The 238,421-nt window shown below is 43.3% G+C and overlaps 6 protein-coding genes and 2 long non-coding RNA genes across 39 annotated transcripts; 5 read left to right on the forward strand and 3 right to left on the reverse strand.

Annotated features, from left to right (window-relative positions):
* Window positions 1-6,313: 6,313 nt before the first annotated feature.
* On the reverse strand, window positions 6,314-24,696 carry LOC143695161 (uncharacterized). 28 transcript variants are annotated; one of them, XR_013184134.1, is made up of 5 exons: window positions 24,426-24,696; window positions 18,638-18,693; window positions 17,189-17,250; window positions 11,537-11,594; window positions 11,150-11,268 (listed from the first exon to the last, which is right to left on the reverse strand). XR_013184134.1 is itself a non-coding variant. In XM_077185460.1 (5 exons), the coding sequence occupies exons 1-4, from the start codon at window positions 24,694-24,696 to the stop codon at window positions 11,571-11,573; spliced, it is 408 nt and encodes a 135-aa protein (XP_077041575.1). In that variant the 3' UTR covers window positions 11,150-11,268; window positions 11,537-11,570. The 28 variants fall into 28 exon arrangements, 24 of the variants coding, with proteins under 24 accessions (XP_077041571.1, XP_077041570.1, XP_077041586.1 ...); XR_013184133.1 differs by having other exon boundaries at window positions 17,189-17,253; XM_077185460.1 differs by having other exon boundaries at window positions 24,431-24,696.
* Window positions 11,571-16,612, forward strand: LOC143695162 (uncharacterized). The gene is made up of 2 exons (XR_013184138.1): window positions 11,571-13,114; window positions 15,160-16,612. It is a non-coding gene; the product is annotated as an uncharacterized LOC143695162 (long non-coding RNA).
* A 350-nt stretch (window positions 24,697-25,046) lies between the features above and the next one.
* ABHD17C (abhydrolase domain containing 17C, depalmitoylase) lies at window positions 25,047-52,654 on the forward strand. Its single transcript, XM_054642041.2, has 3 exons — window positions 25,047-25,579; window positions 47,907-48,086; window positions 51,143-52,654. The coding sequence occupies exons 1-3, from the start codon at window positions 25,047-25,049 to the stop codon at window positions 51,360-51,362; spliced, it is 933 nt and encodes a 310-aa protein (XP_054498016.1). The 3' UTR covers window positions 51,363-52,654.
* A 9,285-nt stretch (window positions 52,655-61,939) lies between these two features.
* Window positions 61,940-163,588, forward strand: LOC129126338 (cell migration-inducing and hyaluronan-binding protein). Of its 2 annotated transcripts, none has more exons than XM_077185376.1 (29): window positions 61,940-62,111; window positions 113,179-113,286; window positions 116,157-116,309; window positions 116,968-117,106; window positions 117,886-118,122; window positions 118,493-118,672; window positions 122,569-122,639; window positions 123,364-123,459; window positions 124,086-124,207; window positions 126,383-126,524; window positions 127,348-127,539; window positions 135,235-135,410; window positions 135,977-136,186; window positions 141,338-141,537; window positions 143,490-143,565; window positions 144,351-144,479; window positions 145,163-145,248; window positions 147,930-148,061; window positions 149,946-149,981; window positions 150,196-150,351; window positions 151,639-151,819; window positions 153,658-153,873; window positions 154,804-155,015; window positions 155,472-155,657; window positions 156,379-156,583; window positions 157,333-157,419; window positions 157,729-157,886; window positions 159,332-159,432; window positions 160,045-163,588. In XM_077185376.1, exons 2-29 carry the CDS (start codon window positions 113,211-113,213, stop codon window positions 160,170-160,172), a joined length of 4,083 nt encoding a protein of 1,360 aa, XP_077041491.1. In that variant the 5' UTR covers window positions 61,940-62,111; window positions 113,179-113,210; the 3' UTR covers window positions 160,173-163,588. The 2 variants fall into 2 exon arrangements, with proteins under 2 accessions (XP_077041491.1, XP_077041492.1); XM_077185377.1 differs by having other exon boundaries at window positions 116,160-116,309.
* LOC143695147 (cell migration-inducing and hyaluronan-binding protein-like) lies at window positions 62,111-106,114 on the forward strand. 4 transcript variants are annotated; one of them, XM_077185381.1, is made up of 16 exons: window positions 62,111-62,754; window positions 63,095-63,427; window positions 63,822-64,004; window positions 64,325-64,494; window positions 64,825-64,994; window positions 65,859-66,054; window positions 70,229-70,298; window positions 71,032-71,143; window positions 71,953-72,218; window positions 73,513-73,643; window positions 73,754-73,789; window positions 74,256-74,403; window positions 80,042-80,230; window positions 86,332-86,529; window positions 102,269-102,422; window positions 105,770-106,114. In XM_077185381.1, the coding sequence occupies exons 1-4, from the start codon at window positions 62,636-62,638 to the stop codon at window positions 64,335-64,337; spliced, it is 648 nt and encodes a 215-aa protein (XP_077041496.1). In that variant the 5' UTR covers window positions 62,111-62,635; the 3' UTR covers window positions 64,338-64,494; window positions 64,825-64,994; window positions 65,859-66,054; window positions 70,229-70,298; window positions 71,032-71,143; window positions 71,953-72,218; window positions 73,513-73,643; window positions 73,754-73,789; window positions 74,256-74,403; window positions 80,042-80,230; window positions 86,332-86,529; window positions 102,269-102,422; window positions 105,770-106,114. The 4 variants fall into 4 exon arrangements, with proteins under 4 accessions (XP_077041496.1, XP_077041494.1, XP_077041493.1 ...); XM_077185379.1 differs by lacking the exon at window positions 62,111-62,754 and adding an exon at window positions 104,926-105,011 and having other exon boundaries at window positions 62,761-63,427; XM_077185378.1 differs by lacking the exon at window positions 62,111-62,754 and having other exon boundaries at window positions 62,761-63,427.
* Window positions 163,589-171,157: 7,569 nt separating the features above from the next.
* MESD (mesoderm development LRP chaperone) lies at window positions 171,158-177,086 on the reverse strand. Its single transcript, XM_054642089.2, has 3 exons — window positions 176,856-177,086; window positions 172,268-172,500; window positions 171,158-171,560 (listed from the first exon to the last, which is right to left on the reverse strand). Exons 1-3 carry the CDS (start codon window positions 177,048-177,050, stop codon window positions 171,296-171,298), a joined length of 693 nt encoding a protein of 230 aa, XP_054498064.1. The 5' UTR covers window positions 177,051-177,086; the 3' UTR covers window positions 171,158-171,295.
* A 2,137-nt stretch (window positions 177,087-179,223) lies between these two features.
* Window positions 179,224-185,794, reverse strand: LOC129126253 (uncharacterized). Its single transcript, XR_008535054.2, has 2 exons — window positions 185,657-185,794; window positions 179,224-184,161 (listed from the first exon to the last, which is right to left on the reverse strand). It is a non-coding gene; the product is annotated as an uncharacterized LOC129126253 (long non-coding RNA).
* A 765-nt stretch (window positions 185,795-186,559) lies between these two features.
* Window positions 186,560-189,114, forward strand: TLNRD1 (talin rod domain containing 1). The gene has a single exon (XM_054642196.2). The coding sequence runs from the start codon at window positions 187,278-187,280 to the stop codon at window positions 188,343-188,345; it is 1,068 nt and encodes a 355-aa protein (XP_054498171.1). The 5' UTR covers window positions 186,560-187,277; the 3' UTR covers window positions 188,346-189,114.
* The last annotated feature ends 49,307 nt before the right edge of the window (window positions 189,115-238,421 follow it).

Raw genomic sequence — 238,421 nt, forward strand, 5'->3', positions numbered from 1 at the left:
TTCCAGTTAGGAAGGTGAAGTTTTAAATACTTGGAACATTTTTAAAAACAAGAAGCAGTGCAAGGTTGAACTACTTTGGTGCACTCTGTCATCCCAAGCATGTTTTGGGTGGCTCTCAGAGCCTCCCCCAGTCGCTGCCCATCCTTGGCTGTGCTGTGGCTGATGACCCTTCCCTTGGAGCTCAGTGCAGTTCTGTGTGTGGCCCTGATGGGAAGCGGCTTCAGTCTACAAAATAAAATCACAGGATAGTTCTTTTCCATTTAGCACTGGAATTACTGGCCTGACAGATCCATTGCCACTGAGGAGCAAGGATTTTGAAGACCTGAGTTTGCTTTGTTGTCTGAGGCCTCCAATTTGCTAAATAAACACACAAGAGAAGCCCTGGCACTTGTAAACACAACCCATTGCCTTCACTGCAGTGCACAGAGCAGGGGGCAAAGGCTGAGTGATAATACTGCCCACTCAGTGGAGGAGTTTGTCCAGTGGAATTGTCTCAGAAGCAGCCCTCCTGTCTCCTCAGCACCTCCTGGATGTGACAGACCAGGGATACCAAAGCCTGACTCACCGAGGTATTGTAAATGCTGTGGGATTCCTTCCCTCATGCAAATCACACTCAAACAAATGTTACATTGTTTCTGGTTCACATAATTTGGAGCAAAAGTCATCAGGAGGCAACACTACCGTGCTGCTGCTGCTGATTTAAATTCTATTTCATTTTTAAATGGGACTGTTAGTGGATGTGTCTTCTCCTTCTTATGTTAGCTGCTGCTGCTTTCTCCAGCCTCCAAGAGAGCACAGAGTACTCTGAAAATTTGGAGCTGGTTGAGGTAATTCAGGCTGGTGCCTGCATGTGAGGGGCAGATGGAGTCAGCTTGCTCCAGCATGCTCTGCTCTGGGAAATGGGAATGACATAAGAGGTACCTGGAAACACCAGCTTGTCACCTTCCCACAGTGTCCCCTTGGCAGAGCTTGCAGAGGTGGGATTGCATTCCTGGGCCTCCTCCCAGTGCTCTCCAGTGTGTGACTGCTCAGCTTCTGTTCCAAAATGGAAAAAATGATGCTATAGTGAAAGAAAGTCTGGGTTGGGACAGTGATTTTGTGCAGTGTCAAGGAGTCATGGCCTCTTCCATACCAAGCCCATGTGTCATCGTGGCTGTCCTGTGTAGTCAGGAGAAGTTCCTGCCTGATGATTTATTTGGTGACGTACGAAGGGATCTTTGTCATTGTGCCCACAAAGCTCAAGCACTGAATGTTTACATCCATTCTGATATGGCATGGAAAACTACCAAGCCCTCTGACTGAACAATTTTAATCTATGAAACCCTGAAAGTAGATGGTTGCAGTTTTGTGAAAAATTTGCAGAATTGATACTTTGGTAACTTGAAGTGCTTATCTTTGCATTTGTCTGTTTAAAAACTGCATTTGTTGAGGTTGAGAAAAAAAGTATTCAGTAAATTTGTGAAATTCCTATGAGAAGTTTTAATTATTGAGAAACTATAAAGCATTGTGCACTTCCTTTAAGCCATATTGTTCCCCCCACTGCACAGAGATGCTTAATCTAATGGAGTTCTGAATAGGAGTTTATTTAGATTCTTCACATATTTTTTGTGACCTCTTTGATTTAAGGTTGGAGACCTCAGCAGGGAATCAATGGAAGTTGTCACTTTAATCATTTTAGTTCTAAAGGTTCATCAAAGTTATGTGAATTGACCTAAATTTTCAGATCCTGCTGAGGGAGTGGGGTTCTGCACTAACCTGCCAAGGCTGACCTGGATATATCAGCTGGTAATGAAATACTGGAGCAAACCCACTGAAGCAAGTGTCAATTATATAAATAAGGCTACTAAAAGGCAAAAATCTTAATGCAATGAAAGATGACATTTGATATTTGTAGATCACTATAGATACACAACACTTCATTGCAGAACTGTTGAGTCCTGGAAACAGATTTCCTTTGACAGGTTTGTAAAATCCCATTTTGTCCCTTGCACCACCATGTAGGTGAAGGGTGGGTGGATTTTTGTACTAATGTTGATAAGGTGTCAAGGCAATTTTACAAGACTCTCTTTAACACCAGCCAAGACTCCAGCATTGAAAAAGAGAACTTTATGAGCAGGGGTGGGAATATCAGATAACAGATTCCTGTTTTCCTCTTGGTTTTGTGCTTGTTCTCCCATCAGGAGCATGTTTCACAGCCATTTAAAACACTGGAGCTGAGCTTCCAGCAACAAGTCCATTAATAGCTCTGACTTCCAGGAGGTTCTAAAATTGGGTTAAAGATACCCTGAAGGCACAAATTTCTTTGCTGTTTAAGTCTGCCATCCAGAAGAGAAAATGTTTCTCTGAGAAACTAAATGCTGCTTGTCAGATTTGTTGATTCCCTGTCACCTATGAAATGGAGGTAAAAATGGTACTTCTCTCAACTGTGCCCAGAAATGCCACTGAAATGGTTTCCAGCTTCCTCTGTTTCCTCACCAGACTCGGAGCTGGGCAGTGGAGGAGGAGCAGGTCTGATTGCTGAATCACACAGGTCACAGCAGGGCTTTGCAGCACAGCTGTGAGTGTGCAGGAGGGGCAAGTTGGACATCTTCTATCAGAGAGATTGTGAGAAAAGGTCCTGCTGTCTCCATCCTTGCTGGACAGAGCCTTGGTTGGCCAGGGCTCAAGCTGGGGAGAGCCCTGCTTTCCCTGGAGGTCCATGTGGTGCTGTACCTCCAGTGCTCCTGGGATTCAGTGGGGTCAGCTCCAGCCCTCAGCACAGCCACAGGGTCAGAGAAGCACAAGGACCCAGACGTGGTCACTGACCCTGAGCCAGCTGAAAGGTCCGTGTGGCCTCCTCAGGCAGGCAGAGCTGGCCCATGAACATCCATGGCCATAAGCCTCAGGCTGTGACCACCTCCTCACCCACTGACTCATCCTTTCCCCATATCCAGAAGCCCTGAGAAAGAGCTCTGTGCCACATCACCTGTCAGACCTTCTGCTGCTGAGCTGTTCTCACACCCATCCTTTAAAGAGCAGACCAGTTCTCCTCTAAAATGACTCAAGCTGTTGACAAAAGTCTCCTGAGGTTGCTGACAAAAGCCCAGACAGAGTCTGTCAGCATTGCCAGTCCCTGAATTCTGCAAGCAACTTTTTATTACAGGCCCTGAGACACCGAGAAAGGAGAGACCATCTTGATGTAGCACAATAGCTGTTACCTGATTTGGAACATTGTTTTGCTGGAGAATCTCCAATATCCCATCAAATAAAACCCTTTTTAACAGCAGTCAAGCACAAACACAGCAGTTGCCAGACGTGACCAGTGGGAGAAGTAAACAAGGAGGATCTTTAATGGGTAAGATCACAATTTAGCTACCAGCTAAAATGTTTTCCTATAGGATTAATTCCATTATCATCACCCAGAACTGTGGATTGGTGTCCATGCAGTTTGTAGGACAGATGTGAAGGCTGCCTGTAACCTTGATGCTGTGGCAAAAATATCCTGGATTGAAGGAATCTAAGAAGGAAGGCTGTAAGTTCAGTGGTGTCATCTGTGTAGGCCCTAGTTCAGTATCATTGAACTATCAATTATATCAATTTAGGTTTTATTTGATTTTAACCACCTGATCTAGAACTAGAGCCAGTCATTCCATGGTAGTTAAAATCCTATTGTTGTGCAAGCTCCTGTTCAGATGTGGTATTTGATAGGCTCATCAGCTTTTTGGAGACTGATGGTTTTTAGCCATTCATATTCCTGAGCTGAAAGTCATCTCTGCTGCTTGTTGACTTTTTCACTTCACTAAGGATCTGCAAAGCTCTGGGGGTGTCTCCAAGAAGGTTTTGCTCATTGCTGGGAAGAGTGCTCATGGATGAGTGCTCATGGATGATCTCAGTTTGGAGCAGGACAGCCTGCACAGGACCGTGTCAGGTGCGTCTTTTCTGACTCAGGGACTGCCCAGGCCAAACCCACCAGAGGTGAAGATGCAGAAACATCTCCAAGCCATCCCTCCAGAGTCTTTAATTGTGTGTTTCTCACTCTGGGTGCCACATCAGGGCTCTGATCCTCTCCCTAAGATCCCCATGTGGATCTTCAGCACCACGCTCCCAAATGAGGTGTCATTTTGGGACACTGACATGCACAGGGATTAGATGGTTCTGTGCACCAAACCAAACCACTGGTGACCCAAAATTACAACGTGGGAGTTCCTGACTGCTAGGCCCATGCTCATTCCACTAGACCACACTGCCTCCTGAGAAAATATGTTTTAATGGTATCTGGCCAGCTGTGTAAACATGTCAAGAGACAACCGTGTAAAACTGAACTGCTCCCATTAGGCAAGTTATAGTCTATTTTATTTGTAAGCACAAATCCTAAATCCCTCCTCTAGCATGATATTTTCACAAACAAAAAGTAAGGAAATGAAAAACAAAAGCATTACAGAAAATGTTGCTGTCTGGGGCTATGGATGACATGACCAAGTTCATTTTCCCTGGAACACTGAGTTTCTTCCTCTCTACCAGACTCTGCTTTCCAGCCTGGTTCCTGACTTGAGAGCTGGTTTTGGGGGCAGATGGGTTGGTGTCCATATGGCAGGTAGGAAAGGCACTTCTTTTCACCTTATGAGATTTCCTCAGCTGATGACCACCCACCCCTGCTTAAAAATATATTGCTGTAAGAATCAAAGCTATCAGTTAATGACTCTGAGCACCCACAATGCTCAGTGTTGTGTTTTCTCATTCTGCCTGTATTATGACAAGACAAAACTTTGCCTGGTGTAGGACATAGCCAGCCACCCAACAAGTGATCTTTATTCTTTTATTAAAATGCCTCTTTTCTGTCTGTGCATTGCAGGGTGCAGAAGAACAAGGGATGTATTTAATGTGGCCCATCCTCCCAAGTGCAGTTCTAGCAGCATCCAATACAATAAATTTTTGCTGGGTTTTGTTAGAAAGAACAGAGGATGGGTTGCCATCTATTACCACTCTGAGAATAAAAGCAGAGGTTTGGGTAAGTGAAGTGCCTCAGAACCTGAATGAGCTGATTCCTCTGACAAAATGTTTCAGTTTGTAGTGGGACTCACATCTTAAGAGGAATGCCACTGCTGTCCTCAGTCCCTTGTTCACTGTTAAGGGCCCTTCTCTTGGCTGTGTAGGTGGTACCAGCATCCCAGGACTCAAATCCCTTCCCTTGCTCCAGCATGTGGGCACAGCTGCACCAAAAAAATAGTGACATTTTTCACTTCAGACAGTTTGGTTCTGGTTCTTGTGTTAATGCAGTTGCTAAGTGACAGCATTTCCCTGATCCCACTGCTCCACACTCTGCTCTACAGGATGGGAATGACTCTCACCACAGGAGCAGCCTCTGGCTCTCAGCTTTGCTTTCACATATGTATCATGTTGTTTCTGCAGTGTTTATCAGTAGTACTTTCTCTGTTCCTCTCCAGCAATTGCATGCAGAGCCAGGTTCCCCAGGGAGGTGGACCCATGCAGGGCTGGAGATCCAACACTGTTCCTGTGCTGCTGACTGCACGGTGACAACAGGAAAGAGGAACATTCACCTGCTGTGTCACCTGCAGCAAACTTGTCTGACAGTCTTCAAGGTCCACAGAGGTTTTCTGGGGCTGGAGTCTGAATGACAGCAGTAAGTAATGAGCCAAGCACTGCAAAAAGTACAGCTCATCTCAGGCTGAGGTTCTGAGCATTGACAAGGAATTATTTTATTCTTTGTTCAAGGGGACCATGTTGGAGCCTGCAATCCCCACTCATGCTATCATGTTGGGCAGTGGATAATAGAAATCAAAAGGCATTCTGTCACAGGGAAAGAAATCACAGATGATTCAGAAATTCCAGGTGTTCTAATGAAGCAGGAATGCCTGGTAAGGGCAGGAAGAAAGTTTCAGTGTTGGATGTTAAAGAAAACGCCCGGGTTGGCAATGCTGAGAGCGGATATTTCTCACAGAGCAAATCATGGCTAGGGAGTTCTCATGACTTATTTCTTATCAGGGTTTCCTGCTGGGACCATTGCTTCCATGATTTCCCCCTCCTTCCTTGCCCTTCCCTTTCCCATCCCCAGCCCTCTCTGGGCTGGATTTCTCTCCAGGGGGTGACCCCACCCGGTGGGTGAGAAAATGCCTCTGTGGATGTGTTGAGTGTGGTACCTGCCCCATGCATAGAGATTTGGAGATGACAGTGATAGCAACGAGGTGGATTAACCTCTTACCTTGCCTCAGTGCACCAGCAGAGGTGTTCTCCTCCCTGGGTGGGCAGCTCTGGGTCTCTCCCACACTCCAGGAGTGAGGATGAGCTGAGCATGGGAGTGGAGCCCCGCATGGAGTGTGTGAGCTGGGGATCCTGCTGGGCTCACCAGGAGCTGCTCCAGCAGCCCTGTCCTGAGCAGGCAGCTGTTGGCAGCTGTGTGAGGCTGCAGGTGGGTCCCTCAGACCTGAGTTTCTCACACAGGGCTCCTCCACTCTCCCTGATGCTGGGGCTGGAGGAGGAGATGCCTTGTAAGCTGTCCGAGGTGATGGACTGGCTCTGAATTCTGCTGACAAGGACTGTGGTGGAGGAGTTTTGCAGAGGCCTCAGCTCAGGGCAGGATTTTAGCAGGTGTTGAGGTCTCCCTGAGGCCACTTTCCGGCAGGCTGAAAGCAGCCTTTCAGCATTACTGGTGATGACATTGGATGAGAAAACATTTTTCTTTAAACAGTAGTTTCTGCAAAGCAAGATGTGAAAAGCAAAAAGTTCTTCTCAAACCAGAATTTGCTTTTGCACATCCAGAGCAGAGCACCAAAACTAATGAAATCCAGGTGCCTAGGCCTGTCCCAGGAATGGGAAAGGGAGGAAAAACCAACCTCAGCAGAATAAAAGTCTACAGTTACAGGGACCTGCTCCAGCACCAAGCATGTTCCAGGCAATAGAAAAGCCCAGGAAGGACATGTGTTTGTGACATGAAAACATGGTGTGTACAGGCAGTGGAGGGGAGTGGAGCTGCTGCCACAAAATGAAACAGCTTCCAGGGGCTGAACTTCTTCCAGGATTTGCCAGAAGGGGAGGGGGGGTGCTGAAAGCTGCTTCAGGGCACTCAGGTGCACTAAGCAAAGCCCTGATGAGCCCAGAGCCTGGCCTAAAGGCCAACTGTTGCAAAAGTCATGTAGGTGTTCAAAGTCCTTCCTGGATGGGGACAGACATTAGGAGCTGAGCTGTGACAAGCTGTGTTACACAGCCATCAAACCAGTTTGGCCACCCATTACCCCCAGTTTCATGTGGTGGTGTCAGTGTGCAAGGCAGCACTGGGCTGGCTACACTCCCATGGTGTGTTCATCCTGTCCTTCTGCGTCATCATTTTGCAGGAAAAACGTTGGGAGTTGAATGCTTGCTGATGGAATTACATGAGCATGGTAGAAATGAGTCTGACACACTTTCTGATGGACCAAGGTCACCATAAAAATGCATTCACAGGCAGGAATATATATCTAAAGTAAGGGTGTGTGCATGTATAAATGTGTACATATACGTCTGTGTGTATATGGACACTTGAGCTCCACTTGAGGTGGAAAATACCTAAAAGGGCTACAAATAATTGCTCTGATGGGCAAGAAAAGAAAACTCCCCTTTTCCCTGGGCTCCCACAGCCATCCTAGCTCTGCCAAAGACAATGGCAGGAAGCCAAAGGGAAAGAAAGAGATCAGGGGGAGCAGAACCAGGCTGGGCGTCCTCTGTTTCACACTGGAAGTACGGAAACTCACAGGCTTAAGTCTTTTTTCATGAACCTTTCATCTGGACCAAAAGTGCTTGTACAAGCCTTGCTCACTAGCTGTGCCCCTGGGCTTACTTACAGGACTGTGGGTTTTGTCCAGTCCTGCTGATTTTCTGGGTGGAGATGAAACACTGATTTCCTTTCAGGAAAGCTCATCTCTTCCTGGGAATGGTTAAATAGTGCTGACTGCACGTATACCTCCTGGGAAGAATAAGGGAGGAACAAACCCAGCCAGTTCCAGGTTTGCAAGTGGTGCAGACATTGGAGAATAATCTTTACTAATGAGGGACTGATAAGCACTTTGGTACGTTTATTAATTAATGCATGTACTTGTCTGATCCCAAGGTCAGGTATTTCTGCCCTGGTGTCTTCCTTCAGTCCAGATGCCAGATCCAGGCAGTCCCAGGTCTGTGTGTGTGCAGGATCTGCCTCACACTGATGCTGCCTGCAGGGATGGAAGGCAGCATTTGGTTTGGGGAGAGCCTCTGCACATCCCTTTGTACATCCCTCTGTATATTCTTCTGCACATCCTTCTGCACATCCCTCTGCCTGTCCTGGCCAACTCCTCACTGCACCATCCTGGGCTTGGCTGGGTTTTGATTAATGATTGATCCAACACCACGCAGGTCATCCAGTTCCTGCTGACTCCTGATGGCGCAGAGTCCAGCAGACACATGTGTGTTATTAACACTGCAAGTCCAGCAGAGCAAACAGCTCTTCACCATATATGCTTTCGCCAAGATATTAAAGCACAGTTTCCATTTCCTGGCAATTAACTTCATCTTTACCATTCAAGAACAAGAAGCACTCTGTTCCAGATAGGCAGGTCTGTGCTGTTTGGAAGCTTCTTATTCCAAGTTAAAAACCCCAGGAAATTACTTTGATGAAACAATTTTTCTGTCATTTAAACATAAGAAGAAAAAGCATGAAAGGTGGTGCTGCTCAGCTGACTGGGCACAGGGTTGAGTTTCAGATGACCTGGTACAGCCTTTGTCTGTGCTGTGGACCTGCCTGCTGTGACCTTGAGTCAAGGGCCTTGTCTGTCTCCCAGCTCTGGTGTTTGTCTCACATTGTCACCTGTGGTAATTACTAAAGGTGGTGGGGTTAAGGGTAAAACCATCCATCAAATGAGGAGCTACTGGGGAGGAAAAGTGACTGCATTTCCTTCAGCTTTGCTGCTGTCCTTCCAAGTACTCAGCATCCTCCAGGTTGGGGATGGGTACATTGGGTTTGGAATAGGCTGGGCAGGGTCCACAGATCACTGGTGGTCCTGGCTATAAAGGAAGAGCCAAGCCCTTAGCTGCAGGTCTGTTGGTAGGGCAGGTCTGGTTTATTCACATAGGTGAGTTCAACTGCAAAGGCTTTGCAGTCAGGACTGTTTTCAATCTGGTGGCTGTGCCCAGAATAACAGGAGCAGGATGTCAGTGGGAGCCTCCAGAGCCACCACAGTACAAATACTGATCAGTGCTTTACAGATAATGTTTCCTGTCTCCAGCTTTTAAGAGAGCCTCATGGGCCAAGGGACTGGAAATCTTCCTGTCTGTTTTACTGGTTGTGGTCTCCAGTTCAGGCAGGTATAACAGGGAAGCGCCTGTTCACTGCTCCATCAGCTCTGGATGTTCTCCAGATGCCATTGAGGAGACCTGGTGGCTCCTGAGAAAGAAAATATTCTCACAAAGGCTCACTGGAGTGATTACTAGCTGTCCCACACCTTGGGAAGCCAGTACTATCTGTGGCTCTGCCCTGATGAAACTAGGTACTGGCTGGATAAGAGCCAGGCCTGGGACAAATGTCCGGGCAGAGCACGGCAAGGGAGCCAGGAGGAAGGAAATGAAGTCAGCCCTGTGATCCTCACCAGATGCACACTCACACTTTGCTACGAGCTCATTACCCCTGACCATTACCCTGATGTGCTGCCCTGGTCTACAGCTACAGCTGCTGGGGCAGCTGCCAAACTTGGCATGGACCCAGCCTGCTCCCAGAGGTCTCTTTTGGGCCAGGGCAGCCCCTTCCCAAGGGAGCCATGTGGAGCAGTGCTGGCTACATGAGTTACACACAGCTATCCCTGCACAGCCAGCCACAGCACAGTGTGGGAGCATGGTGATCCATAGGAACTGGTGTGATCCTGCTCAGGCTTGTGTGGGGCTGATGGATGGCCAAGGCTGAAAATGTTGGGTGGGTAGTGATCACGGAAAATATTTGCATTGTTTATCAGGCCATGAAAATCATGGGGCTTAAAGGATATGTCCATGGAATACAACCAGCAAGTAGTTGCTTAAGGCAGCCTGCTGCTGGGACAGGCAAATCATGGCCTCAGGGCAAACTGGGAAGAAGATCCTGTTCCCAGTAGTCTGCTGGCAGCAGCCCTGGCTCTGTCCTGAACTCCTGCAGGACTGAGATGACTGCGGGTCGAGTGCCGGCGGCTGTGGCTGAGGAAGGAGGAGGAGAGCTGGGAGAGGCATTTCCACAGGCGCTTCTGACAGCAGGAGATGAGGTGAAAGAGCAGGAGCCCGGCCTTTTCATGACTCAGTAGCGCCGATCTGTTAGAAGAAGTAGCACTTGGAAGGAGAGGGAGCAGAGCAGATACAGCTGTGGGGTAGGAGGCCAAAGGAGAAACAGGCAAGAGAATGGAAGACCACAGCTAGGAGACACATTCAGCCAAGCCAGCTGCTCATATCGTGTTTTGGGGTTTCTTAATTGAGTTCTACACTAACAGACAAACTGATTTTTTTTTTTTGGATGTTTCTCTAGAACTGAGTCATTTCCTGGGGTAGGGGGGTTGGGAAGAAAGTAGCATTTTTCTCAAAGTTTTAAAACAGAGTTTTAGTGTTTGAATTAAGGATTCTTTCTTTCTTTGGTTTTTCTCTTTCTTTCACTGAAACAGTTAAATTTTAAAAAGCATAAAAACAAAAGCCAGCAGCTGACAATCCCTAAATTTGTGCCAGAGTTGCTCTTTGCTCAGATTGTCCATACCAGGTAGCCCAAAGCAATGTATGGGGTGGAGGGTGAGACTGGCCAAAGCGGCCCAGCTCCAGACTGTCTTGTCATCGTGTTCACCCGCAGAGGTTGATGCTTTTTCCAGCTCCTGCACACGTCATGGGTCTTGGTGCCTGTCTGCTCCTCAGCACAGTGACCTTTCTTCTGGTTTACACATCAAAATGGACTGTTTTGGCAGCAGTTTCCAGTTCAGTGTGAGCACATGCACTATAGTGGACATAGGGAAAAGTTGCCTAAAGCCACCAGAGCTCATGTGTTGACCTGGTGAAGCCTAGGGTGAAACACTGGTGAGTCTGGATCTTTTTGTGGCCAGAAAGCTGTAAATACAATGTGTTAGTTAAATCTTAAATGGACATCTGCACTCAAGCTTATTTGATAGACTTTAGAACCTAATTAAAATCTAAGAGGCAAAGGGGCTATCAGCCTCAGAGCAGGTTTATTTTTTTGAAAACAGGAGTTAACCACCTTGAAGGAGAAGTCACACCATCCAAGAAGCTCCAAGCATCAACTTCACTCTGTCCTGTCTTGCCTGTGGACTGAGAACAGGAAAACCATTGGCCAAGGTGAAATGAACAGCAAAAACTTCCATTGACATCAGTGGGTCATGGACTCATGGCATTTTTTTGGTTTGTTTGGTAAGCATGTCCTATAGTAGTTGGTTCCTGGAATGCTGTGTGCGTGGATTCTCAATGGAGAAGGAGGCAATCATTCCCTTTATTGCCTCTGCGTCACACAGCTGGCTGCAGAGGGACCAGTGCTCTTGGTGTAATTAAGCTGGAAATCAAACGGAGTCACTGCAGTTACCTCAGATCCTGAGAAGTTTATCTCACTGCACTGTTTAGCTGGTTATCCTCCCTAAATACTGTGAGGTGAGAGAAAAGGAAACTTTTTAAGGTGTGCTCATTGAATGCAGCAGGAAACCACAGAAGATATGTTGGGACCATGCACCAGCTTGATCCAGCTCTACCCTCAGTTTCTCATGTCTTTCTTTCAATGCTTGCTAGGACCCTTAGCACCACATGATGTGGAGTAACATCTGGAATTACAGACTAGCCTGGAGCACTGACCCCTGGAAGTCAACTGGCACATAGTCAACAGCAGGCAATTGTAAAATACAGCCTGGCCCTTGAAAACATCTTGATTTCTTATCCTCAACAGATGGTATTAACCCATTCTTATCTAAACTGGTGAGGAGCAGTGATTGTTTTAAAACAAAAGGAAGCTAGAGAATACTGATGACTAATTTCCTCCAAACCACGTCATGTGGGTCATCTTCCTCGTGTGTTGTTTGTTTTGCTGATTAGCCTTTAGGTAGATATTCATATATCAACTATTATTTTCCGCTGTGAATTGTGGTTTTCTGCCCAGCAGCAAGTCCAGTTTCCAGGGTAATTGGGAAGCCAACTCCTTTCTAACTACGCAAAAGATGAACTGTGTTTCCTGCAACTTTAATGTCTCTAATGTTAGTGGTTGAGTAATAGCCGGACACAACAGTGTCTTCTGTAAGGAAATATGCCAAGAGCTGCTGCTCAGAAGTGAATAAAACTTTTTTATACTTTCTTTTTTCTTTTTCAAAAAAAAAAAGTGTTTTGAATTATTTGAAGCTGCAAAAACAGCCCTTTTCAATCAAAGCTGATCCTTCGCAACAAGAGGATGCATTGCTCTATTTAAGCAAGTAATAATATTGGTTTTAGTCACTGGACATGCGTCGCTTCCTGTTGGGAGGATTGCACAGAAAACTAATTTATTGTGCATCAGATCACTAATTCATTGTGTATTTGTACAATTTATATACAGAGTTGTTTTCGAATACCATCTGTGTGTAAGAAAATACATCTTTGGAATAAGCTAGTGTGATCTGTCTATTGGCTGTACAACATAAAACAAAATGAAGGTAAGCAGTCTCTGAAGGTCTGTGCTGCTCTGTTAGCATTAGCAAAACCATGAGTGTTTGGGGTCTCCATGGTTCTGATTTACAGTCAGAAAAATTCAGTCTCTAACTGCTCATTCTAGTTGTACAAGACCTTTCACCTAAAACTCCCAGTTGCTTAAAAGGCAATTACTGGGAGCAATGGCAAAATTTTGCCCAAGGACTTCTTCATTGCCCCCTGCTAATGATCTGCTGGGATTCTGCCTCTCCCAGAACATAAGCATAGCAGAGTAATTCTGGTGTCTGTCGTAGCTCCCTTACTTATATTAACAGCGTATTTCATGGCTAACTTCTCATCTTGCAGAGTTGGTTTCTCCATGCTAAGCTGTACTAATGAACTGAGAACAGATTTGAGCTCTCACTCTTCCAGGGGAAAAAGCCCAAACTCAGCTGAAATTAATGGAGTTGGTCTGCTTTGACCTGGCATAAGGAGGATCCTCGTCTGCCTTCAGGTAAATGCCCTGGGGCTTTTCTTTCAGCCAGGCAAGGCTGCTGACACTGTCCTGGAAGCAATTAAGATTTCAATCATCTTTAGGTTTCAGCAGTGCAGTTCCTGTCAGGGTGCTGAAGAAGGGACTGACAGGCAATGCCCCCATGCCCCGACCTGAGAGGCTGTAATGAGATCCCAGCATTTCCCTGACAGTGGAGGACAGGCTGCATCTCTGCCCTGCACAGTCGGTGGGATTCTGGGGAAGGAAATGCATATCAAAGCTGGTGACAACTCTTCTGTGTGCATACATAAATCAAGGTTTTGCTGTGCTTTTAGAGAATTATTTTTTTAATCTATCTGTATGTCAGTGAAGGATTTTCAATCAGGAAACTATCAACATCTGCAGATCCAGGCTTTCCTACATCATCTGAAGTCAGACTGAACATCTGTCAGCCCAGCCAATTGTTTTACCATTTTCCTGCTGAGCTATTTGCTGCTGGGAAGAGGAAGGGGGTGTTGAGCCCCCATCTAACCCCAAGGGCCCAGTTACCTTGTCAGTGTAAATCGGGATCCTCCTTTCAGTGCAGTGGGGTTAGAAATAAAATCCTGCTCAGAATGGACCATGCTCTCCCCAGTGCCAACAGCCAAGGGGAAACTGGGTCACACTAAAGAATGCACAGATGGGGAAAAAAGAGGATCCAGGGAACCTTGTCATTGAACTTCACCTTTATCCTCTGACCGCATGAATTGTGGTCCCTGAACACTTCAGCTCAAGCAGTGTTTAGCTCCTTTATCACTTTATCCCCTTTCCATCCTGTTTGTTCCTTTGGCCAATTCTTTCACTGCGGTTAATTGACCTGGTTTCACTGATTTCTGTGAAGACTGGCCAAGCCTCCCAAGCTGGAGAAGTGGGTCACTGTCCATCATGTACACTGAGGCTTCAGCAGGAGGTTGCCTCAGCTCCTTCTTAACAGAGGAACCTTTTTGGTGACATGTGAGGCTGCATTTTCACCCCAATTTCACCCGACTCATGATTGGTTTCTGTAGGAGGAACACCTGGGAGGTGCTGTGAGGAAAAGGAGGGTCTGGTGCCTTAACATCTGTGTGAATCATGCTTATGTTGGTTCAGATAAATTGAACTTGGGACTTACTCTGTATGAGAAACTTCAGACAGAAAAAACCCAACAGACTGTAATTCCCCAATGAGGGGTTTATTGCCAAATGGATGCGCTGCATCAAGCGTTACAAGAAACAAATGTATCCAAGAGGGAGAAGTAATCCTTCTGTTAGAAATTACTGCGAACAAAACTGCAAATATTGCCATCACTGTTGAAATTTGAACCGTGAGAGTGGAATTCCATACCTCAAAAAATTGCATTTTGGCCCAAAGTGGGAGGCAGAAAGCTTTCTCTTAAAAAAACCCCAAAATTACAGAAGCCAAAGGATCTACCTTTTAAACACCCTTTCTTTTTAAATCAGATGACAGTTATGCTTAAACTAGTATTTACTAAGCTAACTGTTCATTTCTAAAACAACACAGTCCAGAAAAACAGGAAAGTTACTTATCTGGATGTGGACAATTTTATTCATGTCAATGGAAACTGAACTGTTTCAAGTTAAGCACCAGATTAAGTACTTAATCAGAGCTAAAATTAATCCAATTTCTGTAAGAAAAAAAAATCCCATTTCAACGGAACTAAAGCAATGCATTGTATCAGTTTCCCTTTTAAAATATAGACAGTTATTGCAATTTGTGAACACAGACACCTCCCTGGCTGAATCACCAAAATGCCTGGAAATGAAAAACAGCGTTCAGGTTGTGCTATTTGCTGTAAAATGAAAGAACCTGACTTCACCCAAGCACTCCATTATCCTAGTGTAATGCTACTCCCTGGAGTACAGTTCCAAGTGCTTTTCTTAGTATAGTGTGAATGACTCAGACAAAAGGTTTTTTCCCTCTGTTCTCCCTGAGTGACCAATGTGCAGGAAGGGGAAAATGCTGGTTTCACAAGGGAAGTTTTCCTGTGTCTTACTGAACTTGTCAGACCTTCCTCCTCTGCTTTCCAGCTCTGCAATACTTGTCCTGCCAGCCAAGAATGGCCTTGGTCAGACTAAAAAGAGACTGTTGGACCAGCAGATACACAGAGCAATGAGCCAGTCTTGGATAACCTCGTGACAGTTTCTTCACTGCAGAAATCAGAGCCCACATGAGGATGCAGCTCTGTCATCAGTGCAGTCTCTGAAAGCCTTGCTGATGTGAACCAGGCTGAGAGCTGTGGGAAGGAAGAGTCATCTCTTGATAACCAGTGCACAAAGATCTGTCAGCCTGGTCACAGCTCTGGAGGGTTGTGAGGCATCATCTCTTATGGCATTTGTGGAATCCTTTATTACCTGCTGACAAACATGAGCACCAAACTCTTTTTGATACTGGACAGAGTGAAAGCAGTGTGATACTCAGGTTCCTGTGTCTTGGGAGAGTAAGGAATGTGTGCTTAGCTATAGGATGGTGCTCATCAAATTGTGACTACCACAGAATTGTTCTAATTACACCATCTATCCATATAGGATTAATACATGAAAGCCCAGGCAGGGAAACATATGCTTTGGGGGTTTTATCTTCAGCACAAGCCTCTAATCTTTCCTCAGGAAATTACCATGTATTTTATCAGTGCCTTGGTGTTAATTCTTAAAACCTAAAGACTTCAACCAAAAGGAACTGACCATCTATCTTTTTTTCTTTCTTATAAATGTAGTGGTTGTTACCTCATTAACTATTTATCCTGGCAGGTTCGTGCAATAAGCTGAGCTTGGCAGAACCACCAGGCTTGTAGCCCTGAAGGAAAATGTCATAGCTCTCCATATCTGATACATTTTGTTTTGCAGAGATTTAAAAGCAGCAGTAACAGAACTGTAATAAGGTATATTTGGCAAGAAGATACAAAATAACTATTAAGCTGGTTTACATCTGTTTCCTTTTTCATTCATTTTCCTTCTCTAATTACTTACTTAACATCAATCTGCTATCACAGTAGTTTGGATTATTCTCCTTTTGGGTCTAGCCTCCACGTCACTGGCACTAGATTTCATTGCTGCTGCTTCACCAGTAAGTAATGAGTCTCTTTGTACTTACATACCCGGACTCCTGCAGTCAAAGTGATTAGCAGCACATCTCTTTAAACACCCCTGTCAGACAAAGGTATGAAGAACAACGAGGCTTGTTCTGTATTGCCAGCACTCACATGTGTACAGTCTGATAATCACATATAAATCAGTGTGAGATTTTGGAAGATGGGGGACAAATCTGAAGAAAGCTTTATACACATCAGGATAAAACTATCTTTTGAGTAAGCACATATGCCCTGAAGTCCCCAAAAATATCAGGAGATGTTGCATCACAGATTCAGCAAAAAAAAGGCAAAACAGTTATTTTTTTCATTAGACGGTAAATAGTTTTTATGGTTTGATTTTTATTTTCCGGTACTGTGAGTCAAAAACAAAATAAATGTTCTGTTTGGAGGAATGTGAGATTTGCTCCTGCCTGTCACTTTTCAAAGCTCAGGAGCAGAGGGCTGGCTCATGGGATATGGGTTGGGCTAAGGCTGGCACTTTGCCCCACAGTAGTTGCAGCGTAAGGGACTCCCAGGGAAACCTTCTCAGTCATCCTGCCTGGCCAACAGCCATGGCAGCATTTGTTCTCTGTAGACAAGAAGGGGTCTGAAAATAAGAATATTAAGTGCTTCCTAAAAAGGCTGTGCTGACCTGACCAAGGCTCTGTGCTCAGCACAGTGTTTGTTTGCAGCTCTGCAGGTGCCGAGTGTGTTGATTGTGTTAGAAGTGGGTAACTGCAACCTGATAAGGACAACTGCCATGGTCTCTGTGTTGGTAGGAATAATCAATTGCAAAGAAACGGAGTAAAGAGCCAACAGAGCAAGCAGGAGTTAGCTGGAAAGGTATGGGAGGGAGAACTGCAGGCTCAATGGGAAACAGCAGTGTCATGCAGCTCTTAAAAAAGAAAAAAAAAGGCAAATATCATACTGGGGTAGATCAGTGAAAGTGCAGTCTACAAGCTATGAGCTCATCCTACTATTCTACTCACCATGACTAAGTCCACAGTTGGGTACCATTTCCAGCCTGCAGCATTTGAGAATAGTTGTGGGTCTGCTTGAGAGAGATGAAGAAGAAGAATGACTCAGAAATTGAAGAAGGAAAAAGTAGAAGGAACTGCAATAATCTGAAGAAATTACAGAACAGAGGCAATGATAAATACGTAAATAACTGCAGTAAAGAGGAAAATAAATTATTCTTAATGTTGATTGTGGGAATGTTGGATGTAATTGTGCTGCTTTTTTAGACATTAGGGACCAACCATAGAAGACTTCTCTAGGAAATTTCCTCCTAGACAATGAATATCAGGGTCTGACCTTTTGAAACCACAGTGACTAAAAGGCAATGAGGAGGAATTGAGTTTGCCCACAAAATTACTCTGAGGCAGCACAGAGGACTCTCACTGTCTCCCCTTCTTCTCTTCTCAGAATTTGTCCTTGAGCTAAAAGGAAAAATATTTGGTTTTAAGTAATGGTAATAGTTGTAGGCAGTTGGTGAGGACTGAAGCCAGAATGTGTCATTTCTGCTGCCTCCTACCACTCTTTTCACAGAGAGGAGCATCTCTGCTCATCTGTCTCTAGCCCTGCTGCTTCCACTGGCCCCAATCCACTCAGCCAGTGCTGCATGTGGAGTATACTCTTGTTCACTGCAGCAGTTTTGGTCACTTCACCTCTTCCCTCCAGATTCACTGTGACAGGATATCTGTTCAAAGTTTTCCCTATTTGCTTTCAGAACATCAGGTTCTTAATGCTGTGCTGTTGTTGCCATAGAAGGCAGAAAATGCCACCAGAGTCTAATGACTGGTAAAGTAACCCCCAGCAACACCACCAAGGAGGGAAAGTATTCCACAGTTCAGTTTTCTGCTTCCTCATGCACTGATAAATGCACATGTTAACAGAACAACAGGCTTTATCCAGGATTTCTAGGGAGAATAGGGGAGATAAGAGCTTAAAGAGAAGGAAGGGAGGAGTAGGTAATGCTTGAGAGTTGGGCTGTCTGGTTGTCAGTCTCAAATGCAGGTTTCAGGTGAAAAAACATGTGATCTACTTTTCAAATTTACATCTCTCAGGAAGTCCAGGAATGGTCTCAGACTAATGGTGGTTTTGGTTTGTATGATTTCAGAAACCCAAATTTAAGTGATGTCAAAAAGAAAAAAAATTGATAGATCTCCACAGATTTTAAATAATCACCATTGACCCTTCTGTGCTTGTGCTTTTTAAAAATTGAATTGAAGCTGATTATCATAGGTTTATTCCAGCTGAAGAATATGGTTCAGACTTTGGATGTGAAGACTGACGTACAGTTGGAAGAGCCCACATACTCCAAGAAAGCATTGCTGATTTCTGACACACAGTAGCATGCAGAAGCCAAAATATGCTTTTCTATTTTAATTACATGACCAGTACTCATGAATAGGAGTCTGAACTCCATCTCCACTGACCTTGAGAATGCCTTGGAGGTTTATGATGAAATGAAGCATATGTTTTCTGATGATTTCTGGAAAGCGAGAAAACACAAAAACCAGTTGGTCTAGTTTTAATTTTTTTCCAGGGAATAGTGTGATACACCATCAGAGCTCCCACATTATTGCAGAGAATTTGGCAGTTTTCCACTTCAGTTCCTGTAACATACATGGGATTTGGCAGTTGTATGCAAATGCTCAGATCAGGATTTCATACATGACAGCCCCAGCCCTGAATAACTGGACACAGGTTAACCATGTGAACAGCCATTCTGGCTCTTGCTGATAAATCAGATCATCTTAAAAGCTGAATTATTGTAGTGAGTTAAATGTATGTCTATGCTTCAGTCACATTAATGACTCTGTAATTCTGTAGACATACACTAATTGACTTTTAATTGATAGCTTGATTATGGGTCTGGCCACAGTGACACAGAGCTCTGCCTCTGTCCAGATTTAGTTGAGCAGTAATGCCTCAATGCCCCGACTCAGACCTGAATGAAGGCACCACTGACAGGTACATGTAGAGGTCCTAAGGAGCCTTTGGAATGCACTTGTGACACCCACTCTGAATGCAGGGGTGGGAGTGTGGATCAGCTGCTCTCTGAAGGTCACCACGACAGCTGGAGCCCAGCTGCAAGGGCTGGCTGAGCATTCTGGATATATCAGCAAACTAAAAATTCTCACCATGACATAGGCTGGAAAAATGGTGGACAAGGACAAACATGCAAAGAGAAATACATCTCCATGAAAGTGCTCAGTGGGAGCTAGTTTGTATTTCACCCCAAATATTAAGCGATTGCAAGGTAGGTGGATAAAGTGGGTTTGATGTGGTTTTGTACAATTAATATTCCTTTTTTTCCCCCAGCTCTCAGTTTCCTATTGTCTTTCTCTTTTTTTTTCTCTGTCTCTCATGAGCTGTCTTCATATCCATGTCTTACTGTTTTTCCCACTTCTTTTCCCTAAGGCTTTCACTATGCAGATTTATAACCCCCTTCATTTCCCAGGATACTGCTTACATACACAGGGTGAAAATCAGCCTTTTCCTGCCACGTTATGTGGCCACCCTCCTTGCCACTCCTGAATGACTCCAGACTGCTATTCCCTCGAGGACTAAACTAGATTGGGATTTATTAAACCCTTAGTCCCCGGTTTGAATGATATATGGCCTCAGGCAGTAGGCACTAAGGTGAATGCACACTGTTTCTTTGTAAAGGCTCAGTAAACCACTGCAGAGTGCACTGCCCCAGGCATTCCTAAACTATCTTGTCCTGTGTCAGCAAGATGCCTTAAAGAACTCTCTATAGAGCTTTCATTGCTCCATTCTGCTCTGCTCCCACCCTGTGCATTTCAATACAGTATGGAAAAGATTTCATCCTTAATTGAAATTCCTTTCATCAGCCTAGATATAGCCTGAACAAAGATACTGACATGAAAAAGCAGTCAAGAACATATCTTTAAAATGTCAATTTGCCAGTGACAGGCATAAAGTGCAGTCACTGCAAATCAAGACTCTAAACCCTCATTGTATATTATCACATAGCTGCCACTTCTCCCTTCCCCCACCATCCCTCCCATAAGTTTTGATGCTTGTACATCTTTGTTTTCCTTTCCACATTCTTTTCATATTGTATTCACAGCAAATCTGAGGATAGCTGAGTCTTGACTAAAACCCTGCAGACCTAGAAGAAAGCTATTTTAAACCCTGAAGAGTGTCATTTGTCTTAGACTCATATTTCTGAAGAAATTGATCATTCAAGCTCCATGAGTTTTCTATTTTAACCTTTTTTTTATTCATTCTGGTAAAGCAATTGATACATTTTTGTCCATATAAACCTGTAAGTTTAATGCTACACGGGTTTATGTGGCAGAAAATTGCTACAGGCTCCCTCAGGTGCAGAAAGAGAAATAAGTAATCCAAGTTCTTTCTGCTGGCACAATGTAGGGAAGGATACACCCAACAGAAAAAACATTAGTATGGGCCATCTACCAAAGGCTGTATTTAGCTAGCTTACCCTGGGTGTTTAATTTAGGTGTTATATCTTCAAGTTTTGGCTATAGAGAGACCAGAGCCTGGAGAAAAGGAGGCTCAGGAGAGACTTTATTGTTTTCTACAGCTATCTGACAGGAGGTTGTAGCTGGGTGGGGGTTGGCCTCTTCTTTCAACTAACAAGTGATAGGACGAGGAAATGGCCTCAAGTTGCTCCAGGAGAGGTTGAGATTGGATATTAGAAAAAATTTCTTCACTGGGGTGGGGTTGTCAAGCACTGGGAACGATTGCCCAGTGGAGTGGTTCAGTCACCATCCTTGCAGGTATTTAGTGGATGTGTAGACGTGGCATTAAGGGACATGCTTTAGGGACAGACTTGGCAGTCCTGGGTTAATGGCTGGACTCTGTGATCTTAAAGGTCTTTTCCAGCCTAAATGACTCTCTGATTCTATGATCCATCCTCTCACTAGCACCAGAGTGGTATGCCTCCAGTAAGTTCTTGATGCCACCCTCTGTTGCCCATTCATTCTTTTCCAGACACACCACCTCCCACTACATTTGGTTCTCTTGTGTTTGGGATGGTCTTCCATTCCCAAAACAAATTAATTTTTCTATTTTAAATACTTCCTTCAAGCACACCTTTTTCCAGAAACTGCAAAGAACTTGACAGTGATGTGGCTGATGAAAACACAGCCACATGTGCTCATTAATACTGCTTCATTATTTGCCCTGCACCTGAGTTTGGCAGATTTCAGTGTGATCTCCTGCCTTGTGCTTCAGCTGACAGAGCCATAGCTTGTCAGTTCTGCTTTAACATATCCTAGAACAGGCCTGGGATACACAGTTACTAAATTACATGAGCAGTAATTTGTCCAGGAAAGAGGAAAAAATGCTTTGAGGAACTTCCTAGTCTGAGACTGGTGTTTGTAACCAGTCCTGAAGCAGACAGTAGTTGCAGATGTGCAGGTATGAGGAGTGTTTATCCAGCTGTAACAGCATCACAGTTGGTCAGCAGCAGCAGGAAGTCAGGCATAGTTAATGTTTAGGATACATCATTTTCACAGAGCTGCTGCCAGGTGTCTTCTTGGCTTCAGTCTCACTGTCTTCTGGCCTATTCTTTTGTCTATCCAGTGTTCAGGAAAAGGAAGTGTGGTGCAAAGTGCTCTGCCCTTGCAACAGGCACGGTGAGGCTACAGGACATGGAAATAATCAAGACATAACCACTACAGTGTGTTCTGTTTATTGTATTTGCCTTTCTGGTAGCTATTTGAAGATCTTCCCTGCTCACCTGAGGCATCTTTCTTAGTCCATCAAAAATTACTTAAAGGCTGTTAGTAAATGTGGTTTGCACAGCCCTATTAGCTCAAGGAGCAAATTCATAACACTTCCCCTTTGATTCAAAGAGGACACTTTAATTCTTTAATTTCACTACTGCAAGCATGACCTAAGGAAGGGCCAGGGTGGCACACGGGAAATATTGTCCTTTTAATTGCCTATTCTTTGGAGTAGCAATCTACTTACAGTATAAGAACTTCTGCTGTCTGGCTCTGGGTGACTCATACAACCTTTGAAAGGGTTCTGAGGAATGTTAGTTTCAGTTGGTGCTGATGCCCAGATTCCAGCTCTTATCTTAGTTTCAGTGTGTGTGCAGGGAGAGGGACATATAGCAGCAGCACTAGACAGGCTCTTCACAGCTCTCCTCTGCCAAATCACTTCTCAGGGTATATTCAGGCTTTTCTCGGGGTTGTATCAGTCTTCCCACAGATTATCAATAGTGTCTCTTGCAACAGCTGAGGTGGAGCTTGAGGGCGTTTGTCATCCTCAAGGAATTTCACAGGGTCCCTCATGTATCTGTTCTGTGTTTTCCTATCACAGTTTGTGGAGTAGGAGTCCCTTTCATCATCTCCTGACCCATACAGGGTGCCTTGGCTGTCTCTGCCTCCCAAAGGAACCCAGCATCAAGTAGGTGGGACACGTTTCATTACCCTGCCTGATCTCTGGACCCTGTCACCCTCCCAGTGGGACATGCCTGGGACACGTGTAATTAACTGGGTATTCTCTGTCCTCTGGAGGAACATCCTCTCCATGCCAGGGGCCACAAGTTCAAGCTGGATGGAGATAACACATTTCTCTCTTTCATTTTCTCGTTTAACAGTCAGCAGAGATACAATTATTGCTGGCTGATTTTAGCATTTCTAAAATTCTCACTGCTAGCAAAACTAAAGACTGCTGTGGATGGGGGCTGAGCTAATTTTTGACGTTCCAGTTCCAAAGACAAAGGAGTATCACACACGACCAACTTTTTGTACACAGGTTTTGAACTAAGTTTTCTTAGAGTTGGCAAGTGTTACCCAATGAAAATGAAAGGGAAAGGCATCTCAGGTTTGTAACTTATTAAATGACCCCAGTTCCTGAGTTTTTGAAACTTTGTTCCTCATACGTAGCACCTAGGATAGAGGCCATCAGTAGCAGAGCAACACAAAGGGGTGAACACGCTCACCATGTCTCAAGTCAGGACACTGGTTGGAAGCGTAAGAATTCCAGGGTAAGTGCAGTTGCACAGGTGTAATTTTCCTTATATTTTCACTTTGACTATGTGACTTTTTTTTCAGTAAGCATGCAATGCTGGTTAATTAAGGGCTGTAGTTATACCCTGTGATACCAACAGAATGTTACACATAAATTTGCCCAGAGTCTTTGCGCTCTGCTCTCAGGGTCGAAGCACGCACTGGAGATGCAGTACCACTTATTCATGGGGTCTGCCATATGCTCTAAGCAATTTGCTAATTTATTCAATGAATTATTTGGGATACGGATCATTACCCTCATTTTCTAAGGAAATGAGGCATCTGCAATTGCAACGTTTTAAGTTTTCCGTGGTATCTCTTGAAATTGCCGGCAAATCCAGAGATCCTCCAGAGCTTTTGAGCCTGGGAGGCACAGCTTGCTGGGCAGCCGGGGAGCGGAGCGCCGGGCACTGCGGAGGAGCAGCTCCATTGGCATCGCTGCTCAGCTTGGGCGATTCGAGGAGCGATGCTCAGGGCCACGGGGAGCCCCTCACCCCGCCGGGCCCTGCTCTGAGGGCTGGCACTGTCCCGGTGTGAGCGCTCAGGGTGACCCGAGCCGGGGCTCCCCTCACAGACCCCTCAGAGCGCTCGGGGTAACCCGAGCCGGGGTTCCCCTCACAGACCCCTCAGAGTGACCCGAGTCGGGGGTGCCTTCACAGATCCCTCAGAGGGCTCGGGGTGACCCGAGCCGGGGCTCCCCTCACGGACCCCTCAGGGTGACCCGAGCCGGGGGTGCCCTCACAGACCCCTCAGGGTGACCCAAGCCAGGGGTTCCCTCACACACCCCTCAGGGTGACCCGAGCCGGGCGTGCCCTCACGGACCCCTCAGCGGGCGCCAAATGGCCCCTGCGCGCGTCGCCCCTCGCCCCCGGCCCGCCGCGCACGCGCGAGGGTGGGCGGCCGGCGGAGGGGTTTGGGGGGGGTCCCTTAAAGGGCCCGGAGGTGGCTCCTGTATCCCGGCCGGCGCTGCGGGACCCGATCCCGCACCTCCCGCACCTCCCAGCGCCCCGCCCAAGCGGCGCCGCTGCGGGCGCGGCCCGGCACAGCCCCGCACCCGCCCCGGCACCTGCGGCGGCGCCGCTCCGCGCCCGTAACCCGGAAGCGCTGCGGCGGCGCGGAGGGGGAGCCGGGACATGGCCGCTGCCCGCTCCTGCCTGCGCGCCGCAGCCGGCATGGCCCTGCCCGCGGCCGCGCGCGGCTGAGCCTCGACCTTGCCTTCCCCTTCCCCTGCGACTCTCATCCTGCTCCTCGTGCTCCTCTTCCTTCTCATCTTCCTCCTCCTGCGGACGCTGCCGGGGCCGGGCCGGGGGCGGTGGCGCTGCGGGGGCCCCTCGCTGCCTCGCGGGGCGTCCCGGGGGCCGGGGCGGAGCGGGTGGGGCCGCGCGTGGTGCGGTGTGTGCGGGAAGGTCCTTCCCTGGATCCTGCATGTTCCCTGCGGGGGGCCGGGGCGCCGCACTGAGCCGTGGTATCGGGGAATTCATTTTGTAAATGTGTACGTGTGGCTCACGTGCGGTGAGAGGGGTCTAGGGTCGGGTTTTAGAGAGTTGTATTTGCTGTAGCGTTAGTTGTGGCGAGGGGGGTTGAGGGCTGATTGTAGCCCATCTGTGTTTCGTGGGGTTGTGGTTTTGGTTCGTATAAGCAGTTTCCAGGCTTTGAAGAGCTGCATTGCTGTTGCTGAACTGTAGTTCTTCCAAGGTTGCCATTGTTTGCGTTCTGGGAGGGCAGCTGGTGGCCTCGCAGGAAGGCGGCAGGTCGCGTCGGAGGAGGGCTCTGGGTCGGTTCCGTGTGACTTTTTTTCCAGGAGAGGTTTAGCTTTTCTCCGGCGTCTCTGATGCCAGAACAAGGCCCCAGAATGAACGGTTTCTCTCTGGGCGAGCTGTGCTGGCTGTTCTGCTGCCCGCCCTGCCCCAGCCGCATCGCTGCCAAGCTGGCCTTCCTGCCCCCGGAGCCCACGTACACCGTGCTGCAGCCCGAGCAGCAGCAGGAGCCCGGGGCGGCGGCCGGGGCGGGCACCCCCACGGGATCGGGCACCTGCAGCCTGCACCTGAGCGAGCGGGCCGACTGGCAGTATTCCCAGCGGGAACTGGATGCCGTGGAAGTGTTCTTCTCCCGCACGGCCCGAGATAACCGGCTGGGCTGCATGTTCGTTCGCTGTGCCCCCACCGGCCGGTACACGCTGCTCTTCTCGCACGGTAATGCTGTGGACCTGGGCCAGATGTGCAGCTTCTACATTGGCCTTGGCTCCCGCATCAACTGCAACGTCTTCTCCTACGACTACTCTGGCTACGGGGTGAGCACCGGCAAGCCCTCTGAGAAAAACCTGTATGCAGACATTGATGCAGCCTGGCAGGCCCTCAGGACAAGGTAAATGGATATTGGGGACAAGGTATTTCTGTAGCTCACTTTAATCCTAATAAGTCTGCACGGTTAACCTTGCTGAGTGGAAGGGAAGGGTTTGTAAATGGTTTCAGTTACTTTGGCGGCCTCACCAGATGTTCCATGAACAGCTATAGTGTGATTTACTGGATGGCTTCATTTGCTAAAATGATGGGCAAACCTTCATCCTTTGGGTTTTTCTAGATTTAGAGGATTATTCAGTTGTAATTTATGTTAGCCATTGCTTCACCATTGAAAATCTCCATCTTGAGTAGGACATATTTGTTGCAGTTTGAGCTCGCAGAGTGCAATAAACCTGTTGTTTGAGACTTGCCTGCCACTGTCTACACTTAGAGGTAATCCAGGTGAGCCAAAGCTCTGCCTGAATTTGGCAGTAGCCTTGGCTAGGGCTTACCAGGAAACTGCTGGTGTTGTGTGACATGTTTGGTGTTTCGTGCAAGCTCCTGCAACATAGAAGTCTTTCTCTTTTGGCTTCCAAACAACTGCTATCCAATGCCTATGGTAGTGGGCTGGAAGGAAAAAGTGTTGACATCTGGAAGTTGAGCTGGGGTTTCTGCCAGGAGATGCCAAGGTATGTGGCATCCAAAGGGATGGAGCAACATTGAGAAGGCTCTGGCAAGAAGCAGCATGGTGAGTGGAAACAGCGAGCCCTTGGCTTCTAGAAAATCCTGAGCAGAGCTGCTGGCTCTGGCTCCTTGCTATGACTGATGGCTGTCCCTGGGCCTCTCACTTCTGTCCACAGTAACCATGAGCTCCTTTTGCTGTTGCATAAGTGGTTCTTAAAGTATGACCTCACAGAACATGTCCTGAAAGAAAGAGCTTTAAAAAGCTTAAATTGTAGTAGGCCAAGAGAAAAGAGCGATGAACGTTTTTAGTTCTTGGCTCTGGCATTCATAGACAAACTTGGCTTGCATGAAATGCGTATTTAATGTCTATCTTGGGGATACGTGCCAGCTTCAGAAATAGTGACAGGAGTTGTTACTAATTTAGATAATTGGCTTTGCAAGAATCCAGGGATTGGTTAGTTGTGGAGTCCAAATGCCTTTTGACATTGCTCTGCCTAAGTCAAGCAAAGAGCGGGGGGAGAAAGGTGTAGGGAGAAGTTACCCTTCCATAGCATGTGTTCTGTCTGCTTGGTGAGCAAACCAGATTCTGGGCTTGTTTTCCAGGACTTTAAAAAAGATTTGTTTCCTTGAATATAAATAACATGGTCTTATGTAAAGAAGTGATTTTGATATGGCGTATGCATAATAAATTATTAAGTGCCACTACAACACATATGGGTGATGTAAATGAGATTCAAGGGAGGAAAAGTGCTACGTCTAAACCAAGCCTAGGTAATGTTGGTCCTTCTCTCGTCCTTAATGTGTGTTTTTTCTCTTTCACTTGATGTTTAGTTGATGATATTGTTTCATTTAAACCTTCTCAAGCTCTGAAAAAGTGCTTTCACATCTGCCTGGAGGTGCTTCTTCTGTGCTGACAGGCATTTAGTATATGGTTACATTCTACACAGGCCCAGAAATAAGGGATTCCTTCACTTAAGTATTTTAAGAAATCTGACCCAGTAGGTGATGCCACCACATGCCCAACTTGCCTTGAGAGGATCAGGCTTCTTCAATATAAATGTGTGACTGGACAGGTTTGTAGTTTTCTGTTTGTAGTTGTCTTCAGTGGCTTATACAAGATCTAGGCTCTGCTTTCCACCTTAAATTGAGGAGTTGAAATTTCCCAGCTCTTACTTTGCCGTGTTTGTTAATTCCATATTTTAGTGTACCTTGAGGATAGAGTTAGGTAGTTAGCATTGGTTAGGTTTTTAGGAGCCAAAAGCCACTGGAATTGGGTGCCCAGGGAAGCAGTGGCATCACCACCCTTGGAACAGTTCAAAGGGCATGTGAATGTGGCACGTGGGGAATATGGTGGTGCTGGGTTAATGGTTGGACTCAGTGCTCTTTGAAGTCTTTTCCAATGTTAACAATCCTGTGATTTTATGATTACAGTATTTTAGATGCTCAGTAAAGTGTAAGCTTCAATAGAAAGTTAATAAATTCTATTAACAGATGACTGTGTTTGTAACAGGTATGAGCTGAAACCTTTCATCAGCCTTTCTGCTGATGAATTCCCCAAGTAACAGTGAACTTTACAAGACTGATCATTTGCTAGTCCTCAATCCAAGTGGCTCACAATTAGTGAAATATTCTGCAGCAGAAATACAAGTATGCCTCTTGAGGTAAAATGTCATGTTACAGCATTCCTGCTGCAGCAGTTCCTCAGTAGCTCCAGGAGATTGTGTATGCTTTCATTCTTAATGCAAATTCTGGGCGTTTGGCCTCCAGTCATATGGTAGTGAACTGTAATGCAAAGTTAAAAGTGAAGTCTTAAAATAGAGGTTCACTGTGCCATCAAAAGCATTTAGTCATCTGTGCTAAGTTCCGTGGGAAGCTGTTGCTCTTCTGAATCCACCAGACGTTCCACCTGGCAGCAGAAAGGAATCATTAAAATGTTGGAAGTCTGAGACTCTTCCTTTTAAATTGTGCCTCTGAAGTACCACTGATACCTAGCAATCATTAATTTACCTGCATGTTTTGCAAGTTTCCTTGAGGAAGGTGGGGATTAACCCTGTGCTTGGAGAAAGCTGTCAAATTATAGAAATGATGGTGAGCTGGCAGAGATGCTTTAAGTTTTAGCTTTCGTATTTTTCACATTCTGTGCCACTTTAGTGTGTAACTCTGAGCTTCATATTAAGTGTTAGCAAGTTCTCTTGACAGGGTAGGTAGTCAAAACAATCCTTTTCCAACTTGAGATCAAGGACACCTGTTACAAGCTCCATCCCCAAAAAGTATAAACAACAGTGAATTGAAGAGAGAAAAATATTGAGGATGGAACTTCATAAGCTGGGGCTATAATTGGACAATTAACTCCAATATGCAAATGGACCAAAACTTATAAAAGTGTGAGACCTCATGACCAGTTGTCCATTTTGTGACCATTTTGGGCTCATCCTGGGCATAGCCCTGGTCAGGCTCTTGTACTGCCCAAGGTGTATCCATTAAGGCCTTTTAATAAATACCTGCTTTATCCTTTAGCTCTGTCTAGCCTCTGTTCTAGGTCAGCCTTTCAAGGCACCAGTTTGTTTTGCCATCATGGCTGCAGTTTGTGACTGTGTTCTTTCAAGGTCCTGAAACAAGGATCTTGCTATCACATACACGTTTAGGAATCAAACCTTGCATAACAAATGATTATAAAACTATCTGAAAACAGTGGATGAAAAAACAAAATCATGGAATTCTTTTGTTCAGTTTCGATTAATCAGCCCATCTTTGCAAAATCAGTCTCAACTATTCTCCATTCTTTTAGTCTTTGTCAAGAAAACTTATTTTCCTTATTTTAAAGGAATTTAGTCTTTCTTCTCATGGATAAACTCTATCTTAAAGGATAATTTTACTAATTTTGAATTCTGTCTTTCAGCCCAGTAAAGATGTTGAGCTATAGTTTTGTTCCCTTAGAATGTATTTTTATAGATTTTTCTTCAGAGGCTGTAATTGTAGCATTGGTTGTTTTCATTCCACTATCAAGTATTGATCAGTGGTTAATTTGGTCTTTTATATGTATTTTTTTCCACTTGATTTACAAATTTCCATCTGGTGTCTTAATGTTTCTCAGAAAGAATTTTCTCTCTTATTGTTACAGATATTTTTGGAAGTGTTTTATTTTAGGCAGGTTGGGCTGATTTTGTTCTGTTTGTTTCAGAATCAGAACCAAATTGAAGAGAATGTATATCAGACTGTCTTCTCTCATTGTCCATGTGGTTTTAACTTGCTGCTTTTTGTTCAGATGTGTCTCTTATCCTAATATCTGATTGTCTTAATGCAACATCTGTGCAAAATGACTTGATTGTCCTCCTCTTCCCCCCTTTTCCTGAATCCCACATGGGAAGGTTGAACTTTCTAACACTTTTACATTGAGACAATGTACAGTACTTAAAAACAGGATGCACATGTAGGGCTTGGGTTCAGTGCTCAAGCACAAAACCATGGCTGCTTTGTCAATCACATGCTATTTATACTAAAATCAATTTGTATGTTCCCTAAAAATTTGAAGAAGGTTCTTGAAGTATTTTAAAATCCCAGTCAAGAGAAAGAAGGCTCTGCTGCCCCACTCCCTCTGCTTCTGTAGTAAAGTATCAAAGAGCAGAACCTGTTAGTCCATTTTTTGGATCCTGAAAGGTGAAGAAAATGTAATTAATAAACAGCTTAGAAGAGTTGTTCTTGTTGCATTTAACAAGATAGAGCTTAATTTGTTTTTCATGGTGCACAATATAAACTAGTATTTTTTAAGCTTTTAATAAATTATAGATGTTATTGTAATGTTTAAGTCCTTAATTTTCAAAATGGGTGCATTTGGATTTGTCTTTCAATCCATAGGAGAGCATTGGTTCACTTTTAGTTTTCCTTATGCTTCTTGGTCAATATAGTGTGATGAAAAGAATTGAATTGTGAAATGGTGTAGTAAAATCCACAGGCCTTTGATCACTGGTTAGCAGATAGAATGTTTAAGTGGTTTTTTTAAACTATTTTGCCAAATTTAATGTTAAAAAAATGCACACCAAACTTTTAATTATGCAGGAATTTTATTATTTGTGGTGCTGATTATCAGGAGATTATTGCTGTTTCCTGTGTAGGAGCTGGTGGAGAAGTCTTACATTGGGTAAAATCAGAAACACACCTTATTGGATTAGGCCAGAGTGATAACTAATCTTCTGAGGTTGTGTCAGTTTAGTTTGTCTCTATTCTGATGTGATGAGGTGCTTACAGCTTTCCAGGTGAATAACAGCTTGCCTTATCAAAATAGTCAATTTCAAATAGTCCATTTTTAATTTTCTTTGCAACAGAATTTTGCAAAGATGCTGCTTTGCTTCACTAGCACCATATTTTGTGCATGATCTAAGCCAAGTTCTTTAGATTGGGTGCTTAAAGGTTTTTATCAAAAGTTGCCAACTAAATCCTGACATGTCAAAAGGCAGTGCTTGGCAGAGTCACAGTTTTGGAGTGCCAGGGTTTTCTTTCTTCATGGAGCATCACCTGGTAGATTGTTCTTTTCAATAATGTTGTTACAATGTCTCCCAAGGATTGTTTAATTTGCTACTGTCCTCTAAAACTTTTGCTGCCATGGTCAATTCTTTAAGAAAGGCTGCATATAACTTGTGGCAAAAATAGATGCAAAATTATCTGCTGTTGTTGTCTATGCAATGAGCAGAGATTAATTCAGATGATGAGTGTCCCTGGGACACATACCAACAACTGTTCAAAACAGGTGCTCTGATGTTCAAAGTTATTCAAAATGTTTACTGAGCTTTGGTGTTGTATTCCATCTTTTAGTCACTGAAGTAAAAGTAGTTTTGTTAAATATTTCCCTGTTTCTGTCAGGACTACAAGATCAAAGCTTGTTTAAAAAGGAAAAAAAAAAAAGGAAACTTTTTGCTGTCAAGAATGTTTTGCAACTGGTGTTATTTGGGGAGAAAAATAAGCTGCCAAAGAGCCTTTGGCTAACATTACATGCTCTCCTGAGTGTGGATAGTCCTGAAATTCAACTGCCTGAACTGCAGCTATTGCTTTACCCTGATGTACAAAGGTTCTAGGACCTGGATCTCAACATCATCAGAGCATTGAATGTAAAGGATTCCTAGAGGAACATATTGTTAAAACCTGCATGCTGAAGTAACTGTCTGCTTTTTAGCACTAAATTACATGAAGTGCAGAGGAAAGACAGCTTTTTCTCTTTCTCTCTAGGTACAGAATGTCACTTTTGGAGGCTGAGCTGGTGGTTGCTCTGCCATGGCTGTTTGACCTGTGCATGTTGCTGGTAGCTCTTTGATTTGTTCAGTTTGCTCTTGACAGGGGAGTTCAAGCTGGACTCTGTGATCTTCAGGGGCTTTGCTCAGAAGCCAGGGTCAGCCTCCAGTCCATGACAACCTCAAAACCAAAAAAACCTCTCCAAAATTCACCTTTTACTTGAAGTTACTCTGCTGCTTAGAAACATTCCAAAGTGCTGGGCTAAGTTTACACTGGTTGATTACTTTTGAACATAAGTAAAAAGAACAAAAGAAAAGAAAAGTAGCAGTGCTGTCCAGGACTGTAGATAGCTGTGGGAATGGATAGGTGGAAACCATTTCAGAGTGTGCCATTGGTTATCTGCTAGCAACTGGCTTTGTGGGAATAACTGACAGTCAGCAAATGGATGTTTCTGTTTCCACACTGAATGAAGAAAGCAGGCCCTTTTCAGTTTTCTGGGGCATTTCAGTCCTGTGATGTTTCCTCATGTGGAGATGGACTAATACAAGGGCAGTGCCAAGTATTGGCTGTTTGGAGTCTCACTGCTGGGACTAAGGTCTGAATTTCCCATTTTTTGTACTATGATGTGCCAATGTGATGATACTAACTTTCATCCCTGCCCCAGGCCCACTTCTAAGTTCCACAGTTGTATTCTCTGTTGGTTTAAAGGCCAACAGTCTCAAGATTATGCAGCACTAGTAAAGAAAATGAACAAATAACATAGGGGTTTGGTTTTTTCTCAAAGCTGATAATAAATTTAATGAATAACTAAGAATCCTTTCTGCCCTCCTTCACAAATGTAAATTAATTACAAGGCTGCATTGGAAGCAGCTGAAATGAGTCATAAAACAAGGTGCAGATGTGTTGTACCTAACATACTTGTGCACATATAGGCTTGCTTTCCAAGTAGCCCCTAAGAAGATCAGAAATCTTTTCCTGTGGATTAGGAGATGCTTCAGTTGCCACTGAACTTGAGAGGAATTAAAGCCACCTGTGTACAAGATGAGGAACTGAATAAAAAATACTTTTACAGTTCTTGAGTGCTGATGGCTCTTAGGTGTCTGAAATGAAGTGGTTAAGAATTGGTTTTTGTCTGACTCCTAAAGCTTGGGTTTGTATGGCCTAAAATACAAAACCAAACCAATAGACAGTATCTCCCTGTATCTCCTGTGTCAGTTGTGGTGGATAATTGAGATTGCTGCAGATGAGCACTGGTGAATTGAATAAGCAGTTGCAGTGACCTATTTGCTGCTGCTTCATCTTGACTGCCCTGCTTTCCAGTTTTTAGATGAATGACTTACATTGGTCTTGCATGCTCAGCCTGACATCTGATGATGAAGCTCAATTTCATTCCTGACTAAAACTGAGTGGTTTGTTGGCAGTGGTTTTTTTCAGTGTGTCAGGTTTTGGGAGCAATGGGAAATGTGGGATTGTAAACCCAGGAAATGCTGTATGAACACAGTGAAATAAAGATGCTTTTAACAGAAGGCTAAGAATGCAGAATGGGATGGATGAATAGTGCACAGTGTCAGCTTAAGGACAGAGGAACATCTTTGCATTCTTTCTTCCAAGGGCTAATTTGAGAAAAATGGGTTACTGTTATTTGCACATTAAGCTCTGCTGCCCACAAACAATCACAGAAAGGTGCAGGCATAGGTCAGTTGTATAATGACAGAATTATACTGGCATTATCTCTATCCATATCTTTATATTTTTAACCACTATGTTAGCTCTACAGAACAAAGGTTCTCCTGTTAGAATTAAATATTGTGGTTGGATTTGCTGACTATGAGACCAAATAATACAAAGGCACAAAATTGGGTTAAACAGCAGAATCTGGCTCAGTGCCCACTCACCTTCCCACCCTTGGTTTCATGTCTCTTGATAAGCACATGCATGTCTTTGGGAAAATCCCTATAATCATCAAATAAATCTGTATCCTCTCAACTTTCAAGAAGGGGAATTCCATGTTGGTTAACAATTGAAGAATGATGTTGATGTGGAAGATGAGGTTTTAAGTTAGTATACTGGCCTCAAAGTCTAGAGGGAAAAATTTAAATGAGAGGTAATCTCAAAGTATTGCCTCTGGTTTTTATTTTGTATTGCAAATTTGTTAGAAGAACTTTGTGTCTGCTTTTCTGACAGTAATATTATTTATTGGTACAGTCTCTTGAAGTCCTTTCTAGGGGTACCTTCAAGATGAAAATTCTATTTTCAGCTGTTGATTAGGAATTGATTTCATGTTAGACAGTTTGAGCTATGTTTTTAGGAAGATTAGTTTTACTGTGCCTTATTAAAAAAGTCTGCTTACATACAGAAATGTTACTTTAAGAACTTTGACTCATGGGAGCCTTATTTATCAGCCAAGGCATGCTGCTAACTGAGCTGCATAGCTCAGAGTCTGGCAAGTGACCCTTCTCAAGGCATGCAGTGCCAGCTAAAGCTCTAAGATACTCTTCTTTATTATTATTTTTTACAAGATACTGCCACATTTCTTAACATCCCAGTATGTTAGACCAGGTAATTTTAACTTTGTGTTAAGGCATGGCCATTTCTTTCTGTGTGGAGCAGAACTGTGGAGTAATGGAAAATGGGAACCAACAAATCTGAAAGGTCTGAGGCCAACTTCAACACTTTTCTCAGGAAAGCACCCTTTAATAGTACGGCTTGAAATGTTTCTCCTTTAGTAAAGTTCTTTATAATGGGTTTTGCTCAGATTAGAGAATCTTTCTAAACATTTCTCCTAAGTTCTAGTTAGCTTTGCTATGAATGTCCTTACAGAGCTGGAAAAATGGTGTTCAACACCAGCAAAGAAGCAAAACCAGCTAGTTTTTTCCCAGTGTGCAGATAAACTGAGATAGGTTCAGATTATTTTGGCATTATTCCATGCATTTTAATAGTTCTTTATAATAAATTAAACAAGATATTTTGTCTATTACACTATATATTGCAAGCCTTAATAATATGCAACATGTAAAAGCCAACAACAATAAAAAGTGAACTTCTGTTGAGCACTTTATAACCAAAATGGTGTATAGAACCATTTATACTTTAAAGGAAAGTTTCAGAGGTTGATTTGCTGCCTTAAGCATTGGACCAGTTTAGGCAGAACTTAATCATTGTCCCAACTCTGTATAGTCTTCCCCAACATCTGATGAATTTGTTTAAGTGGGATTTTGGCTGTAGGACAGCCTGGGGAAAGTGGCATCTTTCAAGAAAATACTCTTGGATTTGGAGCATGTTCTCCAGGGCAAATTTAGAAAAGTTTTTTCCAGCATGCTATTTGTTGCTTAGAACTTCATTTCTCACAAAGGTGTTTGCATGTTTTAAGTGTTGTTTTGGATTATTTTTGAAAGAAGTAGCTAATTTCATATAATATTTACTTTGGAGGTGTTCCCTGGACAATTCTTACCTTCAGGCAGCTACTCAAGACCAGTCAGTTTCCTCCTTCCACTAAGACTGAAATGTACCTCAACTTGTATTTAAGTTGTATTACACATTTTGTTTGGAGTATATTTTGTTGTAGCTCCCTACTGCAAAAAGCTTGTCTTTTTCTGATAAAGCATGGCTTTAATGTGTGTTAATGTTACAGAAAAAGTTACTGTTTCAGTCTGGGTGTGAGCATCTCATCAAGTTTAACAAACTGTAAAAGTACCAGCCTTGTGGGAAGAGGTGGGGTAATGTTTCAGCTGCAGTTTTGCTATTTTTATGCGTGGGGGTTTATGAAGGTGTAACCTTTGCTCACACTGGTTAATAAATACACTGGTAGTTAACCATGTGTTGCAGGCAGCACTTTCTGATGCAAGCAGCACCCTTTCAGGAGTCACTACAGCAGTTTAAGATATCAAGTGGGGTTTCAACCTTAGCCTGTCCAGTGTCCCTGAAAGGTTTTGTCTTGCTCTGTCTCTGCCAGCTTCCAACCCTCTGTTTCTCTGATAGCAAAACCGTCTGCCCTCTCTCCTGAACTCTTGCTAATTATTCATGTAATGTGATGTTCACCTCTAAAGTCTGCTGTGCATAAGCCCAGTACAATTAGTTCTTTATCCTCTCTTTGAAATTTGTACTAAAATTCAATCTGATAATGCAGAAATGACTATCTGTAAAGGAATACGAGGCACAAAGTTGGCTTTTAGAAAAAGAAATGGTTCTGATTTGTATTTACATTAATAAAAAATGAAGCTGATGGAACATACTTGAAGATAATTTGGATCTGAATTTTTGATAGATCTTGAAAGAGAATATTGTCATAAATCCCAAATGTTCATAGAATTTTGTAGAAAGCGAGTGGGTTGTAAAGCCTTCTTAATTTATTGAGTTCTTTTTTATCCTGAGATGAAGGAATCTGGTGCCAAATATCCCACCCTTCCAAATTGGATGTCCTTCTGTCAAAGCTCATCTGAGATCTGTAGATCTTTTTGTGTAGAGCATTGAACAGACGCTATTGACACAAATAAGATCTGGCACCTTCCAATTATTTCAGGAAATTACTCTTTCCATTCAAAAATCCACTCTAATACTCATAATAAAGAACATAAACACTCTATATTGTGGATATTTCTTACCTGGATATAGTTCTAAATTTGTAGCATTTCAGCAGCAGGACAAATTGCACTAAAGATTATTATTATTCTCTTGGGTTGACTTTCACAATAATTTTCTATTTTTCTTTTTTTAGTGCATTAACTGGCATGTTAATTTGAAATAAAGGTAGCAGTGTTAGTTTAAACTTAGTTCATTTAGTTACTGGAGTTTTGAGGGGCAGAGGAGGATTTAGCAGGCATCGTTTGTTATCTGTTACTTTGTTTTTCATCTTTCCAATATTCCTGGTGTTTCTGGGCCATGTGAACTATGTTCTTTCCTGTTCTTCACTGTAGAACTGGCCAGACTTCCTCCTTAATTTTTTTTTTTAAATTCTCATTTCATATTCCTATTTTGCCTCTCTCTTGGAAGCTTTATGTTATTAGGAGAAAGGGAAACACTGTATCTGTTGGAACTGTAAAATGGAACTGTGCAGAGCTAAATAGGAAAAATGTGTTTTGGGGGAGTAAAGAGTAGTAGCTTGTAACTGAAAGTGTCCATGTTGTGAAATGGTGAACTGCAGAAAACCTACATGGCCAAATGCCAACTTGAGTAGTAACACAGACATTAATACACTTCTTTTCCAAGCACTGTGCTGTTATCTTTTATTTCAAAAATAGAAACTCCAGCAGTACAAGACTTCTTTATGCTGTGCTGGTTTATTGGGAGGCAGTGAAGTGCCAGTGTGGCATGGACAGGAATTGCTAACATTTTTTCCTGCATAACCAGTTGTTCTGTGGTGATCCTGCATGCAGGGAGCCTACATGCTTTACAAGGACTGCATCAGAGACAGAGGCAAATAAGGGCATGAATAACTTCCAGAAGCTGCTCTTCTTCTCTTTTTTATTCTTTTAAATTTCAAAGATGCAGCTGCAGATCAGTTTCTACCTTTAGCATCAGCTGAAATAATGACCTTAAGTGATTACATTAACAGTTGTCCCTGATCCACTTCGAGGTACTTTGCTTCTTGTGGCATAGCTGGTAATTGCTTGGTAAGCATCCTTTTTGAGAGGAAAAAGTTTTGACTAGCAAGAAATCTTTCACTAAAAAACTACAAAAGCAATTGGCCCTGTTAACTGGGTGTGTTGGCAGAAAATGAAGTCTCCAAGTGTGCTGTTTGATCATTCTTGAAACCTTTTGATTTACACAATCTGGGCAAAATGTCTTTCACTCCATAGACTCTGATGATCCCAGATAAGACAGCTAGATAAGCTGAACAAGTACATATCACCTGGTTTCAGGACTGAATTTTCTCATCTCAGTTTCAAAAGTCAGTACTTTTCTGGATGTACAGATGTACTCTTCCCATTTTTTAGAATAACATTCGTTGCTTTAAGACAGGTTAAGTTTACTGATGCTTAATGTTTCTACATATCATTAAATGCAGGTGTATATCTCTGTAAAATTTACTTTTTTTGTGCTATCTCTTCAGTTTCTTAATGAGCACAAGGCAGGTTTTATAAGCACTTCAACCTAACAGAAGTACACAGAAGAAACTGGCTCTGTGCTAAATTTTATTGTACAGAATTCTAAGTAGTATTTACTGAGAGAAGGGAAGAGGGATTTAGCCCCTGGGTTTGTCGTGATAAAGGCTGTGGCTAGGAAATTTGATTTTTAAGCTCTGAACTAGTTATCTGTGGTCTGCTGTTCTAAAACATATGGTACTGTTAATCCTGGTGATTGCTATATATTTTTTTAATCATCTTAGGTTTATATTGACTGTTACTGAGGGTTGAACATTGATTGTGCTAAAAGTTCATTAAAGGAACATGTGCAAGATGAGGATGCTTGGGAAGAAAGGAATAGATGAGTCTGATTTAAAAGTCAAGAGTGCCAATATAAAAATGGCACAGAAAAAGCCAGAACACTGAGGTTTTCTTGTCTCTGAAAAGATGCTGGATGAATCTTTTCAGGTAATAAATTGCTTTCATGAAATGACTGTCATCTTCCATTTGCCACTTATCATTCTTGGTATTTGCTAGAATATTTAATGAATCCACTTGAAAATGGATAATTGAGAGAGACAGGAGAGATGCATCAGGAGAGTTGTGTTTTTCTGCAAGGCTGTGAATTTGGCACTTTTTGAAAGCAGATGTTTAAACATATGCAGATTCACACTGTGACAAAGCTCAGTGTTTTGAGCAAATAAAAAATTGGTATGTGTTTTCTCCACTTACCATGGGGTGGGGAAAAATAGAGATTACAGTGTCATTTATCCAAGTAGGATTTTTCCCTATTTATGATTCAGGAGACATGTCATTGCAGAGGAAGAGCCTATTGTTTTGATTCCTAAATCAAAAGAAAATACTGTCTTTCTTCAAGGCTGTGGAAATGGTTAGAGTAACTCAGAGAAACACAATATTTCCAGGGAATTGAAGTTGGGCTATCCAAGCAGGATGTTTGGGCTCCTGGCTAACACAAACTGTGACACTTCTGCACTGGGCTTCTCTACAGAGCCCTTCAGTGTTTGAGATACTGCATTTCTTTGAGAGGAGCTCATTCTTACCTAATAACTTGGTTCTTCTACAGTGCTTGAGCATATTAGTGTAAGTCTATAAAGGAGAGAGAAATTCTGCTGCCAGCAGAATTTCACCTTCATACAATGCTGGCTGCTAAAAGACTCATGTTCTGGGGACAGATGCCTTCATCTGCTGTTGATTCTTTTTAGGAACATTGGACCAGTTTGTTGTCATGGATCACTTTTGTATCAGGACCTCTCTGCCATTCTTGTTCTCCATCCTGCCTTTCTGCTCTCTCATCTCTTTTCTCTTGGAGACTCAAATCACTGCCTGAGCTACGCTAATGCTTCTGCATGGAAGAAATGCTGCATCCACTTTGTCTGCTTTGCATTCCTGCAAGGCCTTATCCATTCCAGCTCCTGTGTAATCCTCTTGGACTCCAGCTCTCTGCTCTGTGGGAGAGACAGTATTCAGATTTGCAGGGGTCTTTGAAGAACAGTGTGAAAATGTCGGCTGTAATAGGATTTTGGTTACGAGCACCTGCTGTTTGTGTAGACAGTTCAATTTTTTCTTTGTTCTCCTCTGTCAGCATTATGGAGGTAACACTTGGATCTTTTTTTTTTTTTTTTTTACCAGCTTGTGTTTTAGCTACAGCTACAGTTGTCTGTAAGTGATGTAAGGAAAATGCTGTATCAGTGCTACATATTTCACATTTAACGGCTTGTCAGCTATATCAAATAATCGTAGCAAAACCAAGTAATTTAATGCTCCTAATATTTGAGAATGTGAAGATCTTAGTAAAACCTGTAGATGAAATGCTTTTACTTAGAGACTGAAGCATAAACAAAATTACAATAAACAGATAAAAGAGCATGCAAAAGGAAGGCAAGAATGGAAAAAAAGCACAAACAAACCACAAAACAGAAGCCCCACACACAAAAGAAAATATTTGAATTCAAAGAGGTGTGGGATTCATTATCTGAGCAGTTCAAGGGCCAAGTTCTACAGATATTAGTTTCTGAGTGCTCTGCTTTGAATTTTTTTCACCTAATCTTCCAAATATTAGTCTCCAAAGTATTAATTGCAGCATGAGAAAACCATTTAATGCTGCTATAGCATCCAGGCAACTGACTGCCTTCAGCCAAATTTACAGATTTACTTCTAGTTTAAGATCCTTAGGTCAGGAACATCTTTTTTTATGAAGCTACAGTGTGTGTGACTAACCAGCTGTGCAAACAAACCAGCTGTGCAAATGTGAGACATTTTTGGTGAGCTTTGCAGTTTGATCCATTACAGTCTAGGTTTAGTCTTGTTTCATTCTGTGCTTATGCAGTGATAGCTATTTTCAGATACTACAGCCTGATACATTGAAAGAAAACTTAACTGGAGCAGTTTGTTTTTGTCTTGCCTGTCCTGGTTTGTGCACTGGAGCAGTTATTCCCTGCTTTGTGGGCAGCTGGGCTCTAGCTGCTGGAAGGGGAGAAGTATCAGAGATGGGTGGAACAGGCAGCAGCTCTGGTCAAAAGCCACTGTGCTCCTCCCAGGAATAATCCCAGCTCATGAGTCAGAGGCTTAAGCCTTGCCTAGGTGCAGCTCATGGCAATTAGTGCCACAGCAGGGTGGCCTCACCTCAGTGTGGAGCTTCAGCTGTGTAGGGTAAGGGAAATAAATCAAGGAGGTGGTGTTGGATGTGAAGAGTCCTGGCAAGAGCAGTCCTCAAGACAGGTGCCACAGGGGCTCAATGAACAGATGGAAATACCAGAAGAAGAAGAAGACAGTGCTCCTGGACAAAAATGGTTTGAGAACTGTGGCAGAGCTGCAGGATTGTTTCCTCCAGGCTTGTAAACCCTCAGTTTCCCAGTGCTGAGCCAAGGCTGGTGAGGAGGGTTATGTGATGGCCCTGGGAGGTGAGCCAAAATGCATTGGCTCACTGTGCAATTTCAGCCTCAGGAATAAGGCAGGGCTCTCCAGCTTGGAAGTAGCTGAAATCGAAGAAACAGCCATGAAAGCACAAAACTTATGGGAATGCATGACCAGTATTAGTATTTGCACTCAGGTTTGCTTGGTGTCTCCTTGAGAATCAATTTCTGTGTTAGTTGACACGTACTTGTTTTAACTGAAGTATTTACATTTAAAGATAATATGTTAATGTACGTGGATATCATCAAATCTTCCTTGTTTTTCATAACAACCCTTACTAGGTGCACAATAATAGGGAGTAGTTTACCCTATTTTTCAGGTTTTGAGTGTAGGGCACACAAAAGTGCAGCCTTTTTGCAGCAGTAGAAAGATGGTTGGAATTTTAATGTCGCATCAAGTGTTGTGAGGAGTAGTCTTGTATCTTGGGTCTGCTGTATTAGAGCATAGGCCATGTGTGCAGTTGCAGTATTTTTACAGCAGGAGAGAGATGAGATTGACACTGAGGGTGAAGATAGTGGATTCCCTCAGAAGATACTATAGGCTGAGCAGCTCTGTGAAAATAGCTGAATTTTTTCTGCTGTCTCAGTTTATTTAAATGTACTTCAGAGAATGGCTGTATAGGTTTTGTACACTGCTTGCAGTAAAGAGTATATACTAGAAGTAGCTGATTGTGTATTTGTGAATTATTTATGCTGTGGTCATAAAGCTCAGTAGCCAGCAAAAGTTTCCAGTCTTCTGTATTCCAGGTTTATTTGTTACAGAGCATCTTAATTAAATGCAAAATACTTCATTAAAGTTAACTCCAGTGCTCTATTTTTAAAATAATTGGAGTAAAAAATTAATTTTATATGCTATTTACCTGTTGTGTCATGGGACTAAATGGTGTGAATCAAGATTGGTCTAAGAAAGCACTTTGGAAGAAGCAGGAAACTATGATGAGTAGAGAGCTCCCATGTTTGTTCAAATTCAAAACTATAATCTTGTGCCAGTGCTGTCTGCAGAACTCCAGTTGGTTTTAAGGGAGCTAAAGCAAAGAAAATGGGGGCAGTGGGAGTTATGTTTAAATATATCCGTGTATTTAGGTCCTATTTCCATTAGCTTCTTGTATTTCAACTTACAGAGGGTTTGGTCTGTATTTGCCCCTGCGATTAGAGAAATAAAACAACCCCCAACATTTAGAAGTGGTTATTTAGGAATTAATTTAGGAAGGTGCTCACTCCCTTTCATTGCATGAGTGTGCACTGAGTTTGGAATGTTATTCTCCTTTTGTCATACAGCAGTGCAATGGTGAAGGTGGGAGATGCCTGAGCCACATCATTGCTCATTTTTCTTGGATGTTTTACAAGAGTCCTTTTTGCTGTCAGTGGCCTTCTTGCTTTCACTCAATATGAAAGAATTAATGCTTGTAGGGGCTAAGTTATTCTATTCAATCTAGCATGCCTGTGGCACAAGTTCCTGCTTAAATTTCAGTGCACATTTAATGAAAACTCTATTTCCTGCTTCCCTGCTATCTAGGGAAATAAAAAACCAAACAACCAAACAAAAAAATAAAAAAAAAACCCAGTCAGGCAGAAGCAACTGTTCCAAATGTGTTTGTTGTTTGTACATAAAACTGCTAGTTCATGTGCTAGACAAATGAGCAATCTATCCTAAACCAAACACCAAAATCAGTATCCTGGCTTATTGTGGTGGAGTAAAGTTATGTTATAAATACAGTTGAGTCCTCAGTACAAGAGAAAACAAAGGAGGTTTTACTTGTTAGTTCCTTAAAAACATAAATAGATCTGCAAACACAGATTGCCTATTTTTTGCCTGGGGAAAAAGGAACTTCCTGGTAAGGGTGAAGCTGGGGTGAAAAAAGGAGGTGTGGGTTTACTGTTCAAGAGTACTTGGCTTACTCTGAGTCCTGAGCAGTTTTACTTTGGTCAGAGAGGGTGTTTCCCACTTTGAAACATGACAACTTCAGGAGCCCATGTTTGAGGCAGATGAACAAAAGGGAACTTAAGGCTGTATTTCAAAAAGGAACAATTTTTAGACAAACTAGTATTATTTGGATTAAAAAAAAAAGTCATCCAACTCTCACCCCAAAGCCACTCAGTGCAGATTAGCATAATTCAGTTAGTTTAAAATGTAATCTCATTACAGTTTGTACTGGAGAATGCCATGAAATACCATTTACCTTTACCTACCCTGGTTGTTCAGGGCAAAATTGCAGTGGCTTTACTACTCAGCAGTGTGTAGATCCCTGCTTTTGTCATGGATGCTTGAGCTCCCAGTGATACTCAGTATCCTTGTCAGGACTTGGTTGAACTGTGAGCACAGTTCTCAGTGTTTGATAACAGATCACTGATGGTCACAGGACAGCAATCAAGAACCAGCTGCAGTGATTTCATGCTTTGGAATAATTAAGTTACTGCAGGGCAAACGATCATCCTCAGAAGTGCCCAGAAGTTGCTTCTACTGGATCCATTTATTATTGACATGAAAAGAGGAGCTGGTACATCACTGGATTAGTGCTGCAGTCACAGAGTCCAGAAAGCCTGTAGGAGTGTGATATTTGCTAATAACATCCAGAATTTCCTGTAAGAGGGCATTTTCAAGAGTCAAAGGTTCATTCTGTTATCCCACAATCAGCTTATATTGGTTAGCACTGGGGTTTCTCCATGGCATAATCAAATTACTCTCTGGTGTGGTAGTAAAAGTAATAGTGATATAAAACTGTGGTGGAGTCCTTGATTAAATTTCTCTGTCAGCCATTTAAATTATTTTGAGAGTGAACACATTTGTGGAATTACTGGTCTGCTCCCGTGACAGTGTGCTGGGACATAGGCCAGAAAAATTGGTCTCTCTCTTTTGCAGCTACATAAGCCAGAGTACAACCCAGTTTTGGCTCTTAGCTCCATGAAAATGTGAAATGAAATAGAGTGTGGTACACCATAACTTGAATTGCATAGCACTTGTAGGCCTGGAGAGGAAGAAGGTAGAGAAGGAGGAAATCTCATGATTTAAAGTGTCAGTGTCAGTAAAACAGTGAAGAATTTCAGACCTGTGTTTATGTGAATTCAAGGAAACTGGAGAAACTGGCACAGGGACACTTTTTGTGTGCCAGAGTTTCCTGTGAATCCTGAAATCTGATTTTTCTCATTTGACAGTTGTTACAGTTGACTCAAAAAATCCTTAATCTAATGCCTTCCTCTCAATTTCATGTTGGCATTTAGACTGCAAATCTGCTGTAATTTCTCTGATATTTTGGCTGACATGCTGGAGTGGTACTTGCTGAAGCACAATGCAAAATGCAGTGTTTTGATCTGATATTGTAAATTTCTTGCAATAATCATTATTGACTAAGTTGCTAGTGTTGATTTATTTTAATGCAAAAGTCACACAACATAAAATCATAATATATGCAATCTGCTGTGTGACTTACCTAACTGAGGATTTTTGTTTTTCTTTCTAGCCCCAAAATTAGATTTTTAGATTCATACAGGATTAAATAGCCACTTATTTCTGAAAATATATATGGATACCTTATGGAAATGTACAATGATGCTAGAAAATACCTATCTGTGGGTCTTAGCAAGTGATCTAAATTTCTCTGGATTATTAAACTTAGAGATAATGCATTTTGAAAAGGTGATAAATAGTATTTTGTGACAAATGGGTTTGTGCAAACAGGAAGAACCAGACTTGAACAGGTTATGAAGAGCTGAGTACGTGTATGTTCTAGTAAAGGTACTCTAGAAGTCACTATTTCCTCCAAACTGGGGCATGATTTGTGTTATTCCTGATATATGCTGGATTTTCTTTGTGTCTTGAAAATGATTTATTTAATTGGTGTTTGCTGGAGAAGGGAGTGCCCAGTTTCAGACTCAGTCCCCTTGTGAGAATGCAGGAGCTGGTTACCTCATTTTCCTGGCCTTGTAAATTTATGTATTTTGTGTGTTGTAAGGAAGAACTCGCCCATCACTCCCTGCCTTAGTTTAGCAGCAGTTAAACACTAAGTCTCACAGTGTTATGGAGTGGGGTTTGTGCCATCAAAATACTCTGCATAGACAGTTTCTGAAAGCTGATTTATTGCTGTTGCTGTATGCAGGCTGCTCCCTATGCTTTCCTGTTCAGGTAAGGGGTAAAGGAACTGCAAATATCATAAAAATTCAAACTGAAAATACAAGGTGAGGCTGACTTCATGGATTCAGTAAGCCTGGCAAAAGGACTGGCCTCACTAATCAACATGTATTTGGCACTTTTGAGGACTGGCAGCTTTGGCTGTGAACATTGCAGGGCTTCAGCTGTGACACTCTGGAGTCCCCACAGCAGCATTCCACTGGCACTCTGCACTGAGCAAGGAGAGAGTAAAAATAGCAATGCTAAACTTTCCAGCTCTATGGCTCAAAGCTGGAGCCCTGGGGGGAGCAGGGATTCAGGATCCTAGGCTCATAATTAAAGATGCTTTGAGATAATACATGGTTTGCACATAGTATTGTCATCCAGAAAGTCTGAGGTGCTTTGCATGGCAGTTGATGCCATCATCGCTGTTGTGTGAGGAAAATGAGGAGGGACATGGCCTGAGCCACAGCCATACAGCCAAACAGGGCAGCTGGAGGTAGTGTCTCATCCTCCTTTGCTGTGCTCTCTGTCAGCAACATTCCCAGTCTCCTGTATCCCACTGATCTGCTGGCATGACTGAGGTCTCTCATTACTCTGGAATAAGTAGAAGAGCCTGGGGTGTGGATTCTCTAATAACCAGCTTCTGTGCACATAGTTCATGCTAGCATGGGGAGACCAGAAATGCTGGTAAACCTCATTTGTATTTACTGAGGCAGAAACACAGGGGAAAAAAAACCCAAACCCAAACTACTGTTATTATAGACTATGGGGTGTTTTGGGGCCTTAGACCAGGACTGGAGCTCTAGGTATGGGGAGCTTACTGCTTGTGAAGGGTAATGAAGGTCACTGGAATGTGTAAGCCACACCATGTACTTGTGGGCTATTGAGACCTGAATAGGCTGGAGAACTTTGAGCTTTGCCACCTGTGTTCCTGGGTAAGGGGAAGCAGAAATGCTTGTATAATTTATACAGCAGTAGCTGCAGTTCTCAGTAATGGAGTTCCCTTCTGGAAAAAGGATGCCTGCCCTTTTTTCTTCTCTTTTTCTCCCTTTGTCAAAGCAGGGTTTTGCATATGCCCATGGTAACTGAGCTGTTTCCTGCTTTGGCTTTGCTGAAGCTGGTATCCACATTGCTGTGTTGCCCTGCCTGTTTAGAACTCTCTGATGGGGCTCCACAGGAGAAGTGCCCAAGCATATCCAGAAATTTTCCTTGGCTCTCCTGCTCCATCGGATAGAGCTCTGTTTCCACAGAGACCAAAGCTTGTGTGTTTCAAGGAAGTTATTTTTAGGGGCTGCTGTTTAGCTGGTGGAAAGACTTTCTTCCTTAATAGGAGAGCAGACTGTAACAGGATTCCTCCTTTCCAGAGTGTCTTTTGCTTTTTTCTACCATATTCTTTCCCTTTTTCTGTGTCACCCAGTTTCCCTTTCATTGCTGCCTTCTTACCCACTTCTCTTTCATTTTCTGTATCACTGCTCCTGTTGTGCAAGGATCTAACACAAGGAAGTTTGCAGAAAGTGAGGGAGGGACCCAGCCTCTGCTTTAAGAACGTTGTGTTTTAAAGATAAAGCCCCCAGGTGGGTTTGTACCTGGGCTTGCTGAGTCACCACTGGGCAGTGTTTGTGAGAACACAGAGGATCATGGAGCCAAGCCCTGGCCTCAGCTCTGAGGACCTTGCACAGCTCAATTATTCATGGCCTTCGCTCATGAGTTGTCCTGTGTCCTTTGGCCTCAGGATAAATAAATATTACATCTAGCTGTTTCTGCTGATGTTTGCTGTAAGCTCCATGTCTCGCTTGCTGAGCGATGACCTAATGGTAAAGGGCTTAAAAAGATAAATCTGTTACAGTAACTCTTGTGTCTTGAAAAGGGGAACTGTCCCCAAATACAACAACCCCAGAGAATCTTTTAGTTGTCAGTCAGTAGGATTGTAAACCAGAAGACATTTCCTCTAATGATAGGCTAAGAGTGCACTAACTCAGTGTCCTAATACCCTGTTACAATTATTCATTTTGTCCAGATATTACATTTCCTTTCTGTGGAGTTGGATACTGAATAGTTATAGTGATGAAGGGCTACTTTAAATTTAGGTGTATCTCTGGACTTTTTTAATGATGCTATAGACTGTATCTGACTTTACCTGGAATATTATGAAACAGCTTTTTCTCTGGAGTACCTATTGCCACAACAGCGAGTTTCTCCCCTTACAATATGAGATGTTTACGGAAATATAATAACATCAAAATAACATCAAAAGGAGTGAGTCTAAAGCTGATCAGTGTTGGAGAAATTTGCCATACTAAGGCAATTGGATGTGTTGAACTCTCTTGCCACCCTATGCTTTCCTATTATCCTGTGATTCTCATTCAAACATCTGTTTCCACATTCTGTTTATATTGTAAACCTTTTAGAAAGAAACTTCACACTTATCATGATACTGCAGTTCAGGATGGCATTGCATTACCAGCATTAATATCATTCCATACCTGCTGAAATGCCATGTAGGTGATCATGTTCCAGTCCTGTTTTCTTGTATATCCCTGATGCTGTTGCATTTCTGCCTGTGTTCAATATGATGCAACAGCTGGCAGATGGGCTGGATGCATGTGGTGCCTTTGGGGTGCATGCCTCCAGCCCTCCCCACCCAGCAGCTGGAACAAAGTCTGTGATGCCAAGATTTTTTTCCAAGGTCCTGTTAACCGAGTCAGCCAGGCCCTGCTGTGTGCTGGACCATGCCTAACACTGAGGGAGAAAAAAATCTGCTAAAAAAGCTGCACAACATTTTTTTAAAAACATCAGGCTGTGGTGACAGACTGCCAGCATCAGCTGCTGCTTGGTTACCAAGAGGATAAAATTTTACTCCTGAGAGATATTTTTATACAGTTGCTTATTCATATAACAGTAGATGCCAAAAGCACCCTTATGCTCAGCAGTATAAAAATATTAAGAAAATTTCAGTTTCACAGAGGCTACAATCCAGTCTAGTTGTACTTCATCATGAAACAAGGCAGTCCTGACAGCCTGTAATTGGACGATTAGTACTGGATTATTCTTAATTTTAATTATTAATTGATCTTTCTTCTACTGTCATTTTAATTTTCTCTTTTGGCACATACCAAATCATTTAGCTGCTTGAAAGTTGCATATCCTCCAGGCCTGCTGTACACCTTGCAAGCAGCTTTGTAAGGAAATTGAAACCTTCCAGGTGTACATGGGGTATAGCAGGGTTTGCTTTTCATTGTCATAGCAGTGACCAGAGCACTGTAGATGGTGTAGACTGTCAAAAAGACATGTTTTACACAACTTATTTTCTACTAGAAGTGTGTTCTTTTCTGTATCCAATGGATGTGAAATATGTTGTGTTCTGGCTTTTTTGTTTTAAAGGGATCTTTCTTTTCTCTGCAGGTATGGTGTCAGTCCTGAGAACATTATCCTGTATGGCCAGAGCATTGGTACTGTCCCCACAGTAGACCTGGCATCTCGGTACGAGTGTGCAGCTGTGATCCTCCATTCTCCCCTCATGTCTGGCTTAAGGGTGGCTTTTCCTGACACCAGGAAAACCTACTGCTTTGATGCTTTCCCAAGGTAGGTATCACTGCTGCAAGCAGGGGTTCTCTACTCACCATGGTGTTTAAGAGGGACTGTTGGTGTAAGTAGATACTGAGACTTGTATTTGGTCCTCCCTGGTGGGGATCTTGTAGGATCCAGATTTTGTGACCAAAACAAAGTCCCTGTCCCATCTTTTAGAAGATATTAAGCTTGTTTTAAGAAACTCTGGAAAATTATATACAACTGGTTTTAAGATAAAACATTTGCTTTTATAGTCTAGTTTTCACAGGAAAAGCAATTGCAACAGACCTGGAGTACTCAACTATTTGGGAATAGTAGAGGTCGTGGGAGCAGCACATATTCTAAGAATCTCTCTATAGCAGGGCAGGGCACAAGTAAAAAGCTTAGTAGTCCATGGAAGGGAGAAAATAAATCAGACCCTCACTGAAGTCTTGGTCAAAACTTGGCTTTACTTCAGAAAGTCATGCTTGTGATAAGTGTAGTAAGGAATATTCATAGCATTTATTATTTTTGTTTTATTTTGGTTACAACAGATTAAATTTAGCAGCTGTGGGAGGCCGTAGGTAAAAATCCATAAGCCAGAACAGCTAGAAGGAATGGGGATGAAGTAATAGTGGCTCTCACAGTTCCCATGTTTAGAATCCTTTCAAACATATTATTAGTTAATTAATAACTTGTTGGAGGTGCAGACTGAATTTGAAGCACTTATACTCCAGCTCATTCATCATCCTCAAACCTGAAATCCAATATTTACAAATGCTTCTGCAAGAAAGGAAAAAACAAAGCCTTAAACATAGCTCTGATTACAGAAGTAACAGTGATTAGCTGTTACCAGCCAAATCAAATAACAGCTTTAAAAAGAAAAGTGGGAAGGGGAACAGTGACAGCAGATGTGCTGTAGCACTTGAGTGTTTTGTTCTTGCCCTACTGAGCTGTTCATTGCTGTCAGTCTGACTTCCCTGGTACTGGGAGCAGTGAAAATAAACAGCAGTGCTCTTTATGAATGTGTGCAGCTCAACTGTCTGTCTTCACAGTGGGAAACAAAATAGTTCTGTGTGCACCTACAGTGAGTTGCTATTATGTGCATTTTATGTTGGGACACCATGAGAATTTGGTCTCTGTAGATTTTTCTAGCTGCAGAGCTGTGTGGCTGAGAATACTAAGTAAGGCTAATGTGCAGTTTAAATACTGCTTTATGAGTCGCTGACTTGGCAATGGGATGCCTTCCAGTTTTCTGCAAAGTATAAATATTATCTGGCTTAATGGTCTGTGAATATATGTGAAAAAGATTTGTTTCATTATATGAATACTGAAGTGAAAGGGATTTCCTACAATAAATGAGAACTTAGTGTCTAGCCACAAAAATTATGCATAAATATCTCTGTAGCTGTTTTAGCTGATAGATCTTTTATACCAGATCTTTCATGGGCTTAAAACTTCAGTTTATGCAGCATATTGATCATAAAGTATTTACATTTGACTATGATACTAATTTTGGGATGAAAATTATGGGGAAAAACAAAATCTGCATTATTCTGATGCCTCTTTTATGTTGGGATTTTTTTAAATTCAGTGTAGTTGCACACAGCTCAAGTTTCACACAGGAAAAGTGAAATAAGGCCGCATTTTAATTTTAAATAGTACCTTAAATGGCATGAAACCTGGGGGGTTTTTTTGACAGCTATAGAGACAAAGACAGAGATGTGTTCACACTCAGTACCAATGGCAGTTCTCTAGAATGCTGCATGTTGAGGTTTGTAAGTGTGAGGCTTAGTGCTTCAGTTTACATCTTTTTACTTAGCTTTATATTTTCATAAAACTTTTTTGAACCTGTTTTTAAGTCAGGGTATGCTGGCATCTGTATTTCAAAATAATTTTAAGCAGTCTTGATCATTTTGTAAGGTCAATGGTCATGCCAAAATTGCATGCCTTCTTGTTCTTCAGGAGCAGGAAAATCCAAACACCTTTTATTTGCTACCATAAAAAAATAGATTTGTCCTCCCATAAAATTGAGTAGTACCAGCACTCATTTCTCCACATTCCTCCATTTGTTGATGGAAGTGGAGCAGGTAGGAAGCTGAGAGCTCATTTAGCACGTGGTGTCTCTACACAGATTTGGAATCATTGGTAATTACCAGCATGAAATGGCAGGCTGGAAATAAAAGCTGGGGCCTGTGTGAGGGGAGTCAGAGAAAGCTGCTCTTCACTGCTTGCAAGTTCATGTGCTACCAGGATGCTTCATAATTGGGGTTTTCTGGCCTGACCTCTTCAGTGGAAGGTGCCTTTGTCATTCCTCTCTTCCCTCAGAACCAATTTTCCTGTGACAGGTAGTCTCGAGCTGTATTGGTCTGCTAAAGGTAGCTGGACAAAAGGAAAAATGTTGCTCTAAAGCCACTTTGCAGTCACAGCTGGCAAAGAGGCTGGTTACATAAAGGAGAATCCTGTGTGATTTCTGTGGTTTGCAGTTAAATATTCCTGTGTAATGCTCTTCTCCCACAGTTTTCTATTTCATTGTTTGAACTTAATCAATAGAACAGATTGTTTTCCTTTTAGCTGAATCTGTCTAATTTGGGGGTTCAAAGACAGGTTTAAGCTCCATGAGCCAAAGCCTTTTTTTTGTTGTTGTTAATGAAATCTTATGACTGGAATGTATTTAATTAGTTCCTAAGCTGTTAAATTGGAAGGTGATAATGTGTCACATGAGAAGAGTCCATGCTTGCAGAATGTCCCATGGAATCTTACTTGCCTCACAGTGCTTTGTGTGATAGATACAGTAACTCTTTTGGTGGGTGATTTTTGGGTGCCAAATTTTATTTGCATGCTACCCACTCAAACTTGTTGCTGTTAGCACTGGTGGGCTGGTGGTGGTGGCAGTGCAAGCTCCTTTTTCACACGTATGTTTTGGGAGTGAGCCTTGTCCCATTTCACCTGTGCACAATTCCAGGGGTCTGCAGCCATTTAAAAACATGCTCTGGTAACTGGGTTGTTTGTCAACAGTTAAACTTGCTTTCTCTAATGATGTGAAACTGAAAGCCCCAAACTGAGCTGTGTCTTTCTTTTCCTTCCCCCAGCATTGACAAGATCTCTAAAGTGACCTCTCCTGTGCTGGTCATCCACGGTACCGAGGACGAGGTGATCGATTTCTCCCACGGCCTGGCCATGTACGAGCGATGTCCACGAGCAGTGGAGCCCCTCTGGGTGGAAGGGGCTGGGCATAATGACATAGAGCTTTATGCACAGTACTTAGAGAGACTAAAACAGTTCATATCTCATGAACTTCCCAACTCCTGAAGAAGCCTACCTGATTTTACCTCAGTTACTGTGAACGGAAGAAATTACCTGGTTTTGCACATGCTTTAACTGGATAGCTGTAATAGCTTTATACTATGAAGAAATACCCTGTCTTGAGGGTGTTCTAATCAAACATCTGATGAAATTTGTCTTTTCTATCTGGAAATGATTCTACTAATGCACACAAATATGGTCAACTACTGTAATTCCAACAATTTTTAGCTTCATTGCCCTGAAGGAAGTGGGAATCCTAGCTGCTTATGGGGACACTTTTTACCTAGTGCTGTATTAATTGAAGATCAGTTTTCTCTGTCTCACTTCAGATCATTTATAATTCTGTCCTACAAAGACTTTTTCCCCATTGTGTTCTCAGAATGGAGAACACAACTGTTATGAGCTACAGCTTGTTCTGAACAATCATGGGTTCAACCTAAGGGAGTACTTTCTCTGTGAAGTTTCTAGCTGTGGTATTGTAACTGGAAAGTTATTGTGATGAAGTTCCCCCTCCTCCCTTCTAGTGTTCTTTTGTTAACTTACTGATCTTCCCAAGTAAATTATTTAAATATACTTTTACCTGAAAATAAACAAACTACTATATGGGGCTAAACTCTGTAACGACCTCTCCATTAGTTGTATAAACATAACTGGAATATTCTTAAAGGATCTAGGGACAAAACTGCTTTTGTTTAAAAATAAATGTGTAAATTTACTACTAGAAAACTCATTTTAATATTCAGATTGTCTGAATAATAGCCATAACAGACATTTCCTTCTGTAAAGCATTCCTGTAGACTTTTTAAAAGTACTGTACATATTTGAATTTACATTGTGCATAGATTCTTAATTGGTAGTTTTAATTTAAGTCTAGTTACAATAAACTGCAAAATTCTGGTTTGTATATGATTGAATACATTTTGTTAAAATATGTTTTTATCCCTATATTATTTTGCTATTAAAGTTTTATAAAGTTTCCAGGACAAGAAAAAAAATAGAATTTACACATTTATGTTTTGATGAATTATGTAACTAAATTTTCATTGAGCTGATCTTTTTAGTTTAGGAGTAATTTGATTCTTTGACACTGGAATCGCACAGATTATGCATCAGAAATGCAAAACACTTAAAAATTGTTACACTGCTAGGATAGGTCTAATTTTTCCAAATTTAAAGGCCTTAAATGTACTGTAAGCCTCAGATTGTTGTATAAATTGATTGCGATTGATTGCAGTTTGTGTCCTGTTGCTAGAGAGCAACACAGTGATTGTAATGGAATAAAGGATGCATGGATTAGAGCTTGCTCAAGTTTGGAATCTTATTTGGTGCATAATTTTTATACATGAGGAAAGTGTAAAAACATTACTTGATAGAGTAAGCTGGGTATGTAAATCAAATGTACAGGAGGTTATGTTTAAATGGTGTTAAGCTGGTTCTAAGAAATGAAAAATCATGATTCGTTGCCTGGAAGAAATATTTGAACATAGTTGTTATGAATTCCTATAACAGGCCTTCAGTTAATTTTCAGTGCTGCAAGCGTGCATTGTCTTTGATTATTGCCTTGGCCCTATTACTGCAAAAGAGGAAAAACTTGTATTTTCACTTGCAGTGAAAGGAGGACATGCATCCTGGGCCACATCACCAGGATCCTTAGACTGGATTTGGGCATCAGTGTTGTCGAGTTGTGACTTTTAACTGTCCCAAGCAGCAGGGACCCCAGCAGTTCTTATGGTGACTTTGCCAGCCAAAATTGTCAGGTTTTGCCTAATCGCCACCTCAAGCTCGGCACTTCCCTCCTGTATTTTAAATAAATATTCAGATACTTGTCTGATTTTATATATATTTATTGTACCTTCATAAATCCACAGTGGTTTTCTTCCATTCCTACATGTGTTGTTCCTGGGACTGTAGCCCTGTGGAAACCAATCTGCTGTGTGGTACAGGTATTCAAGGTAATGTTGAAATGGTCAGCCTGTCCCTGTAGTGACTTGGGGATTTTTACCTAATTAGCTCTGGTTTTTGGTACCCACATTGAACTTTGTGTTGCTCTGAAACCTCATCCTGCAATGTTTCTTCTCCTCGTGACTGTCTGTAGATACCCTTTAACAAACTGATATTTCTAACCTTTTCCCCATAAATTGTTTTTTTGATTAATACTTTTCCAACTTCTGAAGTAATTTTGTGACTTTGCATTTGCTTTGTTTTTTGCCAGTATTGCTCTGTTAATGAGAACCCTGAATATGAATTCAGTGTGGTTATTTATGTCCCATGGTCTCTGCAGTTGCAGGCGCAGTTCATGATGTCCTGGCTGAACATGGATTTCCACTTGTACTATCTTTTATTTGCCTGAATTCCTTCTTAACTAATTCTCAGAGGGGCCTCAGTCTTCTAGCTTCTGCATTGTCTGGTTTGGTTTGTGAAGTTCATTTGCATTAAACTAACACAGATGTTTTGCTCTTAATTAAAACGTTAATGACCTATCATTGATCCACTGGTATGGATCTTCTTTCCTCTCTTTTAATTCAGTAATTTGTTTACCTGTTTCTTCCCTTAAATAATTTTCCTTATAGCCCTATTCTCATCCAATAGTTCTTAAGTGAATTCTGATTTTTTTTTTTCTGATGTATGCTCTGCACAAAATAAATGCTGATAGTGAGCTGCTTTGTATTATAAACTTGTATCAAAGTTTCAAGCATTTTGAAACACTGCTGGTCAACCTTGGAACTATTAGTTGAAAAAGTGTGGCCAGGTCATGAAGATGCAGTTTCATCCATGACTGAATTTCACATCCTCATTATTTTAAAGAAAAAGATGTTTTAAATTTTTTTTTAATATTTTAACTTTTAAATTATAGGAAAGGGGATGATGTGAGGTTATGAAAAACAAATTTTGGGCTTAAAAAAATAGTCTGTTCCAGCAAACTGCAACATGCTGTAATTTAAATGTATAATGTGAGTCTTTACAAGAACTTGTTATGCATATTTTAGAGCTATCAAGGTGTCACTGTAAAAATGGCTCTGTGTGCCTGGATAAATTATGCAACGGGTCTCCCAGAGGTGTGAGCGATCACTAACATTTTGTTGTCGATGGGGATGCTCTGTCCATTTTTCCTGTGTGACTGACCATTTCTGTTCATGTAGTGCAGCCACAGGTGATGTACAGCTTGTTTGCAGAAAGGTAAGATGTGCTACATCTGTCTACTCTCAGTTGTTGTCTTGTGTTTGTGCTTTGGAAAAGCCAGAGGAGAATATTTGTTACAGCTTCAAAGGTGTGGTTTTCCAAGGACTCTGATATGTATCCTTCTAAAATTTATGTAACTGTTACAAATTTAACTTGTGCTCACCTGGAGGCCTGTTACTTGTGTTGCCTCTGCTGCGGTTTTGTTCCTCGTTCTTCCATGTCACTCCTGTAACTTGTGCCAGCTCTGCTCGGGGTGCTGACCCTGGAGCTCCAAATACCCAAACCTGTATTTATGCTTAGCATTGTACACATTTATGAACTCTGTATTGCATTTGCTTTTTCTAAATGGTGCTAAACATAGAAGTAGAGACCCAATGTACTTGCTTCCTCTGGTTATTCGTTCAGCTGGAAAACTTGATTGTTCTCACTTGGAAAACACTTTCTTCTTTCACAGGTCTATTCCTGTGAAAGCAAGCTAATGATCTCAGTTAAGCCCATTTAACTCATTTCTCTATGTCCTTCTCTGTGGAACTCTCCAAACATTTTAGCTCTGAAATTTAGCTCCAATGCAGTCGTTTGTACTCCAGCACTGGGTAAAGGTGGGGTGGCTCTTTGATGGTGGGCACTCCACTGTTGGGAATGAGGTCAGGCACAGAAACTCCCCGCTGGCTCCGTGTTGCTTTCCAAGTCCAGTGGTAATACTGAGGTCAGATGGGTGTGAATTTCAAAGCAGGAGGTTGTACTTGGGCCTCATAGCTTGGGTACAACAGTAAAAAGCAGGAGCTGGTCCTTGCAGCAGGAGAGTGAGCCCTGCTCCCTTGACTCTGCAGTTCTGCAGATGAGTTTCTGCAGTAATCAAATTAATTTTGCAGAAAGTGTAAGAGTAACATGCCTGATGTCTTAAAAAAAAGAAACTCCAAGAAGACCCCTACAGCATTAGTAGGCCAATTACAAATTACCTTTTGGTTCCTGGAAGGGTAAAGGTGCTTTGGGTCTGGGTTTCCTCGGGGGCGCTGGGGACTGGGAGCGCATCGCGTCTCTCTGGAGTAAAGCCATGTGCTGGCTGTCCCTGCGTGCTGCTCCCTGCGTGGGACGGGGCTGCGCTTCCCTCGCTCCGGACGCCGGAGCATCCCCGCTGTCCCGGGCCGTGCCCTTGTTGTGTCCCGGGGGCTCCCCCGGCCCCTGGCTCCGCGCACGGCGGCGTCCGGGCTGCGCTGCGCTCGGCGGGGGCGGGGAGTGGCTCGGCGGGGCCGCTCCGCTGCCGCTCCTGCGGATGGTGGTGGTGATGGTGATGATGATGGTGATGATGGTGGTGGTGGTGGTGGTGGTGATGATGATGGTGATGGTGGTGGTGGTGATGATGGTGGTGATGGTGATGGTGGTGGTGGTGGTGGTGATGGTGGTGATGGTGATGATGGTGGTGGTGGTGATGGTGGTGATGGGCGGCCGGCCCGGAGCGGGCTGCGGGCGAAGGCGCTGCCGCAGCCCCGGCGGTCCGAGCCCCTCGGGGCGTGCCCGGGCCCGGAGCGGCTCCCGCAGCCTCGGCGGGGCTGGGGCCCTGCTGCCAGCCCGGGCTGTCCCGGGAGAGGAGGGGGCGCGGAGCCGCTGGACCCGAGCCCTGCTCTATCAGGAGAAGCAGCGCAAGGAGCACACACCTCTGGATTACACTTGGCCTTCAAGGCAAGCATAGGTGGCTTGGTTTGCTGTGCCTCTGGAGGTGACTGCATGCAGTGGGTCTTTCCTTAATTTTCTCCTTTTGTTTCTAGGCCTTATTAGTTTAAGAGCTGCTTTAAACTAAGAAGACATCGATCCATAGTTTTGCTTATCCTAAATGACGTTTTTCATGGCAGTCTGTTCTTGGAACTTGCAGACCTGCTAAAAGATTTAACATCACTTACATTTCAAGTGACTCTGCTGCAGCAGTGCCATTAGGAGTGCTTTGGATCTGCCCTTTGGATCTTTCCTTTGCCTCAGACCAGGACCAGAGGGATGGCAGCAGTGCCTAATGTCCTCTGCATGGTAAAATATAACTGCTAGGACTAAGCTAAGTAACACACTGTTATATTCCAGGGATGAGTTAGAGCCATGAATGTGCATTTTGATACATGGAATTCCAACATATTAATAGAATGCTTAACTAATACAATTACAATAGGCAAGCAATCCCCTGGACCCTAAGTCACAACTACTTGAAGTTGATAACTTTAATCTTGAATCAAATAAATAACAAACCTAAAGCTTCTCAAACATGCTGATCTGGGATGCCCCTCTAGGAAATAGAAAAACAGTCTAAAAATTTTTGTTTTCTGCTTAGAAATGAAAGGGAAGGCTTCAGGCACATTCCAGGGCTCCCAGGACATGACCTCCAGCCTTCAGCAGTATGCAGTTACATTAAAACATTCACCATTTCAAACACTCTTGGCAGTATGCCGCTGAGTTTTGGGTTCCTTGTCCCTTTTAATTATCAGAGCTTTCTTTTGTGTTTGCAGCCCTACTTATCGTGAAGTCCCAGCCTACTTATGTTGCATGTAATTGCTTTATTGATCCATTCCCAGAGTGTAAATTGAACCTTTGGGCTCGGCCTGGAGGATGAGAGTTAGATAGGGGCACTGCTTTAGAAGAAAATGTAATCTCCATAGAGTCCCAGTTGTCCCTTACAGCACCTTTTTATCAACAGGATGAAGTTGCTGTGGCCTTTGAGCAACCACAGCTTCGCCTGGGTACACCAGACTAATGGCTTTAATCAGCAGGCAGAGACAAGGTGCAGCTAGAAATCAAAATGGAGCCTTTAAACCCAACTTACATCTGTTGGAAAAACAGAGTTTGTGCTGGACCCTGGGACTGGACCAAAAGTGCAAATGTAAAAGTTTCCTTCCTTAATCAAATATAAAAAAAGTCTTTAACAAGAATAACAGCTTGAACAACTTTTTAAAATATTTTTCAGAAAATTAATATGGAATAGTAAATTTTGTTTTGGTGATTGGGTTAAGTTTTTTTTGGGGGGAGGGAGGGGAAATCTGTGCAGTCTTTGAGTGTTTGTATGAATAATGAAGATAGTTTTCCTAAGCATTAAAGAAAAGAGTACTTTAAATGAAAAATTATATATAACCATTATTACATTTTATTACCTAAAACCTATTTATCATACATCTCTTGATTTGGCCTGTTGAAACTTTCAGTGTTTGTCAAAGTGGTGCAGTGATCTGTAGCCAGGACTGCAGCAGAAATCCATAAATGTAGTTTGGTACACATATATTCTGAGGAAACAAACTCTCTGGGATTCTTTGCTGTTTATGTGTAATAGGTTCACTGTATTTATAATTATTTCAGAACATAGCCCAAATCTCAGAAGTTCTCTGTGGGACATGGATTATGAAAAACTGTTGCCCAGTAAGAAAACCCTTCCTGGGACTGTGGGCTCTTGCAAACCCTCCAGCCTGGTCAGAAGCAGCTCTCTCTTGAGTTACCACAGGAGAAGTTTGCTAAGTCAGACCCTGGGCCAGAAGCCACAAGAAAAGCACTTGTCCAGTGAAGTATTCCTTAAACCCTTCAGATATATTTTAATGGATACCTTTGCACCTTGGCCTGGAGTCTCTTTTGGTTTTGCAGCTGTGATCAAAATGCCAACCTGCTCAAAATTCACATCAGTGCCCTCAAGGTGATCTAGCACAAGGTGAAGCTGTTCTTGCTATACAAGATGCTCCAGCTCCTCAGGAATATGGGAATGTTGTCTCAAGGCCAGCAGTCCAGGGCTTTCTCTCTGCTCCAGAAGCAAATGATTAAACCAATAAAAATGCCAATAAAGCCCAAAGAGGAACAAACTGGTAGGTATAGAAGGAGGAGATGTGGGTTTGGTATCTCAAACACTTTCTGGTGCTGGCTGACAGGAACAGTGGGGCAGGTGAGGGGTGGGCATTGCTGGGTGCAGCCTGGTTTGGGTGGGTCCTGTGCCATGCCAGGAACTGCACTCAGTGCTCAGCCTGAGAGACAGCTGGGCTCAGCAGGGTCAGGGAAGGACAGGCAGGATCGAGAGAGGATGGGCAGGACCAGTGAAGGATGGCCAGGATCAGCAGACGATGGGCCAGGTCAGTGAAGGGTGGGCAGGGAGCAATAGAAGATGGGCAGGACCACTGGACAATGGCCAGGACCAGTGAATGGTGTCCAGGACCGCTGGAGGATGGGCAGGACCCTTCGACAATGGGCAGAACCAGTGAAGGATGAGCAGGATCAGTGAAGGATGGGCAGGACCCCTCGACAATGGGCAGGATCAGTGAGGAATGGGCAGGATCAGTGAGGGATGTCCAGGACCCCGGCAGGATGGGCAGGGTCGCTCCGGCCCGGCCGCGGGGCAGCGGCTGTGCAAGGGCGCCGCCTCCCGGCCGCCCGCGGCTCTGCAGGGACGGTCGGCGCCCATGTCCCCCCCGTGTGTCCCCTCTCTGTGTCCCCCCGGTGTGTTCCCTCTCTGTCTCCCCCCCGTGTCCCTCCCCGTGTTCCCCCGTGTCCTCCATGTGTCCCCCCGTGTCCCTGGGGGCTCCGGGCTCGCACACTGGGCTCGGAGCTGGCGCTGGCCCTGGGGCGAGCCCCCCGCTGCCCGAGTTATCCCGCGGCGCCTCCAGTGCTCCGTGGGAACGGGGTGCTGCCCAGGGGATGCTGCCTCCGTTCCTCCTTCCTTTCTCGAAGGAAACAGGAAACCGCCCAGCGAGGGAGTGTGCCCGGGAAAAAATCACAGAGGAGGAACCTCCCTGCACTCGTGTGCCAGAGCTGAGTCCCGGGGCAGGGATGTCTGTGCCCTGCGAGTCAATTCCCACAGGCCACTCACTCGGATTAGCTTGGTTCTCTGCCCTGGCCTTACCATGGAAATCTCAGCCATGGATATTTGGTATTGAACGCTCCAGCTGTGTTTGTGGCAAAGCATTGCAATCACTGTGACACAGGATGGCCGAGGTTGTCTCGTCCCTGGCAGCCCAGTACAGAAAATGGCCCATTTTTGTTTGCTAGGAGGGTGAAGTGCAGTTTATAACCCACAGTAGCGCTCGGAGGAGGGCTCGGGTTGGTTATTTTTGTGAGGAAGAGCTACACCAGGCGTATGTTGGAGGCAGTGAGCGTTAGTCATGATTTCTCATTTGCAGGTGTGAGGCTGTTCTCACGCTGTGGATGCATCCTGTAACAGAGGGCTGTGGGGTAAACTTCATTCCAGTGCTGCTGCAAAACAGAAATCAGCTTGGAAAAATGGAATCTAAAGAGTGAAAGGGAAAGAGTTTAGCTGCCAAGCACCACTCTACAGATAGTAATGGGGGCTTCTATGTTTACTTTAAAAAGAGACAGAATTTTTAGAAAACCAGGTGATAAATTCAGTCCCTTTTATTCTGAAATTTTCTTCCTCAGACCAGTGAAAACTTAATATGGGGTGAAATGGCACTGAAATCTTTTATCTGAGAGTAATTCTCTCTCTCTCAAAAAAAAATCAAACTAGTCTAGTTCTGGCTACACGAGAGAAAAAGCCTTCAATGGATTTAAGCAGTGCTCACACCTTCAAGATTTTAGTTCCTTTTCCAGGAAAAGTCCCAGGTAAGCAGGAGTGACTTTGGTTTTGCTGATTGCTCTGTAAGGCCTGCACAAAGCTTAGCACTCACCAAGTGCTTTCCATTTACCTTGACTATTACTATGCTAGATTAATTGATTGATTGGATTAGTCGATATCTCTTATTTATCTTGCAAGTTTGTGAAATCTTTTGCATGAAGTAAATACTTTAAATAACAATGTAAGAGATTTAGAGCCCTGACAGATTTAAAAGGCTCAGGTCCTCTTCAAATTTTGCACTTCTACCAACATTCTGTTCAGAGAATTTAGTGTGTTTAAAGACAAAATACTCTTATTTGTCTTGCCTTGCCTGAAACTTCCACCAGTAGATAAATTTTTCTTTAAAAAAGGAGTGAAGTCTCCTATACTTCTGGTAACAGCTCTGTGTTCCCATGACCTGCATTCATATGTGTCATTTTCAGATAAGGGGGAGGCACAACGCTGACTAATGCTGCTTTTTTGGAAGGAAAATGACAAAAGCTATTTGAGACAGGAATAGAAGTGCCAGCACTGAATGACAGATGAACAGCTGGTAGCAAAGGTGGCAGCTCTAGCATTTCCCTGTGTTTATGAAGTATTGAAACAAGGGAGTGTTATCTGGATTTGTTTTTTCTGGCCTGGATGCTTATCTTCAGGTTCAGCAATTCTCTGGGTCCCAGGATCGGGCGTAAGAGAGTGGATGGGTTTTGTTCAGCACAAGTGAATGTTGCTCCCTCACTGGAGCTGCTGCCTGGAGCACGGGGCATGGCTGTGCCCCTCTCCCACCCCCTCTGCTTCCAGTCTGTTCCCATATTTTGCCTGACAGCACTTGCTCCTTATTAACATGACTATAGCGTCTTTGTGCCCTCTGTCAGAAGAAATCCTGCACCAGAATAAATTTCAGAGGTGACAGATTGGAACAGTTTGACCAGATGATGGCACACAAATGTCTCTGAGACCGACAGCACCTGTGGCTCTGCACCTCTTTGCCTTTGGCTCTGGGCAGCAGCAGTGGCTGGAACCTTTGCCTACCCACTTCTGGCTGGTCCTCCCAGGATGCTGGGCTCTGGAATGGAAGTGAGGGATTACAACTCTGCTGTGGCTGCAGTAAAGCAGATATCTGTGTTTATGTGCCACCCAGAAGCTCAGTTGTGCTGTATTTCAGAGTCTATGAAAAAATGTGATGTTGTGGTTCCTGGAAAACACAAGGCAGTGTGTGATGGTCAGTGCCAGGTGAGACAGGTGTCAGGTGTGACAGTGCCATGGCCACTGAGACTGGAACCTTCCAAGCCAGGAAGGCAGTGCCAGCACATGGGGGTTTTGTGTCTGTATCTTGTCGGAGCAGTTTCTAAGCCTCTTCCTCTCACTGCAGACTCTGAGCACAGGTTCATGGGGGGTGAAGTGGCCAATACCTCTCTGCTCACTCACTGCCAGGGGAGCTTTTGCAGCTGCTGGGTTACAGTGTCATCCATAGATCTGCCAGACACAGGGCAGTACAGGGGGAAACACCCCACGGGAAGGTGCCAGAGGGGTCAGTTGCCTCCCAAGCAGGACCAAGGCATGCCAAGCCCCGGTTTAGGACATCGGGACTGGTGCTCCTCAGCGCTCTGTCCTTGCAGAGACAGCTGGCACCCAGCCGCATCCCCTGCACGGGGCTGTCGAGCCCCACCGGGCTCTGCACAGACCCGGGGGGATTCCGGCAAGGAGCCCGCTGCCCCCGGAGCTGGGGAAACCTTTCCGTGCCGGCAGCGGGGCATCAGGAGCCGCTCGTAGATATACGTCCAGGCTGGAGGGAACGTCCCCGGCTGGGAGGAGCCAGCGGCTGAGCCGCTGTAAACAGTGCGGGCACCGCCAGCGGTTGGGAGATGGATATAAAAAGGGAGGCGGAGGGGAGGCAGCCGGAGCGGCGGAGCGGGAGCTGCCTGCGCCTGCCGGCCCCTGCCCTGCCTGCCCCGCCCGGCGCGGCAGCTCCGAGAGGCTGCGGGCAGAGTCCACGGTGGGCGCTGTCGGGACAGGTAAGTGCGTGCAGAGAAGTTTGGGACCGCTCGTCGAGCGGCCGCTGCGTCCGCGCCGCTCCGGCTCCCTCTGTCCGCGCTGCTGTGCGCTGCTCGCCGCCTCCGGGCTGCGCCGAGGGGGGACGGGGCTCTGCTTTCGCCGTCGCGACGTTTAGTGAAGGGGAAAAAGGAGGGAAAAAACCCCAAAACAACGAAAGCAAAACACATCCAAAGCAAAATGTGCCTTTTGGCGGCTCCGTGCAAAGTCGCGGCGCACGTGTTGCGGCCGGGGGCGGCCCCGGGCTGCAGGTAGCGGCTGCGGGACCGCCCGGGATGCGCCGACCGCGGGCAGCCCCGGGGAGCCGCGGCTCCTCCTGCCCTTCGCACCGGACCCGGGGGCGCTCTCGGTGCCGGTGCCGCCGCGGGACGCGTCGTGGAGCAGCGCTCGGCAGCAGCATCAGGTCGGTACCGCGCCCTCCGCGCCCCTCGCCCCGCCCGACCCCGCCGCCGCTGCCGCCGCCCGTTTCTTGCAGGGCCCTGCCCGGATGCCGCCCCGCGCCTCGCCCCGTGGCGACCCCGCTCCGACACCTGCCGGAGCGGCCCGTGGCCGGCCGTGCGCCTCGAGGGCTCCGCCGCCTTCCCTCCCTTGTCATCCGCCGCGGAGGTAAGCGGGGCCCCGGGCCCGGTGCTGCGGGGATGTCCCGGCCGCGCCTGCCGGCACCTCCCGGCCCCAGCCCCTCCGCTCCCCTCGCCACCCGGGTGCTCGCCGACCGCCCCCACGGGCCGCCCGTCACCCTGCATGCAGCCCGCTGCATCCTCATGCGACGGCGGGAGCGGCGCATCGGCCCGGAGCGCTGCGGCTCGGGGGCCACCAGCTCCCTGCACGGGCCAGCCGCCGAGGGGGCGGCCACGGAGGGCTGCGGGCAGAAGTTGGTGTGCGCGAACCGCGGCGGCATCCCGGAGCCGCACGGCCGGCACTGCCGCTCCCGGGCCCTCCTGGACAGGACTCTGCATCCCGGCCGGCTCCGCCACGGCCCCGGCTCCGCCGAGAGGCGCTGGGGCAGCCGCGGGCTCAGCCTGAGCCTCCTGGACGGCGGCACGGCTCGGCACGGCTCGGCTCGGCTCGGCTCGGCACGGCTCGGCACGGCTCGGCTGCTGGCGGGGGCCCTTCCACAGCCACCCGCGGCCGGGCTCAGCGCTCTCCTGGCCCCGCAGCCCCCGGCAGGGTGGTGGCGGCCGTCCTGGGGCACTCGGCCGCCCGCAGCCTCCACACCGGAGACGCGGCTGCTGCGGCGGGACCGCCTGGGCAGCAGCGGCGCCGTCCGCCGGCGCTACAGGTGAGGCGGGGGCGGGAGCGGAGCCACCATGGACAGCTCCGCAACGCCGGGGGCTCGGCCCGACCCGGGGCGGAGCGGGGCTCGCCGGGCGGGGGGCGGAGGGTGCCCGGCGGGATGTGGAGGGTACCCGGGGGGATGCAGTGGGTACCCGGCGGGATGTGGAGGATACCCGGCGGGATGTGGAGGGTACCCGGGAGGATGCGGTGGGTACCCGCGGGATGCAGTGGGTACCCGAGGGGGATGCAGTGGGTACCCCGGGGGATGAATATGCACCGGGCCACCCGTGCCAGAGGGAGAGGAGCTGGGCCATGCTGCACGCTCCCTCCTGCCCAAGTTCTCTGCGCGGTGGAGGGCTCGGAATGTCACCAGTTTGCTCCTTCCCTGTCTCCTTCAGGCAGTCCTGGGCGCTGGTGGTGGGGATTCTCGGAGAGGATGGGCTTTCCAGAGCAGAAGATAAGCAGGAGTATCACAGGAATGGAACAACAGGGACTGTTTGGGAATCTCATTGCCCAAAGAGATTTCCTCACACAGGACAGGACCTGTTTTACTGTTTCTGCTTTCAGTGGATGGATAAAAGGTTCAGTCTTCCCTGAGAATTGCTCGTCTTCTGTTGCTTTGCTGTGGTTTTCCTGTGTGGCTGCTGTGAATCTGAACAGTGCAATGACAATCATATCACAGTCTTTGGCTCACACAGATGTTGACCAAGCTAACAGAAGTACTCTCTCAAAGTAATGCTTTAGCTTTCTACAAAGAGATGGCACTAACATTTTTAATGGCTAGAGCACTTCTATCATGCAAAGGATTATCTAGATCAAAATTAAATCAGCATGCTCTTCATCTAATTGCATGATTCTGCCACGTGCAGCTGTAAAAATAATTGATTGCTTCATTTTTCAGGTGTGCCTCATAGTGGATTTAAAGTGGAAGTGTCCAAAGGAATAATTCTTCATCTGGTGGATGAGGTTACAAGTGGGTTACCTGGTGACCTGGCATCATTACTGCCAGCACAGAATATTTTATGCATCAGGCTGAAGAGTTTAATCTCCTTCCTTGCCCAAGGAAAAAAGGTCAAGTGTAAATTGATGGTATTAAATATTTATTTATTAAATGTATTTTGTCTTGTCTTTTACATTCTACATTTACTTGCCTTTTAAAGTAGTTTTTGCCCCATAAACACAGGAGCACATATGAGAGCTGAAGGCCCTAATTTTATTTTGGGGGTTGAAAGTTTCACTAGAGGCAGCAGTCCTTTGTAGCAGCCTCTGGGATCAGACACTGATAACTGGCATGTCCCAGACTTGGTGATTGCTTAAAGGAAGGGTGTGCACTTGCCCAGAGCAATTCAGTAATAAAGATGTTGTGTTCATCCTGAATAATAAGTTTTCTGGTTTCCACAGGCAGCCCACTTTGTCTTCACATTGGAGAAGTCATAGATGGTGTTGATATGAGGGCAGAGGTTGGTTTTCTGACCAGAAATATACTTATTCAAGGAGAGAAGGAAGACTTCTGTTATGGGCAATATCAACACCAGTTTTTCTCTTTTGATCTATTCAGAGGGCACATTAAAGTGAGTAATTTTCAATACATTTGCTTGTAGGTGGTTTCAGATAATTCCTTCCCCGGGTTGTAAATAAGTGATATAAATCATCAAATTACCATTGATATAAATCATCAAATTACCATTGTATGTGTGGGAAAAAGTATATTTGTCTATGAAAAAAGGGGAAATTTGTTGGCCTGTCTTGCAAAACTAACTAGCAATGAGACATTTTCCTCACTGTGTCTGCAAAAACATGCCCTCCTATGGGATTCCCTTGGAGGGGCTTCTTTGGCAGCACTGCTGTCAGTGGGGCCCATGCAAAGCCAGCTCTGGAGATGTCACTGAAGGAATTGTGGTTCCTGCAGAGCAAAGCTGCTGCCTCCCTGGCTCAGGGGAGTGCTGGCTCTCACCCCGCTGTGCTTTGCCTCTCAGTTGTCTCACGTGTGCTGGGTGCAGTCCTGCTGTTTGCAGGGGCTTTGTGTAAAGTTGCTCCTGCACCAGGTGGTGGAAACTGAGGAGCTGTGCAGGTCTGGGCTAAAATCACTCGACAGTGGAAGCTGCCAGGAAATGGAGCCTGGTGGCAAACGCTCCCCCTCTCTGCAGTTGGCAGGAGCAGCGTGTCTGTCACTGCTATTGCTAAACTCTGCACAGGCTGCCTGGCAGCTGCTCCTTGGCAGCCCCTGCCCGTAGGTGAGCAGCTGCTGGCACATGGCTCTGCAGGTCCTGAGCTGCTCTGGGTGGAAACAGGGAGCTCACCCTTCCTCCTGGGACCATGTTTCACTCTGCAAAAGTATTGCCTAATGAGAGAGGAAAAAAGCCCAAACCTGTTTTTCTTTTTGTGTGTGTTTTTCTATTGTAATGCCTTACCTGGATCTGCATTTGTCTCAACAGATCCTAAGGAATTTTAGCTCTGTTCACGTGTCAGGAGTGGAACTGAAAAAAAGTGGGGCAAAAAATCCTGGGCAGTTACCCTGTGCATTTTCACCTGGCTGAGGTTGTGGATGAGAGAGGAGGAGATGAACATCCAATGCACCTCAATAACCTGATTATCACCACTGCTTCTCAGGGTGGAACTCATGGCCTTCTGGTAGGACAAATATTTTATTAGTAACAAGTTCAGTTCTTTGCATAGCCAGGCCTAAACAGCAAGAGCCATCTGTGACACAAAGAGGAATCAGAATATTGAAATAAGGCATATTTTTCCCAAGAAATGTCCTGACTTGGCCTTTATTTGAGTTAGGACTGTTCCTCTGGTAGTGCAGCTGTTTGAAATAAATGTCAGGTTCTCAGCACAGCCTAATTAATATTATCAGATCAGATATAGAGTGATCAGATACAGGGAAATCTTTGCCATGGTAATTCTGGACAGTTTGTGATAATGAGAACTTTCATTTAAAATTAAAGCAGTGAAGTTTAAATGGAGCTGACTGAAGCAATGGACCTTTAATTTGCAATGAGATAAAAAAGACAGGGCTTAAGTCAGAGTAACATGAAATATATCCCACTCTTTACATGTGACAAAGGGAATGAAATATGAACAGAACAGACCCAAATGGTCACTTCAGTGCCAGGACAGTCCTCAGAATCTTGGTTTTGACCTGGATTCTCAAAAGGGCATTCTGAATGTAGAAAAAAGGGTCACAACAAAAGCCACACATGTGCCAGCTGGAAAAGAGAGATTCCTGCTCCAGTCCCAACTTGTCCAGTTGCTGTGTGCTCTGCAGGACCCTGAGTGATATTTTGGTGTCTGTGAGCATTTCCTCATTCACTGGGTGGGTGCTCAGCCTGACACTCCCTGACCTCCTGTGTTTTTCCTGACAACTTTTTCTCAGTCCTGTAAGGACTGAAAAGGCTTTGTAAGACAAAATAGAAATGTGCTCCATGTGTGAAAGGGTCCCTTGAAAGAATGTATTAATGAAAATGCAATATAGAACCTGTACAACACAGGAGAATTCTTCATGTATTCTAAACTTGATTTATACTGTTCAGATCACTCACAATTTTTGATTGCCTTCTCGTATATGTGATTTTCTCTGTCTGTAGAGCCTAATTCTGTGTACAGAGTCCTTAGGTTGACAGGAGGCTGGTCCAGTATGTGGGGATGTAGTTTAGCTTGCTTTCTTCTGCTTGGGATTAGAGCTCTGGAATTGAAGTAATGTGTCTGGGATAAAAAAAAAAGCTTTATGCTAATAATGGTCCTTAGAAGAACAGTGTATGGCCTTGCTCTTTATCAGAAGGGAGGCACCCAAGGGTTTATCTGTATGTGTGGGGTGCAATAGAGCAATCAATAATCCAAGTGAGATCCAGCCCTGGTCATATGGCCTTGAGGGCTGGGAGTACTTGAACCAGTGAGAAGATCTTATAGTAAAGATTAAATATGTGATTCTTTGAAAGACTCACGTGGCTTTGATCTGTAGTCATTAAGATGAAAAGTAGTTAAAAATGTAATAAGCAGCCTTGCTTTAAAAGAATTTAAAATAATTTGCAGTTCCAGAGAGCAGCATGTGTATCAGAGCAAGGCAGTTAAATAACACAGACAGGCACCTGCTTCAGCATCAGATCATGAAATTCCAGCCCTTGAGGCAGAGTGAACCAGAGAGGAGGTTTCCCCCCTCCCATCCCGAGGTTTTAGAGCATGTAATTTTAGATGCACATTGCCAGAGTGGTTTGTGCTCCTGTGTGTGTGGGTCATGTCTGCAGTCCCCTTCTCCATCTGCTGCTCTGTGCCAGGCCTGTGCTGCTTGGAGAGCCAGCAGCAGCTTGGGTTCCTGGGGAGCTGGGGGCAGGCTGGGCTGTGCCCAGAGCTGGGCACGTGTCAGGCGTGTGCAGCCTGCTCAGCCTGTGCTGGCCAATGCTGCAGGGCAGAAAGGTCACCAATATTGTGTTGCTGGACTATTTATAATTCAGTGCTTAGAGGTGTCTTGATCATCTGGTGTTGGCCACAGTGTTTCACGTGCCAGCACGAAACACTGGTGCTGGGGACAGCACTGTGACAGTGCTGCAGGTGGGTGCCTTTCCAGGCTTGGGTTTTCTATCAGTGATAGGCTGGAATTGATCAGTTATTGGGGTTTTGTTCTGATGGCATGGACCCTTATCTCTGAGTGCTAATCTAAGTGCTCTTTAAATCACATTAGTCCTGGTCACGAGAGTGATCTCTACAGTTTTGTGTGTGTGACTTTTCAGGGCTGCCCTGCAAGCCTGAAGCTGGCACTGGTCATATTAATTGAAGCTAAAATCTGGTTTTGGATACAAGCCTGGCTTTTCATGCAGCCCTTTGAAGCACAATTAGCCAAACTGCAGCTGAATGCAGGAGAATGAAACTCTACAATTGAAATGCTGTTTGAAACAATGAGAAGATTGTTGCTGAAGTTTTCTGTCCAATGTTACTCTTCCATGGCCTCCTCCTGCCCATCATTTGGGAGGGTGGAAGTGGCTCACTGATCTTAGCAGGCTGGCAGGCACACTTGCATTTTTGTCTAAATCCATTTCCTATTTGTGTTTCCAAGCCTCAGCTGGGCTGGCAGGGACATGCTCAGTGTCAGCTCCCTGTCACCCTCCCTGTGGCTCACTCCAAGGTGCTGCACCCATCTGTAGGGTCCTGGTGGATTTCCAACTCTCTCTCAGGGGGAACTGGGTACCTGTGTGCCTCAATTTGCTGTGCCTCGCTTTTAATTCTCTTTTGGACACCTCACTGAGGCAGAAACAAGAGCAGCAGATGACAAGTTTGAGGGGTGACTGCCAGGAAAACAATGAAATCCAGCAGAGCTGTACCTATGGGGACTATAGTGCTTGTGACTCCAGATGTTGTGTAGAGTTGCAGCCCATCAAGGGGAAATTACAGGATATGATTCCACGAAATGGATTTATTTCAAGTATCCCTCTGTATACAAAAATAACCAAGTAGGTTAATATTAGTTAATCTTGCAGTCTTGCACAGACATAACTGACGTCAACAGGAATTTTGTATGCCTGAAGAGGGAATATAAATGCTGACAGGGATCATTTGAGTACAAAGTTAAGGTTTCTGGAAGATTTAGTAACAAATAGCTGGTATTTTAACTAGCCTGATTTAGTATTTACATTTAAAAGAAGGATTTCTGAACTTATCTTCATAAGACTGTACATCAAAGGAGGCTTGTGCTAAGCCCTTTTGGTCAAATTAGGGTTTAATGCAATATCCCTGAGCATGTCAATTAATATTAAATAGACTGAAATAGTAAAATACCATCTCTACCCAAGATGATCATTACAGGAAAGAAGTGGCCCTGCACCTTCTGAGAACATGAATCTCGTTAATATTAATTACTTTGCATGGTGCATTTTAAAGAATAACTTATTTAATTTTGGAAATGTTGTAGTCATAAAAATTTCTAGATTAACCATGCTGATTTGTTGGTTTATCATGTCAGACACACTTATCTTTATGCATCTTTGATATTTACTCTATGACACTGAATCAAATAATCTCTCTGAGAGCTGAGGGTATTTTTAAATCCAGTATTTTGCAATTTTCCCTTATTTATGCATTTAATCTTCCTCAGAGTAGTTTTAAGATCAGTCCACAGTGATGCACACTGCCTGTATCCAGTCAGCTCCAGGGCTGATGGAGGCACCTCTCAGTGATAGAGGGTTAGCAGTGTTTTTATACATGACCTTTATTACTTACTTGCAAAAGATGCTATCCAGTGAAGTAAGACAACAGATGAAAATGTTTTTATGGTTATATCTGGCTTCTGTGTGCACCACTACTGAGCTTCCCTCTGAAGAAAAACTCCTTACTGGGATAAACATCAATATTATATCTCCTTAAACTTCTTCTTAATGGGCCACTTGTGGCTTGCAAGGATATTTGGGTTGTTTTTTCATGTAGAAGCTTCATAAATTCATAGAGAATCCCTAACTCCTGCCATTGCCCCTAAAGTTTCAAAAAACAGACCAGAAGTTTCATTTTCAGACATTTTCCAAAGCTTCTTAACTTAAAAAAACTCCAACCCTTGGATTTCCTTCAGCTGCATTGAACAGAGCATGGATTTTGTGTTAATGTTCCCATATAATTTACAATAGGTTCAGCATGTGGCTCCATAAATGACCATGTCTGACATTACTGGATGGTTTATTTTCCTTTAAGAGTGTCATTAAAAGGTTGTGTGGAGTTTTAAAGTCAATAGGAGAGTTGTGGCTCAAGTCCAGGGCAGTGCTATGAAAATGTATCCCTTCCTGTTTGGTAACTGCTTAGGATCATTTTGATTTTGATTTTTCAGGGCTGTCAGCACGTTCTGGATTGCAAATCCAAACAACAACTTAATAGAGAATGCAGTGGCTGGTGCTCAGGTAAAACCATTTAATGGCAGAGCTATGCTTTGCCTCCACTTCCCAAATATGTTACGTTTATTTATTGATGTCAGGAGCAATAAATTTTAACTGAGACATAGAATTTGGATATGTATTTCTGCACCCTTTGTTTCTGTTATGAACAAATATTTGCTTACACTTCTCCACTGATTTCTCTTACAATTATGCCTGGAAATTGTGTGTGCTATCTCTTAGAAAATATTGATTTTTATTTGTAGTTAATAGTTATATTATTAACTATTAACTAATTAACTATTAAATAACTAACTAAATAACTATTAATTAATTAATAATAAAATCAACAATAAAATTAATTAATTAATTTTATTATTAGTTAATAATTTAATAATATTAAATTATTAACTAATAATAAAATTTTCTATTTCTCTATATGAATACATACTCTCTCATTATTATCTCTTATGTTTACCCAAAACATGTTTGTGTTTTATGTACCTGTACAGACCTGACTGTTTTCTAACAAACCACCTGAATTTCACCCACAATAAATGCATTTTTATAACCTTTGTGTGTGCCCTGGGGACCCACTGTGCATGCCAAAGGCTGAGCTGGGAGGTGCAGGAGCTGTGCACATGCTGGACAGGCTCAGGTTGGAAATCTGGCCAGCACAGTGTGCAAAGCTGCACTGCCAGGGCAGCCTGGCATCACTGGGGGCAGTGCCCCATCTCTCACACCTCCCTCTGGCTTTCAGGATGTTGGCACATGGTGCCTCTTCCACTGGGGCCCACTGGACAGTCTGAGGAAGATACCCAGAAGGACAGGCTGAGCACAGCCCTGGGAGTGAAACCCACTCCAGTTTCAAGGCAAGTGATGGTTTTTATGCTTCTGTCAATATAATTGCATGGCATTGACTGTGTGTGCTGCTCTGTGATGCTTGTGGGTGTCTCACATTTTGATAAGGGGCTTTTTAACACTGTATCAGGACACAAGCAACTTTTGGGGGCCCTGTTTGTTCTAAATATTGAAGAGGGAGCTGAGGGGAGTAGAGAAGCTCCTCTGTTCCAGGAGCTTCAGTTGTGTGGCTGTGTTAGAGGGAATGTGCCCAGGCTATGGGTACACCTACTGAAAATGAGATTTAAGGGCAGACAGGCAGCACTCTCAGCACTGCTGTTGACCACAGTGGTGCCAGGATCTAAGGGGATGAGGGAAAGTCATTTGTGCACAACTGCTCATCACCTCTGGAAAATGAGACCAAAAATTCAAGAGTAGTTCCAAGAAAAACACTTTCCCCCAAATATACTGTTGATGTGAAAACATTACCTGTAAGACATAAAAAGCATTTTGAACTTATTTCTCAATATTGTCCATAGAAATTGGTTGTGTTTGCTGTGCTTTGTATATTTTCCCTCTTGGTCCATGCTGCTCTAGCCCAGAGCCTGTCAGTTGGCTGCAGCAGCTCATGTTCTCTTTTGCCTGTCGGGGGACTCGTCACTCGGCATTTAAAGCCTTAATTCTCAACAACGCTCTTTTTCCAAAAAGTTATCAAGAGCTTGGCAGGGTCCCTCATTGCTTTCTGCGAGGGAGGGAGAGTGGGAGTTCAGAGCCTTGCTCTGGGTCAGAAGAGAGCCCAAGATGCTGATGGATAACATCTGGCATTCTGTCCTGAATTCAGCGTGCTACATCCTGTGCTCATGTCCTGCTGAGCAGTGCCAGGAGACCTAAAGGGAAGGGAGAGCCCTGGCTGCTGCTGCTCCTGTGCCTGCACGCTCTGCCTGCCCACATTCATTGATAAAATCTCCCATCTTTGGTCCCTGTTGAGCGATCTGTTCAAGTAATTGGAGGCGTGTGCACTTCCAGGCTGGTTTGTTTATTGGAAAAGGAGTAAAGACAACGAGAGCCTGAAGATCCCAGGGAGGATCTCGCTGTCGATAATGCCAGGTGAGCACAGGCTGCAAGGCTCGGTGTTTTGGATAGTTGTACTGCGTCTTGGCTTCTGCACTGCATTTAGCAGATCATTAATGCCTCATTATGGCTGGAGCATCTGAAAAAAACACACAAGCTTTCTCTGATGTGCAGAGGCAACTATTCCATAGCCATGCACTGGATTGTTTGTGTTACTGCTGGCCAAAAAGGACACCCATGCACTTGGGGTTGTGAGGACTGAGCAGTGAAGCACGTGGAAGGGGACCCAGATCCCATTAGTGCATTGGTGGGTTTGTAAACTCTTATATTTATCACTAATTGCTTAGAAGAACTTACATCTGAAAGGTGATGTAAGAGGCTGCTGATCTGGGATTAATGAGGAAAATAAGTAGCCTCAAAGGTTTTTGTCAGCTGCCTCTTGCAGAGTGGAAGCAGGTAAATTAAGGCCATTTTGGGTCTGTGTGAGGAAGCTGAGAGAAATCAGCTGCTGCTCCTGGTCAAGCCTTGGCTTTTTCTCTCCTCCATCATACCCTATCAATATGATGTTCCCATAAGGCTGAAAGGAAAGGATGACTGTGTGTCCCTTGTGACATTTCCCTGCCAGGGCCACCCCTTGGGCACCAAGGAGAAATGTGCCTTTGCACCTCAGCTGGGAGAGGCAAGAGGTGAGGGTAGACTCAGAAAAAGTAAGGTCATTTTTTTCCTCAAACACAGCACAAATCTACCATTAACAGCCACTGTGGCCTGTGAGCAGTTTAGGTGCACCCAGTTCCCAGGGAGAACCTTTTTGCTTTCAGCAGCTTCTCCTTCAGCAGCCACAGAAGCTTTTGGGGGTTTGGGCTGTACATGCAAGGAGAGCAGCTCCAGTTACTCTGTCAGCTTTGCTGAATGGGATTCCTGCAAGTGGCTAATTGATTTTCCAACATCAACAGAGGGATTCTCACTGGGCCCTCTAAGGACATCTACAAAAGGATCTGAGTGACTTGGGAAAAATGTTTTCTATGCCTCTAAACCACATTGAATCAAATTAAAGAATAGCTGTGGGCTCATTGGTGTCTAGTGAGAAATCACCTGCTCCTTCACCTGGGCCAGAATTTCATCCTTACGAATGTTTCTTGTTTTCTGCTTTACACCAAAGCTCAAAAGAGAAATCAGGCTAATACCCTGACTCTGATTCAGGGCATATCACCTCTTTAGACCCATCATGCCAATGACTGGAAGACAAAAACGACCTACTGGGCCTTACTGTCTCTGTCTGAAGTTGATTCCTGAGTCCCTTGTGGTGCATTAACTAAGATTCTTTCTCCAGGTTTGCCCACATCAGGATGCTGATCCTGAAAAGCCTTGAACTCCTGCCATGATTGATGGTCGTACTGCTCCTAGAAATAATCACCACAGGGCCTGGGCTGGGCATGGTGACATTATTTTCTGCAGCTCAGGGTAGGTTACTGTTATATCATTCTCCCCCTAACAGGCATAAATAAGTCTGTAGGCCAAATTCACTGCAGACATCCCTCATCATTTACACCCTTGTGTTTCCTCTGTCCCAGGTTTTCAGACAATGGAATTGGACTCACTCTGGCAAGGTAATTTCTTAAAATGGGTCTTCTATCCATTTTTTCCCCCAGTGTAATGTTCTTCATTCCAAGAATGGAAACTGAGACACTCCCCTGCTAATTAGTGTAAGACAGGAGAAAAGCTTCCATTTCCCCTCTGGACCACATCAACTCTTCCCTGGGCAGCCATAAATACAAGAGGCAATTTAGCCTTTCATTCTCTTTGCCTCAGCATGCCTGGGGAATACATGATAATTGCTGGATATTTCCTGCTGAACAGGAGCTTCTGGACAGGAGGTCCTGATGCTCAAGCACAAAGCTACCTTGTCACTAACTTGCTGGTTTCTAAACATACTTTAAAGCAGGCTTTTATAGAGCTGCATGCACCTTTTTCCAAATTAAAGACACAAATTCTACTGTGTCTGTGGTGCAATTAAAAGTGTTAATTAATTGCTGTGCTGTGCTGCATATTTACATGGTGTTTCTTTGCTTGCAGGATGGAACTTTCCCAACAACAGCTCCAGCCTGGAGGTTACATGTTCCATTTTTGTTGGAGAAAGCAGCAACTTTGGCTCCCAGGGAGGTCAAAACAGCTACTGGGGAAAAGGGGCAAATGGAGAACACAGAACACTGCCCAGAAACAAGTGAGTTATTCTTCTGCCATTTCTTCTTGGCGTTAGCTTAAGGTAGAAGAAAAGCCCCAGGAATTAATGTGGCTACCAATGAGTAATTTATACCAGGTGCTTAAATTATTGTTCAGGCCAGAAATAATAAGCATCCAAATAAACTTATTCTTCAGGCCAACAGCTTGAGAGCATTCTTGACTGAATGTGTTTGATTTAGTTTTCTCCTTGGTGTATTAGTCAGTGGAGAATGGATTAGAGAACCTGACTGATGCCAAATGGCTCTTGTGTGGTGCTTCAGTGGTGCAGCATCAAGGTGCTTGTGTTTGAGTCTCCCAGGATATTCCCTGTCCGTGGATTCCAGATTTATGATGGGTCTGTCAGGATGACAAGTTGACAGATACTCAAGTGCCATCAGGTTCTTCATGTAAAATCCCTGTCAGATCAGCCCCCAGAACAATGTGTCACAGACCCTGATGGAGAAAAGTGTGAGTGAGAGAAGCAGAAATGTTTGCTGTTAGATGTGATAGGTTTTGAAGTTTTTAGCAGTGGTGAGAGATCTATCCTAGAGCAGGATTTCCAAGCAGAGGTGTGTGTTACATTGGTGCAATGCCATCAATTAATTTTGAAACCCTTTTCTTCTTAGTGATGAAGGTTATTTGTAAGCCAGTAAAATTTGATACCTTATGCCTGGGCAGACATGCACAAAGAAATCTGCATTGGAGAAAGGTTTCACCTTGTAATCAGAACACCCAGAACACAAGTCAGGTAGTGCAGCATTGCCAGCTGCTGAGGGCCTGGTCTCAGAGGTTGAGAGGATCACACAGAAGATATCAGGAGCCAATAAGCTGCAAAACAATTCTACAGAAATAGCAAAGGCACTGAGAAGCAAAGCCATGACCCAGTTTCTGAGATCAGCTGTGAAATTCCTGTTGTGCACAACAGGGACTTCCCTTGAGCTGTGACCACAGAATGGGGCTCTGTATCTGTGCCTTGGCAGAAGCTGGAGAATGCTGAGCAATTCCAGTCCTTGTCCTGGATTCCTGTAGGGTTCATGACCCTGGACACTTGGCTTTGGAAATGATGGATTGCACCTGGCTCTCTCCAGGAATTGTGACCTCCTGAGCTTTTTTCAGACAAGGTCCATAGTTGTTGGGATGGCCATGAACTGCAGTAACTTTGGCCTGAGGTTTGGCTTTACCTTGAGGAAAATTTCCATTGCTCTGAGATTGACCAATATCACTCCCTCTGGCTAGCAGAGAGTTTATCTGTCCCCTCTCTGGTGCACTTTAGACCAACAACCAGGGGGTATTTCATGAAAGGATGGTGTTGATTGCAGTCACTTGACTGCTCCTCTAAGTAAAAAACATGGTCTCTGTGCATTTTGGTGAGAAGATCTTATTTGCCTTGGATGCTTTATGGACCTTTGGAACAAGGATAAGGGGTAATTTGCTGTTCCTTCTTCATGTGTTCCCTTGGGGAAATGGTTATAAGATGGTCATGGGGGACATTAACAAGAAAATCAACAAGGAACAGGGGAGAGGAGCTTAGAGAAAAAAAAAATTGATCAGTGAAGTGGAAGAGAGTGGAAAATTTCCTCCAGTAAAGGCTGTAGGACTGTTCACTAGAATGGATTCAGACAGGTGATATCTATGCACATTGGCAAAGGGTTGATCATACCTTGAATGGCTGAAAATGCAACTCTTTAATACAGTCACAACATCTGAGACCAATGAGCCTGCTGAACAGGCAGCATTATCTGTTTGAGAGGCAGTTCAGTACTGCAACAGCTTTAGGATCTAAGGTTTTCAAAGTGAAAATGGTCAGAAGATTTCCTAAATAATTTGCAAAGCAAATTAAACCAGTGCAGTGTAAGCCTATTACAAAAAAAACCCCAAAAACCAAAAAACCCAAACCCAAACAAACCATAAGCACATGATCTCAATAATTATTTAATAATTTAATTATTAATAATAATTAATTATTATTTGTATATTTACAAGGAAATATCAACTTCTGAAGCTGGTACTTTGCCATGTATGTTTGTAAGCACCTGCATCCCAGCAATTTTCTCTTTGATTCTATTTTATCTGGATTGAATCCAGATGTGCTACATCTGATTTTATACTTGTTGAATCACACACAGTTTATTTTTTTGTTGTTGTTGCTCATTGCTATATGGGGGTAATATATCTTTGCCTAGTTAAGATAGAGCCTGTCAACCATTTTAATTAATTTTCCATCTCCAGGCTTCTTAGTTTTATTAGCCATTTTATTAGTTTTTAAAGGATGGCTAAGTACTAATTCCCTGAAGTACAATCATTTTACTGTTGTTCTTTAAGAAGAAATTAAACATTACTGCAAGTTGTACAGCGATGACAAAACTATTAGTCATGCTGAAGGATAATTGTGTAATTAATCAGACTAATCAGCAGATTGATTAGACAACAAAATAATAAAGCCAGTCAGGTCTTGTTTAATTCCAGCATAAAAATAACAGTGAAGCAGAACAGAAGACCCAAACATTACACTCCACACAAAGGATTCTAATTGTCTGTCCATTGACAAAGCTGAATCTCACATATTATCCATGCATTCATCCATTGCAATATTATTGCTGGGCTGGTTTGTTTGTTTTGAGAGGAGTGCTTTTAAAAAGTTATTTCAAAGCAGTGGAAGCAGAGGTTGGCTGCAGCCCAGCTGAGGGATGACTGATGGCTGTGGTCTCCTGCATCTCTGTCAGTCAGCAGGATCTGGAGAGCTCAAGGGAGATGCCCCAGCCCAGAACCAAGCCATATCCACACACTGGTGCACCACTGCTTGAGAAGAGCTGACATATCTCTTTGTAGTCACAAAACAGGCACCCATTCCCCCCTGTGTCCCTCTGAGGCACAGAGTGAGGTGAGAAGCAGGAACAACCACCTGCAACAGCTGCAGGACTCCCAGATTGTCCCAGCTCACACCCACTGCTAAATGTCCCCCTGGTCACTTTGTCCCTGCAGCCAGGAGTTTGGGGTGGATTCCCTCCTACCCCACTCCTACCTGTGCCAACCCTACTGCATCTCAGGAATTGCTTCTGCCAAAGAAATCTCTGTGGGCTGTGTTGGGTGGGTTTGTGTCCCCACGAGAGCTCACAGGGGCTGCACTGACCCTGGCCATGGACTGGCAGCTCCCATGGGGCTGCAGCCCAGCCTAGCTGAGAGATGGGCACCTCCTCATGTTGACTTTGCTGTGTTTAGCCTGTGTTGGTTTAGTGCTGGGCTGCTGTGTCACATTTGCAAACAGCTCATGATGGGAAAAAGAAAAGCAGACAGTTGGTTGAAGTCTGTTATTTCCTGAAATAGAGAGCAGAAAAACACCAGTCCCAACCCTAAGGAGACTCCTGACCAAAGGGACTTGGCAGGGAGAGGGTTTGCATCACTCCAGCAGAGCAAAAGCCATGGGGACAGAGATCTTGGGGGGTAAATGAGAGGAAGATTCCTGCTGGATGAAAATGGTTTTATTAAAATGATAGCAGTGATACAGTGAGATGTCTTTTGTTGGCAGCTTGTGCAAACACTTGAATGTTACAAGTCACTGATTATTACAATGATTTCCAGCACCTTACTTTTTTTTATATAGAAAGTGCAGTCATCAGGGCTCCCTGCAGGTGTGTTAGGTGTGCTGCCTTTGGGCAGGTTGAGTTAGCACATTCTTAAGAGATTACAAACTCTGTCAGGTAACTCAAGTATCCTTTATGCGTGTCTCTCAGAGGTGGCCACACCTAGTGAAAATTAGGTGTCTGAATAGTGGTGTGGTAGCCAGACATGCCCTGTCTCTGCACCTTCTTCTAGCTCCTTCCTAGCTCCATGTGGACAAACCTGAGGAGCAGAGACTTTGTTCCTGTGTGCTCACTTAGGAAAAATTATAAAAAAACCACTGCCACAGCTGTAATTGCAAACTCAGTGGCACTCCTGTCCCTCAGTGTACCAAAGTAAGGTAACCTTGAGGCTTACACAAGAAGTGACACTGCTCATTAAAATTTCCACTTTAATTCTGACTTTCAGACTTTTTAGAGGAGAATTTTAGAGATAAGAATAAAATTAGCACCCAAAGTGTCTGCTGCTGGATGGAAACACTGAGATCAAATGCAGGATGTACTGGCTGTGCCTGGTTTGGTTTGAAGTGCAGCTGGCTTTGTTCTCCCCCCCAGTGCAGTGCCTGTTTTCATATGCAACTCCAGAAGTGCCATCACAGAGTATTTGTAAGGAGTTTTGAGCTGCTGCACAGTGTTTACACTTTTTAATATCTCATTTTTAATAAATTAAAATGAAAGAAAAAAATGAACAAGTTTTGGGATCCTCCTAAGCCAAGGGAAAGTAGCCTTTTGGGGGAAAAATTCCTGTTGCAGAGAGAAAAGATTTTAAAAACCTCAGAAATGCCCCTTAAACTTCCCAGTGTTTGAGCCTCCTTTAAAGGAGACTGCCTCAAGTATTTGTTTATGAGATTCATACTTAGACAAGAAGGTGGCAGAAAATGGTTCTAGGCTTTAATTTCATTTTAAAGGCGTTAAGACTTTTATTCTGCAGTTGTTGCTGCAGGGTTTGGGGTTTTTTTAAGGCAATGGACTTCCCATCCAACTCAGAGTCACAATAACCCTCCTATTCTCCTAAGCCCTTCTGTTTATTATTGTTAAAATAAAGCCTTTAAAGCCCTTAATAAACTTTCAGCCTAATCCTGCTGACCCTAATTCTTATTCATGTGCACAGTCCAATTAAAGTGAGTTGGGGTAAATGGAACAAATGACACTCCTTTGGGTTGGCACTTTCCTGTGGTTATTTATGCTGTCTGCTTTGATATTCATTGCCAGCAGATTCATTCAGAGTGCTTGACCTGGAGTAATTATTTTCCTGATTACTTCGGAACTTAATCTTCACACCCTGTAATAATTTCATCTGCAGACGTTAAAATATTCCAAGCTTTTTTAGCTGAACATCTGCAGTTTCCTTGTTTTGATGTATTTTCATATCAGGACAGATATTTTTACTTAGCTACTGAAGAATCTTGAGAGCAGAGCTATGCCAATGAGGATAATACTTCTTCCTGTTATTTCTCTTTCCTAAAAAAAAATTTAAAAATCATGGGATATATTAGAATTTCCATGAAAGCCAATTCTGAGAATTTAAAACATTTATAAGTTTTATGGGAGTTTAGGAAGAACAATTAGAAGAAAAATGGCACTGACAGAACCACTTAAAAGGGACATTGAAAAGATATGAGAAAATTCCCCAAATAGGAATAGTTTTTTTTTTCTTTATTAACAGCTGTGATATTCCTCAGTAAATTTCATAATCATCCAGTATTTTACTACATTCTCAGTCATCCTTTTCTTTTGCCACTGTTCAGTTTATTGCCATGGGATTTCAAGCAACACATGGTGGTGTGGGTGCACTTCAAAGAACCAAAGTCTAATTTTTGTGGAAACATCTCCTGGGATTAGGAAATGAGAGGGAGAACCAACATGGCTGGCATATTTTCTAAATGGAAGAGGCAAACCAAAACCCTGCTCAGACAATGGAGCTTCCTAGTTCCAACTCTATCTCTGTCAAAACAGAGTTTTGCAAAGCTGAGTCCTTACTTTGAGCTAAGCAGTGATTTTTCACCTTATTTTCTCTTCTAGGTTGGACTGAAAGTGTTTTCTGGCAGACCAGGCCAGTGGTTTGGAAACAATGACAATGGAAACGTGCATCTTCCATGGTGTGGGTGGCTGGGTGAGGGCATCCAGACCCCCTCAGAGGCAGAGCAGAGGGGTCCCAGCTCCCTCCGTGTCCCCTGCAGGAATGGGTGATCTCTCCTGGGAATCTCACAGGTAATGGGGCAGCCCAGCCAGCAGCAGACATTTGCTGAGGGGGGAGGCTGGGGAGCTGCTCAGCACTTCTCACACCAAGGGTGAACAATAGATCTTGTATGACTCTGCTGCAAGTTGAAATCCAGTGGAGGGAAGTTTGGTGTTTTCTTGTTCCAGGCATTTGTCCACTCTATCACGGGGCTCTTGTGGATTGTGCTGGTGAACCAGGTTTCAGTCATGGAAGGTGTAACTTCTCTGCCATATCCTACTTGTGTTCAGGGTGGTTGAGATGCAAACTCACACCTATTTCTCATTTCCCATGCAGAAATCACAGGCTCAGAGATGGCCCTAGACCTTGCCAGCAGTGAATGTCACAGTCAAACATGGAGTGTGCATGTCTCCTTAAGCTGAAAGAGTTGGATGCATTTGCTTTAGCTACACAGCAGAGAGCAGGAGTTGCTATTTAAGTATCTAAACACTGGAATTAAAAACCCTGGTGTGTTTTGGCTGGGCAGAAACAGGATTGGGCTCCTATGAAACAGTCCCTTTGAAACAGGGTTTTGTCCTTGGCACTTAGTTTGGCTCTGTGTCTCTAGAGAAATAATTGTCCCTGCTCTGGCAACCTAACAGTTAAATTCAGAGTTGCAAACAAGTAGGCATTTATATTTTTATTTCTATTAATATCCTCCTGGTTATGGCACTCTACATGGTGAGACAGTTTTTCCACCATAGAAAATTTCCTTGGCTAGGTTTAGGCAAGCATAAACATTTACTTCTCTGGGATCCATTACTTACCAGCATTTTTCAACTAATAAGCATCCAGCAGGATGAGTAAAGGTCATATTAAATGCTTCACTTTATGGGTTTTGGGGAGGGAAATATATGTATGTGCAGGGTAGAAGAAATTGGTCTCGTGCTGCAGGGTTTGATTAATTTGAAGAGGATAACTCAGAATATTTCAGCCTCACTCTGATTCTCAGCACCCTTTCCTGCTGGTGGCTTGTTTGTCTGCTAAATTCTGAGCGTCATACTTCAGAGCAAAAGCCCAAAAGAGTGAATCCAATTATGGAGAAAGATGGTTTGCTTTGATCTTAACTACTTTATTACAAAATCTGTTTTTCTGTTCCATTTCATGTAGCTCTGCTAGACAAGAACTTGCATTCTCCCCTAGTGCAAGCAGGTGAAAATATCCTTTCAGCTGAAGGAAAGAGTGACTCCTGTGTTCCTGCTGAATGGAGCCCAAGACAGTCACTCTAGGGATGGGCTACTTGGCATGGAAAACTGAGATCCAAGTCCTTCAGCTAACATTGCAGGCAAATCCTTTCTGAGCTAAGTGCCTCGAGTACAGTTAATTCCTTTCTGCTTGGTTTCTTTCAGTCCCATTTCATGCTCCTCTTCTCCTGGATATAATTCGCCCAAGAAAGGAAACGCCTGGGGAAAAGCAATTCCTCTGGCAGTGTTTCTAGATCCAAAAATCCTGGGGATGGGCTTTCCTGGGGGTGTTCCAATCTGGCAGCTCAGGCTGACATTCCCACCCTCTCTGGTGGGTTCGTGGTGCTGCCTCCTCAGTGCCTCCAAGGAGCATCAAATCTCATCCCCCTGTGGTGTCCAAGGGCTTCCTTCAGCAGGGAGCACTCAGAAATGCCTTAGTTTGGTTTGGGGACCACCTTCAAATCATGAAAATCACTAAGCAAGAGCTACCAGGTCTTCTAGTCCTCCCTGGTTGGTTCTGCAGTCTGCAGGGTTGTTGTTGTCCAAACAGGACCAACCCTTCTGCTCTTTAATGGCAGCTGAAACTCTCATGTTGTAATGTAAATAAAGCAAGGTTTATTTAAAGGAGGAACACTAACTAGAGAGAAGCTCACAGGGAAATCACCAGAGCTGTCAGTACCACATCTTCTGGCAGTCTCTGAGTCACTCAGACTTCATCACTGGGGCACCAAGGGCCTTGGTGTCCCACCAACCTCAATCTCAGCTGTTGCAAAGGCCAATAAAGGAAGAAAAATATAGAGAGAGGCTTCATAGTTCTCCCCATGTCGGTGTGTGAGATTTCCAGTGGCACAGAACTGGAGACTCCTTGACACCTGCAGTACTTGTTACAATGTAAATGAGATTCCTAAACCTTTTCTGATTTATATATAAATTGTAAGAGAAGTGCCTTGGTTCCCCCTGGGCAGTCGAAGCTGTGCATTTACTGTTTGCCTGCAGATTTCACAGCAGCACATCAGGGGAGGCTGTGAAACTTCTCTTTTTTGGTATTAGTCTTTATTAAAATAAGCAGAGTTTTTGGCAGTACGTGCTGTTTTCTTTAATAAGCTTAAAAAGGTGTTAGACAGTCATAAGAGACTGCCACACAGCCAAATTAGTGTCAGTTTCGAATTTAAAAAAAAAATTGATGCCTTGCAATTGTAAAATACTCTAGGAAATGCTGTTGATTTTACACCTGTTCACTCAGTCACTCCTTCACTGCTGTTGGCTGAAGTAGAAATTATTTCATTCTTGTTCATTCTGTCCTTGCAGTGAATGTTTGCACTTGTGCTGACCCTTCATCTCTGGGTTTCACATCTTCAGCTGGCTCTGTGAGCCCAGTGCCTCTGTGGCTGCCTTTGGTACTGATGCTCTTAAATGTAAAGCAGGCAAGAGATGCAGGAGGTAGTGAGGTGAGCAGTGGTTTTCCAGCCACAGGAAACTGTACAGCCCCAGGATGTCTGTGGTGCTTGAGGATTATCACACTGCAAGAAGGAAAAGCCTGGAGATGTTTTTCAGTTCATGCTGTCTGTACTTGGATAAAGAGGTTTAGTTTGGATCTCTGATGAACATCAGTTGAAAATCCAAGTAGTTTTCCTGATGCCAGTTACATCCCAGCATGTCTTAGAGAAAGAGAGCTACATTTTTTCCTTTCTGCAAGAATTTTAAAGCCTTCACTTGGAAATTTCACCGAGAAAATGTTTTTCCCTAAGTTATTAACATTTTTTGAACAGTCAGTCAACCTGAAAGGGAGAGGGTATGTTTTGATCTTCTACTCTTTAAGGTTTTTTGCCCCAACATGACAGCTGACAGCATGACAGGACAAAAGCAAGAGTAATGAAACAAGAAAGCAAGAAATCTTTTCTCAGAAATCAAGATTGTCATTTCCAATACTTGGCATGTTGCTTATCTTCATACTCGCTCTCCAGCTGAATAGCAGATCCCCCTGAATTGTAAAGAACTTATCTCCTCAGTTTCACAATCTACTTGGGAAAATTGCCATGTAAGCATGGGGGAACCTGACACATCTCTTCAGCATGAAGTGTCAAGCAGCTAAAAGGACAACTGTGTCCATTAAACCACCCAAGCAATTAGAAGCCTCACATTTTGTAATGTTTTAACCAGCTCTTTTTCTCCTACCACATTAATCTGTCACCATTTCTCTTATTTTAAAGTCTCTTTGTGACCCATTTTCTGTTAAAGATTTTGATAGAAGTAACCAAAAATTGTGAAGGTGGTTCTAAGGAAGATGGATTTTTCATTCTAGAAAGTGGATGAATTTTTCATTCCTGTTGACATAGGGATGTTTCACATGGACAAAACAGTCTCTTCACATAGGATCTGGATTTCTTGATCAGGGCTGTAGCCTCCTTTAGTAGGAAACATGTTCAGAGATCTGTCAGGTATACTGTTGTATTTCTATGGGACTGAAAATCACACTCTTGCTGTTTTGCACTTCTGGAGAGCAATCACTCAGTGGCCACTGTCACTGCAGGAGACCAAATGACACTCTAAAGTCATTTACAAGTAAATTTACAACATTTCCATAATGCATATGTGGCATTTTCCTTGTTCTAATTATGACCATTTAATTCTCCAAACATCTGTGATCATCATCCTTAATGTCAGACCTGTGTCTTGGTCCTGTGACTGGAGGAAAGTGCTACCAATAAATCTCTGACCTCCTTCCCTCATCACCTTATTGAAGCATTCTGTTAACTATTCCAGCCCTTCTTTGGGTTCATTCATAACAGCAAGCAGCTTAAGCCATGTGTAGCTCTCTCACTCCTTTCTTTTTTTTTTCTTAATCTTTACACAAATAGCTTAAAGAACATAGGAATCTTTTGTTCTTGGTAACCTGTGATCTAGGAATCTTTGGGGCTCATTGAATGCATCTCCTTCCTTCCTTGACTTTTCATTGGTGCATTTAATTTTGTATTAAGTGCAATATAAGTGTTCATTCCAACTGGCTTTCATTAGAAAATGCTGTTTGGATTGAGAACAATTAATACACTGATGGGATTTCAGGTCTGAATGTACCTGATGGATCCCCTGCTCCAACCTCAGCACTATCCCATCCTGATGGGGCCAAGTGAGATTGAAATGAGGGTTATTGTGTTGTGTGTTATTGGCTTTCCAGCCATGGTTTGAATGTGAATACAAAATAGGTTTTTCTTCTTGGTTTCATAGATAAAAAAGGCTTTTTTTGTCAGACTGTAAAATAATTCAGTCTTTCTTGATCCATCAAGAATGAGCAAATGCATTACTGCCCAGAAATGTTGTTTGGAGTGAATTACTTGATCAATAGTTTCAGGCATCAGGAAAAATTATGTTAATGTCATTCTGGGATCCACTTTAATCTTCCAGTATCTACAGATACCACTCAGAATAGCTTCTCATCATTGAAGTGTAATGGTGTGAAAGGAGGAGTGGACTGAATATCTGAGAAACTTTCACAACCACTTCTGGACTGCTCCTTTGTCATGAGACCCAAATGTTTAATTTAAGCCTTCAGCACGAGGCTGCTGGATCCAGGGATGAGAGGAAGGGTAGGCAAATGAGGTCCATCTATTGGAGATCCTTAGGAGCTCAAAATCCACACAGGAGCAGGCCAGCTCCTTCTGAACATGAAACTGGAACTAGGGCTGAACTCACGTGAATCCCTAACTAAAATAACCCCACATACAAAGCAATGAGAGATAGCTGGTTTTGCAGAGCTTTCAGTTTCTGTAGACAAGAGGAGGATAAGCAGATCTGGAGATGTGAGTGCCCTGCATTAGCAGGCAGATATCCTGATAGATGGAGTCTTAACCTCTCTGCTAGTCTTGGCTGCACTTGTATCCTTGTGAAATTAAAATCTGATAAGAAACTACTGCTTCCATTTAGATCTACCTCAAAGACACAAATTGAGTTTAAAAATAATTTTGATGGATGGATGCTCATGCAGAAGCTTAGACATTTGTGAGCTACCATGGATTTCTATGTTGGATGTTTTAAGTTCTTGATGCAAAGAGTGTTATTCCACACTGTAGGAGAGTGAAGGCAGCAGGATTATAGATGTCCTCATCTGTCCTTTGTGCATCTGAAACCCTTCAGGGAACATGACAAGCTGCCTGAAAAAGCCCTGCATGCAGAGACAGATTTGTATGACTAGCTGTGCATCCTCCTTTTGGAATTTCACATGGGGGAAAGCAGGGCAGTGTCATACATTCAGCCTTAAAACCAATGTTTGCCACACAGATTTGCCTTTGAGTGATGGTAGGGCAGAAAAAGCACACAGCTGGAGTGTGGCTTTGTAATTGTTCTGTAGAGTTGAGGTACAGGTCAGAGGCATCTCTTGGTCCCTGCAAGAAGAGCTTTGCTGAAGCCTTGGACTTTGGTATTTAGTCAATAAGGTCATACAGTCAGGACATCAAGTTTTAGCCCCCAGAATTTCAGCCTAGTCTGCTACTTGAGAGCAAAGATGTGGATTCTATTAGATAACTGGGCCTAGTCCAAAGTCCATTGAAATAACTTCAGTTTTCTCTATTTTCAATGGAATAAGCCTGTTTTAAAGTGCAGTTATTTGAATTCATAAAAAAAGAGTTACTTTGTGATGCTTCCTTGATTACCCTTCTCCCTAAAGATTTTGAATAGTGAACATTTTTATGGCACTGGACATCTCATATCTCACTTCATGGTGTCCCTGTGGATGGCTGCAGATGCTATTTCTGGTTTACCTTTTTATTTGAACTGGAAACATTTCAGTGACTTTCCAAATGTTCTGAACTCTTCATTGGCAGAAACCATTTACAGGCAGCGATGATCAAATGCACATGTTAGGCTGTGCCTGGCTGGTTTAATGGACATGTTTGTCATTTTCCTTTCACTCTCAGCTTTACATCCAGGATGCCCCAGGATCCTGACCTTGCCCCCTGCCAGGGCAGCATTCCCTTCCCATCCGTGTGGCTGCGAGGTGTGAGCAGGGTGTGCCAGCAGTGCCAGCCTCTTGTCCTGCTCCAGCAGGACTAAATCCTACACTGGAATGGCAGAGCACCTGAAAATATCATCCTGGACCCCAGAAACTTCAACAGGTACTGCCCTATCTTGATAGAAAACGTTCTGTTTTGCAAAGCTTTATAATTTTCTCAAAATATTCATAAGTGACCTTTTGACGGTCTCAGCAATTTCTGAGAGTGTGGAAGCAAGGTTTTAAAGCCTGACACTAACTGAGCACAGAGATGCTTCTGCTTTCACTCTAGCCCAGCTTTTTTGATGTGCAGAGAGGTTTCTCTTTCCAGAAAGTTTTGAAATAGAATCCAAGTAAGTCCTGGCCTGCTGTCCCTGAAATCCCTCCAGAAGAGCTCTGGCTCTGGTTCATTTATTTGTACTAGTCACTGCTCACATAATTTATCTCCCATATATATAAAGTGCAGAAATGCATCAGAATGTGCACAAAACTTTGCATCTTCTGTAATCCAAACAGCACTGGAATTACTGTGTTTTTCTAACTAAAGGTTTAAAATGTTAGGTCTCAGCACAGCAAGATTGCAGGCTGTGCTGTATTTACTTCCCATGTTTTCTTAGCATTGTATAAAGACAGGGAATATCCATTTTAGATGCTGCTTTTCCCCTTGCAATCTTCTTCATTTTGCTTGATTTCATTTATGGTTTTCAGTGCTGTTCTTACTTTAGTGAAATTACTTGTGCTTTGCACTGGTTCCACTGTTAGGAGAGAGATCAGCAGGGGTGGGCATTGCCATGGTGCACAGAGGAGATGCTGCAAGGGATGAGCACCACAAAAAGCCTGGCCATCACCTTGGCTTCTGCAGCTTGTCTGAGACCTCAGTTATTGTTAAAAACACACTGTGGTAAAAAACCCAGAGGTTTGCAAGTGAAACCTGACCTGATTACACACAACAGAGGCTCGGGTTGCCAAAGCAGGTTTGAGATAGTTGGCATGAAAGAAGGCAGAGGCACTGGGGGCATGAAGCAGCACGTTCTGCTGGTAACCCTGGAGGGCTCCCAAGTGCCTCCAGTATGATCCAAACCCTGCACCCATCCACTGCTCCTCTGGCAGAGGGTCTCTGCTGGGGCTTTGGGTGGGAGAGTTTTGGCCAAAGCTTGAGCTCTATTTAGTTCCCCTGACCTTTGGAGCTGAAAAAAAAATCTAAAGATCTTTTCCTTTGATGCCATTATGAAGACCCATGGGAATGCACCTGAGAAGGGCAGTGTTTCCTCTTGATACATGCCCATTCCAGAGTGACACACACCTGGGCCTCTTGATTTAAACATGTAGTAGCTGTAGGGCCATGAGTGATCCTGCATGATCAGTGTCTGGACACTCCTGTCACAGGGGAATTATCAGAATTAAATCACTTTTTTTCTGTATTATTACATCTTTGTGCACTTTAAGGAAGAGGAAAACTTACTAGTTGCTCATGGACAACCTGAGCTCTGCAATTATTATCTGTCTTAAATGGTGAGCTCTCTCCTTGCTATTGCAGAGCTAAATCCTCTGCCAAGTCACTGATGGCCATCTCACACTTGCCAAAGCTTTGGCCCACAATCTTCAGGCATGAATTTAAATTTGAAGGCAGCACCAGGGCTTTGGTAAAGTTAAGCTTTAGCTCTTGTTCAAGCACCCATTTAACTACATTTTACTATTGAAAACCACAATGTGGTTGTGGTTCCTTTTGTCTTGTACAAAACCAGTTATTTGAACTGGGCAAAGGTTAGTAGAGTTTTCTGATCCAGAAATTGTTGGCAAGGCAGCTGTTTTGAAGAGTCATAAGCAAGAAATAAACTGTAACAAAGAAAAACCACAATTTGACTTCATTTCATTTAGAGCATCTTGCTAAGAAATAATTGGGAATGAATTGTGTGGCTGCTCTGTCTACACCTCAAGTATGCTGGATGCTCACTAGTGTGAGACTTAAGGCTGATGCAATAGTGAAATCTCCAGACTGCATGGAAAAACATGGAGAAATGAGATTCCCATGGAAGGTGAAGGAATTAAGGAGGAAAAGTGGTTTTTGGAGTTTGAAGGAAAGTAAGTGCCTGCCTAAGCAATTTCATGTATGACCTCTACTAAGCATTGTATTCCAATGATTTCTGGAATGAAAGAAATCTCAGATTGTGGAGCCCAGACTAATCAGAGATAGAAAACCAGACTTTTACCTGTCTCAAGTGGCTTTATGTTTTATCTGTTCTTTTAAAATTCAAAATACTGCATAACCTTCAAAAAATGTTCTCTTAATATAGCAGCATCCATGCCAAACATGAGAAGTAAATGAAATCACATTTGGATGAACTTTAACAGCAATCTTCTAGGGTTAATAATGTCAGAAATAACCTGAGTGAACAGCTGAAGTGTTTTCAGTCCTGTCACTGTAAGCTGATGGATGGCTGTGTCCAGGATGCTGCCTTTGCAGGCTGCCCTCACACTTCCAGAGTGATCTGCACTAGGCTGGCTAAAGGAAGGTCAGAGGGGAAATAAAGAATTTATTTAATTAATTATTTATTTAATTTATTTCAGATGTGTACCAGGATTTGGATAGCATTAGTGTTGGATACTTGCATGATTAACACTTTCCCTGCATCTGAGGCATGGCAGAAAGACCCAGCAGATCTTGTGCCAGTGCAGACATCTGTGAGAAGGCTGGAACACCCAGATTCCTGGGGTGGGCAGGAGCTGCTGGGGATGAATTCCCATGACTCAGCTGAAATTGGCAGCGCTGAGAGCTGGGAATCTTGTCCAGTGAGCTCAGAGGCACTGCTGGGGTGGCTTTGCTCAGGAGGAGGACACCAGCTACAGCACAGCCAGCAGATCTTTGTCTTTAGCCTTCCTTCCTTCCTTCCTTCCTTCCTTCCTTCCTTCCTTCCTTCCTTCCTTCCTTCCTTCCTTCCTTCCTTCCTTCCTTCCTTCCTTCCTTCCTTCCTTCCTTCCTTCCTTCCTTCCTTCCTTCCTTCCTTCCTTCCTTCCTTCCTTCCTTCCTTCCTTCCTTCCTTCCTTCCTTCCTTCCTTCCTTCCTTCCTTCCTTCCTTCCTTCCTTCCTTCCTTCCTTCCTAATTCCTTCCAAAATTCCTTCCAAAATTCCTTCCTTCCAAAATTCCTTCCAAAATTCCTTCCTTCCAAAATTCCTTTCCTTCCTTCCTTCCAAAATTCCTTCCTTCCAAAATTCCTTCCTTCCTTCCAAAATTCCTTCCTTCCAAAATTCCTTTCCTTCCTTCCTTCCAAAATTCCTTCCTTCCAAAATTCCTTCCTTCCAAAATTCCTTCCAAAATTCCTTCCTTCCTTCCTTCCTTCCAAAATTCCTTCCCTCCCTCCCTCCCTCCTGCAGTACTTGTGCCTTCCTCCCACTGATGCAAACCAACTTTAGAGTGATTCAAACCAACTTCAGAGTAATCCTGCACTTTCCTTGCCTCCATCAAACAAGAATTCCAGTGTCTCCAGGTGCTGCAAAGAGGCTGCTCCATGCCTGCCAGCGTTATTCCCAGGGAGAGAGGGACTGGTTTGTGTCTCTCAGGGAATCTGTGTCTCTCACTGACTGATGGGCAAACACAAAGCTGTGGTGGAGACCTGCAGGTTGTGTTTCCAGGCTGCTGGGGAACATTGCAGGCTCAGCAGAAATGCCTGATGAAGCTACAGATAAGAGCTGTCTGTCTCATGCCTGGGAGTTTCCGTGTGAGGATGAGCAGGAGGATGGGCATTGATGTTTCTGGAAAAGGGATGTGCAGGGCAAGGAACTCTGAGTGTTTTGGCAAGTGAGCAGGAGGGCACAGGCTGGAATTTTAATGCCTAGCAATTAAGTGTGCTCCAGAATCAGTCCAGATCTGCTGAGGGTTTCTTTCAGGGCAGAAAAAGTGTCTGCAAAACCTTTATGCACCCTCAGATCTCCAAGGGTTTTGTCTTTTTGTTGGAGTGGTTTCCATGACTTCACCCTCTCCAAGTTTGTATTTTTCCTTTCCTTTTGTTTGGGTGGTTGATTTGGTTTGCTTTCTATTTTTTTTTTTTTTTAATTTTGGGGTGCAGTGTTGGCTGTGAGGTTTCTGAGGTAGGTTTTATTGGTGGGAGGGGGGTGTTGGTATTTTTTTCTGCTTCACAGAAGATTGAGAATTATCTGAATTATCTGTAAGACTTACTAAGGGCTTTCCTCAAAATTATTATCCTGAAGCACAAAGGTCCATAGAGAACATCAGGCTTGTTACAAGATGGAAGAGAGGCTGGTAAGCCTGGAGGAGAGGATGGAAAACAATAATTGGTTGTGAGTAAGTGCCTTCTTTTGGGTGCTGGAGAGCAGTACAAAGACTGGCATTTCATACAGTAATCAAAGTCAGAAATTTAATCCTTCAATTTAATGACCCAGGCATTGTGCCTGTGCAAATTTTCTAAGCAAAGGCAAATACTATTATCAAAGGCACAGGGCTGTTTCAGTAAGTCAGCCAGGCTTCCTTGTGCTATCAGCACATCTAAAGATAAGAATTATATCTCCTCAAAGCACATATCTGAAGTATAGTGTAATAAGTCATGTTGTTGGGGCAGCCTCAAAGCAGTGGCAGTTAGATGAAGCATTCCTTGCTTTTAATGAGAACAGGGAAATACCTTCACACGTGGGCTGCTGAGGCTCAGAGGGAAGGGTGCTCCTTGTTAGGGCTCTCTGCTGTGGTTCAGCAGGGAGAATTCAGGGAAATGTGCCTGCAGGTGTACAGTGAGGTGCACAGTGCTCTTTGGTGCCTTGATGAAGCAGTTGGATCCTTAGGAGAGACTCATTAAAAAAATCAGGGAGGGGAGGGCCAAATTTTGTGTCAACAGCAAACAAAAGGGCAGATGCCCATGTGAGTGCCCAGGCATGTGTTCAGCCTTTCTCCTGCTGCAGTATTTGTGCAGGGATGGGCACAGGTTCACTGCTCAACTCCTCTATTTCATGGGCTAAAAACCTGTGCAGGGGCTTGTTAACAAGCTCACCAGTGAACAATCTTAATTGTCTGAAAATTTAAGAGCCCAGGATGAGCTTGTGTCTAAGCTTTTCTTTAAAAATCCTGGACCTTTTAGACCTTGGGTGACACAAAGCCTCCAGGAGGCTGCAACCCATCCAGAATGGAGATTTCAGTGCAGGGAAACTTCCACAGCCCAAATCTGCACTCAGGCTCTGGGGGACTCCTTACATTTGTATTTGCCAAGGTTGTGTTGGTAGATCTTTTCCTATAGCTGATTATTCAGTGCCAGTCTGATTCATACCTTCAGCTACTTGTCATTTTTGTGATTAAATTCCTTAGCGGTGATAAGGTCTGGAGAAAAACAAAGATAACAAGACAAGGCTAGAATGTGCTTGTTGCAGTCTTGCCCAGTTTAGAGATATTTCCTAAATTGTTTCTTGCTCAGATTAGCTTTTCCTCTTGCTTCCCAGATTGATAAATGCTCAGGAAGGCATAATTAGTGTTTCAAAGTGGAGCTCACAGTTTAAAGCTGTGAATGCTTTATTGTTCTTGTACATGCACGAGTTCTGACCCCTCCATCCCCTAGATCTGGATGCAATACAAGGAACACCACCACTACTTCCAATAATAATAAAGTAAAGTGCTACTTGGGTTTCATAACCTGCCCCTCCTGATAACATCTGTGATTCAGAGTTAATCATCCACACAACACAGAAGTCAGCAGATCTATTTGAATTCCCTCCTGTCTATTTAAATCCCTTAAACTACCCACAGATCAACCCAAGGATGAAAGCCACAAGATTTATATACATTTGTTTTTATAATTGGAAAGAAGCTAGAGCACTTGCCAGAACACCAGGCTGCAGATTGCACCACTCAGTGCAGTTGGGTGAAGCCTGTGCTGCCATTGCCATGTCCAAGGGATCCTAAAGCCCTGAAGTTTTCCCTCCTCTCCTGCTCCCTTGCTGGTCTCTGTCCTCTGAATTAACAAGGGATTAACAAGGTGATTCTGAGGAGACACATCCTTCCTGAGATGATCACATTACAGTAGGAATTAGAGCAATCTGGGCATCAGACAGCCCCAGGGGCTGTGGCAAACCAGGCTGCTTCTCACTTTGCAGCTTGGCATATGAAACCTGAGGGGTTTTCCCTGCTTTCACCCTTCTCCTGGCCCAGGGAGTGGGGCTTGGGGGTCTTGAGGGAGCATCTCCTGACCCGATGTGCATCCAAGGCACAGCAGCAGGAAAATGCAAAATACACAACAGTCTGTGATAGAGAGCTTGGGAAGACATCAAGGAGATAGGAACTGAACTGGCATGGGATTCCTCCATGAAACGTGTAGGGTGGGAACAGAGATGATAAAATGATGTACTGTGCTTAAATGCAGGAAGTTCTTATTTTTGCTTGAATACATTTGTCTGCAAGCCAAAAGCTGTCTGAGTCAGACCTTGGTTTCATGAGGATCAGCAGATCTGTACCTCAGGGCAGGATCCCTCCTGTAATTTGTTGAGCTTCACAAAACCAAAAATCATTCCTTTTTTTGCCTAAGGAGATGTGGATAAAAAAAAATTAATTTGTATTAAGATATGGTCTATGCTTTTGAATTTTTAATGGCATTTCCTAAATAGCAGTATTTGGGAGAGGCATTTAAATCCCAACACACCTGACTCTAGTGAGCTAAACACACACCTGAATTGTTACAATCCCTGCAAAAAGCAGTCCTCCAGAAGAGGCTATCCTCAGTAACAAGGCCCTGGGAAAATTGGCTGGATGTTCACCCAATAGCCATATTTGTCATTTGTGGGGGTTGGGTGCGTTTACTGGGCTTGAGCTGAAGGCAGAAAACTTTAAAAAAAGCCAAAATCTAAGAAAAGAGGAGTGAGTGCCAGCTGCAGGGAGCTGGTGGGGAATGGGGGTGCAAGGAAAGCAGCTGGAGCAGGGAGAAAGGGGCAGAGCCATGGGCAGGTCCCTTGCAGCCCTTCCTCTGCTCCTCCCAGCACCAGGGAGATGTGTGGGCAGCTCTCACTCCTCCTTCCTCACCAGAGCTGCTGGCTGAAGATGAGGTGACTGTCCTGAAAGCAGGTTTTGTGCCAGAGGAGATGCAGCCAAGTGCTGGGCAAGTTGTTGGGAGAATTTCTGTGAGAGAAAAACCAGCTGTATCCTGAGTGAGAGCAAGGAGCACTGACCTCCTGTGATTTATTCTTGGGATGGGTTTGGAGGCTAAATAGGGGCTGTGTGCTTTTTATGGTCCTTTGAAGTTTAAACTTCAGTCTGTAAGAGACTTAGCAAAGCAGCATGTGGGGATTTCTCTTTGGTTCCCATATTATGAACAGGAAAGTTTGAAATTCCCAGTTCTCTCGCTCCCTTTGAAAGTTCAGCTCACGTAGATGTTGACCAAAATGTCAGAGGGGTTGTTTTTAAATAGGAGTAATAACAGTTGGGGGAGACTGACTCACTGGATGGAACTCTCTTGTTTTTTCAAGCCCAAGGAAAAAAAGATGTAATTTTCAGTTGTACTCTATGGCATTCCCTCGTTAGTTTACCCCAGATTTTCATCAGTGAGGTCAGGATTTGGCCTGTGCCCTTCCATGTTCATCAGCTGTGTGACACACCACGTCAATAAACATGCTAGGGCTGTTTTCTAGAAAAACAATCATCAGCTTAGAGGTCCCCTTTACTAAAATACAGCCAGGAGTGACCTCCAGGATAACCAGAAACCCCAGCACTGGGTGATGCCCATTTGCCCAGGACTCACACTGCACCTGACATGGCCAATATTGTGTGCTGCTCACCATACTGAACAAGTGTTATTCATCCTCTCCCAGGCAGCCAGAGCCCCAGACTTGCCCTTTGTGTATCTTTATTCCAGCCAAATCTCATCTCCCAGTTACGTGACTCGCTTTACATCCCCCCACTCAGGGCGTCTCTCCTCCTTTGCTGCTTGAGCACATTTCTGATCACATTTCTCTGGTGTCTTTGCTTCTGAGAGCTCAGGGTTGGACTGGAGGAGTGTTCTGAGGGCTGTAAATGAGGTATGGATGTGTGTACGTGCAGATCTCTATCTGCCACATGTTACAGAACAGGAAACCTCTCGCCTGCTTTTTTGCCTTTCCCTTGTCCTTTTTATGCTTTTGCTTAACCCAGGAAGGCTGCTCATTGCCAAAACAGAACTGCTTTAAAACTTTGTCTGGTGTTTTTGCTTTACCTGAAAGAGCCAGAACTGCAAATGCCAATATCTTGGTGGAAAAAAAACCCAAAGACTTCTTGGGTTTGTTTCATCCAACCATTTCCAAAAGAAAACAGGCAGGATAAACACAATGGTAAAAATGCACGAAGTGCACTGTGGGGATTGTTGAATGACAGTAACAGAGGGGCAGAAATGCCAGGTTTTATATAGATTGGTGTCAGCAGATCCTCAAAAATTTTGAAAGTAATGTTTGAAACAGTTGGGACCCACTAAACACTGACTTTTTGTGACTTATATTAAGGATTCCTCCTTCAAACTCCAAATTTTTTGGTAAAGACATAAAAAATGTTGGCCTGATTAGTAACATGAATAAAAAAAAAAAAAAGAAAAATGTTCCTTATCTATAAAATGAAATTAACCTGTTCACTTGAAAAGGTTGTGAACACAATTACTTAGTTTTGGGGTGCAAATACCTTAAATAGCTTAAGTTAGTTTTCTATACATGTTAGTATGACTTTTATTTAAACTGGAAAGTTAGACTTTCTACCTAAAAATATTTTAATTTGTTTTTCTTGCAAGAATGAAAGTAGAAGACCAAAAAGTGGCCTGTGTGATAAATAAAATGCTCCAACTGGCATTTTATTTATCAAGTCTGACTTCTATCCCTTGTATTTCAAGTCTGTCTCCTTTTGTGCTGGTTTTTAAGCACAAAAGCATCTAAACTATGTATGTTCCCCCAGCCTTCAGGCAGAGCTCTGAAATTACTTTGAGTTTGTAGTTTGGGGTGTCCCATGAATTCAGTGTTCCCATTTCTTGCAGAGGAAGGTACACATGCATCTGTTTTGCTTTGGCCTCCATGCCCCAGCCAACCCATGCCTGATTGCTGCTCCTCTCCTGAGGCTGCATCTCTCCCCCAGTTTTGGCAGTGGCTGGGGCACAGGATCCCCCCCAGCTGCAGGGCAGAGCCACAGGAACCCTCCCACAGCTGTGCTGACATCTCTGCTTCTCCTGGAGCAGCTGCAGCCCAGCTCAGACACACACCCAGGTATTTTGGAGGGTTTGCTGTGGGTTTTGTGCAAGCTGAAGAAACAGAACTGAAGTGCAGAACTAAATAGGAAACTGTTAAATGCCACTAATTTAAAGAGAAAATAACCCCCTTAATCTTTCCAATGTTTGCATAGAGGATAAGTTCTAAAACCTTCGCTTCTCACAGCTCTTCCCAAGCCTTTTGTGGTGGGACAGTATTTATTTCCATCTCTTCCTCCACAAACTCCAAAGTAGGTGCTTTTCATTTGATCTTTTCAATGCTGGTGTGATTGATTTCATTGCTTCATTCAACCTGCTCATGTGCACCCTGGACTGTAGCACTCCTATTCCCAAATGACCTGGCAGCTCAGGATGCTCACAGCTGTGGTTTTTTTCATTTTTTAAAAATCTTTCACCCTCTAGTTTCCTTTTCTAATGCCCTTCTCATTCCTCAGGGGGTGGCAGCCCCTGTAGCACAGCACCAAAGCTGGTTCCCAGCATCTGGGGGAGTGACAAGCTCTTTTTGTGACGGTGGCTCCAGGGGATGAAATGTGCTAATGCAATGCAAATCACCCTTATGAAACAGCCAAATGTCCTGGGAATCCATCCTAGAAATATTCAATGAATATGGCTCTGGTGCATTTCTTTCATTTCCTCTAGTCAGAGGCCAGATCATCTGAAAATATATCTGTTTTTGAGCTGTGCTGTGTTATGACACAGCTGGAGCTGGTTAAAATCTAGAGGGCAGTATCTGGCTTAAGCTGATGGGTCTTTGTGTAGCTTTGATTTATTATTTTAGAACAGCCTGTCCCCTCTCCCATCCTGTAGATAGCTTTGTTTTGTTTTGATGAAAAAAACAGAAAAAGGCCAAAATAGCTTTCCTTTATTGCTGTCCATGTGTAAATCAGAGTAAAGGTCCAGGCATGCAGACCCCTGATTTCACCACAATGAACTGGTTTCCCCTCATTTATTGCTCTGCAGGCAGAAATGGGTGGTGGTCACTTCAGGGAATCCTCTGGAAAAATTCTGAGCTTTGTAGAATGCAGAGAGGCAGATGATGAAGGTGGTGCTTCCTTTCTCTAAGCCAAACTTATATTTTCCATTTTTACCAGGAATGTAGGTAGTTCAAAAAGTACATTTAAATCCTGGAAGGTTTTGGTGACACAAGGAAAGCAAGCCATGGTTCAGGCATCTTGGTGTTACATGCTGAGCCACTTAAGAGGGGAGAAAGGAGAAAAAAACCCAAAAAACCAAATTATCTTGGTGTTTAGTTTTTCTTTTCATGTGGCTTTCTGCTTTGCACAGCACAAGTGCCTCTCTCAGACAGGAATGGGTGTTGGGGTCTTTTGTGGGAGCTCCTTTCTATCAATAAAAGAATTGTTCTGTATCTGCAGCTTTGGCTCCTGAGGCTTGTACCAAAGGTTTCTAGTTTGGAGCCTTTTTTTTTTATCTGAAAGAGGGTGGAACTAGGAACCACAGGATGAAGGAAGGACATAGGGGCAATTTTATTGTAAATGTGTAAGCTGAAATTTGGGGAAACAGGAGTTAAAAGATGATTTAACTTTATCCTTAGTTATTCTAAACTGACATTGAAGAAACAGCCAGGGAGAAAATGGAAACCATAATAATAAACTTCACTGTAAAGTGGAGGAAGCAGGTCTCTTTAGACTGTGGCTCTGGTTCAAGTTGGAGATTACTTTTCTAATTCCTGAATCTGTGCCCCAGGAGAAATGTCTGCTGGATGCTGGTTCCCTCTCCTGCAGCAGTGAGACACAGTGGGTATGTGACTGCTTGTACCTCAGCCTTACAGGGCAAGCAAGAGAAAAGCCCTGGTTTTAAGCCATCCTGGCACCTGACTCAAAGTTCTCAGAGGTCAGCCGGGGTCCCTGGATCAGACCTCTGTAATAAGCAGCCGTTGTTTCCAGACAAAGCAAAAAAATCTGATTTTCTTTGGCTTTGAGGATTTGTTGTGTTTTTTTTAGAGCAGAAAGAGAACCTCAGAGGCCATTTCTTTGTTTTCCCCTGAAGTCTGTACTCTTGGCTGCTGACCATCTCTCTGTACTCAAGCCCTTAAGTGCATTTTTTCCCTTTGCCCCTGCCTGCCCTTCTTGCCAGCAGAGGAGACTGGCTGTGTGTCACCCTCTGCCATCCCAGGGAAGCTGTTTCCAGGTGTCCCAGCGAGGGACAGGGACAGTGCCCAGTGCCCAGCACATGGAGCTGCTGAGTGGCTCTTCCACCCAACAGGGGTGAGCCCTGCTGTGCCCTGGCTGGGCAGCAAACCCTCAGGGCTTTTGTGCTTACCCCAGCACCTCCTTTCTCCTTCTCACAGGTGAAATTCAGGTCTGTCTGCCTTGCATGCTCTCCTCCGTGATTTCAAGCCAAAAGGGGTTTCCAGGCTGGGGTACCTGGGTCTGTGTCTGTACCCAAGCTGAGATTGGCAGTGCTGCTCAGCAAAGGGGCTGATTTCTAGGCTGGACTGGGCTCCTTGTGCATCCCTGCTGCTTAGATTGCAGCATGGGGTAAATATTTGTTTAAACCCATTGTACCCCAGAGGGCCATGAGAAACACCCCTCTCGTGACCAACACTGAGACAGTTTGTGAAGCTTCAACCTCCTCCTATGCCCACAAAAAGAGATTTCTGAAATAATCCCAATCTAAAAAATCAGGTTTTGTGAAAAAGGGAGAGCACTGAAGCACATCTCTTCTTTTGGAGGCATGAAGACTCCTGAAATTTTTGCAGTGTCTTTGTGAGACTTGAGGACACCTTTGGTTAAAAAAACATATTACGAAACTGTGTTTCTCAGTCAGCTAAAATAGTTAGGCAGGAAAAAAGTGTTTTGTGGTTTAACCATGAGTCCCATGATGCTTCACCTGACTAAGTAGCTACTTCAGGGATCAATCCACAAATGCCAGATTTGAAAATAAGATGGGATATATTTATTCATTCAGCCATAACACATGAGCAATCGAATCCCGGAATGCCTTCCCTGCTAACCAGGCTCCTTGATGATGGCCAGGTCTCTCTCATCACAGGAATTGTGAAACACCAATTTGGTAATTAAATCTCCTTTTTTTTTAAAAAAAAAAAAAAAAAAGTTGCTGAAATTCTGTAAACATGTTGTTTACTACTAAATAGCAGGAAAAGTGGTCACACGTGTGGGGGGGAGCCATGAGCTGCCAGCAGCCATCTGGAGCTGGCACATGCAGACTGATGGGTCTAACCTGACTGGATTCTGGCAGTATCAGCACTTTGCTTCTCTCTTTAGTTCAGCAGTTATTTTTTTAGCCTTTCAGAGTCCAGAAGTTATGGGATTGGCTTTTTTCTTTTCCTGTTGTTGTTTTTTAGACTATTTCATAATGAGTGGGATGTTTCCCCTTCTTTTTTTAACCCCACATGCTGGATCCTTGGAAAGGAACCAAGCTTACTCAGTCTGTCTTCCAGACAGATAGAAACAAATATTTAGTTTTAAAAGAGATAGAAGGAAGAATCCTTGCAAAGCTCGTGTATCTTTTTGATCCTGGAGCTGAACTGAGCTGTTTATATAATTTCCTCAGCCTGAATTGCAGAATGGACAGGATTGAACACATACTTGGAACAGTTAGAAATAAAAATGAACTGCAAAGGCCAGAAGCCCTGGCTGCCTTGGAGCTTCTGTCATGCACAGTTTGGGCTGAGCTGGTGCTGGTCACTCAAGGCAAACCTGTGTCCCCCTGCACAACAGCCTCAGCACAGCTGCTGCTCCTCTGGTGCGATGTCACCAGGCCTGGGGGCATGGTGACCACCTGGGTGCACGTTCATGGCACCTCTTCCCCTCATTTTTCTTTCTTTTAAACCAGAAAGGACTCTTGGGAGGGCTTATTTTAGATGAGCTTTGAATTCCGAAGACATTGCTGCTGTGTTTCAAACCAGCGAGTAATTCTGATTACCAGGAATAACTGAAAAACTAGAGGCAGCTTTTCTGCTCATTTGCTGTAAATTCACCCCACTCTAAATCCTGCAGAACTATCTCAGGCTTGTACAGATCTGCACTTGATTTTATAGCCAGGCAAAATGTGTGAAATCCATGCTCAACTTCAAGCCAGAGTGTTTATCAGAGGATCCTTCAAATTGCAACAACCCTTTTATAAATACTGATAATGAATACAAATGTGAATCAGGATCACAATTTGAGCAAAGGATTCTCACTTGAGGGATCATGTATATCTGGGCATTGATAGCCAGTGTGGTTTTGCTGATGAAAACCAGTTAGCAAGGCAGTTCCTAAGGTTGTCTCTGGTGTAATTGCAGGTTGCTATCAGCAGCACACCCTCAGTTGAGATCCTCATAAGGATCCAGATCCAGTCTCTTGGCAGGGCAGACATACAAACCCACTTTACATCTGCATTCATTAAGGTGTTTTGTGTTTTACTGAATTTGAAGTAGTGGTTAAATAGGGGAAGCTTTATCTCCAAGGAAAGTTGCTGCAGAATCTTGCTGAGCCTTGGCAGAAGGAAATGGGAAGTTCCCTTGGAAGAGCAAGTACATTGTTCTCCCTTACAATTAACTCAATTAAAGTCACTGGGAGTTGTATTCTATTCAGATGAGGATTTGAGCTCTTAGGGAAAAAAAAAAAGGCCTTTTATCACCTAGGAAGAAGAATTGACACCACTGCTCTAATGTAGAGGAAGGGGAGGAAAAAGCAAACTAGAAGCCATTGTTTACAAAGGATGTGGGGGAAAAAACAAGTTTGTTTTTCTGATTATCTCTGCTGGCATTGCACTAAAAGATAAAAATAACTATATTTCACTACTAAAGAGGTTTGGAACTGTCAGATTTTTCCTGCACATGCCTTATATGTGTCTAGACAGAGAAGGGTGACTGAAATAATTCTTGCAAGGACACTGCCAAGGCTTACACGCTTGCGTGCTACTGAATCATAATTAATGCTAACAAATGCCAAGCAAAGCTGGTACAGCATCCTTAAGGAATATGAGCAGCCAAGGTTTCTTGCCAGTCAAAAATGTATTCCAAGCCACTAGCAAGCAGGTGTTAGTGGAGGCAGCATCCTCCCCATGGTGAAGCACAGACACCTGTGTGTGCAGCACTCGTGGCACAGGTGTGGAATCCTCAAAGCTTCTTTGTCTTTTCTGAGGCTTTGATGCAAAGTGTTGTTTTTCTAAGGAAGTTTTAATTTCAACACATGTAGTCCTAGCTGAGGTAAAGGCTGGTACAGGCAAATGGTAAAGGGTGATGCCTAAAGGGGGATTCTTACCCTAAATCTTGAAAGGCACAGAACATTTGGAAAATGAAGGAGGACACCTTTTGTTCTTGTTTTGCTGAATGAAATGCAAAAGTCAGAGATGTTTTAAATTTCTGATCCAAGCTCCCCAAAGGCTGAGTGAGCTGGCTGTGGTGTGCCCTGCCCACAGGGCTGTGTGCTGGCTCCTTGGGGGCTCTGCAGGGTGCAGATGGGACAGGACAGGGCAGATCACAGCTGCCCCTTGCAGTGGCTCACCTGTGGGTCTGTTTGCTGGGGTGGTTGCTCTCTGCTGTGCTTGCATCCAGACTTTCACACACTTCCCATGCTTAGGATGGTCAGACAGCCAGGACAGGCAAAAGATTTTGTCTGTGTTTGCTCTTTGTCACTCCCCTTTGCCCACCCATGGCCTGGACATTCATGTTTCCCTTACCCTTGACCCCATATTGCATTCAGCATCCTCTGACATCTTGCTGAAGTCACTTTTAACACTTGGCTCCCACATTTAGCCTGGCCTTATATTCCCTGGAGATATGCATGTTTCAGATTGATGGGATGTGAACTTCCTGGTGCTTGCAGGCTTTGGAAAATTGTGTGCACTGCAGTCCTGTGTATCCTGGGCTCAGTGTTCTGACAGCCTGACCTTGCTGTGCTGCTGCTCTCCTTGGTGGAGGTTCTGTTCTCTCAGCATGGGCTGTCCCCAAGATGGTGGGAGGACACACCAGTGCCAGGCTGCTCAGAGAGCACCTGGCTGTCTAAAAGTAAATACCATGGCACATCTTGAGATGTGTAACCTGGGGAAGGAGTTCTTGCTGTAGGGGAAGAGCAAGAGCTGTTTCTGCTACAGTTTCGAGGCACTGGGACAGGCCTTCCAAGAAGGAATAGTTTGGTTTGGATATTTACATTTTCAGGGAAAACAACAAAAAAATGCATGTGTAATTTCTATTCCCCTCTCTGCTGTCTCAGCACCTCTCCCTTGCTCCATGGGCAAATCTGCTTTGCCCAGTGACAGTAATTTTCCCCACATGAAAGGAAACTGTATTAAGGCTGAACTAAGCATTTTACTCTCAGGATTCTTGGCTTCCTATATGTGTCTTACTAATCCACAGAAGATGCTGATGACCTCATTGCCCATGGTTTTGTACCCCTTTGAGAAGGGGTTTTGCTTCCTCCTTCCACTGGCCAACAATGAATGATGTCACTTCATCTGTACCAATAATACATTTAAAATTATAGGTATTTATATATATATTTATCCATACTTTTTTATTTATCCATACTTATTTATCCACACTTTTCTGTATGGGATACATTTAAAATTATAGGTGTTTTTAAGATGTAGATATTTTCCTTGCTTGTAACTCCCTTATGGAGGAGCAGGATCATAGTCTAAGGCTCCTCAGCCTGCCTCCATATGCCCAACCTCTGCTTTTCTCATTGCAGGTAAATGGCACAGTGCTCCTGCTCACCAGCACTGGGATATTCCTCGTGGTGCTGGATGAATGTTCAGGAGCAGTCATGGTAGGCAGCACTTTGGCACAGTTACCAGAAATGCCCTTGCAGTAACTGCAAATGTTCAAACATCCATGAAAGAGAGGTAAGAAAACTGCTGAGACTCCACTTCGTGTAGCAACCTGTGGCTGATAGACAAAGAAAGGAAAATGATGTCATTTCATAACCAAACCTGTGCTCTGAAGAAATCTGACACAAATTAAAATGCACAAATCCCAAGCATCACCCAGATAAGAGGAGCAGCATTTCTCCCCCAGGATTGTACAGATTAGAGCAGACAGAAACAGTTTTTCTAGAAAACTGGCAATTTCTTCTGAATAAGCCAGTCATTTTCCAGCATGGAGAGATAAGATCCTTGCAATGACACTTGCACCCATCCCCATGCCCTCCCACTTCCTGGCAGCCAGTGATTCAGTTTTCCATTTTGGAAACAAGTCCATTTCTGTTTATTCTTACTGATTGTTTTTGTCTCCTGTGACAGATGAAAACCATAGGTGTGCCAGATTTTCCAGTGGCACTTTTCCTGGGGGAGCCAGTGACTAGTGCTGCCTGCCTGCTGGCTCTCCTGCCTTGTGTGGGTCCTGGCAATGGCCTGGACCAGCTCTGTTTGTGTCTGTCCCACATTCCTTGTGGTTTTCTGTGCTGCCACATAAACATGGAACAACAGAGATGGATAGATATATCCTTGGCTGCTGGCAGGAGCAGGTCAAGTAGCCAGAAAACAGACTTTCAGTCCAAGGCATTTCTGAGTAGTTCATGGCCAAAGATTAGCACACTGCTGAGTTATTACATCTGCATTTCTGCACATGAGTGTGTGCATGTCTCAGATGTGCATGAAGGGACACAGATCCATGCAATGTCTGTATATTCAGGTTGTTTTCCTGGTAAGATTTTGCAGTGAGGCATTTAGCTAAATGTGACCACTTGTGCCTGCAATTCCCTGCAGGAACAACTCACTGGGGACTGAAAGGACATCTGTGAGCACCAAAGATTGAAGATTGCTTGAGAATCAGGGCCAGGATGTAGATGGTTTCAGAGTCTCAGCACTCCCATAAGTCAGGGATGCACTCACAGTCATTTGGGCTTTCCATGTGAAGCACAGGTTTAATCTAGGACTATTTAAATGGAGAGTTTACAAGGGATTGAAATTAAGGGGATTTAGGTGTTCTTAAAGTCAAGCATGCTCCTACATACTTTTCAGTATTGGAGCTTAAAGGTCTTGAAGATCCTTAATGAAGGAATATTTTGCAATCATGCAGTAATTACTGCTCTTCTTTTCAGATCACTTATCCTTGTGTGCTCTAGAAATATCAGAGACCTGCTGGGCATGTCTGAAATGTCAGTTTTTGTCAGGTTAGCTTTAGCAAAGCCTATTATCAAGGGAGGTAAATGTATTTATTCTATCATGTTTCTTTGGCTTTTAATTAGGTTGGAAAGCCCAGAAGAATTACTGGTTGTATCCCATCCAAAAATGTACATGCAGTTATACAGTGCTTATCAATATATTCCCACCACAATATGCCAGTGAAACCCAGTGAAAACCTCTTGGCTTAGGGATGGTGAGAAAGAGGAGAGTTATTTCAGGATTTTGACTCCATTTTGCCAGTGAGATGTTGCATGCTGCAAATTTTTCATCCTAAAGGGAGCTTGGTTTGCTAACAAAAAAAAGAGAGAATCATCTAATAAAGATTCCATCTTGAAAGTTCCAGTTCTTTGTGAGGAAAAACAATCATAACCTGAGAACCTGATGAAAAAGAAAGCAGTCTGCAGTGAAATAAGAACTATTTATTGTTTTGGATAGAAGGATGGTGAAATCAACCGTTTGGGAGAGTCCTTATTATAGTTTTACCTTGTATTGCTGCAAGAAATCCATTGGTTTCATTAGTCCAGAAAGTCCATGCTGGGTTTCCTGCTGAAAACTAGAGGCTATTGAGTCCAGGTTTGGATGAATAATGTGAGTGCTAAGGAAATAAAGAAAACAGCAACCTAACTTGATGCAGATTTCAGAGATCAGATGGAAAATTGACTGTATTTCCAGCTTCTTATTTTTTGGGACGGAGGTGGGACAGCTGGTTGCAGGGGCCTGGGGATGTTTCCCCCACTGCTTTACTGAAATTCATATCAATTTCTGGTTGAAATTTCAAAGCTCATTGCTATGACCATTCCAGTGGAGGACAACACAGTCTTTACAGCAGAGGCAGTGATTGCATTTTGGTGCATGTTTGATTCGTGAGAAGCTGCTTCTTCTTTCATCCTTTGAAAAGCAAAAATTTGATGTTTTCTTTTTTGTTTTTGCCCTGAAACTTTATTGTTTCATTCTTTCATCAAAGCCCTGAATACTTTTGAAAGGAATTTTTTTATTAAAAAGGAATCTTTTTTTTTTGTTTGTTTGTTTTGCCAAACATTGTTCCCTGAACCACCTGTGCCATCCTCTTGGCTGTTTTGGGAGCTTGGTTCAGGCAGGGTCTGGGGACACTCTGGCTGGGGTTTTGTGCTGTCCCTGCCCTGTTGGTGCCTTGCTGGTGCTGGCAGTGGGACTGAGCTGCTGCTGGCTGATCTCAAGCTGCCCCTGCTTTGCCTTTCCTAAGGGCAAGGGTGCTCACCCGTGTGCCTGCCCTGGTTTCCAGTCTGGGGAATCATGTTCTGCTCCACGAGCTTCCTCCTGCTGTTTCAGGTATTTGGACTATTTTGACTTCACAGCTCCAGGACTGCTCTGTGCTGGGGGGGCTGCATTTCAGGGCAGGCTGGAGCATTTCTCCCAAGCACACATTGCTTCTGCCAAGGATAATGCAAAAAAAAAACCCCCAATCCTCTTGACCCCAGCGGGATCAGGATTTAGGGTCTTGTTTCCTGGTTTTGCAAAACTTTATTTAAATTAGGAGTGTTTACAGGAATGGTCTCAATCCAGCCAGCTGCAAATAGCCTTGGGAGTCTTTGCAATGAAAAACATAATGTAAACACAAGAGATTATTATTAAAATGGAAGAATACATAATGCCTTTGTACTTTGGGACAGCAGAGGACCAGAGCAGAGTTGACATGAGGGATAGTTAAGGCATAACAGGATGAAACAGATGTAAACTAATAAAAGAAGGATTCAAAGTGTCTAACCATTTTCAGGTAGTCAGATAAGTAGAAGTACCAGTTTTATTTAAAAATAAAGAGTAAAACAATATTTTTGCTAACAGACATCTGGGTACCTGGCTTAGCTTGTTGAAATACCAGCAGATCCAAGAGGCAGCAAGTTTACAATTTCACTGAGGCTCATTCCCACTTCCTTCCACTTTCTCCTGTATTTTCTGTAATTTTAATTCAAGAAGTAGAAGAAGAGCTAAGAAAGGTCCATGTTGTGTGGAGGGAGCCCAAGCTCTGCTGCTGGTAAGTGAGCTGCCACACCCAGAGGGTCACTCCTCTCCTTGTGTCTGTTTTTCAGGGAGTTTTGCCAGGCTTGGCTATAAAGGACAAGCCAAACCATCCTGGATTGAAGTCTTTAATCATGCTGGTTATCAGAAAGCTGCTTCTCTTCAGCATTATGTTCCCTTGAAGCTGTAAGAATATCAGGGTCCTGATAATACTGTTGAGCCACTAAAATGTTCTTTTTCTCAGACCTGCTTGGAGCACATCTCTGCAAAGGCTGGGGTGCCCTGGGGCACTGCTGGGGAGCACCAGCCAGGCAGAGCCCAGCACCACCACCAAAACCTGCTGTTCTTACCAGATTGTACCAAACCGATGGTGTTCACTTGTATATTTTATAACCAATAAATATATTCTCACCTTACCCTCTGTGGTAGAGCTTTATTTTTCAAGCAGTGCCTTACAGAGAAGAACAGGAGCAGTCTGTGGGCTGCCCTTCCCTGGGAGAAGTGTTTCAACATGTCTGTGATTTGGTACCAAAGGTAAGTTTTAAAGGCAAGCGTTGCTCTGTGGTAACTGTGGGACTACAAATGAAATTTGGCGTGGAAATTTAGCAATTCCAGGGAAACATGAACTTAAGCAAAGGTAGGGGATTCTCCCTTCATTCCTGCTTTTACCCATTAATGTCTGCTTTTTAAAAAAGATGTCCATCTGCTGTGGCATCTTAGGTGAACTCAGCAACCTCTGCTTGGTCAGTGTGCAGTGATCTTGTGACAAAGTCTTCTAATCAAACTGAGCTCAGAGCACAACGAGGAGTTACAAATGTGTTTCTGTCTGAAGCTAATGACTACTCAAATGATGTTTGTCTAACTGATGTGAACACTTAATTAAGGACCTACAGGAACAAAACCCAGGATAAAGTATGTGCTGCTCAGAGTAAAGTTTTGTGTTCCTTTCAGGCAATGCTGGTGTTGACTTTTGGCTCCCATTGAGGACTGAAATATTGTCACTATTATTGGTTAATTCTCTTTGCTTTATGTTTATGCTGCAGCTGTCTGACGTAAAGACAAAAATAAGAGATTTATATGCAAAGTGAGAAAAATACTGATGGCCTCCCTGCCTGCAGCTAGGCACAAAGTGACCCTGAAATGATGAAAGAGTCACTTGGGTTTGAACATGATGCTGCCTGGTGACAACAGAGGTGGGACAGGTGATTTCAGATCACCCCTGCCATTGAATAACAAGGGCTGCTCAAACAGGTAGGTGAAGGTTGTGTAACTGATGTCCTGTTGTGTCTCTGGCATTCTCAGAAATGGCCAAACAAGCTGCTACAGGGAAAGGTTAGTGTTTTGTTGGCCAGACTTCTGCTCCCTGGTGAGTGATTGCTCTGGCATCCATGTGCTGGCCAGCTGACTTGTGCCCCTGAGTGGGGACTGAATGCCTTGGATGGGACACTTGCCTCCATCACACCCATGGTTCTGGGATGTGGGCTGAGAGGACACCCAGAAGGTTTACAGGCAGAAAAGGAAACCCATCCCCACACCAGGTGGGAGAGGTGAGAGTTGGGTTTGGCTGGGGAAGGGGTCCTGGCTTGGCAGAAAGTGTGGAGAAATCAGTGATGCTGCCCATTAAAGGTAAGATAAATCATGATGCAAGGGACATCATGGGAAAGAGAATGGTACAATAGCCTGAGCAGCTGGAACTGACCCTCTGGGGAGATCCCTGAAGTCCTTTGGAACTCCGATTAATACCTAATTGTTGTGATTTCTGATGCTGCACAGGGGGAAAAAAGCAAGATGTTTTTGGCTGGTAAGCATAAGCCCAGCACTGGAACAAGCACTCACAGAGCAAGCTTTTAGCTTCTGGGAGATTTATTTGATAATCTGTGACATGTCCAGACCCTGGATCCCAATAAAACTTTGCAGAGCTCTAACCCCAGGCTGAGACTAAACAATTGGCAAAGGAAGAGCCTGGTGAAGGAAGGAGAGGAATGTGCCTAAACCTCTGAAAAATCTCTATTCCTCCTCCTGCTCCAGAAGGAGAGCAAATGGCAAATGTCCTGGAGAGGAAGGCGTGGAGTCGTGGCGAGCCAGATGCAAACAGTGAAGTACCACAAAAGCAAAAAGAAAAATATTTACATCCTGATGCAGTTATTTGGGTAGTTAAAAGCAGCAGTTTGAAGAGGATTCAGGATGCTGTGATCCTCTTCAGCCACAGCACTCACTTTCCTTGCCTTGGGAGGGAGAAAGCCCTCTGAGCAGGGGCGCTCTGCAGAGGGTACTGTTCCTCCAGGGACTGCCTGCAGGGACATGCAAGGGGATGTGTTCAGAGGCTGCTGCTAGCTTGGCACACACCAGGAGCCTGTGGGAATGAAGCTGTGGGGTAAGTGCTGCATGGGTGTTGTGCTGGAAGGAAGCTGCCCCGTTCCTCCTGGGATTTCCTGAGGATATCCAAACACTGTGCTGGAGCCCACAGGGACTGTGTGTGTCCTGTGGGCTCACAGCTAATCCAGGTGTGTCCAGCACATCCCGTTCAGTCGGGGTGTGTGGCCATTCTGGTCACCCCCAGAGCATTTCTGCATTCCTGGCATCCCCTGGAAGCACGAGCTTGGCTGGCAGCAGGCACAGCAGAGTCAGTGCACCCTGAGCCTCAGCAAGTGGGGCTCAGCTTCCCTCTGCTTTGGTGCTTTGAAAACTTCATGTGGTGGAGGAGGGTTTAATTCAGTGAAATGCTGAGCACTTCGAAAGCATGTGAAACTGAGAGTCAGCCTCAGATGGGTGGAGTGATGGGAATTGCAAATGATTTTATTTAAACAGAGCCAAAAATTGCTTCCTTTCCTCTTCAAAGTCAGTAAGCCTTAAAAAAAAAAAAAGAGTAAATTCTTCAAAAAAGTATAGCTTTAAAACCCCTACTTTTCCCCTTTTATTTCTGTCTCAAAATAGTTTGCCAATATTACAACAAATTAGCAAACACCTTCTTTTTCTTTAATTTATTCATTGTAAAAATTTCCTCTAACTCCTGCTTCTCATTCAGAATCTATTTTTATGGACATTAGGAACCAAGGAATTTGCAGTGATGTTTATACAGAATATGTGAGCAGAACCTTCTTGTTGGGAAAGTTATTAGATAAATTTATAAGAAACCAAGGGTTCACTGGGAAAACAGTCAGAATGTTGCTTTTGACTCCAGTATTGATTCATTGAGAATTAAAGTCTGTTCCTGAGTTTAATCCTCCTCCTCTTGCTAGTAAAAACGAGCAGCTGATGTGTGGGTGGCAAGCAGAAGAAAAAGATGTGGAGCAGAGGCAGCTATGCTCTGCCATGCTCTGGGACTGAACAGCATTTCCATTAGCAATCCCCAGAAATTCGTGTGTTTATTTTCTGAAGGCTTTGGCTGTGCCTGCGGCTGGGTGTGTGAAAATCCCCTCTGTATGTCACTGTAGCAAGGGCTGGCATGTTCTCAGGTCAGAAAAGCAAATGTGCACCTCAAATCCATCTTCCCAGCCGGGGCTAAAATGCAAAATTCCACAAGCAGGGCGAGGGGACCTGCTGCCATGCAGTGTCAGCAAGAAGGGAGCAGAGGCGTTAATTCAACAGCTCCTCCCTCTCTCAGGATCAGCTTCCAAATCGATGTTGGCCTCCCTGCATATGCATGAGGAAAGATGCAGCAAGGCTTCAGACCAGAAACTGCTGCAGCCTCAGCATCAGGGGTGGCTGTGGGAGGGTCTGGGCTTGGTGCACCACGGCCCTGGCACTGACCCCTCAGGGTCTCTGAGAGCATCTCCCTTGCAGAGGGGCCCCTGGGCCACTTTAGTGTCTGCTGGGAGCTCACTCCCCATCATGTAAAAGGCTTTTTTTCCCTGTGAGCATTCCCTGTCCTCTAGGGATGGTGCTGGATCCCTGCTTTGCCCCCATGCAGGTTGGTGGTCTCTTTCACTGGGCAGTAGCAGCAACAGGAGCCACATGGTTTGCTGCCCCTGTTTGACATCTTTTTCAGGAGACATCAGGTAGCTGCTGCTTTTTTCCAGTCCTTGCCTCATCTTTTAATGGTTTTGAATGATCCCATTATGCCCTGCTTGACAAAATGAGAGGAGCAGCCTCCAGCAGATGCTGAAGGTGCATCCTCCAAAGAGTGTCAGGTCAGTCTTAAAAAGCACTTCTAAACACCCAGTATTGGGGGTAACTTTAAAAAGTTTTGTTGCCAGGTTTGGGTGGTTGGTCCAGAGTTGTGCAAGGGGGCGAGTCATGGTGTATGTTTCTGAATGACCCAAAGCTCTGCTCTGACCCTGCAGATTCAGGGTGTCTGTGTGACCTCACCATCCTGCGAGGATCCAGCTTCCTCAGAGCATTTCTTCACTGTTTTGTTCTCAGAATGGTCCTCAGTGTGTTGCCTCCAGCATTAAAGCCGTGGGTAGGGTGGGTGAAGGGATTCCTCTCTGCAGTGTGCTTTCTAGTACAGCATCGCTGCTGACACCTGGTAGCAGCCAGCTGAGGACTGATGGTTTCCTGCATCTACTTTTAGCATTGTCTGCTGCTATTGTTCACTTTTTGGAAAGGTTCAGCAGCTGGGAATCATTTCAGAGAGTCTGCCTTGCCAGATCCAAGGATATGAGTCCCACTTGCCATTGCCAGGCAGCTTTTAATGGCTAGATATAAAAGCTTTTCTCGCCCAAGAGAGAAGTCCCAGATGGTATTTGAGGAAGGCTGGAGATGTGAGGCTTAGGCAGCCACTTGCATGGCCCTTGTGCTGTGAGAGCCCCAGTCTGCAGGGAGATTTGTTGACACTGGTGGTTACATCAGAGCTGGAGCCTGCTCAAGGATGCGTGGCTGTATCCCCTGGGCTCCCATTGCTGAGCCAGGGAAGCGCTGCCTGGCAGGAGATAACTGCTCCTGAGCCTGCTCCTGCACCACAGGGACCAGGGCAGTCACTATCTCTTCCTCCTCTCATACTGAACAATCAAACCAGACACGCCACTGCTTGGAGCCAGTATTTGGGAAAGATGCTGAATGGAGAGGTTTGGAAGGAAAATTCCTGAGATTATCCTCCGAGCAGCGTTTTTCCAGCCTGGTGTTAGTCAGAGCTGAATCAGAGGAGTCAGATCCTCTTGGCCCTCTTGGCTCCCAGCCTTTCCAAGGCAAGTGCCAGTTAATACTAACACTGCAATGAACTCGGAATCAAACACCCTGCCTCAGTCACAAAATAAGCAGGATATTCTTTGGACTGGGGCAGATCAGACACTGTGAAAACATCAGAGCCCGGGCACACAGCTGATGCCTCTGAAAATGACATGTCTTCCCAGTGTCTGATTGCTTGTTTTGAGCTCTGCTGATGAAGATGGATGCAATCAGAGAAGCAGTCCCTGGTGAGCAACAAGGGATATAAAATCAGAAGCCATTTTCCACAACCTGATGGTGAGTACTGTGCAGTTCCTGACTCTAAAGAGAGCAAAGGCTGAGAAATTTCTTGATGTAGTTTCCTACTAGTTTGCTACAGGTCTGTATCATAGGTAAGGTTTCAAAAAAGCTCCTTTGAGGTTTTAATGGGCCAGAACAAAAACATTTCTTTGCTACCTACAGAGCAATAGGTGAGCAAATGTATGCCACTGTCAGAAAAACAGTCCCTTCTTTTTATTCCTGTGAAACCTTATATCATCTGAGTATATTTTATGACCAAAACCTCACTGGCTGGAATCTGGCTTTCTGGAGCACTAACACATAGTTGTGTGCACACTGTGAGAAATGCTGCTCCTCTGCAATGACCATCCTGTGGTATTGCCTCTTGTTTAGTTCTTCCTCAATCATTCCAGCAGAGCCTAATGACTGGGTCTGCAGATCAGGCTGTGCAATAATCACTAACAAATCCTGGCATTTTAATGGTGACTGCTGTACTTTGGGTGTACCTCTAATAATGTTTCTTTGAAAGAGCTCTGGCTTATCCAAAGCTGGTGGTGAATGCTGTTAAAATGTCAGACACGTGCAGCCTGGCTCTGGCACAAATTCCATGGTGACGGCGCTGCTCTCTGATAATGTGCATCATTCAAAGTTATAGCACTGCTAAGTGCATTCCTCTCTTCCACTGCTCTCTAACAGCATTTCAGCACCTGATAGACTCTACCAAGCCCTGGGACTATGCTGTTTCAGAGCTCAGGGCTGTCAAATACACTACACCAAAGCAAACAAACATTTCCCTGGCAAAATATTTCCTGTAAAATCTGGTCCTGGTGCTATTTTTACTGCAATCATTGGATTACATGTGTTTTGAACCTGTCATTGTACTTTGAGCTGTGGCACCTTTTATGAACAGCACAGATGTGTTTTACATATACACTACAAAATTTGCTCCATAATAAATCCTGGCTTCTTTCATCCTTTTTCTTGTGTTTTTGTTGTTGCTTTTGTTGTTGTTTAACATGTGACATGAAAAATAGCATTTGGTTTTGCCCTAAAGGAATTGGGGTACCCTGGAATTGTTTTTCAGTGGGTTTTTTTTTTTTGTGTTGAACTAAACTGTGTGATGCATACATTTATCCAGTTTCAGCAGTGGGATGTGACATGACAGCTACAAAAAAATGTCTTTGATATTCCCCAGACACTGGCTTATATGATAAAACCTAAAGACTCCAAGGACTACATGTGAATTTTAAACAGTGCCTTATGAATACAGAAGTGGGTGTCCTTGCCTCCCTGTGAATACACATGTCAATAAATTGTCATGAGCCCGGGGCAGAGCTGCAGAATCAATCACTGGAGACCAGAGAGAATCACATTAATTCTAACTTTGACTTTCATGACACTGCTTGTTTGTTTTTGCTGGGGGTTGGCTACGGAAGAAACAAAAACAACATTAGGTAGACTGGTTTCACAAGCAGCTTTTGGTTTTTGCAAGAAAATTCTGAGCTGGCACACTAAACAGACAATATTTTCTTAGATCTGAAATCTAAGAAACTGCATGCTTCAGGTTGGAAGTGTGAGTACAGTTTATCTGGGGGTTACACAGAACACCACTGCTAAAAATGTGTGGGTATTTCGGGGGGAGAGAGGTGCCACTGAAAGGTTACTCCACGAAAATTTGTCACTCTGCAAACGCCTCCTCTGTTGTGTTTCATTACTTTCTAGCACACGTGAATATGCAGCCCTAGAGAGGCCTGACACTGGATGTGTTGATGCCACATTCCTGAGGCGTTTTTGGTTACAGCTGGTGGCTGCTCTCTGAGTGTCTATTTGGATTCCCGAGTGGGTTGATCCTAAACCAAACAAAGGGTGAGGAGCTGCCCATGGCTCCTTGCTCTGTTCAGGCTGGTCCTGAATCAGTGCAAAGGTGTTTTCAGCCATTGAGCTGAACGGGACTGGATGTGGTCTGGCATAAAACTGGATTTAATTTCTTCTTCTTTCTTTATCTTTTTTTTTTTTTTTTTTTTTTTTTTGGTGCAGTGAATAAGCTGAGGAAAAAAAAAAAAAGTGACATTTTCTTGATATTCTTTTTTCACAGTTATCCATAGAGAGAATTGAAGATCCTGAAAAATGGCTCTACCTACCTCCAAGTGTCTGGCTGGAAGTTTGGGGTTTTTTCTGTTTGTAGTCTCTTCAGTAAGCACAGGTAAGTTTTCTTGCCATGGGGAAAAAGGGTATGGTTTGTAATGCTTTTTTAAATAGGTTTAAATTGATCAGCTTTTCACTCTTTGTATAAAAAGAGTCAAAGAAAGAGTGAAAAAACTGAGGAGAAAAGCAGTTTTCTGGTGTGCCAATTTACCCAGTCAAGGGCAGCTGGAGTGTCAAAGACTAAAATTTCTGAGCAGGTGAAAGTACCCTCAGCAATGCCTCAGACTCTGCCACACATCCCTAAACCAAACACAAACCCAACAAACTGCCACAAAGAAATAGCAAAAGAAACCTCAGGTCTAATAGCTGTGGCTGAGGGAGGTGGAAGCGAGCATTCTCCTGCATTCCTCAAGCCCAGATGTGGAGAGCAAAAAGCTCTGACCTGGGACATCCCTGTCCCTTGGGTTTTGCCTCTTCCAAGCTGTTTTTTTACTGAGCATTTTAGGGAAGGGGGAAAGGGGAGCTTGATTTACATATTCTATATACAGCTAGTTTGGAGGGTTGTATTTGTTTGGAACAAAGAGCCCATATGTCTTGCCCCAAACACTGCAGCTGCATGGAGCATTGTCATGCTCAGGCCCTTTTGGTCAAGAAGCAAACACTCAGTTCATTCCTTGTGCTGGGTTAGAATTTGCACTTTTATTTAAAAAATGACAATGAAGGCAGTAATCAAGCTGTCAAGGTAACTGGACCAGCTGGCAGAAGATGCTCAGCCTGATGGTGTCATTGGCACAGCAGATGCTGGCGATGTGCAAAGTTCCTGCTACGAATTGGTTAATGAAATTGGGAATTTGGGTCCTCTGCTTCTGGCTTGTTGGCTTTTGCTGTTTGTCATCCCAAACACCAGCCTAAATTCCTCTTGATTTCCCCTTAGGCTTCCCTGTGTGCCTCTCTGTTTCAAAATAATGAGTCTGGGGGCACAAGTCATCTTTTGAGACTGTAGGAAGCTCCTTGCATAGTCAAGTAAATGGAAAAATGAATAAGATTTTTATCCTTTACATTTGAATTGGTTAATTAAGGTATAATTGATAAATGATGCATTTACATTTGAGTTGATTCTCTTGGTTTTATATCACTTCTCATCATGAGCAAATTTTTTCTATTATCCTTATCCTCAGGGAAATAACAGATTTATTTTTTTTTAAATTGTTGTCAGTGTGTATTGCAGTTATATTTGAACATCTATTTACAATGCAAGCCCCATTCCATGGCTGAAATATTTATCTTTTCTAACTTTTATTAATTCTGTGTGGCTTCTGGTAGGAACCCAGAAACACCTCCTCATTTTTCTCAATTACTGTAAATCAGAGGGAGTGCCTCTGACATTATTAATGCAATTCCAGCTTCCAGCTGGCACAGTGGTATCAAAATCAGCTCCTGGATGTTTATCTGTATCTGACTTGCTGCCTGGTAGATTATTGTCCCTCTCTGATTTACTTCATGTATATGGGGAAAGTCTTCAGAGAGACAGGTCTATGCAGCCCACATGAAACATCCCTCACTCACCTTGAAAATTGATATTTATTGGGGCTCTGGAGTCTTTAAAGCCATGGCTGGTCCAATTCTATTGTTTTCTTAAGATATGAAGCTGGTGGAGGAATGTGAAGGGAAACTGAATGCAGATGGACAGATTTTGATTTGGTTGCAGTGGAATTATATCCTTCAAGTTCCACAGTAGCAGCACAAAACAACTGCCAGTTGACTGCACCAGTAGCAGAAAATGTTTCCTTGCTTGGATTCAGATCACTGTCCTTTCCATTACCTGGAGGCATTAGTACCCGTGGGTCAAAACCCACCCAACTTTTCTATACCAAGTTCCAGAGACATAACCCTGCTGAGGTCAAGGTGTTTATCCCATGCCCATCATCACTGATTTGTTGGTCCTGTGCTTTCCTCCATGGTGTTTTTGTTTAAAGGGATAAAAATTGTAGAGCTGGTGAGAACTCCCAGCCCTTTCTGAAGGCAAAGGACTCATTGTTCAAACTTCCACTGACCTCAGCTTCCTGGGATTAGAAAGGGTTCTACCCTCAGAAAATATGCATCACACTTGAGACTCTCACTCACAGTTTTGTTGATTACAGTAAGACATATCATATTTGTTGATTAGAGGCTCACATATCAACTGAGGTTTTACCAGGGAAATATTTTATCTGAAATAAATAGTTGCAACATGAGACTCTTGCATGTGGTATGAGAGCTGTTCAGACTAACACGTCATGGCAGCCCATCATCAAATTGGTGTGTGGAGACTGCACATGTGTGATCCCAAAGTGAATGAATCCTCATTGCTTCTGCCTGGAAAAGCTCACAAACCCAGGCACACTTGTGAGGTTCCTGTTGCTCTCTGTTACTGGATGTACTGGTAATTGCTTGGTCCTTGGTGTTTCCATGTTAGTTTGATCTCTTTTTCTTTCTGTCTCCAGTGAAAATATATAATGCAAACATATTTTAGCATTTTTATATTAAACAAAGCAGTTTTTTGGGGGCATTTTTAAAGGTAGTAGTTTTATCCTTTTATCAACACCTTCCCTGGGCTTTGTGTATAGATGGTATGAACAGAGCTACATGTCACTGCAGGAAGGGCTCAGTGAAAGTGCCTTTTCAGTAGTTTTCTAGAAACTGCATCCCCTGCAAGGCTCCTTTGCATTGGGTTTTTCCATTCTTCCAGAAAACAGAAAACCATAGAGCTTGTTTGTTTTCTTTTGGTGGTGACCCACGTGTGCCCTGGTGCACTGAGGTACTGCTGTGCTCCGGGGAGTCAGCCAAGAGGCTGATGCTGAATGACACTGTAAAGATGCCCAGGTGCAGAGCTTCCTGTCGCCCTCCCAACAAACACTGATTGTCCTCTCTCTCTCCATCTTTGCCCAGCAGAAGCAGCTGTCACATGTCCTGACAGAGAGCCTGAGTTAGAAGTGTGGAACCCAGGTCACAACGAAGAAAACCGCGTTGAAATCCGCAACGGCAGGAAGGTGCTGCTCTCTTCTTCTGCAACTGTGCACTCCATCCACATCACTGATGGAGGTAAAACCTGCTGCTCCAAGGCTGCCTGCACTCTGCTCTCCACTGGCACTGTTTAAATCCCTGTGGATTGTGCTGGGAGAGCTTCTTGCTTTTTGCTGAGAAGTGGGTGGCAACTGGGCAAACACAGCTTTACCTCAGTACAGGCCTGGGTGGTAGCTGAGGTGCTGAGATTCTTTAGCCATTGTACCTGGGCTAATTTCTGTCCTGTCTGGAGAATTTACATGAGTAGCTCAGTGTAATGATCAGTTCTACTTCTGCAATCTGCTTCAAAAAACATTTTTTTTACCAAACCACTGGCCCAATAGCATCACACCACAGTAGTTGTGTTATCAGGGCCTCAGGACAGGGCAGATGCTTATGTCCCTCTTTGTCTCCAAGGACAGAGCCATAGTGTTGCTGGCATGAATAGCTTCCATTCATCTTAACTCTCAGTTTTGAATGAGTCCTCTTCCATGTAAATTTTATTTGCACTCTTCAAGACCTGGACTGAATAAAAACCAATGTTTTCAGGAATTGTATTGAGAGCTCTTTTGGGGTGTATGAAGAGAATTTTTCAAAAACTGAGATATCAGCTCAGCATTGAGTTTAGCACAGTGATACCACAACCTCACAAGAGCTGCTGGGTGATAAAGCAAATGTCATAACCTTCTCTATTTAGGAAAACTGGTGATCAAAGATGATGTGCAGCCCATCATTCTGCGTACAAGACACATACTCATTGAAAATGATGGAGAGCTGCACATTGGCAGTGAGCTGTGCCCTTACCAAGGCAATGTGGTTATCATCCTATATGGGCGGTATGTATGCATGATAAAATACTACCTTAGAACCTTCTGGCATCTCTCTTCCAGGTCAGGGAATGAAAATGTTTCTTAAAATTGCATGTTCTCAGGTATACTTATCATCAGCACTCTGTGAAAAGTTCAGTAACTTTTTAAACAATTTAAAGGTCCACAAAAATTGATGCATGTTTGGGATTTTTTCTCTTCTACTGGGATTTGAGCACTGGGGTGTTTGGGCATGCTAGAGAATCAGCATGCACCTTGCCACAACTCAAACTGATTTTCCAGAATGGGCTTAAAACCTGAGGAGTTATTTTTGTCTGAAAGTTCTCCTCTCTAAACCTCCTTTCTTTCTGTATGGGAATTGTGAGCTGAAGGATAATACATTTGTCTTGCAGATTGGTACAGGATCTCTTAAAATTTCAAGGATGCTAAATTAACATTTAATAACCACTGGACCTCTTAGCTCCTGGCTAGGGTCTTGCCTGCCTCCAGAATTCAAAACACAGAAATCCCATTCAGTCTGATCTCCAGGCGTCCTCTGGCTTGGATATAATGAATAAAGCATGTATAAGCTATGTTCCAGATTGCTTTTAGTCCTTGGTAGCTGCTACTATTTTTTAATATAATTTATTTTCTGTACAATGGGGGCAGCTCCTGATTCTTGGAATACCTGAAAGAAACGCACAGCAAACTTTGAACCTTCTCTCCTTGGGTCTTGGCAGCACAAGGAGAGAGGTTCCTTGACTCAGAACAAACCCAAACCTGGTCCCTTTCCTCCCTTTCTGCTTTAGAGCTGATGACGGCACCCAGCCAAATCCTTACTTTGGACAGAAGTACCTTGGAGTCAGCAAAGGTGGCACTCTTGAGATCCATGGAAAGAAAAAGCTCTCCTGGACTTTCCTGAACAAGACTCTGCATCCTGGTGGCATGGAAGAAGGTGGATATTACTTCGAGAGGAGCTGGGGCCACCGGGGTGTGATTGTCCATGTCATTGACCCAAAGACAGGGGCAGTTGTCCATTCCGATCGGTGAGTGACCCTCTGGCTGCCTGGATGGGAGCATCTTGGGGAGCAGGCTGGGGACAGCATCTCAGCAAGCTCAAGCACACACATTTCAGCATCTTGTTCAAATGGGTGTGTAATTGCATGTCTGTACAATTCCTCCTAGAGCAGCCATCTCCAAAACCACAGAGTGAGCAGTGTTATACCTTGCAGTTTGTCAATTAGAGTTTCATCAATTTGGTTTAACAGACACCCTGCTAGACAAGTGCTTTTGCAGCAGGGTAATATTACAGTGAGCAATACAAAAGAGTACTTTCTTTATAGCACTTGCTTTTCAGTACATGAAGGTGTGGTGATTGCTGCAGTAAATGTTTATGGGTGTTTTTGATCATTTCAGGTTTGATACCTACAGAGCAAAAGAGGAAAGTGTCCGCCTGGCTCAGTATTTGGGGAGAGTTGCAAATGGCATGATCCTGTCGGTCGCAGTGAATGATGAAGGATCCAGAAACTTGGATGACTTGGCCAGGAAAGCAATGACCAAACTGGGCAGCAAGCATTTCCTCCACCTTGGGTTTAGGTATGTGCCAGTCCTGCCAGTTCTCCCAGCACAGAGGCTTTATTATGTTCCTGAGATGTCCAAATAGTTCCACTCTTTCAAAGTCACAAAGTTCTTTCACATGGGAAAAAAAAAATAAAAAAAGAGGGAAACATCTCAATGTGCAGTTTTAGCAGTTAATTGGATAGTTTCAGATGCACTCAGAGTCTATATTGGGTATTTTTATTAGCAGATTGAGGAATAGCATATGATTCACATTAAAAAAGATGGTTTTCCAAGACATTGTTCCCACAGGTTGCTTATTCCAATTTATTTTCAAGCCATCCCCCAAAGATTTAAGAAGCATATTCATACACACAGAGAGGATTAGATGGGCTGAGCATTAAGGAGGGTACAATAATTGCTGTGTAGCCCTGGCTACATACAGACACACATACAGCACATTCCTCAGCTTGTCCAATACAGGTCTGGGGACTTGTGCAGCACAGAAATTTAGCAAACATGGATTTATGGTGTGGACTGTAAATACTTCTGTGGCCAAAACAGTGTCTGTGTTGGCACACAGACTGTTGAGAATATTTGCTATTTACCCAACTGTAGCCATTATATTTTTTGTGTTTATCTGAATTTATGTAGGCTTTTTTTTATGAGGCACTAAGAGAGTGTCTGCAGAACACACACACAGAGACAAAATCTGCCTTGTAGGGAGAAGTGTTTCAATACAGGAGTTTGTGGAAAGAGACATCTGTCAGCTGGGCACACACAGATGGAGCAAGATCTGGGGTGGTTGATGAAGAGGTTGTGTCAAAAGTTACAGGGGCTCCTGGGCACCAGACAACACATTTCAAAGAATCAACAAGGGGGGCAGAAATGGTCTCCAAAGCCAGGCTATCTCCATCACTGCAATTCTTGCTCTCAAATCTAGACCCCATATTAGAGTCCAGTAGCCTGCTGGTTTTTTTTTTCAAATGCTGGAATTAGGGAAATAGAATGTGACTTTTGAACATTACACTTTTTTCCCCCAGTGATGCTACAGGAAGGAATTGATGGGTTTTGCGCATGTTTATAAAAGTAAATTGCACTTGGTTTTTTTAGGCTGCTGTGGTGTTTTAATGCGAGCTTCTCATCATTTTGCCATCAATGTTTATAATGGAAATACTGCAGAAATTCATCCATGGAAGTGTGACTTTCAGTGTTGCTATTGTTTGCAGTCAAAAGGCTAATCCTTGCCATGCTGTTATCTGAAATACCACAAAATTGCATTCCATGAATTATAGAGACATGTGGATAAATAATGAAGTAGTAATTGGCCAACACTGTCTTCCACCAGCATACTGGTGTGTGGAAAAATATCTGGTGCATTATTTAAAATAACATATTTTTAGGAGTGTTCTCAGAGTTTAAGTTCATCAGTTCTCAAAAACCACATTGTCTGGATGGCAGCTGGGACCTGACTGAGAAAGGCAGTTTGATGGCACAGTGGAGCACAGGCAGCTTTAGGTGTATCCAAGCTTTTCCTCTAAAGCAAATTGAACTTCCCTTTCAGTGTAACAAGATTTAGATATAGTGGTTTACATTTCAGGTACATCTATAACTATGAATTAGGATGTATGCACTTGACAGGTGCTTTTGGAAAGTTTTTTTTAGTATCTTTTCGGAATGAGAAAATTACACACATGTGTATGCATTTTACCCTCTGTGGCCATGGCAGGCTCTGACTGAGGAGAGCAGATGGATTTTTATTTCTAACACTCCTGTCACCACTCCCTGCCCAGCACTGGGGTTTGCTGGCTGCTCCTGCTGAATCCTGGCTGTCAAATCTCAGCTCCTGAGGATGGCTGGGGATGGCCATGGGCACCCCTGGGAGAAGAGGAGTGTAATTCAGTCATAGATTGTGTTGGTTTCTGGACGGGGTGTTGGTGGGGGTTAATGGGCAAATTCCTGTCCATCTCCACTTGCTCAGTGTTCAACCAGATTGCAAAGTTGTGCAACTCCCCCTTGCTGTAGCAGAGCCGATGCACAATGCTGATTTATTCAGAAATGTTTCTGTGCTCCTGGAATCTCTTTTAATCCCTATTTGCTAACTCCAGAACATTCATTAGGAATGAAAGGAAAATCTTGCATTCCTCTCCTATTGTTTTCCTTCTGAAAAGTGTGTTTACTCTTTCAGTGTGAGCCATTTTTTCCCCTTTTACTAATAAATGAAGAGAAAGCCTTTTTGCACTTGATGACATAGTTATTCTCTTTGGAATTCCACACAAATATCTCCTGCTTGGCTCTGGACTTCCTGGTCGCTTCATTTCATACAGCCCAAACAGATTGCATGTGTCCTTATGTGTCAGGGTTGAACGACTTTAAAACTATTTTTAGTGGCAAAATAACAGGGAGAAACAAGTATTTTAACACATGAAATGGGGCCAAACCTTGAGCTGCAGAAGTGAATAACTCCTTATTCTTTTAATTTTTTTTTCTTATTTTTGAGGCACCATAATATTTTGTCATTTGTTTCAAAATTGGTTTACCAAAATAATAATAATAATAACAAAAAAAATCTATCCTGAGTGCTGAGTGATAAAAAGTGTCCTTCCTGCTCCCATCCCCCTTCTCTCCCTGGATGGAGATCACAGCCTGTCAGTGCCTTCAGCAATTGGCACAGAGGCAAATTTTCCAGCAGGAGCATCTGGCTCGCTGGCAGGCTCCTGAGGCAGTGGTGCTGGCAGCTCCCACCCAGCCTGGCCAGGGCTGGGGCTGAGGATGCTGCTGGGACAGTGTCCCCTGAGCAGCCGTGTCCACCAGGGCCATGGCACAGCCTGGGCTGCACCAGAGCTCACCCCAAGCCTGCCCCTGCTGTGCCCAGAGCAGCAAATCCCAGCAAATCCCAGCTCCTGATTTGGGTGTGTTTCAGGGGCTCTCTGTCATTCTCTGAATGTGTTTTATTCTGGAGTTCCAGACCAGAGTGGTTTGGAACTTCACTTGCACCAATGCAAGGTGACCTGCAAGACTCTTGATGCAATTAAAATGACCAGATATTTATAACTATAGAGACATGACCTAATCCATGGGAATTTTTGGTAATTCAGGATGGTCTCCCTACCACCCTAAAAGCAGATTTTTTATTCTCTTATTCATTAAGAGCAGATATGCCTGAACTACCTCTACTTTGAAGATAAAAAATCCCCCCTGACTCCTCCTAATTGGGTTCAGCCCCAAGGCTGGGAGGCACTTTAGTCCCTGTCTCCATTGTTTTCTCATCCTCCAGGGTGGCTGATAGCTATTGAACCCACTTGATCAAAAACCATCAGATGATAATGAACTGAATTCTGACTCGGGATCAGGTTTGAATAGACAATTCAGAGCTGTAAACCTTTATCCTTGTTCAATGTTCAATGTTCAAAGAAGGAAACCAGATATGCAGAGACTATCTAAGAATTTTTACTGTCCTTTGCCAGCCAGTCTGTCTATTAGAAATTCTCATGGGTCATTCCAAAGACAATTGTCATATACAAGGTTTCAGCTTGAGCTAAATTTATTTAAGCAGAAGTGGCTTCTTTTCATATTCTTCAGTGTATACACATGTACACACACAGAGAGGATTTATTTTCAGGCTCCCCGAGGAGTTGCCAGTGTCTCTTGGGTCTGTCATACACAAGTTTCTTCAAACATTCATTTAAAAAACAAACACACTTGTTACAGGCATGTTTTAAGTGGGGATTTGTCTTCAAATTTGCTTCTCTTCTGATATATTTACTGAAGAAATATAGAGTGTTAAGATAATATTAATTTTAACTACTCTGCCTGTGACACTAATGAGAATGTTTTGGATGTGGTGCCTCTGAGAAATTTAGGAACATAGGGCTATAAGACATATGCATCTCATACTTGACATTACTTGATCATTTCTCATTTTCATTTTCCAGGCACCCATGGAGTTTTATTACCATTAAAGGAAATCCCTCCTCTTCTGTTGAAGACCACATTGAATATCAAGGTACTTAACGCACAAAATGCTGTCTTGACGTGATGTCTGGGAGTTACTGGAGTTATAGCTGAGTTTAATTTGGCCAATGGTGTTTTTACTTCCCACTGCATTACATCAAAGCTATGAGCAATTGGTGCTTTGACACATTTAATTGAATGCTCTCTTTATATATTGCATCTTCCCACTGATGCATCTGAAGCAACTGAGTGAGGGATAGCTTAGGTTATCCAAACCTTTAGATAAAAGGTGAGATTCTGCACCAGTGTAAATCCATGAAACTTCACTGAGCTCAGACACTGCCTCTCTTAAGACACAAGTTCACATCAGCTGAAATTTTAATTAGTGTATCCTGAATCAGTAGCCTCAAGTCCTCCTGTGAAACCATTTTCTTGCAAGCTGAACACTGTTGAGTCTCTGTCTTCTCATGACATGAATAACACAGCTTGCTACAACATTAAATCAAAATAGAAATATATGGCAAATAACTGTGGGCTTTATCCTCTTGATTTTTGAAAGCTTTTCTTCCTCATTATCCATGCAGTTACAAAAGTGTCTGAAGCCTCATTGCAAGATTAGTAAATTTTTCTGGAATTTGTGCAGGGCTAATTTTGAATAATGTAGTCAAAGTATGCAAATAAGCACAATATTTTCAGTTCTTTCTCTTATTAATTGCATTCAATGATTTTTCCAATTGATTTCAATGATTCTACCAATGTTTTGGGTTTTTCAACAGGTCACAAAGGCTCAGCTGTGGCCAAAGTATTCAAACTATTCAAAGCTGAGAATGGAGAACATTTTAACGTCTCTTCAACGAGCGAGTGGGTTCAAGGTGAGGGGTCTGTGGGCTATTTCACTCGGTGCTAGACAGCTGACAAATAGGGTGAATCATCCTTTTTCCTGCAATCCTTTTCCATTTGGGAAGAGTGGACTTGCTAGCTGCTATTTATGTCGTCACTAAACCAATTAATGAGCACTCACAGATTCTTCCCCCAGTTGTCTCTAGGACCCTCTGAATAATTGGGATCCTTTTTCCTTCTCTGCACTGAGTATGAAATTCCATCTCCTATGGTCTCAGAGATCACACACAACCTCCTCTTTTCACTGCACAGTCATCATGTCCATGTTTCAGACAACACACAGTAGCTGGTGCAACTTGATCTGAAGATCAGAGAAGGCAGCTAAGGCAGACACAGATCCAAAATCTGTATCTATTAATAATGCTTACAGTGCACATGCCAATTATGAAGCTTTTAATAACTCTGCTCTTCCCTGGCTGGTTGCACTTCACAGCATCATTAAAAGTGGCTGACAGACTGGCAGGAAGAGGCATGAATCAGATCATCAGTGAAGAAACTTGTGAATGATATCTGAGATCATATTTATGCTTCGTGCATTTTTGCTGCACTCATTAAGCTTGACTTTCAAATGACTATACTTGTTTGCACTTGTCTCCAGATGTAGAATGGACAGAGTGGTTTGAGAAGCCTGACAAAGCAAGATCTAAGGACATGGAGAAGCTGTCTGACTTCAAAGCTGCTCATCCTGACAAAATCTGCAGGCAGCCCATTGACATCCAGGTAGGCAGGCTTACCTCTTGCTTTAGAGGGGCAAGTCTTCTTTGGACTGGCACTGAACCCCAAAAATAATTGTGCTTGTCAGTAATTTTTGTTTCTAAATAAAATACACCAATTATTTTACCACTCTAATACAGAACCAATAAGATCTTGTTTACAGTCTTGTATTGTTCTGGGACAAAGTTGATAGAATTGAGTTCCTCTCAGTAAATTCCAGCTCCTGGCATGAAAAGGTGTACAGATGGGTCATGGACAGCACAGATGCTATCATGAAATATGTGGTTCCCTGCAGGAAGATTAAAAGGAGCAAGCACATGAAAATTTCAAAGGTTTTAAATGGTCTTGGAATGGACCCTACCTTAAAAATTAATCACAAAATGCAACAAGATAGTGCAACTACCAGCTGTAGCAGGTTGTCAAAAATATTGGTGAGCTTTCAGCCATTTCTTGGAACCAATTGTTTTATCTCTGTGGAAAGAAATTTAAATTCTATTTGGAGCTAAGCATTATAATTATGCCATCGGGCCAGCACGTTTAAGGAACACTGAGATACCTTTTGTGACACTGCAAAAAACCTCTTTAAGGACAAAAAAGCCTAGCGAGAAATGAGGATTTTTTTTTTTATATAAAATACCTGGTAAAAATACTGGTAAAAATACTATAGCAGAAGCATTGCCTAGAAAAAGACAATAAAATCCTTCACATCTGTGTGAGGCTGAGCCCAAGGTTCCTGTGTGCTCTCAGCCAGTGGAGTTGTTCTTATTTGCAAGAATGTGGCTATTGAAGTAAATGGGAATGCTGACTGTATGAGTGAAAGTTTCCAGGGCTAGATGTTATAAAGGATCTCTCTTGAACAGAAAGGAAAAAACTGCCCTATAATTTTTGGCCAGGTCTTACCAAATCCACATTCATTTCTGCTTCCATATACGTGTATTAGAAGTGACAACTTAGTTCAAAACAGGGGTCAGATGTTTATGATGCCTCCCCTTCTAGAATGCATGTTAAAACAGAAAGAAGATATTCTTCTGCTCTAGAAACAAACCTTTTTTTTCCCCTCTTCTGTGAAATAAGTTGGTTTTTTTTCTTTCTTCCCCCATGTATATTAAAGTGAGACATTTTTCAGTTTATCCTGCAGATCTTAGGGCAAATCCTTAGGAACTGTAATCTGGTGCTGCTCATTGCTTTTACAAAGCTACACTGATTTATAGCAGCTGGCCTGCCCCAGCTCTGGAACATGGGAGAAGATTGAAGATATGATGATGATAATAACAGCAGAACAGCACAGCCAGAGGCACATTCCTCCAGCTGATGGTGCTAATCCCACACATGGCAGCAGGGGTGGTTTCATTAATAAGGAAAGCCTGCATGAGTGAGAGGATGAGGATCAGACCCTTCATTGAAAGATGGCTTTTCTCCTGGTGTCTTGTCAAAATGCACGTGGTATTTGGATTGCCCCATGCAATGCACCACATTTTTGTGAAAGGGTCGAGAGAAATGCAAGCTCTGGAGACAGAATGTGAAATTTGACATGACCCTGAGACATTGCCCCAGCAGGAACAGCAGAGAGGTTTCATATCTCACTGCTTCTTGGCATGATACAGCCTTTTTTCTCAAGGCAGCTCTACAGGCTGGTACTTGCCTGTGAGAAAAGGGCATTTTCTCCTTGTTTCTTTTGGAACAGGCAGCAGTGTTGCAGCACCCTTTGGGTTTTTTTTTGAGAGACTGATCCATGCAATGGAGAAATAAAACCCCTAGCCCTTTCCTCTGCAAGGTTCAGCCAGAGCCTTGCCACAAGCAATGGAATGAGAGCAGTGCAAAGGCTTGAAGCCATGAGTTCATCCGGGTGCGAGCATCCGTGTTCAACGTTTCCATCTGCCCTCAAACCAGTGGCAAGAGAAAATCCAGGGCACTGAAACAGCTGTTTGTGAAGCTCCCAAACTCCTCCCAAACAGCCCATGGTCTCATATAGACACAGGAAAAGGCGTGCACCTCAGCAGTGGCTGTGTGTGAGCAGCAGCTGGAAACGCTGCCTGGAGAGCCCAGTCACAGGGATTTGCTAGGCAGTGCTTGTGCCACCACCCAAAACAAAGCAAAGGCCTCTTCTGATGGCTCAGATGTTTTGGTGAAATCCCTTTACCTCCCAGCAGCCCCTGAGTTGTATTTCCATCCCTTTTCCAGGCGATGACTCTTGATGGAGCAGATTTAACCGTGGAGGTTTTCTACAAGAGCGGCCACGATTACCAATTCCTGTGCCACGGCAAGGACCAGACAGGAGAGGGCTGCCACAACTACAGAGTCAGGTTCCTGTGTGGCAAATCTGGTATGTGCCCCATCACTGAAAGCCAGAACAGAGAACAGCAGAAATCCTGTCCTCCCACGATTGGCTCCTTCTTGGTGTCACAACAACTTCTGTAATTTTTCCAAGCTAAAGCTTTGGGCTGGGCTATGGACACGAACTCAGATAGAACGGCCGAAGATTTAAATCAGGAAAAACTCCTGAGCACTAACAGAAGCAGCATGGTGGTTTTTCAAATACCCAGCAAGGCTGTGAGAAATATTTGACAAGTTCTTTCCTGTGAATTCCTTGTCTTTTGCAAAAACATTTTGGGGTGAGGCAGGATTAGTCAATCAGAACCTGTGAAGACAACAGGGTTTGAAACTGTCATTTTGTAGTTAATCATTCCAACACCGCTGTCCTTACCCTGGTCATTAGACAGGTCATTAGGACTTTTGGTGCTGGCAGGAAAAGAAGGGTGGCAGACTGTTGTTTTGCTGGAAAAAACCATCATTAGGTTAGAGACCACTTGGCTGCTGTAAACAACAGCACCCAACGCCCACAAGAGCTGCCACTAAGTGGGTGTGGTGAGAATGAGCCACTGAGAGCTGCACTTAAATTTATCCTGGCATTAGTGGAAAATCCACCTGCCTGCAACTAAAGAAAAATACTTTCCTGTTTTCTTGCTTGCCAAGCCAAAGCTAGTAAAAAACCTGTTTGAAGGAGTTAACTTTTTTTTTTTTTTTAAACATGAGAAAATAATAATTTTTGGTGGCACTCCAAGGAGGGGTGGGGGGAAAAAAGGAAAGAGCAAGCTTTTTTTGATGAGATTGACTGAAGTTACCACCCTTGCATTTTGGGTTTTCAGTGAAACCGAAGCTGACAGTGACTGTTGACACCAACGTGAACAGCACAGTCCTGAACCTGGCGGATGATGTGAGCTCCTGGAGACCTGGGGACAGGCTGGTGGTGGCCAGCACTGACTACTCCATGTACCAGGCAGAGGAGTTCCAGGTGCTGCCCTGCAGAACCTGCAAGCCCACCCAGGTCAAGGTAGCAGGTGAGCTGCTTCATCTTCTTACTCTGGCATTGCAGTTCACAAATTCTGTCCCTTGCACTCAGGTGACTCCAAGAAGAACTGAAAAATGTTGAAAGACACCTGAATTTGATGGCTGGTTGTTAGATGCTTTTGGGATACATAACTTTCATGCTTGAAAACAATCTAATTTGATTTTGGTTCCTTTCTGCCTTCCTTTTTCATAGCTGACTGCATTTTTGTCCCCAAGCATGCTATTGAGTGGGTGAATTCACTTAAGAGGAACAGATATAGGTTATGTATTTGAGATTTGCAATAACTGCATTGGAAACACCACTTCCTAGAAAGCAGATGAGCACAGCTGATGGGAAGAGGGAGCTCGGGCAGGAGCAGACTGTGAGACACTGTGAGGCTATGAAGTAATTTCCAACTGGCTGCTTTCCTAAGTTCTATTTAACAAGAACTGTAATCTTACATTTTAGAAATACTGTTTTGTACTACTGAAGGTACTATTTCCCATTTACTGTGTCTCCAGAGAGTATTGCTTGGAGGTGATGTATTAACCAAACATTTCTGGCAGGCGGTGAGTTTTCCTGAGCCTCTGCACTGGGGACATGGAGTGCAGGGTGCTGCCAGAGCCTGCCTGAGAAGGAGGAGGGGGAGCCTTTGTAGAGCCCCAGCATTTTCCTCTTGTAGGTGACCAGCTCAAATGCAAAACAAATTGCTTTTGATTAATGGATTTTGTAGTCCAATGATTGTAGAATGGCCTCTGGACACAGAATCCAATTAAGAAGCATAACTATGATGAAGCACAGACTATTACCAGCATAAGCATAAAACTGAAATCCAGAGCGGGAGATCTAATCTTCAGTCTATGAAGTTGTCTTTCCCTTCTAGAACCTTGTTTTGGCACACTGATAAGCAGAGCATGGAAATAGCACATGAACTGCCCCTTATCTGAATAGATGAGGATTATTTTGCTTCTGTAATTTACAAAAGCAAACATTATTTTACAGTGTACAAGTCTGTAGTAGACGAGGCTGTCTTTCAGAGGCAGCATCTGCCTGGTGGTAAATCATGCCTGTGACTTTATCTTTGCTTGCATGCTGGCTGTTGCTCCAGGCAGAGATCTTGTCTGCATTTACAGTAAGACCTTTCTGCGAAGCCGTGAGGGTGCTTGGAACATCCAATGCACCAGGGAGTTGACTTGGTTCTCTGAAATGAACCACTTCAGCATTATCTCTGATGCAACTTCTTCTGGAAGGTACCAGCACACTTCCTTTGGCAGCTGCCTCCCCACAGAGCTTTGGCCATCCATTGTTGGAGATGTGCATTAGGCCAAGAAAAATGTTATTCACAGTCTGAATGTATCATAGTCTTATGACTTCAAATGTCTAGTGCTTTCAAAGAAGATGCATTTCCAAGCTGAATATTTTTCTTGAGCAACTTTTGAGCTGTTGGGCTCAGACTGGTATGATACAAGTCACATCATGAAGATGGTCTTGGAAGATTGCCAGTTAAAATAAGGATGGTGTAGGAGTCCTGGGCTTCCCATAATCTGATGGATCTGTGGAATTCATGTAGTTGCATTCATCTTCTGCAACAGTGACAGCTAGGTTAGTTTAAGGAAACAAATAATGGGTTAAAAACAACAAAAAAGTTCATGTGAATTTCAAGTAAAGAAGCAGTGGAAACACTTGTTAAAGCAATTGTGCTCTTGGTCTCCAATTTCTCTTTAGGAGAATTAGGACATTCCTTTTATTACCACAAATGACATGAATAGCAGGGCCAAAGTCTCTCCTCTCTTATATCCAAGCAACTCTATTGACGTCAATGGGATTTCACTGATTTATAAATCAAGGAAAAATTTAGTCCAATTATAAAAATCACTTCCAACTTTCTTGTAACAAAAACACGTTCACACTAGAAAACAAAATAATCTGCCTGAATCTAGGCTCAGTCTAGATGAAATAAAAGCTGGCAAGGCTGAGATGTCCCCTGCCTTTAGGGGCCAGGAGGTCCCTGAGCTGCTCTGTGCCTGGCCATGGTGCCACTTCATCCACTGCCTGTGCCATGACAGGTAATTAGCCAGAAAAAGGATCACTGATGGCCCCTGGTCTTAGCACAGGTGTAATTGGGTGTAGAATAACATTAATCATAAATGTCTTCCTGCCTTTTGCTGTGGAGGAAGGCAAGATTGCTTTGCTCCTTCTGAGAAAAGCCTTCCACACATACATTTATACACAAGATCTCAGAGGGGTGTCATTTGTAATAAGTGAAAAGGCTTAATTTTCCTAAGAGGTTTAGTTTAGCAGCTAAGAACTCCAAAAGTTTGCCCTTTGAAAGACAAATGATAAAACCATTCCTACCCATGATGATTTATTTCCCTTTTAATCTTTATTTTTCTCCTTTCTATTTATTTTTAAAATGAAATGTAAATGTCAGATCTGAACTACTTAAGAGCCTCTTTGTTATAAAAAAAGGCAGAAAACCTCTGCTTTGTGGACAGCCAGTTTGGTGTGGCAGCCACTTGGCATACCAAGGTTTAATATCATTTATGCTCTCATAATTTAATGGTACTTTAATAGTCTTGGTTTAGCATATTGTGCCAAAAAAGTCAAACTCATTAGTTAGCTCATGTCCTATTTATATTTGATACTTCCTGCTGAAACTCATACTTTCTTTACTGGCTAGAACTGGATTGATTAGAGCTTTTCAAAAGAACTTAAGGGAGTTAATACTCAGTTGCCATCAGTTTCTAGGAGGATTTATTTATTTAACTATGGACATCTGCAAGTCTCAGTGTAGAAAGTGAGGGAGGGCACACACGCTCTGATCTTTTGCACTTTTTACTGGAGTAACTGCCCTAATGTACAGACTGTGTCTCCCATGGGTAAGTGTGGTTTGCATGAGGACCCAGATCTGCAGGTCCTGCTCCCAGATGGTCACTCCCTTAAATGGAGCTTTTCCCTCCACTTGCTCTCTTTGTTTAACTCTTTTTTTTCGCTCGTAATTTTTTGTGCCTAGATTATTTTCACTGTGGGAACAGATTAAAAGTGTTTGATCTTCCAACTTCACAAGGTTTGGGGAGGGACAGCAGTGCAGGGCAAAGGGAGGGAGGAGGGAGGGAGGAAGGAAGGAAGGGTTGTGTTGTTATGATAGAACTGGATAGTAGGAAAGATCAAGTATTTTGTCTAGTTTCTCTGGGAAACAAGTCTTATCTTCATCTTGGTTGCTCTGTATGAAGTTTCTCCTAATGCTGATAAGTTTCACCATGGAACAGAAATGATGAAGTGCTCTTTTGTGCTCCTATATGCTCTTGATAAAGGATGAAAAAACTATTCGTGCCTGGCATAATTACTCCAATTATCCCACATACTGGGGAACCTATGAATTCAAGCACACATCTCTTAAATCCTGCTTATTGGGTTGCAAATATTAGAGAGATAAGGAGTTTACTGTGATCTTGTTCATGCAGAGAACTTTGAATTAAAAGTATAAATACGTAGTTGTCTCACAAATTCACAGCCTGTGTCAGCATTCATCTGGTGCTGAAAGGATGGGAGAATTTACTCCACTATCAAAATTCAGATATTTTTAGAGATTTAGTGTGTTCTGTTTAGAAGTTGGCATCATTTTGGCTGGAACTTGACAAAAGCTCTTTTTTTAAGGCACCCCTGGTGCTTGAGGGCAGGGCAGGAAATCTTGTGAAATTGTGATTTCTAACAGTCTTTCAGAGCTCTTTCTACCTTGGGGCATTGCCTGGGAGCTGAGCTGACAGAATCTAATTCAGGTTGACATAGATGTTCATAAGGGTAGAGTTTGTGCCTGATTGCTGCTATGTCTATTTGCTGAAAACTCAATTTTCCATGTAAAAGTTATGAATTGGAGGAATATTTATTGATTAGGACATCAGGTTGTGCTGTGTGACTCAAGGAGCCAGCCAGCTGACCCAAACCATGCTGAGTTACAGGCCTGTGGCTTAGGGATGCAACAGCAAACCCCAGCAAGATAATTCAGAATGATGAGGATTTGAAAGATGCCAGTGTGAACATTTGTTTGTTATTAAATATAAGCCATAGGGGCATTACCACCAGTGATGACAAGTGCTTGGCAAAAATGATAAATCTGTCAGATCTGGGCTGGCATCTGCAATGAGTTGAACTGACATTAAAGATGCCTTGAAGGATTCAGTGTCACTGGATTGTGGGTTGAACAGACAAATTGTGTTTAGCATTTCCCTTAAAAACTTGATTAGGAAACCTCAAAAGACTATGAGGTACTGGGTCTTATCCCTAGAGAGCTCAAAGGAGAAGAAAAGACACTTTAGAGAAAAAAAAATACTCCAGGAGAATCTCAGCTTTACTTTATCTTCACCAAATCCAGACCTTCAAGTGCTGGTTTCACTTCTCAAAGGGAGATTTAGCAGTTTGGGCCATTTAGAGCCAAGGGATTTAGGAATGCGTGAGTGTACCTGGGAGGATTTTCTGAGAGATCTAACTCACCAGATTTGAGCACTCTTCCACATTTGCAGCAGTTGAAATAGTTTCAAAATCCCACCCTTCCCAGGTTTGATAAGGCCCAGGACCCAGGTTTTATGGCTGGCTTCACATGTGGCAGGTTTTCCTTTGTACCATTTGCTTTGAATTGCTTTGTTGACATAAGCATGCCCTTGCTGAATGGATCATCTATGTTTATTTTAATGTGTATTTCCTTTTAATAATTACCTTATCCTCACCAACAACTGACTTCAATAGTCACTGCATTGAGTAATAAGCACAGGAATGTGCTCATATTTTGCTGAGTCAAGACTTCCACCAGGCAAGCCCACATACTAAGGAAGTTTTCCCTGTAAATTTAGGTTGTGCTAACTGGAGGCACTGCTATGACACATGCAGCAGCACAGCCACGGAGCTTTTCCTGTGGGTCTGTGGTGGGGAGATGTGATCTGTGTCACTGCAAGGCTGTGTTTGGTTTAGATTACAGCATGGCACAAGGCTGGCAGGGCAGTCTCTGGCCATGAGGGATGCAGCAAACCCTCACCCAAAGCAGGAGAAGGTGAATCAGTGGCCTCAGGGCCTGTTGGTGGTTGGGAAATCACAGCACTGCCTTTGATGCTGAAGCAGCAACACATCCCTCCCACTTTCAAAGCACAGCGTTGCTTTTTTAGCATCAAACCACTTCAGTGCCCGTTTCCAAACCCCTGGCTGGGGTTTGCCCTTGGTCAGTGCTCAGGGTCTCAGATATCCTGGCTGGTCTTTGGGAAGGCTCCATGTGCCAGCTGGGAGCAGCAGCCAAACTTCAGACTTGCAGCTCTGCAGAGTGAGATGCTGTGAACTCCCTGAACTCACCACAGAGCAGACTCTTCTGTGGGTTTTCTCCCTGCCCACCACCAAACATGCCCCTGGCAGTGCCACATGTCTGTAAATGCCCCTCACAGTGCTCCAGGTCCCATGGGAAGTGCCCCATGTTGTAGTGCAGGTTCCCAGCAGTCATTTACAGCACACAAGGGCTCCCATGCTAGTCTGTCTCCCAAAAGCTCCTTTCAGCCCTGTTGCTGCAGGGAGCTTGAATTTCTGTCTGCCTTGAGAAGTGGTTTGTTTTTCAAAACTCTATTAAAGGAGCTATTATTCAAAATCCGCTTTTACTTTGGAAGGGGATTGCTTTCCGTCTCTCCTTTTATCTCCAAACATGTCAAATCAGCAAAAGCATAGAGTGAAAAACATGCACCCAAGAAGTTATATTTAGAAACTGGTTAGTCTGTATTTAACATTCCTGTCAGTGCTTACCCTGTTTTGCATGTCTGGACTGGTGTTAAATTAAATTAAATACATGCAAGCATGACATTTATTATTCTAGAGCTCAGCACGGGAATAACAAAGCTGCCTATCTAATTTCACTGCCACAAATCCTGGAGATGTGGCTTCAAATAGCATGTTCTTATGATTATCTAAAATCCTTCCTGCATTTCAGTAAATCAAGGAGAGGTCAGCTCTGGGGAAAACTGAAAAATAACAGCTTAAAAAGGGTTCATAAGGAGAAGCTGTGCTCCTTTGCAGACTCACTCAAGGCTCCAGCATGGGGTATCCTCATGTGGAGGATACTCACTGCAGTGGCTTTTTTCATGTATATGGATAAAGGAAGCAAAGCTGCTGTTTTTTGGGTGGGTTGAGTCTGGTTTTGGCCACACACTTGATGAGGCTCACTGGCTGCAGGGCAACACAGGCATGGGGAAGTCCAGGACTTTCTAGGGAGACAATTGAAAAAGTGGGTGAGGGGCAAATCCAGGGTCCCTTAACTTCTGAGATGAGCATGGAGCTCTTTGGCCACCACCACTCCCCTAGTTAAGAGAGAGTGTTTTTCACAAGATCAGATGGTTTTGGAGGCAGAGGTGCACGGGCAGAAGGCAGAAGGACGTGGTGTGAACCCTGTTCTACAAGGCAGCAGTGGAAGAGCAGGGTGGAGCACTCACCCTTCCCAAACCCCAGTATTGCCATCAAACTGCTTCCAGCTTCAGGAGAGGAGGGAGTGGATGGTGTTTGCTTATCTTTTTTACATTCATAGCATCATGTTTTGGTTAAAAATAATATTGGTTCAGTGTTCAAAATCCTCCTCTTAACTTGGCACTTCTGCTGAAGCATAAAGTGCTGTGCAGGGATAGCCAGGCTTCAGGCTTGCCATTTGTTTCTAATTAAGGATTTGAACGATTCAATGGAAATTAAATACATGCAAGTGTTGCATTCCTCAAAGTTCAGTGTTTACTTAAAGAGTTTATTACTTATTTTTACTGGAATAATACAGAATGGAGTCAGTAAGGTGAACCTTTTCCCAGCTGACTTTTCTCTGCAAAAGCCTGCGGAAGGAAGGAGGTAGTAGGAATATGTTTGAATGAAATTACAACAAAGAGATACTTTGCTTTCTAGACATCCCCACTGCCTGGACTTCCCCCCTTTCTGGTCAGGCCAGGGAAAGTTTTTCTGTGCTTTTAACCCCTCCATGGAGGAGGGTGTGTGTGGAAGATGTTATGAGCAACTTGGCTTGGCAAAGAGAGGTGTGGCTTGGGTAGGTGGAAGATCCCACTCACTCTGACTGCACTAGGGCAGGAGGAAGCCTTGGGAGCAAGCTGGAGATGTGAGGGTAGATCTAAAATGGAGAGAGGGAGACCAGGGAGTCAGAGGTATTACAGCCCACAGACTTGGTGAGGGGCTGTGATTGTCACAATTCCTACAGGGCTTTCTACCTGCTCTGCTCCTGGCTTGCATCACCAGCTATGGTGTTAGCAGGATCTGGCTGATGCCTGCCCAAGAGCAGTGCTGTGGGGTCTGAGCAGCTCCCTGTGTCTCACTATGGGAAATGCTGTGCTAACCTTGGTGATTTAGACTTTCCAGCAGCTGCATCATCAGGGCTTTTTTGCATTGGATGTTCATACACAGCTGCTTGTAATCCTTTTCAATGTAGAAAATGTGTTTTGTCTAACAGACTGTTGGTTTAACCCCCTGGATAAATGAAGCAACCTAAGACCAAAATTCCCACTTCCTCTATTGCAAGCATCCCACCAAGACCTTGGGTGTCACCTGTGCTCCAGCCTTCCCTCCTTTGAGGTGTCAGCCAACACTTTGTGCTGACTCAGCTGCTCCTTTCATTAGCCCCACCACAGGAAGCCCAGGGAAGCCAGCAGCACTGGCAGAGTAACCCTGAGAGTGGATCTGGTTCCTCTAGGGAAGGCCACGTACCTGCACATGGGCGAGGTGGTGGACGGCGTGGACATGCGGGCGGAGGTGGGGCTGCTGAGCCGCAACGTGCTGCTGATGGGGGAGATGGAGCAGCAGTGCTACGAGTACAGCAGCAAGCTCTGCTCCTTCTTTGATTTCGACACCTTCGGGGGACACATCAAGGTGAGGCTGGAGCCCTTGGCTTTGTCCTTTCCTCCTTGCAGCCACGCCTTCACATAGCAAGGAAGCCAAGATGCACGAAGGGAAAAATTCCTCATCAGCCGTTGAGCAAACAAGCTCTCCCCACAGTACAGCAGATCCACCCTGTGGCTGCTGCCTGTCCTTTGGCTTAGAAGTGCATGTCATGCCCCTGCAGACATTGAGGCTGGTGATCAATACACCTGAGATGAATTCTCCACATCCCAATCCCAGTTTTCCCTCGATTTTAGTGGCGCTTAGCCCAGGAAATTCGTTTGAACCCAGCTGGCTAAAACCCATGGAAAATTATAAATATAAATTGCTTTCCTTCTACAGTTAAATGTGTCTATGGCAGCAGTGGGGAAATCAAAGAGCAGCTCTGGTCTCCTTAAGCCACCATGCCACTCTCTCCCTCACCCTGCAGCCCCACACTCCCCTCCACACAGTAAATCCTTCAGCAGATACAATGCAGACCTTCCTATGCCTGTGTTCCCTCTCCTTGCCCTCAACAGATTTTTGTGTTTCTTGATTGCTGTTCTTTTGTTCTCCAGATTGGTCTTGATTTTAAGGCTACGCACATTGAAGGTCTGGAACTGAAATACATGGGCCAGCAGACAATGGGGCATTACCCAATTCATTTCCATATGGCTGGAGATGTGGATGAGAAAGGAGGCTACAACCCTCCAACCTATGTGAAGGACACCTCCATCCACAACACCTTCTCCCGCTGCGTCACGATCCATGGATCCAATGGTTTACTGGTAAGAAGTTCCAGTGTCTGCCTTTAGATGAAGACAGCAGGGAAAAAACTTCCTCATAGTATGAGTGCACCTTAATTTTTGCAGAATGATGTGTTTTATTGTTAAAACCAAAGCCTGACTCCTCCCACCCTGGATACACAAGGAGTATCTCAACCTGCCAGTGTGGCACTGGGGGCTGTGTGTGACTCACAGTGGGCAGAGCATTTGTCTGGGTACTGCAGTGCCTGCAGACCAGCCCATCCCTAATGAGTGGTTGGATCTTTCTGCAGACACAGAGTTTGCTATTTAAAGAGGATAATCAGAAGCTTTAAGTGTGCCTCATCTTTCCTGTAATAAAGGTTTGGGCTTGCAACGCCAGTCATAGCATTAAGCACTCACAGAGCTGTGATTTGCTAGAGTTGCACTCCATAACAAGAAATCCTTTAGGATAAATCTCTAGAATGACTGATGGATACCAGACAAGTTACAGCACGCCAGAGATGTCAAGAACATGTTCAGATTCTCCCCAGATCTAGGGATGCCTTTGTTTTTGGGGTAAGCATGCTGGACCTGCTGTTTGTGAGCAGAAAAAGACTTGTGGGTGATGTGATGGTTAGAGGCTGTCTTGGGCATGGTGATCACAAAATTACAGCAGTTTTCTATTCTTGGAGAAGTAAGGAGGAGGGTCAGCAGAACAACTGCCCTGGATTCCCAGAGGGCAGATTTTGGCCTGTTTGGGAACCTGTTTGACAGAGTCCCTTGAGAGGCAGGTCCTGAAGGGCAGAAGAGTCCAGGGGGACTGGATGATCTTCAAGAAGCAAATCTTAAAGGAGCAGGATTTCTCTGGGCAAAGGACTCTTACCTATTCAGTGAAATGGGAGTGTATTCCAAATGAAAAAAGTATATCCAAGCCCTGAAGAGGAGAAAGAATGTGTACTGTCAAGAGCCCTGCTGCTATATATAACAGAATTTTAAGTGGAAACATAATTGGCAGTGGTAACCTGGATGGTCACTGTGCATTAGGAGTTCATACCTCTGGAAGTGCCAGCGTTGGAAGGGAGAGTCCCAGCATAATTAAAATGCACAGAAGTTGAACAAAGGGCACTTAAATTGCAGTTCCAGAAGGAGACCAGCTTTTATCTGCTATTTATGAATCTGAGGTTTTGGGTTTGACCTCTGTCCTTCTAAGTTTATAACATGATCTTGAAAACCTACCAAATGAGCACGGCTTCTGAAATGAAGAGACATTTTACTGTATAAATTATAAAAGTTGTTCAGGGTCATGTGGCATTTGCCCAATCTGAAGCTGCCAGTAGAGGGGTTTAATACACAATGAATGTGCAGAGTTGGTTTGTGCCAAATCAAATACCCAGAGCCTGGCATTTTTCTTCTCAGTCAGATGGATGGGTTCATGCAGAGAATTTGGAAATAGTTTTGTCCCTTGTGCTTTCTCTGGGCAACAACTGTGCCGTGGGGGATCTGTGGCATAGGAATCCGTGTGCTCAGGCTTTTCCAGCTGAGGTGGCAAAGTGAAATTTAGACAGGCTGATATAGCTGATGAAAGTGACTTGATTCTCTTCCTGTTATTGAACAACCACAATTCCCTAAATGATCATACTTTGCCTCTGTGACAAGGCACCCAAGAGAAATCTTGTAAATTAGGACATTATTTAGTCAATATAATCCCTCTTGATTTTAGTTTATCAAAATGTGTGAATATTTTCTAGCTCTAGCTCTAGCTTTACTTGTTTCTGTTTTTTTTTAACCTCATCATTACTGCTGATGGCTGAAAAGAAAGCTCCAGTGAACTAAAGCAATCTGATCAAGGTTGTTCAGTTGCATCACAGAAAATGTGCTCCAAATGTTGCATCACTTAGATGTTGTTCCATGGCTCTGATACACATCTGCAGTTAGCAGCTCCATGCCTTGATTCATCAGGTGATCCCACCACCATCTCCTCATCTGCTTTCTGACTCTAATTTCCTTCCTTTCCTCTTCCTTCTCCCCCAGATGTATTCAAAGACACCCACATGGGTTTCTGATGACTGCAGTAGTTATTGTACACATTTCCCAGCTGCCTGTTGTCTCTTTACTTGGGCAGCACCAGCTGTTTCTACATGCAGGAACACCACTCATGCAAACAGAGATGAGCTCTGTCTTTCTCCAGGTAACATCCATTCCCTCTGAGATCAGGTAGATCCAAAGTGTACTTTGCTGAGGGAAAATTTGCCTTAATGATGTGCACACTTTGGGAATAGCCATAAACATTCTATCTGGATTAATAAACCTCAGCATAGCACATGTCCTTAACACTGAGCTGTTGATTTCAGAGCTGCTTCTTGCATGAGTGTTGTAGAGTACCTGTGAAAATGCTTTAATAAATGGGAGAGGGGCAGCAGTTGTTTTTTACTGTCATTAAAGCAGGCATGTAATTTACATCCAGGCTCTCCTGCTTGCTTTGCTGTCACTTTTCTCATGTCACTTCAGAGATACTCACAGATTCTGAAAAGCCTAGGAGAAAAGAGTACCCAGTTATTTCTGATGACAGGTATTTTTCTGTGGGTCTGCACAGTCTGTTAGGAGTAGCTGTCTCAACATTAGCTCCCCTCTTTGATGGGTTATCCTGCACTTGCCTGTAAATTCATATTAGCTGAGAGGCACAGAGGGTCCTTCTGGAAACCAATCTGTAGAAATGAGTTTCCCACCATAATTATTGTTTTAAAATGCAATAGTTACCCAATGTTTTCTGCAATATATTGGCCAAAACCCACCGAGTTACACCACTGCAATCCCAGGGATGGAGCTTTGCTCTGATTCCCACTCTCCATTGGATCCCTGTGTGCAAACTAAAGTAGAAGCAGCCACTGGGGGAGGAAATTAAATGGGGGTCAATAAAGTCTGGCAGGATCCAGGAGAGACCTGTACTGCATGGAATTAGAGGTTGTGCTATCTAACAGCTTCAGTGGTGTCTGCTTTTACTAATCCAGCTGTACTTCACAGCAATTGTTTTGCCAGGAAGGGCATTATCTGGCCCTAAATTGCTCATGGTTAATGTAAGATTATGGACTATTAGCAAGGTTTTAATCAAATAAAAAATTAAATACATTAGGAGAGTGATTTTGGAACAAACATCTTGTTTGCTATGCAAGCATTTCAGCAGTGGGCTTGTGCATGAAACAAGTCAGAGGTGACTGAGAGATGGCTTATGGAGGAATAATTAATCAAAGAGAAGGTGACAAATGCCTAAGGGACCAGATCCCTGGCTCTAACTCCCTCTTGCTCTGTGGGCTTTCAGGGATGAGTTAGGAGAGCAACAGGCATTTACTGGCTCTGAGCCTCTCTGCCAATGCAGAGCCCTGTCTCACCCTGCTCCTGCTCTCTCTCACTGCTCTGGGAGATGTCATCCCTGGGATAGCATCCCCTGCTTGGCCCCAGCTCAGTCTGGTCACTGCAGGTTTCCATGTCCCTGTCCTGGTGCAGTGTTGTGCCAGCTGGAAAGATAAATGGCTGAAGTGGCAAACATTTCTCTAGGGAAACTGCTTCCATCATCTAACTGCCCCAACACTATTGTTTATGTGTCTTTTTGGTATTGCTGTCCTGTGAGAGAAACCTAATCGGATTTGGTGGCAGTTTCTGTGGAATTCTGACATCCCTTTGGTTAAAAGACTTCCTCTACATGTTGGAAACCTTCTTCTGAATGTTGCTCACTCTCTTGAAATGTTCTGTCCTGTAAACCTTTGTCATAACAAGGCTGGGATAGGTCATTCTTCTTTAGTATATATGTTTTACACCTAAATAAAGAAGGCTAAACCTTGCAAAATCTATAATTTATTAGACATGGGAAGTTAGCAGTGAATTTCAGTGAGGTAGCTTAATGGAATGTACCATTTTGCAGGTCATTTTAGCAGTGTTTAATTTACTGTGATGACTTGTGCTCAGAGATTTGAGAATTTACACTGGAGCATGGATGCTACATAATAGAAGTCTGTGTGGTTGTAAGCCAGTAATAGATTTGGCAAGCAAAGTGTTTGTTCTCATGTGAAAACGTATTTGTAATCATTTCAACACTAATACTGGGATTTTATTTGAAATTGGTGCTCCTTGCCTCAGGAATGAGGTGTGAAGGTGACAAGGAAGTCTCAAGCCTGTTTACAAAAGCAATTCCAGCAGTTGAATGCCCATGCACTTGGTCTCTCAGTGACACCATGATGAACAGGCCTTCTCCCAGGGTTAATACTGTCCCTTGTCCCCTGACAAGTGCTGTTTCATCAGAAGCATTTAGAGGAACACTTCTGTGGCAGGTTAACCTTTGCTGGGGAGGTTTCCTGAGTCCAAGGTGATTGATGAGTGGTGACTGATGGGAGCAGCAAGGAAAGAGCCCAGAAGATCCAGACCTTCCCCTGGTCAGTGGAGACCTGACATTAATTTTCTATATCCCAGATATATCCACTGGCAGCTGATTTGCTGGATGCAATTGCTGCGTGTCCAAGGGCTGTTGCTTCCCATCTTCCTTAGGCTTCAAACTCACATTCCTGCTCTCAGATCTTCCAGTGGTGTGAGGGCTGTTGTTCTGTCCAACCAACAGTGTCCTGATGTCACCAGCATCCAAACCAAAACCAGAGCAGCATTGATTAACACCAGCTGACTTGTCTCAGGGTCAAGCAAAGCTTCTGTCAACAACTTGAAGAAAAAGATCATGTTAAACCTAAAACAAGCCAGCCTGTCTGGAAAACAAATTTCTGCCTCTCTGATAGCCTGGAAAAATATTTTTCATCTCAGCTGCATTTTTGAGCTGCATTTTATGTAGCTGCCCATGTAACTCCACATGAAGATGAATGAGCCCAGATGTGATTTGAACGTCTAATTCCTCTCCTCATCCCCCACCCTGTGTTTTTTCCAGCCTCATGCTAAGACAGTCTCTGATTTCTCAGGCAAACAAAGGAATGGAATGAGCATTTCCTAGGTGATGACAAATTCTAATTAAGTGTTGGAGTTATTGCTTTGACTATAAGCTCTGAAGGGCTGAGAGGAATCTTGCTTTTGGTTTTGGTTCTAGTTCCTGAGTTCAAAAGAGAACCGAGGCTCCTGTGTGCCATCACACTAAAGCTTGTTCTAATTGTGCAGTGGCTGAAGCATAAAACCTTAACACTGGCCTTTGTTTTGTACATGCAGGTGAAGGATGTGGTGGGTTATGATGCCCTGGGCCATTGTTTTTTTACGGAGGATGGACCAGAGGAGCGCAACACGTTTGAGCACTGCCTGGGGCTGCTGGTGAAGCCCAGCACCCTGCTCCCCTCCGACCGCGACAGCAGGATGTGCAAGCTGATCACAGAGGGAGCTTACCCAGGCTACATCCCTAAGCCCAGGCAGGACTGCAGGTGAGTGAGAGCCTTCTCCTCCTTCTCCTTCTCCTTCTCCTTCTCCTTCTCCTTCTCCTTCTCCTTCTCCTTCTCCTTCTCCTTCTCCTTCTCCCTCCCCTTCTCCTTGCAGGACTTAACCATAACAGACAGCATTCTGTGTATGGGATTATGTAGATGTCTGTAGGGGTCTGGGCTCTTTGTCCCAAATTTGGGGGAGCATTTTCCTTGGGGTCTTCATCGTTGTGCTATTCAGATGCCTACAGACCTGAGGCGTACTTTTAACTTTTTTCATAAAGTCCATTGAGATGGTTCCCACCTAAAATATTGTAAATCTTTCTTTCAAAGTGTGCAAGCCCTGCCTTGTGCTTTATAGAGTCTTGAACCTGATGGCTCAGCAAAAAGTTACTGAGTTCAGAGTGGGCCATGTTCTGACATTTGTGCTCATCTCAAATGGCAGCTGATTTTGAAAAGATTTCAGTATCACCCATTTTGTCCTCAGAACAAGCTGAGGTTTTGTTCTGAGATATTTTAAAATTTTTAGTTTGGCAAGGGTGAGAGAGGAAGTCATGCAATGCTCTTTTTCACATCTGTGTTTGTTTATAAAATACACCTAATGTCCCTATTCTTAAAATAAGGTTAATTAGCCAATGTGCTCATTTTCCACTGATAATTTGTTTAATAGTCATAAGGACATATTTTGTGTGTAATTTTGAAGACTGTTGCATGAATGAGTGTTTTCTAATGGAAAGGTGTTATGGTACTTTGATCTGCCCTGTCTTCCTTTATAAAAGAATTCAAGATCTGGTCAGAAAAACAGCTCAGCTTGTTTTGCACTAGGCTTATCCAGCCTGGAAGTGCATGAGTACACCAACACTAATCCCAGTGCAGAGACAGGGGATGAGCACCAGCTGTGGCTCCATCAGCTTGGGAGAGGCAGGCAGGGAGCTGCTGCTAGGAATTCAAACACCAGGATTGTGCCAAATGACACTGTAACCTGCCCAATCCATGTGGCTCTGAAGAACAGATTAGGCTGAAAGACAGGTCACTGTGGAAATACACTGTCCTTGCTCTTGCCTACACAGCAGGAGGTGGTCTATAAATAATCCAAATTTGTTTATTTCTAGGCCAGTCCCACGCCTAAAATAGAAAAATTTTGCTGTTTTCATGATAAAGTCAGACAAACGGAAATGCATCAGCAAAATCAGTTGGCCTAAAGCCCCTGTGAAGTACCTCAGGCAAGAAAAAAATAGACATAAAGGTTCCACAGGTTCATATCCTGCAGAAGGGCAAATCTCACCCGGCAAATTTAGGGGCCAGTCTGCTGGCTGTAAGTGCTGGAGGTTTCCTGTGCCTGTTGGTTAACAAATTCTGCATGTCACAGGATGGACAGTGATGGATGGATTGATCTGTCCTCCTTGATGGGAATCTTTCAGTTGAGAGTCTTTTATGTGCCTTAGACAAATGGAATGCTTTTGTCCCAAAAGAAATATGCAGGAGGGTGGGAGCAAATAAAGTTAATCAATCACAGCAGCTCTTGGAACAGGCAGATAGGGGAGTACACTTGGAAAGCCCTTAGTGGGCAATTCATTGGGTTCCTTGATTAAACGAGTCTCTAATGAACCCAAGGGCTTATGTGGGGGCAAAGTTCTTTTCTGTGACTTGGGCAACAACATATTTGCCTTATCATAAAACATGATTGACATCTGACAGCTTCATAGCAGGCTTGGAATTGCAGTTGAAATTCCTCATTTAATACATGGTGTTTTAAAAGATAGGGCCATGTTCTCTGTCATACCACAGAGGACATGAGGTATGAGAAGAGAAAGAAAAAACACATTCCTCTTGCCCCTGGGCAGGGCCCCTTATCTGGGGAGGTATCAGCCCTGCCTGCACTGGGGGAGTTTATGGGTGACTCTGGTGTGTGCTCAAAGTGTCATTTTCATGTCATTCTTTGTTTTTCTGACCTGCAGTGCTGTATCAACCTTCTGGATAGCCAACCCACACAACAACCTTATAAACTGTGCAGCTGCTGGATCTGAAGTGAGTGCACAAGTTTCTTATTTGGTAACAGCTCAAGCCAGTGACAGCCCTGCAAGGCTGAGGGAGGCTCTCACTGGAATAAAACCTGCTTTTGTGACACAGACATTTTTAAAGCTGCTTGATTGAGACACACATTAATGTGGCTGGTGCCACCAATAAAAAGAATGGTTTTGCTTTTGCTCCAAACTTCTTGTCACTTGCTGTTTCTAGAGCTGGATTTAACAAAATTCCACAGTGTGCAGCCTGAATAAATTAAATAAATGTGACTGTGGAGTCTCAGAGAAGCCTTTGGCAATGATATTGTTGATTGTAGTACAGTAATGGTGCTCTGAAATTTCAGTCAGCCCTAATGCTAATTCCACAGACATTTTTGGTCACATCAGGAGCCCTTATTGTCCTGAGAAGACAAAAACAAGAAAACAGAGAGATGTGGTCTTTCCAAAGCTTTCAAATCTTGGGTACCTGTATTAGGACTCCTTGTTAAATTTTTAGGCCACTAAACAAAAATTATTTGATTTTTAAGTTTGGAAAGTCTCACTTATGCTCCAATATCTATGCCAAAACTTAACTTGAGTCACCCTGAAGATCAGAAGGGTGAATATCAATGTTCATGTGCGTTAAACTCTTACATGGGTTAGAATGTAAGAGTGTGTTCGTGTGCGTTAAACTCTTCGTGTGCGTTAAACTCTTCCATAGAGCGTTACACGGGTCAATGGCTGTGATTTGTCCTGAAATCTCCGGCGTATTTCTTGTCAGCAGTCTCAGATGTCCCTTCTCTCTCTCAGGAAACAGGCTTTTGGTTTGTGCTGCACCACGTGCCCACGGGCCCCTCGGCAGGCATGTACTCCCCCGGCTACTCGGAGCACATGCCCATGGGGAAATTCTCCAACAACCGCGCGCACTCCAACTACCGGGTGAGTCTGCAGCAATGGGAATGCTGCCCTCAGAACAAACCCCATCCCTCCCTCCAGCTCCCTGGGCCTGCAGGCTATTACAGCCTGTGCCTTCTGTTTCCCTTGGAGCTCTGCAGCTCTGCTTGTTTGTGGCTCAGGTAAGGCAGCTCGCGGGAGCGCTCTGGGCCAGCCGGCACCTGCTCCGCTTGACGCTTGGGCATCCAGAGCGGCTCTCCCCTCTGCTAAGGCTGCTTCCCTGCCTCTGTGCTCCTGAAATACTGCCTCCAGGAGCATCTGCTGGCAGCCTGTCTAATGATACACCTCAGCTGCCAATGCTGGCAATTACCTGAACAGCTTCTAGAGAGATAAACACGGCCGCTGTGTCTAATCGCTGTCTCTGCTGATTTGCTCCTTAGCGTGCCATGTTGTGTTACTGAGGGCTTTAGACTGAAGCTGAAGGTATAGGTGTGTGTGAATACATGCAATTATGAGAAAAATGCAGCTTTGGAAATTTGCAGCCATTTTGGGAGGTATATGCAAGTCTGGATAGTCCTGGCAGCCCTCTGTTTCACATGCTATTGACAGAAGCTGTTCCTAGCATCATGTGGGTGACTTTGGCTTAGAACAATTGGACGTAGAGTTTGGAGGTGGAAAGAGCTGTAAAATTTATATACTGTGATAATTGCTTTTCTGTTTTCCTTTAGGCTGGAATGATCATCGATAATGGTGTTAAAACCACCCCAGCCTCTGCCAAGGACAAAAGACCTATCCTGACACTGATTTCTGGGAGGTAAAGTGTTTTGCATAGCTTGATTTGGGAAAGACTTCTCTAAAACACTGACTGAAAGCTATGAAATTGCCCCACAAGGGAGACTCACAAGAATCATTGCAATGCCTTTGGGTTGGCTCTTTTTGAAGAAAGTTCTTAGATACACCTTGCCATTTCTGACTTCATCTCTCCATTCTCCTTTATAAGGGACCCTCAACACCCACACCTTTCTGGTTTTCTAGCTCTGAGCTGAGCTGGCTTGGATATTACATCTGCTGTAGGGTGTTTCCACTGATTTTTGCATTCCATTGATTTTTGAATTTTTTAGATAAGGAAGAAAATTCACTGCCTGGTCAACAGTCCCTCTGGGCAGAAGTTGCTGCAAGAGTTTCTTAGGAATAAGAAATATCAGTATTTCTTGGGAATGCTATTAATTTTGTTCATTCTTTTAGAACCTGCTTGAACAGGGAGTGCTTATGTCATGGGGCTCATGCTTTGATTTCAGATTTCAGTCTAGTTTCAAATCTGACACTGCAGTAACCATCACAATTAAATACACAGAGTGATCCTTCATTTCTACTGCTGTGCACAGCCTCTCTGTGGTCTAATGGAGCAATTTAGAAATAATGGAAACCTCTCTGCAGACTGGATCACATCAGCAGACCTAGTGTGGTCTGGTGGCTTCTGAGAACCTGCTCTTTCCCCAGAGCTGGCCCCAGAGGAGGCTGATGAAAGGGCTGCACTTGCACCCTTATATCTCATTAGAGGTTGAGTCTGGCTCTTAGTTACCAACCCCCAGACATGTAAAAGGACTTAAATACTCTCAAATGTCATAGTTTCTTTCCTAACAGACCAATTGCCTCCAGTTGCACCCTATCCTACATTCCTCCACAACTGCATTTCTTGACAGAAGAAACCATGTAAGGAAGAGAAACCTGCTGAAAGCCTCTGCTCAGCAGGGGAGAATGGCAACTCTATCTCCTTCTCATCTCTGGGGTGTGGGTTACCCAGACTGCTGTAGTCATGCACTGGGGAGGCATTACAGGGGTGGGATCCATCTTCCCAGGGGAGCCCAGCCAGGAGCTCAGATATCAGTTACCCACATCACCCTGGCTAGCAGCTGATGCTAAAAGATGTTCAAAAGTGAATGTTATTTACATTATTTAAATGCTCAGTTAATTAAACTGATAAATTCAATGGTAAAAGTAGCTGCTAAAAAACAACTTAAGAGCAGCCTGCTCTTGGGAGCCTGATGCTGCTTTTGCATGAACACGTGCCTTGGGGAGCTGCCTGCTGCCACAGGCGCAGTTAGTGGTTAGAAAAGGCAATTTCTCCCCTGCCATACAAGGGCAGGAATGGCCCTTGGAAGCCAAACAATTCAGAATGCACTCGTGGTTGTGCTCAGGGATTACCCAGCAGCATAAACTGCAGCTCAGATTATTTATTCCATTTTCCACCTTTCACGTAACAAGACTGAACTGAATAAATGACTGAAGTTGGGCTGGCTGGAGCAAACTGTGAGCTAGGCTGGACAGTGACAGAGTTGGAGAGATTATTCTGCATTCAGTAACAGCATTAAATGTCCAAGTCAAATTCTGGACCCTGTAATGTTCTTCCAGTTATCATGGATGTGAATGAAATTGGAATTCATCTCAAAATATCTGTACTTAACAATGCCTGGGGAATTCACAAGAGCTGATACTAAATCTGTCTCTGAAAGTAAATTCACAGTGATGGAGCTGCCAAAGCAATATTCATTTATTGGAACCCTATCAGCCTGATGCTCAGTTTTAGATTGATATGATGGCTTATTAAGCAAAGCAAAGTGCTATTGAATATCTGTTAGCAATTTGACAGCTTGGCCTCGCTAGCCACGGTGAGGAATGAATTTTAATCTCTGGACCATCCGTTGCTGGCACTGAGCTGGATACTCATCTGTCAGGTTTTCTAAGCTCTGCAGTGTGATGGAGGATGCTCCTCCAACAGCAGAAAGGTGCCTCAGGACAGGGTAAATGACAGCCAAGCTCAGCATCACCTCGCTCAGATCCTGTGGCCCAAGCAGTGGCTGTCAGGGAGCAGCTTAGGGCACACATTGCTGCAGTTTCTGCTTCTGTCTGCTTTTTTTCACCAAATCAGGCCAATGTTTCATCATACTGAGAACTTCAGGGTCACTAAATCTTGTACGTGTGTCCTGTGTAGTGGGAGTAGTGAAGGACATGCTCTCAGCCCCTCTCCAAGATTTTTAAATTCCTTTCCACAGCAAGAAAAATTTGGCAGTGGTACTCATGGCCACAGTATAGCCAGAGTTAGGAGATAAGAATGCTCAAAAGGGAAAACAAAAGAATATTTATCTAAATAACAGGAACATGCTAAAGGATAGCAGTAAGAGATTTTAAAAAAATATATCTGGAACTTTTGGGAGCAATAATAAACTTTCCATGCTTTCAGCAATATATCAGCAATACAACACCGGAAAGGTGAAAAGAAACTTGGAGCAGATCTTTACAACTGCCTTGCCTGGACCTTCCTTCCCTTGGCAGCTGGGCCTGGCCATCACAGCTTGAGCAGACACGCTACGTGGATGGAGAGTGGTCCCAAAGCTGTTCCTGAGTTACCATAAAGCAGATGTTCAGCGGGGCCATGCAGGCAGCAAGGCCACCTTCCCTCACCAACCAACCTTTCCTGTCTCCCTCTGCTTGCAGGTACAGCCCCCACAAGGATGCTGATCCTCTGAAGCCCAGGGAACCTGCAATAATTGAGGGCTTTATTGCCTACAAGAATCAGGATCACGGGGCCTGGCTGCGAGGTGGAGATGTGTGGCTGGACAACTGCCAGTGAGTTTTGCCTTATTTCAACTCTCAGAGTTCAGCCTGGTGTTTATGGCAAGCATAGCTGTGGTTCAGACTATTTATATCGCTTTGTGCCTTTCATATGGCCAAGATTGAAATGAAGATGAAATGTTGAGCCACCACAGGCATTATTTTACACAAACAAAACCTCCTTTGTCTGAGCTGAGGATGCCTCAGGTTGTGTCTCTGCGTGATGCTGACCAGCAATAAATCGTCACAATACAGATGCACAGATGCAAATAACTGAAAATAAAACCGAATTTATTTTTTTTTTTAATATTAAAGATGAGGTGCTTTGAAAAGAAAACAGTGAAATGCACCAGCTTTCCTGGCTCAGGCTGGTCACAGATCAGTTTTATGTGGTTCAGTGTAATGCTGAATAAGCAGGTACTGATGAAGCAGACATAAAACTATGCATCACAGCAGCAAGGGAGAGAGTCTGGGCAAGTGTGTGTTGTGCTCTTTGAAGGCCATTTCCTGCCCTGGCCAGAGCTGATATTTGTCTTGCTCTTGAAAACAGATGATCTGCTGCAGTTTCTGTTTCTGAGCCAGGCTCCTGATATCAATCCTAGCAAAGAGGAGAAGAAGGAAAAAGCCCCTTTAGGAGGGATATTGTGATAACCCTGGTGGGAATGGCTGCCACGCTGATACCTGGTGTCCAATTCCCAGCCAGAGCTGCCTTACCTTGGAGTGACCCAAACCTCTTAGAGCAGCCAGTGGGATAAGCTGGCAGCAGTGACCTGGTGAGAATGGGGCTGCAGCAGAACACTCAGAAATGTCATATTGAGCGACACAGTTTGTGTTTCTTATGACCCACAAGAATCCACCCTGCTCCAAGGGCAGCAAGTGCTGTCCTCACAGATCCCACTGGGGTCACTGGGACATTTGCATTGCTGAGTATCCTTTGCCAGGGTGCTAAAGCACCAAGTGCTTTATGAGTTTCCAGCAGCAAATCTCTGAGTGTGTGTGAATTGGAGGAAGCAGCCATCAAACTGTAATTGTCTTTATAGCCAGAGCCATTTCCTTTTCTACGGCTAGAATCTAATTTATGTATCCCATTAACAGGGCCAGCGTTAATGTGGCCTGCAGGGAAGCACGGAGGCCATAGGGTGGGAAGGGCTGCCACCTACAGACAGCAGCACAGGGAGGGGATCTGCTCCCAAACCACTGCCAGCATCAGTGACAGACGTGGGAGGTGATGCTGGTGTGGAAACAGCATCAAGACTGACTTGAGCTATCAGTTCGTAGTGGCATTTCTCTAAGCAGCAGTCAAGGACCAACATCTGTGATTTATCTTATCCTGAAATTTCAGCAAAATAGAAAGATATTCTAATTTTTTTTATTATTATTTTTATTTTTAATAAGGAAGCTCTGGTCTCTGTATTCCTGTTGAGGAAAGAAAAGCCAAGCTGCTCTTTTTTTATCACCTTGCAAAGCTCTTTTATGGAAGCAGTTTGTGAAACATGAAGACAGGGAAGCACAGTGTGTAAGGCAAAGCACCATTAAATAATAAAAGCTGGTTGGAGTGGGAGATAAGCATGATTGTTTTATCTACCAGAGAAAAGCATGTGATCATTAGACAAAGGGATAAAGCTTTATCAGGCAAGTAAACTATGGCTAGTAATCACCATCTTAACCCCAGCTGGAGCAATCAGTCTGCTGCTTCATGTGATCTGAAAATTCTGCAAGATGTGCCAAAAGAGATCTTCCAAAACTGGAATGGGAACAAGTCTGGGAAAACCCGAGTTCCCCTGAGCACTGTACAGTAACAAATCCCTGCTATTCCCCACTAGTTTGCTTGTTATAGTTTGACATGACAAACCAAAGCCACCCCAAATCTCTTCTGAAGCATCTCTCTTCTCTTGGCAGGTTTGCTGACAATGGCATTGGGCTGACCTTGGCGAGGCAAGTGTGGCAGGGCAGGGTGGCAGGGCTGGGTGGCAGGGCTGGGTGGCAGGGCTGGGTGGCAGGGCTGGGTGGCAGGGATGGGTGGCAGGGATGGGTGGCAGGGCTGGGTGGCAGGGATGGGTGGCAGGGATGGGTGGCAGGGATGTGTGGCAGGGCACAGGGCTGGGGCTGGCTGTCAGCAGCCCTTTCACCTCCAGCCCTTTCTTCTCAGTGGTGGCACCTTCCCTCACGATGATGGCTCCAAGCAGGAGATCAAGAACAGCCTGTTTGTGGGTGAGAGTGGAAACCTGGGCACGGAGACCATGGACAATGAGATCTGGGGGCCTGGGGGCCTGGATCACCGGGGAAGGACCCTGCCCATCGGCCCGTAAGTTCCGCTCAGCACATCAAAGCACTCACTCACAAATCCAGCCCAGTGTGGTTTCCTCAGCGCTGCTCAGTTTAATAACCATTACACAGAAAGGATTTAATTTCATGTTTCCCAATCCCAGAGTCCTCACTGTGCAGCTGCTGCTGGCAGGTACATCCTTGCAGGCTGCCAAGACAGATCAGGCTCCTCTCTCCTTCCCCCTCCCCTTTGCAAGGGGATTTGAGAGGACAGCAAGAGTACTCTGTGCTAGCAGGGCACCTCTGGATGTGTGATCAGCAGTGCTGAGCAATGAGCTGAGCTCCATCAGCTCCAGGAAGGTTCATAGAAACCCCTTCCTAGGCTTGCATGTGCTCATGTGTGTGCTCAGTGCTGTCACTACAGTAGCCCCACAGTGAGCAAACAGCGCAGCTGATGATTTTCTGCCATATTGAGGCCTCAATTTTGCTGTCAGCAGTGATGCTGGTGACTTATTATAAACTATACCAATAATGAAAACCCATTCTGCTATGAGTCTCCTAATATCCTTGACACATATGTGGACATATGTCATCTTGGATGTTGTATGCAGAAACTCAGAACAAATGCACTGGAGCAGGCAGGAATTCTCTAAGGGATCATACCAGGAAGGGATCAAATTTATTTATCATAAGTGAAATTTGAAATGTCTTGTCTTAGCTCTAAAAGGCCTTAAGCATCTTGTTTGTTTAATTGGTATGAAAATGGTGTCTTCTTTACCTTGCAGCTGATATCAGAAAAGGTTAAGAGATTAAAGATTAATTAATCTGCCCTATCAACTCTTCTTAGCTCTATAGATTGTAGGACCTTTCCTTGTTTTCAAAACCATTTTTTATTGCAGTTGATTTGCAATGTTTCTTTCCAAATCCCTTTGAAAGATGTGGTGGGATTTCTTTTAGCCCCGCCATTACTCAGCCCAAGGAGTCTGCACAGCTCTGCTGAGTTTCAGGTTTCACTGCTGCAGAACTCATTTCTGATGGCAAACACGAATTTATTCATCTTTAGCTCAGTCCTTTGGCATTGCTGTTACTTCCTTCCCTGGAGAAGTACGGGCTAAATAAAGATGATCTGTTCAACACGAGAGAACTTGAGCTGAACTTACAAGGATAAGAGAGCTGAAAAGAAGGGAAATCCCTTCTCTTCCAAAGCAGGAACTTAGGAGCCATCCTATGGCCCGCAAGAATTGAAAGCGCTGTGGGACCGTGCGTGTCTAGAGCACATCTCCTGACGCTAACGTGCCATGACCAAGTCTCTCTGAATGCATTCCAGGGATTTCCCCATCCGAGGGATCCAGTTCTACGACGGGCCCATCAACGTCCAGAACTGCACGTTCCGCAAGTTCGCGGCGCTGGACGGGCGGCACACGAGCGCCCTCGCCTTCCGCCTCAACAACGCCTGGCAGAGCTGCCCCAACAACAACGTCACCGCCATCCGCTTCGAGGATGTCCCTGTGAGTCCCCTCCTGCCGGGATCGTTAGCTGCTCAGAGTGACCCCAAGATAGATAGGTTGGAAAGTCTCTTTTCCCAGCCCGGCGCTTGAAGAAGGAGTCAGAGCTCCTAATTTCTGGGTCTCAAGGTTGTTTATTGTGTCTTATCTATAAAAAATTGTCTCCTGCCCTGTCGAGGTCCGTCCAGCAGGACAGTTCCAGGCACTCTGCCTGTTATGTCTTTATGTGTTATGTCTTTGTACTAAAAACTACGTGTACAATGTTCACCATAACTTTCCAGTCCCTATCACCTGTGTTAGACACTGAGCTTCTACTCCAAACCAATCTGTAAGTGCCAACATCACAGCAGAAGATGGAGGCCAAGAAGAAGAAGGAGAAAGGCTGGACATGCCCAGTTCCCTCCATCTTGCCTCCTGAACCCCCATACCAGAAACCCTAAAATCTACTTTTCCACCCCATGATAACTTCACTAATATTCTACCTAAACTGTTGTGGCTTGCTGATCTTCATCTAAGGTTGGTAATTTCTCCAGGGGTCATAATCAAAACCCCGGGTGTTTTGGGCTCTGTGCCAGGGCTTCTGAGCCCCCTGGCAGGGGTCCTGGCTGTCCTGGACAGCCATAGGGATGTCCTGGGTCCTGACACCCTCCCAGACAGCCCTTCCTGCCTTGGAAGTAGGATTGTGGGCAAAAAGCAGAAAATCTTGCCCACTGTCTTTGCCAGAAGTTTAACAACAATGAAATGTGATGGGTGCAATAACAAGAAGATTCAAATGTCCATCAGGTTTGCAGCTAAACAGATGCACCCCATAGCAACACTGAAGTGAAAATAATTTCTATTTCTGTATGTCTCAGAAACTGAAGAATCAGCCCCCCTTTATTTTCAACAGTGGTATAATATTAAAGCAACAGAAGGAAGTCTGTTCTGAAAGGCCTGACTGACCTAGAAGCAGAAAATACTGATTTTGGGGAACAGCCAGTGAAACTGAGCTGATGCAGGATAATTCTGCAGCCCTGCACACCAGGGTAATTCCAGACTCCAGTTTTGCAGACATAAATGAGAGCAGAGTCCAGCCAAAAGGGGTTTGCCAAATTTTGAATTACAGTATGAACCTCTGGGTGCTGGTCTGAACCCGTCCTGGGGCCTGTTCTTTTGAGTTATTTTTGCATTTGCCTGCACAAATACGTGCTAACTGTTTCACTGGGGTTCACCTTTAGCAGCTGTTAAATCCAGCTCCCAAACATTACAAACAAATAAATAAATAAAGTGATTGGGCTGAAATGATTTGTCTTGCTTAATTTTCAAAAAAATTAGCAGGCTTGCTCACAAGTCAGGAAAAATGCTGACCAGTGCCAAATACGATGGGAAAGGCAAAATTCCCCTAAAAGTGTTGGTTGGTCACTCTCACATTGCACAAGGCAGGCTGGTGAGATGACATTTATTTATGCTGGATAAAAATATCAGTCAGAAGTTGCCTGGGCAGCCATTTCCCAGGGCTGTCTGTTTCCCACATTGGGATGACTTCATGTGGCTTGGAACTTTGAAACTGTGTTAGCAAACAATGAGTGAAGTGGCTCTCGTGAAATCGCCCCGAGTCCTGAACCTTCCTCCAGAATTTTCAGACAAACCTTCCCAGTGGTGAAGCTGAAATTGTTTTTTTAGCCTTTCCCCCATGGTCAGCAGGGAAATGTGTGTCTGCTCTGCCTAACAAGTCAAACACACCTTTTAAGTCAGAAAATGGGTAATTTGAGCCACTGTAGTGACCAAGGGCATCCTTTTCTTGTACTCTAAGTGGTGAATTCCTTTCTGGAGATGTAAATTTGTTCCATTGTTTTGTTTAGATTACTTCAAGAGTCTTCTTTGGAGAACCTGGCCCGTGGTTCAATGATCTGGATATGGATGGTGACAAAACATCAGTTTTTCATGATGTAGATGGTTCTGTGTCAGAATACCCAGGCTCCTACCTGATCAAAGAGGATAACTGGTTAATCAAGCACCCTGACTGCATTGATGTGCCCGACTGGAGAGGCTCCATCTGCAGTGGGCACTTTGCACAGGTAAGGCTGCTCACCTTGCAGTGCCATTATCACTTTGGTTTGTTTAAAATTTCTTGGCACTTTAAAGCTTGACCTGTAGAAATGGACTTTCTTCAGAGTGCTCAGTGTTTGTTTGTCAGCCAGCATGTCTGCACAGGTGACTTTGAACATGAGAAATACTGTGGTGTATTTTCTGAAACCTTGGCCTTGGCTGCTGACAACTCCAACAGCTTCTGCCTGAAGCCTCCTGAGAGCTCCGTGGGCATTCACTGATTAATATTCATAAATCCCTGGGCTGTCAGCTAGTTATTTTTCCCTGATTTATGGAAGGAAGTGTTGCCCACAGTGTTATGGGAAATGTGCTGATGAGTTGAAATTAGACTTCAGCTTTCATGGTCTTTCATCCTGTGTGTGACCACCAAACCATTCTTCCCACCACAGGAGCCCTGAGTGCTGCTGCTGCCATGAGAGTCCTCACTTTCCTCACTGAGAGGGCCTGGTTTTGTCTTGTGTGTTGCAACAGTTGGGGTTTTTTTGTGTGCAGTGCCCCTACAGCCAATTTCTAACCACTGAGCTGGGTTTCAGGCTTCTGAAATCCAGACAGAAGGATCCTTGTTCAGCACAAGTCACATGTCTGAGGTAGATACTGTCCTGCTGCTGGGGGTTGCAGGGTGCTGTGGAATATCTCAGCCCTGCTGCAGCCTCTGGCACATGCACTTGAACTCAGTGGATGAGGAAATGAGCCCTTTTTTTTTCCTGAAAACAGTTTGCTTTGTTGAAATGGAAGCCTAAGAAGTTGAACATAAGTGCACAGCCCACAGGTTCCTGCCCAGCACACAGGACTTGCTCCAGCTCACATCTATTGAATATCTGAACCTTTCACTGTAGTTCATTAAACCCTTGGTGATGGTTTTTTTGTTTGGTTGGTTTTTTTTGTTTTTTTCCATCCAGATATACATCCAAGCCTACAAGCCAGCCAACCTGAAAATGAAAATAATAAAAAATGACTACCACAATCACCCGCTCTACTTGGAAGGGGCTTTGAGCAAAAGCACTCATTACCAGCAGTATCAGCCAGTTGTAACTCTGAGGAAAGGCTACACCATCCACTGGGACAAGACAGCCCCTGAAGAGCTGGCCATATGGCTCATCAACTTCAACAAGTGAGTGAACTGAGTCCCAGCATTCCAGCACAATCATGTAACTGCACATTTCTGATGGCTGAGGTCATCACCTCATGAGCTCTTCCAGAATGAACATGCCTGTTACAGGAAGTCCATCGAGTTCATCTTTTCATGAGCCATCTCAGGTTCCTGTTTCCTCCCCCAGGAGGCTCTGTAAGATAACTCAGTTCATTTTTGGAGGTTCAGAGCTAATTCATCCCTGGTGCATGGAAGTCACAGGTGTAGAAGTCGGAAGCAGATCTGCCCTGCATTGCTTAACTAACCCATGGTTGTTATGTCTGTATATTTATGTTGCATTAATCCATTCTAAACCATGAAAATTCTAACTGGACAGGAAAAAACTTATTGTAAATTATTTAGTTTGGCTTCTAGCATGCCCAGGAAAATAAAAGTTATGTTATAACTTGTTACAATGTGGGCCTTTGCTATTTTTAGGAATGACTGGATCCAAGTAGGGTTTTGCTATCCTAAAGGGACAACATTTTCCATTCTCTCAGACATCCACAACCGTCTCTTGAAGAAAACATACAAAACTGGAACCTTCTACAGAACCTCCCAAATGGAGAAACTGGAGCACAGATACCCTACCAAAGGGTATTACTACTGGGATGAGGACACTGGGTAAGACAGCAGCCCTTGCTGGTTTGGACATTGCTGCTTTGGGAATGCTGCTAGAGCTGGGAGCTGTTTGCCTAATGCCACTAGCAGGGATTGCAACCAAACCAGGAATGTTTTCTGGGAATGTGACCAGTGTTTAATTTTCCTGGGACTCCCAGGCCTGCCAGTCATTCACAGCCTCTGCTGCACTGCCAATTACTCTGGGAAATGCTTTTCCAAGTGAATACAAATTAGAAAAGGGAAAAAAAAAAAAAAAAAAAAGAAAGACAAGAGCAAAGTGCTGACCACAAAACTTAACCGAAGACATGCACAGCCCTTATTGTTTTGAACAACAACTATTTATAAGCACCATGACAGGGATGCAGAGGAACTAAGTGCAAAGCCTGTTATTTTAAAGGATTAAAATAAGGGAAAGGAAAGAAAGGCCTAAAATACAAAGCATGTATTTTTACATATATCACTATACTATCACTATAGAATAGAGCTCAGAAGGTGTTCAGGTGCTATCTGATTTCTCTGTTTTACTTTCCATAAGCTCCCTAAACCAGTTCTGGGATGAGTGTTCCCTTTTATTTGCATGTGAGATGTTGGGCACTATAAAACACAGGGCCAAGGGCTGCAATGCAAATTATTGCAAACCATAGGAAAGAGTCCACCAGGACAGTATGTTTTTGCACAAAATGTTTGAAATATGCTGTTTTTTTTTTTCTTTTCCTGCCTACAGGTTGCTGTTTCTGAAACTCAAAGCTCAAAATGAGAAGGAGAAGTTTGCTTTCTGCTCTGTAAAGGGCTGTGAGAGAATAAGAATCAAAGCTGTGATCCCAAAGACAGCTGGTGTCAGCGACTGTGAAGCCACAGCCTACCCCAAGTACATTGAGACACCAATAGTGGAAGTGCCAATGCCAAAGAAGCTCTCCAGAGCACAACTGGTAAAGCAGCTGATTTCTTATCACAGAATCACTGCTCATGTAAATCTGGCACATATTGTGCCCACAGATATAGAAAAACTTTGTGCCAGGGTCAGCATATGCTGTGCCTGATTTTCTGGAATGGTTCAGGCAGGTGAAATAATATGAAACAGATTCTTGCAATATGTGGAGAGGCATTGCAAGCTCTGTGCTTGTTCTTTTGGGGCTCTGATGTGATGTGCTGTTCTTGAAAGCACAGGGTGAAAACTGATGAGCTGGAAGACAGGTTGGTCCAGTGAATGTGATTTTGGAGCCTCCAGCTCCTCCAGGCTGTAAGGACAGCAGTGGCAGGCAGGGGACTGAATAGTAGAGCTGAATTATTCTCATTTATATAATGCATAACACAATCTCCAGTATCCAGTCTGGTTCTGGGGGAGGAAGTGGGGTATTTATCTGTTATTTGGGTTTTTCCACTCCTTGCCCTTGAAACAGGAATACAAGCAAAGCCTTGGAGAATTCTGTGTCAGTTCTGCAAAGTAAGAATCACTCTGCCATTCAGTGGAACAGCTTAACTGGTGACAGGATGAGCAGAGAGGTTACCATTGTGCCCAGTTTCATTAGCAATTTAATTTGGCAGGTCAGTGCTTATTATGTAGCTTCCTTGTTGATTGAATTTCAGGGTTTGAAATGTTTTCAATTAAAATGCAGCATTCAGGTGATGGACATTCTCACTAGAAAATCTGGTTGTTTTTTGTTTGTTTTGCAAACAGAAGACCAAGGACCACCTAATTGAAGTGAAAATAGAAACTTACAAGAAACAGTACTTCCACCTGAAGGATGACTTTGCATACATTGAGGTGAGCAAATCCTCTCAATGAACTTAATGGGGTGCAATTCTACACCACTTGCTTTATCTTGATGGAAAAATTGCTTATAAAGTTACCATGGAGAGTTAAATTCGGGTAATTTCTGCTTGGTATTTTGGGAAAAAAAAAAAAAAAGGGTGTATCTTCTCCTGATAGGCAGGATAGAGGATCTCAGAGACCTGGAGTTCTGCCCTTTAAAGCAAAGAGCAGTCCCGTGACTCAAGACTATCAGGGCTTCTTACAGGTGATTGTTTGCAATTGTGTTACTGTGAGATGAAGAATGTTGTTCCCCCTGCCCAGGTTGATGGTGTCAGGTTTTTCCTCACTGAAGAGGGTATCCAGCTGGTTGTGATTGATGGGCACCATGGAAAAGTTGTGGATCGAGTGACATTCAAAAACTCCATTCTACAAGGAATCCCAGCACAGATAGAGAATTATGTCAACAACATCAAAGATCAGTGAGTAAATAATCTGTTCTCACTAAGGTGCAATGTACAAAAATGCTGCATAACACTCATCTTTTTCTTGGATTTTATCACCCAACATGGGCCAGACACCCAACAGCAGAGCAATACACCCAAGTGTATTTTTGTGCCTGATGACTCCAAGAGCCCAAATGTGTGCAGGGCATGCAGGCAGCAGCAGGATGCACTCTTTGATTCAGGGACTGATTGAGCCCCAGAAAATGTGCAGGGCTGCATGTGATTAATAAACTGCAGAGCTACATTTATGTTGTGGGTTATAGACAAACTGCAGACTTAAATTCACAAAGCACTGATCCATACACATGCACACAGCTTCCATTTTTTTACTGCACTTATGTTTTCTCAGATTGCAGATAATTCCACTAATAAAATCCATTCCCCTTTGCACATTCCCCTGCCCAGACCCAAAGGCTGGATTATTTTGTATTTTAAGTATGGGCAGCCAGGAATGCAGAGTTTTGGAAATAAGGGATAAGTAGCCAAGAGATGTTCCTGCATCTTGGAGGACAATGGCTTCTTCTGCTGGAGGGAGAATTGGAACCACATCAGAAACCCCATTAACCAAAGGGGTTGTTCCCACATTAGCTTGAGGAGTGCTCATGGGAAATGAATATATTTAATTGTTATTAAATCTGTTTGGATTTGAAATCTGATGTGTAACATTTAATACAAATAGGAGTGCTTTGTTGACAAATCATCTGAAATAGCTGTGGGCAGATTGACAGGATATTGTTCTGGCATTTACTCTAGAGACTTGGGGGAAACTTGAGCAGAGTGCCATGCAGGTGCAGGCAGATGTGTTTATATTGTCTTAAATAATTCTAGAGGTTTCAAAAATCACATTATATAGTTACTTCAGGGAAGCATGGTAATTTCTCACTTTTGTTTTATATAAAAAATAAGTAGTCTTTTCAGAGAGGCCACCATCCCGCTTTACAAAAATCCCAATCCTGGCTAAGTCCAGTTCCTGATCAGGAATAGTAGTAATAATATTAACACACTTTTTAAAGAGAAGCACACTGAAAGGAACAAAAAAGTAAGGTCATCAAAAGTCTCAGGGAGGTGAATTTACTCAGGTTTAATCTGCTAATGAAAGAACAAGAAATTGTTTGGGACTTGCTAAGGGCATCCCAGGGAGAAGATGGGTTTCTCTGAGCAAAGCAGGATGGAACTGCAGGCTGGAAACATTTAAATCATCCTAGAAAACCATGTTTAAAAATAAAAAACTGTGACTTTTGTCTGCTTTCTAATGGGTTTTGCATGACTGGAAAAATAATCTATGGCCAAAGTGTTGGAAAGCATTGAGAAGCATTAAAGCTGAAGCCACACAGGGGCAGGAGTTACCAGTGCTCAGGACAAACAAGTGAGGAAGGTGTTCTTACTCTCCACCCATTTACACACCTCTTTGCTTCCTTCAGCTCCATAGTGCTGGTGACATCTAAAGGAAGATTCATTTCAAGAGGACCATGGACTAAAGTACTGGAGAAACTTGGAGCAGGAGAAGGTTTTAGGTTAAAAGGTAACCATTTTAAAAAACTCATTTCTAACCTCCCATTATTCCAGTAAAGGGACCGTTTTTCTGCTTCTAAACTTTGCCTCACTTGTTTCTATCAGCATGTGCTCAAACATCCTGGAACCAGTAATTTATTTATTCAGAAAGGTTGTATCCACTGCAGCTTTGATTAACATGCTCCATTTAAAACTGTAAATAGAAAAAACACACTGGCAGTTTTTCTTAGAAATAAATAATTCAGGGGATTTGATTTTCCAGATTAAGTTTAGATAAAAAGACCTTTTAATAATAGAAATATTGAGCCTTTTCACCCACTAAATGCTGCAAACCAGGATTTTTTTCCTTGTCTGAACTTGGTTTTAGCTGATTTTCTCTTGAAACATTCTGACTTGATGGCCCAAAGTGTGTTGATTTCAGAGCATCACATACTGCATTAGAATACAGCTCCATGTGCACAGTGCTGCAATCAGCTCTAGGAGATTTTGTCCTGATTCCATCTGTGTGTGTGTCACACACATGGCTCTTGTGCACCTTCAGCCATGAGGTGTGGCCGTGCACACAGGTGGGTTTCTGGTGCACTCCTGGCACACCCCAAAATACATTTGCTCTCATTTGCAGAAAAAATGGCTTTTGTGGGCTTCAAAGGCGGCTTCCGCCCCGTCTGGGTGAGGCTGGTCACCAGCGAGGACTCAGCTAAGATCTACCAAGCACTGCCAATTCCTGTGGTGAAGAAAATGAAGTTGTGAGGACACCCTGCTGTGCCTGCTGGCCCGCTAGCACCGCCCCGTGGGACGGACGGACGGACGGACGGACGGACAGATGGACTACTGACTGCTCTGCGCAGGCCTCGCCCGTAGCATTTTGTTGTTGTTGTTGTTGCTGTTGAAAAAGAAATCTCACTGTAAGTAGTAGAGTGGCCATAGGTGCCAGGAGAGCCACACGTGACCGGCGTGTGCTCGGGGCTGGCCAGGCTGGGCTGGCTCAGGGGACACGGAGCGAGGCCTGGGCTGCTCCTGCAGGCGCGGCTCCTGGCACACACTCATCTTGGTGCTGCCTCTTGAAGGGAGCTCTTGGTCTGAGGACCATCAAGGATTGTTGCTTCCACCATCCCTCTCTGAAGGCCATCAAGGTCTTGACTTTTCCTTTTCCGTAGTGCAACTAGCTGCTCGCGTAGACATGGGATGCCAGTTCAAAGACTGGTTGACAATCGGGTTTGAGTGATTTCCTGGATGCTGGGAAGTGTAACTGGACAGTAAGCACTTCCCCTAAAGCTTCTGTGACGTTTGATCCAGCTCTTTGGGGTGTGTGTTGTACATGCAGCCCATGGCACATAGCTGGGGAAGAGATGACAGAAGGAGTGGACAAAACATGCCAGCAGAGACTGATGGAACCACCTATTCCTGCTTCCTCAGAAAACTGTGTTTTTCCTATGGATCAAGGAGTTTTAATAGTGGCTGTGCAAATATGAAATTTTCCTTCAACAATCAGCTGCAGGCTAGAAGGGGAGCAATGTCAATTAGCACATGTATTTTCTCAGCCTTTCCCATTCAGCCTTTCCCTCTGTATTACAGCATCCAGGATCAGTTTATGGTTGCCAGCTAATTCCATCCTAATTCAAGGTTTCCAATTTTTGACTAGGAATGCTGGGACTTACCTTATTCAGCATCAAATAGGGTGAGCTGCCCTCGCCTTTCCCAGGACATCAGAGGGAACAGGATCAGACTGCTCTGCTGTGTGTTGTTTTCTGATCCTGTCTTCAGGCTTAAGATACTATGTCTTGGTCCTCCTGTGAGAGTTACATGAGACCTGGATGAGGTCTCTCCAGGTGGCTGAAGAATTAAAGTGGGAATCCCAATGCACTAGTTAGATGTCTTGTCCCTTCTTTCTCCCCGCTTCAAACAAAGACCTGGGTAATGATGGCAGATCAGAGTGGATCAGGGGCATCTCTTGAAGGTGGGATGTTATCTTGTAAAACACTGAAAGCAGTTCTGGTGTTCAGTGATATTTCTGTCAGTTGCTCCAAAATACCACACAGGCGTTTCTGGAGGCTGTGGCTGTTCTTAGAAATCTGAGGGCAGGGGGGAAGTGTGAAAGACATCATGACAAGCTTTTAAAGAATGTCAATCTTGCCAGTAAGTCTTGGGTTTATTTCCCCACTTTATCTCTGCCTGTCCCCAGTGCCACATAAATTATTCCAATCGCTGATGGCTACTTTGTTTATTAATTAGGTTTTTCTTTTTCCCCACAGTATCAAAAATGCTACCTTGAAATTAGACTAAAAAGCAAGGATTTTGTTTGTCATTCCAAAGGCTGTGCAGATACTGGTTTAGACCAGTTGCTCTGATTGTTAAAGCAAGCATGAACAAAATTTAGATATACTGTAGGTTACATTCCACTCAAGCCTCTCCTGGGTTTTGAAACTGGAAATGTTCATTTCAGTCTTACTACAAAAGTGTTTTGAATTCACTGAATGTCATGTGTATTTTATTTAACAAAGAAAAAAAAAAGAGCCAAGTGTTCCCTCCCAGCTTCCCAACAAGAGTCTGGTAATGAATGTCCTTAGGCATTTGTGCTGTTTGCAGAGTGAATGGGCAACATTTGTAAAAGGCAAATGAGGTGGGTTGTTTATTCCTAAAAATTCTTATGATAGTTTGGGGATTTTGCAAATTATTCCATGAAAGAGTCATTCTCACTGGTGTTTCAACCATGATCATCCAAAACGTTTATCTGATGTCCCGTGATGGCCACAACAGTGCCAGATCCATGAAGTCAAGGGAAGAGACTAACAGGAATTGCCCTGGGTCTGTCAGTTTGGGTTGTCTAAACCTTCTCCTTGCCCTGAGCCAGTGCTGTTGATTGCAGCAGTTTTGGTGGAACACATTTTCTTCCATGGGATGGACCAAACCAGGAATATTTCCTCCATGAGCACTTAGCAGAGGCTGGCAGGAAAGCCGGGCTGGGGATGTGCCTGGAGTGGGATTTGCTTTGTCCAAGCCCCAGTGCTGGGGTTGCCCTCTGCAGTGCTCCACTGGCCACGGCCATTTCCCCTCTCCTGCCCCCTCTAAGAGTGCAAACACCCAGGAGCATCCCACCAGGTGGGTCTGTCCCCTAAACTGCTTTGCTCAGCTTCCAGGAGCATGTTGCCTTTGTGCTGAAGTGTAGCTTCTGATTTTGCTGTTTTGGCAATTCTCAGGGTGAAAGCATAAGACTTGGCTCTAGGAAAAACCTTTTTCTTTTCCTTTCCTAAAACATCTCACCTTATTAAGAGAGAAAACTTCAGCAGCTTGTCCTGTGATGCTGAGCCTGGCACGTGGGGCCTGTTTTGGAGCTGGGGAGGGTCTCCTGCTGCGAATACCTGCAGGGAATCCCACAGCCAGCAGAGCATGGTGGCTGTGTGCAGGGAAATGCCCGGGGCTCCTGGGGAGAAGTGACATCCTTGTGTCCTCTGGAGACAGACTGGAGCTGGTGCCATCCCCAGTCAGCAAGGGCTCCGTGCCAAGTGACTCCTGCTCAGTCTCTGACTGTTCTAGAAGCTGCAGTGCACACTCTGACCAGTGAATTCTCCAGTTCTCATCCTCTGTACAGCCCCTGCAGGAGCTGCAGTGACCCTCTCTGTAAGGTTTTATTACTGCAGACATTTCCATGTTTGCCTACACAGTTGCCATTGGTGGAGTGGGTTTTTTCTTGGTTGCATTTTGTTTGTTTGTCTCTTTGTTTGTTTGGATGTTTGGATTTTTTTGCCTCTGTTCAATTGCTTGTTTTACCTGTCGCCGAAACAGCTGGTCCTTTTTCGGAGTTAGATGTTTGTACATTTTCTTATAGACTTTCCAATGAAAAAAAAAAAAGATATATTTTCTATTAATTTATTACAATGGCACTAAGACAACTAAATTGCAGACATATGAAGCATTTTTACTGGAGTTGAGCATTGTCCAGTTTGTTAAGGAGGTTGGCAATGTGTCTTTTCTGATAATCTGCTTTGCACTTGAAAGCTCTCTATGTCCACAGACCATGGTGGTGCATTGACTGTCGGGTTTATGATGACAAGAGCTCTTGGGACGTCGTTTCCAAAAGATTGTGGCTTACAACTGAAATAACACGTAGTTGTTTGGAGTACACAATGTTTATCAAAATAAATATTCTGTGCAAATTTCTTATTTTATTTTTGTCTCCCTACTTATTTCAAAAGACAAACCCAAGGGGCCAAGCAGTCCCTGTTTGTGTTTATTGGCCAGTCCACACAGACCACAGCACCTTTCACTGCCTGGTCACAGCTGCAGGATCTGAGAGAGGGGGACGGGAAGGGAAGGAGATGGGAGTGGGAAGGGGGATATTGCAGCCATGGAAAGGCCTGTGTTTGGGGCAGCTGGGGCACTGTGGGGTGACAGGCCAGGAAAATGGAGATGCACCCAACTCGAGGGACTTAAAAGGAGATGTGAAGAGGGTTCCCCCACCTCAACTGCTGCCAGCATGCAGGCAGACATCACTGCTGCCCTGTGTGTGTGTGTTTGTGCATGTGTATCTGTGTATTTGGGACCAGGGATGGCTGAGTGGATCTGTTACCTAAGATCAAAAAACATAAAAATATAATATAATTTAATATGTTTCATAAAATATAACATTATTTAATATTTAGATTATATATTACAAAGATAATATAAATTATTAAAAGAGTATTATGGACTAGAAGAGAATGGAATAGTTTATCTTGGAAAAGACCTCTAAGGTCATTGAGTCCAACAGTCATAACCAAGCATTCCAAAGTCCGGTGCTAAACCATGTCCAGAAATGCCACATTATAATGTATTATAATTTATTATATTATATAGAAGATTATATCTCATATGCGAAGAATATAATAAAATATAACTATACTATATATAGTTTATATATTATAATTATATATATATTATATATTATGTAATAATAAAAGATCGATAAATATATTATATATTATTATATTATATAATACATAACTTATATATATTATTATATTTCTATAACATACATAATATAGTTTATATATTATCATTGATATGATATATGATATATTATATTATATTATATTATATTATATTATATTATATTATATTATATTATATTATATTATATTATATTATATTATATTATATTATATTATATTATATTATATTATATTATTTATATATTTTTAGCCGGAGCAGGCCGTTCCCTGTCCGCGGGCGCCCTCTGGTGGCCCCGGCCGGGCTCGGCTCCCGGCGCTCCCGGTCCCGGCCGGGCCCTGACGTTCCTGCGAGCATCTCCGGTGCATCAAGGGCCAAACGGAGCCGTCCCAGCTCCTGCTGCCAGCCGCGGGTGTAGGGATGTCTCTCCGCTGCCTCACCGAGCTTTGATTATTCTCCACAGCGCTGTGGAGCCCGGGAATCTCTGTCTGTCCGTGTCCCCAGATTTGGCGCTGTTTATGGAGCGCTTGCGGCCTCTCCGAGCAGCCGGTCCATCCCTGGAGCCGCTGCGCTGTGTCCCGGCTTTCTCCGCCTGGATCCCGCAGCTCTCTCAGGGGCTGTTTTGCCGCCCCCTTCTGAGCACAGGATGGGGAGGGATGTGTACAAAGCGGGGCTGCAGCCACACCTTTCCTCCTTCACAGAACTCCCTCAGGAGCTGCTCCCTGCACTGCTCCCTCAGCGTGGAGCTGAACCCAGCCCGAACCTCACTGAATAACCCCAACAAGAACACGGCAGCGAGAGCTGCAGCACTCTGCAAAGGGAAAAAAAAATCTATTCACAATTTCACCGTGTAAGGCTCAGCTGGAGTATCTCAGCACTGTCAGGACATGGGAAGGGGCCTGTGATAAGGGAACAGTGACAGGATTCAACAGGACATGGTCAGGAGGAAGCCCCCTACAAATAATTCTCTCTCTTTCTTTGCCAGAGGTGTAATGTGAGATCACAATGAAATTACCAGCCCCACCACGACCCCATCTCCATCTCCTGTGTTGGTGTAGGATGAGTAGCACAGGATAATGTTTCTTAAAGCACAGATACCTCACCTGAAAGCAAAGGGCCTGCCAGCTGATAGCCACACCTAAGGAAATGAGTGCAGCTCGTTTATTTCTGCTTTCCTGTAGAAAGTTCCAGTGTTCAAGTGCTACAGCTCTGTCTCTTGAACACAGATTGCTCTGATTATTACAAATCTAAAGTTGATTTTCTCATCCCAGAAAGTGAGGCTGTCCTGGCTTATCACTACTGCCAGAAATAACAACGTGGCTGAAATAATTTCAGGCCTTAGCTGGGTTATCTGAGCACTGAGCAATATGGCTTAAATGGTGATGTTGTGTGGGAACAGAGGCTCAGAGGAGTGGTGATAAAAAGAAAAGTGGTCTTGCCCTCATTAGGTTACACAGCTCATTAGTTCACAACAAACTACCTGGTACCCACATTAAAGGCAAGACAGTTGTTTTTTCAAGATCTTGTGCTCAACTGCTGTCTTAAATGCCAAAGCATTTGCATGTCTGTGCTCCCATTAAGGTCCTGGCAACTGCATCCTATTATAAGTGCAATTATCTAAAGTCCACCCAGTGATTAATATGCTGTACAGCACCTGAAAGACAGCAGCTGACTATCAAGGGTTGGCAAGGCACAGGCTATGGCTGTGGGTACAACTGGCAGGATGAATAATAAAATTCTCACATAAAAGTCTCATGTAATTTCAAATATGTACTATTTTGGACACTTCTGAAATATCATTTTAGATGAGGGGATGAAAACGGACTAATTTCTAAATATTTTGCAAAAAGAAGTTGAATGAAATGGAGTTGCAGGAAGGACAAGTTAAAAAGAATCCCAAATATACAAGATGGCCTTCAGGCATGAATTTCAGAAATAATAGCAATTGTGCCATAAATACACCTATTAAACCTTTTTGCTTATTTTTTATATAGACTTATCAAGTGCTCAACCATGATCTTGTTTTCAATACACCCTTGTATTGAAATTATTCACGTACAATTCAGTCTTCCTCACTAGAGAGAAAACTTTATATATAATAAAATTATAGTAAGATCCAGGTCAATCCTTGCACCTTGCAAGCAGATTCCAGGGCCTTGCTGTTCACCTCTTTGCAATGCACACACAGCCCTGATGACATGGAACTGCCACCAATTAAGGCAGCCGAGCTGATTTAAATGTTAATGATGTAATGAGTGCTCAGTGCTCTGGTCAGTGCCTCCCACAGAACTGCTGGGCAGGGTGCCAGCACCAAAGTCCAGCCTCTGTTCAGACAAAACTGACAATTACCTTTAAAAGAAACAGATGTGACAGGCAGTAAAGATGGGGCCACAGGTTTTTTTGAGGTACTAATAAATTATCTAAGAAAAAAGTTTGGGTTATAAACTCCATGAATTAGAGCATTTTGGTCACTCTTCTGTAAAAAACAAGGGTTTCTTCTGTCCCACTGCAACAGAGACACAACAACTCTGGAGTAAGAAAGAAAAAAGGTTCTGTTTCTGAGAAGTTGTAGCCTTTGTCCATAAGATGAGGAAAAGGCTGAAGGTCCTTTAACTGTCCCATTTTCCCCTCCCAAAATACCAATGTCTATGTCATAGCTATTTTTTCTATTATAATATTATAGTAGTAATAATAATAGTAATAGTAATAGTAATAGTAATAGTAATAGTAATAATAATAATAATAATAATTATTATTATTATTATTTTTGAACTATTTTTGAATATCACTATTTTTTGTATTATAATATTATAATGGTAATAATGATAATGATAATAATAATAATCATCATCATCATCATTACCATTATCACCATTATCACTGTTAGTTTAAATGATGGTTAACAGATCTGGTTTTCCCATCACACTGATACAATGTCACTGGTAACCCAGCCAGTATCGGCACTGGTCTGTTAAGTAGCATCACGCCAAAAAGGAGCAAAGCATTTCCCATCTGTCCGTGGCTAAAGGCTGGCACTGTGCAATGCCTGATTGTTGTGTGCTACAGCAGCTTTTTAAATGCTAATCAAAAACTGCTCTGCACAGAGCTCTCCTGCTCTGGTGTCCAACCCCCTCCACCACCTGGCCGCTGCAGGAGAAAAAATACCATCGTCCAAAAATCCCAGCGCAGTGATTTTCTTTTTTTTCCTTTCTGGTGATTTGGTACTACCTGAATTCAGTGGGATTTGTCCTGTTAAAAGGGCACAGTATAAAAGATAAAAAATAGTGATATTCAAAAAATAGTTCATTGTATCCACTCTAAGATAAAATCTTAATTTTATCTTAGAGTAAGAAGGATCAAATAGCAGGGCATGAATGGACCTAGTAGAACAGCAATCTTAATAAAGAAAAACATGACAGTACCAATGAATTAGGCATTTTAAAACCAGAACCAGAGGCATCCCCTCTACTGAGGCACAAGTTCTTTGAATTTCTATAAATATCTGATGCAATTAAAAGAAAAAAAAAAAACCTCTGGAAAAGGCAGTGTTACTCCCTGATTAAAAAAGGAAATGAGCCACAGAGAAAAGAATGGAAATAATTTATAAGTCTTACCAGAAACCCATCAAGAACAGTAGCCAAATATCAGATAAAAGCAAGTTGTTCCATAGCTTTACAAAATGGTGTTTTAATTTATGATTTCCTTTTTGGGATAAAATTGAAAGAGCTATGAAGAGTGACAGAAAAGTAGATTCTCTTAGAAGTCAAGGCTGACCTGACTGTTCAGAGAATTGCTTTGACCACTCTAAGTTAAAATCAGAAATCCTGTTATAGCTTGTGTCAGAGCAGTTTAAAGAACTCAAATCAACAAAACTCAGAATATTTTTTCCAGTATTTTATTACATAAAAAATTGATTGTCCATAGGAAATTTTTCACAAAGTGCAACCACATCCTGTGTAGCATCACTGACAAACTGTTTTTTTCTGAGTAGGACAGCTGGGTTAAAAATTTAACAGTAGCTCAGTAAAGTTAGTTCTAGCACTAGAACAGAGAAGCCACTATGCTGGGAGGAGAAAGGCAGCAGATGTTTCACTGTCGTGAAAACAGATGATTTTCCATGTACCTCTGTATAGAACTGGAAAAAAAGGAAGTAGTAAGAGCTATAATTACCACCCTACTGGTTGAAATTAGTTCTAAAGGAGGTATCTCAATGTCCTCTATGTGAAACCAAAAAATCTGTTATTGAAAGCCTGATAAGCCTCCAAAGATTTCATCTTCTGAAGTACTCATAGAACATTCCTGCACTTATGTAACTTTTTGAAGATATTTATTTTTATTTATATATATATATATATATATATATATATATATATTCATGTGTGTGATAGGGTTTGGGGTTCTTAACTCATCACCAAACATTTAGTTAGTTAACACTGTCCCAGGCCAAGTGCAACTGTCTCAAAAGACTGTACCAGTTTTAAAAGGCAATTCAGGTTATTCTTAAGTAATGAACTGTGATAGCAGAGAAAGATTGGCTGGGGTAAAGCAACCAGACTGCCATAGGACACTTACTGGTATATTTCAGTATTGGTTTAGTGTAAAGCATGAAAAAGGGAGAAGAAAAATGGAAGAGTAAAATAAATTTATTTTGTGAAGGCAGCATTTTGTGTTTTATATCAAAAAGCAACTGTCAAGTCATCACACAGATGAAAACCTAAAAAAAACCAAAGAAATAACCACCAAACACTTTGAAATTTGATTAAGCTACATGGCACAAGACTCACCTGCATTTGGCATAGGAAACTGACCCAGAAACAACCAACCAATGAAAAAAAAAGTCAATTGGCTGGGTCAATTTCAACAAAGCCCCTTTTAACTACCAAGGGGAAAGACCCAATCTACTGTAAATGTAGATTTATGAATGACTAAAGTATCCATACTCAAAAGTTGGGCTATAGCTATAGTGTAGCAATTGTTTCTCCAAGTCTCAAACCAAACCTGATCAAGAAGGACATAACATTAGGAGGAATACAAAACTGCACTTCCATGTATTTCTGATAAAAATCTGAACTGTCACCTCTATACCATAACTTTGAAAAGCAAAAACTCATTAATATTTCATTTTTATAGTTTCATCTGACCTCTGTTCTTCCCTTGAGATGAGAAGCAATACTGTTTACAGAAGGTGATGCTAGCTCAGAATATGTGACCAAATGATAAATTAGTTATGCACAAAAATTGGACTGCACAGCTCAACTGTCCAAGTATCACTGAGACTCTTCTCAACTCTGCTGCACATCTGCATTAGTAGTAGAATATAAAAACAGTTAATCCTGAAGAAAAAAAAATTAATTTTCCACTCAAACAGGTACAGGCCTGTTTAATTAAGTGAAGCTGCAAAGGTTTCTTTAATCTAAATTCATAGAAATAAAATTAAAATTAAATAAAATGAATCAACTGGAACCTTCATCAACATCATTTAGTCCTTACATACAGAAACCAAAGATGAGTTAGTCTGCCTCTTGAATACATAAGCAAATGCAGATCTATTTAAAAGGTTTTACAACTCCTCAAAACAGTAAGTTTAGTGACATCTTTTATTTTAGAACAAGGACTCAGTTACAGTTTCATACTTTTGATACTGAAGTATTCCACAAGATCAACCATTATGGTTCAATTAGGACCTTTTATCCAAGACACTTGGATTTTAGCACCTTAAAGAAAAAATAACTCCATACCAGTATTGAATGGAGACAGTTGATACTGTGCTCATCCTCTGCAAAATGATGTGGACCACACTACTCGGTGCCTTTTGTCCCTAACTGGTAGTAAGGCAGAAGGGAAACAATTCTAAGCAAAGCATTTGACTGAATACAATCTGAGTAATAATAAAACCCCCCAATTATACAAAGTATTGGCTCCCATATGTCCAACTTCATAGTATTTGAATCAAATGGTCATTTACAATCAACCTAATCAATCAGGAATCTGTACCAAGGAAAAAACACACCAAAATCTAACCAGATCAGCATCAGTAAGTGATATGTCTGACTCAAAGTTTAACTCTGTGCTATAACTAGAGCTTTTTCAAATATTTAAGCAGACCATTAAATCAGTAAACCAAATTAACTTCAGAGCTAGGTGGTTTTTCTCCCAGCTCACTGCCTGAGTAACAGGGCACAAGGAACAGGTGCTTCCACAGGCACAGTCTTTTAGCAGCAGGAGCAACCTGAGTGCCCTGGATTCATCTTCACTTTTCACCCTGACACTGCTCGTGCAGGTGCTACAGTTCCATTCACTTCTGCAGGGCACAGAGTGTCCCTCCTGCACAGATCTGGAGTGCATGAGCAGAGTTCCTACCTAGGGCCCATCACACTCCTAAACACAGATTTCCTGGGACACAACGGGTTGAGTTTATTTTAAACAAACAGGCAGATTAACCAAACATGTCCTAAACTTTGTCATTTCAGGCATCTTTGGCCACTATTCTTTGCTACTTTGGGCAGTTTTGTACCAACTATGTGTATCAAGCCATCATCCAAGAGAATCTTTTCACACTGCACTTGGCTCTCAGCAGCTGTGAATCCATGATTTGCACACCCAAGATGGACACAGCTACTACAGATGAACATCAGCATATTCTGAGACCATAATTCTTCTTTGCCACTTAAATTAAGTTTGTGATGTTAGACACACAGATTTGTATGCTAGTTTTAAACAACAACAAAAGCATAAAAAATTACAAACTAAAGCAGTCAATTGCTGCCATGAAGCATTACCTTTCCTGTAACTAAACAAATGGTCAACAGCAAGGAGTAAACTGGTGAATTTCAACATAAATTTAAACTTCAGTAGTCTCTGCTTCCTTCCTCCCCAAAACCCAGGACTCAATAGCAGATTCCCTTCAAGGAGCAGCAGAGCAGGATTCAGTCTGGGCACCGTGGCTGTCATAGCTCCTCTCTCTGGTTGGTTGCTCGGTTGTCCTCTTTGACGCCGTTGGATTTCTTCTCTGTGTCTTTTTTCTTCTTTGCTTTTTCAGGTTTTGTTTTGTTTTTCACTTTCTCATTTCCATCTGCTCCTTTGCCAGGATAGACCTGACCTTCCAGAGTAACATCTGCACACCTTTCCTGACTGATCAGGAAGTCTTTGATCTCCCAGGCATAGCCACCATCCCGCAGCATGAAGATGGCGCGGTTGGAGCCAACAATAAACCTACAGGAAAAATCCACATTTTTTTCAGTTAACTCTGTGCTTTTCAAACACTCCAGCATCTTAAACAGTCCTCCATGACTGAGGCACGTGTTTAAGAGCAAGAAGCTGGTCTAGTTGTTGCCTGGGGATGGGGACAAGAGAACAATCTTCTGTGACATTTAGAATAAAATGTATGAAGGCTATCAATAAGTAACCAAGGAAGTAAGAATAAGGAAATAAATTTAGAACTAATTTGGCACTATGAAAAATCCACTAATGAGCATTAAATTTGCTATATACACTTATTGCAAGCCTTCTCAGCCTCAATGCAAGAGCACTTCTGTTTCAAAATTATGCTCTCTCTCTCAGAGAGAAAAAAGAGTCAAATTTTTTAAAAGGGGAACAAAAAGCCTTTTGGGGTGACAAGTCTCCAGAGTGTGATGTTTTCCATCAGGCACATAGAGGCAAACTACTGCAGCTAGAACTGATAAATAGCTGAACCATAGTGAGATAAAAAGAACTGGGGCTATACGCACACGCACACAGTGCACGAGCATTGAAGAGGTTTGTGTACCACACCACAAATTTTGTCACAACTGACAAAGAAAACAGAAACAGCAATGGATGATGGAGATGGAGAACAGCAAAGGATGAACAGCTGAAAAGGTTTTCAGGAAGAAAGAAAGGGTTCTGCAAAGGCAAGAACTTTATCCTTGTGCACAGCTCACCTTTGCACGTCGTAGTTTGCGTTGAAGAGGCTGCCCTGCCACAAGCTGGTGATTTCTTCTGTCTCCTTTTCTGTTGGATCTCCTGACACTGTGACAAACATCATCAAAGTCTTCCCCTTCTTTGTCAGCTTCAGGATGCTTTCAGGCTTGCCTGGATCTATTTTTGAGAAATCTATAGGTGCTGGAGGCCTCTTGTGTTCAGGGAGATCTCCCTCTTCAATGTCATCATCTTTCTGTTTTGAAAACGACAAGGAAGCTTTAAACTCAACTGTTCCACAAATATATTTTGGGTCTTTTTTTTTCTAATTCCTCTTTGTTTACAGAATAACTGTACTTTGATAAAATATTTTTAGCTGAATGATGGAGATTGTGAAACCAAAAGGAATAGTGACTGTTGTTTCAAGATACTTCACCAAGAGTGCTCTTTCCATTTATAACCCTCCCCTGAAAATGCTGCATTTTCATACTGACAGGTGGAATCTCATTTTATCACATACTGAGAAATATTTCAGCCTTAAGGCTAATTCAATACAATTCCACCTATGAAACTCGTAAAATGGTATTTTTTTTTCTTCAGTTTCACAAATATTTATTATGCATGCAAGATGAAATGGGAAAGTTGCAATAAAAAGCCTCATACACACATATATGAAAAAAACTTCATCTGATACTGCTTTCAGAGGTCAAAACTCAGTTCTGGGAATCATGTGATTGCTTGAGAATTTAAGTTCCCTTACTTTGTGTCTTTAAACAATTAAACCCACAAGAATTCAGATCTTCTGTGTGCTTATGCCACAGAAAGACTTTGATTAAAGGTTTCATGACTTTTCTAATGCACAGATGCAGCTCACAGCCTGACAACATAATCACCCAGAATAAATCACTACCACAGAAAAGAAAAAAATTAACCTCTTGGTGCTTCTGCTGAGGCTGACAGCTATTTAAATATTTGGAAAGGCACAATCCAACTGCTGCCCCCTAAAACAGCTCACAACTGTGAGCTGAATATGGTGACAACTTACAATAAGCCAGAACCTGGTTTCTGTAACAGCAAACTTTAAAGTTTATGCACTGCAGAACAGAAGCTGTAAGAGGCCTAAATTTTATCCTTTCTTTCCTTACTAATTATGTATTTGTTTCAATTTTGCAAGACTGAAACATGCTTCAAGTAGTTCACACGCCTTGAAATTTCTGAAATGAGTGAACTGGGAGGAAAGGAGAACCCAAGAAAGTCCCTGCCACCACTAAGTGAGAACATTAATCTTACAGGAGAGAATGGTCAAATTGGTAAAGTACAGTGAAAATACAAAATCTTGTGTGATTGACTGAATTTTTCTCCACAATTAAAAGAAGCTTAAGTCTGGTTTGACAAGAGCAAAGCCAGCTTATTCCACAGTTTTGAAGGAAAAAGGCAGAAAGAAACATTTCCAAATACTCTGTATGAAATACAGAAACTGACTTTGGATTTAGTGACAACATGAGCTACTAACATGTATTACCTATTTTTTTCCTAACTATTCAACTAAATGCTCCTGAAGTTGTATTCTTTCACTTTGAATGGAAATATTATCAGAAGATGCCAAGAGCTCCCCTAGATGGCATCTATTTTCTTATTTCCTGTACAAAATGTCATGCAGCTGTGCTTAAAGCTATCTAAAAGGAAAAAAGTGAAGGAGAAGTGTAAGCTTTTGCTTTGAAAAGTCTAGCAGACTGTCCTGGTTTAGGGCAAACTTGGGAGGAAACTTCCAAAGGGGTCCCTCTAGAAAGCAGATTCAAGTGGCCTCTCTCTCTCTACTGGTTTGGGAAAAGATTTTTTTGGAGAAAAGTGGGAAAAACCTTTATTTAAGAAGCAAGAGTACTCACAAGCATAAAAAAATAATAATATTAAACAATAAAACCTCTCGTTGTTCTAAGAGATGGCAAGTTCAGAAAGTCCTTTCTGTGGGGTGTGGCTCAGCTCAGTCTCCTCTCAGTCCCTCCTGCACTGGAATGCAGTGTCCCAGGCCTGGAGGGCCTCAGCTCCAGTGTTTCCCTGGGTTTTCAGTCCAGAGCAGGGCAAATCAGTTTGAAGAAAAAGAGAAGCCACAGTCCAGGGAACTTCTCTGCCTCAGCTAGCTAAAAACTAACTGAGAGCAAAGGAGAGCTCTGTCCTGTCCATGCTGTCTGTGAGAAGGAAGGCTGAAGCTCTTATCTCTGTGTTTTTGAATACAGCCACCTCAGACATCCCACTGCTTCTCCTTCTCCCCCCCCCTTCACTCTCACCTAGCTTTAAGGTGTTTATTTCTGGGCTAAACAGATGAATGGGGATTCAACTCAGCATCATGAAGTCACCCCAGGACACAGACTCACTCACTCACCTAAAGAGTAATATGAGGTTCCAGAAGAAAAGCATTATATAGACACAGGAAAAACTGCATATTCCTTCACTTGCTCCTCTCCTCAGCTCCCATTTTCAGAAATTTCTCATAAATGCCCTGCATTTTGATTTTTAAAAACATTAGAACATTATCTCACTTAATTGCTTTGCCTATTCAATGATCAGAGTCAAGCCTGAGAAACCCTGAGCTTGTAACAGTAATGAACTATTTAAAGCACTTGACATTTCAATAACTAAGAGTCCTCCAGCCCAGATTCTCAGTTCTGTGTCCAGGTCCCCAGGACTCCAGGCTTCAGGAGAGTCCCTTTCCATGAGGAAAATCCCTTGGTGGCTTCCTCCAAGCTCCAGCTGTGCGACTGAGCTGCTGAAGCACCTCTGCCTCTTGGCCCTGTTGCCCATCCCTGTTTTCCACCAGATCACCCTGGTGGATCAGCAGGCAGTCATGCACAGGGTGCAAGGGGCAGCACGAGACCCTGTGCAGAGGTGGCTGCTCCTGCTGGGAAAGCTGCTGCAGCCACACACTCAGCCTTGTGGCTGAACCCAAGCATGTCACAACCAGCATCCTCCAATGGTTTTAGACTAATTGCCATGGAAATAAAAAACTTTGGAGTAATTTCATTCAGTTGAAAGTACTGACATTTGATTCTGTACAGATCACTCCTGTGTCCCTCATTCCCAAGCGCAGTTCCTGCTCTTACCCGAATTCAGTGGCCCCTTTGTTTCTCATCCCACTCCATGAAGTGCACTCGTGCCCTTTCTTCTGCTCCACCACCCCCTCAAGCCTTTCATGTTCCCTGTGTGTCCTGACTCCCACCTATGGCAAAATGCCCTGCAGCTGACCATCCCAGGAGACCAAACAACCCCAGCTGTTGAGCTCAGTCCCTGCTCTGCTCCATGTGCCTCTCCCCAGGGATGCCCCCAGCCCCAGCAGTGACTCCCCAGCTGCTCTGCCACATCTGCATTTGTGCAGCACACCATGACCTGCATCAGGGACCTGCTCCATAGCCTCCTGACCTGCCCACTAGGGCTGGAGCAAAATACACAGTCAATAGTTCAACAGCATCAAGAGCCCCCTTTCAGCCATCTCATTAATAAGAGATGCTTACCTTTTAAGGTTTTTTTTTTTCCTACAAGGCCAAATTTGGTTCAAGTTGGGCAATATGAAGCCTTGATTTTTTTGGAAGCTGGGCCTGTTGGGTCCTTGGCTGATACCACTACCAGAAAAGTGAACTTTGAACCTTTTATTGATTTTATTTAAAATTTTAACTCAATTTTATAAGAACCTCCCTTCCTAAAGGGATATATGGAGTAACAATCCATGGGATGAACAAGTCCATAACCTGCCAACCAGGACCAAGGCAGGCATCCATACTTCCTGTTACTTTATCTATAATTCACATATAAAACACACTTCACCTTGGCTTACAGCTGCAACTAGTGCTACATAAAACAGAAGTTTTCTCTCTATTATTTCTTTCAGGGTTTTTTGCAAAATATTCCAGGAAAAAACCTCATGGGAAAGAATAAATGGCAGTGAGGAGTGCTCTGGCATTTATCAGAAGATGATGGAACATAACATAGGGAAAAGAACCTAACAGTGGCATGACAACCACATGGAGAAGAGAGTGATGGGAAACCGCCAAGGAAAGTTAAGGCAGCGGGCTGATAAGGATGCAGGCGACGAGAGAGAGCTGGAATTAGAAGTTGTTACTATGAGGAAAGATAGGAAAGAAACACCAAACCAAAACAACGTATCTACCCCGTGAACGTGAAATTAATATTCCTTCCGGTATCCACCCCTCGGTCATACAATGTGTATCGCTCAATACTTGGAAAAAAACAGACTTTTCAGCCAGACGAGGCTGCTGGCAGGCACCGAGCACCGGGCTGGGTGCTGGGGCTCTGGGAAGGCGGGACAGGGCCAACCGGGCAGGGCAGGGCAGGCTGAGGGCCGCTCGCCCGACTTTGAAACCCCCACACACGGACCCGGAGCCTCGGAGGAAGGAACACAGCACCGGCCACCCTCCACCAGGCTCGGGGATCCCTCCCGCCCGGTCCCGACCAGGCCCGGGGATTCCCCGCTGCCCGGGACCGGGCAGAGCGGCCGCTGCCCCGCGGAGCTGCCCCGGCCCGGCCCCGCCGCCCCCCGGCACCGCGGCGTTCCCTCCGCGTGCTGCGGGCGGACACCGCCGGCCCCGGCGCCTCCCGCACCTCCCACTGCTCCAGCAGCCGGGCCATGTCCGCGTCGTTGTAGTCCCGAATGTCCTTCTTCTTGGGCGGCCGCTTCCCCTCGGAGCCGCCGGTCGCGGCCGCCGCGCTCAGACACAGCGCCAGGGCCAGCAGCGCCCAGCCCGCGGCCGCCGCCATCTTCTGCCGCTCCCGGGAAGGCGGCCCCGGCTCCCTCATGGGCGGGGGCAGCGCGGCCGGGCCGGGAGGAGGAGCTGGAACGGGAGCGGGGCGGATCGGGCCGGGAGGAGGGGCTGGAAGGGCAGCGGAGCGATCGGGCCGGGAGGCGGAGTGGAAGGGCAGCGGGGCGGATCGGGCCGGGAGGCGGAGTGGAAGGGCAGCGGGGCGGGATGGAGCGGGCCGGGAGGAGGAGCTGGACGGGCGGATCGGGCCGGGTCCCCGGAGCGACCGAGGCTGCCGGGCACTGCCGGGACTGACGGCACTGCCGGGACTGACGGCACTGCCGGGGCTGACGGCACTGCCGGGGCTGCCGGGCACTGCCGGCTCCCCCGCCGCCTCCCCCGTGCCGCTGTCCCCGCACCAAGCCCCGCTCCAGGCGGAGCAGCCCCGGTGCGGTCCTGCAGGGCCCGGGCAGGGAGTGAACGCTGGGCACTGAAAGGATAAAACGAGTAAATAAATGATGGGCCCAGCGCCTGGCATCTAAACTATGTGGTTGCTTCTTGTTTTTTTAAAAAAAACAGGATGAAAAGTATCTGGGTTTGCTGATCTGGGCCCATTGCATGAGCCTTCTGATTTTGACTACTGTCTCAGCAATATTAGGGTTCTAAAAGAAAACTATTAAAATTAATGCTGTTTGCTACTAAAATACAACTCCACAACATCTGACCACCACAACAACGTATAAGATACGGGTTTTTCTTTGTACAGAGTGTTTTTCCAACATCTAAACCAAATAACATTCATGGATGTCTGCACAGCCTTATTTCACTCCAATCTTAATTTTTTCCTCATGGTAGCATTTTAACTACAAATAGTACAATCTTCTCTTCTACCTTTCACCTTGGATTCCAGCAAGTTTAAACTTGGGAATTCAAGGAAGCATCACTGTTATTGCTGCTGGTAGATATTAATTGCAGTCAGGCTGATTAGTGAAGAGGCTGCTTTTCTATTTCAGTATTGAAGGTAGATCAGGTTCAGAGCAGAGGAACCAATTCTGTTGAGAGAACTCTTCAACCCCAATTCTGTTACTGTATCAGAGAATGCTGTAATCATAGAATGGTTTGGGTTGGAAGGGACTTTAAGGATCATTAGTTTCAACCCCAGATGGTCCAGTTCTGGTCATGTAATGAACCAGGAACCCACTGCCTTTATGGGCAAGGTGTGCACATGGAAAACAAAAGCAGTGAGGAGGCAGAGGTGTGGGTTTGAGGGGCTCTCCAAAGTCTGGCTGACTCTTGAAGTGAGCGGACTCTGCAGGGCCACGTAGCTGGAGAACACCAGGGAGACACGGCACCTGAAGGAGCAGCTTGCCAAGCACATGAACCATGAGAAACAGCAGAGGAGGATGTGGGATCCAAGATTTCAGCACCCCCAGAACCAACCAGCCTGGGCTGCAGCCTCCATGTGTTTTATAACATTTCAGACACGCTGCCAGTGCCTGAGGAACAGGAAGCAGCCCAGAGCTATTCGTGGAGCTTGTTAAATGTACATAACTGAAACAGGGTTTAGACAAGTACTTCTCACAGAGCTGTCCAATACCAGAGCCACTAATGAGCACATTTGCTCGGTGATCTCTCATTAAATATAATGAACATCAGGTATACTATATCAGATTGCTGTGATTAATGAGGTTTTACTAAAATAGGTTTCTGCTAACTTTTGTTATTACTGGACCGTGCATACATTCACTGGAAAAAAAAAAAGAAGATTCTATCTTGGAATGCTGGACTTGCAGTGTAAAATATTTTCCTTGAATTTCTACTAGGAAATATTTTCTTCAATTCTGTTTTTTCTTGTTAGAACAAACCAAGCCAACTTACTTTCTTTAATATCTGAGACTATGTTCAGATATGGATCTCAAAAGTAACCTGTTTCCCTTTGGTAGGTGAACAAGTCGTTCAGTACGCCCAGCACTGCACCAACAAAACGATACATTTCATTGTCGTGCCAATAAAAGCTTTAATTTGAAAAGGAGGTAGTTTTCATGCTTGGCTCTGACTTTGCAACTACCTCTGTTCAGGCAAAATTCTGTGTCTGGGAAGACTCGTTCAAGTCTGCTGCTTGTAGGGTCAGCTGCAGGACAAACACCTGCTCAGCCCCTGCTCACCGCTCTTCCTCTCTGCCGTGCAAGAAACAAACACAATGCAGCACATACCACTGACAGCAGCAAATCAAATTGCATTCTCTTTTTATTGAAGCACAATATGTTTTGATCAGATCATCTACTGAATCATGCCAATATGCTTTTTATAGCTTAAGCATTTTCACATTTCCTAACGGTTTTTATAGTCCTAGCAGCTAACACTATTAGGATTGCAATACAGAATATCAGAGAATACTTTCATTGCAGATTGTGAGGGTAAGGTAGTAAATACTTTACCTTGTAGCCAGAAGTCCCATCTAGTCATGCCAGGGAAGGTCTCAAACAGTGACTGTTGTTTTTGCTTCTGCAGAACTCAAGTTTAATTAGTATTATCTTTAATTATAAAGTTATATCTTACCAGAAAGGCAAATCTGCCTTCCCTTGTAAACTGTTTTTCTTATTGAGCAGGCCTGGGTCAAGCTGTAATATGGGAGGATTCAGGATGTTCTAAATTTCTGTTAATGAAGTTTTAAATTCTCTCTTTTTTTCCCATTTTTGGAACTATATTTGTGCAAAATGTATTTTCCATACCATTCTTTCTTATGAGTTGGGAGAAAAATGTGAATTTTTACCTGCCAAAAGCTCTCTCAAGTCTTAGCTGGTGATGGAGTTTAATATGCAATTTTCTATTTTAAAGTGGATTCCTATTTGTCACATTTTACTTTTCTTTGCAAATACAGTGCAGTAGAACCTTAAAGCTTGTTCCTTGACAATCCTAGGAATTAAACCTTAGAAAGAACAGAGAACTTGACTTCATTAAGGAAAAGGCAGTGCCTGCCTTCTTGGAAGGACATACGGACAATTAAGACAGAACATCAGTCCTAGAGCATGCAGAAGGGAGAATGACCATGCAAGGGCTGCCTGCTATCAGCATTTGCTATGTCTGGAAGAATCAATTCATTTCAAGAACTCTTCTGGCACAGAAGGATGTTTAATAGAAGCTCACATGAATTAAGTCTTGTGCAAGGCAGCCTTGCAGTGGTAATTTTGGATGCAAGTTCTGAGATGTCCCAGCATTCAGCATATTCTTCCCTGTTTAAAAGCACTATCCTACATCTTACAGAATGTCAGGCTATTATGAGTTATTTGCAGTAAAACAATCAAAATTATTGTTTTCATAGGTCAAATTATCTCAAGTACCTTAAATGTTCCCCTGCAGAGAGAATCTAATGCCCGAGCTGTCATGCACAGACAGTGCATTTGTTAATCCAACCCCCTGAATTTACTCACAGGCAGAATAAAACTTGAAGAATCAGACCTGAACATGTTATCTTTAAAAACAAGAAAATGTCTAAGATAAAAAGCAGCACAGCAAGCAGAATATGCTGTCATCTAGAGCGTGAACATTTGAATAATTCAGAATAATTTCAGTCCTCAATTTAATTTCATGCATAAGACAAGCACACTTACTTGCCATGTATTAAAAGAACACAAATTTTTGTTCCACAGCTAGTCAGATCTTGAATTCCTGGATCCAATTTGAAAAACTAAGTCTTTAATTCAAAATTTTCCCAGATTAACTATGGTGATTCTGACATGAAATTCTAATTCAAGTACTAACCTTGAAATTCAGATTCTGACTTGAGCTTTGAACATAAAATAAATATTTACCCTGAATTTGTGTTATCCTGTGAACATGCATTTTATAAATTCAAATTCATTGATGGGATGGAGATGCCTGATAAATGACATCACAGCTTTGTGTCATTGCCTCCTGCTCAGGGCTGGGGAGGGGGTATGCTGCCTGTCTACTCAACTGCATTAAAACTATACAGTGTGATCCCTAAATTCAGAAACACCACAGAATGTTCTTCTTAGTACTCATCTTACTGCAAGATTTGCTACAAATCTGTGCTGGTTAAAACTATGTACTGGTTACACAATTTAAAGTTACCCTATTAAGAAAAGAATTACATTAAATCAATGTCAAAGAAGATTTATACAGCTCCCACAGGAATTCCATTTATAGTCTAATTTTCAGAATCTAAATGAAATTAATTTTGTAGTCCCAATTTCATTTTAGGTTTACAGGTCAGTTTTGGCACCTACATCTAATGTAAGTAATACATTACATGAACTTCAGATGAATTAGAGGTGCTAGGCTTAAACTGTTAATGATCAGCAGCCCTGCTCAGAGAACACAGAGAGAGGCACAATGAGAGCAGTGTAGGACCAGAGACTCCTGTGAAAACATCTATTAAACTTCTCTCACAATACATTAAAAGAGGGCAGGGAGGGGAGAAACCCAAACCCTTCTGTAGAGTGTTACAGCTGCAGGACAGAACATACAACCAAAAGTGCAATTCAGGAAGGGTGGAGCCCTTGCACATTTTGTTCAAAATACCATGTTCTCCTTTGATCTCAAAAAAACCCAGATGTAAGAGTCTAAGGGAGGGTCTTGGAGTCCTGTTTGTGCTGGACCACTGTAACCAGCAGCATTTGGCATTCTTGCATTGAGTGCTCCTGAGTCTCAAGGCTACAAAGCTGCCTCTGGCCCTTCTCACCTGCTCCAGGGAGGGAGAAGGGACACAAGGAGCTGCACGGCACCTCCTGGGCACCAGCCTTGAGACACACGAGGTGCAGGAGAGATCTCTGTGTGCAAATGGCAGGCAAGAACAAGAAGCAAAAAGCCATTATTGGCTGTATTCACGTGAAATATGGCACAGCTGTCCATTCAGTGCAAGAGGAGCTTTGTAGCTGCATTTTCCTTTTCATAAATACGTGTCTCTTTTCCAGGTTGATGTATTAAATATCCATGGTAACAGCAGGGGACAACCAATTGATTATATACAGCAAGTGGTGAAAACAGTGCAATAAATAATGAATAAAAGGACAACAAAAGAAAAACCTCTTTTGCTGTATTACCTTTCAGTTGAGAAACAGGAACTGACCAGCATCCCACTACTGGGATGTTTACATTAATGTTGTTTACATAATAAATTTGTTCTTACCTTTGATACTGTGGTTTTGACTATGCCACATTAAAAAAAGAAAAAACACAAATAACCAGAACATCAGAACACCGGATTAATTAAACCTGTATGTGAAAGCCCACCCTATCCTAAAACCTATTTATTTATAGACAAAAGAAACAAAACCTGTGACTGTGTTTGCACTTTGCTGTCTCAAGTGCCTGGTTAACTGTTCCTCCAGATCTGTGTTTTTGGCTACAAGCAGACCAGTTCTCAGGTTGCATCCCTGAGAGTGCATCGACCATGGCCACCTCTGCAGACCCGAGACAGACCCAGACCTCACAGTTTAATCTCTCATGAAGTAATGGCTGTAAGCACTGACCACAAAACACTTACTCAGCACCAAAGCATTTAGGACAAAATAGATCTTAAGAACAATAAGCTGGTCATTCTTGGAAACTTGCCTTTCCTTCCATGTGACTTACACTGCTGCAGAGAGGAAGGCCCATCTTCATCCACCCTCTTCTGCAAACTCTGCCTTGGTATTGGAAGTATTTCTTCCATCAGTCCCTGCCAACTTTATCCTCCTATGATTTTCAGTTTACAGCCTGACAAACCAGCTGCATCCCTCAGAACTGGAGCTATCATTCCTGTAATTACCACCTCATGGGTTTTGTCACATACAGCTGACACAGGGGAACCACTGAATTGCCTTTTATTCCTTCATCAGCTAGCTCCCTATTAGGTTAGATCAATACATCTATACAGGAAAGTAATATAAAGAAGTACAACCCACCATATAGTAACTTCCTCTCACCCACCTGGCCACATACAGTGCTCATGAAATTATTACAACTTGGTATTCTTCAGCTATTACTCAACAGTGGCTACACTGGCAAAAATCAATTCCTCCTTCACAATAAAATATTTTACTAAGCAATAAAAGGGCCAAGTCCTTTCAGACGATTCAGGAAAGAAGACTTCAGCCTCCAGATTCTGTTGTACTAAGCACAATGCAAAATAAAGATCAATGTGACAAAAGAAGAGCTCATACAAGTAAGCCAATCTTCTGTACACTACTAAGCCACATTAAAAAGCCTTTTAATCCCTTGTATCTGACAATGCCTGCTGGTTTGAACCCCAGAGAGTTAATTCATTCAGACTCTGTCAGCGAAATCTTTTCAAGGCCAAACATGGCCACCTGATTGTCACATCATCCAAGTTTTTATACCAATTCAGTGAGCTGCCCAAGCCCTGTGGATCACTTTTGCACTGAAATAAATGGGTATGAACACACCCTCCTTGAAAGAGATGTGCAGAAGAGCTTTGAAGGAAATACCCACCCAAACATCACTGGGTACACGTCTCCTCCTCAATCACAGAGATGCATGTGCTGGCACTTTAAAGCAAGCACCTTGCTCAGGTTACCAGCCCAGGAGAATCCACCTCCAAGGCTGCCTTTTAGAATGAGACTGCATGTTCGTGGGAAACACAGACTAAAAGGGAATCCAGCTAGGCCAGGTGTACCTAGGCAGCAACCCTACAGTCTGTAGGATGGATCTAACAGGCACCTGCTCCAGGAAAAGCCACTTGCATGGTAAAAATTACTAATGAAGGTGGTATTTTTGACATTATTTTTTCAAAAAGCAAAAGCCAAGTTACTCTTCCTCAAACATTTAATATGCAGAATAACTAAACACCCAGGGCTACTATGGGAGGACAATGGCATTTGGCAAGACTTCCTTGGACACTGTCCACATGCAACACCTACTACAGGACAAAAATTACCAGCTTTGCCCCTGGCTAATGCCAAGGCAGATAAGGACTGGATCAGTCTTGAGGATGGGTTATAAGAGCTAGAAAAAAAATTTGCTTTATATTGTAGCAGTTACTAAGAGCTCTGGTCAGGAACTGCCATGGTTAAGGCCCAACTGGGTTTCTGTGGAGGGAGGCTGGTGGAGGAGGCACTGCAGGACCTGTCCAAACCAAGGATCTCTCCCCTTTGTCCTTGGGGAATGGCACAAATCACACAGAGCATCATGGCAGGCAGCAGCATCTAAAAATGGAAAAGATTATTAGGTCATGTAACACCTCTTCTAGCCAGGGATGAGACCTACGTTTTCTAAAATGAAATCTTTCAAACCCTAATTAAATGTAGTCAATCCTCATTAAAGATAAACTAGGTTAATATTTATGAGAGACATTCCTTGCGCTGCATACTATCTAACCTCATTTAAGGATGTATCTGGAAATACTTTGAAATACAGTTCAGCTGGCTTCTTCTGCCCATTGATTTTTATTTTTCAGAGCATTCTGAAATCATTCCTATTTATACTTTTGAACACAAGTTGCTGGCAGTAAGCCAAAATTGTTTAGTCCCAAACCATGACCTTCCTTGAAACTGCTATAATCTGACTCAAGTAAACAGAATTTCCCTCATACTGTTTTTGTGAGGAGGGATGGGTGGAGAACTGCCCTATTTTTGACACACCCATAGACCAGAATCTACCCCTTTCCTCAAGCCTTGCTTTATGGCAAGGGCTTCCCCTGCCCCCCAATACATTCACCCTGTTAACCCCCCACTTTCACATCTGTGTTCGTCCTGCTCACATCCTGCTCTACAAGGAGAAGGCCAAAGGTTCCTCTAGCTAGTGGCTAAGAATATGTGAAAATAAACTTGTCTGAAGCTCTTCAAAGGTATGGAATCCATTTGGTGGGCTCTGTTTGTGCCAGGATATTGTTGGAGCTGACCTGCAACTGCAAGTGAGGAATCTGGTTCAATTTCCATTTATTTCAAGGTCACTTATACCCCTGCAGCAGTAGGAATGTAGCAGGATGTTAACTGTGAATTGGGACAAATGTACTTCTGGAGCTCTGTAACCTGCTAAAAGCATTGTAAATGCCTAGAATTAAGGGGCTGACTTAAAAAAGAGAATTCTTATTGAAAGGTGCAAAATAAAGTTATTATTTAGCAGCGGCTTAAGGTACAGCAAAAGACGTAACAAATGTAGGATGTGGTTTCAACATGGGTTTTGATTAATCAGAATTATATTGATGCAGATACTGTGCAACAGGACAGAACCTGATGTGTGCCTCAGGTTTACTGAGCCTAACATCTTGCTTTTGACAAGAATCATCTCAAAAAGTTCTCGGTGTGCTGCAGAATGGAAACAGATCAGAGGAAGTCTTTGTAGAGCTTTCAGTACACAGCAGTGTCAGTAGGTTTACATTTTCCCTGCTGAAGTCTAATAAACAGTAACCAGTGTTCAAAAACAGCGACAGAAACGGGGGAGCAACAGACCAAATTCGTCTTCATTGGTTTAAAATCTGGGTCAAGGCCTGTGCTGAGAGCAGTATTTCTGTGTAAAGGAAGCTGCGGCAGTTGCCCATCCCGCGTTTCCAGCACTCCGGACGGCCAGCCCGGCCCGGGTACCGGAGCCCCGCGGGATGAGCCAGGCGGGTCCGAGCCGCGCTGCCTCGGGCTCTGCCCCTCGGTGCCGCTTCTGCCACCCGGACCGGGCCGGCAGCTCCGAGCGGAACGCCGCACTCACCTGGCGGGCTGCCCGGGGCAGGGGCCGGCCGGGGAGCGGCACCCGGGCCGGGGCGGCTCCTCGCTCTCCGGTATCCGACTGCTCCGTGCGCCCCGGGCCGCGCTGTCCGGCTGCCTCTCGCCTTCCTCCCAGCGGCCTCTCCCTCGGGCACCCCCGCTGTTTGTTTATTGGCGGAGCCCCTCCGGAGCCCCGCGCGGCGGGGACGGGGCAGCGGCGGCGGCGGGCGGGCGGTGCCGGCGCTGCTGCCCCCTCCGCCTGGGAGGAGCGAGCGGCGGCGGGCGCGGAGCGGCGGCGGGGGGAGGGCAGGATTTAAACGAAGGGCGGTGACACCGCACAAAAGATTTCGATAGGCTCAAGTGAGGTTACAGCAAAGGCAGCGGGGCGGGGGAGCTCCCCCGGAGCCGTGCAGCGTCTGGCTGGCAGCGCCGTCGCAGCCGCCGCTTCCCAGTAGTTTGTCTGAAAGCCTGAGAAAGGGAATTTAAACGAAGATTTCCTGCCCCTCTTTTTTTTTTTTTTCTCTTTTTCTTTTTTTTTTTTTTTTTTTTCCTCCCTGGGAGTTGGCCGCTCAGCCGGGGAAGATGGCAGGAGGAGCGCAAGGCCGGGCGGGTCGCAGCATCCGCGGCTGCAGCCCGCGGCCACCACCCTTGTTTGCGGGAAGAGCCTAAGTTGGTGCGGCGGCGGCCACCGCGGGAGCCGGCGAGGAGGGCCCGGGGCGCAGGGGATGGACGGCGGCGGCGGGGAGCGAGCGCGCAGCGGCCGCGTGAATGATCGCGGCAGGAAGGAGTGAGGCAGCGGCAAAGGAAGGGGAACGGATCCGCCCGCCCGGCCCAGCACCCGGATCCGGTGGAGCTTTTTTTTTTTTTTACCCCCTCCTCTCTTTCTTCTTTTTTTTTTTTTTTTTTTCCTTCCCCCCACGGTCCCCCGCGTCCCGGCTCCCCGCCGTGCCCCTCTCCCCTCCCGGGCCGGCTCCCCGCGGGTGCGCGGCGGGGCCGTGCGGGGCGGGCGGGCCACACCCTCCGCGGCGCTTCCTGCGAGCCGGGGCCGCGGCGGGCGCCGGGGGCGGCACATGGTGCGCAGCCGCCGCCCCTCCGGCCCCTGCGAGCTGCGCCCGGCGGGCGCTCCCCGAGCGGAGGCGCCGGGGGCGCGGTAGCAACTTGGAGGGCTGCGCCCCTGCCCCAACTCCGCGCGGCGGCGGAGCGTCCCTGAGGTACCGCGTCCGGTAAAGGGAACTTCGCGCAGGATCCCGCAGCCGGGGAGCCGGACGAGACGGTGGAAGGAAGGCGAGCCAGCGTGCGAGAAGGAAAGGAGAAAAAAAATTACGTATTTTTAGCTAAAGGATGCCAGACCGGGGCCCGGGGGCGCCCGGCGAGCGCCGCCCCGCCGCGGGAGCGCCGTAGGAGCGGAGGCTGGCGCCGGAGCGGGGCGGGCGCCCCGGCCGAGCTCGCTCCCCGAGCAGCGGCAGCCCCGGCGCCCAGAGCCTTTTCTTGCCTCCCGGCGATTAATGGAATGATGTTGCGGAAAAGGCAGAGCGATCCTGCCGGGCTCAGTCGGGACTGCTCGGGCGGCGGCGGAGGCGGCAGCAGCGGGGTAGCGAGCGGCATGCGAGTGCCCCCCCGGCGCTATGGCTAGCGGTGGCTCCGGCAAGTCCAGCAGCGAGGTCTCCGGCGGCGGCATCCCCAGCAGCAGCTCCCTGCAGAGGAAGAAGCTCATCTCTATCTGCGACCACTGCAAGATCAAGATGCAACTGGTGGCCGATCTGCTTCTGCTGTCGAGCGAGACCAGGCCGGTGAACACCGAGAGTCTGTCTGTCTTCGGTGAGTCCTTTGAGAAGTGCAGGGACACGATCATTGCCAGGACCAAAGGACTCTCCATCTTGACCCATGACGTCCAGAGCCAGCTCAACATGGGACGCTTCGGGGAGGTGGGAGAAAGCCTGATGGAGATGGGGGAGCTGGTGGTCTCCCTGACCGAGTGCTCTGCCCATGCTGCCTACCTGGCTGCAGTGGAGACTCCGGGGGCCCAGCCTGCCATGCCTGGCTTGGTGGATCGCTACAAGGTGACCCGATGTAGGCATGAGGTGGAGCACGGCTGCGGGGTCTTGAAGACCACCCCTTTGGCAGATATGAGCCCTCAGCTCCTGCTGGAGGTTTCTCAGAACATGTCCAAGAACTTGAAATTCCTGACAGACGCCTGCGTGCTGGCCAGTGAGAAATCCAAGGATAAATTTGCTAAGGAGCAGTTCAAACTCAGCGTCAAATGTATGAGCACCAGCGCCTCTGCCCTCTTGGCCTGTGTCAAGGAGGTCAAGACCTCGCCCAGCGAGCTGACCAGGAACCGGTGCGTCTTGTTCAGTGGACCTTTGGTGCAGTCTGTCTATGCTCTGGTGGGCTTTGCCACTGAGCCCCAGTTTTTGGGTAAAGCTGCCACCATTAATCCAGAGGGCAAAGCTGTGCAAACTGCCATCCTAGGAGGAGCCATGAGTGTGGTATCTGCTTGTGTGCTCCTGACCCAATGCCTCAGGGATATAGCCCAACACCCCGAAAGTAGCACCAAAATGAGCGATTACAGGGAACGGTTGAGGAACTCAGCTTGCGCCGTCTCGGATGGCTGCAACCTGCTATCTCAGGCACTAAGAGAAAGATCTTCACCCAGGACTTTACCGCCAGTGAACTCCAATTCTGTGAATTAACCCCCACATCTTCTGTTTAGATCCCAGTCATTGCTAAAGGAAAATAATATCCCACCTCCTCACCCCTTTTTTGTATACCAAAGAATTTGCTTGGATGAGCCCAATCCTTTGATTTCATGTGGTGAAGAAGCAGAACGTATTCAAACTATATGTACTAATAAAGGTAGCCAGTTTTGGCTTCTTTTTATTTTACTTTAAAGTTAAGCAAGTATCTGCAGATAAAATTTTCCTTTATTCAACAAGGTCTTCACACAAGTGGTAAAACTGTTTCAAAGTTTTTTATATTTGGGGAGGTGGGGGTATCTTAGAAAAAGGAGAAAAAAAAGAGCTTTAATCGCGCTGGGTGCGGTTTTTAAAGTTTGTCTTGTCTTGTCTTCCGAAATTTCCCTTCTAAATTTTGCTGTTCGGTTGTGCAGGAAAAAGGTTACCTCAGTTCTAACTCATTTAAAAAAATGAAAAAACCCAACAACACATAGATGATGGATGTAGCTACTATTTTGTTTGTTTTTGTTTTGTATGACTTTTTTTTATTTTGCATCAAGTGTTAGGTTAGAAGTGCATTTGGTGTGTAGGAGTGGAAGGACTGGAGGTTGTGATTATGTTTTCCCTGTGTTGATTTCCAAACTGGGGGAAAAGCTACTGTGAGTGTTTAAACAAACAAACAAAATTACACTATAACAAAAGTGATTTTTAATTTTTTTCCAATGTCAGTTTTTATCTTGCATGTACTGGAGTATTTATTTCATCTATTAAAATGTTATGTTTCTCAGATGCTTTTCTGTGAATCTTTTAATACTTGAATAATTGAACAACTAGGCCTGTTTGTATTGTATGTCATTTCCCCCAGGGAATGGGTGGTACAAACGTAACTGTAAGTTCTAGACAGCAGCATACAGGCTTCAGTTCAGTTCTTTTATTTTCATAAATACTGTCCCTCTCCCAGTACTAGCACACAGAGCTGCTCCAGTTGTGTCTGTGGGCAGCTGGGCAGTGCTGCATACACTGGGATTGCTGTGCACTGGGACTGCTCTGCAGAGCACTGGTGCTTGCTGCAGCAGGGCACAGCCTGGCTTTGTCTTCAGCAGCATTCGGTGTTACCTTTGGAGAAGGTTTTGTATTTTAATTCTTGCAGGTGTTGTGGGCCATCTGTGTGTTAAATCTATGAGTTTCAGTATGATTTCTTAAAAAACTTTGCTGGTTAGCCTGGTGTGTGCCATATGTCTTCTTGGGATTGTGAAGGTTTGCTGGAGTGGGTACTTGAATTCCTCAGAGGTTAGTGTTGGAGCTCCTCAGTAGAGATTTCTGTCACAGCAGTTTGAGTTTGATGTTGCAGATTACAGGAGACCATGGCTACCTTTTGAGGTGCAGCCGACCTCCAGTTGAATTCCTTGGGAGGTGTGAGTGGAGCTTCGTGCATACTGCAGTAGTTCCCAGAGCTGCAGTGATGAATGTTGTCAGCCTGGTCTTTGTGGCCCTGTGAGATCTGTTGCCTTCTATATGTTCTGTTAAACATAAGAGCAAATCTTCGGGAAAGGAGGTTTTGTTTCTCTGTCCTGCTCCATTGCATAATTGGGTTTTTTAATAGGTCTGCAGATCGAACCATGTTGAAAGCTATTGGCACCTTAAAATGTTACTGTGGCTTAAACCTCAACAAATACTGTCCTGTTTATTCCTTTGAAGAAGGAGACCTTTGGGCTTTGGGTATGGAATGGACCTGGAGTAGTGAAAGGTCTTTGTTTTATAGCATTATTGTTTCTCTTGCATATGATGCTTTTACTTAAGTGGAGTGAACCATTACTGGGTAGTGGACAGACACAGCTGTTGGAGGACATAAAAACTATATCTGTATCTTCAAGGTTAGAGAGAGATAATTCCTTAAGTACAGTGGACCTCTGTGTTAGGTTTTGTTTACATTTAAATGGAACTTTTCTGACTTCACTGAATTGTATGAACAATTCTTTGCCATAATCAGCCCAAGCTGCACTCCTGCAGGGTGTGATGTTCTTGCCATGCAGTGAGTGCTGCAGAGGTACGGCTGCCCACAGCTGTGTGGTGAAGTATACAAGTCCTCCCACTTCCATACTTCACCACATAGAACACAGAGGTTCTAATTATTTATTATTCTTATTATTATTCTAATTATTTCTTTTAATAAACAAACCTATGCACACAGTGTTCTAACTTTGACTGGGATGCCTGCACAGGTATTTGCTAAGGGGCTCTCAGATGTGCACACACAAACCTTTTCCCATCATAGGGCAGGAGCAGCTGTAGGAGTCGGGATGGACTTGCAGGAGGCCAAGGCCATCTCCAGGGAGGTCCTGTGTGTCTGTGCTGGGTGCAGTCTCTGCCCAGGGAGGGTCCTGTGTGTCTGTGCTGGGTGCATTCTCTGCCAGGGAGGTCCTGTGTGTGTGTGTTGGGTGCACTCTCTGCCCAGGGAGGTCCTGTGTGTCTGTGCTGGGTGCATTCTCTGCCCAGGGAGGTCCTGTGTGTCTGTGCTGGGCGCAGTCTCTGCTCAGGGAGGGTCCTGTGTGTCTGTGCTGGGCGCAGTCTCTGCTCAGGGAGGTCCTGTGTGTCTGTGCTGGGTGCAGTCTCTGCCCAGGGAGGCCCTGTGTGTCTGTGCTGGGTGCAGTCTCTGCTCAGGGAGGTCCTGTGGCTCTGTGCTGGGTGCACTCTCTGCTCAGGGAGGTCCTGTGTGTCTGTGCTGGGTGCAGTCTCTGCCCAGGGAGGTCCTGTGTGTCTGTGCTGGGTGCACTCTCTGCCCAGGGAGGGTCCTGTGTGTCTGTGCTGGGTGCAGTCTCTGCTCAGGGAGGGTCCTGTGTGTCTGTGCTGGGTGCACTCTCTGCTCAGGGAGGGTCCTGTGTGTCTGTGCTGGGTGCACTCTCTGCCCAGGGAGGTCCTGTGGCTCTGTGCTGGGTGCAGTCTCTGCTCAGCTCTCCTTTGCATCTCCTCCCTCGCGTGTCTCCTCCGTGGGAGCAGAGGCACCTCCCCAGTGCCTGTTTCTCCTTTTCTTTCCGCCGGGGCTCTGGGGAAGGAGGAAAAGGGGCAGTGTTCACTCAGGATGTGCTATCTGCTGCCGCAGACAGGAGGTGAGCAGCCCGCCCCACCCTTCCTGTGCAGGATGCCGGTGGGGCAGGATCCGTGCGGGACGTGCAGGGATGGGGCCGGGAGCTGCAGGCACAGCCACAGCAGCATCCTTCAGCTCCAGGTACGGTCACCTCCATGGTGAGGCCTCCTCCTGCCAGATACAAACCAGAGAATTCTGAAGGGCAGCTCTGCAGCACGTCTGACAAAAAACCAGGAATGTCCCACTGGCTCTTTTGATGTTCCTACTTATTAGTTTTTGGTGCTGCTGAACTAATTAGATCCTTTTTGATTCATTTATACATTATTGAGATTATATGGATCACAGTACAGCCTCCTTATTACCTCTGCATATGAAAGGCTCTGTATTATTAACGATGATAACGCTGATTTTTGTTGTGGTAAGATCTTGTTTGAAGTGGTTTAGTGCAATTTTTGTTTTAACAAGGTTACTGTAGATTCTTCCTCCCCTTTCTTATTATATTTTTAAGTGAGGTACATGCATACATATGTAAATAAGTACGTATCTTCTTTTTCTTTTTATAATACTGAAATAAACCAGACTGCCCTAGGTGTCCCTTTGCTTTTGAGCTGTCTGAGTTCAGGAAAGATTCAGTTTTATAAATAAAGTGGGAAACGTAGCCAGGCCATGATTTTTTAACAGGCTGATAAAAATACATATACACAAATAGTAAATTCACCAAAGTAACTTCCTGTAACGTTTTAAAACAATAGTAATTTTAACAGTTCAAAATGTTCAATCATTTCTTTTGAGAGTACAGCTTGCACAAAGGGAGGCATGCACTGCACCATGTCCTCAGCTCAACACTCTATCTGTCAAAATCTGCTACTCATGTAATTAGCACAGCAAAGTTGAAAAAAACCAAGAGTTTTGGTGCCAACAAGCACAACTTAGACATTGTGGCATTTTTCTGAGCTGAAAAAAGTGGGGTCCCACTACTAAGTGCAAATATATGTATCTTTTAAATGCTGTAGTGCCACATTTATAGACTTAATGTACATTGTGATAATTTATTTGGAATCTGTTCCTATAGAATGTTAATTCTGACACAGGACATTAGTTCAGGAGGTAGATTCATGCTTACTTTGCACTCTCTGGGCCAGAAGAAATACAAAATGGATGAGTTTTCAGGGTGCACTTGCAGGGCCCATCGAGGTCAGTGATTATCACTTGGCACCATACTTAGGCCCCTGCTCCCAAATCTTCCTCACCAATTAAATTAGCAGGTACTGTGACTATTGCATCATGGGCTTACACAAGCATGAGATGTTTTCTGATGTGGAGCCTTGAAGGAAAAAAAAAGTTTTAGGGTGCTTATATCACATATGTCATAGTTAAATGCATTCTTAATAGTGCATTTAATAAAATGGTTAACTTATTTCTAAAAGCATTATGCAATGCACATTTGTAGCCAAAAACAACGCTATCCCCACCACAAGAGAAGTAAGCTTGTTTTTTAAATGTAATAATTTTTTGACAGAGAAGAAGCTGCCACCTTTGTATTGTCTGTAAATTTGATGCTATCTTGTGGTTGCTTTTTCAGCATGGGGAAGGTCATTATTGATGTAATAATACAGCAGCTGAGTTCGAGTTTGAGATCAGAGCAATGTGTTTTCTGATTCTTAAAAAAGTAAGTTCTGTAAGGCAACCAGTAAGCCAGCAGCAGAATGCTATTGGAAAGCAAGTACACTATTTAAGGGAACTTGCAAATGTAAAGCCATGTTATTTTTCAAAACTAAGAAAGAAAAAAAAAAGACCCTGGGTCAGATAATTCCCTTCACTTTTTACCACAGGAAATGATCAAAGTAGCAGAAAATCTGCTCTTTTTGGCCAAACTTCTGTCAGAGACAGAAGGGGTCCAGCCAACACATGGTGTATGCAGCCTTGCAGTAACAGGGGATGTGGCTGATGGGAAAGGAGGTGGGACCAGAGAAAATCTGTAGGGCAATACCTCTTATTAAACCCACAGGAATTTTCCTATTCTAGATAAACCAGCGGCTGATCCAATAAAACAAATCTCAGACAGCACAGCCTTGCTCTCGGGGCTGTCAGGAGGCTGAGAGGGAGGACGTGGGGCTGGCAGTGTTTGGGATGCTCTGTGCTCAGCAGCTGTGCTGCTGTAGGGAACCAGAGGTCTCTGGGGTGGCCCTGAGATGTGGAAAAGCCCAGGCACAACGTGTACCTGCCAGAACAGTTTGGTGGGAAACGAAGGGGTTGGGTTTTATCTTTCTTTGCTTTCTTCCCTATCGGGCTCTCTCCAGACTTCACAAGCAGAAGCAGATGGTAGGGGCCAGTACATTTTACTTCTTTGTTCTTGCTGCCTGTGAAAGGTGCCAGATGGGCAATGATAAAGATAGAAATTCTCTTCCTGTAGCCCAGGGATAGCGGAAAACGCAGAGCTTCAAGGCTGCCCTATCCACACAGGATCACCATAACATGTTTTTTTGGGCCCACTGTTTCACTCTTTGATTTTTTGCCAAGAAACTGACAGAAAATCCCAATGGCAACTTGACAGGGGCATTGAGGACCAGTTAAATATTTCCCATATGACATCCAGGTTTGGATCACTTACAAATGATCCAAAAAGTGGATGGGCTAGGTATGAAGTGCAAGGCCAGATCCTACATATGAATAACTCAGAAAATTGAATACTGTACACTCTGAGGTGTTTACTTACTTGGGAATTAGAATTACCATATTTTCTATATGTAAAACTAGCTCAAAAGTGTATTTAATTTACATAATTAGCAGCATTACTCAGAACCATCTTCTTAATGAAGACAGACATCTATGGACATGAAGGGCTTTTTCCATGACTTTAATTAAATACTGATGTTTTCCAAAGCATGTTCAAATATTAAGGGTTGTTTTTTGTGTAGCAAAGTAAGGAATTACACATTGATTTTCATTAATCTGAATATTTTCCTAGAGCTGGTTTTATTGTGCTTGAGTCCTTTGAACCTAAGAGGGTTTTTTATTTTGTTTTTTTAAAACCATGCAGAGTATGATGCTATATTCCAACAAGTCAAAAGCAGCATTTCAAGATTAATGCAGAGATTCCTGGGGTCTTTTGTCAGCTTGCCAGGCTCTTGTTCCTGTTCTAACGTAATTCTTTATAATTTCCTTTTATGTTAATAAAGACTTCTTGTGCTGTAAAAGTTGAAGTTGTCTCACTCCATAGACAGCCTGGTTCTTATGTAGATACTATTTAGGTTATTTAGAAATCCTGCTGGTTGCCAGATGGAGCTCTTCTGGGTTTTATGTTAAATACTTGGAAAGCTAAATAGCTTGATTTTCCTCTCCTCCCTCTCTCAATAAAATAAATACTTGAAAAGTGATTACTAACAACTTGCTTAAATTCAATTTTAAAATCAAATTATTTTCAGCTGAAGTGACTGGAAGTACAAGATGGCTCAGAGTAGTTGGGTTTTGGTCTGACTTACCATCAAGATCTTAAACCAGCAGTTTTTCTCCTGTTTTGTTTGGGCATCAGGAACTTTAGTCTGGGGATAGAGAACACAGCCCTGAAGCCTGTTGGGCACTGGCACTGATGAACTTGTATTTCAGACTGAATGCACACCAGGTGTGCCCCAAGTCATGCAGAAGGTGCCTGGGAAGCACTGGGAGTCACTGTCCCACTAACCATAATTCTGTTGCTGTCAACTTACAAAATGTCAAGAAAGCAATTCTGGCCCTCAGGGTTATGGTTTTAAGCACAGAGTAAGGAATTACCTTTTCCTAGTCAATTTTTTTCAGTATGTATTGATTCTGTCTGGTTCACATTACATATAGGAAGTCTCTCAATTGGCTGTTCAGGTGCACTTTGGCCCCTGTTTGCATTCTGACCATGCACACAATAGAAAAATGTGAGAAAAGTCATCTTGATCTGTATGTGCAGAGTGACAAATTATAGGCCCTGCAGCACTTCTGAATTGGTGTGCAGTTAATGCTCTGGTCTTATTTAAATGCTTCAAATTTAGTCAATGTTTAAAAATTTACTTTCTGTTTAAAAATTTACTATGAAATCAATCTGTTCTGGCTATATTAGATTCATAGTTCAAAAATTTTATCCTCTTTCATCATCTTAAAGTAGTCATTGGTCTAAAACTCTTCAATCTCTGGGTCTGGCTTAAAAAACAAAAAGAAACTGAGCCCTGTGTTTCAGTTTTAGTATTTTTGAAAGCTTTAAAGCTAATGAGTTGACCTATTTTTAAATTACAGAGCATGGAAAAATAATGGGTGTATTCTTTTTCATGCTGAAATGAGCTATTGTTTCTCTGCTCATAATTAAAAACTCACTTTTTAGAAACTCAGATAGGTCCTAGGCATTGCAAGAAAGTCTGTAAGTGAAACTGCCTGCATGAAATTTCCTTAATACTGAGTTTAGACATGGATTCATTCAGGATCTGTAATCTTGTCTTGTCTTGTGACTGGCATTAGAGGAGTTTGTGCCTGTAAATGGAGCTGGTAACACGTGAGTGGGCTGAAGAGCAGTTGTTGAAGTGAGTGCTACACGCTCCAGAGACACCAGCACTATCTCTGAAACTCCAGATAGGTGCTGCTGCCTGGCCACTGCAGGTTGTGATGCTCTCAAGAAATTACAGTGAAATATAGGACTGAGAAAAGCTATGAGCAAGAGAGGCTCAAAGGGATGACACAACTTGGGGTTTTTAAGGGGGGAAAAAAGGAAAATATTTGGTCAGAACTACTGGAGTATTTAGGGGCTTAACTCCCACTGATTTTCAGTGGGAGGTGTATGTCTGGATGTTTTGTGGGCCTCGTAATTTGTGATGAACTTTGAATGCCTGTGGGTTTAAAATTAATCTAGGATGTTGGGTAGACTCTTAGTGAAACTGGGAAGCTAGGAAATTTGCAGGTGCAGTACCAGCATGGGCCATAATTGTGTTCTGCCATCCTGACCCTTCTGCATGGGTTACAAGCTCTTGTTATCCTTGCAGGCACCCTGGCTGGCAGCAGCCCAGAGGCCCAGCTCTACCTCATGTGTGTTTTATGGCTGCCAGATGCCAGCACTGTGCATCTTGCTTTCACATCAGAACCACAGATTTCATCTCTGTCCCTCCACCCTGTGCTCCTGGTGCAGCACCCAGATGTGGAGAAGAGATCCCTTTGTACTCTGTGCACATTATCCCTGCAGAGGCCAGGTGTATGAGGATAGATCCTGGTAACCAAGGGCCTGGTGGCATTAGAAACATCTTCTCTCTGGATGTGAATTCCAACCACCTCCATGCCATGGACATCCTTCCAAAATGTGTCTTGAAGATTTGCTCCAGATCTGCATTCCCTGGATCTGCATTTCACATATCTTGTCAGAGCTCTAATGCTCCCCAGAAGGGAGGGTAATCTGCTTTAGGTATTTATGAGGTGATTTGAGCTGCTGGGGAGGCAGGGGAGCTGGATAGGAGGTTAGTGGCCAGATTAAAGTTATAGCCCTTAAGGTGTCCTTTGGGACTTTTGTATGGCATTTTCTGTTTCTATTTTACCTAATTCTGCTCTTTGCTAACTTTGTGCATTGAGTTGATTTGCAGCTTTGAGTTCAGCAAGACAGAGAGGCATCTGAATTTACACTGCTCTATAATATCTATTTATTGAAGAATCTCCTATAACTTTCTGATATTGGACCCTGAGGCTTCTTTTCTTTCCTTGCCATGAGTGTTTTGTTTATGAAAATTACCTTAGGTTTGTCTCCAGTGGAAGAAAATAACTCTAAAGGAAATCCTATTTGGTGTATTTTTCCAATTCCTTACCTATCTTCCTTTTATGGACAATTTCAAGATAATTAGATGAAAATTACTTTCTTTGAGAAAATAATTTTACTCCTAAATATCAAAGTCATAGCCTGAAACTTGTGAGCATTTTCTTTTGTATGTGATTAAACCCACATCTGTTCATTGGGTAGAACAGGGGAAGAGCCACGCTTTTCTGTCTTGGTTATGTAAGACAACAAAAGACCAAATGTTCTTCTTTGGTTCACTTTCATGGCTGTACTGTAGCACACAGAAATGTCTGGCTGCATCAACAGTGCTGGTTTGGACACTGAGTGTCCTTTGATTACAGGCCCAGCACTTTGCAGACACTCGTATTGGGGGAAAAAGAAAAATATGGTAAAGAACCATGTTAGTACATTATATTGTTCTGTATTAGGTTTGGTTTTGTTTAAAACAAGAAAGCTCAAATCAGAATTATGTGCCAATTCTTTATACGATCCCACTCATTTGGCAAAGGAATTGCATTAATTACCTCTTGTTTTCTGTTCTGTGTCATTTCAGAAGAGAGAGCACATGCTGCACTTGTGAATGAAATAATTCACTCGCATCATTGAAGCCTTTGCTGTATTTTCCCCTTTTCCTTTGAAAATAAGGGTGGTTTGGAGAAGACTTTCCCTGGATGATAAATATACTTTGCAAATGTACAGTGGTGATCAGGAAGAAGCTTGAGTAAAACAGACTTCTAAAATCTAGTAGATCTATCTGATAATAACATAATTTTAAAAGAGTCAAATTACTTTTTAAAAGCTTTTCCCAAAGTTGTATTACCTTAGCCATAGCTTTTCCTGAGTTGCTGTTACAGTAGTTTTCTGTTGCTGTGGACATCTCCTCCCCATGAGATGATTTTAGAAGATGGACAGGTTTCACTTATGGAAGATGCAGTTGCTCACTGGGTTTGGATCCTTTTTAAGACTGTGATCTCTGAGATGTTGCAGGTTCTTCCTTGTGAGACAGCATTTTACTGGAGTGATCTGGAGTTTCCATTAATCACTGACATCCAAGGAAAATCACTCCTGTCAAGAGAATAGAGCATAAAGAATGGTCACAGTACAGCTGTAGGAAAATGCTGCAAGATGGACACTTCTCTTTCAGTAACTCTGAACTAGCCCTTCTACCTCAGGACTATTAATTCCAAAATATAAAGAATTTCAGCTGCCAAAAAAAATTTATATCCTACATGATTAATGAAAGCCTTCCTTCATATTTTGATATTTTCAAAATCTACTTACCAAAAATATCAGGTTAAATGTTATGCCAAAAAATAGCAGGTTTTTTCCATCAATGGGGAAAAAGCAAACTGCTTTAGTTTACAGAAATGGGCTGCAAAACAATATTTCTTTTACTCATTCACATGCTCTGTAACTAAGTTATTCTACTTCTTACATCCTTCTAAAATAGATTGTTACTGTTGATTTGCATTGACGTCCTACAGTTTTATTTTAGAAAAGTTCTCAGCTTGTTAATGTGCTTCAGTGATAGTGACTATATTAGAACCAAGTAATCCTGGTTAGTGACAGAGTGAAATTATGTTAAATTTCTTTCTAAGGGAAAAAGCTAGCACTGTGCTGAAGTCAGATGGATGATAATTTCAACCTAGTAATTTTAAATGCTGCTGTATCTGTAGTAGTGTTTGAGGACTCCTGTAAGCCTGAAGCATTTTATTTTCAAACTGTTTAATTTCACCACTCCAGAAAGTACAGAATTCTCAGACCATTTTTTAGGAGGGGAATTATAGCCCTTTAGAATGTGCTTAGCAAAATGTTCCTGGTTAGGTATGGTTTGCAGAGTGAGTCCTACCTGCCAATATGGAACTGGGATGTACAGGTTTAAATGTTCTGAGAAGAGGTTGTTGTACTGTTAGTGAAGAACTGCATTACCTGAGGTTTGGGTATTTTGATTTTTCAAAGAAACACAGATTTTTTTATTATTTATAAGCAACATTTTAAATTAGTTTTTTTGAGATGAAAGCCCTAGAACTGTTTTATTAAAGGTCTCACCCCTCTGTAGCTCTTGTCAAATAGCTCCATTGCTCATCTATTTATTTAATTATTTTTAAAATACACAGCACAGTGCCCTGTGCAAATCTGAAGCATTGATGATGGCAGCAAATCAGCTTCTGTTTTCAGTGAGGATAGAGTGTATACCATGATTCTCTTCACTGGATAAATTCTTTGTGTTTAACATCTCCAGATAGGCAGCAGATCTACCAAATTACTACTACTCATTAAATAGTAAGTAATTATTAAATTGCTAAAACTCTGCATCAGAACTAGCAGCTAGTTGAGGGACTATATAAGCAGTGGCCTATATGGAAATATATTTGGTAATAAGGTAAATGCTTGTCATCATTGTGCCCTGCCAGTGATTTTGGGTCTCTGCATGTTAGGACTGGGAAAGAAGGTGGAAACTTGTTTGGTCAAACAGTACAGCTCAGTTCTCAGGGAATAAAAAAGCCCTTGCAGAGTTGGCTTGGATGAGCTGATAAATAGGGAGCTGTAGCTTGCTGATAACTGAGGGATTTGTAGAGCACATCCAGTCACAGGAACTTTAAAGGGCAGTTGGGCCAAGTCTGCTCACAGTGAACCTTTCTTCTTCATCAGAACAAAAGCTCTATTGTTTATCCCAGGCTGTCATGTATCTTCACCTTTGGGGACTGTGCCTTTTCTAGAAGCACAGATAAAAAACAATGCACCTGCTTCCCATGAGATATGTCCCAACAGTCATCACTTTTTTGTGGCTGTCTTGGTCCTGAGCATGGCACTGTGTCATACTGTCAAGTGATGCTTTTTCTCCCTTGCTTTTTACACTGTCACTCACATATTCCTTAGTGCACATCATCAGGCTAGAAGCCATAAATCACCTCTGTTTCTATTTCTTCTCTAATGCTTCCTAAGATCTCTTGTACTGACTTCTAAAAACAGCTGGAGCTGCAACATCACTCCATTTTAAGCTCTGAATTGTGTTAGCCATTACATTGGTTCCACACGCTGCTTGGGTGGAGACATCAGTTAAAATTCCCAGCACGGCCAGCAATTCCAGCTTTGTGCAAGTGGTGGTGACTTTCTAATTTTTAACTACATTACACTAAAAAAGAGGATTTTTCCCAGAGCAATTTACCAAGAGGGGAAAAATGGAAATACTGTTTGAGGACGACCTTCCACCCTGGTGATCTGGGGGTGGCGTTGGCTGACGTCTGTTATTGCTCAGCTTTCCTGAAGTAGTTGAGTGCTTTGTCACTGCTACTAAACAGAAAACTCCTGAGCTCACTGAATAGTTTGTGAGGGGTTTGGGAAATGGCAAAAGGATTTATGAAAGCAACTGCAGAACAGAGTATTCCTCAAATTTACCTGAAACAAACGTGGGTCCTTTTTGAGCAGATTAGAATGTGTTGGTTCTAACAATTTCTTCACTCTGAAGGTGCTGTTCCTGACCCCAAGATCCTGAGAAGAGAGAAGGAGAGATAAAAGAAGAATGAAATTACTTTGCAGCGCTCCAGAATGGGAGCAGAAAAAAGTGTTGTTTTGATTGTCTCCAAAAGAGAGGCAGTGCTGTAATTCTGTTTCGTTTTCGTACGCAGAACTTGAAAAGATTTTTCCTAGAAATGTGTAATGGGACTGTCAGAAAACAGACCCCTCCCCTTCCCAGTAGTTTCCTGCTGAAGTCATTTAAGGCCTCTCACAGCTTTCATCTGTGTAGGCACTGAGAGCTCATGGGCCAAGATTTTTTTTTTTTTTTTCAAAGGGAATACTAGCAAAACTGAGGCACTTTTTAAAAAGTCGTTAGGAACAAAAGTTGGAAGTTTCAGTGCATGTGAAGCTGGCTCTCCCCCTAATCAGTTTCTCATTTCCGTTCTGTTTCCGCCAGCCCCACTGAAGTGGCTGTAGGTGTTTTTCTTGTTTTAGGTATTGCTAAAAGCACGTATGAGAGCTGCCCAAAGGGGCGGAGGGGGAAGTTGTTCCTTACTTCACTTCTGGGACTGTCTGTTCAGGGCTTTACACAGGAGGTGACTTGGAAAGGCTTGTGAATTCCATTTACTGTGCCCTCAGACCTGATGATCACAGTAGGCTGAGCACACAGGACCTGCTCTGCAGGCAACAGCCCTTATGCAGTAGCTATTTAGGGGGAAAAAAAAAATCCCTTTGTGGAACTGGCAGATAGCCTGCATTTGCAAAGATGGGAATTTTTGTTGGTTATATATACAGTGTTTAACACAATGATCAAGGCAATGTGCTCTTAGAAGAAAACATTACTACTCTGAATAAATGGATGCTACTCAGCATGCATTTTCTGGTTGGACTGAATTCAAGCCTCCCATTCTGAAATGGATAGCTTTTTTGGATCGCATTCACTTGTCTCTCAGACAAATCTGTAGTGTGGATTTGTTCCTCAGATGAATGATACACATTTCATCCGGTTTCTTTCAAGCTGAACTCTGCCTGGCACAAGAACGATAAATGTTTTTTTCTTTCTCCTTCTGTTTAGAAGACCATGTTGCATTGTGAAAGATGAACTTCATTCCCAAGAGAGATGAAGTGCATTCAGAGGTGGATTTTCTGGTACATGTTTGTAATGCTACAGCAGTGCCACAGGCACCTCATCAGACAGACACACACTAGGGTAGCCTTGAGCCTCAGTCATACTGCACATATCAGCTCTCCTGTAAAGCTTTAATTGGAAGTTATGTGTCCTTAAAGCCTGGAGGAGTCTTCTCTCTAGGGATTGAATTCCCCTATCTTGTTTTACTATTACTCTTTGGAGGTAGTAGAGTATACAAGTATAATATACAAGTATTTCAGCCTTGGAGCATGAAAATCTTCCTGATGTTAGCTGACTATTATAAATTACACATGCATTGAAGAGAAGAAAATGCTAGTATTTAAGTAGGGCACCAGCATGCTGTTAATGCAATCCACTGCATTCATATGACATTTAAAGTGAGTATTTGCATTTGCTATGAAACTGTGCATACCTAATGTGTAATTTTTGGGGCTTTCCTTGATCCAGTGGATAAAGAAAGTCTGTGAGTTGAGTACAATCTAAAGAACAAATTTACTGCTTTGAATTAAATCCCTGATGAGGTCCCAGGATCATATTTGGGACTGCTGAACTCATCAGTACACTTGGAGAAAAACTAAAGTTCACTCCCAGCATCTGACCCCTATCCTGCAGTGCTAGCAAGCCCTGAGCATTACCTGTCTCAATCATCTCCCCACAACCCATCTGTCCATGGGTGATGAGACCATAAGTTTGAGGCCAGCTAGACAAAATGTTCTCTGGCCTTTTTGATAAGGGCTGATGAGGCCTGAAGTGAGAACATGGCACTTTTAGATATTCTGGATTCAGGTTGTCTGCAAGGGCCACCTGGAAAGGAGAAATTAGGTTGTGGCTCAAGACCTGTTTCTAGGAGTGGCCTTCTCAGGTACAATTCAAGCAAACCTGTTTAATTTGTTATGGTTCTGTTTGTCCTGAAAGCTTATCCAGCCCATCCCAAGGCTTTAGATCTTTACCTGCTTGCTAAGGTATTCTTGTTTGTCTGTCTTATTACTGGAGTTATTCTTGTTGCTTAATTACAGTGTTGGCAAAAGTTCTTGTCATACTGAAAACAAGATTTGAACTGAATCCAAAGACTGTGAAGTTGGTGCAGCTGTATGATGGGGAGGAACTGCCAATGTTTTCTAAGATTTGAAAATATTAACCATATATTCAAGGAAATGGCATCTGAAATGTCCTTATTTCAGGTGATAACTGATAATTTTAAACAAGTGCAGCTTTTGATTTTTATTACAACTTCTGTTGAGAGGCTTAGACTAGCCAACACTAGCCAACTAGTAATGGTAATTGGAGATGCCTGGTCTACTTTACAGTGATATGTACATACTCTGCTGAAGATTGATAATAGGAAAGTTGTCACTCAGAAGCCATTCTGCCAAAATGTCTGTCTGCTGTTTGGCCCCTTGTGTAACCAATGGTGCCAGTCACCACAAGTCACTGGGGGTGACCTAATGACCAGTCACCACTAGTCACCACCTAGTCTCAGGGCAGCAGCAGCAGCATTTTTATACAGAATTACTTTCTGTGAAAGCCCTTCTAAGAATCAGCAGAACAGCTGGCTCAGTAACTGAGGCACACAATGCACAGGGGCGACAAAAAACTATACAAGCAATGTAAGCCTGCCTTGTGAAGAATAGAACAGTCAGAGCTCCTGGCAGAAAGTGCTGAGAGTGTGAGTGGCTGCCTAGGTTAGGGGAGGATGGGGTGTGTTCAGGAGGGGGACAGTGTTTGTTTAGGTTTTTCCTCTTGGGACTACTTTAGTATGTCAAGCACATTTGGGAACTTTCTTTTCCCCCAGTGGTCTGAGATGTGAACTGGACAGTGTGTACGGATCTGAGAGAATAAGACTTAGCAATGCTTCAGAAAAAGCAGTTGCATATCCTATAATGACAGCTTTGTTCCTGGGTGCCTGTGTAGACTCAGTTTTGTTTGCTGACTTTTCTTTCAGCTTCAAATACACAAGAAGATGTCTGTTGGGGCTGAAAAACCCTGAAGATAGACAAAACTGTAGAGTAAAATGGAGCTGAAGCCAGCCTTGTCTGGGGAGTCCCTATGTATACTGTATCAGAGGGAACAGCTGGGGTCTGCTACTGACACCATTATGAAACTCACATTGCTTTCCACCTGACTGTTTGCTTAGTGTGTATGCCCTGTCCAGCAAAATGCAGAGCTGATGCTTGTATCCTTTTTACTCAGTGTCTGTGGGAAGGTCATTTAGAGCAGCATTTGCCTGAGTCACTTTGTCACAAGCCCATTCAAAAGGCATTTGCTCCAAGATGAAGAGTAGACACAAAGGGACATACTTGTACAAGTTGCTATTCAGAGATCTTGAAACATAAAGACACATAGCTTTGAAGGAAAAGGCCAAGACCCTGAAAATAACTGGCCAGGGTAATGGAAATTGTTAAAAGAATGATTGGGAGCAGCCACAGCCATTTCCAAAATCATTACATTCATCAAGCTGAAAAACGAGCCTGGTGATAGCAGTACATCCAGATGGCCAAGGACTCCAAGGAATATTGGTAATCCACCCATTAGCCTGGTTGGAATCTTGTCCACACACCAGCTCAGGGGACACTCCAGAGGGGCTCCCAACATCCCAGGCACGGGGACCCAGGCTCCCCAGACAGTCACTGAGGAAGCTGCAGGGAGCTCTGTGTGCAAACCTGGCATGGTGATGTTAACTTGCCTTGTCCAGAGCCTGCATTCCAGTGCCTGTGTGTGCTGCCAGTGTGGCTGCTTTGTGCCAGCAATTAGGGACCCCAGGAGGTCTCTGGAAACTGATGTACAGCCTTGTGCAGCTCTCCTGCAACACAACTTTTCCCAGCAGAGTATGATGGCTGTAACGTGGGAGGGAGCTCTGTTCTATGCATGCTAAGCAAAGTGCCCTAACTAACATAATTCGATTAAACTAAGAGGAATTGGGCCTAATCTCGTCTCTGTCTTAGATTCTGCCACTCCTTTTCAGACCCAGAGAAAGGACTTGGAGTCCAAAAGCCTGCCTGTTCTTTCCAATTATATTAACTGGCCTAAAAAAAGATTTTTTTTTTAATGTTCTTTTTCTACAAACTCTGTTTCACTCTTGCTATGATACAATTGTTAGTTCCATCCTGGAATGATTGGCATGTATGCAAATTGGAATAAAAGGATCTGATCTGAACTGTTAACTAAGTTTAAAAAAACAAATAAAAAAGCTATGCATTAGTGTAAGAAAGCTGTCATTAAAGGGGCAGTGTTTTTTAATACAATTAAAGGTCAAATATTATGGTTACCACAATATTAAGTCATTCTCCCCACAATTCACCTGTCCTTTTAATTAGGACAAAACTTTCTCCATAAAGCATCTACTTTATTTTTAGATGAAACTGTGGCTATTTAATGTTTCATTTCAAAAACTACTAGCAAGATGGAGAAAACAGATAGTGGCATTACAACAAAACCCACTCTGTGGTTTATTTTGTTTGTAATCTTTTCTATGATACTTATACTACGTTACAATTTTTTTTACACTGACCAGCATCCTCATATAAAACTGCAAAGACTTGATGTGGTAACAGTGAACACTAGAATAATTGAAACTATCCTAGATGTCCCCTTGCAATACATCAGCACTATGAAGAGAGGTGTGTGTCACCTGCATTAGCAAAGTAAAGGTGCCAGGGACAGGGACATCCTCTCTCTTTTCCTATTTAAGTAAATATTTAAAAGACCAAAAAAACCTCCTCTCCAGTATGGAACTGAAATATGCTACAGAATGATTCACATCAAATAAATAAATGCTTTTCAGTTGCAATCATTCCCTATTGAGTTGAAGTGGTATTATGCTGTTTTAATCTCATCAGTTCCAGAAAGCATGCACAAATGAAAAGAAGTGATTTTAACACTGTAGGAGGGGGAATAGCAGCTTGTGAGGAGCATCCAGCCAAAGGAATAGGAATAATTTTACAATGACTGACCTCAATTCTATGCCAGTTTACAAATTCCACTACAATTAATTTCATTATAATTTCTCCACTTCATTCCTGAAAAATTAACCCTGCATGGTAACCCATCACTCTTTAACCTATCCACAGTTTCCACACTTTTTGCCACAGAAGAATTTAAAACACTTATAACCCTTTCCCAGTTCCATCTGATTGCCACTCCTTCACAGGGAAATGCCACCTTCACAGGGAAATTCAACTTCTGCTGCCATCTGCAACAACAATCAGCCTTTAGAGGGTATCAACAAACATAGGCAACAACCTTTTGAAATGGTCCTTTTGGGCTCAAGTGCACACCTGGGAACATTCCCTGCCTAATGCTGAAACACAACCACCTCTTTGGTGAGCAGCATAAGTAATATGACAGCTTGTAGCAACACTAAATAATCATCTACTTAGCCTAGAGCAAAAATTGAAGCAGTGGGAATGTATAACATTTGAATCAGCATTTGTTGGGGAAATATTTCTCTTGTGACACAGAAACCTTATTGACTGCAAACATCCAGAAATTTCATCGTACCTAAAGCCGGCAAATTCAGCAAAAATTACTACAGTACTCTTGTATCTTGTTGATAGTACCTGTGCACTTTTGGAAAGATTTCTTCTTACAAACACCAGCCTTCTTTGGTGTTTGTACAACAGGAAGCTCCAGTCCTGCAAAATGATAATATTCTGATGAGAGTACAGCCAGAGACAGTGCAATCAATAGTCATGACACTAATTTGTCATGTACAGCTAAATGTTCTGCTTGAACGAATCCCTCCCTCTCTAGACTCAGCTCTGTACTGCAAACACTGGGTTTGAGGACTGAATTTGTTCTTTCTTTTAATACTTCAATACTCCTAGAGAGCTGATGCTCCTCTTCATGTGGAATAGCATCTAATTTCCCAAGGTATCTATTGGTTTGAACAGGATTATTTGGTATTAGACATACCATGGAGAGGTTACAGATAGCATTTCTAAGGTTTGTCTATGCTGAAAAACAGTTCTGCCAAGGACCTTGCTCATTAAAGAGCAGGGAAAAGCAAATCTTGGTAACACCTGAGTGCATTTAAGTTAGTATGCTTTAGTAAGTGTGCTTAAACAACAGCAAAAAATATGCAGGTGATTTTCCTATGCTATTGGTAATAACACAAAGGTGTATTTCTAGCTTCATTTAAAATTCAGTTTTTCATTAGTCTTGGAATGTCCTTAATACAGAAAAACAAACAAAAAGAAATCTCTATTTTCCCAGTGGTGCTCATTACAGATGCAGACTTGTCAAATTGCCACTACACTGCAGAAAGGTACACAAATCAAAAGCCTTCATACACTGGAAATTTTAACAATTTGGCAAGCAGAATATACAATTCATATACTTAAGAACAGAGAGTAGGCACCAAAAGAATGGAAATATCTCGTTGGTTTGAGGGCTTGTTATTACAAGAACATTGTCTTTAAATATTATTCATAGATACTGCCAGGTTATCTGAATTCAGTCCTACCACAATGGCTGCCTTCTTCTTGGAAAAAATACATGCTAAGCCATTGCAATTAACTAAAAAAAATTGTTGTTAATTTGAAAACTGCACATAACTAATTGCAATTGTAAAATTTCAGTCCAACTGTTTAATTCTGTAATAAAAATATATATAAAATTAGCAGTGTTGAAAAGTCTTACCAGGTCCATTTTGATAGCAGCCAACTGCTCACTAGTAAATATGCTCCACTTTTCTACTAGGAAGCAGCAGATGAATTCTTGCAATTCTCTTTGTAACTCTGATCCAAGTCCTTCTGAAGCCAGTGGAATGATTTATATTAAAACAGCTTATTAGATCTGCATTTTACGTGTTTGTCTCACTAAGATGAGTGCTTATTTCATCTTGATATTTCAGAGCTTCCAAACTCAACTCTACAGTTTGTCAAGAGCTGTTTTTTCTCTTGAAACTGAGATAGTATATTAAAAAGAGCACTATTGGATAGCAACAGACATTTGTTACTGGTCCATGGCAAGATACCAAATTGTATCAATGCTAAGAATATAATTTCAATAAATTTTGAGAGAAAAAGTCATACTGACCTCACAAAATGTCCTTAGGTGACACCCATAATGAAGAAGTCACTTTTGATAGGCAGTTCTTGCTCTTGCAGGTGTACTCTCATAAGGCTGGGAAAGTCTTTATTTTTGGGGGTTTCCATGGTAATGCTGGCAGTCCTAAATGGAAACAAAAATATTTAAAAGGAGATGTTAAAAAAAAGCATTATTCCAATGTGACTGAAGTTTGTATTTTTCTAAGAGTAGGAAGCAGAAATGTTGTATATGAGTTTAAAAATTCTATATAAATTAAATCCCAATACAAATTTCTGACATTTTTACAAACTCTTTTGGGTTTGGCATCACAAAAGACTCTTTAGAGGCAGCCTTTGAAGAATCTGCAGAAACAAAATAATTCTTTTCAAGTTTTTCTGAACCAGGCAGCCATTTTCTACAACCTGAATTTCCATACACTCAAAATAATCTTTGCAAGGGTGCAAATGCTTGCTCCAAAACTACAGAACACAGAAGTCCAAAGCGGATTTCATTGATTTTTAGAAATAGCCTTTAGGCATTTGGAATGATTCAAGTGAAACTTAGGCTGCCATCTTAAAAAGAAGCCTGCAGCACTGGAGAGATTTTTAGATTTACTTTTTGCTGCTGGCAGTGAAACCTTGTGAGTGCCAGGGCAGAGCTCAGCGAGTGCTCCCTGCAATGCCCTCCATCCTCCAGCCCCTGGGAGGGTCCAGCAGGAAGGCTCTGGAGCTGGGAGAGCTCTGCCCTGTCCCCTCCAGAGAAGAGCTGCAGTGATGATGCTGCAGGAGGAAGGCTCTGGAGCTGGGAGAGCTCTGCCCTGTCCCCTCCAGAGAAGAGCTGCAGTGATGATGCTGCAGGAGGAAGGCTCTGGAGCTGGGAGAGCTCTGCACTGTCCCCTCCAGAGAAGAGCTGCAGTGATGATGCTGCAGGAGGAAGGCTCTGGAGCTGGGAGAGCTCTGCCCTGTCCCCTCCAGAGAAGAGCTGGGGTGATGATGCTGCAGGAGGAAGGCTCTGGAGCTGGGAGAGCTCTGCCCTGTCCCCTCCAGAGAAGAGCTGCAGTGATGATGCTGCAGGAGGAAGGCTCTGGAGCTGGGAGCAGCTCTGCACTGTCCCCTCCAGAGAAGAGCTGGGGTGATGATGCTGCAGGAGGAAGGCTCTGGAGCTGGGAGAGCTCTGCCCTGTCCCCTCCAGAGAAGAGCTGCAGTGATGATGCTGCAGGAGGAAGGCTCTGGAGCTGGGAGAGCTCTGCCCTGTCCCCTCCAGAGAAGAGCTGCAGTGATGATGCTGCAGGAGGAAGGCTCTGGAGCTGGGAGAGCTCTGCACTGTCCCCTCCAGAGAAGAGCTGCAGTGATGATGCTGCAGGAGGAAGGCTCTGGAGCTGGGAGAGCTCTGCCCTGTCCCCTCCAGAGAAGAGCTGGGGTGATGATGCTGCAGGAGGAAGGCTCTGGAGCTGGGAGAGCTCTGCCCTGTCCCCTCCAGAGAAGAGCTGCAGTGATGATGCTGCAGGAGGAAGGCTCTGGAGCTGGGAGCAGCTCTGCACTGTTCTCTCCAGAGAAGAGCTGGGGTGATGATGCTGCAGGAGGAAGGCTCTGGAGCTGGGAGAGCTCTGCCCTGTCCCCTCCAGAGAAGAGCTGCAGTGATGATGCTGCAGGAGGAAGGCTCTGGAGCTGGGAGAGCTCTGCACTGTCCCCTCCAGAGAAGAGCTGGAGTGATGATGCTGCAGGAGGAAGGCTCTGGAGCTGGGAGCAGCTCTGCACTGTTCTCTCCAGAGAAGAGCTGGGGTGATGATGCTGCAGGAGGAAGGCTCTGGAGCTGGGAGAGCTCTGCCCTGTCCCCTCCAGGGAAGAGCTGGAGTGATGATGCTGCAGGAGGAAGGCTCTGGAGCTGGGAGAGCTCTGCCCTGTCCCCTCCAGAGAAGAGGGGGAGTGCAGTCGTGGGAGGGCAGTCCTGGCATGGCCTCAGCAAGGCTCTGGAGGTGACACAAGTCCCCAAAGACCTCAGGAGGGACCAGGGAAGCCTCCTCCTCTCTGCTGTCCCAGCAGGCTGGGAAGGAACATGTCGTGTGAGCCTTTGCCTGTGTTCCCTTTGCCTGGAAGGCTCACACTCAGCTGGCCCAGCACTCAGGCAGTGCAGGGACCTGCTGGCACTGCTATTTATACACCCTGCTTGAAAGAGAACACTTGAAAGTGCCTCTGTTATAAGGTCTTACTTGTAAAAAAAACCCAAGCAATTCCACATCTGTGAAACCTTCCAAAAATTGCTTTCCTCAGTGTAGAAGCCGGATACATATTTATTGAATTAGGCTCTTGATTAGGTAGGACACAAAGGGCTTTCTCCCCCTGCAATACTTCCTGCCCAACAACACAGTTCCCCCTGCTAACCCTGGGAACATTTCATGGGGGACATTTTTTTGGTGTTATTATTGTTTAATTCCACTATAGAAATCAGCATCTGAGCCCTTTTCTTCCCCCTTCCCTCAGCCCCATTTTAATTTCAGGGTTTTTTCAGGCCAAACTTCTTCCCACTTACTTGGTCTGGTCTTTTCATTAAAATAAGTTCTTCCAATGACCCCCAATCATTTGCCCTTCCTGTCCATTCTTGGTTATGCCAAAATTGTTAGTTCACAACAGGAAACCAATAGCTTGTGCTATCAGGAGACATTTCCTTCACGGCACAAAATGTCTGAATAATAATTTCAAGAAAGGCTTCACCCATTTCCTGTGAGTGGAGGGAAGTTTGCCTATCCCAGTCCCTCAGAGCTCTTTGTTTCCATCCCTTCATGATGTAATGCTTTCTGCATAGGGAGGATGGATCATTTTCCCTTACCAGCACTGAATTCAATGTCCTGTGTAAAGTTTTGATACAGCTCTTCAGCAATAAAACATGTAACATTTACAAATAATAAAAAGTTAAGCTCTAGTTTATACTTGTGGAGTCTCTTTCAAAAAACAAACTCAGCTTTTGGTGCCTGGAAAATAGCTATAATGAAAACACAGAGGCTAAATACAGTCTGGTTTATAAAATGTGTTACCTGCAGAATATTTAGCACTACAATTCTACTACTGAATGTCCTCTCAGCAGGTAGGAGAGCCCATCTGGGATAATTTACAGAAATAATGCAGATAGATAAACCTAATAATCAATTAAGGACTGCTTAGTTTCATCCCTATATAGCAAAACAGGCATTGACCAAATAGTGAAGAGTTACTGACTTTTTAAAGTGATATGATACATTAAAGCCTTATTATAAGGACAATGCTAAATTGCAAAAAGGGGAATATCAAGCAATACATGTTAGCTCTTCAGTACTGAAATATTTAGGATGCATATTTTTGAGCAACAAGTGTGTCAAGCTATTCTATATCTAAAAATGTAGGCATAGAAAATGTTATATGGGAGCCACTTTTTCCCATTGAGCCCTACTGTGGTGCTTCTAAACTTATTTTTGTTAAATTATGCAAATGGGAATCAGAATATATATTTTATTTAATTTTCTACTTTTCTTTTTTTAAACAAGCTTTATAAGGGCTTGCAATTTTGATTTTTTGTTACATCATATGATTTTTTTTCCCCACTGTTGGGGGAAGCAAGAAAGCTTAAAAGGAGAATCTGTCAAAGATTTTGAGAACCCTAAAAATAGCTCTTGTCACACTTGTTTTTATAGTGCAGTCTTAATTACAGCATTTTCTGTCACACGAAAACCATAATAAATCTCCCCATTATTCTGAAGACAATAAAATTTTTATTACATTTGTATCCTTTCTGTAATTTGAAATGTTCAAGTCAACATGAAATTCTACATCTCTTACTCTAATTCACTTGTTCCCATCATAAGACTGAGCTGAGTCAAGTCCCTGTTTTCACCCCTCCCTTAACCAGCACTGCCTGCAGGTCCTGCTGCCTGTCTCCTCAGCTGGGATGCTGCAGGGGGCAGGCACCTTCCTCCTCACAGATCCTGGTCATGTTTGTCTTAGGTAAATAAACTGATTTAACACCTCTGCACAAGGAGCTGTGTTTAAGAGCAGCAGCTTTGTGTTTCGACATCTCTTGCTTGAAAAGCTGGAATGCAATTTTCTTGCTGCAGATTGGCAGAACCTTTGCATTTTGTATTTTCCAGTCCATTTCCAAAAGTGCATTTGTGTGTTATGGACTCTGGCAGCAGATTTCACCCACCCTAACACCCTTCAGTCCTCACTTTCCCCATCAGTAACTCTAAGATGTGAGACAATGTCATTCTCTTTGTATTTGTTTCAGAGGAACTATAAAGATGAATTCTGTTTCATTTCACTTTGGGGCTGAGGAAAGTGTTTCCCTCTCAATGTCTTGGACAGATCAGAAAAATGTTTCTGAAGGAAAAAAAAATCTGTAAGATATTATTCAGTTTTTTATCCAATTGTTCAACCTTAAACATGGACATCTTGTTGAAAACCCCCTTTGAGGGTGATACCTCAAGACTATTGCTGCATTTTGCTCTTCTTTCTTTCCCTTCCCAATTTTGAATCCCTTTCATCTGTCCATTAAAGTATGACAAAGTTACATTTAATGGTGCACTAAAACCTCAAGTGATTGTTCATTCAGCAGTTTGTAAGGCCAGATCTGGAAACCCTTTCTTTGTTCTGGCCATCTGCCTCCAAAGCAGAATTGCAGGTGAGCTGGGGAAAAAGAAATGCAAACACCAATGCCCAAAGACACCAGCTCCTGACTATATCTAGCTGTGCCTAGTGGCAAGAAAAGCTAATGGCAGTGTTATTCTATTAACTATTAGAAAATACCAATGCCAAGGTATAACTAATATATAAAACAACAAATAATCAGGCCAATCATGAGAGAAAGCTTCCTGTCAATCCCATGTTTTAATACTACAAAAAGATCTTTTATAGCAACTGTGGGAACACAATGTCCTTTTCGGCTTGTAAAACTCCATTTGCAAAGCACTCTGAAAAGGTCTGTGGGTAATACCACAAACTGTCAAGAAGTTACATCTTTCTTGCTATTATTAACTTGTATAATACTGTATATACTCAAGTTAATGTCACTAAAAATCCAACAGGAATGGGGGTTTGTGCAGGGTTTTGCTGTGGAATAGATGACAGAACTCTGTACATCCATCAAAACACATGAGAAAATGAATGCTTAATCCTAATTGTCTAGTTGGTGAGCTTGGAAAAACTAGGAAACTTGATAAAGGCTGCACAGAGAAAGAAGCAGCTCACAGTCTATGAGCCATTCCAGGGGCTGCAACTGCCCATGCGCTGGCACATCACACATTTTGGGACACATCACACAGAGCTAATGTGCAGAAGGTTCTAGAATTCCCTATCAAAATGGTCAGAGGTGTCTGGTTCCCTCCCTGCAGCTGCAGTGATGCTGCCTGACACAGCTGCAGGGGAGGGGAGCAGAGGTGCTTCAGAACAACCCTAACAAACAAGGAATGCCAGGAGCTGGGAATGATCAAATGTCCCTGCTAAACTCACAGAGCAACAAAAGGAGCTAATAGTTGACATTTTAACACTGGAATTTTCAGGCAAGTGAAATCATAACTTTATCAGAATAGTGATATCAACACTGTATCATATATAACTCTTGGCTTAAAAGTCCTGGTAGACAAGAGAGCAGTCCTGGAAACTAGATACCTTTAAAATCCATGTCCCTTAAATAGGTTAAATCCCACTAACACCTTTCATGGCAACATTTCTTCTGCTTGGACCTCAGGCTCTCATCATGTTTGACATTTTATTTCCACTATTGAATTGTCTTTTCCTTGTTTTTGCTAACTCACGGGGCATGCTGGCCAGCCTACAAAAAAGTAATTTGAATGTTTTAAACTAGACTAATATATTTTGACTGTATCCTCTCTGACACAGAGGACTGTAATGCAGCCAGCTGTTCATTGTTACTGTGTTAAATAAAGTAGAACTCCCTTGTGGCATTCCATATGCTAACAAATGATGTAATGAAATTCTGGTCATGTGAAAATTCTATCATTATACCACCCAACATCCCCCATGAGCACTCAGAGGCAAACAGACTTCCCTGAAAAGCCCCATTAACACATCCTCCTTACAATACAGAGCTGCAATTGGGTTAACCTGATGTGCTCCCTGTTGTCTGTGTGCTACATGCCCCAGTAGTACATATACACTTTTCTCTGTATTGGTGAAAAGGTGCACAAGACAAAGACAGAAGACTTTGTTAACATGATGTTAACTTTGTTAACTTCTGTAAACACAGGGTGTGAGGAGCTGATTGCAAGAAATGTGATCTACAAGTGGCAGGTGGGACTGCTCAGGTGGGCAAAGATAGAGAAGGAGGGAGAGAAAGCCATGCACGGAGAGAAGGAAGATGAATCCTCTGAGAGACCTTGGTGAAGTCAATTTAAAAAGTTTGTTCTTCCTCCCTCGCTCCCTGCCTCAATAAATGTTGTACCATTTCAGTAATCTGGTTTCTAACACAAGCCCACACACAGTTGTAGGATCACAGCTAAAGAAATAGAGAAATGCTGAGTGGGAGTGAGACCAAATGCCAACTGTTAAAGTTTCACATCAACACTGAAACCAGCTTTCAGAGAGCTGTGCCTGAAAGTGTGAAAAAAGAAGCAAGGATAAGAATGAAGGAAAAGAAATAGATGAGCTTTACCTTGGAAAACGTGGCTACAATTTAGAAATAGAAACCTTGATAGAAATTTTAACTTTGATTTAGGTGATGCTGGGTCAGCTCTGTGTCTGACTCACATAAACCAGGGTGGCAAGAGGTACAGCTCAAATGGGCTGGAGGCAGCTGAGGAAGGAGGAAAGGAGATAAAAGCAAGCAAAATGTTTTTACCAGGGGAATTTTCAGACAAGAGAAACCAAATAATAGCAAACTAAATTTAAACTTTTAGAAGCTGCAGGTGAGCGATCAGTTCCTCAAAGTAAAATCAATATGTGGGGTACCATCCAGCCAGTCACATGGTTGTGGAACTGAGTCCCTTAAATCAGCCCATCAGCTATGGAAATTGGGCACTGCAATGCAACTCTGAATTCCCTGGAGATGTACAAAGCCATAGCCCTGTGAATTCTGTACTTCTATTACATCTGAAACATTTATCTCTTGCCCTCTTCAGAGCCCACGGAACCCACTTTTGGTGGGCAGCAGATGCTGTCTGGAAAGCAGGGAGGTGCAAAGGGGAAGGTTCTGGGCTAGCAGGGGAGCTGGGGAGAAAATGAGAGCAGCCATTTCCAGAAAGCACTGGGGCTTCCAGGGCAATCCTGCACAATGTTGGGCTTTTTGATCACCAGAATAGGATCTCTAGAGCAAGAACAGGAGCACTGCATCATACCTGGCTGTTGGATGGCAGTCTCTTGTATCAGAAAGGAAAATATTGGGAGATCCCCAACTCTTCCCATTGCACAGCCATAATTCAGCACTGCTAGCAACAATGAGGGCTGATTTCTCTGGTGGGAAAGATGTGAGTTTGTCTCTGTGAGTTTGTCTCTGTGAGTTTGTCAAAAGGATAGGCAAAAATAACCTGAAGCATTTACAGAGACTAAAACGAGAAGAAAACGAGACTAAATGAGAAGAAATCCTGAGCATGTATGAAGACAGCAAAGCTTTGTGCCCCACAAGGCAGAACAGTTTGAGAGTTAGCTCCATTCTCCTGCAGCAGACAGTGGGGCTGTGCAGCCCAGAGGGTGGCACACAGAAGTAGCAGCACATGACAATTAGTCTCATGCAGAGCCCCCCTGGCACAGCTGTTCTGGCTCAGGCTCTGGAGGAGACTTGCTTGTAGCCAGAACAGGTATCTGTGCTGAGCAATGCAGACATACCCCAGGAGCCTCTACAAACAGGTTAAAGCAGCCTGGATGCATCTCTGACAGCACTGGGATCTGTCTCTCTCCATGATTCACAAGGAACAGGCAGGAACAATAAGTCAGCAAACACCAGTCCCATGTAAGCTTGGCCTAAGCCAGAGGAGGGATAAAGTCTCATCTGAGCTTGAGCCTGGCTAGGCTGCAGTTTCATCTTGGTGTTTATCTGTTCTTTCCTAGAGAATTCAAGGCAAAAATGTCAGCAGGCTTTCACTAGCAAGGATGGGGAGGAGGAAGAACACCATATGGCATTTCCCAAACGTGCTCACATGCCTTTCACATGTTTACATTTCTTGACCATGGTCTGAGTCCAACCTCAAGGTAACCTTGAACCTTGAAAACTAAATACAGCCCTGCTAGTGCAGCTGGAACAGGTGAGAGAGGCAGATAACACTGAGAGAGCTTAATCCAGAGTCTTAAGAAAAGAAAGAAAAAATTACTCCTCGAAATCTGTGCTGCTAGAGCCACCCTTCTTGCTACACTGACAACTTTTTATTCTGCAAATAGCAGTGCAGTATGTTCACCACCACAGATCACGGATCTGAATGAAAAATCCAACAGTTTTATTGCTTAAATAGAGCACAGAAGAAGGACACCTTAAGGACAGAGACAGACTGCTGACTCACCCACCCTTGCTTCCAGCTGAGCAATAGCCTTGGGGAACTGTGCAGCAGAAAAGCCATTACACAGATCTGCTCCTACTCTGTATTCTGCCTGAAGAAAATAGGGAGATATTCCCTTCCTGGGCCCTGGATGGTGTCTGTCCCACAGAGCCCCATCCCTGCCTGAGCTCCCAGGAGAGCTGCTGCCCCAGCTGCAGCACCTGGGGGAATACTGTGCTTAAATTCCCACCAGGGGATAGGACTGTGAAGCTGTGGGCTGTGATCCAGGCTCTGAGGCTTCCTGAAGCAGTTTTATTCCTGCAACATAATTGGTGATGTAAATGAATTGGCAGTGAAACACCAATAAAACAATTCTTAATTCTTAACATGGCCTCAGACTGTTGAATCATAAAATACATGTTATATAATATTTTTTTTTTCTTTTTAAATGCACTTTTAAAAAACCCCAAACAAAACAAACTTATCTCCCCACTTCTCCTGGGAGACAAATAATATTTTGTGAAGTATTTTGGCAGAAGACACAGATTATTGTATTTATTAGTGACAACATAATGAATTAAAATAAAAAGGGAAAAAATAAAGCTATTACAAAGAGGTCAAATTCCAGCTATCTGTCTGGAGTAAGGCTCAGTTTTGAAGTAATTTTTCAAAAGAGATTTTATAGTTACAATTTATAATGAGGTTAATTTTGAAACTCAATATGCTAATCATTGGTTTGATACCCTTGACACTGCAAATATATTGCTTCCCTTGGTGTGATAATGCTATTTATCATCTTTCTTTTGCTACTCTGTCAAAAGAATAATTTCAATTTCAGTCAGAGGCTCTGACTTTCATATTCATGGAAGATTTTGCTGTTCCATTATCTTAATACTGGAAAAAAAATATCTCTGGATGAATCACAACAATTGGAGTTGGTAAGGATGGAAAATAGGATGCTGCCTGCTGAACACCCATTCAGGACTGCTGTGCATAGGCTGGGAGTCTTTCCAGAGAACTGAGCATGAATTCCTCCTCATCTAAGTTGCTGGTCAGTTTGTTTGTTTGTTTTTTTAATTACTTATTTTTTTCTGTGACTTTACTGTTATCATTTATGGAACAACTCTCAGGAAGTAAGGAGTTTAAATATCTTCAGAATTTTCAGGTTTTCACCCCCTGACTTTGAAGCCCATATGAATCCTACAAGGCATAAAAAGTGAAAATAATGCTTTGCCTTCCACCTGTAGGCCACTGAGCTGAATCATGGTGCCTTGTAAGTGTTCAGCAGCACAGCATACTCGAGTGGTGCTTACACCTTCAATACATTTCCTAACTTAGAGTTGTTAATAACATCCAAACTCCTCTTCTGTCCAGCCCTACACAGCCCAAGTACTCTGGCAGAGCATAAAAAGAGTGAGAATTGAGAGAGGCAGCAGCCCTAACACAGATGTTTACTATTCAATTAATTAACTCTGTCAGTGTTAGTCACTGCACATTCAACTCAGAGAATGGAAACATGCCGGGTGGACAACACAACAGAAAAAAATCGCTAAGAAATGAACCCATTTCAGTATGAATTGGGCAGAAAATAAAACAAAGATTTCAATCCAAAACCTGTGGGCTCTGCCCACAACTCAAAACTGACAAAACCACCCTGCAATATTGTGGTTTCCATGTTTGTTCTGCAACCCAACACACACAGAGGCATTGCCATGGAGCAAGTCCTGTGAACTTCACTGAGGGTGAACAGTGCTCCTTCCCTCACCCTCCTCAGTGTATGTTCCTCCCTGCAAGGCTGCACCACTACACAATTTCCCTCTTTTCCCATTCCTGCCCAACTCACAGGAACCTGTGACCACTTCTGAATCAGCCATCATCCCTTCCACCCACCCCTTTTCAGAGGCCTGGTGAAACACATGGGTCTACATGGAGGAACTGCTTTCCTGTTGGGTGTTTTACTGGCTGGACCAAAGAGTTCTGAGCTGCTGCTTCTTAAACTGTGAGAAAATAGCTAATGCAATACAATGGCTATCTCCACCCTGAAGCCTGTGTTTTCCAAAACCACAAAGCGACTTCATGGCAGCCAAGTTCCTTACTTTTTAATATATATTTATGCATATATGTGTATATTTCTATTTATAGATTTATATGTGCATTACAGTATATTTATACCCAAAGAATGGATAATAAATGAATCTACTGTTTAATACACAGAAGATGTTGGTGTAGGCCAGTTTGGATGCAGGATAGAGTTTGGATACAGAACTCCATGAATTTTGTTGAGAGGGAAAAACATCAAAAATATCTCTGCTACACAGTTAAACACACTTCTGAACTCTGCCTAACCAATTACTTTTGTACAAGGCTTGAAAGTACAGCTGCAAGCTGTACAAAGGAAATGACGACAGGATATAAAGGACTAGGGAATATTCAATATTTACTAAACAAAGATCTTACTTTGAGCGTGTGTTCAGTCATACCATAAGTATTTGACAGAAACAGCTCTCTGTGCCTGGATAGTTCAGACAGTCATTGCTGTCATTTTGCAGTGCACATACAATAACTCACTTTGCATTAAAGGTACGTGCCATAGCTGACTTTATCCTCCTCTCTTAAATTATGAATTCAATCCAAGAAGGCTCTGGCAAGCCAAAAGTCACTGATAAATATCAGAACAAAACCTGGAACCCTGAAAGACCATGAACTTTTTGAGAAATTAATTTTGTATCTTAGTTGTTCAAAGGAACTCTCTTCAAAGGAAGAATTTCCAAGCTCAGACTTGAAGACAGGTTAAAATCACACCAAGTTGTTGAAAGGGATTTTATAACTTCATCTGACTTCTTAGGTGACTAGAGAGCAGTTCAGAACATTTTTAATATTACCAGATGAGAGTTGTTCCTTTAACACAATGTGTTACGTCTTCTCCTTGGGAACTGAAGAAAAGGGCTATTGTAAAACATGATTATTTATGAACTGTGTTATGGTGTTTGCCAGATGACTGTGCAAGGGGCCCCTGTCTAATCAGCCTGTACAGAGCTTAGGCACTGCAGTGACAGACTGCCACATTTTGGGAGCCTTTAGCCTGCAGAGCCAACAGAGGCAAAAGGTCTGAGCTGATCACCCCTGCTGGAGATGGCCAACAGTGATTAAATTACTTATCCAGCTTCAGAGACTGAGATCTGCCACAAAGCAGGAAACAAGCTCAGATCTCCTGAGACCCATGGTTGCACCCCTGATGTGCTGTGACTCCCAGTTAACTCATGGCTGATTAATGATAATTAGGATTTCAGTCAGGAGGGATCACCCATCTCCTCTGCCCTTCACATTTTCTAGGACTGCTTAAGTGGTCACATTTTACTGGCACTCTTTTTTGTCAAAATTATTTTTGAGGCCCAGATATTGAAGCATCTGCAGACATCTTGGTTCACAAAAGATGATAAAAGACATGAGAGAAAACTGATAATTCCCTGCCACTCATCTGAGCCACTGTGAGCAAGCAGCAATCCCAGTTCTGATAAGATTTATATGAAAAGACCTTGGATCTGTCAGCTAGAAATTTGGGAAAACTGTGATCTTTTTGCAGTAGTCCTTGACTAGAATAAGAGCTATAGTCCTCGAATAAAATATTTGCTAACTCCTTCAAAGTAGACTCTGTAGGAGGGGGGACACTCTGGTGGTCCCAATTTTATGATGGACTTGCAGATTTTCTGCTCTCTTTTTATCAGGATCCTCTGCCATCATTGCATTTCCCAAATTTTCCCACCATTGATTTACTTTTTTCTCAGGTGCTGCTTATGCAGCAATTTGAGCTAAGTGTTAAGCAAACTGGATCAGTGTAAAAGTAAGTTTTTTCTTTCTTCCTAGCTGCTAACATGGGTATGAGATTGAAGAGAATCACAGACACAAAAGAATAGTGGTAAGTCAAGCTTTTTGCACCTTTTGAACGTTGTAATGCACCTTGTTCTCCTTTTACCTTCACAGTTCAATAGTGAACTCTGAAAGAGATCTCCCTTGTTCAAGTAAAGCCTGACTCCTGTCTAAGATAGCAGTTCAGTTTTACACCCCTGCACTTCCCATTCATTCCAGAAACACTACAGCCTTCTCTGAGCTAGCTGCAGATCTCCCTTCCTCCTCCACCCCCACCCAAATGGAAGTTGCAGGAGCAAAAAGTTGTAATATTTTATTTCCTTGCAAGTTTTTTTGTGCTGCTTACCACTGGAAGGGGTTTGATCTTTTCCTGCTTTGATTCGAAGATGACCCAGATGGGAAAGTACAGTTATTTTGTGCCATCAGCAGAATTATAATTTGTTCAAGTTGAAAAATTTACCACTAGATTCTCACTAGGTGAGGATTTATTGTAGGAGGCTTTAAGGTGTAGGAAGCAACAAAAATAGCTGTACAGTATGGGGCTAGCAAGCCTTACCAGAGTCATTTGCTTCAGGTGTGCTTGACATTTCTGTGCAAGGAGCCCAATCACTGCTCTGTAGTTAACTTTCTTTTTTATGATCTCATTTTTCCTTCTGTGAAAAGGAAAGATTTTTGCTCAATCCTACCAGCTTGTTCCAAAGTATTGAACAACACAACAACATGTCAGGAAAAATAAATGAAATGGCTTTGTGGTGTCAGTTTGGGAAGAAATGAGATGAAATATTTTTTCCATGTGCTGAATGAGCCCAGACAAAATCTGTCTAGATACTAGACTCACTACAACCTGCTTGTAGCATTTTTGGAGGAATGACCAGTCTATTTTATGGCAGACACTCAACCATGCTACACACTCTGAAAAATACTCCCTTTTCTCAGAATAAAATTCCTTCATAGTTAGATAAAACAGAGTGGAAGTTATTTGGTAGAGTCTTTTGGAAGAGCAGAACACATTAGCTCTGATTCTACACAGCACTCATATTTTTTTCTTCATTTCTAACTCCTCTCAAATCAGAGCTAAATGAATAAATCCCAATAAAAGGAGAATTCAAAAAATCAAGTGCTTGTTCCAGGTGACCTCATATGTTGGAGAGCAAGTTCTGGGTAACTGTGGGTTTCTGGAAGTCTCTTCTGGATGGAAATATATGTGATTTTTTTTTCCTCCAGGGTTAGGATAAAGCTAGCTTAGCTTCTACTAAGCTGATTCCAGGTAAATACATATTATTTAAGCCTTAAATTTTCAGTTCACAGAAAGTTCAGATTGTTACTCTCTAATTAAAACCAAACAAAACCGAACCACAAATACACAACAAAAACCCCAACACTGCCCCCAAACAACGAGAACACAGACATACAAAAGAACACCTCAAAACCAAATGGATATAAAGAGCAAGTTATTCCAGGGAAGATTATCCATGTGTAGAATGGGCATATTTTCTGTCTTTGACCTTCCCATGTTCTCATGAATTTCATTTACTATTAAACCTATATCAAAAAGGAGCAACAGCATTTTCTGTAACTTGCAGCCAGTAAGTCTCATTTTAAACACTGAAAATATCCCAGTGCCCAGCTTAAGGACAGCAAATTGAGCACAAAGAAGAAACTTTCTGCATAAACTTTATGTGCAGAGTCTCACAGCGTCCTTGGGGGCAAAACAAGTATTAGAAAGAGATATTTTTTTAAACAGCCAAGAATTCTTGAGTTTTCATTCACAGCTTCTAAAATATAACTACATTAACACTCATAAAACTGCTACATTCTACGTGCTAGAAAGACTGTTTATTCACAGCAATTACCAAAAGCACCACCCATTCTCACTGTATCTCTCAGGCCACAATCACTGGTGTCAGATGTGTTTTTACTAACGGGACTGTGGAACTGGTAAGCAGAGAGCTTTCCCACCCTTCCCTTCTCCCAAGCATTTGACAAGCTGCAGTTTCAGTATGGCCACACCCTGCTTGTTATTGTTAAATTGAAATATTAAAGGTGGGTTCTTTTCTATTTTTCCTTAGCCTTTCACCTCTGTTTAAAATAGAGTGCATTCAAGGGACATCTGTGTTACTGGCAACACCATCACATGAAGGAGCTTTCTATAAATAGCACCACTACTAAATAAACAGCTGAAGCACAGCACTCACCAGCATGGTGAAGTCAGTATTATATTTTTTATTCTTAGCAGATCTGATGGCTGATGAATAAAGTGTACATTTGTTTTCATTTTGAAGTAATATGGTGAAAATGCAAATAAAATTAAAAAGTAAGAGTCACAAGATGCATTGCCAAAATTGCTAAATTTCTTAGGACACACTGGTAAAATGACTGATATCTGCATTCAAAAGGGGCTCCTGAATTTTTACACTTAAGGTTTTTAGAGGTCATTTTTGAAAGTGTCATTTCTCATCTCTCTTATCTCTGTGTTTTTCAGCTGTAAAACGAGGTTAATAACACTTAAGTAGTTCACAAAAGTATTATGATGGTGAAAATATTCAAGTGAGTAAAATGCATTATTTCTCTGACTGAATGAGTCACAACAATACAGAAATGACTTCAATTTGAGATGTTTGGCATGTGAAGGAGCAAGGTAAATAGCAAATAATTTTCTCCTGTTCTCACAACTAAAAAAATCACAAACTTCATAAAACAGAGGCCAGACTTTCAAAGAGCTGTGGAAAAATATATCCAAATATACCTTCAGAGCTTTATGTAGACATACCTCACACCAGTCCTAAATTTTTCTGCTAAGGATTGTTCAAGGACTCATCAAATCTGTGATTTGCTGGTGAAATTCAGTAATTACTTGCTCTCTAAATTACTACTTTTAAATACACTAACTAGGTAAACCTAGTTTGGTTGTTTATGCTTTTCAAAGTAGACCCAAAATACTGACCAGTTTCCATAACTTTTTCTTTCCAAAACACTCAACATCTCTTAGAATAAATTCACACAGAAAAGCCTAAAAAAGAATAATCAGGAATGAATAGAGAACAAAACAAGAAATATCTTTTTGCCACTGTGTAAATACATTATTTACCTATACCTTAGTATATATGCACCTCTGGTTGTTCTTTGTCTGAATCAATCGTTGGGAATAATGCCACGTGTCATTAAATAGAGGTGATATTTGTAATTTTTTCAGGACTGATTGACTAAGATCTTAGGTATTTTTCATTGAGAATGCATCATTAAAATATTGAATGCAGAAATCAGTAAGCTTGGAGGAATATAATTGCCAAGTAAAACAAATCAGAATTAAATGTACATTTCCACTGCAGAGCTCCCATGAGTTGGTATGTGAGCCTTAGGAGAGGAGTAGGCAGGTTAGGTCTCACAGAGATTTGTTTTCTTTGGCTGGCAAACAGCTAATCATTTTTTAACTTGGCTCTTGTTTCATATCTCACATTCTATATGACTGCACTTATGTTCCCCTCTTTTAAGTATTCTGAGTTTCCTTCATATAGAGCAAGGTCTAATTCAATATCAGCTTTTCACTTAGAATAAGAAGGCAATCTGCTGTGTAGTACATTAAAGGGAAACCAAATATTTTTGGTGACAACTCAACACCTAAGGGTTCAAGCTGACCTCACACTAATGATTGTTATCCTATCCTGTATTCCCCAAGCCATGTGGATTTTTGATTCCAGTGCAAGCACAGACTTGCATAACAGACCAGTCACTACAGTAAGACACCAGTAATGACACAATCAGACATAATTTGTGTCATAATTTGTGTAATCTGTGCTGCTCAGCCATCAGTTAGAGCCCATAGGGAGCTGCAGTACCCCAGGGGAGAATGGTGAAGCACACCACTGTCTCTTCCAGAGCAGCCTCACAGGACTGAGGACAGCAAAGCTTGCACCCTCTCTTTAAGTTAAGCTGATTGACTGTCAGCTTGTTCTCTGGCATGACTGCAAGAACAGATCAAGAGGCACTCAGCAAAATGACCCTTCAGGAACAAAATTTGATGGGTTACCTCAGGTTAGGAGTAGAGGCTCCAACTGTGATTGACCTTTGCAAACTTCTCTGGGGTGCTGGACTGTGGTGAGAAGCTGGTTCTCCTTACCTTATCCCAGAACTGTGCATTTTCCAGCCTGCTGGTCTTCTGAGGAACTTCAGTGGGGTAAATCTGCAGAGCCAGCTATGAAAGTGGGAATTCCATTTTCAGTGCCATGTTTGGGAGGCTGATTGCACAACCTGCATTCATAAAGAACAGTATTGGTACTTTTTCTTAGCATTTTGAGGCTTTATAAGTTTACTTATAAAACTTCATAAGTTATATTACTTTATAAGTTAAAGTAATGAAATGCAGCTTTTGTTGTGGAGCAAGAACAAAATATTGTACTCTGCATATATTTATATTTCTTGATTAAAGATAAAAAAGTCAGAACAACATTCAACTACTCTCCTTTTACAACATCAGAAATTTATGTCTGACCTTAAGAGAGGTTGCCTGGACTCTCACAGGTCTGATTCCCTGCAGGAAACATAAAAATTGCAAGAGGAATCAAATGATTGCTTGACAGGGCAGTCAGGTCACAAAAGAGAAAATGCAGCAGAACTTTGCCTTTAACAGCACTCACAGATCAGTCAGGCTGCAATCACACTTAGCACCAGAGGAAAAAGTGCACTGATGACAACATTATGCTCAGGGCAAACTTATTTAACCTACTTATACAAGTCTGTATTTGACACTCTGTTCTAGCAGACAGCACGTTAATCATGTGTATCTGACACCATTCATGAAGATTCTCAGTTGACATCTATTACCAGTGCATTACATTTACTTTATGGCTTACTACAACTTGGAAAGGAGCAAACTGCCTTTGCTGATGTTATACAGCTATTTCTGCAGTTTTACTTTTGGATTGACCCCAAAACTTTCACAGCAGTGAATCCCAAAATACTTACAATCAAGTTCTAGCTCATCTGGGAACTACTGAAAAACATTATTTCAAATACAAGCACACAGAGCTCAGCTAATGTTTGTCAGTCTATCAAAATCAAACCAAAAAGAACTCTCAGAAGAATGACATAACATTAACAGTAGTTTCAATATTAAACATCACAGCAACATCTAGTTTTGTTACATCCTTTCTTTCTAATACAATAAAAGGCAAGCTGACTGTACCATACCTGCAAAGGCTGTTTTCTCTCCCATCTAAATCCAACAGCGGTGATTGGGGTTCTTGGACTGTGTCAAAGAGGTGAGCAGAGAGGAAGTGAAAACAGCCACAGCCTCATTTACTGACCTCACTATGGGAATGGACAAGAGCCACTTCTTCTTAAACAAGGTGATTCCCTCAGAAAATCTGGCATCTCACAGCTAACCTGCAGGCAGCCAAGTTCAACACCTGCATGCCAGACAAAACCAGCTGTCTGTCCATCCCTGCCAGCCATCTGCTCAATACACCTCCTACCAGTGGGCTGGCATCTTTCAGCAAATACCCAGCCAAACACAAGGTTTGGTGTTTTCCTTCCTTTTCTCTACTCTTCCTTAGGACCTTAATTTTCCAAGCATCCATTGATTAACCACAGCAATACAACTACCTTTATTATCACTAGCAGCTGAACATCCCCTCCATCTCAGCTGATGACTGTGGAGATATAAGTAACACACACTAAATAAGTTACTATTAAATTGCTGTTGCCTTCATTACTCATAGACACATAAATACTGTGTTACTCAAGCTTTTCACAAAAGAATTAAAAAATTAAGGATAAGATTTTCACACAATTTATCAAAGGATTCAAGAAGGGATTCTATAAGTGAAAACAAATTTCTTTTGGCTGTCCAGCATTCAAAAATAAGTTAGCTACTTTGGAACATAGACAAATTTAACACACACAGAATGAATAGACAAAAGGGGAAAAGGGATTGTATAGGTGTTGGACTCAGGAAGGAAAAAATGCTTGTTGCCTTTCATTTCATCTTTAGCAGCACCACCGTTACACACACAGCTGTTATTAGCAGTATCAGAGTCTGAATTTGTATCAAGGGAAGAAATGCCACCCCACCCTCCCTTCTCAGCCTGGAGGTTCTCAAATCCATCCTCACAGAATGAAGTTTTCACAACTATTAATAAGATATAGGTGGGTTTACTGTTTACGTGTGTAACAGGAGCTGCTGTTACCTCATCAAAGTCCCACAAAACCAAACTTTGCAAGCAGTCTCTGCTATCAGGCCTGAACATGGTATTATGTTCATACATATCCTTGTATGAACAAGGATTTATTCTTCCCTTCCTTGCCTACAGACCCCCTTGCTCCTTAGTTTCCAGGTTAGTTGCTCCATCTATTTCAGAAAGCATTTTGATATCTGACAGGATGAAGGGTGTCACTTAGAAGACTACTTATAATAATTTTAACCTCTTTTGTCTCTCATCCTGCTCATTCCTGTGTTAGTATTTTGAAGGAGGAGGACATGTTAGGTCTGTACAGAAAGTGTGCTGTGTCTGAAGAGGAATGACCTTTGAAAAGTTCCCAACAGCTTTGCTCTCTCTCTGCTGGGTTGCTGGGTAGCTTCTCCACACAGTGAACTCTTGGTTCACTCTTTGTTCACACAGACTATCTGTCTATTTTCAAACTGGTAAAGCTGAACTGGTGCTACACAGGATGTGCCTGATCAGGGAGGCTAATACAAACCAGCAGGAGACACTTTCAGCATTGTGTTCATTCTCTTTATATGATGTCACCCTACTGCTGCCTGGGGAGGGGGGGAGGTGAATGGATTGACGACTTACTTTTCTAAAATTTATAGGTAAATGACATAAACTAATTAAAAATTCTTAATTTCAGTACCTTTTCCGGTGCAAAATACTTAAAAAGAGGTAAGATAGAACTTTTTCACTCCTTTCCTAGCTTGGAATCACTTGCTGTAAGGTTTGTGGAAGTGCATGAAGTGCAGTCTAAAAATGGAAGTTTACTTTTAAGTAAGGTGATGTCAAAAAGATTTTGGAAGTGAATCATGGTATTACTTAATTCTACAGTACCTGCAGTGTCTTCCTCTGGCTCCTCCTCTCTCCAAGAATGCCCTACTAAGAAGTGTCACCTTAGGTCCTGGAAGAGAAAATATTTCATTATTGTCTACTACTTATAACCTGCTCATAAAAACACAGCAGAAATTTCATGTTCAGGCTGGTTCTAAATGCTGATGGTTTAGCAGCTGCACAACACATCAATATGGAAGGGCATCAGCCATTCCAATGTGAGCTGTGCTCCAAGTACCAAAATCTATGATGAATTTTATATTCCTTTATGGCTATCTAACCATGGATATACAATCCTTTGTTTTCTTCCTTTTATTGTTTTTTTTTTTAATTAAAATACTTGAGGTTTAAAACATATTAATATATTTAATAAGAAATTATTTTTGTTAGTGGTACAGAACTGCATTGCTTGCTTAACTATGGACTGATCCCATTGCACTTGAGCTGGCAGAACACCTAACAGTAAGGTGCTTCTGGGAAGTTCTGTTGTCTTTAACTACATCCAAACCAGAGGTAAAAAACCAAATTATTTTCAGTTTGGACTCAAAAGCAAAACCACGTTTTTGAATTCACATCGATTATCAAAAATGTGGGACGGAAAATGGTTCAGAGTAGGAGGCTACATCTCAAGTTCCTTTCTATTTTTAAGTGTTTGCCCTATTTGCTACTGTCAGAATGGCAAGAACTCAAACAGAATATTCACATCAAGGTCACAGTTCACCCCTCTAACTACTGATTTGTGTGAGGGAATGCAAAGAATTTAATACAAGCTGCAAATTGTTCCATTTCCCTTAATTATTTTCCCTGTGTCAGATACAGTTCTTTGGTGGGTGTTTGTTTTTGCAACCATAGTGATGAGATATATTTTCTGGCTGCAGTCAAAATAATTCCAAACATTTATCTACTGGCAGCATTTTTATTCTGAAAATCCAGACATTTGCCTGCTTTACACCCAAAGGGTAGGAATTTGGAGGCTCTACTCCCAAAATAACTCTTACATTATTTTTCAAAATCAGAGCAAGAGTTCTGAGGTTTTTTCATATATTCCCACAAAAAGTCATGGCCACTGCTCACACCAACACAGAGCTGCATCCGTTTAAATTTTTCTTACTCCTTTCTTGAGAAAAATCCCCAGATGATCTCATTTAAATCATAAATATAAATATTCCTCAGAGCAACTTCCCTTATAACATGTGTGCAATAAATCACTTTTCCCACAGTGCTGCTCTGCTACTAGTCCTCTTGGTGGGAAAATCTCACAGTATATGATTTGACAAACTGCTGACAAAACCAGCTTCATTTCAGAACCATAGAGGAATCAAACTCTCACCAGGAGATCGTAGTTAACAGGCAGAAGTGTATTTAAAAGCACGTGTGTACATGCACATAAATACACATTGGCTAGTTGACTTCACTGACCTTGGATGCAAGCAATGATTTTGACAGATCCATACTGGTGACAGCTCTGAAGAACAGGGTTCAACCCCCTGTGATTAGTTTGGAGGCTCCTATTACGATTTTTGCTGGAGTAATGAGTGTTAGCAGGATAGTGACTTTTTCAGCTGCTCAAGTCAAAATCCATAAAGGACTGTGAATAGGAGCCTTCAGCAACTGCTGCTCACAGGACAGTAAAAACTGAATTTTATGGCTGCTTGTCTGCTACCCCAGACTGGGTGTCTCAGGGCAAGCACACTGCCCAGCTGCCACCCCTCCCAGTGGCCTGACAGCATCTAGGAGAACAGGCAGAGCTGGAGGCAGGAATCTCTTTAGTTATGCCAGCATGAATTGGCAGAGTTTGGGATTCCAAGCACGTAGTCACATGAGCAGGCCTTATTCTCAAAGCTGGAATAGCCCCATTGATTCAGTGTGTCCAAAGCAATTGGATTAGGAAACAAAAGTAAATTCTGTCCTCCTGTTTTCTCTACATCACTTCCTCCTTGCATGTGCTGCTTTCAATTCTATTTTCAAAAAGAGACCATGGCTGCAATATAACTATGCTTAGAGTGTAACCAGCCAGTTAATAGTGCTGAGAAGCTGTGGAGAGCTGAATATGCTGGTAGGAAAGGAAGGAGATACTTGATTTGGGAAAACATCAGTGGTTAATACTGTTTCAAGTAATTCTGGGCAAGTTCCCATCTATTTGGACTCAAAAATAGTTGTAGAGCAGTGGTTATTTTGCCAACACTTTCCAGGACGTGCTCTAAGACATTATTGGAAGTAGCAGATGACTAAAGATTCAAATTTTTTGCCAAATTACAAAATGACATCGATTGTTGAAAGGTAACTAAGGCATAATCTTGCTTGCATAACCTGGAATCAGCAAAATACTCCTTGTCTCTGGCACACAGTTTGAATCCAAACTGAGGGCAGAGATGATTTCAGGTTCCCTGACTGACAGCTTTCCAACATATTCACTTTCTGTCAATAAGAACATGCTGGCACAATAACTCTAAGGAAGGCTTTGTGCAGGACTGAGTGTAACAATACAGCATTGTGGGAGTAATTTGTTTCCCTTTCATTAATTAAGATATATAAGACATGAAGTACTGGTCACTGAGTTTTCATCATTTCTGTTAGAGGTGGCATCTCCTGTTCCCAATTTAAGCAGGAGTTGAGATGACAGTCAGAGCAGTTGATGTCCTCTAGGATGGGTGTTGCTAGAGAGTATTATTGTTTAAAAATAGTTTCTAAACAGAATGTTGTAGGAGGATAAAAGTTCAGTTGAAGTTGGGCAGTGGCCAGCCTGGGTTCATGGAGTAATTGCTAATTGTGTAAGCTCTGCCCAATGCTCTGTTTACCAAGGATGTTTTGCCCATTTTAGCAGAGGTGGGGCTCATTTCCTTAACAGACACAGAACAGAGCTGCAGTCTGCTCTGTATCCTGCTTGACAGAGCATGCTCAGATCCTTAGGCATTCATAAAATGCAAAAGTAACTTCTCCCTCTCCCTACAAAGTAGTGAGCTCACATAAAAGGATCAGGATGTCCCTCACATTCAATATTTACCTTTTCCTGCTTGAATATTTCAGAAACATTCACAGTCAAGTTCAAATCAGTGCTTGTCCCACTTAATCCTTGCTGTCAGACTTGGTTTAAATGCAGCATTCCCGGTATTCCATTTTGGTCATTAGGGCATGACAGCAATATAAGAAACTGAATGCACAGTCCCTGCCTTGGGTTTGTTCAGTAACTCCTCACAATTACCAGTAGTACAGCAACACATGTGGTTCCTGACATGAGCAAACCTCGGTCCTGACTGCAGTCAGAGGAAAGCTAAAATTTATTTTGTACCAAAACTTGCTGTGGGTAACAAGCTCAGTGGTGGATATTAGTGCATTTATATAAGTGATTTACCTCAAATAACAGCTACAAAACCACAGAGTATACAAGCATCAGTTTTTTTGCTAATGAGCTTTTGTCTCCATTATAAAATTAACCCAAGCCTGAATCAAACAAAGAAGTTTTTTAAATAACCTAAAACTTAAAGCATGTGGTATCTGATTGAAGGAATAGTTTTAGAATGCTCAAAATTCTCTGCCAAGCATTCAGAAACTACAGCCACAACACTTCTGTATATCAATGCCAGGTCATAGGATTATAATTGTAATTTACTATGATTATTCCTCTCATGCCACATTGCACTGATAATTGCTGCTACAGTTGCAGTTAGGGCACCCACCTGTATTTTCTTATCTTGTAAACAGCCCATTCTTAGAAATTTTTCAGATGTTGAGGTATTTATATAGTTATACACTTGAACAAGTCTCCAGAGCCTGTGACATGGAACTGGGTAGGCAGTGGATGGCCCACATGGAGCTGCATAGCTGTATTACACGTAATGGTGCTGGAGTTAATTATGCCTGCAACAGCAGCCTTAACTCTGGATTCCTCAGCCTTAGCCAAGTTACACCTAGAACATGGAAAACCTTGTATGCCTCTGTTTGTTTAACAGCAGTATGATCCACATACCTCACCCTTATAAACAATGAGAAAAGAGTTGGGTGCGTGAGTCTTTCACTTTTAACAATGACACGGCGCTGCAGAAGGCAGCAGATACCAAATAAAGCAATTCCTCGCACCCTGTCCCAAATCTGAGTCATAGCCCCTGGGACCTCAGGACCTCTGAATAGTATTTCCTTTGCATGTTGTCTTTAGCTTATTAGCACACCCATCTGACTGAAGGAGACTGCTACTGATTGTGCACCACCTCCAACAGTAAGTCAGGGTGGGTCCTGGGGGGAAGGATGTTTGAAGTGCTTTGGAACAGAAAGCCTGCAGCCAAAACTTGAAGGAATATTGTTCCCCAGGGTTTAAACTCACTGAACTCCATGTCAGTGCTTGAGAATGCAGTGTACCCGCTGAACAGAGAGGACATCCAATTGGGCAAAATTTGTAGAAAATCAGAAAAAAAATTCCTACCCTCCAGGAAAAGTTGCATTCTTGGAATTGATGTTCACAACCTTCAGTATAGCCCTGGCAAGTTCTATTTACAAAAGGCAATATGTTTTGTGTTTCAGCCAGGATCACTGCACATACTGATATTACACTTTTGTTTCCATTCTTTTCTATTCCTGCATGTTACAGCCCCACAATTCCCTACAGCAGGGCTTGGCTGCCATACTTTGCAAGATTTCATGGACAGTGAAAACTACATGCTTATTATAAAATATTTCAGTGCTTCTGGTTTGTGTTGGAATTATCGAGACTACTCATATTAGATCCACAGGAGGTTTCTGTGCTACTGCCCAAAAAACATCTGACTTACTGCAAATGCACTCTGTGTCTGTTCTGAAAATGTAACATGGACATATCTGGAATCTCCAAACTGCACAGTGTCTCTGCCTAAGCTACTGAACATCCATAAATCCTGGACAAATGTAGAAATGGCTCAAATTCCTCCAAAAAAGAAATTTCCAGATGGAAAAAGAAGATATGCACAAGAAAATCAGACCAGACCTAATTTAGAGATGCCTTTGCTTTCCATTGTCAAGAAGGATGTGTACACACAGTCTCCTCTTTTTCTATTACAGTCTTCTTTCTTCAGTGCAGAAGTCAGTGTTTCAAAGGTATCATGTGACACACAAAAAAGCCATTCAGTTGAAGACAAGTCCTTACCTAATTAACTCAGCACATATTTAAAAATAATGTTTGCTATAAATAGGGCAAACAAGAAGCACACATACCAACACAAAAATCTCTCCATGCTCTTCCACTACCTACTGCTTAGCCTCTAACAATGAAGTATTTTCCAGTTACCTAAACAAATGCTTCTATTTACCTTCTCAGATAAATCAGGGATGCATCTCATGGTGTAGTTTCACAAGAACCTGGGGAAAACAAAAGAAAAACCAAAAAAAAGGGTAAGATTCTGTTTCCATTCTCTTTTATGCCATTCCTCCCTTCTTTGTTATGGTCCCACCCTTGCTACTTGCCCAAACCACAGCAGTAATCACCTATTTTCATTAATCAAGTCAATTTATTAACTCAAGAGAGTCCTGCCCTTGGCCTGCAGGATGAACAGGTTAAAGTGGACTCTCTGAAGGGCTAGATAACACACAGAAAGTGCTGGGTGTGTTGGCTGGGAGCAAAGGAACAAGATTATCCTTTCAGCAGTGGTAAACTACTAGATCAGCTCACCTTGCCTGATGAAACCACAGGCTTAGAGGTTGAGGTTTACCTCCACACCTGGAGCCCTGCACATAATCCATTTAACCTGGTGTCTTTGCTGGGCAAAGAACGTGCTCAGCCAACAGCATTGTGCTGCTGTCTGCACCCAGAGACCTCTCCAGCAACCCAGAGCTCCCTGTTCTGCCACTGAAGGATGAGAACTCCTTCTTCTTGTCCAGAGCTCCAGACACAGCTGCATTTACACCACAAACATCAGTGGGGACTGCTCCTTTGGTAGATATATAAAGGGGAAAGAAGGAGAAAGAGAGAAGGAACTGAATGAGAAACCAAATGCATTTACTATTCTCTGCTTGCTTTCTTTGTTATTCACACACTTTCCCAGTCCAGAGGTTAATTCCTTTTGCATGTTAACAAAATTTGATTTAATTGTTTGAGGTGGTTTTTTTTTAAACATGGAGTCACATTTGCTGAGGTAAATCCTTTCAGATGTCAGAATCTCATCTATTTTAGTTAAATGGAAAGCAAGACTGTCTCCCAAAAATTTGTTGAAATTAAAATATATGGAAATAGAAGATTTTCTTTCAGCAGAATTTAGGGGGGAAATCTGCTTTTGATCATAGCCATGTAATATATTGGTACAAAATAGGATCTAGTTCATTACGAAATGTAGGAACAAGTTTTAGTACCTCTAATGTCACTTTAGAAGTATCACAGTATAAACTTGTGGTTCATGCATAATAACATCAGTTACAGACTAGTATACATTGCTGACTGCCTTATTTCTAAAGCTTATAATTTCTAAAATTATGTTCCATAATTAAACCAAACAATTCCATAATATAAGAGCATTAGTTTAATGAAAACCAGTTATGTATCAGTCTTCAGCTTAATTTGCTCTTCACAGACTCCAGAAATAAAGGGATTAACTATTGCAAATCCTCCTGGTACTTTACATTTAATCACAAGCAGTTTATGATAATTTATTCCACATGTCTGATGCAACTGAAAAAAATTTGCAAATAAAGCTTGCTGATGCCTCCAGGAAGTGAGCTTTCATTCTGTTCTAATATTAGCAGCAGCCTGCACCAGTGCAGCAGGGAACACTCACTGCATACCCCCAGTGCTGTCAGCCATCACTTTATGCACGCACAAAACCAAGGAGTGTTTGACAGTGATTGGGCTGAGGAACATCTGCCACATGAGCACTGAAAGACTACCAAGAACTGAAAAGGAAACTTTACTGATGTTTCAACCCAATGGTAGAAGAGTGTCAGAATCAATTTCCTGCTTTTTTCATAATTGAAATAAGGTCTCAAAGTGAGAAAATCCTTTTAAGTATGGCATATGTTTTCCTGTCTTGATATTGCACATAGTGCAATTACAGTGCATCCCCATAGTGATGGTTTGTTTTCCCATTTTATTTAAATCTGCCAGATTCTTGAAAATCATAACTTTCTTCTTATACCAGGATGCTGCAATAGAGGAGTTGCTTTCTAGGGTACTTTCACAAGTACCCCTTGCATGGCAACCAGGGGCTCACAGCTCCTGCTGAATTTCAGGGCAGTGAGATCCTCTGGACTCACGAGCTCTATCCTGACTCTGGATGAGGCCAGGGCACCTGGCTCTCCCTCAATTTACAGCTCAGAATTAACCAGGAAATCTACTATTGGCACACACAACTTCTAATTTGGGAAAAGAAAATACTGCCTGGCAAGCTTGCAAGGCTGCTGACCCTGGGCTGCTGGAACAAGGCAAATCACCCTGCTCTGTGCTGCATCCTGAGCTAATCAGTCCTTCCTTGGCTTGCACAAATCCTCTGAAACTGGTCTGTGAAACTGTGTAAAAGATCCACCACTCCTCTCATGGTCTTATATCCAGCATTAGGTATATAATTTTGGCATTTTATGTAATTATTTTCTGGGCTTTTGAACTCTCATGTCAAAGCACAACATGGAAGCAGACATTTTTTGGACCTTTAGGATTCTATTAGGCAAACTAGCACTCCCCAGGAAATAGTGGCATGAAAATGCCTGTCTAGAAGCTGCCTCCATGGCCTCCAGCTCTTATTTCTAGGGAAAGAAAATACAGGAAAATGAGAGGTCTGAGTGGCATTTAGATTTAGATATTAATTCATTTGACATAATAATGACTATTTTTCATTTGTCCATATTTTGGAAAGAGTTTCTCTTCTCTCCCTAGACCCCCCCTTTTTCCCCCTGAAACATTTGTTCTCTATCTTCCTAACCATAGCTCTTCCCTAAAGGCTGTAAACCTAATTATGAGAGGACTAAAGAAATTGATTAATTTCCCAGTAGCACCATGTCTTCAGTCACCATGTGTATGTCATTAAGCAATACTTTGGTTTCTTAACTGGCTGGTTTTTTAAAGCCCTTTCTGGCCTGCAGAGACCAGCAGGGCCGAGCAACAATAGCCATCTTGGCACAAACAGTACCACTGACCTTGAAATACAGATTATTAATTCATTTCAAGCACTTGTTGCAAAGCATTGTTTCTTCATATTGTATAACATCTTGCTATATGAGGTGGTAGGATCCAAGCTAGAAAAGATCATAGAAATCCTGCATTATTAAATATCTTCAATCATTAATAAATAAATCACTTTCTTGAAACTAATTTAGAAGCACAAAGAAGTTTGAAAAGGCTAGAAGTGCTTGTGCCACTGGGTGACCAAACATCAATTCTGAAAAATTTAAAACATCAGGTCAATTTTCTTTTTACAAATATGGCAAGAAGAAAGCCAGGGAATTAAGATTTAACAATCAGAAATTTGCTCAGGACAGATTACACACCCAGAAGATTTGGAAATAAGGTTTAAAAAATCATTAACTTTCATTTGAAGTAAGAAAGAATAAGACCTCATTGGTGTGGCATCTCTGTATGATTAATTTGGCTTTGAAAATGAGAAGCATTGTTACACATCTGACTGGGAATATTACAGTTTAACAGCTCTGAATGCAGTAGGTAGATATAGAGGCTTTGTGCCCCCTGCAATCAGATTAGGTAGCATTTTATTTAAGTTTTAAAAATAAAATCCCTGCTATTTTTGTCACCAGGGAAAGTTCTCAGACATGTAAATCACTAAAACTGCCCCAGCATGTTTCAGCAGAATTCATGCCATGTTTACAAGCAAATTTAAAACAAGGAAATCCTTCCCAGATACAAAGGCTCTTACTGCCTATTGTTTTCCCCAGATTTAAACCCTGCTTCCTGTTGTATACCAGAGTTTTTAATGTTAATCCACTACTGACGTGTCAGTTTTTATGGGCACTTTCGAGAGTTCAAATGGTAACATGTTTATCATTTTAGCAATTCTTTGCTCTCAAGCAGCTCCTGTTTTCTCTGAAATCCAAAATATCCAACAGAAATTACATGAGCAAACACACAATGTTGTCATATGAATGATGATCTTTGAACACATTTCAGGAAAAAGTGTGTGCTATTCTAAACCGCATTAAAAATAGCTTCTGTGCAGACATTGATTTCTGGCCAGTGGTATTTGTTCTGTGTAAATGAATCACCTTTAGAGCATAAAATGTGAAGGAAAATGATGAGTAGGGGAATGAGTGATGTGTATGGGAATCTCAAGGATGACACACTTCCATTGTGCCTTTGCAGTGTAAATCTTTCCAGCTGTAAGGTTACAAAACAGTTCAGTTCAGGATTTTAGGGCAGGTTTGCTATGTCTTTCTCTGAATCTATGGTTGGTGAGGATTCAGAAATCTTTCTACTGGAGACTTTCTGCTAAAGAATAAACCCAGTTTACAAACCCAAAGGTAGCTGTTTCTTTTCTACTATAAGGTACTAAAGCACCGGTTTGGAGTAATTCTCAGAATAAAAGATAAAAATAGATTTGAATAATTGTCGGTTTGTCAACATATGTTAGGTCTGCATTAGTAATTTGGGCACAATAGGAATGTATCAGTACATCAAAACAATTTATTCTCAGGCCTTTATGCTTACACAATGTACTTTTCTAGGTTTTTCTCTTTGGACTAGATTTGGTCCTGCCCCCAGATTAAATGTCTCCCACATGCACAGTTTTATATCAGCCAAAGGATCAGTCACTGGTACAGACTGCAGGAGTATTAGGAGTATTGAAGAGAAAGGTATAGCTAATACAACTTAAACACTGTCCTCAGTAAAAAATTCGTCTAATTAGGGTGAAACGGTATTTTGTTCACTAAGAAAACAGGCATCCATTCTAAATTCCTTTCAGACTAAGGCATGATGACACATTTGGCATTAATTACATTGTGGTACCATAACACTTATTTGCAGGACTGACTGCCACTGAAAAACATTTTCCTGTTCCTTCCTTCAGCAAATTTCTAGAAATAATCAGTGTAACAAGCAGAACAAATCAATTTCCAAGGGTCAGAGTACTTTGGCATATCTACCACTAAAAACAAAAAAGCACTGAGGTACTATTTGCTCTTGACCACACTGAGAAAAATCATTCAGTCTCACTGCCTCCTCTTCCTTCCTGAAGTTCCAGCCTTGTTCTCCATTGTATCCACAAGGTTGCTGGAATTATCATTTGCTTTGCCTGACACTCATCATGTTTCATTCCCTCCTTGAATCTCATTTACAGGTTTCAACTTCCCCCTCCAAACTTCCTGTCTTTACCCTTCATGTCTACACAGCATCACCTCCAGTGTCTGCTCTGACTCTGGATCCTTGTGCTGCCCAGACAGCTGAGGTAAAAACTGCACCTCAGTACTTTTAACAAACAAACAAACAAATAAACAAATATAGTATTCAGGATACTACTGTGGCAAAGCCTGAGGATTAGGACAACACAGAAATATATGAGAATAACTTGCTGCTGGAAAGAATGGTAAAGGCACCAAAAAATTACATCTGCTACCAACAAGCTGCTTCTAATGACAAGCATTAAAAAATTACAGATAGGAGTCTGGACAACAAGAACTACCATAAGGATGTTTTTAATTTCAGTGCTTTGAATTGCCTTTTCTCCTTTTTGCACTAATGATTGGTCATAAGCATATAAGCAATCTTACTCCAGTTAAACAGAAAATATCTGGACACCATATCACCTATCCATGCTGCACTGAAATGCCTGTCAAATAATTCACTGATTATTAATTCTACTCAAAGAAAACTGTCCTTAAAATATTTTTTTCTCAGAAGTCCATTTCTCTTTCCAAGCCTGGAAGTAATCCTAGTGCTGAAAATGGTAACACAAAAGAAGTGAATTTATTATACCTGGCAAAAAAGAGAAAATTTTCCTGGCCTGTCTCAACAATCATTGTAAAAATTGCCAACAAAAATTAGTAAAGTGAATCTTTTCAAATGTCTCCCAGGCATATCGTGTGCTATCCAGGGTACCCATCACTCTGGTTTTCTCCAAGATGTAAGAAACTCTGAAGCATGAGCTGGAAGTTGTTACAGCTCTAAGAGCTGACATTATAATGTACAGATGACAATTCAGAATTGGTCCTCTATGCTGCCCAACCTCAGTTTGAAAACATCAAGATCACAGAATCATAGAATGATTGGAAGGGGAGCCTGAAAGGCTTCTCTTTTCCAGGCTGAACAATCCCAATTCTCTCAGCCTTTCCTCACAGGACATGTCT

Source organism: Agelaius phoeniceus, chromosome 13 (genome assembly GCF_051311805.1).
Source record: "Agelaius phoeniceus isolate bAgePho1 chromosome 13, bAgePho1.hap1, whole genome shotgun sequence".
Classification (NCBI taxonomy): Eukaryota; Metazoa; Chordata; class Aves; order Passeriformes; family Icteridae; genus Agelaius; species Agelaius phoeniceus.

Coding starts and splice junctions, on each gene's coding strand:
- LOC143695147 (XM_077185379.1), top strand. CDS start 62,787: ATGTCCCGGCCGCGCCTGCCGGCACCTCCCGGCCCCAGCCCCTCCGCT. Junction 63,428..63,821: donor GCCGTCCGCCGGCGCTACAG/GTGAGGCGGGGG, acceptor TGTCTCCTTCAG/GCAGTCCTGGGCGCTGGTGG.
- LOC129126338 (XM_077185376.1), top strand. CDS start 113,211: ATGGCTCTACCTACCTCCAAGTGTCTGGCTGGAAGTTTGGGGTTTTTT. Junction 141,538..143,489: donor ATCCCTAAGCCCAGGCAGGA/CTGCAGGTGAGT, acceptor TGTTTTTCTGAC/CTGCAGTGCTGTATCAACCT. Junction 144,480..145,162: donor GCGCGCACTCCAACTACCGG/GTGAGTCTGCAG, acceptor GTTTTCCTTTAG/GCTGGAATGATCATCGATAA.
- MESD (XM_054642089.2), bottom strand. CDS start 177,050: ATGAGGGAGCCGGGGCCGCCTTCCCGGGAGCGGCAGAAGATGGCGGCG. Junction 172,501..176,855: donor GGCTGCTGGAGCAGTGGGAG/GTGCGGGAGGCG, acceptor TTTTCAAAACAG/AAAGATGATGACATTGAAGA. Junction 171,561..172,267: donor GCAAACTACGACGTGCAAAG/GTGAGCTGTGCA, acceptor TTTTTCCTGTAG/GTTTATTGTTGGCTCCAACC.
- ABHD17C (XM_054642041.2), top strand. CDS start 25,047: ATGCCAGAACAAGGCCCCAGAATGAACGGTTTCTCTCTGGGCGAGCTG. Junction 25,580..47,906: donor TGGCAGGCCCTCAGGACAAG/GTAAATGGATAT, acceptor TTTTCTCTGCAG/GTATGGTGTCAGTCCTGAGA. Junction 48,087..51,142: donor TGCTTTGATGCTTTCCCAAG/GTAGGTATCACT, acceptor TCCTTCCCCCAG/CATTGACAAGATCTCTAAAG.
- TLNRD1 (XM_054642196.2), top strand. CDS start 187,278: ATGGCTAGCGGTGGCTCCGGCAAGTCCAGCAGCGAGGTCTCCGGCGGC.
- LOC143695161 (XM_077185447.1), bottom strand. CDS start 24,696: ATGAATTCCCCGATACCACGGCTCAGTGCGGCGCCCCGGCCCCCCGCA. Junction 18,694..24,430: donor AGTCGCAGGGGAAGGGGAAG/GCAAGGTCGAGG, acceptor CTCGCTTTCCAG/AAATCATCAGAAAACATATG. Junction 15,366..17,188: donor CAACTGTGGACTTAGTCATG/GTGAGTAGAATA, acceptor TCCTTCCCACAG/CTCTCAGCCTGGTTCACATC.